Raw genomic sequence first — 250,695 nt, forward strand, 5'->3', positions numbered from 1 at the left:
GGTTTTGGATGACTTGCTCATATTTGTTCTCATTTCTTTGTGGTTGAGAGTGCTGTGCTAGGTCATGATCCAGCATCTGATTGTACTTACCGACTTCCCTGTTTGAATTAGGCTACGTACAACTGTGTATTGGTAACAAGTGATACACTGTGCTGTAAACTGTATATAATCAGGTGACTGGATGCTGTCTGCTGTGAAAAAAATATACTCCTTTGAACTTGGTCATTACTATTTCTAGGTGAACACTGAACTTACAGTATCAGTATGATACTTTGGCTTTTTACTTCTGTACCTAGCAGAAAGACAGGTAGCCAAGCATAAAACATGTAATTTCTGCTGACCAAGATCGGCAGCAGAGTAGAAGGAAAGAGACAATGTCTTCCAAAACAACCCAACAGGAAAGTCAGACATCTCCATCTCTACTAAGGCAAACTGCAGGGGTAAGCTGCATTTCCTCCCTTTTGACGCTACTGCTAGTGAATAGCTGGGATTTTGCATTGGTGGCTCTTATTGAAGAGAGAAACAGGTGTCTGTTAGCTTAAGCATATAAATGAAGAGACGAAAGGGCTATGTGTTATTCTTCCTGATTCACTACACTCAGAGGGCTAGGAGCTTTTGAGTCTTAAGATAGTGGGCTCTGATTTATGCTATGCTAGTTAAACTAGTTATGAACTGGCAGAGCCCTAGTGTCCAGTATAACCTGTCCCCATCAAGTTGTGCATGTGCATGCATATGTATTCAGAGGGGGAGAAGGGACCAGTACTGCACAAGAACCTGCCCTCCAGCTGTACGGAAGATGAGCATTCCCCTCTGCTGGAGAAATCAGCTACCCACGTGGGTTCAAATTTTACCATTTTATGCTATAAACATGTAATTTCCCACAAGGAATTTAAATGTGGTATGATCTTGGTGCTAACCAGCCACTGTCAGAGAGCAGCAAAAGTGGGCTTATCTGCAAGGGAAGGTGACCCAGGAGCCACAAGTGACAGCGAGGTGGGCAGGGGCTGTGACCTCAGGGACAAGGAGCACAGTCCCACAGTATCCCAAAAAGAGGAGCAGAGCAGATGCAGTGATGTTAACTGGGGTCAGCCAGCAGTTGGTCCAGTGATTGCTGGGCAGGTCCATAGCAATAAGGCAAGTCTGTCGGTAAGCCAGGATGTCAAGTTAGCAAGGCAAGGTAGGGATAATCATGGTAAAATGGCAGGTACGGGCATGCCTACAACACAGTTAAGGCGAGGGCCTGAGCTTAAACGCAGCTCCTGAGCCAAGGGGCAGGGGCCCTGGGCAAAGCTTCTTGCAGCTCTTTCTCCCAGTTTTGCTGTTTTCACAGCAGCCTAATTCAGTGTTACTATATTAGAGCTGACTTTGAGCCCAGGCAACTAAACCCCTGGCAGGGTGTGTGTAAGGACAGAAAGGTTGCAAAGCCTGTTGGTGCACTTAGGGCCCTGACACTCATTTCCTTATCTTTCACTCAGCCTGTTTGGATTTTATTGTATTTGCTGTGACCTTGCTGTGAAACCAGTTTGGAGTGGTTCTCTAGGGTCTGGAGTGGAGTCAGTTCTCTACTGTTTACCCAAGCAGCACCACCATTAACTTCAGTGGGAGCAGTGCTTGAAGAAGGGCTCAGATATTAATTAGCTAAAATGTGAAATGTGTGGCTGCAGCCAATAAATGCATTTCATTATTATGGTTACAAAATCATGGATCAGTCGGGCATAAAATGAGGTGGAATCCTGTAACAGACTAATGTGCTCTTTTTCCCAAGGCACTGCTTGTTCTGTGAAGTCTGGTTTTGCTTTCAAGAATAGGTATGTTTGTAGAGGTCGTGGTTTTACAGAAAAATGTTAAAATTTCAACTAATTTTAACTTAATGACAACTCCTCCTTTCCCCCAGCTTTTATTGCTGAGCACATCATATGGTATGGGATATCCCTTGGGTCAGTCGGGGTCAGCTGTCCCAGCTGTGTCCCCTCCCAACTTCTCATGCACCCCCAGCCTGCTCGCTGGCAGGGCAGCCTGAGAAATAGAAAAGGCCTTGGCTCTGTGCAAGCACTGCTCAGCAATAACTGAAACATCCCTGTGTTATCAACACTGGTTTGGTCACAAATCCAAAACGCAGCACCATACCAGCTACTATGAAGAAAATAAACTCTCAGCCAAAACCAGTACACCCATATATTTTAGATGTCAAATAATGATACTACAAGTGCTAACACTGATAACCAAGTCATCTCTTAAAGAAAGAAAAATAATGTACTTACATCCACATGTCAATACCCTGGATAGTAGAATGCAAGAGAGAATACTGTCACTTTTTTCTCACAGTCAAAATGGGAAAAAAAAAGAGCTACCATTAGCCTAAAAGAAGCCTGTCAGCAAGCGAATTATTATGAAGGTGAAGCCACTACGGTTGAGTTCAGCTAATGCCATGAATATATTTAGACTGCTCAGAGAGAAAGTTAGGCTAGTTAGGGGAATCTGACAGAGCTTATGTTGACCCTCTCCTGAATACTTGCAAAATGTACTCTTACTGAACTTAAATTGACTTCTGTATGGGGCAGAACTTCATTTTTAGAAACTACCACTCTGCCTTTATTTCCTGTAATTTCTTTTCCAGAAAGCTGATGTAGCTCATAAGAATGAAATGGCTAACAGAAATAAAACTATATACTTCTGGGGTAAGCAGCAGCTAAGCTATTTACAGACCAACAAGATGAGTGGTTTTAACTTTAAAACCTATATAGTTCCTTCTTTTTCTATATTGGGGTATGAAGTATTTCATCACGCTGCTAACAACCGACCAAGGAGTTTTGCTTGTTTGGTTGGTTTTTGCATTGTATTTTATTTGGTTTTTAAATAATTTGTCTTCTTTAATTGATTTATTTTTTTCTTCCTGTGAGATTAAATTCAATAAGCTAAGCCAGGTTTATCCTTTCAGCCCATGTTCTATTGTCCCATCTCACAAACTCACAATGCTGCAGAAATTACAAGGATCCATGCAGAATGCAAAAAGGAAAGTTTCTGGTACAGAGGTGAGCAATCCAAACTTGTTCTTATCACACTGAGAATGACTTCTTGATGTAGTTATGCAAAATGCCATGCCATTTATTGTAATACATTGGGTTTTGTTGGAATATTATTGTGGGTTAACTCTGTCACCTTAAGTTGAGCAATATGTTATTATAGGGTTAATTGAATTACTTACATAATCATCATAGGTAAAGGTGGTTGAATTAAGGTCTTGTTTAATACGAACTTACTTTAACAATCATAGAGTTGGTTCTATTCTTGAAGTCCGTTATTAAAACAACCTTAGGAATGTTTTACTTTATTACATACTTATTCTTGCCTTTGAATGAAAGGCAGGCACTGCTATGTGTCTTGGGTTTGTGAAACTCTTTAGGTGTTAGGTCATCTAAAATAGTATTTACTCAGTGTTTTAGTGCCTTTTAAGTCCACCATGTCAGTTTTTTATCTATATTATACATTTTTCTGAAAGGAGAAGATTGAAAAGTGTTTCAGCATTTAATTGGAGCTGCTGTCGTTACCAGTGCTGCAGTACTGAGAGGAGATACTCAGATTATGGAAGCTGTTGTTTAATAAATATATATAATTCATTAGCTCCAGATGCTACAGCGTGCTTGATGTCTGGCACTGTGTGAACACATCTTTGCTTTGAGGAGATCGTAATCTGAATGTGTAGGTGATTAAGACAGTATGCAAAGTTGATGGTTAGAAGATGAGTAATGTGTTTAACATTATAAACATATTAAACATTTAACATATAAAACATTTAACATATGAGAGGGTAATGTATTTAACAAATGGGTAACAAATTTTGGCTGATACCAGATATACTCCTCCTTTTTATTTTTACAGTTCTTCCTTTGTCTCTTGGGAGTATGCTTGTCACCCAGGAGCTAGTCTCAAAAGGTAAATATAAAAAATACATGATGGTCATAAGTTATGAAGTTGAGACTCTAGAATTACTACTGAAATGCAAGTTTCCCTAAAGCCTGTTGTTTTTCAAGTTCAATATTCCTCTCACTCATCACCATCATTGTTACAGTGATTTGATCATTATGTATGCTTTGCCACAGTCATTCTTCTGAAAGAACGTGAACTGAAAAGAGAATTTATTAATTCAAAGACTGATGGCTAGATTCCGTCACCATGATCACATGTATTTGAGTCGAGTCTTCACTGGGGCTGCTTGTAGGGCAGAGCATCGTACAACCTGAGCAGGGGCATCAGATTTGCACACTGTAGCTCCAATTGTTGGTTTACTTGAGAAATGCTGGCAATGTTTTTACAGTGACCACATATCAATATGAATACAGCTTTGGTGTAAAGGGGCAAGGAATACTGCCAAAGTGAGGAGACAGAGAGCTTTTTACAGAGATGGCTTGCGATCTGCAGGCTAACACAAAAGAGAATTGTATTCCATTTATGTGGTGGATGAGCCCAGTTCTACACACTGCACCTTAAGTTTCCCTTCTGGGGGTCTTTAATAATAAGGTTGAGGTTAGCATTTTGGGTAAAGAGTGAAGGGGCTTCCACCCTGAAGACTGCTAAGATAGGTGTGTCCCACAGGAGCAAATAAGACAGTCCTTCAGCCTGCAGCAGCAGCCATTTACAGCAAGGGCAAGTGGGAGAAGAGACAAAACACAGGCCCTCAAGCAAGAAGAAGAAAAGAATCCAGTGGCTATAAGGGATGGGTGGTGGGCAACAGCAAATGGAAGAGGTGGAAGTGGCTCAGCCTTTCCTCACTGTGTGTGGTTGCAAGCCCCTTGTTTTGTTCCAGCCACTATTACCATGTTTCCTCCTGATCGCATTCTTTTTTTTTACTAAAATGATCAGGAGGACTAGAGCAGAAAACCTAAAAGCTGTGCTTTATATACCACAAGAGGCTGACATGGGTTCCCTGTTGCATCCTTGACCTAGGAGCTTGTAGGCAGATGGGAAGGGAAGGAGCAAGGGAGAGCGTGTGAGGGAAGGCAAAGGTTTACACCTTTGAAAAGAAAGGTTTACACATTTGAAAAGGGGTGAGCAGTGATAGGAAGGGCACTGGGGTTGTCTCAGTAGCTAACATGCCACCCTCTGGCACCGGGTACTCTTCTCAGTTTCTCTCCATTGTACTTCGACATTTCTTATCAGCTGTGAAATAACAAATGCCCACATGAAATAATTATTACTGTGTGTCCGTAGTTGGAAGGTGGGGCGGGGGCTCTTTAGAAACAAACAACAATTTTGTTCCTCCCTCCCCTGAAAGACCCAATTTAAAATTGCGTAGATGCCAGTGGGCGAAGGCCCTTGCACTCAGCATAGACTGAATGCTCCTCTGTCTAAACACTCCTCCCTGATGACTGCATGCAGTACGCTGGCTCTAGAAGAAGCTGGAGCTTCTGAGCCTCATTAATACTGACTGAATGCATGTAACAGTGCAAGCAGTGTTTGCTTCCCTTCCCTTTGCCATGGCAGTGTTGCTGTATGGAGCCCTCCTCCACAGCATGGCACTCCTCTGCCAGACACACACGCTTGGAGAGGCATCGTGGTTCTAGCTCCTGGTGTTAACTGCGGGGAGGTGGCTTTTGGTAGGAAAAGCTAATCTTTAGTTTTTCATGTTCAGCACACTGTATTTTCCTCGTAAAGGCCAAAATGCATGATCTCTTCTCTCTTCTCTCCCCCTATTTAATCAATAGCCATAGAAAACTACTGAAGAACAGTTTGAGCCTCCTTCTCACAACACAAGGAGCTGGACCCCGAGTAAGAGATTTATTGTATTTGCGAAGTTGGTTTGTGCTGAAACATAAGCCTCCATCTCCTCCTCCTGCAGTGCTGCAAGTGTCACCAGTAGCAGCCATGCTGCTTTCATGTTGATTTACACTCCGAACCCCTGCCTGAAGCGAATCCTGCGAACTCCAGATTATTTTCCTCCTGTGAGTCTAGGACTGCACCAAGACAGATGCACTGAGAACTAGTGGAGTGGAAAGTGCCCTGATGTTCCTAAATATGAGTTACTGGACTTACAAGATTTTTGTACAGTCTTCACCTTCAGAAATGCAAAAGCTTGTAAGAAAAATACTGTCTTTGGTTTTGAGTGCTGGTGAGTTGCTCAAATTAGTAAGTTTTCTGAATATTTCCTTTTATTGTAGGCATTTTCTCAGCACGCCCAAAATTTGGTGCATTACCTAAGATGGCAAATAAGTTGTACCCAATTCTAAAAGGAAAAAGGTTATTTACAGGCAATCTGCAGACCTTGGATGCATCTCTCTGAATCTCTTTTCAAACTCTTCCTTCCTTGGAGTTTATGAGATGTTACCGCAGCACTTTAGGAAATCAGAATTCTGCTGTGTTTAAAAATAAATGTTTGAAATAAGGATCTTTTAATGTAAACATTTTCAGTAGTAGCTTATATTCACTTAATATATCCTCTCAAACTAGTAAAAACTCCAATCTCACCTTTGTTTTATAAATAATGTCAGCCTCATTGATCAGCGATGCTTGGCAGATCACACATCTTACGGTATCAAGGGGCCATCATAGTATATGTAAAATAGTATGTTCCTTTTTGTATGTTCATCTGATTTATCTTAACATTGGTAAAGAAAACAAATAAAAGCACAGAAACTGTACAGTAAGGTGGCTCTTAAATAGCAAGAAATTAAGTTGATTCCCTCTTCAGCAGAAGTTCAACAGAAAATTGAGGATGTTGAAGTAATATTTTTATTCTGACTGTCTAATGAGTGAAAGCCCCAGTGCAATAGTGTGGCAGGCTGATGTTCTAGCTTCTTAGAAGCCCTGAGAAAGTGTGTGTTAAAATTGTGATCATCAGAAATAGTATAGTGTGCATACAAGGGCAAGAGGAATTAGTGCTGACATTGTGATTTAATTTTCTTGTGGGCTTTCTCTATAATCTGTTCCTCTGAATCTGAAGTCTTGTAATTCCAGGTGAATATGATATCCTTTTCCTGTCTGCATTGTTTTGGACCAGTTGCTATGTCTCACGATAGGTAGCTGGTTTTCAATAGCTATTGAAATCATCCCTGTAATCCCTGTATAACTTCACAGACATTTGCAACATGTTTTGAGAAGACACGCTACATACAATTCATCATATAATTAAAATGGAGCCAATAGGAGACTCTCGATTTAAGCTCTTGTATTAATGATGTTTTGTTACCTCTCTTCATAGTTGCCGGTGTCTTAAGTTTTGCCATTGGAAAGATGTCATACATAGGAGAATGCCAAAAAAAGTTCCAGAAAATTGGTATTGTACCATTTGGTCCACAACAAAAAAGGTTTGTGCTTATTTAAATCATTAATCCTAGATCAAAATAGCTTTACAATAGTAAAAATATTATGCAGCAAAAATATGAATTTAAATTTTGTGATCAGGTCATGAGGTACTACTCTTATATTCTTAGGCTATATATGTCAGTATTAGAAACTACTAAATATTCTTCAGAAAATGCAAATTATACTCAGTGTAATGCCTGTTATTAGGAAAACCATTATTTAAATGCAATTATCATACTTCTAACTGTGATGGAACAAGAGTTACTCGTCTTTTCATCTAGTATTGTGCTTCTAAGTGTCTCACAATCTTCTATGATATCACTTGGCCCTTTGAGTCCTCCTTTGTACCATACATCTGGCCAAATACACTGCAGTTCTTTTTTACAGTATCCTCATATTTTAACAACAGTTTCAATCTCGACCCACATTCCAGCCTCCTCCTCTGTGGTGCTGCCCAGCCTCATACTGTCATGCCAACCCATGAAGAGCACAAACTGCAAGGCTATTTTTTCCACCTTGCAACTCTAACCATATGATAGATCTCAATGGTTGCATCCTGTCACCTCCATGTTTTAGTCATTGTTTTCTAAACTTCATATAAAGTACTCTTTCCCATCAAATCACACTCTTGACTTCCTTCCAGGCTCCTCCTTCAGCTGCCAGTACTACTTTTCTTTCCCAGTACGGCTTATCATTATGCACCTTTCACACACAAAACACATTTGCGAAAATCCTTCCCACAAAACCATTCTCTCTTTCCACACCTTTCCCCGAGACCAATGTGAGCTTTTATGCCTATGAAAATGCCTGACTGATAATGGCAAGCTTCTTCATTGTTCGTATGTCTCTCCACTTCCATTCTTCCCCCACATAACAGAGCTATTACTTTTCCTCACATGCTGTTACACAAAGTGGCTATTTGTCACTTTTGTATTATACGCTTTGCTCCTAACTCTGTTTGCTCATTATTGATAGGTACAATGGCAAGGACTGTCTTTTCCTGCTTAGAAAATCCTATTATATTTTGGTGATTGCTGGAAATGGTAGTTAATAATTAATGGGGTTTTATTGGTTGAGACATTTAGGTGTCATCTGTTGCAGTTTATGTCCTATAAAGCAATTACAACAATTGAAGAACGTAGGCAAGAGATTACTTCTTCAAGAACATTTGCCAGCATGCTATATGGTTGTGTTAGAAGTAATCCAGCAAAATTCTTGAATACTTTATCTGCTCTCAATATTGTAGGCATTGTCATCATACTTGAAAAGAATGTGAAGCAAAATTAGAATCGAATGAGAAAGAAGGTTCAATTCCTTCAGCATCTTAGTCCCAGGTAGGCAACCTTGAAATCTAAAATAAATTCTCATTTTATTATCCATGTTGAGTGGAATTCTTCTTTGAAACCTTTGAATATAGTGAAAATCATGGATTTTGATCATGGATTAAAATCTGAGCATTATTCAAGGAAGTATTCTCTATCTATGGTTTGTAATTAAATTTGTTTCTTCATTTGTACCTTACATACCTTTTATGCTAATTTTAAATTCCCCATTTCTGAGGAATTTCTGCTTTAGCTTTAGCAGAGTATTGTTTATTCACTTAATTGGAATTAATTTGGATTGACTACTTGTATGAAAACAAATATAACTCCTTTCAATTTACAACTTTTTTACTTAAGAATCAAGTAATTATGGATAATACTGATATTTAAGAATACATTGAAATATTGAGAATCTAAAAGCAGGCACAGTTGTGGTGGGTTTGTTTGTTGGTTTGGTGTGGGTTTTTTTTTTTTAATCCAGTACTGTGGTTTGGCCAGAGCCTTAGTGAGGGTAGTACAAGAGTGGTGCTAGAGCAACCACACGCTGGGGCAGAGGAGATGGCCCATGTGATGTTTTCACCCTGGAAAGGGGAAAGTTCCCTTTGTGAAAAAGAGTTTACAGGGTGGAAGACAGCGGGGTATTTAAAAGGACTTTCACTCTTTGTCTGTGAAAAACAGGCCAGCAGCTGGGCTTTTTAAAAGCATTTTCACACATTCTGCTTGTGGTAAGCTGTGGCCTACATTTCTCACAGGCAGGAGAATGTGTGAAAATGCTTGCAAAGAGCTTGGCTGCCTGCAAAGAGAGGAGAGCAGAGGGCCTGTTTGAAATGCTGCCATGTGCGTTTGTTATGGCTCTAACTGTAGCTTGGAACAAAAGCCTGATGCAGAAATTGTTGGCCTGAGTCTCTTTGGCATGTATTACGTAGGAATTTAGACAAGGGTATTGATAATGGTCCCTTTCTTCCTCTGAAGTGCATGGCTGCAGACAATCTGTAAGGAGGAGTATCCTAGCAGAACCTGTTTACTTACCCAGAAGAGGGATTTTGATGGCTTTTTACTATGCAACAATACATTATGGCAGTAAGGATTATCTTGAAAGAAGCCATTAGAATAAATTCCTGGTTTTAATCAACTTTGCCACTGCCTGAGCATTTCATATCAAGAGCTGCAAGTGCTCAGCCGCTAGCAGAAAATGCACTTTGGCTTAGGCTTACCAAATAGGGTTGCTGCCAAAATGGGCAGTGCTTCTCTTGTGCCAGCTGTAGAGATCATGAAGCACTGCGGCCCTCCAGATCAGCTTACTGCTCTAGCTGGGTATCAGACCCATAAGGAAAGGGGAAAAAAAAATCAAACCGTTCTGATGGGTAACTTGCTAATGCTAGCACGAAGGAGGGAGCAAGCCAGGCTCAGATAACTGTGTATCAGTAACACCCAAAATCCATCAGCAGTTGTGAGCTTAATTAAGCTCTTGTATTACTGTGCTGATTTAAATGCTTTTGAAGATTTTCTCTTAAATAAATGTTTGCTTATGTAGGCCACTATCCTCACCTATTTCATATGAGCACCCCAAAGCATATTTAATTGAGGACAGTCACTTACTAGCAATTACTTGTGTCCTGGAATCAAATGTTGATGGTGGGATATACCTCCACACTTTGTCTGAGCTGGAGCTTGCTGAACCTGAAATCCAAACACATTTTCTTTTTCAGCTTTTTCCCTTTTTCAGCCTTCCTCTGTGAGCTGACAGTGTTTTTTCTGGTGTATAAGTACCAATGAGGTTTTAAATAAATTCCAAATTGTCTCAAATACAAAGGAGTCTTGCAGTTGTATGAAGGGAAGAAAGCAGGATGCCACAGGCCCCTCTGTTTGTTTTCCTCCTGCAAGGGGTCCTGGAATTTCTGCTGTGGAACCTATTTCCTGTTCCAGCTCACATGTTCATCAAAGACCTTACTTGCTGCACTTTTTACCAGCCACTTAGGTCTTGTTTGTTTTTAAAAGGGCTCGAAAGCTTAGTCAGAAACATAGTCTGAAAACAAATGTAAGACAAGTGTATTTCTTTCAAATTTTAATTGCTGGAAGAAAAAAGCCATTATATTTGGGCCAGTGTGATCTTTTGAATTTGCCAGAAATCAGTTTTGATGGACAGGTTTTAGAAACTTAGGAAAATAAATACGGTAAGCATTATGTTGTTTTCTGTATTGTTGAACAGTGAAAACAATAAACTCATAACCTCATTTTTTGTTTTAATAAAAATTCTTAATTTAGCATGCTATGCTCTAAAAATGTATAGAGACCCTACTGAGTGCGTCTCACCGCTATTCACGCTAAGCATACATCGCAAGGTCTGGCATTGCCTAGGAGGACCACCCAGATAAAATTATACTCATGTGGATGAGTCCAAAGGTAATGTCTTTTATCCTCAGGGACTTTGCAGAGTTCTCCGAGAAATCACGAAGAAGCTGCACATTTCACATCGAAAACAAGGTGCCACTCAGCTAATTAACGGGTCCTTTCATTCCATTTACAGATGTGGTGAAGGTGATAAAAATCTTATGGATCAGCTTTTTATTTCAAGGCTTTATTCTGCAGAGAAGAAATAATATCTTTGGTTTGGTGTAAATCGACTTATTTGAAGTAGTTGCTTAATGTATAGTTCTGTTCATAGTAAATACCAGTTTCTTGTAATGCACTTCTTGGTTTTTCCTCTTCTCAGCATGTTTTGGTTTACTTTTCTCCCTTCAGTGCAATTTAGCTCTTAGTGCTGAAAAATTAAATTTGTCTATTGTACTTAGATGCTGGCAATACTTCGTGCAGCAAGCAAAATGCATACGCCTGGATGTTTGTCTTCTATGTCAAAAAGAAAGAGTGCAAGGATGTTTAAATGATTTTATACAGTTAAGCAGCTATTCCATCTCTGAGCTGACTCCTTGTTTATGGACTGTTTTAAGAGTACTAAGCTAGAAGTTTGTTAGAGTATCGTCACACAGAAGATACAATATTTTGGAACAGTTTATGGTCTGCACGCAATCCAAGGCTAGTAGATATTGAGAAAAAACTAGATGGCACATGCTCTCTACAAACAGCATGACACACAAACTTCCATGACACATCTCAGAAAATCAAAAGCAGACACTTCCCCTAAACAGTGATGGTGTTCACATGGACATCAAACGTACAGCTGCTGACAAGTTTGGGCTTCACTGTCAATTGATGAAGCCTGTCTTCTGTGGGGGTTTTTTTTGTTTGCTTTTATACTATGCCTATTGTGAGTACCCCTCTTTTGAACCAGCTTCTTTGGGCATCTTTACCTGGGCACAAAGAGATTCTGCAAGCAGGATATATAGAATGTAAAAGTATAAAGTAACTATTAATTGGTTACTACACACAAAAGACATTCTAGATTTAACAAGCTATTAGGCTAAATACTCACCACCCTGATAAGGCACTTGGAGAGCCTTTCCTAGCCAGGCAGCCACCAGGCAGGAGGAGAAGGGCTAGACTCACTAGCTTCCCTGGTTTTTTGTCCATTAAGATTTTATACCTTTCCAAACTAGTGTTTGCCCTCTTGAACTACTAAGAACCCCTGTCTCAACAGGGGCTTTAATTTTACACTTTTTACCTTTCTACAGTCTTTTGCCGCAGCTCTTTCTCAGCAGTCTGAGTCTGGGGTACACAGCTGTGGTGTATCAGAGCCGATGGTTGGTGTACGGGCAGGTAAGCCTTGGGGAGCCTTCGGCGGGGGCTGCAGGGAGAGAGGGTTACACAACCACAGAGAAGTCAACCTCCTTTGTGAAAATAATGTCGTCATCACAGTACACCTGTGATAGCCAGCAAAACTTGCGTGGTGACGTGTCTCAGCTACTTTCCCTTCATCTGACATCTGCTGTCAAGGTAACAGCAACAAACTGCACCAAGGTTAGTGGCGCCCGGGTTGTCTGACGCAAGCCATTACATCCATGTGATGCCAAGGAGATTGATGCATGCGACCGAGGACCTTCCATGTCAGACTTAGAGGTTGTTCTTGTGGTCAGTGTCATCTCCTGGAGTTACAACTTAGCTACTTCACTTTGCTTTAAATGTAGTTTTGTTCAGGCTTCCTATTACTCTGCCGTAATAAATGTACTGTTACATAAAAATTGTCTCCTTTTTTTTCTAAATTTATTTCTATACTTTGAAAGAGGCAATACTCCGATTAGCTAATTGTGTGGATCTAAGTTCCTGAGTTACCATGATACTGATATGAAAAAAAAGGCTGTTTGAGAATCTAAGCTGTATTAGCACTGAATTTGTGCATACTAAAGGAAAAATGAGCACAGCTTATGGGCAAACTGTGCTTTAGAAGGTCTTTAAAAGCTTTTTTCTGTACTTCAGAGGACTTATGGCCAAATAATTATTTAAGCTTGTCAGGTATCAGGCTCCACATAATACTCCTTGATTTGAGAAATAATGGGGGGTATGTTTTGGCAAGGTTGTTATTTAATTTTGTTAAAATACAATTACTCCCGCTTTGCTTGACCAACAATCTAGTCAAGTGTGCAGCTGGGCTACCTTTATAATGAGGTAGCAATGATGTTGCAATATTTCTTAAATGTAACTTAAAAATTTTAAAATAATGTAAACTTTAAGTTAACTGACTCTCCCAAAGGCACAAGCTACAAAAGGATAGGGAAGACTCACAACACATTCTGTACCATGTTACTTGATTTGGTAAAATTGCAGCCAACTGGCTTTCATTGTGCTGTGACTTACAGGTGTGCTGGAATTTTCCTGGTGGCTGGATATGTTCTAGGGATAGATGCTGGATTTTTTAGCATTGGATAGTTTACAGGACCTAGTTAAGCTTGCAAGCTTCTTAGGATTTGACAAAGAAATATGAAAAAGCGCCTTGTAGTTCACAGGAGAAGTTCTGTAAGAAAGCAGGTGTTGGGGAGTTAAGTAGTTGTGCTGCGTGATGCAGAAAGGAACATTTAAATGCATACTGATTATTTTACATTATTACTTTATGCAAAAGGAAGGCAGGAAGAGCTGGACAAAACCTCGTGTGCTCTCAAGGCCAGACCCTCATGATTTTTCTGCTTGGGAAGATAAGCTCCTGAAGATTATCAAGGAGTGCACTAAGAACTGTAAGTTAGTACAGCCGTTTTGTAGTCATTATGCACAATTTAATGAGCTAACCTATGTTGACCGTTACTATCATGTATTCCATACAAGTCAGTTAAAGAATTTGGTTTTAATGGAAGCAGAAGTTGAATACATTGAATTTAGGGGTGACTTGTTAAAAAAATAGGGAACGATCTGAGGTAATCAGTTGCTTCTGTAATCTTTATTTCAGTCTGGAACACGCAGGGAGGAGATCTCCAGGAGAAAAAATAGTTGACCTTACAAAGGATCAGGCATTGTTTATATAGTGCTAAAACTTTTTTTAGTATTTTCTTGTACTAATAATAGGATATGCATTCCCTTTTGGCAGGAAGATGTTACAAAAACGCTAAAAAAAATCCAGTGAACATACATAGCTCCCCATTAATCATTTGTATCTGGAAAGTACAGCTTGCTTTCTTCACCCAGAGATGAGGGATTTTAACTGTGTGCTTAGGCATATCACAGCTTAGTTGAAGTCCACGTACTTGCTAAAATCAAGAAACAAAATACATCCTTTAGCTGTAATGTGTGCAAAGTGAGTAGCTTTATGTAAGCCTCAATCCACTTTATGAAATTACAAATAGAAAAAGGGTCAGAGTAGAAGAGGAAAGCTGTAATGATGTTCACCTCAAACCACTGCAGTAGATTGCTTCTCTTTGGGGACTTTCCTATTAGCTATTTGAAATCATTTCACAAATACTGCATTCAAACCAAATTTAAAAAAAAAAAACTTGTGTTTTAGAAGAGAGGTTGAAAACAAAGCACATTGCTGTTTAAATCCTGACTTAGTAGTTAGACTTTAGGCAAGCCAGCTGGTCTGTAATTCTCTTCTAAAACTGGGAATGAAGGGGGAGATAAAAGCTCGCTATCCAAGTTTTTATAAATCCCTATAAAAAATAAGATTTGGGGCTTATTTTATTACATTTTGAGAGGAGACTGAGAGAATAGGGCATGCTCTGCAACCACAGTTAATGGTGGGGAGGGCTCTGGCTGGGAAGGAGAGCAAGCTCTGGGGCAGGAGCTCCAACAGGAGCATGCTGGACCAGGCCAAGTGGGAAGCATGGAGGGGCAGCGAGCTCGGGCTCCGCTCTGGTGCCTCAGGCAGCAACACATATTTGGGAGCAGCAGCTTCTTCCTCATGACTGTTTCTACCAATGAAAGAGCTGCTGGTAATTTGTCCCACCCACCCAACTCATTTTTGGCATCACACACAGGAGCTCCATTTGAGAGAGCAAAAAAAAGGGATCCAAAAAAAGGGATCCAGCTTCTGACATCAGCATTGCAGTAGTTCCATGTCTTGGAAATACCAAGCCACTTTTACTTACACACTTAGCTTTTATAAAGTGTACTGTTTTCCCAAGTGTGTGCTTCATTTGAGGAATCACCTCTAAAATAGGTGGATTTGTAAAGTCCTGAAGTGCCGTAAGTATACCTATGACATATTATGAAGAATCATTACAGCTCTCACAGCAGGATGTTGTGCCTTACAAATATATTAATGTTTTTTTGAAAGACTGGGCATGGGAACAAAGGGAGCTACTCCATGCTGTGCACATGCTTTGGTATGCAATTTTTTTTCCCTTTTTTTTAAGTCTCTCAAGAAAATGAGGTTTTCAAGAAATAAATGAGACAGTTCTCAAGGCCAGTTTAAAACCTAGAAGGCTTGACAGGGCTTCTGGGGACATGCCAGGGGCATCCAGTCAACATTTTAGCAGATACTACGATAAAGGAAAATATGACTAAGTTTCTTGATGATGAAATGATAGAAGCGCTAGGGAAAAATCTCAATACTGAGAGGCTGAGTAATAAGCTTCATTGTCATGGGGAAAAATACTAGCTGCATCACACAGTTGGTTTTAAATTACTCTGACATTCTCAGTACAGAGATCCGCGAGTCTTTTGCGTAGTTTTGCATAGTTGCAAGACATAAGATCAGTGGTCTATGACAGCCAAAAGGCAAATAGAACATTAACAATTCCTAGGAAAAAATTGGGGAAAAAATAGATTATGCTACAGAGCAATTCTATGGCATGTCCTCATCTTGAATATTGCAGTGCCTCCAATCCATCTCAAAAAGCATACAACAGAGCCAAGAGACAGAAAAGGGGCTGGGGGAAGATCGGAGGTACAAAATGGTTTCTTCACAAGAGATTAAGTAACCCACTTTCCAGGTTGAAAACAACTCCAGATGAAGGATATGGTATCTGTAACAGTGTGAAAGATGAATAGGGAGTGAGTAATGGCTGTTTTTTGTAAAATGACCACCAGTCGGCACTCGGTGAAACCAGATTTAAAACAAACAGACAAGAAGCACTTCTTTATACAGCATGATTCCATCATGGATCTTCTTGCCCCAGGGTAGGCTGGAAACAAATAAAATGACTCCAAAAGGCACCATCCACACAGAGTCTCGGTGGCTGTGAAACATCTGGATTTGTATGATCCAAATGCAACCTTTGTCTCAGGAAGCTCCCCAACTCTGATCAGCGAAGGACAGGAGGGCATACCAGTGAAGGATCTCTTTCTAGAAGGATCATTAGCCAACATGGGAGCCAGGGTGACCATTCTAATATTCTTACAGCTGTTGAAGAACCATGTTAAGAGCCTTGCCACATGAAATAAAATCCAGGTAGCTAATACCTAGGAGTGGAGACTGAAACATCTTCTTGCGCAGAGAGCACAAGATTTAAGATTCTCGAGAAAACAGGCCTTTAGGTAATTTTAATTACAATATAGTGTTTTTCTCTGTGGATGAAGGGTAAAAAAAATACTAGGGTGGGAATGGAGGTTTTTCCCATTGTCTTTGACATACAGATTGTTCGAGAGCAATGGCACTTCCAAAGCAGATGCTAGAACCTTGCGTTAAAAAACCCACTTACCTGAACTTTTGTTACTTCTCACATACGCATGTTCTGAGCATTCATCAGCAATGCTGTGTTGGTTAGGCACATTGGCAAGCTCAGGTATTTCAGAGCAAGAAACAGCTTTAAAGCTTCCTCCCAGAGGCGTATTTTAAACCTATTCTTCACTCCAGCTGTAGGCTGAGGCCTGCGACGACTGAACCGGCCATGCCCAAGGTTACTTCCTGCTATATCATTGCACGTATAATACTCCAAAATACAAATCTGAAACCTTACCCAGCAGCAAATGCTTGCCATTTAATCACTCCCATTCTTATGATTAGTTCCATGGATCCAGTAGATCGCCATCATCTTGGGAGCTGCCTCTGCGCAGCCTGCCTTTGTCTAGGCAGGGGTTTCACACCGCGCTGCCGAGCAGCTGGCAGCTCTGACGCTCTCCTCTGCTTCCCCCTGCGCAGCGAGAACCTGCGCGGGCTGAAGGGGCTCCTTCTTGTTCACTCGTTGCTCCCGCAGCATGGTGCACGACTGGTGCCTACAAAGCAGCCTTCAAAGTCAGTTGCCTGCTGCACGTTATCTAGCACGTACAGGCTAAGAGAGGAAAAATGAATGCAGTCCTCCGTAAAATCTAAGGGGACCCTAAAAAACATGCTTAGCTCTTCAATGCAAGCACACAGCCATATACACCGACTGCACGAATCTGTACTGGCAGAAACATTGTCTACTTAGCATGGCTTATTTAGAAGATGATTTAGACACTGTTATTAATCCATCATTGATGTATAGGCATCAGCTACTGCAACCAAATTCACCCTTTCCTGTATCAGCTACACTTTTTAAAATGCTACTTATCCTAAGATAGTTAAAATTAACAATTATATTTAAACTACAGAATTTAGCCAAACAAAATTATTTATTTTGGCATTAAATTTATATAGAACCTAATTTTAGCTTAATTTGAAAAAAAAAATGCACTAGAAATGTGCTTCTACTGTGGATTAGAGAGAGTAGAAAAGAATGTGTAGCATTCCATGTAAGGAATGAACTGAAAATTTTTGGGTTTAGAAGCCGTTCATGCCAAGATTGCATATCCTGAAAATAGAGTCCTACATCATCTCTGCACAACTGGAAAAACACCACCACAAAGGTTATATGCTACGGATTTTTAATCCTGAATAATTTGAGTTTTAGCAAAAGAAATCTATCAAACTCTTCATTTCTCTTTCATCCTAAGATTTTTTCTCATTTCAAGGATAAGTGAAAGTTGTATTTGATTGAATATCCTTTGTATCAGATGCCTGTGCAGTGTCTTTATCATACATTCTTTTTTGTTTACTGCAGTATCCTGTTATCAGAGTAGCTTGTAGAAGATTCTTGCTTTTTAGTTTTGCAAAGCTATGCTTCTGCTAAACAGAAGACATTATGTCTGTATGTTGAAACTATGTACTACTGTGTATTGTCATGTTATCTTAAAATCTCAGGAAATTTTGAATTGCTCAATCAAAAAAACAAAAAAACCCAGTAAACAACTGGTAAGTATCAAACCAGCAATATTTAAGTAGCATAGTGACTGGTATTCATTAGCGTTAAAGAGAACAAATGCATGCTTTAAATGATGGCTGTTAATGCTTTGATTTTTTAAGAATTATAATGTTTTCATTTATCTGAAGTAAATACACACAAATTATGTCCCCAAGGGATTGTCACCTACTCTGCAGCAGCTCTCTCGGTAATTGTTAGATCCAAGAATCTGCTTACTTTTTGTCACATCTTATGACTTGAACAGTTGTGTATTTCTGGTTCTGCTATATTGCTTTACTTCAGTTAAATAAAAATGCTAGTTGTTTTATCTTCCTCATTATTTGGAAAGAATAATTCACTTGATGGTCTTAGGAACTGGAAATCTGTGCCTTGGCCATGGCTGTTCATGTGCAAGACTCCCTGGTATTATTCCTTGGTTTGGGGTTCTAATGCAGCTATTCAAAGATGCCTCAAAACATTTGTCTGGTGCTGGTGGTTTCTGTCCAGTTCTTCCATTAGCAAAGAAAATACTTAAAGTATAAACTCACGGCATGTCCGTGTCCAAACCTGCACTGGCTTAGCTGAACTAGTGCAAACCCATATCCACAGACCCAAGGCAAGAGCCTGAAATAGTAACAAGATGCAAACTGTCCCATTTGTTGCCTTGAGATTAAAATCCAAACACGATTTGTTGATTTCTACAACCAACCTAATAGGTGACCAAACTGCAAAAAGTACAGGGATATTTATAGTGCTGTTGTCTCACTTAAGAGATTACAGAGATAACTTAACTCTGCTTGCAAGTCAGAAAGATTGGATTGCATGCAAAGCCTTACTATGAAAGGTGTGACATACGTATGACAGCCGAGGAACCAAGCTGGACGTGTGTCCTGCAGCGTGCACAGGTTGAACGAGTTCCTCACTGAGGGTTACCAAATGAAAAGTCCAGCACAGGGAAAACAGACAAGTCTTTTAGCTTCCAACAAATGGAGGACAAGTCAGGATTTCTTCTTGAGTTGCAAGGAGGCAAGAAATTTGTGGGTTCAGTTTGGAATAGTACATATGATTTCCCCAGGCTTCCGCAGATTGGCTTAACTTTCATTAAGCTAATCAAATTACTTTTCATTTACACTTTTCTCTTTAATGTAGATGCGTTCCAAACAACTTCAGTAGGAACAAACCCCTGGGAAGGTCAGATTGTGTACTTACTTGGGACTTTAAACACACCTGCTAATTTGGGGAAAGACAAAAATATTCAGGACGAGGATTTTTGGTAGAGCTTTTTACCAGCTGTTGAAGAGCGGAGGCACATTTGCACAACCCTCTCTCTGTGTTCATGCATGTTAGTAACAACTGACTTGAGGAAAATGCTACTCACTCCTTTCAATTGGCCACGCAACTCCTTATTTTTAAAGAGTTTCAATAAATTGTAAAAGCAGTTACTTTAAAGCTTTTTTAGAAAGGTTCATAGTGAAGCATTCGGACTCATTTCCTGGTGTTTGATTTAAGGTGTAAGTTAATTTTTTTACATAGTTGAAATTTATTTTGAGGAATAAAAGAAAATTTACTTAGCTTTACAATGAATATTGAGTTAATTTACATTTATTAACGACCATATAGGTGTGATGGCCCATAGGACAACTTCAATTCTTTTTTAATGCCACTGTCTTTGTGGTTAGATCAGATTGTAAAGATATCCAACTGGAAATACAGATGGTAATGCAAAGTGAAATTCTTACTGTGGTTTTTGAAGAGTAGTGAGGGACCTATACTCCAGGAAAACAGTTGGCCTCGTTAATGAATTAAGAAAAATATGGTATGTATTAGCTGGAAATCATGTAAACATAAAACAAGAGGGTCTGTCACGCATTTCTTTCTTCACACATTCACCATTTTTACTAGTTCTTTTTATCTAGACACGTTGTTTTCAGCAACAATAACCCTGCTGCCAGCTCTTAGACACTCAGATGTAGTTAATCCCCCAAAGTCATGGAAATGCAGTATGAGCAAGCTGCTCACAGGTAACTGTGTAGCTGCCACGAGATCACAAGACTGGGAAAAAACCCCTCGGAAAGAAGGTGGTACTCATGTGGAGGAAAAGGGAAGGATGAAGACTGAATTCCCATGGCTATTTAGTGAATTGGGTCAACACAGGCATTGCTACAGCAAAATGAATGTGACCCAACTTAGACGTAATACCAGTTTTCAATACCCTGTCAAATTAACAGCTATGATTGTGAACGCTACTGTATTTAAATCCTACTAAGGATGTCACGGAAAGCCAAAGAATTTTAAATTGTTTGATGGTAAACCCAACTTGTTCCCTAGTACAAACAAATGTATGGCCTCTGAAAGGTATTAACGAGATGCAACAGAAGGAAAACATTATATTCAATTTCAAAATCTTATGTATACACAATGTTACCTTAAGCAGAGACAGTCAACCTTTAAAACATTAATTATGTATGATATATGCCTTTTATTTGCTTCTCTAAGAAAGGAAAAAAAAATCTAATACAGTTTATATAAAACGCTGTGTTTGCCTACCTAAAATATCAATTTGAGGCAAGACACTTTGAACGAAGGCTCATTTTCAGATCACGGGCTTCTGATAATCATATGAACTGCGATAATCGTATCAACTGCTAATTATCAGTTACCAACATACAAAACGAGCATTCTCCAAACATTATAGTTTGCGAGAGCTAGGTCTGAAATAGGCATTACCTTTTTTCAGCACTTAAATGGCATGGGATTAAATACTCTGCCCTCTGTGCCTGTTCTGTACTAGCTGGTTCCCAGTCAGTGTTCTGTCAGGAAGACAAACACACAAATAACTAGAAGTACACGATAAGGCCAAATACGTACAGCAGCACGTACACAACAATCAGTACTGACAGCACTGAGTCAAGCGTGCAGCGCGGTAAACGCCCAGAGATTGAGAAGCGGAGAACGGCCCGAAACAGGAGTGTAAGGCCTTCCACCGGCCCCAGGATTCCTGCGTGTTATTAAATACTTGATTACACATAGGCAAGTTTACTGGCATAACAGTAACTTTTGCAGTGAATGTCAAGAAATAGAGGGAGTCTCACTTTTCAGTGGAGTGTCCGCACTGCAGAGGTATTTACATTAACTCATATAGTCAGCTCCTCAGATGATATTCCCTTACACAAAAAAACTTGCAGTATAAGCATGCATTAAGATTCCTGAGGGAAAAAAAAAAGTTACGATATCCTTACATTCTTTTACTTGAGAAAATCCAGTATTATCCCAAATCCCCCAAAACTTTAAAAATAGTATTTTTATTGGCAAGCTTATTGTTCAACAGTTTGTGTCTTCTAGGTGTTACTATTTCCTCAATGCTGTAAGCCTGCTCCTGCGTTTTCTCACTTGGGGTCTTCTCATTCATCCACAATTTTCATTCATTCAAAAGAAAAAGCATTTCTTCTTTTTACAGATGGAAAACAACCACCACAGGAATCTGCTCCAGTTTTGTCATCTAAATCTTCTGCCTCCTGTTACCTGCATGACTCACAACTAAGAAACTTAGTGAATATTTTCATGATAAATCTAATCAGCTTTGGAATAGTGCACTAAAAAACACAGCAACTTAACTCTGGCAGTGTATTTTCAGAGTTCTCTCATCATGGCCAGGAGAAGCATTCTCTGTAAGTTAAATTTTGATACAACTTCAAGATTATCTGATTAGCACATTCCTTTTTTTAGAAGATTAGCTTTTCTGAAAGGAATCTTCCCATTTTGATTATTGTAAGTAGTATTTGGCTCTTTAAGCATTCTCATCTTCTCCCCCTTTTATCCTCCTCATTTCAGCTGATTGCTCTGTACCCCCCCCAAATTATCTTCTAATTCATGCTGCTCTGCTGCTAGTCCACTAAATCAGTAAGAGCAGGCGATGCAAACATTAGGAAATACCCTTCAGTAGTTTTGCCAATGTAGCTCTTTTCTTACAGATCATAATAATGCAATATTCCACTGATGCAGACCTTTTCTCCAGTCAAGATACCATTCAAACTTTCACCAAAGTTTGTTGGGTTTAACCTTCTGCACTTAAATATAGCTATTTTAAATATCTGCAGTTTCATTCAATCATTTTCTTCCGAAATGACTGTCTTAAGAGACCTAGTGTGGGCAAGAATACCAGTCTAAAGATATAGCTGGCACTATGAAAACAGTTTTGAAAAATGGTTTTCATATGTTTACATATGTGTGTGGCTAGGTTCCTCAGCCCTTTTTCCTTGAATAGTTCACAGTATTATTCCAAACATTACTAACCAAGCATGACAACCATTTTAGGTTTTCCAGCATATCCTTTTCAGACAAAACAAAGTGAGAGGTTAGTTCTACAGGTAACTTTTAATGCAAGTCTTGAAAATTTGAGAAGATTCTGATATTCTTCCCTTCCCAATACATGTGATTGCATTTATTTACATATATTTTTACCTTTTGCTATACTTTTGCCAGTTACCCTTTTCATTCTTAAACAATAGCACAAATGCTTTATAGTCATGACACCTCACGAATACCCTCAGTTCGCCATTTATGCAAAATTAAAAAAAATTAAGCCTAAATAATTTTTTTTTTTAAAATCTTCTGGCAAGTCAGGATTTTCTCCTCATTTATTAATAGCTGTGCCTGGCAGAACACACCAAAGGTGCCGATACTCGTGACTAATCTAGGTGAAGTTCAAGTTAGCTGACAGGAGGTAATTTTCTTCAGTTCTTCATTCAGCTCTTACTCATCCCAGGTATCTCCATATTTATTTACTTTAACTAAAGAAAAGAAGAAAAAAGTAGTCACATATGACTTAATTTAACTGCAAAAGTTTATCTTAGTGCCAAAAAGTATGATGAAATGCATTATCATTTAAAGTGTGGAGTGGGGAGAGCATCAGTCATGGCCCAACAGTCATCTAATTAAAACTACTTTTGAATAAATGGGGAGAAGAGTTGTTAATCACTATTCTTTGATGAATTAATATCCAGTCAAGAGGCCTACTGTGCTAATTCCTGCTCTACAGAATTTGTAATTACTTTGAAACAAAATGTAACATGTGGATGAGACAAAGACAATTGGAGGAAACAGGCAAGGAATGTTATAATAAATAATGTGGCTACATAATCTAGTTACGTGCACAACTGGATGGATTCAGGACAGTTAAAAACTCGTTCAAAGACAAACAAAAAAAAAAATCAGTAATCCCTACTAGGAAACTACTCAGCCATTATTATTTGGCAGCTTCCTTTAGTATAGGAGTGAGTCAGAGAGTAAAAAAACCAGGGTACTGGTCTTAACGGATTTATTCCGAAGTCTGTCGTGCGTAACTGAACAACGACCAGAAAGGGAAAAGATGCTCTCTTGGAAGTGAGCTGCAAAGCAGCCTGTAACCGACTGCCATCACTGACAGGGTAAAGGATGGACCTACACGATCCAGTAGGAATGCTGACAACAGTCAGGCATCCCTTTAGTAATTAACCTGCAAGTAGATTTATAAGCCCACTATTTATTAATGCCAATCTGCAGTAGAACCAGTGGAATACAGCAGAATGTATGGTCCTTGTTTCAGCGAGATGCCAGCAAACTTCACAAAATGCACTGACAAATCTCTTTTAAGCCGACTGATACTGCAGTGAGGCACAACGAGAAGCTCTCTCAAAGTACAATTTGATTTCCATTTCTATTAGCCATGGCAGCTGAGCAGGCTGCGCTCCTTCCCTGGAAAATGGTCCAGTCCAGATCACTATGCAGGTGCACGTATTTGTACAGCTACAACAAACAGAGAAGGCACCAGCAGATCGAAGTTAGGGACTGCTTAAAACTGGTTTAAACACGGTTTGTTTTCCCTTATGTCCTTGCAACAGAGGGCAGGAACCACTGTCTCCTATTTGCTAGTCTGGTTCCTACGGCACAGAGATAAGAGGATGAACCAAGGGGTAATGACTCAGGATGTAGGAATAGGCATGCAAGAAGTAACATGTCCAGTGGGACAAAAGCAGCTAACATCAGTAGACCACAACATCAGTAGAATCTCTGAACTGTAGATTTAAATGTCCTTCCGCTTGTAAAACATTTCTGAACTTTTGTATTCCCTCCTTACTCTTTTTCCCTAAAAATACAGAGAGATACTCTTAAAAGTTTATTTATGAATCGCATGTGCTGCTCAGTGTATTTCTATTCTCAAAGCCTCAGTATAACCATCAAACGGGACACAGAAACATAACAGACAGAATGCAATATTTGATCAACATTTTATAGAGGTCTTTTACAGACCTCAAATAACTAAAAATAAAATGAGGAAGCATATTCTCATTTCACAGCCACAAGATTTGCCATGGAATATGGCAAAGTGTGCAGAATGCCGCTTAAGGTTTCTGTGTACAGTTTTCAAGTGACATGTCTAGGCTTTCTCTTTGTGGAAAAGTATCTTGAAAAAGAAACGTGTAAATCAATGAAGTGTCAGCTGATGGAATTTAGAAGCAATCTGAAACTGCAGCTTCAATGGTTTTTTAATGTCTCATCTGGCATAGTCACATGATAAGAAAAAAATACTTTTATCTTTGAAATAACAGATTTAATCATTACCCAATAATTGTTTATAATTTTTATTATTTCAAGACCATGTAGATCTGTCCAAAGACAGATGATCTGGGGAAAGTAATTCACAAGCATGAAACAGACTGACACTCTTAGGCAACACTGTTCCAAAGCTTACTATTACTGCTTCAGAACTTTTTGCATTAATATACTTTTCTATACTTACTACCACCTGTTATGCCTGATAGGAGATGTTAGCTATTCCTACAAATCTTGTTGCAATGTGATTGACAAGACTGGACACTGCATACAAACCCAAACGATTCAAGCTGACTAGTCCAGCAGTGCGGTAAATGATAAAACACTCCTCTTGCTGACACCGTTTTCACAGATGTCACACTAAATAAAAAAGCTCTGGAGCAAGCAATTATTAATTGCTTCTGTGCCTCCTTTTCAAAAAATCGACTGAGTCAAAAAGTTGACTGAATGGCATCTTATTGTCAGGACATCACATTCTTATTTTGCTGTGTGAAGTTTTGTTTTTCACTGTGAAAACAAATCTCGATATTGCTGCCAAATAACTGTTTCCTTCCTTTGAGTTTTAATGTAGAAAATTAACCTCTACAAACAATGCCTCTATAGAAATCCTCTAATACCACATGAAACAATTCATAAAAATAAATACCCCCCCTTTAAAAGCATCAACCATTTGCTCTATTTTGAGAGAACAATGGTATCTGAAACATACACCCCCTTCCATGGCTAAAACTCTTCAGTATAGCTCTGAGCTTAGAGAATTCTTTGTTGAAAGAGGTTGCTCAATATATTTAATAAACCGAAAGTTAGGAGATTTTCAGTCTGGCACCAAGCAATATGGCCGGAGTGGATGAATTATAATTTGCTACTGGAAGGTCAGTATTTTTGAAAAGAGAATTAATTTGAAATATGAAACTACAGACCACATCACACATGAGATACCTGCAGATACTGTAAAAATAAATTGCTTAAAGGGTAAGCAGAATTAAGTCATTTTTAACATTATTGCCAATATCTGAATTTTCTACATATTTCTGTAAATCAGTATATTACCTTCCTTAACTGGTTTTTCCTGTGAAAACTTGCTTGGAGTTTCTGCCTTTGGTGGCGCCATTACCTCATATGTCTCCCTGTGTTTATTCCTTAATTCCTCATATGTGATGCCTTTTTTTTTACGACTTTCTTCTGGAATTGGAGCAGGATCTGAAAACAAAACAAACACCAAAATACAAGAAATGGCACCACACACTAAAACGTGTCTACAACCTGTTCTAGAATGCCAGTTAATTACAGCTCAATCCCAAATGAAAAGGAGCATGACAGCTGCAATTCTAAATGCAACTGAGAATGTATGTGGTCTTTAATTAATCCATTCCTTTTATCCTTTTCATTTTGTCAGACTGCTTTGGAAGACTGGCACTTAACTCCTTTTCTTCATTTTACCCAATGGAAATCCTAACAACCATGTGTTGTTGATGGATAAAATAGTTCTGGTCACTTTATGTAAAATTTATGATAATAATACATCTCATATGATTTCACTTAGAGAAATCTAAGTGAAGCTCAAGGGTTTGCATTCAGGCTTCAAATTCTGCTTTCAAAGAATTAGGACTACATCCATCATATGTCATCTAATAAACGTTTTATCCTTTTATATACATTTATAATGCAAAATCTTCGTTCTATAATTAACGTTCTACCAACTATTGATATTTGCGATGAAGTGTAATTACAATTTCCTTGACACATTTACGTCTGATACTTTTACATAACTAAAACAGAGTTGCATGAAGGCGCTTTTTTGTGAAATAAAACCTTTTCCATAAAGGAGTTAAAAAATCCAAACTAATTCAAAGTACGAAACTTTGCATTTGACAATAACTTCCTCCTCTGTGTACCAGAGAGACCCAAATTCAGCATCGTGTGTTTCCCCTGCAATAGCTGAGGACAGAGTTCATACTGGAAGGAGGGGAACAGCTGCACAGAACAGTACTTGAAAACCATTTTAGTTCTCTGTGAGAAAATCAGCTGTTGCTGGACAGAACACAATACGCATTCAGTTCCCAGAAGATTTAAATGTTTGTCACATTATAAAAAACAGTTTAATGTCACTGAATTATAGTAGTATACAGTTACAGCACCACTGCTGGTGAAAACGAAATAGCCTCAGAAAGATTAGCAGACAAATGATAGAGACTATGGTTTATTTAGTGCAGTGAAAGGATGGCATATTCACCTCAAAAAAAAAAAAAAAAAAGAAAAAAAGAACTTCAAGTCAGGCTGAGTTTTCTGCAGGTTTAGTTTCACAACAGATTAAACATTTTAAGTTAATTTACAATCTTTATTTGCAATTAGAGCTACAAAACACAAAAAAAACCCTGAATTTAGTTTACAGTTAGAATACAAAATAACACATATATTTACCTTCTGTGTAAAAACAATTCTGGGCACTTCAAGCTGTTTCGTTCAAAACCACTATACTGTACCATGTATGTTTGCATGGGATGAAAACAAATACTTCTCTTGCTAAACTATGCAAGAGAAAGGCAAGAGTCTTTGTACTACAAACTGCTAAATATTACGACAAAACACACCTTGAACAGTGTAATCAGTAATTCCTGTAGGTGAAGATTCATTCAGGGAAGCACTGAATGGAACGGGTTCATAACTTGAGAGGGCTCTATCTGTTGAACTATAATCATCTGAATAGCTAGAAGAAAGTGGGAATTCAGGTCTTGGAGAAGAGGATTCAGTAAATGACTGAGAAGACATGTCTGAAAACTCAGATTTCCGACTGGAACGGCTGAAAAATAATACAATTAAATATTAAATACAGAAATACTGAAGTTAAAAATGGAACTATAAGAACACTGTGCAGTTCAAGAAAATATTCTTTTATTTTAAATGGTTTAGTTTCCCTCATGAATTATCGTCTTAAAAAAAAGTTTGGGGTGTTTTTTTTTTCTTTTATAAAAACTCTTCCCTTCCTCCCAGAAACTTAACTCATACCTGAAAATCTCCAGAACATAAGACAAAAGAGACAAAGTATTTTGCACTTTACAAGACAAAAACTGACAATCCCTTCCCCTAGGGAGTCTTCAGACAGAAAAAACACATCAGACACAAATAGTACAGGGTGTGCCTATGTAACTAGCGGTAGCATGAACTATAGTTATTTTTAAAGGTCTTTTAGGAAGAATTTGCAATTTAAAACCCTTCGTCATTAGAAGCTGCTGTAATTGATCAGTACGGACCAGCAGAAGGAGAATGAAGAGCTATCTTGGGGAAATCAAATTAGAAAGTTTTATTGAGTTGCTGAATTCAGCAGAAACATTAATGAATTTTCTCTCTTCAGAGAGAGAGGAAGGTAAGATCATATGAAGAATATTCTGGAAACTGATGCCTGATATTCTAAAGCATTCATTACATACTCAGAATGACCCTGCAAACGACTACACAATATGTCTAAGAATGCCACCACTTGGTGCCACTAGAATGTGTCTAGCGTGTTTATTAATTTTTTACTTTAAATTTCTGATTAGATGTACTTTTAGTTTCATATGAAAAACATTTGCAATTAGTCTTTGTTTCATTCTCACAATAAATGTACAGAGCTAAGCCATTTTATTGCCTCAATTATATTTTTAAAGTATATGCAAACACAGCTTTAAAGAACTCTCTCATCTTTTAGCTCCCTACCTATTTTTAACTGCAAATCAGTATTACCAAAGTACATTAATTAGTAGAGGTATAATGACCACGAAAATGTAATGATTTCTGTTGCTGGCTTAAAAGAGTAGCATGTATGGACAATAATGCAATTTGAATGAATTTAAATTAATCAAATTCAACCAAGGGAAGAAAAAAAAAAGGAATTTATCACTTAGGAAATAAAATTTTACAGATACAGAAGAAAGGGCCATTAAAGGTTGAAGGTGCAGATGATGGCATTTAAACAGGTCCTCACCTAGAGTAAACACAGTTAATGATCATGACAATTTCTTAGTAGAAACTGGAGGGGGGGTGAAGGGACAAGTCCAGCTCCAGTTCAGCTGAGTTTATACAGTAAATGTATAAAGTGGTAATTCCTAAAATTATGTTTGATGCCATAAAAACGTAAACATTTCAGAATAAAGGTAAATCTTGCAGACAAAACTCTCATAAATCTGAATTTATAAAGTAATTAAGAATTTAATCAAGTCCTTTATAAACATTTAACAAATCTTAGCACATATGTAGCAGGACTACTACTCACTATCCAAACACTATTCTCCCAGTTTTGAATCAAGGGTTCAAGTGAGATATTCCGAAAGTAGTTTGCAATTAAAAACCACTTGAGGTAGAAAACATTTTGGAACAAAACAGGAAATAGTTTTAAGAACCTGATGAGTTTCTCACATGTACAGCATAATGCTGTTACAGATGTAAAGGACTTAAACAAACAGCACTAAGTTTGACCACCATGCTTCTTCCTGCACTGATATTGTTTACCAAGCTCTTTCCTTTGATAAATACTTAAATCATTTCCACCCTCTTCCTAATTCAATCAAACTAAACTATGGGAAAAAATTCCAGAACGTAACACGATTTTATTTCGGTTAACTTAGTTTACTTCTAAACTAAGGAGGCAACTTCTGCTGTCACACTAGTGTAAATAAATTCCACGGGAAAACACCACCTTAATTTACAAGGAATACATTTTGCTAAGTAAAACATTTCATTTTTTTTTTTACTCCGCAAAGCGATCAGTTGTACATAAAGACCTCAAAATGTTTTTTTTGTATGTTTTATAGCTGGCCAACTGATACGGATACAGCTTCCTGAAAGTGGTAGATCTGGGGTAATAGAGGAAAGAGGGAAGGTGCAGCTCTGAAGGTCTTTGAAAGTTGCAGATGTAGCCTTGTTCTGTTAGTGCTTAAAATGTCCTATTCAAGGATAAATTTTACATTTAAAAGATAATTAAATTCTTACTTATGTGAACTATGCCTCTGAGCTTGTCGTAGAACATCTCCTATTGGGGAATCCTTCAGTTTCTTAAATTTCTCGCTACAAATTGGCAAGTAGGATATCTTTCCAGCCAGGTATCCACACATTCCAGCAACTTTTTTAAAAGAAAAAAAGATAGTTTTATATGCTGCATCATAACATTCAACACAGTTTTAAAATAATCATTTCAAATAAATTACACAGTATCTTGAATAAAAGAAAAAACCCGGTTTAGATCAAAACCAAAAACATGCAGTAATCATCTCTCTGCTTCTTTTGCAGACAAAGGGTACTAAAAACAAATGCAACAGCTGAACAGACATAGAGCAATGATTTAGACATGGCATGAGGATCAGACGATTTCAGCTAGTCCTTGATGAATGAAAAGTGACAAAAAAAAGAAAATAATTGCAATCAGTTTTTCCCCAAGATACAGAAATAACAATTAACTATCAAAGATGATACAAGTCAGGAATAAACAAAGGTAGTAAATTCTGCTAATTTAATCCATCAGAACAGTCTGATCTTGAAAAGGCTTTCACTAGTATGAAGGGAAGTCTAAATAAACTTAGGATGAGGCTCAGTATCTTCTGAAGAGGATTCTATGATATGGTTGCCAGAGGGCAAACAACTGAATTAGCTGAACCCTCGTAATCTCTAGGCAAATGCTTCCAATTTAGTGCATGAGGTATTTTCATCTGCTAGACAGGACATAAGAATAAAAGATCACAACAGTTCTTTCTGGGCTTAAAACTGATTATTTCCATCAACTGACTCCTTCAAGTTTTATGAGTGGGTCAGAGTATGAAGGAGCATGAAGGATTCAATGGCAATTAACAGAAGTTTTGTTGTTGACTTTGTAGGAGAAAAGGACTAGATCCTTCTTTCATATGCAACAAGTATTTTCTAAGTACAAAGACTAAAGACTCTCAATCACCTTTCAGTCAGGAAAAAGTTAATTACCAATGACATTACTCCTCTGAGGTCCTCACACTGTAGATTACATTGCCTGGGAATCAATATAACAGGGGATTTTATCCTACCCTGCCGGCTCTGGTACTGAAATCGTGCTTCCTGTTCTAATGTCTGTATTTTCAAAAGGAGGTTAAAAATCCTTTTCCAAGGGAAAAAGAGAAGAACAGCCACAACTATGAGTGAAGTTTACAAATGAGAAATGTAAGGGTTTAGCTGTTTAGCAGGTCAAAAAAATCGGAAGACACCTCAAACGCTATGAATATGCACAGAGGGGAAAATTACAAGCCCCTATAAGGAAACATGGCCCAACAAGAATTCAAACTAAATATTTAGCAAAATAAAGCTAAGCAGCAAAGGTGATTAACCTTTGGCATAAATTACATAGAGAAAAGTCTCCTTTTCTGGAGGCGTTCCAGCCAAGAAGAGTGGAAGGATCTCTCTGGAAGATGTTTCACCCAAAGTAATTATTGACTAAAATATTTGGTTTCTCTTATTAGAGAACTAACAGCCAGATGATCCACAATTTCAAAGTTAGCACAGTAAATTAGATATTGTTGCTCTCTGCTTCTTCTGTATTCACTGTGACAAGACCTTAGAGAAGCTGAGAGAGATAAAAGAGGCCAGGTCGCACTGCAGGCTAACATGAAGTAGGGCATATGGACCTTACCCTTCTTTGCCAGAGAGGGATAGAGGACCAATAGCTCTGTGCTATGTTGAAGGGGATGCTGTCAATGGAGCGTATCAGGCACGACTAACTATAAGTTCCATTACATTGTCAGAGTGCCTAGAAGACTACTGAGAAAAGTTACAAGTCATTCCTATAGGCAGAAGAACATTCTGGAATCTGAAAATTCCTATCTAGAAAATGAAACACCTCTCAACTTCCAGATAAAGCCAAGATGGGCAAAGCAGGGAAAGATGCAAGACGGAGACTAAAAAAACCGTGACTCGACTATGTTAGTTAGGTATAAAAGACCAATTACTGTAATCAAGCATAGATACTCTTCAGAAAAAGAATCTAACAACCACAAGTGACACACACCATTATCAAAGACACACTATTGTAGTCAATAGATGCAGAAGCAGTATGCCTTGATCAGTGACACCAGAAAAACAAGAACTGTCTTGACCTGTCTTACTGTTGTTCAACATCAGCTAGCTATGAGCTAGCAGCGGTGCCTGGAATTGCATATGCTCTTCTTTCAGAACTCAAGGAGGGGAAAAAAAACCCAAACCAAAACACAACTGTACTGCTTCCTTTAATCAGATTTCACTGCAGGAGGAATGTGCAGTTAAATTATGAGACATAATTTGGACCTGTAAACTATGTCCCTGGCAATAGCTTTCAGGAAGATCCTGTAGACAGTAGGGGCATCTGACCTAAACAATATGAGGATGAAACAAAAACTGCTTAACTCAGGCCTACACTCCAACTATGTCCCAGAAAAATCCCCGTATTTAAAATGCACATAAATCACGTGAAGTTACCTACTGAAAAACAACCAAAACACACGCTTTATGGAAAATTCTTTTAGTATAAAATGAAAGTCCGTATGCCTGCCAGTGTACATCAAAAAGAAGCAGCCAGAAGTCCTTTGGCTTATATCCTTAACATCAAAATAGTTTGTCCGGTCCAGCTGCTCTTTATTTTTTCCCTTGATTTCAAAACTTAGTTCTATTAAATAGGAGGAATGTAGCCCTTAACTAGAAATGTGTAGGAGGTGTCACGGAAATAGTAATTCTATTACTTATTAGAAACGTTTGTGTTATAACATTGTTTGGCATTCAAAGAAAGCAAGTAGAGTTTAGCATAAACAAATGGCAGCCCTAGTCTCTCACATTCATTTATCTGTTTAAACAACACTTCCTTCGCCACAAATCATGAGGTTTACCCTCTTTCCACTGAAGTAAACTGTAAGAGTAACTGGCTGTATCTGGGCAGATTGGCAAGATGGCAACTTCCTGTTTTACTGTCATGTATTACATTGAAAAGGTTAATTTATTAATTTATTTTTGATTATACTTAATCCAAAATCATTCACATGAAATTGCTGTTTTCCTACAATTGTACATACATAATGTCCAGGAAAAAAAGGCACTAAAATAGCCTGAATGGGACAAGTGATATGCATGAATAAAGACCTTCAAATTAGGAAGGGAGGGGTGGGTGTACTCTGGCAAGAGTAATTTGAAGTAAGCTTGTACAGCATCTATTTACAACATTTGTTTTTCTCTTAAACTCTTACATTACACTTGTCAAGCACATTTCAAATCTTACAGTTTTATGGAAAGCCTATAGACAGAACTTGTCCACAACACGCTGCACAAATTCAAAGATGGTGAATAAATGAAATGCTCTACCTCTTGACATTCAATAGGTTCTTGCGGTATGAGATGTTGCAGTTAAGAAACATAGCTAAAAAGCTGCTGACTGATAGAATTAACTGCAGCAAGGTGAAACTTACTCATCGGATATGTCAGATCATTTACTCCTATCTTCAGGCACAGCTGTACCGATGTAAGCATCTATTCTATGATTCTGAAGTGCCAGATTCTCCACTTGGGTAATCCTGGTTATACATACAAACTGGGGTACGAAAGGCTGGAGAGCAGCCCCACGGAAAGAGATCTGGGGGTTTGGGTTGATGGCAACTTGAATGTGAGTCAACAGTGTGCCCTGGCAGCCAAGACAGTCAACCGTGTCCTGGAGTGCACCAAGCACAGCATAACTAGCTGGTCAAGGGAGGTGACTGTCCCACTCTACACTGCACTCGTGCAGCCCCGCCTTGAGTAGTGTGTGCAGGTTTGGGTGCCTCAATATAAGGACATCAAGCTATTAGTGTCCAGAGGAGGGCAACCAAGACAGCTTGGAGAAGAGAAAGCTGAGGGGTGACCTCACTGAGGTCTACAACTTCCTCAAGGGGGGCAGTGGAGGGGGAGGTGCTGATCTCCTCTCTCTGGTGGCCAGCGATAGGACACAAGGAAATGGAATGAAGCTGCGTCAGGGGAAGTTCAGGCTGGACATTAGGAAGAGGTTGTTCACTGAGAGTGTGGTCGCTCAATGGAACAGGCTCTGCAGGGAAGTGGTCATGGCACCAAGCCTGTCAGAGTTCAAGGAGCATCTGGATGACGCTTTTAGTCATATGGTTCAGTTTTAGGTAGTCCTGCGAGGAGCAGGGAGTTGGACTTGACGATCCTTATGGGTCCCTTCCAACTTGAGATATTCTATGGTTTTATAATTCTATATAGTGGACTCACAGTGAATCAGCCAGCTAGTCTCATGGCAATTACATCTGCGTAACAGACTCCAGAACCTAAGGCACAAATACAAGCTAAATTGATATGTAGCTTTTACTTACATGCAACTTTCGTAAAAGAGCCAAATCTTGAGCTATCTCTTAGAACACCTGAAAATGAGGATCAAAGTAATTACTAATAAGTTATTAAGAATTAAGCTGAAAAACATCAACTGTAGTTATGTTTGTAGGTAGCACGTTACTCTTTTACACTTAACGTTGAAGAAAATTCAGCAAAACCTAACATCTGAATTCCCCATAAAATTATAAAGATCTAAGAACTACCTCTTTAATCATATCACACACAGTATTACTATACAACTATAGAATATACTGTTCCGTAATCACTGAGATATTGTATTTGTTGAACAACAGAAAATTAATATGAATTTGATTTTAATTTAAAGTTTTGTTCCTTCTTTAGTTTTAGGAACTGCAAGTCATGTAGCTGACAAATCTGAACTTCTTTTCATTACAAGCAGATTAGACATTATATTATTACAGTAAGATTATTAACAGCAGAAATATATTTCATCTGAGCAAATCCAAATTAACCCGAAGTATGTTTACACTTTACCTTTCCTAATTAGGAAACTAGTAGCAAGCATGCTCACTGCAGCCAAAGGAAAAGCTGTGAAGAAGAAGAAAAGTTGCTTAAAATATTATTTTCAGTATTTTCAATCACATTTAACAAAATATGCAATAAAATAACAGTTGCTAGGCCTTACCAAGCTCATTTGTATAAGAATATATCTATAATTAACAAACTGTATACAAGTTATGAAACTTCTCAATTCCAGTTTTGAAGACCTACTACAAATTATGCAGTACTGGTTAATGAGTCATCCTGTCTTTGTCAGACTTCATGCTTCCTACAATACAAAAGCCAATGCCAGATAGGATAAAGCTCTAAGGACAAGATTCCAGGTCTAGCTACAACTGCTACAGCATCCAGATGCAGAACTTTAAACCAGAGAAGCATACACACTTCTTCAGGATGGAAGGCAAGTTACACAGAGGCCAGTGCCTCTAAAAATTTTTGATAATCGAAGTCTTGATTTTGTTTTAACATAAGAACTTCAGAAAAAGTCTAACTCTTATGGAGATGTAGACTACATTGATTAAAATTAGGTAACCTGTTTTATTCACCAGCAAATTAAAGAACAGGGCAGCTTTTTCTGTAGCTTACGAATCAAACTATACAACTCAGGGGTCGGGTGAGGAATGCAGAGAAGATGACAAACATGGAATAGCATTACTGCCTATTGCAATCAGCTTAATAGTTCCTGTCAATGTTTATCACACTGAAAGAGTTCAGGTGGCAGGAAGCATTTGAAGATGGCAAGAAACCAAAGGGATGCTTATTTCAAGCAATGATAATTACGATATTGGGAAGATTAACTTTGAAACTGTTCGTAGACCACTTTCTTGTCATAGACAAGACCACCATGCCAACACAAGATACAATGACGGTGAAATAACGAACGTGACAGAAGACTAAAGTTAATTACATTTAAGATTTAGATGTGTCATAATGAAATTACATTTTAAGCAAGCCTGAAAACGTAGAGGTTACAAAAAGGCTCAATTACTTTAACTTTACCTAGGGGAGAAATTTTTGCAACAGCACTAGATGTTTATAACTGTTTTGATGCACACAGTCTGCCAATTAAGTCCATATTTGAAGATAAATGGTATTTTCTACCATTTGGACAGCACAGTATTAAAACATACCTTGCAAACTAAGAGTTTATTCCTTCACAAATTCTGAGGGGTCTAAACTAGGTTAGGAGACCAACCAGCATTTTAGGGTAAATATGACTGGATGTCACTTTTAAGAAAAAGTATTGGCTCCTTGCTTCTCAAGAAAGATTACAGTAATACTTCAAAATAGAGAATAAAATCTTCCAATCTATTAAACATGAAAACCCTGATGCTTTTAGAGATTCCAGACCTAGATTTTCCAAATTTAGAGTTCTAGATTTCCTGAGATATAGAATGGCAGTGCAGATTTGAAGCTATATTGTAAAAGAAAACAAAACAAGTGTGTGTGTGTAAAAGAAAAAAAAAAATCCAAAAGAACTTATTACAGCGGACTTTAGTCTAACCCTTAGAGGTTTGAAATGATTTATAGGCCCAACACAAACATTCCAGACATCAAAGACAGGTTACGCACTTTAGTGGAAACAGCTGCTAGTATGTGAGCATAAAAATGACCTAAAATGCTAACTAGAAATTAAAAGCAATATGTAAATGAAAATTCGGTTCATAAATAAGTAGTAATATGAATAATTATTCAAGTGTAGAAAAAACCAAAAGCAGCTTAATAAATCAGAAAATATCAATGGTTTTCACTGCTATGGGCAAAAAGTACTTTTTCTGCTTCAGGAACAGAATAAATCCTAGGAAAAATAATGGAAGGCTGATATATCAACAGCACGTAATTAAGGATGGGAATGTAATGTACCCTAGTCAAAATGGGTTTATGGGAAAAAGTCATATCAGTCTGGTTTGATTTTGTTAGCGAGATTAAAAGTGCAAAGGATAAAACTGCAGATTGTAATGTGAATTTTTACAGTATTAGAATTTATATTATATGATGATGTGATTAAAAATTAGTAATACCAGTAAAGCATCTATTAAACTGAATTAGGAAATGACTAGCAACCGTTTCTGAAACAGAAGCTGTCAATAGAAACTACTGCAAAACAGAGAGGGTTTGTAAGAACTGGTAAAAATTGGCTACAGCTTGAAATTTGAATAAAGAAACTGAAAAGAATATCTGTGAATAACAAGAAGTTATACTGTAAAAAGTGAGGATGTCAGGGCAGTCATACAGGCTGCGCCACAGGCAGCGCGTACCTCTTGCAAACGCGTGTTCAAATAATATGTATTTAATACAGCGAATACAACAACCTAGGTACAGGTAACACAGAACAATGAAACAAAGACAGGACACCTAGGAAACAGTGATGGACCCTAGGCTCTCCCAGTGATTAAACAGCACAGTACACAACTCCTGAAAAAAATCTCTCAGTTACTGTTGTAGCTCCCTGAAGTGAAATTACTGAAGAAACCAATCTGGGGCTTCTCAACAATACCTTCATGTTGTTTCTTCAGTCTCTGTATAAAGATGAACAGGGCACCAAGTTACACTGCCAATCAAGAACTCACAGCAGAACACCTCAAGAAGAACAAACAACTCCCCCCCCATCTTGTCTTCCAGGAGAGAGATTATCCGTAAGCCATAACCAATAGTCATCTTACTACTAATGAACCTGACTCTTTTGACTTATAAAAATGTAAGGAAAATAGCTAGATTTTAGCAAACAAGCTGAAGGTTTCCAAGTATTTGAGTAAAAGTGGGAGAATGCCAAAGCAACGGAGAAAGATAAAGCGGAACTTTGTATTGTTAATTCAAAATCATAACGCCTTAGAAGTTGCCCCTGAAAGTACTGGCTGCCAGGAGAAATCAGAGCCCCAGTGTGCTAAATTTAGCAAATCAGCTGCTAAATTCTTCATCCGTCCTGGTTTCTGCTAAGCCACCTAACAGCAGCAGGAGTAATCTACCAGTGTGTGATAAAACAGTGGGTAACAATCACATCAGAAGGCTTGGTCAAACCTCTTGACCAGGTGTACAAAAAAAATGGTATGTCTCGAACCTTTGGGCTACAGAAACAATGTTAAGAAGTAATGTCATCAATTCTCAATGTTTTGTGAAAAAAAACCCAACATAACCTTGATATTGCAAATAAATTAAGATGAGACACAAAGTATTCTGTGAAAACAATGGAAGTTTATTATTCCTGTATACAAGCTGTAGTACAGAAATTGTTACTGACTGCAGAATTTTAGCTTTCATTTACAGGGAAAAAAGCCCAAACATCTGGCCATGCACAGACACTGAAATTTTCTCCAAAAATCGAGCTGAGCGAATACTTATGTTGTTCTCTTCACAAGTCTCCAGAAAGATGGAAAGCAATGGTTCTAAGCTAAACTATTTTATTCTTGCATTCTAAAGATAACAACAAAAATTGAAACAAGAAATGTAGAAATAACAAAAGAATATTCAGATACATAAATAAACCAGATATTCCATTAATTGTATCTATTTTCAGACTTTTAATGAATATATTTGTTTAAAATATGAAGGGATCTTGTTATAAAGCATAAACCGTACAAAATATGTTGTACCTTTTACAAAATTCCTGTCCTGCAAATTCTTAGTAAATGTAAATCCTACATGGATCAACATTTACTGGGATGGAATTTTAGCTTGTTAATGAACTGTTGTGATACACTGACCCGGGCCTGCCTTCCTTAACGCCTCAGACAACAACAAAAACTAAGGGAGGAAGAAAAGCAAACCAAGTTTACCAGCAAACTGAACTTACCTCTATACCGGGCACTCTCTTCAGCACATTCCTTGAGGAGTCGTCTTTCCTCCTCTGTCGGCACATAAGGCTTAGGTACTTCCCTCTTTCATTAGGGAAACAAATTAGAAAAGAATGAGCATAAGAAAGGTTTGGGGGGATCTTTCAATTAAAAACATTGTCTAACTCTCACACCTTTCAGTGCCTGTACTTTCACAAAGCTATACGTAAGGAAACGGCGCCTTTTGTCTATAAATGTCACATGAACTATACCATGAAAAAAATCCAATGCTTCTACAAAACACATGAGAGAGCAGAAAGTATTTTGTGCACACTCGAATCCCCACTCAGTCCACTCCTTTTTCTTCAGAAAAGCCTGCTTTGGTCCTTGCAACCAACCTTCCAAACGGATGAATTCTGACAATTCATTAAATCCCTTTTTAAAATATTTGTCAGGGGTTTAATCACACGATGCGTGCTGTCCGTTTACATGCGTATACCGAGTGAAACCCGGCCAGCTGTTTTGCCAGCAGGTGGGAAGCTTCTCCCAGGGGAGCGTGACCCTCTCCTGCCGCAAAAGGCGTGCGACCAGGCACCCTGCCAGACCGCCGACCGGGAGAAGGGCGGGTGGGAGAAGGCCGCCGGGGCTGGGGAGAGCACCCCCTGCCGGGACCGCCCTCCCCCGCCACGAAAGGCCGCTGGAGAGGCCTCAAGGGCACCGTCCCCGCGGCTCCGCAGGCCGCCGGGGAGCTCACGGCAGGGGCGGGCGAAAGGCTGACAGGAAGCCCCGCTCCCCGGCCGCGGAGGGCGTGCGCAGGCCCCGGGCCTGCCCGCCTCCCCCTCAGCAAAAACAACCCCAAGCCCCACCGGGCTCCCGCACAAGCGGTTTCCCCACAGGCAACGCCGCCGTAGCGAACGACAGTACCTCGGCCGCTTCGCCGACCTCCCCGCCGCCGGGACCCTGCCCGGCCTCCATGGCGGGGCGGGGAGGGCAGTGCGAACGATGGCTGACCCGGAAGTGGACGCGGCGTTGTTCGCCGCCCTGGCTCCGTGCGCATGCGTGGAGGCGGCGGAGGGGCAGGTCCGGGGGGGGGGCGCCCGGCCCCGTTAGGTGTCGTTAGGCCCCGGGGCTCCCGCTCACGGCCCCTCCTTAGGCCCGCTCTCCGCGGCCTCCCCCTGTGCGGAAACCCGGCGGGGAGGCCCTGCGGGCGGGCCTCGGGGTGGGCCGTGAGGGCCGCGGTGCTGCCGTAAACGCTGGCGAATTCGGGGCCGTGGCCGAGGGCCCTGTGTTTATTGGGGTTCAGCAGCGGCGTGTCCTCGCTGGGAAAGTCGAGCGAGGGCGGTGGAAGGAGCTCGAGTTAACAGCTGGGGCTCAGAGCATTCATTTCGAGAATGTTTCCTTCCTGTGCTTTATCTTGTTTCCTGCCTGCTTAAAGAATGCCACCCTCTCATACGTTTGAGAGCAGGCATTGCTTCAGAAGTGGTGAATCCCTTTAAAGGTAATCCTTACACGCTTGGTTTTGTTTTGCACGGTGTTAATGCGTGCGTTGGTACTTCTCGGCTTTGTAACCGACTCGCTGGTTTTGATAAATGGTAAAAAAAAGCTTTTACCTGCCCACGCCTAGCTTGAACGTTAGGTATGTTGCCAGTAGGTACGTTAACTGGTCGCTAAAGATACGTGGCCAGAATTGACTAAAAAGAAAGGATGCCTGTTACCCAAAAAAAAAAGTTTATTTGAATTAGGACCAAGCAAGGACCTGGTGGGCAACTGTCTGAACTTGAAAGTGGTAGAGGTTTGGTGGTTAGGATTGTACTGAAGTGGGAGATTAGAAGGAGTCGGTCTGCTTGCCTCTAGCTAATGCTGTTGAAGTGGCAGCACTAGTGGATGCTTGCAGTTTATCAGAAATCGGGAAGAGCTGAGGAAAAAATAAAAATATATTTTTAATAGTGCAATGTATGCTGTGGCGTTTTCTTGTAAACATTCAGTATGGTGGCTTGAATGCACCACATCCTGATCTGCCTCTACTTGCCTGGAATGCACCACTCCCTTTCAGCCTTTCCTGGAGCAAGCCATTGTCTCTTTACCCTGGAATTCAAGCAAAGAGGCTTAAATTGCTGCTGTCTGATGGCTGTACAAAAAAAGACCATGCCTGAAGATAGGAGAGGGAAGGTTTTAAGATATTGAACGTGTCTGAAATCAGTAGGGAATGTGGATGCAAAATGTCTGAAATTAGCAGAGAATGCAACTATAAAAGGAACACTGGTGAGCATGCGAAGGACCTAAGACAAATCGACTAAGGAGTGTGTGTAAAGTAACAGGTTTGGCTGTCTGGAGTGGCCAGCTGCACCAAGAAAGCTGTAGAGGAGGGTGGTTTCTGAGTATTGGATTCTTGAAAAAAGCTGGAAGGATAGAACCAGAAACTCTGTATTGTGGGATGTTAATTCATAGCTTTCATCATGCAATAAGAAGTTCCTGATTTCCATGAGATGGCTCTGCCTGATAATGTGGATTACTTCCAGTTTTCATCTCTGCCAATCACCTGGGCCCTCCCTAATGAAGCACTCTCCAATACATGGACATCAATTATGCACATTACTAATCGGAAAGCAAAAGATTTTGGTCTCATCGGCTCACAAGAGTTTTATTTATGGGACTATAGCACACTTACCTAGGCAATTTATTTCATGCTCCTTCCCACTTGTCTTTCAGCATATTCTAGGCAAAGAGTACAATGGTTTGTGAAAGTGTGCGTTTTTGTAGGGTAGGACATGTTTATGGGCTGCACCTTCTCTAAACATGGAGCTTCAGTGGGAAGGAAATGGGTATCGGTCTCCTTCACTGAAGAAAATGATGACTCTGAGCTGTTGTTTTGCCCCTCCATTGTAAAATTAATAGTTATCTATTCAGTTTCCTCACTTCACTGTCCCCAAGTCCCTTAGACTTCCAACGTGGAAAAAAAGAATTAAAATCATACAGCGAACCAGTGAGCTTACCATCCTTTCAAAAATCTTACCTAATACAGTCTACTTATGAGATACTCAAAGGTACTTAAAAGTTTCACCTGGCCACATAGATCCATTTTTTGGCTTAGAACTGCAGTTGTATGGCCATATTCAGCAGGGATGGTAGAGCATATCCAGATCCTTGGCACTTTGTTGTCAAGCCTTTTTTTCTGAAGTTCACCCATAGAAAGAAATCTTAACAAGGACACTCTTGTTGACATCTGGTCTACTTCTACCACTTCCTTTATACTCGTGCCATCTTTCCTGCAATTATTGAGAACTTCAGTTTAAAATCGGTGATGGTATGGTCAAGTCCTTCTGATGCATTACATAAAATCTTGTCCTTGGGCAAGGCTTAAGGCTAGCCTTTTAACCCCTTTCTATAAATCTAATCTCTTGAATACCGTTTTCCCTACCTTCTCATTTGACAAGGTACCATTATTCAGTATGGTATTTTTGTTTAAAATTCTCTGCACTAGAGTAGTCCTTTAGAGATGACGAGGTAACATTATTTCTCGGGGAGTTTTGAGCTGTCTGTTTTAATGACACACACAATGACAGTCTGATGTTTCAGCAGCTGTTTTCTAATTGCTAGTTTGTGTGTGTTTTTAAACATGTAAAATCTACAAAACTGATAGATAATTTGTAAAGAGGAATAGCATAAACATGTATTTTTGCACTGCTTCAGGAGCCAAAAAGTTCTTTTTAGATGTATTACAATTAATTTATCTATGATGCTAACCTCTTTATCTTTTATGACTTAGTATCATCCAAGAGTGAGGAATATATTTGAGATTCAAATACTGTAATACTGAAACTTGATATTTAACCTTCAGAAATTTGAAATGATTTCTTTTGAAGGAGTTGCCTCAAAGAAAGAAAAAAGAAAACTTTAGAAAAATAAGATTCCCTTAAAATGAACTGATTACTTATGTAAGAAGTTGGTAGGTGTGAAAATCGGATGGTTTCTAATTGCAAAACAAAAGTCACCGGTGAATATTCAGAACTCTTGAAGCTGGAGCTCAAGAATTAATTGGGTGAGTTGTGTGTAGGCTGTCAAGTGGTTTAAAAGCTTATCTTTTGGATAAATTCTTCTTCATCCCCTTGTTCAACAGTTAGTGACAGGCTTTATACAGATCCACTGCAAAACAAAGAGTTGGCTTAACATGTAAGTTTAGTTTTACAATATTGCGTAAGACATAACTGAAACAAGTAGATGTGTGAAAGAGTTGGAGTATATGCTGATCTGGTAAGGAAAGTCTCCAAAATAAGTACTGGAAGTTTATGTGCTTGAGTACATAGCTGGAATGGTGATTATTTTGTTGTTGTTGTTGCTTTTTGCTTGGCATTCTGGACAATAGAGTAAAACACAACAGCTGAGAGCCGCTGATTCTTCAGTGGCTGCCAAGAGTTAACGGGACTGTATTTGGAAAAACCACTCTCTCCCTAATGAAGAAATAACAGAGCTTCATACCAAAAAAGAGCATTGTTGTAACTACTACAACTGGTGGCAAACAAAGAATCAGTTATTTGCCTGAAGCATTGTGGCACATCAGCAAGAACCAAGAGTGGGTGTCTTTGTGGAGCCCATACTCAAAGCCTCAATTAGTAAGGACTTCACCCACATTGATAGTAATTACTACTAATAATAACTGGTACTGTAATGTACTTTGAAAAGTACTTTACATGTTAACTAATTCTTAGGGCTGTTTTGTAAAGCAGGCAGATAACAGTCAGGAGAATCTGGGTTCTGAAAGTGGTATGTTTGTGCATCCTGTAAAGTTCAGGGTTAAATACCAGTGGTCTGATTTTCATTGGCAGTGAGGTTCAGCTGCTCTTGTTTCAATTAATCATGGATGTATATGCATTTATTGGGAAGATTGGGCTGAGCTCCTAACTTGGGATAACTTCAAAATCAGAAGCAACTTGTGACATACTTTGCTTCAACCAATTGTCTGAAATTATGCACAGCACCAGTAGCAATGAGTCCTGTTCTTCTTGTTAGGTGTTACCACCCAGCATTTAGACTGTGGTACAATTGTTAGAATAAAAAATATTTCATTCACAAAATTCTTAAATCTACAGGAACGAGTTAACCTGAAATATTCTTCTCAGCTACCAGTATAGCATTCTTTTTTTGTCTCCTGCTTTCTTGTTCCTTCTGCAAGTTGATGTACATCATCTGTCTCAGGGGTGCACAGCACATGGACATGAGTAGTTGGACACAAAGGGACCTTTTACTCCAAATAAACCAGAATTGTACAAAGTGTGTAATAGAACTTGAAGCTTCTCTTAACAGAGATTGGCAACTGTTGTGCTGGCGCATTTGTTGTTTGTAAAAAGCATACTTTTTACTCAGTTCTGTTTTTGTTGGACACGCTTATTATAGTACAGTACTTGCAAGACAGGCTTATTTTTGACAGTGGAAAAATGGTGACTTCAGGATTCTTTCTAATACTGTTTCACAGATCTGGTGTTGGTTTATCATGCTTGACAGGTTTTTTTCTTGTTATTTTTCTTTTTTTTCTTGTTATTTTTCTTTTTTTTCTTGTTATTTTTCTTTTTTTTTCTTGTTATTTTTCTTTTTTTTCTTGTTATTTTTCTTTTTTTTCTTGTTATTTTTCTTTTTTTTCTTTCTCTTTTCAAGCCTGGTAGTTTTGAGACACTTTAACAGAAAATATAGTTACTTTCTAGCGCCTTAAAATGTTAATGTTGGTACTGCTTCTGTTTTTATTACCATCGGCTCCCAAATGTTTGCATTGTTTAGAAATACAGAGTTACATTCAGCCGCCAGACCTCCTGTACTGGTGAAATGCTGGCCAGTCCCAGTAACGGGTGAAGTTTCTGAGGATGTTGGTGTGAATCACCTCATTACCTCGCCTCTCCGTCCGTGTCGCTTGCATTACCGTGGACCTTCCAGAGCGATGCCCAGGGAAGTACCTGAAACCCAAGTCCAGCGCGGCTGGCGAAAGCAGCCGCGATGTTTTATCGGCTGTGCGGGGGGGGCGGAAGCTTCCCCGCGGCCTCCAGCCCTGCCCTGCCCCGCAGCCTTCGTGGGAGCCCGGCTGCTTCTGCGGGGGAAGCCCCGCGGTTCGCCTTGGGAGAACAACGCCAATAATTTCTGGCAAAAAGGCGGCATCTGCGCGTTTGTGCAGCTGGCCGAGACACAAGTATTTGCCCTTATTCACTTGGGGGAAGGGCGGCATTCTCCGGCCGCTTCCCCCGGGCGAAAGGGGGGCTGAGGAGCGGGCACGGCGCGGGACCCCCGCGGGACCCCATCTCATCGGGGCGAGGGGGCTTCCTCGGCGTTCCCCAGCCGCGCCGCTGCCTGCCCGCAACCCATTTTATTCCCGGCTACCTTGGCGATACCGGCCGCGTTCATTGTTTTTGACGGCAGCGATCGGTGCCGCTCTCGGCGGCGGCGCGGAGGCTCCCTCGGGCCGCAGGCGGCTGTAGCTGCCCCGCCGGCGGCTGAGCCCGCCCTCCCGCCAGGCGAGCGCGGGGCCCGGGGCGCTCCCCGCCACGGACCGGCTGCCCGGGCGGGAGTCACCCCGCCGCGGGGGGCCGGTGCCTCAGAGCCCTCCCACGGGCGCGCTGGCCGGGACGCGGAACTGGCTGCCGCCTCAGCCTATCGCAGCCGCAGGAAGCTGGCGGGCGCAGCCAATCGGAGGCTCGGCTCGCCCCTCGCGGCTCTGTGATTGGCCGAGGCGCCAGGCGAGGGCGGGGCCGGGAGGGCGGGCTGGACGCTCGGGAGCCAACGGGGAGGGGGCGGGGGGGCGGTGCCGCTTGAGTGCTGCGCGCCTGCCCCAGTGAGCGTCGGTTCCTGGTGGAGCGGCGCGTGCCAATGGGGAGGCGGGGGGGGCGGGAGGGACGAGCCGGACCGTCGAGTTACCGGAGGGGAGAGGCGGCGTCGGGATAAAGCCGGCGGGGGATGCTGGCGGCGCGAGTCGCTCACCGGCTCCCACCAGAGTCGCTCTGAAGGTGGACGGCAGCCGGGCTGAGGCGGCGGCGCCCGGGGCCGCGGCGAGAGGCAGCGCTCCCACCGGCGGGGTAGGTGAGGCGGCGGAGCGGGGACCCGCTCGCGGCTGGGGGGGGCGGGGGGGTCGCCTGCTCCAACGGGAACCGAGGGCGCGGGGGGCGTTGCGCCGCGGGCGGCCCCCGCCGCTGGCCCGGCCCCGGCCCGCGCCGCTTTGTTTACGGCGGGGAGGGAGCGCAGCGTGCCGCCGGGCGGCCCTGCCCGCCGCCGGGAAGGGTCGGCGGCGCTGGCGTGCGCTTGGCGCCTCCCGGCCGCCTCCCCACCGGGCCGGGGCTCCGGCCATCCTGCTCTGGGGAGAGGGAGCCTCCCGCGGCCCGCGCCCTGCCTCCTCCCGCCCTCCCTCTTCCGTCCCTTCCTCCCCGGCCCCGCCCGTGGAGCGCGGCCGGCGGCGGGGTGCGTGCCCGGCCTTCCCCTCCCGGCGCGGGCGGCGGCCCCCCGAAGCCCCCCGGGCTGGGCGCGGCGCTCGCACGGCCCCCGCGGGCCGAGCGGAAAGCAGCGGCCGCCGCCGCCGGGCTCGTCCCGCCCCACGCCCGCACTCGTCCGACTGGCTCCGGCTCGTCCCCCGCGGCAGCGGGGCCGGGCAGCCGCCGGCCTCTGGTGCTCGGCGGCCGCCGAGGCAGCCACCCCCGCGGGGGATGGCGGGGCCGGGCGTACGCCAGGCCGCCCGGGAATGGCGGGACGGAGCGGGGAGGGCGGCACGGAGCCGGGCTTTGTTCCCGGCCCCGCCCCGCCGCCGCCGCCGGGGGGTGGCCGGGGGCTGCGCGGGCGCGGCGGAGCTCCGGCGGGGAAACGCGCGTCGCGGCTGGGGGGGGGAAGGGGCCGCGCTCCCCTCCGCCCTCCGCGCAGCTGGCCGTGCTCGCTCGCCCCGAAGTGAAACTTAGTTTAAAACCCCGAGCGTCAAAGACAGACACGTGTGTGCGCGCCCTTCGCTTAGCGTGAGCGCTTCGCTAAAGGAGTCACACGCAAAGGTTCGTTTTTACAGTCTGACGTAGACGTTACCAGTGTGGCTATAAGTATCGTAGCTGCTTAATGAATCCCGTCTCCCCCCCCCCCCCCCCCCCCTTTCATAGATATACTTCCAGTATTTTGGCTATGGGGTAGTGCTTGTTGACTGTAACGATGCTCAGCTGCTCAGTGAACAATTCAATTTGTCTCTTATCCGGAAATCACTGGTCCGGCAATCACAATAGCTCCAGGTAAAACGTCCTAAGGAATCGGGGGGAAAACATTAAAACAACAACAACAAAAAAAAAAACCCACACCAAACCCAAAATATTTTGTTGGCCACTCATACCAAATGAGTTGCAAAAGCAGTTTGCTAATACAGTTTTAAGGAACAGTAAGACAGTCTGGAGACGAGGTAGCAAGAGTGTAACCTGGACTTCCTTGAGAATTACAAATCTGAAATGTGCCTTAGGAAAGAGATACACTAAAGCAGAAAGCAAGTCTTTCTTCGCTGTTATGTGCACTGCACATCTCCCAAGCTCAGACTTCGTGTAGTGAGAAAGACTTAGATGGCAAGCCACCTTCATGTAAATGCAGACCAGAAACAGAAAGGTGTTTATAAGTTATTGAGGTAGTAGGTTGTCGTGGTTTAACCCCAGTTGGCAACTAAGCACCACACAGCTGCTCACTCACCCTCCCCCACCCTGGTGGGATGGGGGGGGGGGGAATTGGGAGGGGAAAAAAAAAAAAGTAAAACCCATGGGTTGAGGTAAAGGCAGTTTAATAGAACAGCAGAGGAAGAGAAAGAAATAATAATGATAAAATAATATACAAAGCAAGTGATGCACAGTGCAATTGCTCACCACCCGCCGACCGATACCCAGACAGTTCCCGAGCAGCGATTGCTGCTCCCCGGCCAACCCCCCCCCAGTTTATATACTGAGCATGACGTCATATGGTATGGAATAGCCCTTTGGGCAGTTTGGATCAACTATTCTGGCTGTGCCCCCTCCCAGTTTCTTGTGCACCTGGCAGAGCATGGGAAGCTGCGAAGTCCTTGACTGGCATAAGCAGTACTTAGCAACAACTGAAACATCAGTGTGTTATCAGCATTCTTCTCCTACTAAATCCAAAACACAGCACTATGCCTGCTACTAGGAAGAAAATGAACTCTATCCCAGCCGAAACCAGGACATAGGTGAAGAGATGCTCGCATGGGCAGGAACAAGCAACATGGAGCATATAAAGTACAGTGATAAAGAAGGTGATTTGCTGATTGTGGTTTGAGCAATTAACTGTAGTTAGTTAAGAGGTATTTCCTCGATGTGTTGTTTCCTCCATAGGTTGTTTCAGTTGCTTTGCTTCTGTGTTGTTACTGTCATGCTAAGGATATGCCCTGAATACTTCAGAATCTCTGTGGAAGACTGTTGAGCAAGTGCTGGGAAACCACACACCGACTTTTATCTTGTGACATTATCACAGGAAGGAAACAGACCCTTCGGTAAAAATTGTGTTGCAGGTTTAGTAAGTCAAGTATTTAAAGATGAGCACGACATTCGCTCTGTCAAAAGCTTCCTTTATCTGTGGTTTGTAGAGGCTCTTAGTTAGTGGTACTTGATGGTGGTTGTCAGTAGACAACTGATGTCCCTGGGCGAATTGCTGCTGTGAATGGCTCCTTATTTATATTCAAAAAAGGATTTGGTTAAAGCCTGTGCTGACTACTACTCTCTGGAAGTGGTTTCCTTGGAGCAGAGCGGTGGTATGTTGCTTTGGGATGTTGTAGAAAATTGTTGCTGAACTTCATTGCAAAAGAAAAGTTGTTTAATTCTTCTGTGGGGTTAGTTAAGGTACAGTTGAAATATTCAACTAATTCTGTTTCTGTTTGGCTGGCCTAGGTGAACCGAAGCACGGTGATATCTGGTTCTCATGTAATAGCGTAGTGCCTTTGAGGAGGAAGGTTGGAGGGTTATAAGGCTGTAAGGCAAAAAGTAGAACTGTTCCATTTTTCATCTTACAGTATTAAGACTTTCCAGTGTTATCCTGCCTAGGCCTCAACAGCTCAAGAGTGGTCCTCACATGTTCTTTTTTCACTGTGAGTGTTTGTCTTTTTAATGTTGGGGGGTAAAATTAATTGGTATGCTGAAAGTTCTGGCTAATACAATTGAGAACACACTGTCTGTATTTACTTTTTCTAAGAACTTAAGAAGATTATAATTACCCCCACCCCCCCCCCCAGTGGCTATGCATGAAGGAAAACAACTTGGGAAAACGATGTGTTCTGCACCAGGAGTTGCCTATTTTATCTCTAGTTTTACCTTGGTCATCTTGTCTAGTGATGGCTACTTCATTATTGCACAAAGGACTAAATGACAGTTTCTTTTTTGGTCTGAGTTCCTTAAGGGGCATGTAGGCAAACTTTACACCTGAGTGGACTTGCACAATACAGAACATGGGTATATAATATGCTCCCTCTGGCTTAGAGAGCTGTGAGCTTTTAGCAGTTTTTATCTATGCTTAAGCCATAGCTTAACAGAAACCACAGGTGTCATGCAAATAACAATGTGAGAGGAAGGTGCTATACGCATGCATGAGTTATGCGATTTACTGTGAGAAGAGTGAGGATGATAGTTCAGGGTTTGTGACCCTGTAACTGTAGTTACTGGCCTGCATTGCCTTACCGGTAGGAAATGCAATGTAGCTTATCCATCAGCGGGAGGGCAGCTGGCCTAGTGCACAGCCTAGCTGCGGTTTACCACATTGTACTGCTTCTGCACGCTCGCACCCAAACAACTTTAAACCTTTATGACTCTTCTGTCTGTAATAATCCTGCCAGGAATGACTATGGGCTGGAGAAGAAGTGTTGCAAAGTTAGAAGGCTTTAGGATTCAGCGTTATTCTTGTCCGGTCTCACTCCAAATCCCAGTGAACTCCAACAATAGACGTTAGCCAGACTGACTCAGCTAGGGTTGCTTCTGCCTTTTTTCTATTGATTAAAATAGGAGTTCTTTCTAGTATTTAGCTCCCTTATCCTCAGTGTTTGACAGTTAATTCTCCAAGTAGCTGTGTACTGCCATATAGCTCTGTCTCTTCTAAGACTTGAGTTGTCCTTCCTTCCGCCCCTTCCCCCCCCAGTCTATTATAATCCCTCTGACATGAACACTTCCCAGGAAGAATGACAGAATACAGTCTCGGATAGCAAGTGTCCAGTACCATCACAGGAAGATATCAGAAAGGAATAAATCCCCTTAAGCCAGTTGAACAACAGTGTCTGCTCTTGACGTGGCTTCAGTTTTGAGGGATTTTTGGTGTTTATCCCTAGTTTTTCCTAGTGATTTATGTTTGCATGCAAAAATGGAAGAGGAACAAATTTTTTTTTTTAAAAATGAACTTCTAAAGTTGAGTTTGAGGTTCTCCAAAATGTCTAAATATTTGGTCTGATACAATGGCCTAGTGCCCAGAAGCCATTACTGTAAGCTTTGGGGCTTTAACAGTTTGTTCTTTACATGGGTATTCTTGCCCTTGTCAACGTGAGCAACGCAAATTGTTTTTTGCAGTTAGTGACGACAGAGAAAGCTGATCTGCGTGGAGTTTGCACAGATCTCCACACAGGAGTAACTTCCTTCTGCCATTCCAGCTGCTGCTGTGGCAGGTGGTCTGTACAAGTGTAAGTGAACTGTACTCTTTCAAAGAGCTGGGGCTGGGTTAGTCTAAAATAGCTGGCTTTTCAGCAAAGCCTGTAGCAGAAGACTTGGGACTATTGACATGCACACTTTAGTGGTGCTGCTGGTCACTTTGGAGTTAGTGTGGTGACCTATTTTGTTCTTTCTCCCTGTTTTTCCAGAAAATGGGAGGAGACTCCTAGCTTGGAACTTTTTCTCTCCCTTTTCTTCTTTGATTTTTAACTAGGTTACACGAGATGATGATAATAAAAACAAAGAAAGCTTTGTGTGTTTTGTCATCTAACTGTTGGAAGACTGCTTCAAAATTAAATAACTGCTACTTGGGAGTATTTGTAATTTTCAGGTTTTATGTTAATAGCTGTTCATGTCAGTGGCAGTTGCCAACATTATTTTTCAGCTTAAATAGCAATTCTTCCTTTGTAATGTTTATTTTGCTTATGTTCAGTGTATTTCCAAAGAGTAATAGTATAATTTTGCTAAACCAGATAAACCAGACTCTCTGTTGTTTGGGTGGGATGTTTCCTGTTCACCTGGTCATCCTAAAATCCTATTGTTGCTTTCTTTCATACACGAATTAGTCTTTTTAGCATGCATTGACCAGACTTGTATGAAGTATTCCAGAGAAGGTTCCAGTGGGACTTAATAGAGGTCTTCTAACGCTATGGTGGAAATATCTTGCTGGTAGACCTTAGGATCCTGTTTTCTTCCCTCAGTCCTCTCAAGGTTTCTCTGCTTTGTCTTCATAAGCTGCAACTTATAGCAAAAAATATTACTACTGAAGTATGTTATGTTAAATCGGAGGAGAAGCTATAGGCTAAATACAGTACTGATAAGTATCACTCTTGCCACCAGTCCTTGGGCCTACCATAGTTAAGGTCATGGTGGGAGTGATGTTAGTCATACTTGTGCAGGAAGTATTTAAGGAGCTCAAAGATACCCCAGCAATGTGCGAATAAGCAAGGGAGAAGAGTGGAAAGTAAAACTGGGTACCATTTTTAGAGGCAAGAATGTGCTGAAAAGATCCTTGTGAGAATATGGGTAAGACCTGCTCTGCAATATTCAACCCTGCTTGTTTCAGCCTTTCACAGACTTAGTGCTGTTGATCTTTCACTACTTGTTTTTTGTAGTAGTCTCAAATACAACAATTGTATGGGTTTTGCCAGCCCTATGCAGTTAAGTTTATTTGTTTGGATTAACTGAATGTAATACTGGATGTGTTTATAAGATAAGAGCTGGGAAGAGTGGTGAAAACTTCAAACACAGATAGTTTGTTGTTCTTCATCCAAAAGGTAAGGCTGTAGTAATTCAATGTGGGAGACTGTTAAAAGAGAATAAAAGAAGCAAAATTAATTTAAAAAAAAAAAAAAAAAGTGAGGGAATATCTATACCATAAGGCTTGAGAATGTTATGATAAAACCAGGTCTTGGGAATTCACATTTGAACTTGATATTGCAAAGATTGACTTTATTTCTCCAGTGATGTTGCCCAGTTTTGCAAAACGAAGAAGCATATTCTTTTGTAAACGCCACGCCCTAATGGGGACTTGGACTTGACAGCAGAGCTGGACAAAGACTGGTTCCCTCTGTAGAGAAGCTAACGTGAAAGATAGATTGAGGTGTTCATAGGCATGTTTATCTGTCTTGCATGAGAATAGTCCTTGTCAGCATCACTTCTGTTCTTGTGCTAAATCAGAAAGAGCTGTTAGGGTTGTCTGTGGTAGCTGAGCATTTTGACATTGACAGAGTCTTCAGGATCTTAAACTGAACTAATCTAATCTGCCAGTAATGCTGATTATGTTAAAAAAAAAAAAAAAAAGATCGCTGTAAGCAAAAATGGTAAGATTTCTACCTCTGTAGACACCATCCAAAAAAGATGTCCAAAAAGCTGAAGAATTAGTCTTGTGCACTGTAACTACTGACTGGCCTGTTTATTCCCTGGGGTAGGGTGATGAGTAGCAGTGGGTCCCATGATGGCTGGTGCTGTTGCAGTGACTCAAGGAGCTCTTGGATACCCCACCTCAGCTCGTAAAGAGAAAGGAGTTGGGAATGAGCGCTCTTGCTCTTGGGAGGAGTAGCAGTGAGGGTATGTCTCCTTGACACCTTCACTCAGATACAGCAAACCCATTTGTTTCCCTGTTTCCTATAGACAGATCATGGAGATCCTGCCCCATTCCCTCTGTTCCTTCAGTTTAGACCTCACCTCTGCCTCCCCATTTAAACCTACTTGGTGGTAGATGTTGCATATAAAACTGGGGGTCAGAGATGTTTCTTCAGATGAAGTTGATACATATGTGTGTGTATATGTATTTACATGTACCTACCTGCAGAATCAGTAGGTGAATAACTAGAATAGCTGGTCCAGGTGAGAAGTGGTGGATAGCAAGTGTGGGAACAGAAAGCTACGTAGATACAAGCAAGAAATTAATAGAACAAGCTTTTGGGGGAGGAATCGGAGAATCTTCACCTACCGTTATATGCATTTCTTTAACTAACACTTCTGTATACTTTCGGACCTTTGCTCTACCGGGGAAAAAATGAACCTGATTTAAAAACACTTAAGAATGCTCCTCTTACTGTACATCATGATCAACCTTTGGTATTATAGTCTGTTATTCAAAAAACATAAACAAGCCACCCCGTAGGCACAGATTATACTTGTACTTTTGCGGTGGTGGGGGTAAATTCTGTGCAGCTGATTCGATCCAATTTGAAGCCCAACCTTGTATCTCCTGGGAGGATACGTAAAGAAGGTACTGCACAGTGCATTCCATGTCATGGTGTAGTGCAAGTTGTTGTTCTCTTGACTCGCATTTTTAAATTAAGAATAAATAATTCTGTTTTCAAGTATTTCCTAGCCCCTATAATTTTGTAGTAGCTTTTATTGCATGCTCCCTTAAAACCATACTTACTGTATAAAACTCTTGCATATACCTATATAGTTGAAAGGCATAAAGTCTTTGTATGACTCCAGTTAGAGTGATGCAGGTGTTCTAAGTTTAAGAATTGGCATATGTTAATGACACAAGTCCTCAAAAGATATTTTGAATTTAGCAGGTGGCTATTTGCAAACTAGCAGGCATTTTTTACGAGAAGAGTGGGATGCACAGGAGAGAGGATATCAGTAGGGCTTTTGTAATGTTGTGTGCCTAGAAACAAGAAAAATATTTCAACTACTTTTCTGTTTATCTTATTGTTATGCTGGAGAATGCAGACTGGCCTCATTTGGGCTTCTGTTAAAGTGAAACAGCAAGTTCACGTCTCAGCCCGTGTGAATACAGACTCTGTGAACTCTTCAGGTTGAATGCTGTTTAAGAAAAAAAAATGGGTAGAGATGGTCTGCAAATACAACGAAGTCCTCATTCTGATCACTGTATTTCAAAAGCAGTTTGCGCTACTGCCTTTTATGTAGTATTTGTACCAGATTTCCAGAGGCTAGAGAGTATTGTACTAGATTGGGATATATCGACTTAAGCGTGTTTTTCTGCAACTGCTTGAGCAGATAAGAAATTTGCTAACCGTTATACTTCAACATTATCTGGTCAGCAGATTTGAAGAACTACTAGCATTTTATATATGGGACCTGAGTTTAACCTCTATTGAAATTACTTTGTGGGGAGGGAGCAGGGAAAGTGGCTTCCTGCTTTGTTCAAGGGAGTAAAGTGTTTTTTGGGGGTGGTGTGGTGTGTTTAGGATTGGTTTGGGGGGGGGGGGGGGGCTGTTGTGGGTTTGGTTGGTTTTTTTTTTTTATTTAAATCCATATAGACTTTGGTACTGAATGTGCGTAAAGTTCATGTTGGTTCCTCCTAATGGTATGCAATAGCTAAAGAAAAAATTTATTGTAATAGCTAAAGAAAAATTACATTATTGTATTTTTCTTTCTCTTTGTACAGGCACAGTAATAACACTGGTCAGTGATAGTTTTTGGCACTTTTTAAGAAAGTGAATGTATTTTTTTAGCTTTAACAGTCTCTTAAGGGAGGAAAAGTAGTATATAAGCTGTTGATTTTTTTTCATTCAGTAGTTCCAAGTGCTTGAACCCTGCTAGATGTTGATCTCCAAAAGCTTATTGAATCAAAAAGAATTCTTGGTTTTGGTTTGAGAAACTTTCAAGCAGGAAATTGCCAAAACCAGTTTGAAGGTGTGATATAAGCTCCTGTTTTTTGGATTTAATTATTTAGTTTAAAGCTTATAGGCTGATTTTTAGTTTAGTCTGTGCTTGCAATTTATTTTGTAAAAAGGAAAAAAAAAAAAGGAGTTTAGTTTCTACCACCATTTGGCATTTTTTGCATTTTCCCTGTTGTTGCTATAGTGGTGGTGGTGCAGAGGTCAGAATTTGAGGCTTCTTGCCTACACTGCACTCATGGAAGTTCTTGCTTTTCCTGCTGCTGAAACTTTGTTGATGTAGATATGGTGAATGATGGTGTTCAGATCAATGGCTATGAGAGCTTTAGTAGGAGCCACTGCAAATACTCTAGATGCACTGTTTTGTTTTATTGTTGCAGACAGCAGTGCATCTGAAGAAGGTGGTTGTTGCTGTTGGTTATGTTCTGCTATTTCCCCTCCCCAGTGCATATGAAATAAGAAGGAACAAGTGATGATAAATGTCTAGGTGACATAAGAATAAGCAAGCTGGAGTCTTATTCATTACTTCCCTTTGAAATACTTGTGTGTAGTATTTAAAAATTTGTGCTGGCACAGACTTGGTTTTAGCTGTTTTCCTTGTGGAAGCAACATTCATCTGAGGTAGTCGTAATATATGGATTGCTTACAACCTCTGATGCTAACAGAAGAGAGCTGTAAGTTCTTGGTCCTCTGCAGATCACTTGCAGGTTGGACACTCTTATTTTACAGTTTCTTGAAAAGCAGCACAGAAATACTTTCTACCAGATAGCTAGTCCCAACTTAGAGTTTGTATAATAGAAAAATAACAAAGGTCACTTTTTGGGGTCCAAAACAAAATCATTGGTTCTGTACTACAGTTGAGGAAACACTCCTCTAAATCAACAATCAGAAGATAGCAAGGGTAAAGGTGCGAGACAGAGGGCATTAGCACCAAGGGAACGTGTAACTGGGCAAGTCTTGCATCACTCTGGTTTCTGAAGACAGTGGGTTCCTTGGGCTGTGGCACTAGTAAAAGCAATTTTTATTGAGAGGCTAATCTGAGAGACTTGAAAGGTGTAGATGGAAATATCCACTGTGCTCTGGTAAAACCACGGTTTGAGTTTTGGCATATTTCTAATACTCTGAAATGAGATTCCAAAAGATAAAATGTTATAATCCAAATTTAAAGAACAGGCAGCTTTTGTGTCCCTGGCCCAATGGACATGATTTGTGGTTCACATACTTTTCCTAGTCCCTTTTCCTGCTAACTAAGGAAAGGAGAATGCAAATGCAGGTTTTTAAATTTGAATTATCATTGTCAAGTCATTACACATTTGACATCAAGCCCTCCTCTGAAGTTTATCTTGCAAATCCTACTCAACTACAAATGGGGATTGTATGGGAGTCTTTTCAGTTGAAGTTTGTTGGTTTGTAAATGGGGAGCTGTTTATAATTCTTATGAAGAGAAAGTGTTGAACCAGTATAACAAATGTAGTTCTCGGGTGCAGATGTTTGGCTATATTCCAAAGTTTTGGCATGACTGAGATACGAATCCTTTTCTTCTTTTCCCATGATTCCCCTCAGGTGATCTTGGATCTGCCCCATGAGCGTTATCTCATTTCCGTATCAGTTATGTAGAAGCTGAACCTCCCTCAGTTTCTTGCCTGTGATCTATGCGTCTTCCAGCTGCAATATCTGTGTTTAATGAAGTTCTCTCCCTCACCCCCAAGCCCCCAAAAGTCTTGCTTTTTGCACTGGGGACCCCTGCTTCTCTCCTGTTTATGAGTTTTGTGCTTCCCCATAGTTATCTGATCAGCAGCCACCCAGCCTCACTGGTTCTGTGAGTTTTGGAGTAGAAAAAAGGCTGCATTTCAGTAAGGAGATGGTTGCTGATATTGGGAAAGTACTTCATGACCACCATGTTCTTGACAGCATTTAATAACGCTCAATTCGTCCTGTAACCATTTTTAGTTTGTGGTGTTGAATATCATTGTTATATGTTTCTTAAATTATTAATATACCTAAAACTTTTACAAGGAGCAAAAGAACCAAATTGTTACTAAAAATCTTCTGTTAAGACAAAATGTGCCAAGCTTCAGTAAAGAAGGGGGGCAGATTTGGATATTGGCAACCTGGAAAGCTTCACTCCCCCTTTTTCTTCTTATAAAATCCAGTCTCATGGGTTAATTAGCTTGGAAATGGCTTCCGTAGTATTCAGGTGCTCTCAACTTTTTTGTCATTTCTGGTACAGCCACTGATATCGCTTATTTGGGAGGAAGGCAAGCAGTACTCTAGGTACAATCTGGCTGGGCAGACTATAGCTGAAGATAAGGTTGGGAGAACGGAGGAACTGGGCAGCCTCTGAAAATCTCTCAGCCTGCTGGTAGCATCTCCCAGTGCTGTAGTGGAAAAATTGCTTAATTGGCCTGTAACAGGGAAGTCGTATATATGGTCAATATGTTGTATAATAAATCTGAGTTACAGTTATGGTGTGGGTTTTTTTGGTGGTTTTTTGTTTTGTTTTGTTTTGGTTTTTTGTCCTTCCACCCCTTGCATGAGGGGTGGTGTAAGTCCTGAGCCTTGGGCTGAAGCCTGGCTTTACCTTACCCTGTGGCCTGTACATTTCTCCACTGTATGGGCTCTTACTGCATCTGCCATCCCTTTGGGGAGGGGACGAGGGGGACAGTGACAGAGGTCCAGAGCTCACAAGGGAGAGTGTGTTAGTTAGGAGTGCTTGTGACAGCAAGTTACTTAGCCAAGCTCTGTGAAATGCTGGAGGTACAGGTCAGCCACGTTTGAGTGACCACGGTGCCGTTCTGTAAATGTTTGCCCCTAAACTCGTTTATTAGCAACTTTCTGTTGTGATTTTTAAAATGTCTTAAAAACTAATATAATTAATCTTTGCCTTTATTCTGCCGTTGTAAAAGCAAACACATAGTGTATTGAAGCCTGCATAGGGTTTATAGCATGGAAAACACTACATCTGTCAGTTGATGAAAACTGTCAGTATGTATTTCTTTCTTTCTTCTGAAGTATCATCCCATTAAGTCTTTTGGGCCAGTAATTATAAAAAAAGCCCTAATTTAGTGTGTTGTACATACCTTCTTAAATGCAGGTGCTGACACTTTGATTTCCTGCAATATTAGTTTTAATCCCCTTCCCTGAAGTTTTGGTCTTCAGTACTACCTCTCCTACACTTAGCAATGGCAAAAAGTGTGCTGTATTGGAGCATTTTTTTGGAGCAATTGCTGCTCAAAAGGTAAAGTTGAGTTCAGTCTTGCATAGTAGCCAACATTATGGCAGCTATTCTGTAAATACAATACACCAACTTGAAAATAATTGAGATAAAAATTCTCTTTTAAACACACCCCTCCCTCAAAAAAAAAAATTCACATAATAGAAGTTATATATGCTGTTACTTGGAAAGGTTTGAGGTTGGCTGGATTTTTAGCTGTGTTTTCCAATTCAGGATGTTAGAGGAGTTCTGATTATTTTTTTTTGGGGGGGGGGGGGGGGTATGAAAACTTAGGGGCAGCAGCAGTGTCCTTTGAATTATTGTTTTAAACCTTATGATAGCTAAACCTCCTGTACTTCGAACTTTATTATGTAGTTTTGTCATGTTCTGCTTCTTAGCTTTTCATAAATCTGTTATAGGGCTGAACCCCAAACACTGAACCTCCTCCTGTGTGATACCTTTGACTTTGAATCTGATAAAGTATAGTTACATTTTAACTTCAAGCTGTAAGCTGGAGTTAGGAAATGAAGCCCAATGGACTTCCCTCCAGCAGTATGCTGTAGTTACTGTAAGTGTCGTTCACATCTGTTGGAGACTTTTGACCTTACTGCTGCCTTTACTGATACCTTTTTCCCCTGTAGTCAGACTTAATCTGATCAGATTGATTCTGTCCGATACCTTAGGTTGTATTCAAATACAACTCTAGTTGTACTTGAAGTTCTGGGCAGCAGCTGCAATTTTAAGTTGATTAGTGGTATTATTTTGGAGTAATATGGCATGGCTTTGATTTCCTTAAAGTGCTGTTCACAGTGGGTGTAATTGGAGAGGAGTTAAAAGGACAGCTGACCCACTCGCTTCCAAACTGGAATGGATGTAAGGTTTTGCATGACTTGATTTAAACTGCTTCTCTTTTTTTAAAAAAGGGGAAAAAAGTGAACAGTGCAGTTTATTCATGTAGGCAGGATGAAAGGCCATACATTCCTGCTGTGTAGAAAACAGCATTTGCTTGCCCTAATTGTCTAAGGAAAAAGCAATGCTGATTTGATGCACTGTACTGTCAAATGCACAAACTATAGAAAGCAGTTGATGTTTTTATCAAAGAGTTGCAATTTAGCAGGTAAAATTCAGAGTTAGAATTTTATCTGTCTTTAAATGCTTCCCTTTAGTCAAGTCTTTAAAAAAACTTGACTTGCTTTTTCAAGGAATTAGGTAGTATGTTCCCAATTTATATATAAACATCAGCTTGCTTCCTATTTCCCAAAGCTTATCTAATTTTCCTGATTGTCTCTGAGTCCCGCTTTTAAACTTTCTTTTACATCTTAAAATCTTAAAGATGTGGCTTTTTACCTTTAGATTGCACTTATTATGTGTGCATCTCTTGTATTTTTGGAAACACTAATTAAGTAGAACAAATGATGCATAAAAGAATTTATGATGATGGAATGGGTCATACATCCCTAAAGGAAACCAGTACATTTGTGTTGCATCAGAGCACTGGTAAAGTCATGTTGGGTGTACAGGTCTTTTTACGTACCTACAAGTTTCCAGACTATGACCTTTTTTTTTTTTTAAAAAAAGGGTTGTGTGTTGGGTGGGTTTTTTCCGTACAAACTAGAAGATCAGGAGTGGTGGATTGCCACTGCAGGTTGAGACTTGAGTTGTTAAAGGCAGTTAAAAGTGCTTGATCTGCCTCCAGGGTAAAATTAAAAAATACTGAAGTGCTTTTGCTGTAGTTTGGCGGTATAGAAGAACAAAAGCAAACTCTGCTGCTTAGGCAAGTTGTGACAAGTATGCAAGTTGCATACAAACTTCTGTTGTGAAGGAATCTTCAGAAGTTCTCAAGGCTTTGTTGGGGAGACACAGCTGTAGGATTGTTTGTTTCTGTTTCTGACCACATCCTAGTGCTAACCAAGTGGGGAAGGGGCGGGGGGAGGATCAACAAAACCCAGAAAAGAAATAAAAGGACTAATATGAAAAATTTGATTCAGAATGACTTGCATTTGAGAGCAATTGTGTATATGATTAATAAAGTACGTTTAATTAAAGTACAACTAAAACTCTACATAAAGAATGGATGTACATCAAATATGCTGAGTGTGGGAAGCTAGATTTTATTTTGGTGTCAATTTTAATTTTTCTCTTTTTCATGGGGGAAAAATAATTAAGAATCATTAGCTTCTGAGCAGAACAGCAATTCTGAATACGCACGTAACAGATTTTTAATGTTTATAACTTTTCAATGAAAAAAAATCAGAATTCTAAGGCTTTTGGAAAATGTTGACACATCCATTGACTAAGTGTCTAAGGTTTGACTATGGTTTTTTCTCATTTTCTTTTCAGCATTCTATACTTCATTTGTTTGTACTGGGTTTGGAGACCTTTCTCCAATATTTGGCTACATACCAGCCAACTTGTAGCTGTTTACATCTTTGTCTGCTCTCACATCTCTAAGCACACGTTGGACTTGGAGGAAAATGTCTTGATGGATCCATCCTAAGTGTGATATGCTAATGGCTCTCGTCAATGGTTAACAATGGCTTCTAAGTGGTAAGACCTTTTTCACAAATCTGTCATAAGTAAATGTTCATGCATGTAATTTTTTTTTCCTTTTTGGTTAGGTCTTTGTTATCTATATTGCACCGTTAACACACTTTTGAGCTATTATTTCAGGTATCAGTTATCTGAATAGAAGGGTGTCTGTACCGTGTCAAATCAAGTGTTTTTATTTGAGTTAACACAGTATAGTAACCGATTGTGGCCAAAAGTGAATGTCCAAGGAAAGGGTTAAGAACAGGGCAAGCAGCCTCCCATCTTCCTATCATCTGCAACTCGGGGACTTCCTAAGCCAGATGTGGTTCCTGTACATTTAGTAATCCTCAAATTGTACATTTAGTAATTCTCTTGTATAATTTCTGTATGATCAATAATTCTCTCAAGTTTTCTTTCACAAACTTCTGTGCTCAATGCAAATCAGACTTCTTGGTGCTACTAGAGTCCTCCTTTACAATGTGCAGGCAGGTGTCTGAGCTCTGTCCTCTTGTGGATAAAGCCAGGTAATGCAGCTAATTAGTAAAGGCTGTCACAATTCCTTATATAGCTGCTCTTTTCTTTACTGCTCTTCATGTAGGATTTTATCACTAGTGAATAGATCCATATTGCTGTCAAGCACAGGGCAATTATTGTGGATAAAGCACTTCTGAGCTGAAATGGATATGGGTAGATCTAACTAACCCAACATCTAATCTGTCCTTCCAAAATAATGCAGTGTACTGCTTCCCTATAGTCAAATAGTAAAACTGATAGACTGTACTTCCTTTTGGCCTTTGAGAACAGAGAGTCTATTGGCATGACAGGAGGTAAATACTGAAGTGCAGTTGTTTTACGGTATTAGCTCTGTGGACTTCTGTATTCAAGATGTTCTATATTAATTATGTATTATCTAATATTACTTTATAGAATGTAATAGAATATGATATGTTCTATTGTTAACTAATTATCATTATTAATTAGCATACTATATATTGTATAATATTTTTAGCGTAGCTCTCGCTTTCCTTTGTTGTATTGTCCTATCCATTCTTTACAGGAGAAGTATACAATAAAATAGAATTTGAATGTATCATAAGTTCTGCCATTGGATCATATCCAGTGTATCATATCCCTGGTGTTTGCCTCTGTCACTGGCTTTCATTTCTAATTATAGAACATGCTGACTTGCTTCACTGTCTTTGTTAGAATTTTATATCATAATTAGTTTTGTTCTGATATATGTATTCTTTCTCTCAAAAGATAATAAATTTGTTGCTGCAGAAGTTTACATTGAACATCCATATCTTTCTGTTGCTCAAGGAAGGCAAATGCACATTTTAGCATTAGAGTAAGAACTCCAGATCAGTCTTTTAAATGAAGCAGAAAAATGGAGGCAGAGGGTTTGAGGACATTAGTTTGATGGTGTTTTGTTTTTTTTTTTTTTTTTCCCCTGTAAGTTGTTTTCTTGCGGGTGCGTATCATGCTTGGATCAGTGCTGATGTAGTTTTTGGAATACTTCTCAGTAATTGCCATACTTTCTATACTTACTGCTAGATGTTTAAACAGCAATCAGGTAGTAGATTTAAAAAAATACCCGTAAGATTGGACCCCTAGCTTTTGTGTCTTTGTCTGTCTTCAATATTAAAAACCTACTGTGTTGTGTGTAGGCAATAAACATGTTTTTTTTCCACTTCAGCGAAAGGTAAAGAAAAGTCATCTGTCAGGGTGTATTTTCCTGTCAGAGAATGCAGTGTGTCTTATCTCAAGTGCTTTCCTTTAAAAATACTTGCAAGAAGGAAAAAATAATACATAGCTGGAAAAATGTGCCAGCTGCCATTCTTCTTCTGTGTTACTAATTTGCTCCCTGGAATCAGTTCGCTTAGCAGCAGACCTGGTTGCTCAGGGCTTTATCCAGTCAGGTCCTGAAAAGCTCTTGTGGTGAAGGCTACATGACCTCTGTGAAAAATTGTCTGGAGCATCAGTTATGCCAAAAAGCCTATTTCTGTCTGTAAATGCAATTGCTAAGCAATATTCAGAACAATTAATGTACCTGTTCATACATTACAAGTGTTTTTGCAGGTGTAGCACTTAAGTTTGGTTAAGGTTTTTTCCCCAGCATAATTAAGAAAATAAAGGACCATCAAGAGGAGAAAAGTGTGGGGTTTTTTTCCCCCCTTTTTTCCTCTCCTTAAATAATCATTTGGGATTAAAGCAGTACTTGGTACTCACTACCCTGCTGAGTGGTTTCATTAGCTGTGTCTATATAAATTATAAGATGGATATTGGGGAAATAAATAGAAACATTTAAGTTCTTTTTTATTACAAAGTTTCTACTAAGATGTGTTTTGTATTTTATGTAGCTCCATGGGCTTCACCAACTTTTAATAGGGTTTTTTGTGGGATCCCCCCCCCATTTCATTTGAACATTAGTTCTCACTCTGCTGCCTGACTAGAGGTATGTTTCTGCTGAAGAGCTTTGTAGACCATGCTTACTTGCAGTGAGAAATGACTTGCAGAATGCCTCACACTTGATGCCTCATGTTGCTCAAATAGTGTGGAACATCTGAGACACATCTGCAAGAAAACTTAAGATGAAAATGCTAATACGGACACAGAAGAGCTGCTTTATCTGTGGGGTAGGAAAGCTGTGTGTGTCAGACTAGGGGAAAAAAAAAAACCAACCCAAAACCGTTGAACTTGTCTTGTAGGGTTTCCTTTCCCCAGGATTCTGGGGATTTTTTGTGCTGCTTGCATCTAGAAGGTCAGGGTTGGTTTTTTTGTTTGTGTGTTTCTTTTTTTGTTGTGTGTTTTGGTTGGGGGGGGGTGGGTGTTGTTGTTTTGTGGTTTTTTTTTTTTTTTAGCAACTGTTTCCAACATTAATAAAATTCCTGTTTTCAACCTTTTGTAAAGCTTTTTCTTTTTGAACTTATTTTCTGTCATGGAGAACCCCTGTATGTTTTTACTATGAATGATCATTTTTAGTTTGGTTAAGATTTCTTTATGACCATATATTTGTTTTAATGTAATCTACTTGTATATTGAACATCATATACAAGGCACTATCAGTGGTGTTCTTTAACACCTAAAATGAAATAGATTTGGCCTTCAAACGGGCTTGAACTGTTGTGGATTTCTTTTAGAAGTCTGCTTATGCATCAGCAAGAAGATGGTGGAGAAAGAAACTCTTGTCTGCTAACTAACTTTGATCTTGGTTAACTTTGCACTATTACAGCTCTGAAATTTATTTATATACAGATATCTGTATGCATATGTATCTTAAAAATCTTATGTTTAACAGTCTTATTGGTCAGACAATTATTTTACTATTGGTTGTGGAGATGCTGCTGTTTTCCATGTGCAGCCAGCAACTGTTTACTTGAAAAGAATTCACTTGGAGAGGTGCTTAATTTAAAAGAAACAGCAACTTCTTTATCCAGGTATAGAGTAACTGCACAAGTTACATTAAAGACTCTGTATTACAGTTTAAGTTATGAAATATAATGGAATGGAAACCAGAAGTCTTCAGGGAACTGGAAAACGCCTATCCCTTGGCTAGTAGCTAATGAAAACACTGTATGTCTTTATACAAAACAAGTACTTCAAAGACGGGGAGACAATGATAGGCGGTTTTTCAGAGGTTTGCGTAAAGCACAAATGATGCAGCTACTTCTGCCACCTCCTGCATAGCTGCAGAGCTTTCCTGTGGAAACTCTCTGTGAGTTCCCCTCCCTTGTGCTTCTGCCCAGCATGGCTTAACGCATCCTGCCTTGCTTGGCCCAGGGCACTTTGCACCTACAGCACCACTGATCATGAAGTTCTCACCTCTGCTATCCTCCTTAGCTCCTTCTCAGTAAGTATCCTTGGCTCAGAAATGGTTTATGAAATGCAGCAAGGCTCACTTCTGGTGCCGACAATACAATAACAAGAACAAGAAGTCCCTCATCCTTTGGTTTGAGGCATACCTTAAAGGATGTAAGGATTCAGGCTAAAATGTACAGCAGGGTCAAGGAAAGAATAACAGTGTTGCGTGAGGAAAGAGGCCCTCTCTCTTTGTGGTCTACTTAGCTAATACTCTTAATTTTAACCATATTTCAGTGGCTCTTTGGTGTGAATGACGAAAGATAGTTCTATCGTGGACAAAATGAGAGTCTTAACACCTCTGTGTATTTCCATTTGTAGATGGCTTGAAACAATCGTACTATAAGCTGACCTGCGTGTGTTAAAAATGCATATGTTACATTCTCTTTAGAGAATTTTTTCTTCCTGTTTAACGCATATTAACTTGAAAAGAATGGATGGTTTTTGAAAATTAGTTATTAAGAAATGCAAAGCAGTAAAATCTGTTTTGTGGTATCTTCCTTATGGAGGAAGTAATTCGAGCCTCTGACACTTTTTTGAAAAAGAATCCTCCTGTCTTTCACTGTGACAATTAGAAGTCTTTTATTACCAGTCTATTTAAAAGGACACAGGTCTTCTTTAGTCTTTCTATTCTAATCAGATGACTAGACCATCAATTTTTCTTTAATTAAAGGAATCCTTCACCTTCCTGAGTGATCCATGTTCAGCTGTGTCCTTAAATTTCAATGGTTGCCTCTTTCTGTTCGTCAAAGGCAAGGTTTTTTTCTTGTCATTTCTGATAGGAACAGGCTTAACCTCTCCTTCAGATAGGTGTAATAACAGCGAGTCTCTTCCAAAAAAGGAATTTTTTTCTTAAATCCTTTCACAATACATGCTAATCTCACATATGCTTCTTCTGGTGTTAGAAATTACAATAATCCTTTTTAATCTGATGATACATTATTTAATGTACACTGTCACTATTTTGTCTTAATCTGTATTTTTCAAGTTATCATTCATCATATCATTCATCATCATATCATTCACGATGTGTCTGTCTGTTCTATAGATCCATCTTAATTTGTGGTACTTGGGAAGAACTAACACGTCAAGGTGCTCTGAGCCTTTTCTGTTGCCCCCGGTCACTGTCAGAATGCCTGAGCGGTGGAGCCTGTGTGAAGGAGCAGTGCCTTTGCCTTCATTGCTGTCTTTTAAGGCAGGTCTGTTCATCCAGCTTCTGAAGCCGCACAGTTAGTGTGCCATGTATTGTTTCTGGGTTTGGGGTTTTTTTTATTATTATTTATGGTACTCTTGTTTACCTCTCTGCAGTTTCATAAGCTTTACTGTGATAATATGGCTGATTTTAACGACCAGACCTGTATGGGTGTGCATAAGTATGTAAACGTTCCATACAGGATAAAAATGGAAGCTTTCTCTTGGGTGGCTCAACAATTTGTTGGTTTAGGTTCCTTCATCTTCCCACGTATTTGTTCACTTAGTGACTTTGATGTACTGAGATTTATTCTAGCAGTGCATTTAGCAACTGTGTTTTCTTTTTTTCTATTAATCAAAAATTGCTGGGTTTTAAAATAATTTTCTTTTTTTTCTCCCTTGTTTACTAAAACACTTTTGGACCTTAATTTAGTACCTTAGTCGGACCCCTGTTTTATCTCAAGTATATTGTAGCATTTCAAATAAGAGTAAATGAGATTTCATCCAATATGTTACACTTGAAAGTTAGTACTTCCTCTCCTGTGCTCAAAGCCCTCAACCCAAAACCTTGCCAAACAAACCTAAATTACATCTATTCTCTTTCCTTTCTAGAAACTAAAAAAGTGCAAATTCCCTGCCTTTTTTCTTCTTTTCCTTTAGAAATTAATATAATCACTTGAAATACTTTTGTTCTGCTATATGTGAACATCTATAATATTGAAAGGATAGCTGTTTTCTCCTAGACATGAATGACATTTTACAAATGTTTATGTGATAAAGCAACAATACTGAGATTCCCATAGGCCCATATGGAGGTCCACTGGGAGCATCCTCTGCTGCACCTGATGGTCTGGTTCTTATTACTGATTTTCTTTTTTCTTTTTTTTTTTTTTCTTTTCCTCCTTAAGACAGATGACAATTGAATGTTAATGAAAAAAAACTTGTTCAATAGAAAGAATATCCATAAACATTCTATGATTGTGTACAGAAAAACCTTTACTCTCTTTCAGGGTTACAAAATTTACATAGCAGATTTGCTCTAAATTAATAGCTGGTATTCATCTGATGTATTACTATGGTAAATCGTACTCAGAACATGTATTATCTGATAAGTAAGTTCCTTAAGTATGTTTTCCACTGCCTTGACTTTAATACAATCATTACATGTCCCTAATAGGTAAGGAAGGCATCTTGATCTGGGCAGGAGTGAATTCGTTTTCCTTTAATACAGGTGCTAATCTTTCTGTAAGCCATAAAATGTTGAAGACTTCAGCCCAGAGTACCTAGTACAACTACATTTATCATAAGAACTGATGGATTGGGCTGTTTTCTATTTAAACCAAACTACATAGTTCTGGCAGCAGCGTTTATTCTTTCTGGTTATGTTCCCATTATCAAGTGGAAATGCAGTCAAGTTACTAAGTAAACAGAAGGGGCAAAGACATCTTTATTTTGCAAAAGAATTGGAGTGCTGTTGCTTTACGCTGAACGAAGTTTTTCATTTAGGATTTAAAGAGGAAAACTACTACTAATTTAAAATCTAAGCTTATATATTTCCACTAGAAAATTCTTGTAATGCTTTAGACATTATTATTTCTGTCTTTGAGGTAGAAGAGATGAGAAGGGAGAAGTTTTGAAGTTATTGTCCCAAAATATCTGTGCGCAAACATACATGATATCTAAATTTTTCTGATAATATTATGTTAAGAAAATGGGTACGTTAGTTTTAACTGCCTATATCCTCTAGCTAAGAGTAACCTTCTGAAGTCCCACAGATAGCATCTCTGTGTGAGAAATAATTTATGTTCAGCAATTTGATTTTGCTACCCTTGTTGCTGAATGAAGATGTAACTTAAGAAAATGAAGCTCTTATTTCTTCGGTGACTAATGTCAATATTGACCTCTGAATCTTAATCTCTGGTTTTATACCCTTCTTTGGCACTGTGGTTTTGTTACAGAAAGAGATCACACTAAGAAATTTTATATAGGAGCACTATATATTATATGGGATTTAAAAATACATTGCTCCTCAGCTAACATAAGTCTTGTGATACAAATATATTTCACTATAACACTATATTATATATAGTGTTTCAGAGTTTTAGTAGTATGGTCTGTATAACAGAGCACAGAGGATGTATGCCTAAACTAGTAGAGACTCGAGCATGTCAGTCCATGCGAATGGACTTGTGAATTGAATGGACTTGTGAATTTACCCACTCAGGGTTTTTTTTACTACGTTGAGTATTAATTTCTACTTTGTTTTGCAGTATAGATAAACTTTCTGCGTCCATGTTTCAAAAAAACTGTCCATTTTGTAAGGGAAGAACTAAAGTAGATTAGAGTGGATGAATGCTGTATAAACCAAGACAGACCCTATATTTAATCTAGATGTCTGGAGAATTTTCATTGGTACTGGAAAATGAGCTTGTCCAGTGTACTGTGAACTGAGTAAGCCTGCTGATTTTTGAATAATAGAAGCTATGGAGAAGAGTCACAGTGAAAAAAGGATAGTTTCCACAGTTCAGTAACATTTTAAACATACCTTCCTTATATAAAATTTTAAGCAGTAAACTAAGATTAGATCAGGCTTGGTAAGGGAAGCAGGATAAACTGGTGCTGTGTGCACTTTTGGGATTGGAATGAAGGTTATTTTGAACAATGAACTGGTAGATTCTTTCCCTGGCCACTTGACTATTATGCTTTGGGCGTGATTTTAGAAGTTGGCCATTCAAACATGAGGCAATTCTACAGCTGTGTGCTTTCATAGAATCATAGAATGCTTTGGGTTGGAAGGGACCTTTAGAGGTCATCTAGCCCAATCCCCTGCAGTGAGCAGGGACAGCTTTAACCAGATCAGTTTGCTCAGAGCCCCGTCCAACCTGACCTTGAATGTTGCCAGGGATGGGGTCTCCGCTACCTCTCTGGGCAACCTGTTCCAGTGCTTCACCACCCTCATTGTAAAAAATTTCTTCTTTATATCCAGTCTAAATCTATTCTTCTTTAGTTTAAATCCGTTTTTGCTTGTCCTGTCACAACAGGCCTTGCTAAAAAGATTGCCCCCATCCTTCCTACAGGCCCCCTTTAAGTACTGAAAGGCCGCAATAAGGTCTCCCCGCAGCCTTCTCTTCTCCAGGCTGAACAACCCCAACTCTCTCAGCCTGTCCCTGTAGGAGAGGTGTTCCAGCCCTTGGATCATTTTTGTGGCCCTCCTCTGGACCCACTCCATCAGGTCCATGTCCTTCTTGTGCTGAGGGCCCCAGAGCTGGATGCAGTACTCCAGATGAGGTCTCACCAGAGCAGAGTAGAGAGGAGGAATCGCCTCCCTCGACCTGCTGGCCATGCTTCTTTTGATGCAGCCCAGGATTTGGTGGGCTTTCTGGGCTGCAAGTGCACATTGTTGGCTCATGTCCAGCTTTTCATCCACCAGTACCCCCAAGTCCTTCTCCACAGGACTGCTCTCAATCCCTTCATCCCCCAGCCTGTATTGATACTGGGGGTTGCCCCGTCCCAGGTGCAGGACCTTGCACTTGGCCTTGTTGAACCTCATGAGGTTCACACAGGCCCACCTTTCCAGCTTGTCCAGGTCCCTCTGGATGACATCTCGTCCTTCTGGCGTGTTAACTGCACCACTCAGCTTGGTGTCATCTGCAAACTTGCTGAGGGTGCACTCAACCCCACTGTCTATGTAATTGATGAAGACGTTAAACAGCACTGGTCCCAGTATGGACCCCTGCTGGACACTGCTTGTCACCAGTCTCCATGTGGACATAGAGCTGTTGACCACTACCCTCTGGATGCAACCATCCAGCCACTTCCTTATCCACCAAACAGTCCACCCATCAAACCCATACCTCCCCAATTTAGAGAGAAGCATGTTGTGGGGGACTGTGTCAAAGGCTTTACAGAAGTCCAAATAGATGACATCCATTGCTTTTCCCGTGTCCACTGATGCAGTCACTCCTTCATAGAAAGCCATGAGGTTGGTCAGGCAGGACTTGCCCTTGGTGAATCTGTGCTGGCTGCCTCAAATCACCTCCCTGTCTTCCATGTGCTTGAGTATATCTTCTAGGAGGATCTGCTCCATGAGCTTCCCAGGCACAGAGGTGAGGCTGACAGGTCCGTAGTTCCCAGGGCCCTCCTTTCTTCCCTTTGTAAAAATGGGCACAATGTTTCCGTTCTTCCAGTCCCCAGGGACCTCACCTGACTGCCATGACTTTTCAAATATCATGGAGAGTGGCTTGGCAACTACCTCAGCCAACTCCCTTAGGACTCTGGGATGCATCTCATCAGGTCCCACAGACTTGTGTACATTCGGGTTCCTGAGGTGGTCTCGAACCTGATCTTCCCTTACAGTGGGAGGGGTTTTACCCCCCTGGTCCCCATCGTGTGGTCCCTTGACTTGGGAGGGGTGAGGAGAGAGGTTGCTGGTGAAGACTCAGGCAAGGAATTTGAGTACCTCAGCCTTCTCCTCATCTGTTGATCCTAGGTCACCATTCTTGTTCATCAGGGGAAACAGTGGCAATGGTTATGAAAACAGCCGTCAACCAAATAGCCAGAATAGTTGTTTGAGATGTATGTTGAACCACTTTTGTTCTTAAGTAGTTCTGGAGATGTATGTGTGTGCTTGGTCTCAGGCTATCACTTATTGTCTATGTTGTGGCTTTTCTATAGGCAAACCTTCATTAACAGTTGGCAACTCTGTTCCTTGTATTTCTGTTAAGCACTTAAAAAGCTTTCGGTAAAGGTTTTGAGCTTTCAATTCCTTTGAGATCCAAATTCATAGCAGCGTTGCCATTGTTGGTCTGACTTACTGGTAGCTGTTCCACAGAACCTTTGTCTTTTAAATGTTGGGGGTTTTTTAATGTCTTTTGCATAGAAATAGCAATACCATGCTTGTCAACATTCACTTCAATCCTTTTTAGAAGGGAAAAGATCTGGCTGCTTCTGTTGTTACAGGATTGTGTAATGACGTCTTCTCTCGGTGTTCCTAGTTGCATGGGAATGAGTATGAATCAGAGTACATACTACTCTGGGATTTGCTTTGAAATGCAAGTTCTTATTTGAAGAAAATCTACTGGTGGAAGAAACCCATAGGTTTGGAAGACCTTGTGTGATACGTCAGTACTTGGAACAAGCAAGAGGTTAGTGACAGGAAGCCCAGATCTTTATCCTGACTAAGGATTGTAGAAGCTGTGGGATAAGACAATATCTTGATCTTCTCAGGAACTCCTAATGATTTCAGGAAAGCATTGTATTCTTGCATGCAACTTCAAGATAAGAACAGTTATTACCTAATATATAAAAGGTAAAAATTTTGGGGCTTTTTTGTTAAACAGGATAATATTGCATTCAGTCAGTGAGCCTAACAGTTGTGTTTTATGTTCAGCTTCTGATTTGATATATTTTGACAGTGTTTTATTTCTACTTGTATTTCACTTCTAATAGTAATTAAAGCCATGCTGTTAAAAAAAACAACAACAAAAAAACCCAAATCCAAACACTCCAGAAATCCCCAAGCTTCCAAAGAAAAAGCCCCACAACTTGCTCAAAAAACCCAACCCTCCTATACAGAGCAAATACAGCTTAAGTGACTTGAAAGGAAATTGAAACTTTACCAAAAGCTGACAGTTGTTTGTTACTTTCCTTTCATTTTTCAGGAAACAGAAAGCTAGACAGAAAAGAATGGGAACAACTGAAACTATTTGCATGTTTACATTAAAAAACAACAACAAAGCCAAACTATAGAAATATTAAATGGCTTAGGTTTAAAGTATTTTTTATGCAAAATAGTAGCTACAACAAGTTTACACTGATACAGAGATAGTTTATTGCAAAATTGTACATTGCTTTGTCCCTGCTTATACTGGTCCTTAGGTTTTTTTGCTGTGAAATTGCATTAATTGAACTGGACCAAGGAAACCATTAATTTGAAGTAGCTTGGGAATTAACTGGTAAAGTATAATTTTAAATTATATGAAGGATAGCCTCTTACGTAAATATCTTTTAACATTTTGAAACTCTCTGACATGCAAAGTTAACTCCTTTAAATATGTCGCATTCTTACAAGTGGTTAGTCCAAACTGCCAAAAGGTGACATGACTCCACAATATGACAAATAAACTGTTTTCTCCCTATGCATACATTTTTTGAGGTTATGTTGTCTGTTCAGTTTCTGTATTTAAAGAAAAAAAAAAAGATACATATGTGATTATGTTAAGTTATAGTTCTAAAGCAAAAAGGCTCGAAGTCACTTAAAGTGCAGCGTATACAGAGAAAGAAATGGGGTTTGTCTTCCCTACGCCTGCAGTCTTCTGTATGAAATTATGACAGTGTCCTGCTAATTGGCTAACAAGTGTAACATAGCTGTCCAGTGCCCGGTACCTTTCATGAGTTTAGTACAGGCCTTAATTTATACTTACAGACTAGACTGCCTGCAGGTTCCATTTCTAACTCTAGTGTTTTGTTCTGCTTTCAGTTATGTATCTCTGATCTTCATTTTTTTGGGGGAAGAGCAGATTGCCTTCATTGGGATAAGACAAATTTTTACAAATTAGGCTTCTATTCTCAGATTCAAGAAAGAAAAACTATTTGTACTTGTGGGTTGGTTTGTTTTGTTGTTGTTTTTTTTTTTTTCCCTAAATATTTGGGTGCTATTGTAGCTCTGTTTCTGTAGTAAATTCACTCCCACTTGAAACAGTGATTTCAGGTTTAAATTAGCAAGTTGGAGAAAATAGTAATGATGCTTATTTGGTGCACACTGTTATGTCCAATGTGGGCTCAAGGATGCACAGTTAAAACCTGAGCTCAAGGAATATTAACATTTCTTGAAGAGCTGCAAACTGAGGTAGAGGCCACTTTACGTTACCTGGACCACTCACTTTTGAAAAAGGCAGAACTTGCACCCTTTCTATACTACTGGGTCTTTGCTGTTGAAACTGGTTTGGTAGAACCTCCAGTACCAGTGTACCAGCAGGAAGGAAAGTTTTGCTTTTGGGTTTTTTTGTGTTGTTTTGTCCTACCAACGTGGTCATGTTGCTGAGAAGCTGTGAGAAAGCAAGGGTCCTGTGTGCCAACAGGAGATGTACCACACCATAGCAGTGCCACCAAAGGGAAGATGGTATTTCAATGCCAGAAGGTTTGCAGTGCACGCTTCCACCTTGCTGGCACAGGAACGCCTCCAGCTGCCTTCTCTGCCAGTGTGGTTGTACCGCTCGGCTCTTTCACCAGCATACTTGTGGCTAAGAGTTTTGGAAAACATGTTACCACCATGCCAACAGAGCTGCCCTGAACTGTTGTCTTCTGCCAGTGTTGGAGGAGCCTGTGAAGCCATGCACAGTTCCCCTCCTCTGTGTGGCCGGGCAGTCTGTGTGGCACTGACGAATGAATCCAGGTTAAAACCAGTCCGCTTTTGAGGTCAGCTTTACCACCTTACCTGGGCTGGCCTGGCTTGGCGTGGCTGATGGTGCAGCAGCAGGGAAGTCTGTGGTGGAGAGGAGGAGGACTGCGGCGGGTGGCACAGCACCAAGCATGATGGGTGCAGCCACCTCGCAGCCCGGGTGCGAGAAACCCAGGGCAGGAGGCGTGGGGTCCCCTTTCAGAACCTTTTTATTCCCTTATTGGCACAGTAATCCCATTAAGGCCAAAGGACACTACGCTTTCCCGTGGACTCCAAAAACCCCAGGACCTGTCTTGCCAGCTTACGTGTTAGATATAAAGGAAGTCTTGTGTCCTCTCTGTGGCAGCAGGTAGGACTGGGGTGGGTTCACCCTAGCAGGGTGGGATAGTTTTAAAAACCTTCTTTGTTACAAAGCTGAAGGTTTGTAATGCATGCTTGTTTGTGGAGAGACCCACCAAATAATACATGTTTATGGTAGCCTGTAGGGGCATCTAGGCTCTCTTCTAAAATTATACTTCCCAGTATGTTGTCTGTTTCATAGTTGTCTTTTACTGTTGTTATTGCTAATTCTAAAAATTCTCTGGACATGTGAACTCAAGGGACTTGCAAGTAGTTTTCTCTGACATGGATCTTTCTTTCATTGATTGTATTCTGTTTTTTCAGCATTTCTCATTGTTAGGATGTTCCTGCATCAGCAGGTTCACCTGCTTTAACAGAATTCCCACGTAGCTACTCCCGTGCACCCCCGTCAAACAGCTTTGCTGTTCGTGTCCTGAAAGGTCTCATCCAGATGGACAGTTCTGAGAAGTGCTGTTACCCTCTGATCACTCACTGGGTCTCTGTGTGGTAGTTCTGCATGTTTCATGATCTGTTCGTGCTCCCTTCTGATGCAAAGGCCTGCTGATGTGGATTCCTGTTAGTGAGGGATGTGGAGCTTGGACGTTCTCTTCTTGCTGTTCATATCACTAGAATTGCGACAGGGGAAGCCTGAATGACCTCAGCAAGCACTTCAGTGCAAAACCCTGGAGGCGTCCTTTGAGTGTAACAGAAGTGCAATGCACACGGAAAGACATCCAAGGACTTACTGTAATACAAACAATAATTCTGTATAAGCTCGAGTCTCCCATTCTTTTTTTTTATTTAGAAGTTTCAGAATAAGAAAGTGTTAGAATTTATCAAATAAGGCTCTTCGTAGCCTGGTTTGGTTTCTTTTGTTTAAAGATGAATTTGATTATAACAATTGTAAGACTTCTCATATGTTTTCCCCTGACAGATTATCTGTAAAGCTTGCTCGGACTGTATAAAAAAACACAGTTATACATTGTACTGTTTAAGATGTAAGTGTGAGGGAGGAGTGTATGTGAAATGACAAAGGCAGAAATGTAAGCTTTCTATCTTAGCTTCTTTATCTGTAAAGTGTGCCTTTCATAGAATGTCCTGGAGTTAACCACCATCCATCCATTTATATATCTATAAATACAAACATATGTAAATATACGTAAACATATAGGTATATCCCCAGCTGTCTTCTGTAGAAAACTCCGTGATATCCTTTTCTTAAGAACCAAACAAAAGCCATCCTGAAGAAAAAATCAGTTAAAAGCTTTTGGATATATCTGTGTCATATAAGCTTTATTAGTTTATGAAGTTTAATCTTGAAATATGATCATGCGTATGGTGGGTGGTTTTGATTCCTTGTTTGTGGTGTTTGTAAATCCTATTGCTTGAAAGGCTGTTTTCTCATCAAAAAAGTATAGTTTCAGCCCTAATTTTTTTTTATTCATGGCCAATTCACATATGCTGCATGTTGTGTAGAAAGTCACACCTTATGGATTTAACTGAGGGCACTACGTACTTGCACTTCACCTCTTGTCTCCACCCTGTGTCCACGCACGTAATAAAATGTCCATAGCATGGTTAAGAGCACTCTGGTATCTAGTTTGAATCTTTCAGAGGGCGTTTAAGTTAGATATAACTCGAAATACCTGATTACCCCCTTCTTTGCAAACTGCAGTTTGGCAGGTGGATGACTGGAAGCGTTCTCAGTCTTACGGAAGTGTCTGAATTTCTCTTTTGTTCCCAAATGCTAGAAACTGCAAATTAGGCTTGTGGCAAGATTTCAAGGGCAAAAAAAGAAATGCTATAAAAAATAATGTTGTTATGAATAAATGATTGCTTGAGTTTATAATGACCCGTGATCTCTTATAATCACAAATTATGTTTGTGGTATCTTATTATTTGTTCTGAAAACACATAAAATGCTTTTCTGAAAATATATTCTGTAAAACTTTTTTGTATCAGTGGAAAAAATACTGTGCATGAAATCATTATAGGGACAATTTTTTGCTTGATCTCCCAAATCTTTCACTGCAGGAAATAATATTCTAACAGTGTGCCTTTTCTGATAAGATCAGAATTTTGTATTAATTTACAGGGAAAAATTGGTGTAGAATGTTGTGTTCATTTGCAAGGGAAATACAGACTAACTTGAATATTTGGGGACTTTAATGCAGATTTGAATACAAAAGATATCACGTTTTCAGTCTATATAGAACTTAAAATGTCTTAGGTGGCAACTTTTAATGAACTCGTACCAAATTTTTCAAGTTGTGGCATTCTTAACTAGATTCAATACTTAGTGTGACAGTAGAGTTGGTCAGTAAAGAACTGACAGCTTAATCTGGGTGAGTAGCCCCTTGTGAGCACTGAACTACTGGAACTGAGATGCCTAAAACAGGTTACTCTACCTTTCATAGATTTTTTTTTTTTTCTTTTTTAAAAGAGTTAGTCACAGTAGTGAATTTCAGATTAAGTACCTTCTTTTAAGGAATGTATAGTAGTGTGGTATACTTCACACCTAGGCTGGATAACTGTTATCCAAATGTCTTGGATGCTGAGCTGCTTTCATAAAAATAGCAGAAGCATGCATGCTGCCGCTCAGACCTTCAGAGTGAGTATAGTGGATTTTGAGTGGTGTGTACAATTTTTGGTGGCAAATGAGGTGGGAATGTTAACTAGTAGTGTGTCTGTGGATCTCCACTCCAAGTCTGGTAAATAAAGTAATACTTTCAATCATGCATATTCCCAAATGCAGAAAGCATTAAGGAACACTCTTCTGTGCTAATGTCTCTTTTTTCCCATGAGCTTTCTGCTCCAAGTGCAAGGCATCTTTCATAATGACTTCTTTAAGCTAAATATAGAACAACATTTAAACCTCCTCCAAATAAAAACAAAAAACTCAGCTAAACCAGGCACATATGGAGAAGTAGCCCTAGGGATAAAGTGGACGTTGGACAAAATGAGACAGGTTATTTCTGTACTTGGTGTTTTTTGGAAGGTGGTTGGAGTATTTTAAGTGGTAAATATAGCATCAGAGTCTCTGCAAAACAGAACTTAATATTTAATTAATGTTAGTATCTGTGTAGCTAGTAGTTAAAACCATGTGAGAATGCAAATGGTTTAAATTAAATGTTAGACACTTTGTTTGTAAAGCTGGTGCATAGACTTTCTGAATGATAAGTGTTATCTTTCAAATGCAGATGAAGACTCTCTGTGCACTTCATGAAAATTAAGAGCTATTGAACTCTGTCAGATAGAAAATTTGAAGATACACCGTGCATTTATTAGTGCTTAAATTTGTTGCAGTGCTAAATACGGCGTCTTCTAGAAGCACAGAGTTTAGCGTGTGTTTGTTAATATATAGGTTCGTCGTTGTTTGGTTTTCTTATCAGTCCGTACAGTTAGACGTCTTTAAAATCTGCCTTGGAGCAGCTGGCAGCTGACGTGCTGGTGTTGGCACCACCCAGGTTCAACGTGACATCACTAGAAGTCTACCTCGGTGCTCAAGGAAGTTGATGTGGGAGCCACACTCCGTAACGCATAGCTAAACTGCTGAATTTAGTAAATGCTGAGAACGCAGAGGGCATGTAAAAATGGAATTCCTGAAAAAAATTGTTCCCACTGCTGTTTCTGGAGATGTGGTTCTGGATGTTGGGACTACAGCCCGTGAAAGCTCCCCAAGGCTACTGAAGATGAGACGTGTCAGGCTGTTTTCATTAGGACAGACAATAGATGAAGACAAGGAGACACATGTTCTACATCCTGATTACAGTATGTATCTGTGTCATCAACCTGGTAAAAAACATTTACTAAGCTTTTTCTTCAGATCATGATTATTTTGCGAAATTGATGAATTTGATTGTAAAAGGCCTTTTTATCAGAGTTGCTATGATAATAGTGTCTTTAGTCTTAGAACTATTTTATCATTGACACACTATCACAGGTTAGTGACCTATTTGAAAGCAATTTTACAGGATTTCTAATGTGCTCCTTGTCTTTGCATGCCTGTGTGACTTTTTTCCCTTTTTGGGGTAAGTATCCCTATTTAGGTTTTTAAATTGTAATGTAGCTATGATTAGGCAGTAAGAGTTGTCTAGACAGATGTGTGCTGCACAGAGCTCTGACTCCAGTGCAGGGTTCAAGTTTTGTCATCTTTTCTCTCCCTGTTTTTCAAATCCCCTAAGTTTTCAAAGGCTTTCCTGTTATGAGTTTTCTCATTTAAAAAATGTTTATGCTTTCCATATTTAGTGTTTTGAATATTGCAGATTTTTTTTAATAAGCATAATATGTAAATTAAACTAGTCAAGTAAAAATACGGACATTGTATAGAGAATTTTTAACTTAAGAACATGGGTAAGCTTGCTTGTATGAAGATTTTTTTTAGGGGTTTTTTTTTTCCTACCTGTTAGTGTCTAAATATTACAGTGTATTATGCTAATAAAAAGAAGCAGAATGAGTTAATGTTCCTTTTTCAGACAGTTCAGCTGGGTGGCAATGGAAAATCCAATTTTACTACTCTTTTTTTTTTTTTTTTTTTTTTTTTTTTTCCCTTCAGCTAGAATAGGAATGTCTTGAGCCTTTATGGTCTTGGATCCTGATGGCTATCAGATGCACGGTTTTTACTCTTTGCTATGTGGTTGCTATGTTCAAGAATTAGCATGGCCTTGACATTTTTTCCCTTATGTGTCTAACTGCAAAGACAGGAGATGGTGACATCCATCTTATTGGGTGGTGAACTTATGGCGTTAACTATGGAATTAAGTTTGTGGTGGTGGTTGGAGAAAGGGGTTTCCTTGGAAAGACTTTTCTTGGCCTTTCTGATTGTAATATAAGCCACATTTTTTAATGTGTCAGGCTGAGTAACGTTGACAGCTGGGGAAAGCAGGGACAGTTCTGTTCTGTTAAACAATTGTTCCTGTGTATAACAAATTAGAACAAGTTAATGTTGTAACGGTATGGCCTGTTGAAGGCTTCTTACAGAATAAGGTCTGTTAAGACTGTTATTGCCTATATGCTTGAAAACTCTGATCAGAAGCTCGTGGTGTCTGAAAGGGTGACACTCTTTTGGCCAGGTTTGTGTCCTCATTTAACTTTGAATGCTGTAGAGCCCTGAGGTTTATAGTTGGATCTCTCCGTGATGTGCGCAGCTTAAGTATCTCTATAGGCATATTTCATCAATTCTGCTTTTATCCTGTATTATGGTTTCTTCATAGCTCTCACTTTTAAATGATATTTTATTTCAAATGTTATAATTTCAGAACAAATAGAATTGTTTCTGTGCCAAGTTAAAAGAAAATGCTGTAGGCTGAAGTTTGTAGTCAAAACAGATGCCTTCATCTAACCTTGTTCAGCATTTTGTCACTAGTTCAAGCAAATGAGGATAATAAACATAGAATACACCAGTCATGCTGTTGAAGATGAATTCTTCTGTCTTGCTCATTAAATATTTGCCAAATGGTGATTATTAGGAGTGATTTTGTAGAAATCAGTACTGTCTGACTAATATCACTTAATCGTGTGATGTCATCATTTGCGAAATGCAGACTTATAGTCTGTTCTGGGATCATGCTTTTACAATAGCAGATAGTAGCTGAATCCTCTTTAAATTATCTGCTTATTTCTATTTTTGTATCTTGGTAATGGAATGAACTGCTCTGCTGGAATAGAGCAAAAGAACTACTGTGTTTTACCAGTTGGGTATGCTGCGGAAGGCAGGTGTCGACAAAAGAGGTAATAAAACAATAGAATGATATGAAAAAAATTCTAAACATTTACTTGCTTAATGTCAGCAGATGTGGTGTTAATGCACCACCAAACTTAATATAATGAAGCTCTTCAGGAACTTGATAGGTTTTTAAAGCTAAGGTGGTTTCTTCTGTAGATATGTTTGAATTTGAAGGTGGGTGGTGGTTTTTTTTAAATTTTTCCTTTCTGTTCCTTATTGCTGCTGTTCAGGCAACATTTTTGTATTAATGAGAATTTAGGTGAAATACAGAGTCAGAACTATTTTAAAGTATTAACTTTTTTAGAAGGTCTTAAACCAACCAACCAACCAAAAAACCTATTCCTCACATCCAAAGCATAAAAGTATTATTTTGATAATACCACTTAGTTGGGTTTGCATATATCTGACCTAAATATTTTGTGTGGAAGTCAAGTGATGAGATTCCTTGGTTTTGGTTGGTTTTTTTTTTTTTTTTTTCCTTTAGGATTAAAACATTTATCAGTATTGCCTTTCAAAATGTTAACTCAATTAGTATATACTTTGTTTTATAGCCAAAAACAAGACCTTAGAAATATATGCTCTGTGACACATCTTTTAAAATGTCGCTTTTGTCAGAATGGTTTCAAGTGTGTGTTAGAAATCTTTTGTAACAGTCTCTTTAGATTTCTAAGATTATTAGAACTCCAGGGGAAAAAAAAATCTGACTCACTGAAGTATTTGCATATGATTGTATTCAGCACAACACTTAATAGATGTTAGTAAGTAGTTCTTTTAAATTTGCTGTAGCATTTAAGAGTTGACTTGTTCTCAGTTTTAAGAATTTCTGTCTCAAAAAAGCTACAATCCAAATCCAACATAGGAAGATGAGCTTGGAAGATCCAGGGAAAGTATTTTCATGTAGCAAAAACCACATACAAATGGGTGCGCATACAGACACATCTCTAAACTGTTTCATATTCTCCCTTTTGCCGCTTGTAGCATTAAAGAAGGGGAATGCCATGACTGCTCTGTGCAAACTGGCAAATGCAGCTGTACCTGTGGTCTGTGACATGTGCCCTTCTGTTGCGGGTCTGTGCTTTGGTTGTGTTGTAAGGCAGGGTAGCTAATACTGTGGAACAGTCTTAATGGCCAACCGTGTAAGTCAAATCTGCAATAACTGCACAAGAGAGGTTAAAATTATCAGTGATGTGAGTATTCTTATTGCTCACAGTGTCCATGTTAGTTCTGTGCATAGAAAATGCCTGCTTTTGCAAACATTAAACATGCTTCCCTTCAAGCACCTCTGCTAGGGGAGCAGAAGCAAGCCAACAGAAGCGTGTTCTTTGATGGTAAAGAAATGAGTAATAGAGTTGTAATTGCCTCAGGGGGCTAACAGCAGGGGCTGGCCAGACATGAACTGCCCGGGAGCACTGCATCCCTGTGATACCAGCAACTCTGCAGGGCATATTCAGCTCCGTGTTGCATCTCTGATCAGCCTTGTAGAGCAGAGGATGACCAGGAGACCTGACATCTAACTGGAATAAAAGTCATTTTCTGTACCCGAGTTCTGAGTTTCAGTCAGAGAAGACTGGAGGGGTTAGTGGGGCAGCTAAGGACCGTGGCTTCCCTCCCACCCCCAATCTCTGCTCCTCGCTTGCATTCAGAGACTGCTCTGTAATACTGTTTGGGATCCAGAATGCTACTTACATAAAAATCTCTAACCCTCTCTCCAGTTTTCTTATCACAGCAGATAGCATTGTTTTGATTGACTAATGCCCCAGGAAATTGTTCTATGTATATTTTCCATAAGAAGTAATAAGGAACCTTTCCCAAGGGCCTCTGAAACCTGCTCTTGAAGCTATTTGCAACAGAAGGTAGGGGAAGGGGATTTTGTTTAGATTTTTAAGGGTGGTTTTACAAGCGGATCAGCCTGATCTAACAGTTTGCTGCCAGTGAAAAGGGCAAGCTCGCTCCCAGCTGTGCAGCCCTTCCCTATCTCCTGTTGGGCGCTGGTGTGGCCTTTCCCTGAGCTGATTCACTTCACAAAGCCAGCAGAAAATGTTCTAATATTTTTGGGGCAGTATTTTCGAGATGAAATGGCAAGGGGTATCAACTCACTGAGAGGGCCTTTTTGGTCAGTAGTGGGGGCAGTATCATCAAAAGCAGCACTCGCTTTCTGGCTACCCTGTTTTAAATATATTGATTTGTGGAAAATGAACTCTTTAATATTTTAGATAAATGGAAACACAAGCATCTCTCCAGAGTTGAGAGTGCAGTGATGATACATTTTATTATTACTGCTTAAAAGCAGATACAATGACCATTGGGTAAATGTATTTTAAGTAAGGCATTTGCTTAAGATGGAGTCAATAATGAACTGAAATAATGTCCAGCAAGTCTTTTTAAAAGTAAGCCCGAGTGCAAAGGGAGCATGCCTCTGACTTGTTCATTTTACCATTAATATGGAAAATCAACTATATTTATATTTAATTGTTAAAAAAAAAAAAGATGGTATGACTTAGTTCTAGGAGAGATCTCAGAATTATCTTTGGCCCTATTTTTCTGAGGTTGGATTTTTTTAATTGTGTTGTGCACTTGGCTATATGCCTAATATGCTTTTACTGTAGTTGTCTCAGGGTTTCATCTGAAGAATAAGCATGCAGGAATTGACAATGAATATACTTTTTTCCTACAGTGTTTGTGGGTTTTTCCCTTTTTTTTTTTTTCTTCCCCCCCTCCTTGCCAGACCTTTACCTCATCCCAAAGAGTGACAAGGTACTTGTAACTTAGTGCTTCTTTCAAGGTGGGTGTCAGTACAACTCAAAGGTAGATCTAGAAGGGCCTTTTCTTCATACTTAACAGCTACTCATGGATTTCATGAGGAGGTAGTTTATTTATTTTCCTTTGAGAGATGGTGAACAGAGCTTACAAATTTTTTTTAATGCTGCTGTTCACTTAATAGATTACCTCTGCTGCATCACATTTGCAGGGGTTTTTTATGCAGCTTCTGGACCTGAAGCACTTAAAAGGTTTTCTGAGGCTTAAGTATGTTAGTATAAGGTTTTATATGACAGCTGAACCAATGTAGTGGCTCAGTGCTGTGAAAAGGAGTTTGTATCCTTCCACATGTATAGTTGTATTTGTGGTGGTCCCGGTACATGTCTGTCTTTGAGACTGTTTAATTTGCTAAACCAAGAGGAAACCCCCTTTCCCTTCCAATACCAATGGATAGGCAGCAAACTGGAACACTGTAAGAAAGAATCATCAGCAAATTTAGGAGGTGAATGTCAGTAATCCTGGTGTTTGAGCTTTTTTCGGTTATTTTTGTCTTTCCTGCAGATCATAAGCTGAAAAGTCGAAAGTAATGAGAACTCCAGTTTATTAAGAAAAAAAAAAATAGAGGTGAAATTGGACAATATTTAGCTGCAAATATTCTTTAAAATATTATCTTTAGGCTAATTCTTTGAGATAATGTGGTTAAAACCTAGGGGGGTGTTGTAACTAAAGCAAATATCTCTTTACCTTTCTGATCCACAATTACTTTACACTAAGATAGTTGGGAGAGGGACAAAATAAAGTTTTTTGACTTGAAGGAGATGGGGAGAGAGGTGATAGTATGGGGAGAATGAGAGATAATTTAACATAGCCAGAAAAACAAGCAAGTCTTCGGAAGATTCTGCAATAGCTGATTAAGGGGAGCTGTGAAGTGCTGAAGTCAACGAGTTGTGGAGAAACTCACTGCAAAAATAATTATATAAGCTACTGTAAATACATTCTCTCTATGGTATGCTGGTAATACAAGGACATAGAAGTATTCTTCTTTGTGTCTAAATTGTCTACAGGTCTTGAAAGCAAAGTGATCACTTGGTGTTATCCAAAATAACACCCCCCTAATGCTCAAGAAAGTATTTCTAAGGTCAATATAGTATTTACCAGTAGGGTTAAATCAGCAGTTGCATATGAAGATGCCATGCTAGTGACATCAGCAACTCAGATTTAAGTTACAGAAAGATGATCAATTGAATGTTTTGTTTAAACAGTTCTTCACTTTTCAGTTGAAAAGGAAAAGAGTCCACATTTCAAATGCAAAAGTTTTAATTTATAGGAGATCTGACAAGTCTTACTCTCCTCTTAGGGGTGTTTTTTCCGCTTCTAATGAAAATGTGAGTTGTAAATGGAAGAGGCAGATACTACATGACTCTCTTCTTGAGTAATTCATGATACTTTTGATGGCTGTTGGCAGTTTCTGTTGGCTGCACTTGTTAGGTGTTTTATGTCTTAATTTGTAGACTTCTGTGTTTCTAGTTTCTTTTGTTTTAAACTCTTCAGTAACAGAATGATTCTTGCCCTGTGAGTGCTAACTTTATATGTGCTTCTTCTAAAAAGTATTACATGGATCCAGACTGAGGGAAAATAATTTCAACTGTCTCATCTTAATCAAGGGCTACTTTGGAAAGCCTTTCAATTTTAAGTAAATGTCATTCTTTGTGTCTCTAACTTAGCACTAAATAGCCTTTAGTTGCCCTGCAAGTAAGGAAATGTCATGAATGTCTTCTTCAATGGGGAATATGTTTTTTCAATTAGTAAGCACTGTTGAAGAATACCTGTGATTTGGGAAGTACTGTTCGTGGCCGTGGCTCTTTGACTCAACATGCATCTTCTTGCTCTCCAGCCAAGTTTTAAAAGGTCCCTGCAAGCAGACCCCCTGCCAGACAGAGGTTTCTCAGCTCGTGCTTGAAGGTTTTTGGTGTTCGTATTTATTTATAAAGGAAATATTTTGTTGTGAGAAATCCAAATGCACTACTGATTTGAATACATAGGTGAAACTTTCAGAAAGCCTCATCACTTTAGCAATGGTACCTTTTAAAGGGATTAAGTTCCTGTCTGGAGCAGTTTTTCATGAGATGCTCTGGATGTTCAGGACTTGGCATACCCTCACTTTATAAGCTGTGCGATACCCCTTACAGAGAGATACTACCTAAATAATAATAGTTCTTTAGCTCATTCATACGAGTGAGGTCTGTAGTGACAAGCATCTGTGTTGGACCCTGATTGCTTGGGAGCCTTTTGTCACTCATTGATAAGACCGTTATGGCAATAGGAGCTTTAGATACTTGAGCATCAGGACGCTGTTGCACAGTTGTGTTAGACACTGACCCAAAAATGTCTGGTGTCTCTTGGTATCTTTTAAGATGCACTGGGGTGAGCTTTGTCTCAGTTACCTCTTTGAGAAGATGACAGGATGACTGGCTGAAGGAAGACTGGTTTTAATTTCAGAATATTTTCTAACTTGCAAGCAGGAAAAACAGGAAGTAAAACACATAAAAGCAGCTCATGACTTGTATGAAAATACTGTATTTCTCCAGTATGTTGTTTTCTGTTAGAATTAGTTTTGAAGTATTTTTTCTTTATGGAAACCCCAACCAAAGAATAAACTCTTATTTCATGGATGGAGCAGTGTAGAACTGCGTAGTTTAATTTGCCCAGAAGTTGATGAAATTATACTATATATATATTTGTAAGTAGATTGTATGTTTGGAAAGTTAACATGTTTGTGCTAATTACTGAAAGAAATCAACAGTGTGCTAGTGAAATAACATGATTGACAAACAGAGAGCAGCCAGTTCCATGGATAGAAAAAGTCTAAGCATATTCTCCATTTACCTGCATGTGTTTCTACCTCCTGATTTCAGTTCTGCATTTTTCTTTAACTAGTAGGGATTGCAGTGGAGTGATACCGTCCGTTTCCATCGGATATGCTCTGCCAAGATGCAGGTGTGTGGATGGAGAGCTGCCTGCGGCTTCGCACGCGAAGTGCTGGGCTTCGTAGCTGCTGGGTGGTCTCTCCCAGGGCTGGCACAGCTGCATCTGCTGGCCCAGGCTATTTTGTAGTTCACCAGCTGAGGCACTTTAGGGAACTTTGTGCTGTGGTGTATTTCCAGAACTTCCAGGCAAATGTGGCCTTGTTGTAAAGCTTTAGTGTGTGTTAGGTATCTAACCGTTGCATTTAGCTGCCTTTGGGTTTGTTACTGCTTCTTGTCTTCTTCTCCTGTCCTGATTTTTGTATTCTCTTCTTCAATGTATCAGCATGCTTGCTGAGTATAAAGGTTTAGAAATGACACTCATGAATTCTGTTAATTCTGGCTTGCAAATCAATGTATATGTATTAATTACCTTTTTTTAATCTTAAAGCATTTCTATTTTGTACTCCTGCTTCAGGTTCCTATGAGAGTATCTGTTGTTTCACAGAGATGGGAAAGCTGTGAAATTCAGCATTGAAAGTAGTTTAAATCCTGGTAACTAAGGCATTAAAAAATGCACTGTAATTAACATTTGCTGGCTTTGGAGTGACAAAATATGCCAATTTACTTCAACTATGAAGAATGTTATGTTAATGTAATTGTTTGATTTATTGATTTATGATATTGGGTGACGGAGCTCCTTATGCTCCTGCTCTGTGTAACTGAAACATTGAGAATGGCCAATTCAGGAGTTGAAAGCTCAAGAGAAAATTGCCTGTGCATGCCTTGCCCCTGCTTGCTTTCCTTCTCCTGTCCGTAACTACAGCTTTCAAAGTCCTTATACTGTGTGTACAGAGCTTGTAAAACTGCTCTGCCAGCTACATACCTACAGAGGGATTTAAGCTATGGTGGAGTAAGTTGGTAGGCCTGTGCTTGTGAGGAGGTTTAGCAGAGACACCTGAAGTAGTTGCCACGTGTAACTGCGGAGTTCCCCATCCCCTGCCTACCATTAGCACTCTGTGGCAGAGGTGGCTGAACCACAGATGTACATCTGTATTATGCGGGGCTGTAAAGTGCTTTAACGTATAAACAGAAATGGGCTGCAGGCTGCCAACAGCAGTGGCTCAGGAGCAAATGTTCAACTTTGCTTATGGTGGAGGGAGGAAGGCAGAAATTTATCTCCTGGCACAGGGCAAGGCAAATAGGTGAGTACCTTCAGCTGCTGTGCAAGTCTAGAGGGAGTCTGCAGATGAGAACTTTTTCTACCCAAGTACTATCGCACTCATGAGGCTTAACAGACTTGGGACTTCTGTGCTGAGTTTATGCCTATAGCTAATTCACTTTAATTTTCTTCCCTTTTTTTTTAAGGTTTTCCTGGATGAGTCCTAAACTCTTAGTGGTCTTTTTTTCCCCATGCTTTCTATAGGGATAGAGTAGCTGATCCTCGCATAATGCAAATATGATGTTTCCCATAAAAGTGGCACAGACATCCAGCAGCTTGGGAGGAGCAACAAAAATAGAAACATAACTGATTCGTAGCAGTTGTCTTAAGGCCTTGTAGGGTAACAGAGTTAAGCCTTTCCCTACTCTATCCATTTAAACGCCCAGCAACTAAGCTGGGATTTTCCGCATAGCTCCGTAACCATTTCCAGGTTCCATTTAAAAGGTTGGTGAAAACTGGAGTGCTGGTTCCCCAAAACAGTATGTTGGTACATTAATGCTGAAGCACAGTAAGGAGGCTGATATGGTACAGAATTGGGCAGATTGGATCTTAAGGCAGTTATTTCAAGTTGTCCAACACAGATAGAACCGTACTAATCGGGCTTTATACCTTAAAGGTTTATTTGCAGTCGTGGAAGGTCAAAATTGAGCATCTGAGAGGGAATAAATCACTGAGTTCTCTAGAGTTTTAACTAGAGGGATGCCTCTGAAAATTGAGAAACTGGGATTTGTCAGGCTCATGAGATACAGTTGCAGCTATAGGTTCGTGTATTGCTTTACCTGTCTCATTTCCTCATGGAGAGAGGTTGGTTAAATATCATCCCAGAACTGCCTGCTGGGTTGTTTGAAAAGGTTCACCTTTTTATTACTGATTCATTTCCTTGTAATCTTGTAATGTTTGCTGATCTGGAAAGCTAGATTTTCAGGAAGGGCCAGATTAAAATCTGTTTAGTCTAAATCCCTTACAAAGTTGGTAAGGTCTTTGTTAAACTACCTTGAAAGCTGTGATTTTTCAGGATTTAATTATTTGTTCTTTAAAGTTGGGGGGGAGAGGGTTGGCTGGTGTGGTTTTGGTGTTTTGTTGTGTTTTGTTTTTTTAAAGTAGGATTACTGTTCAATCAAGATAATGTTAACTTACTGAAAAGTTAATAATTAACAGTGTCCTCTTTGATATTTCTCAAAGACTGTGTTCTGCAAGAAAGCTGTGCATCTTCAGCGTCCTTCCAGAACAAGCTGAAAAACTCATAATTTACTTTAAATGGGAAATATTATTTGTAGTTCTTTGCCTGAATGCATTTGCTGTCAGTCAGTATCATCCTGAAGATGAATGTAGTAGGACTAAAAACCTCAAAGAAACTGTTGGAAGCAACAGTTACTGCATGTTTTTTCATAACTTAAAAGAATGCCTTTAGCTGTGTTTTTTACATGGAATATTTATGCTGGAATGATTAACACAAACTATTTTGTAGAGGGATAGGTAGACAAATTATATTCTGTTATCTCAGCCATCCCAGTAGAAAGGAGCAAGAACCACATTGCGGGGGTTAGGGGAGGGAGGGAGTAGGACATGAATATACTACTAGAGAAATAAAACTATTGTAGAACCGGGGAATAACACTTCACATGGGGGGGGAGTGGCGGGGGGTAGAGGAAATGAGGCTAAAAATCTGTAATGTTCCCTGTGAAACATAAATGAATGACATACAAAGTGTTATTTCTTTGTCATTTGAAAGCAAACTTAAAAAGTTAAATATTGCTCTTCTAATAAACTTACCCAGCAATATCATCAGTCACGAAAATCCCCCCTACCTTTTCAGCCTGTAGAGATGAAGCTGAAACAACATTGTGTGAACCATATTCAATTTTTTTATCTCGCATCTTGGTCTTTGCCACAGACCAGAGCTCTGGCAGTTACAGAAACAGCAGTTGTTACGCACTGCACTTATTTTATGTACGTTGTTCAAAATAGTTGCTAGTGATGTTTCTGGGCAGCTCCAAGAAAATGGCATGATGCTACTTTAATTAAGGGAAAGCTGTACAAACAACCTTTGCATACACATTTGTAGTAAATGTATTTATCCTAGTAGGTATAGCGATCCCTTTAGAGATGTTTTTCTTAAATTCCAAATTCTACAAATAAAGAAAAGGAAACTTCTGTTAGCCGTATGGCAACATGATAGTGTCTGACCTCTTACATTGCTTGGGCCCTATAGCTACTTAGAACACCCAGGGCAGCTCTTCCCTGCTATGTGACTGGGCTTACTGTACATGTACTGAATATTACATCTACAAGGTATGCGTTCTTGAAGTGCTGAATTGACTTTGCTCGTATAGGTCAAGTGTGCAATGAATGAACAGTACCACGAATGGATGGTCTAATACTTCCCAGAGCAGCTGGGCTTACTGCTCATGAATCTTGTAATGTATAGGGCTATTTGCAGCCTGAAGTCTGCAGACTTACGTCACCGAAGCGGCTCAAGCAATTTGCTTCTAGCCATCCTCTTTACTAAAAGGTTTTCATATGCGAGCAAAAAGCATGCTGCGGACTGGACACTTTCATTAATCATTTTAGTAGAGTGTAAGCAGCTTGGGTTTGCAGATTGAGCACTTCTGCTTTACTACACCTACAGTCCTATTCTTGTCTTGTTCTTTTAAGGGCTTACTGATACCAGCGTGCTCATTCACACATATCACACCTTGACTCTTGAGAAAGTATCAAAAACGTAGACTGCATAGTAGTCTGCTCCCTTTAATAGTGAAACTTATAACTGGTCCAGAATCAAAAGATATGCAAATATTGGGATCAGTGTATAAACTACATGTTTATTGGAATTCTCTAATGCCTAGCCTACTAATATAAGTATGCACAAATCCTCAGTTTGAGAGTTTCTTTTTGGATTGTTTCGCTTACATAAACCAGCTCCAGATCAAAGGTACTGGCTTATAGTTAAATGCAAGTGCTTTCTTTTCCATCGTGTCTCTGGGTAGTAAAATAATAATCTTATGAAAGACATCCCTTATAAATACTCCAAAGTGATAGGTATTTTTAGACTCTTTCACAGTGGATTTACTTGCTCTCAATTTTAAATACAGTGTACTTTCCAGAAGCCTGTTTCATTTTCCTCTCTGCAAATGAGGAACTTAAAAGGGATCCATCCTGTAAATGACTTTTTTTACACAGTTTTAGAAATACATGATGATGATATCTTGTAACTCTACACAATGAGTTTTATTGGGCTCTTCTCAGTGAATTAGCCTTGTCTGTGCTTGGCAAGGTTTGGAAGCTTGTAATCCATGGGTTTTCTTTCCTGCTTCTACTATTCTTTTTTGAATAAAAATGAAACAAAAAGTTACATTTTTAAACTTTGTGGTTTGTCCTGAAATCTTCTGTTTATTCTAGTATCTGGTAGGTTATTTCATTAACTCAATTCAAAGGCAAAACAAAACCCCAAAGAGTTCAAAATTGCAGTAGTTGTCATCTATACATCTTTGATTATAAAAGCATGTAAATTGGGTTGTGAGGAAGAAATGTTAGAAGGCTTGTGCACAGTTGTATAATAAGATAATGCTTATGACACTGATGCTGATATGATAATGCTAAGATACTGACAGGTCCATTACTCCTCTTGTTAAATGGACTTATACTGGTATTTATTTTCTGTTTTTTGGGGAGCAGGGGGAGTAAAAGTATTTGGTGTATGCCATTCTTAAATCTTGTAAATTAATGATGTCCATTGAATCCAACTTCTTATGCATATATGTATGAAAACATATACATATTGCATATATTTGTGGTATTAAAAGAGGATTTTTCTTTTAAAAATATTTTTTCCTAATATTAAATATTCCTAGTCTTCAATAGTTCTCCTGAAATCTTCGGAAGGAAAAGCTTATACTCTTGATATATGCAGTTCTCAAAATATTCTTAACATCCTAGAAGTTCTTAATGGGCTAATATTTTCTGTTGAGCTAACTGCATTTGAAATTGATTGCTAGTATCCTTGAGGAAGGCCTATCGACAGTGATCAATAGTTGAAATTATGAATAAATAATAGCACAACAAAATCTCAGATGCCAGGAGGGAAAGCGGTGTAACTTGCTTGGACAAACACATCAATATCATGAATAAATGCAAATTTTTAAAAAGACTTCCTAACATTCATTAACTCCTGAAACACCACTGTACAGAAATACTGGCAGCTCTTCTGTTTGTTGAAACTCTTCTTAACCGGACTTCAGGAGGTGGAACATCCAGATTAGTATTTCTGTGGGGTGTTTAGTGTATCTCCTGGGGTTTCTGGGATGATTGGTTTTTAATAAGTTTCTGGCACTAATAACTTAAAGAATAAAAGCTGAGGCGGGGGAGGAAGGGCAACTACAAAGAACCCAGAGTGTATTTTAAAAAGTCATTATTTTTGAGGTGCTGGGAGAGTTGGCTCATGATTTTGGAATGCACGCTGTTAACAAGGATTCCTTTGAAGAACTCTCTGTAGCCCAGTGTTAAAGGCAGTCAGGGACCAACTTAATACAGTCTTTCAAATTAGTGGTGAAATTCATCAGCCAGTTCCAAAATCTGACCTTTGTATCCTACTCATAACAAGATACAACCTCTGTTAGATCGTATTTAGGAAGAGGGAAAAGGAATGCTTGAAGTATAACTTTGAATGTATTCATAAAAGAAGTGATGAAAAAGGAGTATGAGGTAATTGGAGGTACTACATAGGCAGTACTACCTGAAACAGGCTTATGAAAGAAGGTTTGCTGCAATGTCCCAAAGAGTTCCTCAGTGTGGCTGCATGTCCTGTACTCCATCGGGGAGGAAAAATAAAGGACTCTCCAGATATATGTGGCAATTTAGTATCGTACGGTAGAAAAATATTGTTGCGTGGGGAAATTTTGAGTACCTTTAGTCTATGAAAACTGAGTGATCACGCCAGTCTCTCTTTTAATATAACTATTAATCTCCTGAGTGGATGTCGGACAGCAGCTGTCTTGATGGTTGAACGGGCTAGCGCAGCGACACGTTCTTTTTCCAGTGTCCTTCCTGTCCAGCTTAGCTGGACATCTACTGGCCTATCTTACCTCCCTGGTATTGATAATTATTTTGTCTTTTGGGGAGGGTGTGTGTAGATTTACAAACAAACAAAAAACCCCAAAACCACAAAAACCAAACTTTAAATGTATTTGATACACACCATTCTTAAATCTTTTGAACTAGAACTGTCTGAAGTTGTTTATCTGAGGGCACAGGTATGATTTGTTCCCCATGGTTCGTTTATTTCTAGTACAGGATGAGAGCCAGTTCTGAAACTATGTAGGTTTTTTTTTTTTAAATTGTCCTAAAGTAGATTTAGTTGATCAGCATACCTTGGACCCATATGGCTAATTTTTTAGTTCATCTGCATGGTGTGGGTCAAGTTATATTTTAAATAGACCTAATTAAACTACTGTTAGCAGCTGGTGTCACAGGAATCTCGGTATCCAGTTCTCTCAATTTTGTTTTTGACCCAAGGGTGAGGTTGTGTGTATAGTTTGGTGCTAGTTACAGCAACAAGCGTTATTTTCTCCCTATTATTTCTTTGTGTCAGTATGCAAAAATCTTTCTGAAATTTTCGGCTACTTTTAGATTTGTCCATTAAGACCTTGAGACACTTTCAGCTGTGTTTTTGACCTGTGTAAAGATAACACCTTGAGCTGACAGAGGGTCTCTACCTTTTGATTGTACCTGATAACGTGGGTGAAGTGAAGGAGGCTTCTTTTAAACTGCTTTGCCCTGTGCTGAAACAGGCAAAGGCTATTGATGGCGTATCTTGCTTTCTCCCAAAAGAATGGTGGGAAATCCTGAGCCCTAGCTACAGGCAGCGTTGGATTGCATCCCTGGGAGGCCGGAGACTTCATACCGATGATACCTTCCCTCATGGCCTTTGAGCTGATATCGAACGAAGTAAACAGTCAGCAATGTCAAAATTGCACTGTTAGGTCCCGTAAAAGATAGTCAGAAAAAAAACCCCAAAGTGCTAATACCTGTAGGTGTCAAAGCTAAATCCCCCGTAGTTCTCGTACAGGCATCCACGCTGGGAATACTGCTCACGACCTTCCTGCCCTCCGCTGTGCACGTGTTCTGCGCGCTTGGGATTTTTTTTTTTTTTTTTAAATTCTTCTTTTTATTTTGCTGATCTCTTAGCGCAGAAAGCTGCTTGTGCTTTTGGCGCCGTGCAAAGTAATGCCGGGCCGCTTCCTGCATTCATGACGATGTCAACAGACGGGGTGGAAGTTTGTTTAAAACTCGGTAAAGTGCCGAGAGCCTTCTGCAGCCCGTTTTGGTTTGAACTGTAAGCGGTTGCGCCGTCTGGCCGCCGAGGGGTCGGTCTGTCTGGCCGCCTCGCCCGGCAGCATCCCCGGGAGGAGTTCGGGGCCGGCGGGGGTGGACCCGGGGCGCTGGTGGGCGGGGCCTGGGGCTGGTGGGCGGGGCCTGGGGCTGGTGGGCGGGGCCTGGGGCTGGTGGGCGGGGCGGGGTCCCGCCGGGAGCCGCCGCCCCCCGGGCCCTGCGTCAGCGGGAGGCCGCGCGGCAGCGGCACGCCCCGCCCCGCCCCTCCCCTCCCGCTGCCGGTGGCGCCGCCGCCGCCTCCCCGCTCCCGCCCGGCCCCGGCACCATGCTCAGCCTGCAGGACTCCCTCTTCTTCGAAATTAGCATAAAGTCTCTGCTGAAGTCCTGGAGCGGCAGCAGCAGCAGTAAGTATGACGCTGGCACCGAGAGCCACGGCGTCATCGCCGATTTTTTTATTGGGTTTGCATGCTGCTCTGTGAAATTACGCTTTCAAAACCTGGTTTTTAGCGGTCCTGTGTGCTGGTGCCGCTTGGCGTAGCCGGTGTGAGAGGTGAGCCAAGTGCGCTATCTGCTTCCTAGCTGTCATGTATGACAACATGTATATATGCATTTTAATTTTCTTAGGCTGCAGTTGTTTCAGTCCAGTAAAGTTCTTTGCACCCTTTGCTGTCCGAGAGAGGTGACAAGTCAGTGCTCATCTCTGCAGAGTTGTCAGATACTGACGCTGTGGCTTAGTTTTGCCAAGCTCCGAATGCTCCCTTGAAGCAAAAGCAATCGTCCTCAGACTGAGTGTTTTACAGGGGGCATTATTTTTGTGCCTCAGACCCGTTAGGACACCTGCAAAAAGTGCCCACCTTGATCTTCTAAAAAGCCCGCATCTGGAGTTTCTATGAGGATTTCTTGTCGTAGTTGAACCGGTGAAGGCAAGGATGCTGCTCTTGATAAAGACAGCTAGCCTGTCCTCAGATCACCCCTTCACACACGCTCCAATGCAGGGGCTCGGGCTCGGGCTCGGGAGCTGCCTTGCACTGTGTAGCAGGCTCTGCTACCAGCAGCATGGCAGCTTAATGACACTACGCCAGGAGGTGATAAAGATGATGTAATTGTACGTCAGCTAAGGATTTTGTATGTCTTTAGTTTCTTGCATTTGTAAAAATGAAAAAAGTCAAAAGCAGGAGGTATCTGGTGTTTGAGCTTTACGTCATGTCTTACTAATTGCTGCTTGAGGCGTACTGGGATGCAGTTTCCACTCACCAAACACTCCATCAGAATACTTCTACTGGGATTTTTACCCTAATACAGCATTGTTTGCTTCACCTCTCTGTCTTGTTTGAAGAAATTAGTAGTGAGTTATTTATTGTACAGTGTATTAATCAGTGCTAGGAGAGTATGCAGGTATTTAGTCTGTCCTAATAGCTTGTTCAGATGTGAGATTTGCTTTTTGCGCTAACTGCTGTAATTCATGTTTTGGACTAGTAACTTCTAGACTTACGACTTCTAAGTTAAAGCAATGAATATTTCAAAACAGGCATCCTTACAGGTTTTGCTTTTCACTTGGTTTTGTGTCTTGCAGATTAACTGTATCTGTTCCAAATTATACCCTGTAATAGTACTTGGTAGTTATTAATGTTCTTGTTGAAATAAAGATAAGCAGAAGGTGTTTTCTAATATTTTATAGTAGTACTTGAATGGGTCTCATGAAAATTATTAAAAAGCGTGAAAGTTGATTTTGTTAATGTATATTGTTTCCAAACTAAACCAAACCACAGGATACATTGTTATAATAAATTCAGTCTACAACTAGATAAATAATTGCTATATAGATAAGGAGATGAATTGCAGAATCTAGACTAGACAATTGTCAGCTGTAATAAGGTAGTGATGATAATAAAAAAGAGTACCTGAGAAGGGGTTATATACGATGCTATGTTTTCTCCTTTATGTCCTCTGTTATGTAAGCACAACGGAGGAAGATCTTCCTGACTCTTTCGTCAGGAAGTGGTACTTGGATCATCTACCAACAAACTAATTTTCTATGCTTGCTGATTAGATAGCTGGGGTTTATTTCACTTTTTTCCACAATTGTCGCTCCATTTGTGAAAAGGGCCATGCTTACGGCACAGCTGCATGTCTGCTCTGTAAGTGTGCGAGAGTCTCATTCTGCTGGCTTTCCGCTCTGCAGACCGGCCAGGAGCCGACCGTGCAGCCTGCGGTGCCTGCGTTGAAGTATTGTGATTCACCTGGGTAGCTTAGTGAATTGAGCTGAGCAGGCGAGACAGTTGCTTTTTTCCTAAAACGTTTTCCAATCGAGTGATGCAGTACGCGCAGGACAAAGAATTACGCAACATTTATGTTCAGTTTGTGTTTGGAAATTCAATGGATGTGCATGTGCTGAGAAATTACTTGAGAAAGCTTTTTCCTGTGTTTTTGTAAGATTTTTATATGCAAATGGTACTTTTTACGGTTTATATGATAACTTCAGAATTTTGTATATTAAAGAACGTCAGAAGAGGAGTGGGTATGCTTGCATGCATTTCCATATACATAAAAATAAGTATCTGTAGAGAGCGTGTAAGTACGTAACAGAAAGGCAGCAAAGCTCCATGGGTTTGGTGAAGGGCTTGCTTAGCTGGCATAATGTCGTCGCAGTGCTGGCTAAGGTTTTACTGTAGTTGATCTTTTTTCTTTCAGTAACAACAATGAAGTGACGTTCATACGGCCTCGTTTCAGAATGCTGTCCCTGTGCCAACAATTTTAGGCATTACTTCTTTTTAAATGGAGTCAGGAACGTTCTTTTAATCCAGCAGTGAAGTGAGGATGTTCCCACTTAAGTATTCTTTGCTTACTGAAGTTGTGGATGTAATGGAGGCTTTATACTGGCTTGTCCCCAGGTTGCTTGGATCCATAGTATTTAAGGAGTCTTAGCTGTGATAATGTAACTTACTGTTCTTAAAGTTATGGATTCTGTTGTTTAGTCCATTGCAGTTTGAGTATGTGGTCTGTTTAACCATTCTTCTGAGGTTTCTGATTTTGTAGCAAAAATACTCGCTTTGATTGTTATTTATGTGGATTGGTGTCAGCTCTCATATTTTGTCCACAAAAACCTTTATTTACGGTTAAGGAGCTCTGGGTGCCATGAGAATTACTTTTTGTAATGCAGGGTATGCGTTCAAAACCCAAATGTGGCGCTGCTTACAATGAAAAGCATTATGTAATGACTACCTTTCTGAAAGATATGACATACGTTTTAACGAAAACTGTGCGTGTATTTCTGGGGCATACAGTCTAGACAGGAACAACTGCTTTCCAGTAAACATGAGTATGTCCCATTACTGCTTTCTTAAAAGCTCTTCTGTGTTTCTGATATTTACTGTATTAGTAACCTTGTCCGGTTCAGAAATAAATAATTATGTCTGGATAATAAAAAAGGAACAAAAAGTATATCTGTTGTCTTTCTAATAACGAATACACAGCTTTCTGTTGCTGTGCTGCAGTTGTGGTGTGTCTGCCTGGTCCTGTGGGTGCTTCTCTGTCCTTGAACTTGTCCCTACCTTCTTCTAGTAACAGCGTTGGAGGTGGTTCATGAGATTTTCATATCGGCTTGCTCAGCTTTATTCAGAAGTCATGCATATCTTTCAAGAACGCATACCAGTTAAGAGAAATGGACCGCTCTTAACCTCACGCCTGCCAAAGCTACATCGAGGTCGTTGCCCTTGGCCTCTTTTTGTGACAGTGATTTTCAAAGTTACTTAGACTTGTGAGCCTGGGAACAAAGTCATGGCAGGAAAGCGAGCTGTATCTGCCTGTACAGCAGTCGTTTTTGAAAATCTGTTTTAAAATCAGAAAGAAATGGAACAACTTTTAAAAGGAAGTGAATTACCAGAGCTATGGCTGCCAGGTGCTGACAAGCATGTGAAAACTGGGGAGCTGCCTGGCAGATACTTCTGAATCATTCCTTCTGTGAATGAAAAAAGCACTTGAAGAATTGCTTACCTTCCCATAGGATTAGCTTGACTGAAGACTGTTTCCTCCTTTACCATCCAAAAATGAACTCTTGGCTCTCAAGAGAGGTTCTGCTCTGATAATACAGTATTTAACAAAGTAGATGTAATGGATTAATTTTTATCCTGTAGCTTTTCATTTCATAACAGCAATGAAACTGTAATTTAAATAAGAAAGGTGAGATAGCCTTACAATGCTGTGATAGGAACGTATATGAAAAAGGACCATACGAAGAATTGCGGAACAAATGCTTTCTTGCCTGTCTTGTTCTTTGCGAAGAGATGGGGTGAGGTGGAGTGTATGCAGAGGTGTGCATGGCTTTAGCAAAAGGACAGATTTGCTCCTTTAGTTGCAGTTTGCTAGTGGATTATACCTTTTAAAGGCAATAAAAGCACATTTTGTTAATATTTTAGGAATCATTATTGTATGATAAATTTCAACTTGTTTTCCCAGCAAGTGTTAAACTGCAAAGAAAAATAAAACCTGGGGAAAAAATTGGTCTGAGATGTTACACGATAGCTCCTCCAAACTGTCCTTTGGGGTAGCAGTTATCAGTGGCAGTACGGTGCTCTAGAGAACTTTCAGACATCTTTTGATGGCAATTTTGTATTCCAGTGGCAAAACCAGTGTTACTTCACAATCAAGAGAAATCTTATTTTCATGAGATACTGGTTTTGGTGTCGTCTTAAACAATAATAGTAACTAAATAAGTACAGTATTAAGTAGGATGTTAACTTCATTTCTCTAACATTAAACATCCCAAATAATAATAATGTGTTTAGTCTTTTTGTAGGAAACTTTTTGTTAATTGTAACCTTGACTTCAAAAAATCATGACACTTAGTAGTCATCTTGTATATTGAAACTCCATAGACTGTCTCCAGAGAAGGTACCAATTTTTCCTTTTGATTATGTCTTCCACAATTGTTTTGACATGCTGAAAAGTGAATTTTTTAAGTGCAAGATGAATGCAAATTTATGTTAAGTTTTGAAAAAGCTACTAAATCCCACTTTTGTTTTTTTTAAATGTATTTAAGCATACTTTGTGATAGTAAATGGACTTACAGATCCCTGTACTGCTGGAGCAGCAAGTTTGTTTGCTGTGGAAGGGATGTAGTGTTTATGATGGCTTCTCCACAGCCTGTCAGTTGTCACGGGAAAAGCAAGTTTTTGTCAGCAGTTAATCACCCAATGAAATGTGACTGCATCAATTTTTTTTTTTAAGGGATTATGGAGTGTAACCTTCATATTTGGCCCTATTTATGAACTTAGGTGGTCTTTAATGATGGCCACTGGTGCCATCTTGGGGCATAAGATCATGAGTCATCGCATTTCCTGATATATGGAGTGTTGGCATACATTCAATTAAATGAAATGCCAGTAACATTCTGTGTAGTGAAATCTGCTATATAAAGAGAAGATAGCTTTTTTAATTTTTCTCTTCTTCCAGGGTAGGGTTGAAATAGCAAGGTCTATAAATGGATGTAGGCTGGAAGGAGACAACTAGGCTATAAGTAGATCATCTAAACCAGTCAAACCAGTGTACCACCCTGAAGCTGAAGAATACCTGGTATACATAAGTGAAAGTTCTGAAGTTGTCAAACTTTTTCAGTCCCGCTCCATTAGATGTGCATCAAGTGAGCAGGATGAAGATGGGGTTTCAGAAGATGGCTGAGCTCGTCACTTTTGCCAAAAGTGGTGGCTTTGCCCCCAGCAGTGCAGCCGTGTCACCTTTTCACCTGCCAACTGCGGTACATGTGTGATCCTTTTAGTGAGCTGTTTTGGGTCATTACGTCAGCAGAAATTTTCTTGGGAAGGTGGAGGTTTTTTTTTTTTTTTAATTATCCAACTGAATCATCTCAATGCAAGGAGGGTGGACGTGAGGGATGGTGTAAAAGAAGGGCCAGGTCCACCGGCCCAGCAGTGAGAGGCTGACTGCCTCTTTTGGTGGGCATGTGTGGGTGTCTCAGCTCAGCTGGATCATTGAGCCTCATTAGGGCAGTGTATGTAACCAGATTTTTACCAATCATAAGTAGATATTTTGCTATTTTGGGCCTTACTTTGGACTTCTCTGCACATCAACATGGAAAACCTTGAACTGTGATTTTTTTTTTTTAAGTTTGTTATGTGTGAGGTTCTTCATATTAATTTTTAAATAAGATGCCTGTGTTGTATTAAGTACATTTTGTGTTGGGATATACATTATTTATCTTCATCAGGCATAGATATGCTAGAATGAGCTTTCCTTTGGGGTGTTCTTTCTATTAAAGCAATACACCTTTTGCTAAACCCCTAACTAGTTTCTGTAATGATTCAAATTGCAGAAGAGAATGCTACTGAAAGGAGAAAGTGCCCCAAATGCAAACCACTCTGTCAGCTACTGTTGCTAGAATAAACTGCACGCTCTGCATGGACTTCAGGAAAGTTCCAGATAAACTGATAACAACCCATATCAAATACCCCATTTCTGCTGACTTTTTTTTTTTTTTTAAACTCTAGCTCTGGTGCTTTTGTATTTGAAGGGGAAAGGTTCAGACACTAGAGATTTAATAACATTTAAGAGATCACTGACAAAATAGTATTTATTTATTTAGGAAGGTGACTGCCAACTTTAGAATACTCTGTGGAACAAAACTGTTGTTTGCTATGTTATATCCTGTTTGCACGTAGTTACAGGTTTTCCCCTGTACAGAAAGAAATACCCTTCCTCATTCCTCTACAAAGAGTAATGATGCTAGTCAAAGGCAGCTTTTAAATTCTGTTGGGTACAGTGCAAAATAAAGGGTGAATTCAAACTTAAAGAGAAAAAAGCCATTCTAAATCAAAGGGGGCTCTTGGAACCTAAAAGACACTGGGCCGTGCTACTGTAAATAGGAATTAAGTGTTTGAACTCTTGACATTCCCCGTTGCCTGTCTGAATGTCACAAGCAAAGGTAACATTAGTAGGTCTGGTAGAAACTACTTTCTGGGAGAAATTTCAGGGAAGTTTACTGAAATATGATTTGTATAACAGGCTGCCAAGCTGCAATAACAGAGAAAAATAAAATGTATAGGCATAGAATTGCTTTGTTTTAATTAAGTTTAATATTAGAAAATTATTGAAAAATTAAGGTATAGAAAGAAAGAATAAAACTTTTTATCATTGACTTTGCATTGATAACTCTCATAAGACAAATCCAGGAGTCTTTACAGACCGATCAAGAAGTATTTAGAATATGGTGATGGTCAAAAAACTAGAGGTGGAAAATGTTTCAATACAGTTAGAATTACATGTTTTATGACTCTCTAATTATTTTCATCAGATTTTATACTTGATGCCCTAATTAGGTATAGTTAGAACACACAAGAAAAGCAATGTGTGTAGGACGGATTTTACTCAGTTCAGAATCAGTACTACTAATGAATACATAATGCTTTGAGGTAGTAGTAGAAAACAACAGGCATATCAAAATTTTTGCTCACTCTTTACATTTTCTCCTTCTTCTCTTAGGAATCAAGAATTTGAAAATCCAAAAGGGAGAAAGAGTACTTTTCTTCAGACTTACATAGCCTCAGAAATAGACTGCTAAGAGTTTAAAAAACCAACCATTTCAAGCTTCTAAAAAAACTTTTCATTTAAAACATTAATATTTATAGGTTTCTTGCTCAAGAATTAGTTTAAGTTGTAGAAGTAATTAATTTCTCGAAGAGATCTTAGAAAGCACAGCATGGAAAGTATAAATGAGTCCTCTGGTTCTGCCCGTCAGGCACAGCTGGCACGTGATTTGGGGATATTTTCAACTTTATTTTTTGAAGTTTCCTTTGTAGGCAATTGCTACAGACCAGAATGCTGGTCTAGAAAGATGTATGAATGCCTTAAACCCTTGCAAATCAATGCTAACTAATTAATGGCTGTTGGAGAGAATGGTTATATTCACAGTGCTGTCAAAGCAGCATAAGTAGCCTTAGGGTTTGTTGATTTTCTTCCTTTTGCTTCTTTTATTCATCATCCCTGTTTGCTTCCTTTGTTCATGCTGCTGAACTAGGACTTAAGTTCTTCAGGTTAGCAACTGTGATGTTTGCGAGGGTGCCGGTGCACCAGGGTCACTGGTCAGTAACAGCTCAGCTGCTCTTAATGCAGCCAATGTTAGGCTTAAAAAATTGTGTGTCTGACATCTCGGTGGAAACCTGCCTCCTTTTTCTCCCTGACATCTTGTTTGTGCCGGCTGTCAGCAGGATGCAGCAGTTGGGCCAAGTATCACCAGATTTTTACTGTTCTTTCAGCTACAAATGAGGTCTTGTCCTGGAAAAAAGAGAGGCTGGCAACTGGCACTTCATTTTTATGACAGCAAAGCAAAGAAAGAAGGAAGCTAACCCAGATGTACTGAGGTTTGACCGAGAAGTTCAGAGCTTTTTTGATAGCTGTTCGAGATGCTGTGGCTAGAAACCCGTGACAGACTGATGGGGGATATTAAGGTGGAGTCGTGCATTGTTCTGCTTGTAGGGGTATTCCTACCTTTGAACCTCTCTCTCTTCAGAAATTAATAGGATAGGAAAAGAGGAAGGAGGAATCCAAAACCTAGCAGAAGTGCATGGATGAGAAAAGATTTTGGAGTCGTCTTCTCTTACTTTTTTTCTTCTTAAATAGTAATTTAAAAAACCCTGAAAGGGTACTTCAAGCTATAATCGTTCCTCCACAGGAAGGAAGGTAAAAGTGTATCACTAATTCTGAGAGAATGACGTTAAGCAAAACAGTATGAGCAAAACCATGTTTCAAAAATGTGGTGAAAGGTGACCAACAGGAAAGTGATTCAACTGGTAAAAGTTTTCCTAGCATCCATCACTGTAGTACTGTTCAAAGGATTGTTTGAATAATTTGTACTTACTTATTTTTAATTTATACTTTGTGCGTATCTTTTATGACCGCATTATGCCTGAAGGAGATACTGGAAAACTAGAGTGCTCATCTTGGAGAGGATAAGGGAAACAAGAGCATAACTTGTTTAATCAAAAAGGGGAGAGGATGGCAGGACAGGACCTGGGAGGGCCCTAGAGAGGGCGCAGACATTGGTTCTGTATTTTTGGAAGCAAGCCTGTAGGATTTCACGATCTAAAATGTGGTGAAGGATGTGAATTATGCCGCCACTGAGCATGAAAACTTTTTGAAGCATATTGAGCTGAAGTTCAGCCTCACTAAAATGGAATCTCGCTGTGCCAAACTGGCGTCTTCCTGGAGATGCAAGTTTTCAGAATAAAAAAAATAGTACGCACTGCTCATTCTGAAGACCTGAAGTGAGGAAGTACTGATTCCTCAGTTAATTTTAGTTTAGATACTGGTTTATTAGATATATTCTTGCACTTTTTTAGTTCTTTCTTGAGCTTTCCTATCTCTTACGTACTTCCTTACTTCTGCTAAGACCATTTACATAAATGGTGCTGAGAAAAATGGTGTCGAGTCCTTGTGAATTATTTGGTTTTGGTTTATATTTGCAGTTTTAAGACTAAGGTTACGAAGATGGACTGCAAAAAGTGATCGTGAATATTGGATAGCTTTAGCTATTTGGGGCCTGGGCGAGGTGACAAGAGACCCGTGAAGGTGCGGAAGAGCAGCTGTGCAGTCTTGAGAGGATTTTCTCTGCAGGGTTATAACTCTCAGGAGCCTCAGTCCCTGATTCCTGCTGACAGGGAGAACTGCCCAGAAGCTGTAGGCTAGACCTGAGTTAACCTTCCAAGTTAATGGCACTGTAACATGTGTGTGCTTTGCGTGTGTCTTACCTAAAAAAGTCTCCTGAGAGAGGGACAGGGTATTTCTAACCTTTAATGTGTTGGGCTGTCTTGTTAACTTGAAGATGTTTGCTTGTGTGCGGTCTGCATTGTGACTCCATTGAGGTGGCAGAGCCTTGTGAACGGTCGCAAGTTCTCATCAGCATCTACAATTAGGAAAAAACCTGATAGATTTCTCTTGAGTTTCCTGTTTTCCTGGCCTGTGCTTCTTGCCAAATTTAGGAGGGTATTGGTAACATATTTCTGGAGATTAACCACTGCTCCTCCCCTTGAGTCGTGTCTGTGGCTGTGGAGTAGCAGTGCACCGCTGGTCAGACTGCCTCCTGTTCTCCACCTGCGGAGGAGGAAAACCATACGTAATCTTGTTCTGTGGGTCTAGCAAACTTAGAGTTAGCTCAGACAGGAAGTGGACTTTTGTAGTGTGATTAAAACAGCTTGATGTTTTACGGTGTTGTCAATACGTGACCATACAAACTTAAGTGTCACATCATCAGGGAAAAAGACAAGTGATGAGCTCTGGATGTGAAACTCAAATTTCTAGGTCACTGGCTGAGAGTGTAACTCAGCAGAGGCCAGAGCTCGTTATCGTTTTGTGGTTTGCATTTGGTCTCCTTCCAGGTGTCGGGACCTGAGCGCTCCCTGCTTTGAGGCCCTAACCCCGCCTGGGCTCTGTGGTCACTGCACAGTCCCACAGTGGCCAGGCTGCTTCTCTGCTTCTCTGCCCCCCAAAAGTTCTTCAGCTGTTAATCTAATCTGTGTTTTATTACTGTAGAATGATTAATGAGGTAATGTTTTTTCTTAGGATACATCCAGATTTTGCTTGTGTAGCTTTGACATACCGAGGAAACTTGAGATTCAAAACCTTGACCGGAGAAGCTCAGATTTCCAGGGTTGAGTGGGAGTAGTTGGGCAATGCATAAAAACAATTTCGGTAGTAGTATACCTGAGCAAGAATGAAGCAAATATTGTTCCATTTTCAAAATAATGCTACCTGTGTATTTATATATTGCAACTTGGGAGATGGTGGCACTGGCTAGCTATCTGTGCTAATTCTGGTCGGTAACCTAAGTGACCTTATTTTTTTTCTTTATGTAGCAGCAGTAAGGAGTGTTATGGATTATACAACCCTTTTTTTGTGATATCCTCTACTTGGAAATTTTACCGTCTGTTCCTGAAGAGGGCTGGATGTTGGGGAATTTTTAAAGCAGAATTTTAATAGTTTCATAGCTTTCTTCCAGTATATTTTTACCATTCTTCATTTTGTAGGTAAGCATCTCTGTTGCTTTGCTGATAGACTGTGGATATTTTCTGTGTCTTCCTACAAAAATATGAACCCTACTATTGAATTTTTATCAGAAAACAGTGTGGGAAGTACTGCTGCAACATTGTATAAACGATGTAGCAGATGTAAACGGGAGACCTTGTAAGAGGGAAAGGAGATGTTATTTAAAATAAGAACTGAGGGGAAGAAAGAGTTTGCACTTGCTCTCACAGTTTCTCAAGCCCCAGCGTGTGTGTCCGAGAGGTTCGTCCAGCAGCCAGGCAGCAGGACAGAGGTGTTCAAGGTGTCCGTCCAGCAAAAAGGCACCATGATGCTTGTGTCCAGCTGTTAGGTCTGGAATCCATGGCCATGGTATGGGAGGTAAGGATGCCAGATGCCACATTCTCCTCGTGTCCTGGGTTCCTCTTCGGTTGCCAACAGATTTTGGCTGTGTGTTTTTGGAGCAGACAGTGATCAGTGTCTCCATCCTGTCCCACCTCCGTGAGTTGTTCCGAGTTGCCATGGTTCTTTGGCTCCAGGTCTGGGTGTGTTGTGCAACTGCAGGTGGGTGTGCGGGGGTCTCCATGACCTGCCCACGCGGGTGCCGTTCGCTAGGGCCGCGCTGAGAGCCCCGCTTCCCCTGGTGCCTCTACAGCCAGGCCTTCCTGTTCATACCACTCTGAGCTGCTCATTTACAGTTCTCTGCAATGCTTTTTAGAGCTTATAAGAATGTATTGAAACCAGATAAAGGTTCTTATTGTGGAGAAAGCAAACTGCTTTTTGAAGTAAATTAGAATCAGATAAAAAGTTAAAATGAAAGTTGAGGAAGGTAGGAGAGAAAAGCTTTTTCTTTTTCCTTTGAATTCCAATGCATACAGCTGAAATCTTTTAAATGACCAATTTAGCCATGTATTTTGGAGTTCTGTGGACAAGCATATGATAACCTATTTTTATTTCAGATGTGACTAGTCTCCTCCCCTGGAGCTGACAAAGAAGCTGTTAACTCTGAAAGCTCGGTGTGTTTATGGTGGCTAAGAATAGCGCTGCATGGCACTTGGTATTGCCTTCTTACAGAGGTCCAGTTCGAGCGCTAGCTATGTCTGCATGTTACGTGAGATTTTTTCACAAGGTTTGTGCTGTGCCCTTGCACTTTCTCTGAAGATTTAAAGCTCTGAAGGCTGTCCTCTGTTTTTCTAAGGAGTTGCACAACTTAAGGTTCTTGCTGGTTTAGTTTACTTTTATTTGCAGTTAGCATAGATAAATTTCTTCAGAAAGCCTGGTTAGAAATACAAGTGTCTCATGCTTGCTTTTAAAAAACATATTGTTATCTAGGGCTTCATGTGAACTCAGTGCTACCTCATGCTGTTAAAGACTTTAAAAGTGCTGAGAGGCCTCAAAATACAGTTCCCACACTAACCCACAGAAGCAAAACAAATTTGGATAAGTGACCTAGTGAACAATCCTGGATCTTCTAGATATTTGCTGATTTTCATATTCATCAAACTTCTTTCCCCCAAGATAAAATGAAAATAAACATCCCAGACCATCACCAGCTCAGCAGTTGATGTTGCTGTTTTTCTGTAGAGTTTGGTAAATGAAAGGACTTGGCTCAGAAGAGTACATTGGGTAAATGGAAAACCACAGACAACTATAGCTAATTTAAAAACAGAATTTACAACAATGCTGGAAGATATGTATGCGCCGTCACAAGGAAATTTGTGCTCTAGTTGAAAAAGAATCAACTTCTCCTATGTGCTAACTCTGTGGTTAGTTGTACTGGGAACTGAAACCCATCCGAGTTGGATTTTCAGAAGAGCTGATCCCTGCAGTGCAGGGCAGAAAACTTCAGGGAATATGTTCAGATATGATTTTTTTTTTTTTTTGACAATTAAATTTAGGTAGTTACCTGGATGTGCAAAAAATTGTTTTTTGCTGTTTTGTTTTGACTCCTCAGCAAGCTTACTGTAAGAATACACTTTTGAAAATGTTGATTTTCTTTTTTTTTCCTCCTTGGCATGTTTGTGTTAAACATGGCAGACTGAGTTAGTCTTCAGAGGTTTATTTTGGTTTTCAGCTCCTATGTTCATATGGAGGATTACTAGGCAAAACTGACAGAATTGGAGCGTGGAACAGTTGTTCTTTCCTGAAATTGATAGTTAATGCGTGAGACTTATTCTAACCCTGATTTGTGTATGTTTGAGCACATTCCAATGCTCAAATGTATTTGTTTATTCTCTTTTTTTAATCCTTCTATGTATATCTAACACTTCAATTTTCAAACCACACCTAAGTATCAGAAATACTATTTTAATATTTCTGAGTACTTCACTAGGCAGTTACTGAAAATGCTCTTTAAATGGACCCAGTCTGGGTTAATGTAATGTTTTTGAGCTTTAACTTGTAGAAATATTTTTCATCTGAAATATTAATATGCTTATATGAAGCATATTAAAAGAAAGTAACTGGGTTTCTTTACAGATTTTTAAAAATAGGGTTTGGGGTTTTTTAATGATACATGATCTGAAGTTATTGGTTACTTTATAACTGATGCTCCAGAGTCTTTTTCAAAAATAGCTTTTTACAGCAAAGCTGCCAGTATTCATTACTTGTTGCATTTACTCAGGAAAGGTACCAGTTTGACATTAATGAGGATAATTGAGGATAATGAGCATAATGAGGATAATGAGGAAAAGTCTTTTCCTCTTTCTACTGGGAGCTGGAATTGCCCCCTTCTCACAAGGAAAGAATAAGCAGGCAGTGGGAGGGGGGGTTTAGACAAACTACCTTGGGTTGTGCTCAGCAAGAGAACTCTTTGCAAAAGCTGCTGGCTTCTGTCTTTTTGGAAATAATACCAAGCGTAAATTCGTTGAGCATTTTGTCATTGTTTTTTCTTTCAGTACAGTGCATCAATAGGGTTTTTTTATATCCTTAATTCTTCAAATTGAGGATGTGGAGTTTTGTTTTTCCAGAGAAATGTGGATTAGGAAAGATGAGAGAAGGTATTTAAGTTTCTTTTTGTGTTTGCTGGTTAACAAAGGCATGCCTGTGATCACTTTGACCTTGGTACTTGATGCATTTTTTGTGTGTGGTGTATATGGATGTGTTAATATATTAAAAGGAAACAAAACCTCATCATAGATGATGCGTTTGCAGTGACAAGGGTTGAATTAAGTTGTCTGTGCAGCCCATATATCAGTGTGTTTGTATTCCTTTGATGCTATATCCTTGCCTTAGTTTTAGTTTTTTAGGTACTACTTTGTAAAGCTTTAGATTTAGGGTTTAGTTTGTGCTTTTCTTTCTCTTCACATAATTAGCATACCATAAAAATGAAGTTTTTATTCAGAGTAAGTTCACTCTCATCATCGCTGTGGAAATGTGTGCTTCCTTAAGTTGTGGAACAGTGTATATGGAAATCTGGACCAGCAAATATAATTCTCTTTCCTTCTCTTTCTACTCTCCTAGTCCCCAGGCCTGACTGGTGTATCTTCCCACTGCTGCCTTTGCTTCCCTTTTGCTTTTTAATGTAACATCACTTAGCCAAGCATTGATATAATTTTATTGCCTTTGTTAGCTCAAGCTTAACACAGGATTCAGAGCATCAATGCATTTCGAGCCTGGTGCAGCCTTCAATTTGATAGCCCAGAAAGGAAAAAATGGATTTCTCTGTTAGCAATAAACGTTCTGTTCTCTGCCTTGCTTCCCCCACCCTCATGGGCTGAGCAGGGCACGCCTGCCGTACTAAGCAGAAAGGGCATGGGGGAGAAAGCGTGCGTGCAAGTTTACCCGCACACTTACCTGTCACTTCAGAAGTTAACCATCATTCTGGGGCTCTCAAACTGCAGTCGGTTGGCTGGGAGAGGGAATGGAGAAAAACCAAACCGCCCCAGCAAGCTTAAATTTTCTGAATAGGAATCTGTATCCACCTCGGAGACTTCCTCTTAAAAATAAAAAGGGGCGGGGAAGTCTACTAATGGCAAAATACTGAAAAATGTTGATACAGGTGATAGGATTATACATACCTGCTAAGCTCAGATGGGTAGCTTATTTCTGGATCCTTATTGGTGCAGTTTGGGTAAACGATTGCAGCCAGGCTGGGAATCTAGCAGCGAGCCATGGGATAGGATGGTGTCAACATTTTCAGCTTTTACAACGTCAGAGAAAGTTGTAACTGCTTGTGTTTGTAGAGAAGTTGATGACACGAAGCATTGGAATTGGTGCCAGATAGCTAGACATGTGAGAGTTCCTTCCAGTTGTCCTCTGACTCCTGGAGTTAGAACGGAGGGAGTAAGGAAAGATGTATGGTGCTTTCACGGGTGATGGCCTCTTGGCTATGATGTGAATGCACAGTACTATCTAAAAGCATGATAACCATGACTGGTATGGTGATGAGCCTGAATTTATAGGTCCCCTTGAAAGCCAGGGAATACTACTAGCTCAGACTTAATAGTGGCTTGGTTTACATTTTCCTAAAGGCAGGTGAATCAGAAGAACTGACAGAACAAGCCAAAGTTATGCTATTTTTTCCTTGCTGTCCATATTCAAAAGGAAGTTGTCATCTTTACTCCTGTTGCAGTAATAATTTTAAATAAAAAATAAGCATCGGCTATTGCTCTTTAAAATTAGTGGTGTAAGCTTTTTTTTGCAATTTAATCATGCTGGAATAGAATTGCTTCTGTGTTTTCATCGTTTCTGAAGGTATGACTTAAAATGCTGTAGAAGCCTAACATTAAGTTATAGGAAGTAAAGAAACAAGTTTAGGGGTTTTTTATGCTTATGTGGTTGCTCTTTTGAGGGAACACAAAATTTGTAAATGAGTGAAACTTGGCAGTTATATGTGCTCAGTTATTATAGTTCAGTGTTTTGAAGGAAACTGAGATATCGGGATATGTACCTCTCTTACTTGACAACACAGCACTAGTACTTTGCTGGTGCTGTGCCAAGTATTTTGGCAGTAGGGTCATATTAAGTCTTCACAGTAAGTCTAGTGGGAAAGAAGACAGTAGGTAACAGACGTGCCTGGAGTGGTATCTTTTCTCTAAGTTTGCAACTTGATTACAGAACTGTTTTCCAGCAGAAATTCATATATTAAGTCTAACTTGCTTTATTATATATGCAGCTTTAAATTGAATTGAAAATTATGATTGGGAATTGAACTTATAGCCCTGAACCTTTGCATTCCTGCCAGTATCCTACTTCTGTATGTGATGGATTGTGTTCTAGATTATGGACAGATGAGAGAGACTTATCCTTTATATTCTTTTAAGCTGATCTTGCACGAGAGAGCCTTTCTGACAGTGGAGTAAAGCATGCTAAATATATTAGCAGTTTGGAAGTATGGTATGAAATAAATTTGATGTCTTTCTAAGTGAAGGTTTCTGTGAAATTCAAAATATGATTTTTAATTAAAATCATCTATCTGAAGAGGTTTTCTATTCTGGCAGTTGTTCTAGAAAAGGAATTACATAAACTACTTTTTTAATGGTCTGATGCTTTAATGGTCAGGATTTCCTGATGGAATGCCATAACCAAGAATGACTGGGCAGGACTTGAGACAATTGAGTTCAAACTGATTTCCTCTTCCCGCTCCAATTTTTGTGCTTTATCACATTGTTTTCCAACGTGTATGGTTTGGTCTTCTGGCATCTTGCGCTATCAAAATTATTTTTTAATGTCTTCTTTTTTTCCTGTCTGATAATAATCTACATGCCTGGTCTACCATAGAAGGCTCTGTAAAGTAATTCAGATAATGAGTTGTACTACTTCTTGCATATGCTCTTAGCAATCTCGGACAGCATTTCCTATCTATGTCCTAGCTGTTATGTTGTTAAGGATTTTTTAAAATACAAGTTTTTTTTAAAAAAAAAAACCTTAAAATATATTTAAAAATTTAAAATATAAAATTGGCCTTGCATACATCTTAGTGATTTTTTTAAAATGTCTTGTCTGCAAAGGTAGTTGCTTGCATTGTAGATGGGACATTCTGCTCTGCCATCCCATGCTAAGTTAGAATTACATAGCATGAGAGAGAGGGAGACCGACATTCTCAGTGGATGGAGTGAGCCCAGCAACGACTAATAGTTTGTTACTGATTGGGTGTCCTGACACTGTCCTGAATGCCAGATCTGACCTCTTCTTCAACCATTACATTTCTTAATAAAAGTATCTTGTGTTTTCTACCCCCCATCTGATTTTGGTGAAGCACGTGGCTGTTTTTTGTCCTGTTCAGTCACAATTCTATAGAGAAGCAGGTTCTCTATAGACAGTATGAGGATAATGTGTTACTGTGCTAATAATTTTTAAGGATTGCTGTGGGGTTTTTTTCTGACCTGAAAAAAAACTTTGCTCAGGGGTAAACACTTAAACTGGTATTTTGCAATTCATTAGCGGTGCTGCTTTCCACAGGTGTGAGAGGTTTAGAAAGGTGGTTTTGCTGGGTTGCTACTTCTCACCTATGTATAAAGAAAGATAAGAGGAATGACTAGCATAGTCCTCATTTAAGAAGTGGCAAAGCCAGTAGGATTTACTTGGGGAAATTTGTAGCCCCATTTCTCTCTTCTCAAGTATATGAGTTTAGGCAAAAAAATTTTTTTCAAAAAAATTCCTGATTTTATCTCTGTTACCTATTTTATCTTTCTGTCTCTTCTAGATTTCCAGGGAAGAAATAATTTACTTATTTTATTTTGAGACTTCTCAAAATAAAGTAGGGAAGAGACTGCAAGATATGAAGTTCCATACAGGGACTGGAATATTTGCTGGTTGGAATTTGCTCAGCCATAAAGCAGCTAGGCAAGAACAATTTCATGTTCTCTTCACAGTTCTTCCTCAGATTGTATCTGAATGTTAGTACAAAAAAGGGAGAAAGGTGCCATGTGCCTGAGAATATAGCAAAAAGTCTCCAGAAGATTTTGGTGATGGGGACTTCAGAAGGGGGAGAGAGACCCTTCAAGGACTTGTCTGTGTTTGACATGTAGGGACTGACTTCGTACATCTCAGACCATGTTCATAGGTGTGGAAAAGATGGAGGAGAAATTTTCTTCTAAACTTAAATCAATTTTTTTTTTTAAACTAACAAAAAACATCACTTTTAAGTTTGAAGCAGTGTTACCAAAACATATTTCTCTTTTGCTTTCTCCCTTGCAGGAGACTGTTTGGTTAGATTTCTAGAAAGCATTATGCCAGATGAAAATCCAAAAATTACAGTTTATGAATGAAATTGTCAGAGATATTAACAGCAGTGGGGATGAAGACTACTGAATCTTTGGAAGGACCAGACTACCTAGTTAGAAGGCAGAACTTCAAATTTGAGGATGATCAGTAGCAGCAAGACTGTATCCGCTAAGGGATTTTAATTTGGCCCAGATACCTAGAAAACTAGATATTGACAGATTAAGATTTGATGCTTCAGAATTTCTGCTGTGTCTCTGTGTTGGCCTGAAGTAATGTTTCTACCACTGTTTACTGGCAGAGGAGTCTGCATTTTGGGGAGAGCTAAGATTAAATTTCTTGCCTGTGTTTTCAGTGGCTTTGAAAGCAGCAAGCAGTCTTCATGTGAGTACCTCTAACTAGACAAATTGGCAGCTGCTCTCCTACTTGAGTCAACTCTCCATAAAGAAAAGATGTTCATATTTGTTGGGGATAGAAAAATTATTTTTATGATAAAGCTTCAGAAGATTTCTGTGAGGTTTTTGTTCTGTGTTTTTTTTTAGTCCAAATGAAAGCTGTCATAGTACCAGTTCCCACAATACACTCAAATACTTCCCTTTCCTTTCTGTATTCCCTCCTAGGGCATCCTTCACGTTTTAGCCATATGCTTAATTAGCTACTTGTTGAAATAAACTTATCTTCTGTTTGTTGATGCAGCATTCATTTATCTTTCTTTGTTCCAGAACTTGGCTAAAATGTAATATAAACATATCTGAAGCTCCTTAGATAAATTGTCAATAGGGAAGTGTTTCTACTGCAGAAGTAAAATGTAAGTTCCTATTTAGACACGGAGGGGAAGTTATCAATACACGTATAACTTCCTCTCACTGAGAGGTTTGACTTGGCTTTACAAACATTACACTGTACCATACCACTGAACTAAGCCAGTTCTAAGGCTGTTTCTACTTCACAGGTGGGTATTCCATTCACCTTATTAACATGTGACGTTTCATAAATGCATGACAGAAGTACCAGCTACTACTGCTGGTTATTTAATTCTTTTCATTTAATTCACATAAAATCAGTGAAAGAGAGGGAGGTGAGTAAGAATTTGCAATCTGGGCTCTTAGTCCATGTGGCTTGTTAATGAGATAATGGTTCTTCTTTGCCTGTTCATGTAGTGTAATTGGACATGTGGAGCCATGATCTTTGTTAAACATTTTCCAAAGATAATTCACTGTGTACTGCCAACACAGAGAAAGAAGAGAGAACGCCGTACCTCATGTCACTGGATGAATTAGTTGTGTAGTCTGTATTGAAACTAAGAGGATGTTTGTTCATCAGTAACCATGTATCCAGACTGAGATATGAGAAATACGGGAGAAAGAGCAGATTGCTTTTCTTGGTCATGTATATTCTAATGTATTTGGACTGATTTCAGTCTCAATCACTGTGTTTATATTTGTGGTGTTACTGATCAGTCGGTGTATATAAGGTTATTTAAAATACAAAAAGTAATTCTAGATATATTTTTCAAGTATCTTGAAAGAGGGGAGATATCTGATGGAAGTTTTGCTTCAGTCTGACCATTCCAACTTCCTGAGAAACAGCAGTAACTGAAAGCAAATTTCGGTTAAAGACATGAAAAAACGTAGAAAGTACTATTTAAAGCACATATGAAGTGTCTACACTTGGCTAAGTGTAAAGTAGTACCAAAAAAAGTGTACAGCAGCTAAAAAGCATTGTTTCATATTAGCCATGAAGTAAAATGCGCTCATACACTGTCACAGGCTGGGGTGCATTTGTTACCTTTTGGTACCTGCTTTGTGTATTTGAATCCTGGATAATCTCGTTGGTAAATAGGACGCTACTTACATCCTCAAATACTCGATGCGTTTGGGGCTATACAGAGAGAAACAGGATGATAAAAATAGCATTCTTTAATATCAACTTGGGTATTAAGTAACCTTTTCTAGTTCTTGGACACTTGTGTTTAACATGAAACAACTTTGTTTCTAATTTAGCATACATCAGGGTGTGTTGCCTTTTGACCCAGGAGTATGCTGTCTGTCTAATTATCCTTTGTATTGTTTTACTGTTCCTTGAAACTATCCAAACAATTTGGTGTGGCCCTAGCAACCAAACAATACTGTTTAACAGATTTCCTACAGCACTTGCTCCCAGATCACATAGCGCTAGCTCACATCAGAGCAAACAAACAGGATATTGTTTCAAGTGAATAACATTCAGTGTTTTCAAGCAATTTATGAAAGTAGTTTTTTTGGGTTTGAACTGTTGCGAGTGGTATGATTTTTTTTTTTTGTTCTAAATTTCATCTGACGTTCTGTAGAATGGTCCATGTTTTGAAGGTTCAAAAAAAAGAAACTTAAATTTTCGCTGGCAGCTAAGAGCAGTTAATGGCTTCTGCTTTGATGGCAAAGAATACCAGAAAGAAATTATTTAATCTTGCCCTGTAGTGAGATTTTTTTTTTCCATTAAACATGCTGTTTACAATCCACATAGACCCTTCTTACAGTGTTATCGATTGCAAGTTCATGAGTAAATGAATCCCACTGAACATAATTATACCAGATAATAATGTTGTTTGACCTAGTTAAGAAATCTGGTAATAGATTTTGACTTTTCTTTGAGGAACAACTATGTATCTTCTTAGTAAACACAGTCAAACTCCCTCCCCTTTTTCTGTACTGTGTGGGTTTTTTTCTGTGTGTGTTTTAACTAACTTACTCATTTTACATAGCAGATAAAATCACGAACATTGTCATATACAAGGCAAGAGTTGTTAATGTGAACCATTAATGCTGTCATGAATTGGAGTCCTCAGCAAGTTTAGAGATGAAAGTAAATCCTAGTCATCTATTCTGCCTTTTGAATACGCTGGCATTTCAGCAAAACTAAGGTATTTGTAATCCTCTCATGGCAGCGTTTATAACTGTTTCAGTCTGACATTTTTGCCATCGTTTTTTGGGGAGGTTTGTTACCAGCTGAAGAGTTTGCGCACGTGAACACAGAGATGAGTAACCTGTATGACTGTAGGATAGCCGTAACTCTGTTCTGCTGCTGAAAGAGTAAAAAGGCAAGTGCTGTCCCTTCACTGACTCTCCGCTTTGTGCTGGCTCAAGCATATGCGCGGTCATGCGGTGAGCAAATTGGACAACTGATTGTGTCAAAATTAACCTGGGGAAGAAAATGAATACGTACGCTGCTTTTCCAGTTCAGTTCACGCAGCTGCACACTTGCGTTTGCTTGCACGGGGGGAGGATGGCACGGAGAAGGAGATAGCGGGCTGGGGGGGGTTGCATCCTTGGACAGTACTGCAGCTTATGCCATCTGCAGGGGGCTGTGTGAAACCATAGCCAAGGAGTGGGGTCCGTGGCCTCGCAGGCTGATGCAAGGCTGTCCCGGTACCACCTTCCCTGGGCTTCATGGTCGTGCCCTCTGCCTTGCACTGAAATTTGTGCAACGCTTCTGGGAGCTGGTCTGGTTGTAGTTCAGCTGGTTCTTTTTTTCTTGCCAGGGTTAGGTTTTTGTCCAGTTTACCCATTTTGATTTCCTGTGTCATCGCGTGAGCCTGGCGGGAGGATTTGCCTGCAGTATGCCTGGGTTTAGATCAGCCTAAACAGCCTTGGGGTTTCATCCTTAGCGAGAGAAGCTGTTTTGTAGCTTTGAAAGTTAACATACCAAGATGGTCTCTTACTGAGGATTAGCTTACTAATGCAAAGACAGTACTTCGAAGATGATGAGCTCTCAATGTTTTCCCGATCCTTAAATGACAGAGGCTTTTTAAGGCAATCTTTTGAAAACTGGAGACAAAAATGTATTGTGTAAACACATTATTAAGACTTGTCTACTTAAAGCAAATCTAGATGTACTTCTGGGTTAAGGAGCACATCAGTCCTCAGTTTCCCAACAGAGAGACAAGAGCTGGTTGAGTACCAGGTTCTCATTGTCCAGGAGCGTGGACCGGACTGGAGCTGTAGCATGTTCCCTTCAGTCCTCAGTCCTGGTAATGGGGGGATTGTGGCACACTCCAGTAGGAAAGTCTGGAAGGAGCCAAAGCAGCTGCTTTGCTAAATTTCTTCTGACCAGACACAGGTAATGATGTTCAAAAGGAGATTTAAACTTGTAATTTCTTTCCAGCCTGTTAGCTTCAATATGTGATTTAAAATAGTAGAGTCCAAGTTGTCTGTTGAGTAGAAAAAAGCTTTAGCTTTCTTAGAAACTCACATATTTAGGATAGAAGCAACTGTTTACTTAGAAATGTGTGGTATCTGTTAGGAGTCCTTGGGTACTTGATTTTTTTATTTTGTTCATCTGCAGATGGATATGAAAGGAGAGTTGTTCAAAATCTGTGTGTTGCAGCATTTTTCTGTTCTGTCAATCTCATACTTGGTGTCTGTTTGTTACCTACCATGGCTAGGAAGGATATATTCCTTCTTTTCACCTCTTCTCTCCTCAAACCTCTGTGCTCTTGTTCTTGACACATAATACATCTCTCTTTCATTTCCTGGGCTGCCTTTGGAAGCATCGGGGCTTAAGAGTGACAAGAGCACGGATGCTGGAGAGTGTAGACATTGTAAAGAAACAAAATATTTCTTTTAAAGCACCTGACACATAAAGCTTCTGTACTGAGAGACAAGCCAATCATCAGATATGAGATAAGAAAGAATTTTTCTTTCACGTCAGGTATTTTGGGTTATCGCCTTTCTCTGCAGTGTGCACTTTGGTCTGTTTCCTAACACCTTTGTGTACTTTCATCTAGCGAACTTCCACCATAGGGATCTAGAACATGGCAGTGGTTTTGATCTCCCATTGCCTGTGCTGTGTGGCACACACTCTTCTGTGTCTTTTAGGACCTCTGTTACCGAGATCAAAGTGCTAGATCAAAGTGTTAGAGGATGTTCAGAAATGCTTTATGGCATGTGGTGTGCATGCATGTCGTTCTGGTGTTGCACCCGGTTGCTGGGAACTCAGCTCTGTGACCTTGGCAAGTCCTTCCAGCCTTGAAGACGGCATACTGCAATTTATGTACAGGAAAAAATAAGTATTACTCCAATTAAACAGCAAGTTTGTACAAAAAATATTTAGGGGAAAAAACACAGCTCATATGCAGTACTCCCAACCTTATGCAAGGTAACCTTCCTTTTTGATTAGAGGCTAAGGTAGTTGTGACTGTCCTGTTTTCGCTCACACTGAATTTTTGCTCACTTCAGTAACGCGTTTGATAAATGAATACTTTCTATGGAAGTTGAGGAAGTCTGAGTTATGTAAAATGTAACTTTCTGAAGTGATAGAAGAAATTATGAATGGCTGCTACTCGAACTTGGGAAGATGAGAAGTACCGAAGGTTTGGTCTCCATGGCAACCAGTATTTTCATGAATGAGTTGAACACTGAAAAAATGTTTGAGTAAAAATTGTGGATAATATTTAGTTAATAGGAATTGCACATGTGCAAGTTGAAAACACACAAAAATTTTGGAAGTTCATCATAATTGGCCAAGTGCATCTCCTCACACTTGAACTGCAAAAAGCCTTAAAGAAGCTTACCTGAACAAATTGTGACATGTAATACAATAAGGCAGACTGAGACTAAGCTCCTTATACAACTATCTTAGGAAAACAAAACCTTAATGTCAATAAGTAAGAATTCTTAATATCAATTCCTAATATCAATAAAAAATAATGTCTGCAATCATGGAATATGCTAGAGAAATATCAGACCTTTCTGGGTAGATCTGTGGCATCATTAGAGATGTCAATAGTTATTTTGATTTATAGTGTGCAAGACAGGAATTGTAATTATTTACTTTAATTGTTTTGTGTGTGTTAAACTCGTGTATGAGTGAGTTCTGATCCCTGATTTTCAGTACTGTAATTCACGTTGGGTGGCAGCTGTGATAATAAAGAAATGTTTTTGAGTGCTTAGGGAGGAAAATAAAATTAAAGGTGGAAAAATATATGTAAACTTAGTATTTGACAATCTTGGTATGAGAGTGAAAGTGCTAATTCTTGGAGAGGGACACTAATATATCCAGTGTTATTTATATTGATCAACTAATTAATATTTCTGATAAGGAACAAGTCTTTCAGATTTGTGACTAGAGAGTGGAATAAAATAGCATGACATGTCTAGAAAAGGTTTGCATTCTTGTTAGGAAAATCAGCTTACTGATGAAAAGTGCCAAGAGGGGCTGGGGAAATATTGCTCTTGAAGATATTTGGACACCAAGTAGAAACTTGAACCTCATGGACTATTTATAAAAATTGGATCAAGCAGATGCCTCTCACAATATAGGGAGATAACCCTTTAAATTGAACATTTTGATTTTTAGTCATACTTGTAATGAAGATACCAGATATTAAAAGCTCTAAACTTTATCATCATCATCATAAAGCTGTGTTCAGAATGGGGCTGTTCACACAGCATAAGACAGTTTTGTGTTTTATCAATAACAAAAATGAGTTACATTATAAACCCTTATGGAACTTATCTTTAGAGTAGAATTTCCCACCTAATCAAAAAAAACCAGTAATTCTTGTTGGATGTTATAGCTAGTTATTTCCTTCTTCTGGTTTACAGAATTTCCTGTGTAAATACATCCGTGTGGTGGATGGGAAAGTAAAGAATTGGCAGGCACTGTGTTTAGAAGCTCTGCTTTATTGCTCTTTATTTTTCTTCTTTTCTATAGCCTCCACGCCACCCAGCAGAGTAAATAGACGCAGAGTTTCTCCAAGTGTTGTTTCCACCTGGGAAAAGAGAGGCATCATCATGTCTAACATTACTATTGATCCAGATGTCAAACCTGGCGAGTATGTCATCAAAAGCCTCTTTGCTGAATTTGCTGTTCAAGCTGAAAAGAAAATTGAAGTTGTAATGGCTGAACCTTTGGTGAGTCCTTTTTTTTTCATAGTATCCCTTGAAATGGTCCTGCTTTTTTTCTGAAATAGTCTGATTTATCATATGTATCGTTACTGAAAAAAACCATCTGCAGATACTGTTGACTTTTCAAAGGGATTACTTCAAGAATAAATAGGCTTCTGCAAACAGGTTTGCAACCTAGATTACGTTTTATTGACTTCCGTTAAAACTTATGTAGTGGTTATAGGAAACAAGACCTCTTAGTATTCATAAGTTCTGTGAAGTTACAAAAGGAAATGGCAACAAGAAAAAAAAATGCTCCTTCATTAACACTGCAAGGTGTTTTCTGTTGTTGTTTCTTTGAAATAATACTTTGACAATATACTTTTAAGAAAAGATGCATTTGGTTTTTTTCCCCAAGTAATGACACTAACACCTGGAAGAACATAGTAGCCAGTACATATTGCAGATTAGGCAAAATGCAAAATTTTGTTGGTGATCCAGACCGCATGATCTTGAAATAAATGGATTCTTTTTAACTTGGAAATTTCACGCAGTTGTGATTTTTTCTTTTTTTCTTAGTTTGTTTGAGCTATGAGTTAGTATTAGTATCCCTTTAAGGTGTGGGGTTTGGGGTTTTTTACACAATTGATTTACCATCCTGATGGTAAATTTCAATGGGAAATGCAAAGGCACCCTCCAGTCTCAACATATGACCTGTAAAGGTCATATGCAGTGCATTGCAACAGTGATCAGATCAGAACTTTCTCTAAAATAGTATTATTTTTACAGGTATAACGTAATACAGAAGTAATGCCTTCTATGTGGTAATGTAGCTTCTGACGTTCTTGACTTTGCTCAGTTCCTCAATGTTCTTGTCCTTGTGCTTTTCTTCCTCCTTTAAATCTCACAGTAAATCTGTTTTGAATATATTTTGTAGTGCAATTTTTTCAGTCTCTTTTATTCAAGGATGCATATAGCCTTTTGGGGGAAGAAAACCCTCACGGCCACCTAGTATTTAACTTAATTTTAGTGGTGAAGATTCATGAAGCGCTGTCTGTATAGCGCGCCCCCCCCCCCCCCCCCCCCCCCCAAGTAATCATTTTACAAAATCAGAAGTTTACTGGATATAATAGCAATTTTAAACTTTTAAAGATTATTTTATTTTATATATTTTTTAATTTTTATTTTAATTTTAAAATACTAATAGCCCCATAACTTTGTGTAGTGGCAGGTAGTTATGATTCTGCTACGCCCAAGGCATGATGTCAAGATTATGCTATATCGTGGGCATGCTATCAAGTAAACTGTTGTTCTAGGTATCCCATTTCATCCAAATAGCTTTAAATAGCTATAAAAATAAGTTTATCCATCCCATACTGCCCTGCCTTGTTTCCTACATACCTCTCAAATTTTGTAAGAAACGGGACAGATGCACACCTTCATTACAATTTGCTGCTGTCACATAGTCCTCTGTCGTGGTTTAACCCCAGCCAGAAGCTAAGCACCACCCAGCCGCTCGCTCACTCCCCACCAGTGGGATGGGGGAGAGAATTGGAAGAGTAAAAGTGAGAAAACTCCTGGGTTGAGATGAAGACAGTTTCGTTGGTAAAGCAAAAGCCGCACACGCAAGCAAAGCAAAACAAGCAGTTAGTTCACTGCTTCCCATGGGCAGGCAGGTGTTCAGCCACCTCCAGGAAATCGGGGCTCCTTCACACGTAACGGTTACTTGGGAAGACAAATGCCATCACTCCGAATGTCCCCCGCTTCCTTCTTCTTCTCCCCCAGCTTTATATGCTGAGCATGATGTCATATGGTATGGAATATCCCTTTGGTCAGTTGGGGTCAGCTGTCCCAGCTGTGTCCCCTCCCAGCTTCTTGTGCACCCCCAGCCTACTCGCTGGTGGGGTGGGGTGAGAAGCAGAAAAGGCCTTGACTCTTTGCAAGCACTGCTCAGCAGTAACAAAAGCATCTCTGTATTATCAACACTGTTTTCAGCACAAATCCAAAACATAGCCCCATATTGGCTACTATGAAGAAAATTAACTCTACCCCAGCCAAAACCAGCACATCATCCTGTGCATGCAGGATGTGACACAGATGCTTGCGTAAGAGCATCTTATTTTCCAATAGTATGGAAAGAGTATGACTATGACACATCAAAGAGTATGACTATGTAGAATGAGCTTTACAGTAAGCTGTGTTTGACCTGTTGAATTGAGCATATGTTGGCAGTCTTAATTCAGATGTTTTTCTTCCTTGTAACCATCATACTTCAGTAGTTCCTAAAAGAATTTGTTTGTTGGTCACCCCCCTGAGAAAGGAGGCCTGATTCTGGGGTTGGAAGGGCACGTGCTCGAATGCTTGTGTCTCCATTTCTCCTTCTTGTGTCAACGCCCACTGCCACCCGACGCGTGCCAGGTCCTTTCACTATCTCTTCCTCTCCCTAATTTTTACCTTCTTGCTTTTGCATAGGGGCGCTTCTTTCTTCTCATTTCTTCTAGTCATCTGAAGGTAGAGTATAATGTATGGGACAGGCTTACTGATTTCAGAATTGGCAGAAATCCTTGTATTATAGCTGCAGCACTATAGGATGTTTTGCACCTTGTTCAGCCAGGAATACTTCCTGCAACATACAAAAATTTTTGTTTCTAAATACATGCAACTATTTTGTTTGAATGCAATTTAAAGTTTTATTAGTTCCTTACATATATGCAGGGGGCTGTAATCTCTGTATCTTTTGGGACAAAATCCCATCTCTTGGGACAAAATAGGTCAAGGACATAAAATAGATTTGGCATACAATGAATTTGAGTGTTGAAATCTTCAAGTTAAGTTCTTTTAGTTACAGGCAAAAGATAGAAGAATTTGAAATGCTAACTAGAAAGTCAACTAAATTGAAAGGCCTCTGTTTGCAGCTGCTGCTTGCAGAAGTGTCCTTTATTGCTGTGAATGACTGTATTACAGAAAAAGGCACAGGTGAGCACTTGGACCCCAGTTCTGAAACTCTGGGAAAAATGTTATAAGCAGCAGTCCAGAACAGCACAAAATGGGGACTAAACATGTTCTGTGGTGTAACTGATTGGATCATCTTCAACTAAAACAAGTAGATCAAAGGCTGAGGAAAAGGAAACATTTCTTTATATGCACCTACTTAGTTATACATTGTGTATGTGTATATATATGTGTGTGTGTTTGTGTACTAGGCAAGCCTACAACTTAAACATGACTTGTCTGTTTGCTTATAGACATCCAAGAGAGTTAGGTATTCAGGAGAGTTTGATAAGGAAGCACAGAAATATTTGTAGGAAAAGGGGCATGCAAATGGTGAAGGGTACGTGGTTAAGAAGGGAGAGGAGAGCTGTGGGGGTGGTGATGCTGTGGGTGGAAAAGCAGGTAGCTCCACTCGGGGTGGTCTGCGTGCCTACTGCTGGGAATGCCGCTCCCTCTGCCTCTCCCTCAGCCCCTTTTCCATTCATCTGCTAAATGCATGGGGAGGGTAGCGCTTGCCCAGAGTGGCATAGACTGCCTGTGATTCAGATATGCTGAAGAGGGCTTTTCCTGTAGACACAGCTAGTTTGGAGTTAAATCTCCTAACCAAAATACTGGCAGCAAGGTAAATGTAATAGCCCTGCAGGTCACTTGTGCTGCAAAACTTGCCCCTAGACCAGATTAATACTCCAACAACAGTCCCAGGCTGCTACGCTCTTTACTGTTAAACAAATGTTTTAAAATCTGTTAACCGTACAAAATCAAAACATCTTACCAGATTAAAAATTAGAAAACCCATTAAACTAGTGAAATAATGCACGTTTCAAAGAAGAGTGATTCCCAGCTCTTTTGTCTTCTGAGGTTCTATGGTGATTGCATGAAGCCTATGTTAGTTAGGATATTTTACTAGTAAGATTCTGAAATTGCTATTTTGTGTGTGTACAGTATGCTTTGGGATAAAATAAGAAACAATAAATATTAGTGGAGTAATCATTTGTAAACGTCTTTTTAACAGTTCTGTCTGGGTTCGTTTGCTAAGTTGAATTCCTTTAAACAAAATATTTCAATGCAGTCATTTGTAAATTTGCACGTATAGCCGACATTCCTTATTTTATACTGATGGGAGGGAAGGACTGTATCAAAACCCGGCAATTTAAAAGAGGTGCTAGAAGCTGTGGAGAAGTGCAACAACCTGAGCCTGTGTAATAGAAAGAGGTGGAAGGGAGTCCTGAGGTGTCTGAATGAAAGGAAGTACTAAAGTACTAAAGGGGTTTTATTTTTGTACATAGTATTTGATATAAATACTGACTATTCAGTTCTAGTGTATGACATTTAAAAAGAAAGATAAAAGGCCGAAGGGGCACAGGAATGGTACTGAGATTGGAGAAAAGGCTTTAAAGGAAGAGAGGAAAGCCCTTTTTCATTTTAGCGTGGTTCGATTTTGTGGGATGACTTGGCTACAAATAATAAAGTTTATGTCGAGAATATATATAGTGTTACATAAATCTTTAATGTGTTAGATGAAGCTAGGCTGTTGGATGAAGCTGTTGGAGAGAATTTGGAGCCAGACCAATTAAAGTTAGGAGCTAGAGACTTTTTAAAACTGGAAGATGAACATGTCAGCAGGGGAGCAAAAACGAATTTAAAAAAATAAAATAAACACATTTTTAAAAACAGTAATTTCAGATCAAGACAGCAGCTGCGGGGTGAGGGGTTGGTATGGTTTTGGCCAAAAGTATGAGTTTCTAGAGTAACTGACTTGCGATTTTAAAAAGTAACTAAGTGGTTTCTCTGGCTGTGAATTTACTTAGGATACTCAGTGAGTAACAAAGTAGTTTCTTTACACTGATTTAATTAAGAGTTCTCTGCCTGCAAAATTGTTAATACTGCAGAGTTTCCAAAGTTACGAAAAGAGCTTGCCTGCAAATGCTTAAAATAAATGTTTCAAGTAGAGAGCAACCACAGGAAGGAAGATCATCCTTTTAGTGAGTAAATGAAATTAAAACACCTTTGTTTCATTTTGTTTTTAAATCAATTCTTCTAAGTCTTTTGTAGAGAAACATCATGGAGAAACTAGGCATTGCTCAGACTAGCACTGCACACTTTTGCAAGTGTGGCCAAGGTGCTTTCAAAAGCTTGTCTGATATCTATAAAATTTAGCACAGCGCATTCCTTCAGTGCAGCGTTCCTCGTCTGCTACTCGGACGCTGGGGCAAGGACGCAGCGCTTGGGCCAAGGGAGGCAAGACAGCATCGCTTGTCTGGTTCCTTATTTGCAGCTTGGAGGGCAGAAACAAGTGTGCTACTATTGCTGCGGTCACCTGAGGTGCCCTGCTGAGGTGCGCTAGCCACCAAGGACGGTGCCGGTGAACGCTGGAGAGGGGCCAACGGGTGGTACCTTTTTCCAGCGGTGCCCTTGTTTGCCCAGCACACACACTGCCTACACCCTGATCTCTGCTGCCTGCCATATGTTGACATTTCTGCTTTACACAATGGATGCAAACTGCTCTTTGGTTAATTCAATAGTGGGTTGTTTTTTTTTTTTTTTTTTTTCATTTCACTTGTAAAAGATAAATGTAGACCTATTATTTCCATCTCTCTCTGAACTTCAGGAAGCCAGGAAAATAAATCTTAAATTATTAATTCAGTGAAAGCTTCCAGACCTTTACTTTATGCTGTTGGATAGGTTTTTGTAAGTCATGTGAGATGACTGGGGCCATGACAAAGCAGAGTTAGAAAAAGACATTGAAAGAAAATACATACAAATGATTCAAAGGCCTTGATAAACCTGTGACTGGGTTAAAGAGTATTATTTGGTCATGTCACGTTTGTGTGGTTGGTGTTACATTAACTATGGGGATATTTACCTTTCTTTAATCCTGAGGAAAAATAATAGAGAGGATTATGAACTTGTAAGGGCTTCATTCTTTCTGATACTGAAAATCTTAAAAGTTGTATCAACATTTGATATACAGAAGTGTCTCAATTAGTATAGAATGTGGGGGGAAGCTAAACTTTCAGAACTATCTGAAAAATAGTTTGCTACTATCTTAAAAATAGTTTGCTATCTATTGACATGGGTTTCAACTTCTTCATCTACAGACTTAATTATCTGAGTTCTCTTTGATTTGTTATCGTTCTTTAGCTGCTTCTGGGTTTAGACACATGCAATGGGTATGATAAACCCAGTATTTGTTCACCTTTATAATAGTTCTGTAGTACCATGGTGGAAATGTGGCATGTTGGGGCATTGTGTGATAGGTGATACCCTGACTTTTTACCATCTTCTTACAGGAAAGTCACTTCTCCATCTTCTCAGGAAATATTTTTCTAGTTATTTTCCTTCAGCTTATTCAGCAATATACGATGTTTATATAGGGTGGAACATTTCTCACGTTGCTGCTTTATAGATAAGATTACAATTATTTGTGCAGTTTATCTAAAGGCATAGTACAGATAACATGAATTCACCTACAATGGGTGTTTCCTTATAAAAAAGGGGGAGGGAGGAATTCTAGTTAAAAGGGAATTCTGATTTGCAAGTGCTCTCTGGAGCTTTTAGTATCTGCTGCAAAATGTCAGTTCTCATAACAGTATTTTGAACAGACAACACGTAAAATTATATGAATTTGTAAGATTCAAAAAAGTATCAGTATTTCAGTATCTGAAACCTTTTCCCCCTTGCTTTGAATACACAGTGAAAGGCTTATACATCAGTTGATGAACAAATAGAACTATTTCAGAATATTAAATGCGCATTTTCCTGAAAGCACCTTCTTTTTTAAAATCTTTTTTTTTTATTTAGGGACACTGGAATTGTACATAAATGATAGTGTTTTCTTAGGCAATTAAGTGGGTTTCTTTGGAAAGTGAAAATGGTCTGACTTGTGAATTGGTACCTGTATTATTTCAAGTTACACTTTCAGAGTAGGCAAATGCTTTTTGCCTGGGCAATGTTGAATTCAAGTTTTCAGAGGCTGTAATGGTTGCCAGAGATTGTGTCCTTTTGAACACCAAATACAGCTGCACTCATAGCTGAAAATGCCAGAAATTGTCTCGTGTTTTCAAGATTATGATTAGGCCAAGAGAAATAAGCTGCCAGTTTGAATCTTGGACTTGGTACCTGCAATCCCAGTTTGTATCTGTTTAACACGTAGCCTGTCTGTTGCAGCCTTGCGAGTGTTAAATGCCAGGCAATATTGACTTTTTAATTTTTTGTCAACAGCCTGACAGCATGGGTGTTGTCTCTTACCAAACTACTGAGCAGTTATTTTCTGTTAAGTGAGGCACAACCTGTTGAGAGCAGTACTGGCTATGAGTACCGCTGACACCTCCTTTTACATCCCACACCAGACAAATTAACAGCTCTTCTAGCTTACTACTTGACTTAATTTGCTCCATAAAAGCTCTTTGTTTGCTTACTGCAATCTAATATGAGCTGTTAACTCCTTACCTTGAGTGCTTTTTCTGCTTTCCTCATCAAAATGAAGTGAAAAGTAGTTTAAAATTTCTTTAAGTAGCTTATCACGCATTTATATATCTTACCGCTTTGTAGTATGCCCTTAAAGCTGTTACTGTGGCACTTAGCTTACCGGGAATCATTGACCTTCAGAGCCAGTACATGAGACTTAGTCTTTTTGGTTTTTTCTTTTTTTTTTTCCTTCTTTTTTTTCCCCCTCCTTCCCCTTTTCATTTTTTTACTTTCCAAGATACCCTAGCAAGAGACTATAAAAGTTTTATTTCTTGTAACTGTATAATTTGGTACTCTCAACAGTGACTAGTAAGAATTACTGTTACGTTACTATTACAGTTCATAGAATCATAGAACCATTTAGGTTGGAAAAGACCTTTAAGATCATCGAGTCCAATCATAAACCTAACACTGCCAAGTCCAACACTAAACCATGTCCCTAAGTGCCATGAGTGTTTTGTTTTCGTAATGCTTTAATTCTGACTAAATTACTTTGTCAGGAATATAACCTAATTTTGCTTTTAACAGAGCAGTATGTCTTATGGTACTGGTAGCAATGAAACATTGTGATACTTAAATTCTAGTAATATTGTATCTTTTCTGTTCCTTACAAAGTTATTCCAAATGTAAAGCAAGTTATTATTGACATTGTCCTTTTCCTTGACTAGGTTTTCCAGCTATTTTTCATTGCAATTCAGGGAAAGTGCAGATCGGAAATGCATTGAACAATTGTCTCTGCCTTTGTGAGGCATTTTAAAATTAATCCTTGTAGCCTACAATAACTGCCTTATATGAACATGAATGTGCTTCTTAATTCAGATGGGAATGGTTTTCCTTCTAAGTTACGCTTGGCACCCACCACCAGCTATATCTGTTGAGCACACTGCTGTAGGCCCTGCTGTTAGGGAGAGGTGTCTGACGTTTTCTGTCAGTCTTCAATGTTACTACTATTAAACTACCAAATTAATTTTAGATCTGTATTCTTCACGTCTTCAGAAAGGGTTCTAGCTGAAAAATAATGCAGATACTGACATTAAAAGTTCTTTGTTTGTTCTGTAATACAACTGAGGAAGAAGGACTCTGATAACAGTTGCATTATGAATTCATGTTTCTTTTTATTCTTTTTTTTTACAGGAAAAGCTCTTGTCCAGATCTCTTCAAAGAGGTGAAGATCTTCAGTTTGATCAGGTAGGAGACACGTAATTGAAGGCAGTTTTTATTGGATTAAGGTGGCCTCTGGTTTTGCAGAATACTGGTTCCACTGTTGTAATGACTTGGAATATCCATGTCTGAATCAGCATCAGAAGATTTAGACCTTGAATGTTAGTTAGACTTTATTTTCCATCATAGATTGTGATAGTAAGAAACTACTAGAATAGATGAATTATTTGAAGGTGGCAATGAAAGCTGCTGTAGGAAAGATGCTGAAATATGGTAGGAGACAAAAAGACTTAATTTATTTCTATTCCTTTTAACAGGCTTTGTGTAACCTCAGCCTATATCACTTATTGTTTCAGTGTTTGGGGTTCTGCTTTTATAAGCAAATAGTGTTAATTTCAGTAACATGGCTTTTGCTGAGGGCTTTTTGATTCTATGGCAGAAGGCATAAGGTAGATTCAAAATGATACTTTGTCCTTTGCTGAGTCTATAGTTGCACTGTGAGGCTGTTTCACTTACTATAAGTGAACCGTACCTGGAATAAGTGTCTGCTCTATTTATTCATGTTTATCGTCTGTATCTCTAATTGTTTCATAGTATAGGCATGTTTTTGTCCTGTAACTACTTCCTTGCAATGGAGAGGCAGCATTCAGGTGAAGCCCCATTAATTGCCTGTTCCTGTTCTTAACTGTTACTGAATAGTATCTTACTGTATGAAGTTTAGTGTTCATATCTTCTGTAACTGGAGTTTTGTTTCATGCTTTCCATTACTCCTTGGATATAGGCATTAGACATTGCAGTGAAATCTGTGGACCTGCTCCTACTTGTCGATTAATAGCCATCCATGCACCTCTTCCCTCCTCCCAAAAGAGAAACAAATAATAGCTTGTAATATTTGATGTATAGTTTTCTTTTCAAAGAAAAACAAAACCACAACCAAAACCCTCCCATAGCCTTTTAATGTTTTCTAATCTAACCTTCTATAAGGCCATTATCTCCTAAATGAAAGTTTACTCGTAAGCAAGGAAAATGGGTGAGGTGGGATAGGGCATAAATTCTTTGGTAGCTACAGTATTTTGTTTTAAAGCTGACCAAACGCTAAATAATATGCACGGTAGGGATGATCTAAGGAAATCAGTAAATCAGTAATATTACTAATTTTTCTACTAACTTTGTTCCCCCCCCCCCCCCCCCCCCCGCCCTCACATTTTTCCTCAGTTAAGGATGTTTTTTAGAAATTGTTAGTAGTCATGTATTGAACTACATATAGATTCTAAAAATAAGCTGAGTGAAGAAAAGTAAAAATTAAAGCATAGAACATTTGAAATCTTGTAATATAGAAATAAACTCATTTTCCTGAAAATGTAGTACTTTAAGAATAATTCGGTTTGATTGTGTGTGTGTATGTGTGTGAGTTCTTATGTTGTTCTTTTATTATTTGTAAACTACTTTGGGTTCATCGAGATCTGAATTTTAATGGTACTGAAAAACTACTTTAGAAAGTCAGAGCAGAATGGCTCCCTTGTGGTGACGGGAACTGTGAATTTTGATAGGGAATTTTGAACATTGTTTGGCAAAAGGGATTAAGATTGATTTTCTCTTCATTGCTGGGTGTAGGAAACATATATTAAGATTAATTCTCCAGGAGTGCAGAAGACTGCAGAGTAAAAAGAGACTGGCAAAGTATGGGAGAGAGGGGGATCCAGAGTGCACGGCCACAGCATCCAGTGACACAGCAGAGAAGCTAAAGCTGTCGCTGGGCCAACCTGGCTCGCCCAGAGATGTTTACAGAGTTAGGAATTTGGGTCTAAAAAGTGGCTTTAGCTGTACTGATGTTGTGTCTGAGCTAGTAAGTGTTGTACTTTGTGAATAAAAGGAGTATGGCTGAAACACAAGAGAGACTCTGGGAGTAGGAAGGTATCTAGTTAACACTCAACCTCTCAGCTCAGTAAGTGATGAGAAGAGGGATGGAGGAGGAAGGTGTGTAGTGTTGTCCGTCCCTATCATGAAAAAGTAAAATGGCTGTTTAGTGGGATTATAAGTTGTTTCTATTGGAAGCAAAACCAGACTAAGAGGGCTGCTAGTAGATACGAGTGTGCAAAATCGATAGTTTTCAATTTTCAAATACTACAATTCTTTTATTTGTCATTGAGGTTTTAATTGGAACAAAAATGTAAATTGAGCCAGAAGAGATGAAACTTTGGAAAATGAGAAGGAAGTTTTTATGTTGATACACTTCTAAACTGTTAAATATTTTAGTGTTTTAGTACCAGTGCTTTCCTTTTATGATTCCCAGCACATCAAGAAGCTACCGGAGAGGAATTTTTTTATAGAGCATATATTGCATTTCTTAAAATACTTTTGCTTGTACAGCTTGAAACTGAAATAGCTTGTATTTTTCTTCTTTTGTTTGTGGTAGGAATCAAGCTTGGCAATTTCCTACTCTTGTCCTAAGACACCAAAACTTTATGATCACACAGAAGCATATCTTGGCCCTCTCGGTGACTTTGCTGAAAGCAGATGTGTCCCTGAGGTTCAGGCTTATTCATGATTCAGCACAACTCGAGCAATGTTTTCAGGATCAGAATTTTGGCCATAGCCGGAATCTGGGCTCTGGCATCTTACTATAATTTTCCATCTCTTTCTCCTTACCTCTCAATGTGCTGTGGGTATGTTAAGTGCAGCAATTAGCAATGTGTTACGGCCTTTAAGACTGGAGCACGCTTTGCTGTTTCATTCCGAGGAATATAAGTAGACGTCATGATGACTAGTCCAGCTCTGTGCTCTTGGGCGTTACAGGATCTCTCTTTGTCTGGATTGCTGCTTTCAACCTAGGCATACTTTAATGCTACAATAAAAGGGTTTTCTTATAACTTTCATATAAGATGATCTTGAATTTATATCCAAGCAGTATGATATTCTTTTAAATAAAAAGAATAAGCATATAGCTCATGGCCTGCTTAGCAGCTCTGTAATGTGAGCAAAGGTTTCATCTTCCTGATAATTCCAATGCCTTTTCATTAAAGTGTTAAGGATGCGAAACTTGGCAGGAAATAAGTAAGTATAATGTAAAACAGATTTTTCATTTCAAGAGGAAAATGCTTTGTAACGCCAGTAGTTTCTAGGTTTAGCACTTTACCAATGACAATTTTTTTAATGTGTGATACAGCTCCTTTTTGTGGAAGATGATGTAAATTGCCCAACTGCTGGAACGTTTATGAGTGCTGGTAATATTAATATACTGTGTAAACTGGCAGGAAAACATAAGGAAAATGTTTAGTAAAGCTTAAAATGCAGCTTCCTTCTTTTTCTTCTACTAATAAACCCATCAGTTTGGAAGGTGGGCAGAGGAGTAGAAGTGCTTTGTGGGGGCATTTTACATTGACAGCACAGAGTAACTTAAGTGTTGGCTTAATCTGTTCTGGTCCTGTTGTGTGTGTAGTTGCTGTATGAACGTAGCTCTGTGCAACGTATTGGATATGTCATTATTTTTAGAGAAAGAGAACTTGTTATTTTTAGGAAAAGAGAAACTAATGTATTTCCCCAGGGTTTAGGTTATTTGGGGTGTGGAAATTGACAGTAAATTCTGAAGGCAAAACACATTTTGGATTCCTGTGGTTGGTGATAGATCCCTTCTTCAGCAAGTTTAGCTTTAGCTTTCATTCTAAGGATTACCAGTTACACTGATGATTTTGTGCTGATTCTCATATAAATACTCATGATTTATGCTGAGTCTTCAGTTTAGTAATGCATGAGGACGGTTCATTCTTTATGTTTGCTGAATCTTTTTTTTTCCAAAATATTGGAAAAATTTTCACTTATGATTTGTGCTCATGGCTGGAGAATGCTAGTGAGGTCAACAGATGTTTGAGTACCCCAGGCTGATGCAAGCAGCAGGTATTTCTTGCTAGTGAAATCTCAGTGAAGATTTTTCAAAGCTTTATCAATACAAATTAGTCTTTTGAGTTCTTTTTTTTTTTCCTGATGCTTCCTCTTACTGAAGGGTGATAGTTTTAGTATTAGCCCAGAAGTGTCTCCAATTTCCGCATAATTTTTCTTTCCTTTTCTCCTTCTCATCTTCACAAGTTTTTGCTATTTTTTTTTTTCCCAAGGAAGTTTGTCAGACCTCTGCCACATCAGAAATTCTCTTGAGCAACATCTTAATTTGTACGTGTTCCATTTCATCATGCACTGCTTCATTTCAGATCACAGTATAACTTGACAGTGGTAAAATTGAGCTGTTTTTATTGTCTGCTTCTAGAAATCTGATGTATGCTGGTTGGTTGACTGGGTATTTATTTTGTATGGATATCAGAGCACAAGGAACAAGCTTACAACATGCTTGGTTTCCAAAGCAAGTTAGAAAGATTTCAACGTATATTAATATAAGAATGAAGCTATTCTCAAAATTTAGCGTTTGTTCCAAGATGCAAGGCATTATAGCAAGCCTACACAGTATTTCTAGCTTCTGTTTCTTTTCTGTGTTTAAAATACTTTGTATGTTTTTGTGTTGCCTGCAATAACTGCCTTCATCTTTTTTTGCAGTTAGCTCAACGTCGGTGCCTCTCCTGCGGCACACATGCCTAGTTTTTCCACTGAATCCATTGTTAGTGAGTGTGCTATGGACAGACATAATAAGTGTCCTGTTGACAGACATAACAAGAAAAACATAATCTCATTATTCTAATTAAAATTTCTTAGTGAAACCTAGTTTCTCTTCAGGTTTGGAATATATGCAGTTTGTATTGCATATTGGGATGTAATGTTTTATGAACTCACAGAATAAGAATATGATTTTAATTATTTTCAGGAAGTTTCTCCACTTGTTTCTATAATTCAGGGATTTTTCAGAGTGCCAAGAATACTGCTTATTTCTTGTGACTTGAATAGCTGACCAGTGAACAAGCTGAGTCAGATGGTTGAAAGAGATCCTTCTGATGTTTCCTTATGGTTAACCTGCCCCCATCCCTTCTCCAAACCTGAAAAAACAAGATGCTTCAAATGAGGACAAAGAAACAATGGCATTGATGTGATCTTGGTTTTCCGGAATAGTGAATAATAGATAAGTTATCGCATGAGGGTAGCTTCTATTGAAACTTTCTGAAAGATGGAAGAGGTAATGAGTATGTGGCATCAGTGAGCAATATGGTAACTCTCCTTTTCCAGACAGCGTTTTGGGGATGTGCTTGCTCCCTGCTGCCTTCCAGCAGGGAGTTTATAGCTACTTTCTGCTGTCTTTCTCCAGTCATTCTTCTCTCCCAGCCTGGGCACTGATGAGCTCTGTTTAAGTTAAAGGAAGCCTCAGGAGTTTAAGTTTCATACCATGTTAAGGTTTTCATTCTATAATGGTTCCTATTGCCACCTTTTCACAGATAAGTTTACAACTCATATGGGTTTTCTGAAAGAGGGCAGTAGACAGGGGAGTTATGTTTAAAATAAATACAGCTTGAGATCTAGACAGTCAAATGTATTAAGAGTAGAGTAGAATATCTAAAAAGCTCTTATTTTTGTTTGTATAATAACCAAAGACGCATGTTTTGGAAGGTTTAGGAGGATTATCTCTTATCTGTCATTTGTAATGTAAAGGTACATATATTTCAGAGATACATACGGCAACGTTCAGGGACATCCTAAAATCCCTGCTGTTTCTCAATGGTTTTTATACAGGTTATCTGTATAAATTTAGGATTCTCTGATCCCTGTGAGCTTTGGAACACTTTGATTAAATTTGTCATAATAATTGACTTAGAGTAGTCATATTTACAGTAATTGTCCTAGATGAAAATGATACATAAAGTTGCCATTGTGTAAAATTACACGTTACACAGTTTTTAATGTTAAATACGAATCTGAAAGAATGGTTATAATTCTAGGATTTTTAGATTGCTTTATCATGCTAAACTATTTTTCTTGATTTTTTTCAGTTGATAAGCTCTATGAGCTCAGTAGCAGAGCACTGTCTCCCCTCCTTATTACGCACCTTGTTTGACTGGTACAGGCGTCAAAATGGAGCAGAAGATGAATCTTATGAATATAGACCTCGATCTAGCACAAAATCAAAGGGGTAAGAGTTTTCCTTGGAAAGGTCTGATTGACTTTTGTGTGCTTTCTTGTAAGAAGATGTGTGCTTTGTACTTCTTTGACAAGTATTTTGTATTTGGATCTGTCATTACCTAAATCTGTGTAGAGAGAGCATGGGCTTCCTTGAGTTAGTATATGTAACTTGCGTAGACGATATGCATGAAGCGACTTTGGGGTGATTTCGAAGCAATTTTGGGGTCAATATACAGAAGGAAGTTGAGCGCTGATAATTCCAAGCTAGTTTGTCCTCTTTTTGAATTGTTTTGGTTGTTGGCAGGTCCTTTTAGTAGGGGGCAAGATGTCAGTGCTGCACCAAACCCCGAAGTGCTTCTAACCATCCATTTTATATACGTGTGCAACAATGATTGCATGAAAGACATGTGTAGCCCTTCTCTGCGATATTTGTGTTCAGTCTTGTTTATGATATGTGTGTTCTTGATTTCTTATTTTAGGGATGACCAACAACGTGAAAGAGATTATCTACTTGAAAGGAGGGACTTAGCTGTAGATTTCATTTTTTGTTTAGTTTTAATAGAGGTTCTAAAACAGGTAAGCTCTTTTGCTTTGGCAAACTTTTAATCTTTGGCTTTTAATGTCAGTTTTGATCATCGCCTTTAAATTTTTATATTAACTGGAGCATATATATGATGAGCATATGCAAGGTTGTAATTATGCTCTCAGTTGCATAAAGCCCTTGGCCTCTCCTGTCTTTTCTTTGCATGCCTGTGTTATCTCAGTTCACGTTTTGGATCCTCTGAGTCAAAGCTGCTGATGTACTGCAAAAAGCAAAACTCTAAAAAGTAACATTTTATTTATGTTAAGTGCCTTTTGTCTGCTTAAACATTTTTGAAATGCAATGTGAAATCATTGAATGACAAGATTAAAATGTAACTTTTAAAAGAAATTAGAAAGGGTATGTAATCTTGGTTTGCCTTATAATGTAGTGCTAGATGATGTTACATGCACAATTTCTATTAATATAAAATTTGCCTTGGTATATGGTGTTGTGGTTTAACCTGAGCCAGCAACTAAGCACCATGCAGCCACTCACTCAGACACACACACACTCAGACACACACACACACACACACGAGAACCAGAAGGGTAAAAGCAAGAAAACTCATGGGTTGAGATAAGAACAGTTTAATAATTGAAATAAAATATAGTAGTAGTAATAATAATAATATAAAAAATGCAAAAATGGTGAAAAGGAAAACAACAAAAAGAGGAACAAAACCCAGGAAAAGCAAATGATGCAACCACTCACCACCCACCAAATGATACCCAGCCAATTCCTGAGCACTGATCGCTGCCCCCCGACCAACCCCCCCCCCCCCCCCCCAGTTTCTATACTGAGCATGACATCACATGGTATGGAACAGCCTTTTGGCCAGTTTGGGTCAGCTGTCCCAGCTGTGCCCCCTCCCAGTTTCTCATGCACCTGGCAGAGCATGGGAAGCTGCAAAGTCCTTGACTAGCATAAGCAGTACTTAGCAACAACTAAAACATCAGCGTGTTATCAGCATTCTTCTCATACTAAATCCAGAACACAGCACTAGACCAGCACAGCTACTAGGAAGAAAATTAAGTCTATCCCAGCCAAAACCAGGACATATGGACAAGAGGATAGCGTTTGGTGTCGAGTAGCAGCATTTTTTTCTTGGATTTTCGAGAGGAGAAAAAGATTACTGTAAGAAAGGGTTTGAACAATGAATGAGACCTGAGCAATTTTCATTTTTTTCAAATACTTCAGTAGTTTATGTCTTTTATGTATAGATAGATGAAAATTAAATGGCTTTCTGTACTAAGTAAAGCAAGGACTATGGTTTAGTTTGCAAATAATGTGTAAGAGATTTATGTTTATGTGGTTGTGTATGGCATGGTTGTGATATAGGGGAAAAATGAAAACAGTAAAACCAAAGAGCTGCCTATCCTTTTCTGAGACTCTGACCAGTCATCCAAAGTGATATTTCTATACTGCATGCACAGAGGTGCAGAGAACAGTATTAAAACCATCAAACTCTTATGTGTGTTTTACAGAAAATCTTTAGTTCATGCTCTCTCCCTGTCTAAATTTACTGTCAGTGCTAAAGAAGAAGAGAAATGAATTGGTTGGTTAGGATTGCAGGTCTGTGTGGGTATTTTGAACTGGTACTGGTTTTTCTGTTGAGTAGAGTACATGTGGCCAGTGATTCAGATGACAGTTTTGGTTTTGAAGAGAGTCTGTGGTGACTCCTGTAATGCTTGGTGAGCCTCTCATGCTTGTCCTCCAGCCAAAATACGTATTTTCCTGATAAGGATATTTTCTTCTGCTAAAGACGTGCAATGGGCAACCAAACATGGATATACCACTTAAGAGAATCCTTCAGCCAGTTTAGTATTAAAAATTATCTAAAGGAGGGTTTGTATGTTCTGCCTGTAATGTGAATCTGCAATTAGTCAGTCAGAGCACAGAAAGGATGGCTTTTCATCAATAAACGTATTTACATTCACATTACATCCATCTTCCTGGGAGCCCTAGCATTGCTTCATTCTTAGAAACTGGTTTTAGAGGGTGCAAATTATCCAACCCTTTCTGTAATATGCAACCAGAGAGAGGGTGACAGACATGACCTATGTAGGAACAAAAATATTTTGCTTAATAATCTTTTCTTCTAATGTATTTTAGTGAAAATCTTAATCACTCTTAAGCAGTAATGTTTAGCAGGGTTATTGTAGTCCCTACCTAAATTGCTTTGAAATTTTAAAGATATTATGACTTCATAATTATATATAGTGCTTTTTTTAAACAATATATTTGATTTTTAAGCAAGTGTTTTCTTTTAAACCTGAGAAAAGTGGTGATGTCAAAGAGAACCTCAGTAAAAAAAGTCCTAATGAATGCTGGTTTTGATTTCTCACCAAACTGTTACTTACTGCTAGGAATACTTTTATATATTTTGGCTGCTTTCACCTGCAGAAAGTCTAAAATGGAGACTGTCATCTTTTCTGCATTAATTTTTTCATTTTTCTTCCTTTATATTGAGATTAATTGCATTTTGAGGTTAAATCTGTGATAGTAACACCACACAAGGTAGAAAGTGTGAAAAGATGCATAATTAACGCAGTCTGATAAATTCTGATGACAAATTCATAGTGTTTACATTTATGTTGTTATTAATTTAATCCCTAAAATCCAGTATGCCAAATAATTTAAAAGAATGTCAATACAGGTTGTGTAAATGTTCATGTATTGCAGAATTAAGTTGATATAGTATGCCAACGAAGGATGTGTCCTTTGACAGTAATGGGAGAGCTTTCTACAGGGCACCTCACAGTACTGTTTAGTTACTTCATACATACATATTTGTATATATACATGCATAGTTACATACATATAAATGATATCTGCATTTCAGATCCCTGTTCATCCAGTGCCAGATCCTTTAGTACATGAAGTTCTAAACTTGGCTTTTAAGCACTTTAAACATAAGGAAGGGTAAGTTTCACTTGTGTACTTCAAAATACTTTGTGTGTATTACCAGCCTGTGCTTGATTGTTGCGATTGAGCTCCTTTGCCTCACGTGTAACATGTTGGTGATAACATTGTAAATGAATACTGATTGCTATCTTTAAACCGAAAATATATCTTGAAAGAACACAGCTGTGTTCAATATAATGCTGAGTTTATTTTGCTTAGAATACACAGAATGATTTGCATAGCCAGCCAGAGTAAGAAAAGTCTGAGTTTGGATAACTACAGTAAACTTCCTATGCAGAATATGTCTCTTATGTTCACTCAATTAAACTACATTGCTTTAGAAGTCACCCGTGCATTTTATGCTTGACTTTCATTGGTTTTATGGTAATAATCCGCCTTGCTATGGAGCAAACTTTTTGTTTGTAATTGAGAACATGCTTGGGGTTTAAAAGAACAGAGTTGTATCTAACACCTGTTTTGATGGGTTTTTTCCTTTTTTTTTTTTTTTTTTTTTCCTTTTCTTTTCTCTTTAGGTATTCAGGAACCAACACTGGGAATGTGCATATTATTGCAGACTTATATGCAGAAGTGACAGGGGTTCTCGCTCAATCAAAGTAAGTTCAGTCTCTGACTCTTCTTGCATTTGGGGAGAAATGACTCTAGACTTAAAGACGATTTAATCTAGCAGCGTTTATTAATGACTCCAGTAACTAATCCCTTAAGTGTCAAGTGTAGTCAGGCGTAGTCTGGCATGTCCATCTCATGTTCCAGCACAATAAATTTGAACAAATCAAGAAATAATCTTTAGTACCATACTGAATTGCTTTGCTGTCAACTTGTAGGTGCAGGGAAAGGAGGCCTGGTATCAGTCAATAGTTGTTGTTCAGTTAATGAGTATATTCTAATGTGCTGAATCATAGGCACTCTTAAGTGCCTAGATTTTAAGTGTCAGGGTTCATCTTGCTTGTGTTTCTTTTACTGTAGGTGCTGTTATCATTAATGGACTAAAGAAATTGGTTCAAAATTATAGACATGATATACAAGTAACTAAGAATGTAAATAATTGTCCTCTGTATCCCTTATTCAGGTTTCAAGCTGTTAGGAAGAAGTTTGTCACTGAATTAAAGGAACTGCGGCAAAAAGAACAGAGTCCTCATATAGTACAAAGTATCATCAGTTTGATTATGGGAATGAAGTTTTTTCGAGTAAAGATGTATCCCGTGGAGGATTTTGAAGCATCATTTCAGTTCATGCAGGTAAATGAATATTAAAGAAAACTGAAATGAGCATAATTTTGATTGTTTAAGTCATGAAGCTACAACGATGCGTGCTGCGATCAGTCGCTCACTCTACTTGTGTCGTCCTTCATCCTTTTCTGTTTAGTTCATAAGTTCTCAGAGGCATGAATCATTTGTTTCTCTGCGGTTCATGAGTACCTGGCATAATGAGAACCCGCTCTCAATTGTCTCTGTAATGTGGCAAACCTTTAATATATTAATTTATTCAAGACGAAATGAAAATGGGTAACAATCAAATAATTTTCTTTCTTTATGAAAGCAGTGGGTTAAAGAAAAAAAGTTACTTTTTTTAACAGCTGAGATGCCAAGAAACACTTTTGTTTAAACATTTCAGTTAATTTTCAGAGACTGAAAATCTCTTTTCTTTGCTTCTCTTGATTGTGGATTAAAAATTGCCTTAATGAATAACTCGCCCATTCCACAGTAACTGAAGTTATTGTAACTGGGTCATAAGTTTTATTAGAGCTATTTAACAGCTGTTGACATTGATCTCAATCCTGAAAAAACTAACATACACATAGGTGCTTTAGATTGTGTCCAGAGTGGTCAGTTTGGTATAGTGGAGTAAGCATACATGTGTATGGATTATTTATTTCTCTGTAAAATTTTCTTTCCATCAAAATCATCTTGAAAATGAAAATGAGTATATAAAAAATAAAATATTATTTTCTAATCATTTCAATAGAGATAAGACGGGTTTTTTTTAAACTTTAGAATAATCTGAGGAAAACTGTGCGTATTTATATTCTTATATATTCTGAGTACTCTTTATATTCTGAGTAGAAAGTAAATAGCTATCTGGTATTACAAATGTCCTTTCAATTTCTTTTTAATTGCTGGGGAAACAGGTTTTAAAGTTTCTAATGTTTTGTAAAGTTGATATTGTCAAGGAATATAAGACTAACTTAAACACATTTCGTGTTTTAAATTCAAACTGGCAATTAATGTGATACTGCCGGTGGTTTTTATGGCATAGTGACATCTGTCTTCTTTTTTCTAAATGTTTTTCTAATGCTTCCTTACTAAGGAATGTGCTCAATACTTCCTGGAAGTAAAAGATAAAGATATAAAACATGCACTTGCTGGTTTGTTTGTGGAAATTCTCATCCCTGTGGCTGCTGTAAGTATCTGTCCCACCCCCCGCACCATTCCCCTCACTTTCAATTAGCCTCTCATTGTTAAAATTGCTTCCATTAATCCTCACAATATTACATTTTTACAGATTCAAAAAGATTATTAAGTAAATTACAAGCACCTACATAACATTTTAAAGGGAAATGTGTCAGTGTGATTTGTATATTAGCTAGTTTCTAATCTTTTTTCAGAACTTCTTAAAATTGTCTGTTTTCTAGACCCTTTTATCACCAGAGCAATGTGTAATCTTATGCCTGCTCTAAAAATTTGAAACTTCCTTGGTTTAATAATTTGTTCAATCAAGGGTCCCACTGACTTTATTAGTCAAAACCTGTTCTTTCTACAGTAAACTGAGATATGTAACATTTTTATAGTCCGATAGAGTGTGAACTCCTATGCAAGAAGGAAGAATGTAGGTTTTGGCTAACTAAATAAAAATTGTTTGTAGAGGTGAGTATCCACTAGATGTAATCCTTCAAGAGGAAGAGCAGTCAATCATCTCCTGTATATGTGTTAAATCTAAAGCCAGAAATTGTACTCAGCAGCCATGAACAAGAAAAAACCCTCGCTATCATCACAGTGTTGGATGTACAGTGCCTGTAACGCTGCTTGTAAGAATGCTTTCAGTCAGGACAGGTTCTCCCCCTTCCTCCCAGGCCCCACTCAGTTGTGTAAAGCTTGGTCAGCAGGTCAACCAGAAGTTAGGGCAGCTCAGTGTACCTCAAGTTGACCGTTTACCACAAGCTCAGAAAGTTTCATTATAGTAAGATGGATACTTGCTGTGATTGTTGTCTAAAATGGTAGTTGTGTTAGCAAATGCTAGGCCACAGTGCGTTTGGCACACTGTCCTGAAAAATGGCAGGTCATGGCTCCATGTTACGACCGATTATAGGGGCATATCTTGCTCTATATGGAGAACTGGGACATGTGGACCCTGTGTTGTAGAATGGGATCTACAAAGACTAGCACGTGAGGTGGGGATTCCATCTAAGCAAGCTTGTAGGAAAAGAAAGATAAATCTCTCTGAACTCTGCATCCTTTTTCAAATGGTCTGCCTTGCCCTGAGCCATGGGGAAACGGTTCTCTCCCTTCACTCGTCTCAACCTTGTTTTTTTTAAAAAAAATTACGAAGGTGACAATCTTTCTCCTTCAAGCATGAGCACAAAGAGGTGGTGTTAGCAGTAGCTGTTTATTGACTGAAGTCTGGATCTTACCTGGGCATACCACTCTCCTAGAGAAGAGTTTCTTGTCCTGTTCAAGAGTGAATGCATTTGTTGTTTTGAACTCCATGGTTGCTCGGCAGTTGGGGTGGGGTGCGTAGTGAAAGTACTTAGCATTTAGGTAAACACAAGTATTAGTTTGCAAAATCATAATTTAAATATAGTGAAAACTGCACGTACGGTAATGAGGCAGAAGCAGCATTTGGGAATTGGGACTATCTGGTGGTAACCGCGGAGGCACGCACACTGGCTGTGCAGAGCACGTGTGTTGTTTTGTGGATTGCTTCCTACAAGCATAGCCTGAGTCAGCGCTTTAAATGGTTGGTGGGGGAGGCTTGATCTTTCCTTCTGACTCATTGAGTCTCTAATCATTTCATGCAAATGGAGCCTCTTAAATAGAAGTGGAGAGCCCCATCCCAGACTGAGATGCAGTTCAGAGAGTTAGTCATTCTCTTGGAAGATGTGAGATGCAAGTTTGAATCTTTTTTGAAGCAGATGAAGGAACTGAATCTAGATTTTTCTGTATCTTGGGTACAGAAAATTGCTTAAGTGAGGAAGCTATTGCGTTTCAGCATTGTGACTTCTTTGCTGTCATTCTCTTGCTTAGTCATTCAGGCATTTTTAAAACTATGACCTGATTTGGACCCTGCAGGTATGACAGGTGACAGCATATTTTACAGTAGGCAAGTTAAGCCCAAGGTTATATCCCAAAGCAACAGTGTGGTGCTGGCAACAGCTGACTAATTTTTCATGTGGAGCTAGCGGGGTACTGATCAATTTATAGCTTAAGAATAAGAAAAGATAAATAATTTGGGGGTATGTAGGAAATTATTTAAAACATAAGTACTTTCTCAGTTCTTTCTTTTTGGATTTGTACACATTACAGAGATACTATACACTATTTTTTATGCTTCCGCCATCATGAGTGTTTTCAGAGTGTTCTTAGCAAGGTGGATGTGACATATCTTTTAATAACTTTGAATAATAAAAACTAACAAAAAATTACCTTATATTGTAGGGAAATTATGAGTATAGAGGATATCTTCCAGAAAAGCCAACCCCCTCTCCAACACCCCACCCCCCAATTTGATAAATAAAGCAGAAACACAGTATAAAACAGTAGGTTGAGAATAATGTTTAAATGGATTGTCATGGGGATCCAGAGAGAAGCCTAAGAGTCTTGCAGGGGTTTTGACGAAGAAGGTGGCTGCCTGCTTTGTGGAAGGAAGGCTATTCTGTATGCAAGGACAGAGTGGGTAAAAAAGATGTAGGGCTCCATGTATCTGTTTCATTAATTCTGAAAGCTGAACAAAGACTACTCACATGGTTGGTTGGCTGGTAATCCTGTGTATCATTTCCTAAGTTTCCAGTTTTCAGAACTGGAAGACATAAAAGAAAAGGGGAGCATTGAAGAGGGGAACAGTGAAAAAGTTGTGGATGTTATTTTTTTAAATACATGAAGTTATGCTTTTAAAGAGTTTCAGTGTAGTTCTTATTTGTTAGTTGGTGGCAAATACTTTTTCTTCTTTAAGTATGGAATACAGGCCACATTCTTAAAATAGCGTTTTTTAATGGGTTTTGGGGTTGTTTTGGTTTTTTAACTGTATGGTTGTAGTGTATGCCATGATTTCTTATGCTTCATTTTGTATTTTGGATAAATACACTCAAATACTTAATGCGAGATTTGACTTTTGAATCTTCTTGAATTCATGAACATCTTAATGTATACTTAAATTGCCTTCTGTATAAACTTTTAAACCCATTTATGTGTGTATTTTTTTTTAATAGGCTGTTAAAAATGAAGTGAATGTGCCATGTTTGAAAAATTTTGTGGAGATGCTTTATCAGACTACCTTTGAATTGAGTTCAAGAAAGAAGCATTCGCTGGTATTTTAAAGAAATATTTCAACTCTATTTTGCTCATCTTAGACTTTTAAGCTAGTACATTATGTGAGGAAAAGCTAACAGCTGTATTAATTTAAATCTTAACTCCTCAGCTGAAGTATAATTAAATTCACACTATGTATGTGCATTTGCTCTAATTTTGATTTGTTTCTCTGTGAAAGGTATGTGCTCTGTTATCTCTCTTGTGAGACTGTCTGGAAATCAATGCTTGGTTTTGATTATTTTAGTGGGTTTTAGCACAGAGTTATTTAACCTAATGTTTCTTCTAAAAAGAACTTGCATTCAGGGAGTCTGTGTATTTAAATTATGTTTAATTAAAAGATAGAAGAAGATGGAAGTGTCAGACAAGACTTTTACAGCAAAATAGCAGCTTAATGGCCCTGGCTCTGCCTGTTTTCTCCTCTCCTCATACACTTTTTCTTTTTCCAATATTTGTTATTATCTCTTTTAGATATTTATATCTGTGGGGTTTTTTTCCCTAAGACTGAATCTTAGCTTTTCCGCTAAAACGGCATCTTAGCAAGGATTTAAATGTCTTATTAATGCACTTTGCTGGAAATGTAGACCTAAATTTTGCATTACAATTGGCATATTCTAAATGCAAGTGAATTTAAAATGATGTATCCTCACTTTCACGTTAGGGACGAGCTTTACATTCTGGTATTCTGAGCATGTAAAGCATATGTCATTGTATATGGTTAAAATCCTTGTGTAAGAATAATATAAAGTAGTTCATGTTAGTATTCACAATGTCATTTTGTTTATGAAGTCAGAAACATTGCTACATCAAGATTACAATTTACCTATTCATCCTCATTCTTTAATTTTGCTCCATAACAAGATAATCTGCAGTCAGATTCGGTATTAATCACCATTATGTATTCTGTTAAAGTATGTGGTGTTTAAACAAATCTTATGTAACTAAAGCAAAGCAAAGCAAAGTCATGCTAGTCTGCATATTCACAGACTTTATTAGCTTGTGCTTCATTCCTTACTAAAGTAGACCTTGAGGAGAAGTAACATTTCTGACAACCTAAAGTCTGCCTCAGTTTTTACTGAGTTGATGATGTTTTTCCTGAATATTCTTCTTAGAGGCAGTTCCCTCTCCCGGGATGTAGGACCCCATGAATTGAATCACGTGGCTGCAAGGAAAGAGCAAAGGGGGAGATCTGCTTGCAGTCTTTGTTTTGGGATCAGGCCTTGCTCTAGGGGAAGAGTTTACCATGGTCCCACTGCCCTGGTCTTACACCATGAGCTCTTACAGCACGTAGGTTGTACCCAGGGCACCATGCCTGGCACGCGTGTGCTAGTGCAGGGGAAGGGCCGCCGTGCAATGCTAAAACTGTGGGAGTGAGAGACAAGAACCGACTGTGTGTCTCATTCTCGATGTACAAGACTTGGGAGGTCTGCAAAGAGCAATTTGATCAATTCTTTTTCCCCCCTACTCAGGCTTTGTATCCATTGATCACCTGCCTGTTGTGTGTCAGTCAGAAACAGTTTTTTTTAAATAACTGGCACGTTTTCCTGCAGAACTGTTTGTCACATCTAAAGGTAAGAATCCCTTTCAATTCAGGAATTGTTGCAAATCAATAGCATTTATTCCGATAAGTTCTCAGCATTCTCATGCCAAATAAACAATGAATACTTGGCTGTTTAAAAGGACACTGTGATTTTCTTTTTTTTTTTAAATTAAAATGTCTTAAATTTCCATTAGTATTAAAATTAGTAGTAAGTTTTTGTGATGCTATGTAATGCTGGAAATAGATGTGGCCCCCTTGGGGACCATCACTTTTATTGAGTAAAATCTGCAGGAGTAGTATCTGCTAATAAATGCTATTTATGCCAGAGAAAGTACAAACTGTAATTCTTCATGTGCAAATTATATGTGAGAAAATAAGTGGCTTGTCTACTCCTCCAGGTAGAATGTATAGTAAGTGCAAAATTTCTCTCCTTGTTTGCTTATTTAAGGAATAGAAAATGAATTGGGAGTCCAGAAAAGAGATTATATCTGCAGCCTGTGATATATATTTTCCAAATAAAAATTACAGTGTCCCTTTAACTCGTGGCTTCAGTTGATAGCATTGTAAACATGAGTTGATTGATAAAGAGATCAAGATACTTAGAAATCAGGGATTTGTTTTAGTGACTTTCTTGTAGCGTTAATTGTTGTACATGTTCTTTCTTTAATTTTGATTAACATAATTCATGATTTTGCCTAATGTATTGATTGTGATAATTTTAATAAATTCTTTGATCCACCTTCACAATATTCATTCTGGTTAGGTATGAGTGACAGTTCCAAAGCTTATTAGTAAAATATGTAAACCAGCATGAAGTCAAAAGGAAACACGTTTAGTTGCTTGGATTGTTTTTTAAGGATCATTTTGTTTTCATGACATAGACTCTTTCACACTTTTCTGTTGCTTCCTGGGTTTTTGTATATTTTTCATCTAACATTGCAGTTCTTTTGCAATATTTACCTTGATTTTTGTTCTGTTGTTTACTTTGCTTATGGAGGCTGCTTTTGCTTTTGTTTTTAAAGCTTTAAAAAAATTCTTACAATCTAGGAGTTGCGTTTTTCTGGCATAATGTCCATTGCTGATAATGGATGTATTAAAACTATAAATGCCAGTGAGTTTGGTAGTTGCTGAGCATGCATTTTATATTTTACTTAGTTTTGTTAACCACTAACAGCTTAACACATTTACTGTAAGGCTCTATTCAGTAAAAATTCTACATATGAATTTCTGCAATTCAGAATTTGCAGTGTTCTGATGCAGTGGCATCAATGAGTTATTTAGGATTTTCATGGCTTGATTTAATTTGGCCCACCAAATACTATTGGTTTTTTTGGTGCCTACCTTTTTCAGAAACTTTGTTGAGTTTAATCTTGAAAAATACACCCCCACTGTCCTCATGTGTCTTATGAATTAATGTGTTCCTTTGTTTCTGAAGCCAATTAAATGCATGCACTCTGTAATAAGTAATCTCATTAATTTATAAATCTGAATTTCACAGCAGTTTAGTCTTTTAGATTTCCCCTTCCCCATTTTACTTCCTAATCTCCTAATGACTGAAGTTATTTCATTTGCAGTTACCTAAATACATAAAATGCAATAAGGATTCCAAATCCATTGTCTCTAATGTCTTTGTTATTTAATAAGGTAATTCTGAGAGTTACTGGGAGATACTTTAGAGTACTGAAAAGGTTCATCCACCCGTACCATATTAGTTAAAAGTAACACATTAACGACTGAAACAATGACAACACGTAGACTCTGTCGCAGGGATATTCTATGAAGAGTAGAGGCCTGTTAGCAAGTTGCCAAGAGGTAACATCGGTCATGGATTCATGGTGCTCACTTTATTCCCTGGCGACTGCCCAGTGCAAACTGTTACCTAGCAGTGAACACCATGCGGTCACACTTTGGTGACACAAGTAAGCAATTTGCCATGGTGCGAAAGCGCCCGTCTTTGCAGTTGCCCCACGGTACCTGATGCATAGTATCTTCATACCCTGCCTTACCCTGTAGTGTTTCAGTGCTACGTTATACTTGATAATACTCCTGAGAGTGCTCTGAATCCTAATCCAGTACTAGCAATATTTATTGCCCTTGTAAACAATTCGTACCGGGTTTCAGTGCACGCTACCTTTAGTTATCCTCAAAGCAGGCTTATTGTGTAGGGAAAACATCCTAGCCTTGCTGAAAGGAGGAAGCCTAGGAGTCTGGACCGATGCAAATAGCAGATGAGTGAGTTGTAAGAGTCAGTTTAGACTGGGAGTGTACCAAAGGGTGTTCCTTGGTATACGTATAGCTGGCCTTGTCCCGTAAAGCGGTTGGGTTGCTCTTTCAGCATTGAGCCCAGCAGGGCATTTCTTTACACACTGTAGTGTAGGCAAAATTCTGAATTTGTTCAGCAGACAGTAACACTGGGTCAGTATTGTAAAATGTTTTGCTTTTTTTGACTAGTATTTAGATAGACTAATTCTAGCTGGTTTGTCAGAAAGCGGATAGATTCTTGGATGAAGCTGTGTTGTCGTGGTATCTTTACCACCTCTTCCGGGTAGAGGAAGGAACATTTAAGAAAGCTGCTGAAATGGGAGAAAGAAGTGATGCAGAGTGATAGACACTGTCAGGCGGAAAAGAATAATTTTTTTTCACAGTTTAACCTTAGTGTCTGTTACCACAAAACCTTGAAAGCTGGAGGAACGTTTTCTGCCACTATAGCAAAACCTGTATTTCTACTGAATAGAGTTCTTACTAGACAGCTATCTGTTGTTTTTGTGCTTTTTTTTCATCTAACATGCATGTGCCTTCCATTCTCATGTTTGTTATGTTTTGCTGTCTCACGTTGCTTTATTTAGATGCCATCTAACAACAGTATCAGAAAACAAATAGAAACATTGCAGGTGAGTTAATACGTTGTTATAACTCAGTGAAAAGTTGCTTTGTCTCATGTAAATACTTCGTTTTGGTTTTTATGTTAATTGTATTTTGTGCCTTCCTTTCTTTGTAAGATTGCTGTTAGTACTGTTAAGAAGCAACAGGACTAAGAATAGCTAATGTTTCAAAGATCGATCTTTCTTGCCAGGGAGTAAAGGAGAAAGATCAGAAAATTATCTAATATCAGTTTTTCCTTGGGGGTGAAAATGTGACTTTGTAAGATTGAGTATCAATATCACAGGTGGTTTCCCTGAACAGCAGTGCATGTTTCCACAGGAAGTAAACTACCTATTCAGATGTATGTTTTTTTCTGTTAATTCATTTCAAAAAGTGTCTTGCATGCGAGCAAACTTGAGAACATTTTCACAATAAAAAAATGTGAAACTGATTTACTGTAACAACTTGCAGTGCACTAACTTGAAAGACTTTTACACTGTTGGTTTTGCAGGTTTTAAAAAGTAGGAATTGTTTTAGTTCAGAACAGAAGAAAAGTTTAACATCAGTATTAAAAAGTACTTTCTTCAGTAAGTGACTACATTTGACTAACATGGAAAAAATGCTATTTTGTTTCTTGCCTTCATTGACATATGTTTCATTGACTCGTCTTAATGTGTCATGTAAGACCACTATAGATTTGCTCTTAGGTCTTTGGGTTTATAACAGAGATATAGTTCTTAACAGCCTATTCCACAGTCTGCTGATACAATTTATGTTAAAAGTTTTAGGATGTTAAACAAAACTATGTTGGGGGGGTGGGGGGGGAAACATAGAGTGCTTTAAAATCTGACAGGCATCAGCTAAAAAGACTGAAATTCAGCCAGGTTGATGAATTACATACTGTGTTCTAGTTGCAGTAATCTCAAAGAGAAAAGGAAATACTGGCATATTGACACCAAGTATACACGAAGTGTGCCATAAATTAGACCCAAAAAGCCATTTTCTTCTAGCATATTTGTTTAGTTCCTAGTTATAGGAAGAGATAATGAAAATTTTCAATGCTTAAGAAATTGTAAGTACTGCTGTAGTTTCTAACCCTTTTTAAAAGGTGAATGCCTCCTTATACCTTTTTTTTTTTTTTTTTAAACAAAGAAGCAAACTTTGTCATAACTAATCAGGAGTAGCTATTGTTGGATGATAAACCTCCTAACAGATGGAATGTTGTTAACACATCGTAAAATATCTGCTACCTATACCATTTTTTTGATTAGATGATTGAAAGCCAATAGTAATTTTTTGTTTTTCTTCTGGGCCTGTAAATGCCTGTATCCCCTTTGGAATATCAGAAATAAGAAAAGCAAAGCATTACTCAGTTCTAGACACCACGTTTCAGATAGACTTGGATAATGCACGTACCAGTGAATTCACCAGCCTACTTTGAACATCAAGAACTGTTGACCTGTAGATTAAATATGATGAGTAATAATATAATGGTTTTTTGCTGTTTAAGCTGATTAAAATCAAAGCTATCACAGTCTCACCCTCTTGTACAATTATGCATGATTGCTTCTTCCTCACAGTAGCACTGCTGGCAAATTAACTGGACAGTGGGACAGTGATCTGTCTGAATACTAACCAGGGACAGGTATAACTGTTTACTAGTTAGATTTTGTCCAGATCACCTTCCTAAATTTACCCACTGCCTAGTTGCAGGTGTGCTAATTCAGAGGCGATGGCAGGAACACATTGATGAGTGTGAAGGGAGGGTAGAACAGGATTATCACTGACGTAGACTGGGTTAAGTCATTCCCTCTAATACTCTGATAAAGAGTCATGTATGTTATTTGTCTGTGAAGTACCACTTTTGCTTCTGTGATTTTGATAGGCTTTTAGCCTCTCTTAAAGTAAGCTGCAGTCAGAACCAATAGTCCCAACCAACCCGTGTTAAAGCCATCCAAATCACTCTCCTTTGTATAAGTCTATTGCACGGACATGGCCGTGCAATTATTTGGATCAACTTACTGGTGTGAGCTGGACGTTGTTACTGCTAGAGTCAATGCAAAGGGTGGGACTGTGGAGGAGGGAACCAAGGATGAGACCATCTCCTTTTGAACAGTATGGTCTTAGATGCACTTACACCCTTTGTGAAATGGCACTCCGCTTGTCCTGGTGGGATAAAGTAGTCTGCTATTCTGACTCACTGGCTTGTGGCAGAGACCACAAAATGTGAAATTAGTTAGGTTCAAGCTATCATATAGATATGTCTTGAAACAGAGAGACTTCACTGGAGGTGGGGAAGGTGTGTTTTTTGGGGTTCTGGTGTTGGGTTTTTGTTGGGTTTGTTTGCGGGGGTTTTTTTTTTTGGTGGTGTGAGTTTTTTTCTTTTGGTTTGGGTTTGTTTTATTTTTCTTAAACTGAGAGAATGCCTAAAAAGACAACTGGGAATCATTTGTTCTGTTCATAAGCTCGCGCTTAATGGCCAGTTCCAAGTAGCTCGCTGGACACTTCAAGATTATAAATACACCAAGAATCCCTAGTTGGAAAAGGGATTGCTGGAATTGGTACGAAGAATGTTAGTTACTTACTGTTTTACACAGTTTAAGAGCTAGAAGAAGCAAAACTAAACTCCTAGTAGCAGCTTTAAGACAAAAAATAATTGGTTGTCATACAGTGCATAATTAAACTGAATTATGCCACAAGATTTTATATTAATTCAAGAAAAAGCTAGCTTAATTGTTACAATAAAAATTCATTGGAAGTGAGTAAAGGCTAAGGCAGCCCACAGGAAATGGCTAAGTTGGGTGCCTGGAGTGCACACCCAGAGAAGCATCCTTGTGTGCCTGCCCTGTTTTGCATTCTCTTCTTCTGCACCTGCTTACCGTCTGCTGTTATAAACTGGATGATGGACTTAGACTTTGTACCTGATCCAAAGCAGCTACTCCGATGCTTTAGGCAAACTATAAGTTATTTTACTATAAAGTAGGTATTCATTAGCAATGGCTTTTTGAGAAAACTTCTTGGAAGCAATGCGCTCTTGGTGTTCATTTCAAGAGGAATATGTGCTTTTTAGTTACTCCTCTGCTCTCAGAGATGTGTAAAATAATTTGGAATTACTAGTTAAATATTCAGGTAGTTTTGGAAATATGCAATACAGGGTTGTTTTTATGAAAACACATTACAACTTGTAGTCAGTATTAAACATATCAGTTTTCATTATTAAAAAAGTTTGAAAATAGTCTCAGAAGTCAAAAGAGTAATAATAGAATTTTCTGAGTGTCTTACAGGCACCAGTAACTGTATTTTTCACTTATTTTACAGAATAAAGATCCCAAAATGTCCCGAGTTGCACTGGAATCTTTGTATAGGTTATTGTGGGTTTATGTTATTAGAATAAAATGTGAAAGCAACACTGTAACTCAAAGGTAAGTTCATTATGCCAAGGATTTTAAACTATTGGTTGGTGGGATTTTTTTCCCCTAGTGATATCAGAAGAGATCTTGAAGCCAGCTCAGGGATGGTCTAGTGAGGTAAACAGGGGAAAAAAGACTTCATCTTAATAGAGAAAACCAGAAGAACTTGATTACTTTGATGAGGAGAAAGAATAGACTCTACGATTGTTTCTGCAGTCATATGCATGGATGGGAGAGCAGAGAGATAAGAAGCAGGAAATTTGTTAAAGTTAAAAGGCAGTAATAGTACCAGAACAAATAGGGTATGAAGTGGCCATCACTAAGTATGGGCTGGAAATGAAAATATTTTCTTTATAAATTAGCACCATGAGAATTTGGAATAGTCATTCAGATTTTGCCCCTCCTCCTGACTATTACTAACTAGTTTAAAACAGGATAACAGGGTCTTGGTTGCTTTATAAATGAACCCATGGTACTGTTGCCTGTGATGGTACAGGGCTGTACTTTCTGTAGGTCGTCCTACCTGTCATAGGCTTTTGTATTGTTTAGTAGTAACCCCCCCCCACTCTGCCAGATTTGAACTGCAACGTCTATGCTATTATAAAAAGTTATTTAATTTTTTTTTTAAATTTCTTTTTGTTTCTAAATTCTTGTAGCCGTCTCATGAGCATTGTATCAGCACTTTTTCCAAAAGGATCACGTAGTGTGGTCCCACGAGACACACCTCTGAATATATTTGTGAAGATTATTCAGTTCATTGCTCAGGTAAGAATACGTCTAGGTAGAACTATAAGAATAGGATGAACATTATTTGGAAGAAATGTAAATTTAAGGTTAGTTTTTGAAATATTTGCACTGAATTAATGGTCTCATATCTCTAATAGAATTTCCCCAAATATGTATACAAATGAAATTACTCATTCTGTTTCTACTAGTGGCAAAATTATTTTACTAAAACTTCAATAACTGTTGGGTATGAACATTAGGATGATTAATATTTACATTTGTATTGCACTGTTGTGGGGGAGTGTGTGTATATATATAAAAATACACTAATATAATTATTATATTCCATTATAGTATTTTTATAAGGGACAAAGCATTTGAACAGTAATATCCATTTATATTTAGCCTGGAGACAAGCTTCTGTAGACAGAAAAAATATGCAATGCATGCAGTAGTGTATAGCTAGTATTGTATTATGATTTATATTATTTTAGGTGCTTCTGCTGTCCTAATATCAAAATGCAGGATATGATCTCACAAGATAAACTCTCATTCATCTATAACCTTATAGATTAGAGATATGTTTTCCTGTTTTACAGATAGCTTGTCTGTGCTTCAGCTTCCAAAATGATTTGCTTTTGGTCATAGAGGGATGAGGCAGGACACACAACACTTCACTGTTTATATTTGTTTCCTAGGGCTCCTCTTTTTATCACTAATTTTTAGTTATCGAAAACAGTTCAGCTCATTTGTAGACATGTGTTTGACCTGAGCAGAATTGTCTGGGAATTTTTTCAGGAGAAATGGTTCAACCATATCAGGGGATGAGCTGTGTTAAATTATATTATATTTAAAAAAGAACATTAAGTCATAGGAATAAATAGGAAAAAAGAAATATTTTTTAAACTTTTTTATTTTTTTAAACTTTTAAGACATGATACCCAGCTCCTGTGCAAAGCCAAGAAATTAAACTATGCATATTAACAAAAAAGAGATGATCATATCAGTCTGTTTTCCTTTATAGGAACGTTTGGATTTTGCAATGAAAGAAATAATATTTGATCTTCTTAGTGTTGGAAAATCACCTAAAACCTTCACTATTAATCCAGAGGTAAAAAAAGCTCATTACTTGCATGCTGTGAGAACAGGGTATTGGAGGATTTTTTGGGGTAAAGTGGTTAACTATTTTTGAACCAGGATGAAGGCAGATTAATGAATATCTGAAGGGGTGTTCTGCTAAAACTAAAGAAGTAATTGTAGTCATGCACAATTGCTTGTTCATTTCCAGTGAGTAAGCTAGCAGCAATACTACAGTTCAGACTCGTTTCAACAATAATTTCAGTAAGTGTGTGTGAATTTTTGTTCAAGTGTAACTGTAAAGCCTTTTCTCAGGGAAGTCATACCTAGCTCTTACGGTTCAAGACCCAATCTAACAGATAAGACATTTAAGCAATGTCTGTCTTCAGTATGTCATTCTTGGGATTCATATTAAAACCTTTAGCACTCTGTATTATAAAATATTCTGTATATTAGCCCATGCCAAGTCAGTTAACTGGCATCAGAACTGTGGGGAGGCACTGAAGGCTTAAACTTTATTCTTGTTACTTTCATTATCCTAATATGTAATATTTAAATAATGCCTGGCCTACTGGAACCGTACTGCTGCCTGTTTAAAAAAGAGGAGAAACGCAACGCATGTTTTGCTTCATCTGTGTTACTTTAATGTTATCATTTCCTCTGTTTTCTCTTTCCTTTTTCTTCCCTTTTTTGCTATTGAAGAGGATGAATATCGGCCTTAGAGTCTTCCTTGTCATAGCAGATAGCTTGCAGCAGAAAGATGGTGAACCACCAATGCCAACAACAGGAGTTGTTCTTCCCTCAGGAAATACTCTGCGTGTGAAGAAAATTTTTCTTAATAAAACGCTGACAGATGAGGAAGCAAAAGTTATAGGTATGTTGTATTCTTTTCGAAGTTGGCATTCCAATATGCACATGTTCTCAGTTACTCTCAAGCAGTACAGTTGTGTAACTTTATTTCTGTATTTATTTTAATTGTTAGTGAGAATCTAATAATAGTCTATTTTAACAGAATTTGATTCTTTAGAGAGGACTGCTAGACAATATTGACTTTCTGGTGTCCGAGACCAAATCCGTGGCTTTTTTTGAAGTGTTTTGCACTGCCGAATTGGCACAAAGAAGCCTGAGTGCAATTAGTGTGTTGAATAGCATGGCAATTTTTGTTCCCTTGCTCAGAATTGAGAAAACAGAAAAGCAACTAACGGTTGCTTCCATGTTTATGTTTTTTCTGAAAGAAACTTCTACTTTCATATAGTACCTCCTACTACTCATTTAACATGCATTTCTTTTGACACTTAGTGTGTTTCATGTCGTGTTTTGTACAAAAGAAATTTGTCCTAAGCTGAATAAGTGGCAAATATTTTAATAAAAATGTGAAAATTAAATGAGAACAAATGAAAGAGGTGATCGGAATTCTTTGGCTTTTCAGGAATGTCCATATACTACCCTCAAGTCAGAAAAGCGCTAGATAGCATTCTTAGGCATTTGGACAAAGAAGTTGGAAGGCCCATGTGCATGACTAGCGTGCAGATGTCCAATAAAGAACCTGAAGATATGATTACGTATGTATTGAATTACAGTATTTTCACTGTCACAGTTACATCATGTTATTTTTATGCTGTAATGTTGCAGATACCATCATTAATGCATTACAATTGTTGGCTTTTTACTTGACTATTAAATGAATGCTAATTTCATTAATTAATGATAAAAATTTTTGTTAGGTCCTTAGTTTTGACATGAAATTGAAAATATTTGTGGTGTACTGAAGTAGATTTTCCGGTTGTTTTGTTGGTTATAAACTGTTTTTGTAGGGGTGAGAGAAAACCTAAGATAGATTTGTTCAGAACTTGTATTGCTGCTATCCCAAGACTGATTCCAGATGGCATGAGCAGGACTGACCTCATTGAATTGCTTGCAAGGTAAGGGAAATGAAATTCTGCTCTTAGTGGATGTTCTTTTTTAAATGCTGTGTGTGTAAGAGTTTGTCAGTGCACTATGTAGTGTGAGTCCACTGCATACAGAATCCATTCTTCCTATTCCTGCCTACCTTCTGTAGTTGGTCAAGTGTTACTGGCCAGAGTAGCAGGAGGTAAAAATTTATCCTGAAGATCTTGCACTTATTTTTAGAGAGAATTTTTTGAAAAGCAGGAATTTATTTCTGTTGCTTTGTTTTTTGAACTTGGCTTATCTTTTTGTTACTATCATTTTTTCCCCTTTTTTCTTTTTTTTTTTTTTTTTTCCCCTCTCCTCCTTCCTATTGCTAATATTGTAAATTATCATAAAGGCATTCTTGTTTGACATTACCAAAATGTGAGACAGGCACTTACAGGAAACTTTTTTTCTTGTTCTCTACTAATCCTGCTTCCTTTTTCCATTTTTGTGATCCAACACTACCCATATTCTTCCAACTTTTATCTCAATTTGAATTGAATGTGCCTTATCAGTACTGATAAGTAGTTGAGACAACTGGACAGCCAGGTGTTTGCAGGTGGGTAAACTGAGCATTCAGTGAGAATACGTAGTTGTGGTACATGGAGACAGTCTTTATGTGTTACTAGAGTGATAAACCTTCCTCTTTTTAATTTTTTCATTTTTAATACAGGAATGGTCTTGGTGCAGAAATACAGGATAACTTTTAGCTTTGAAACTATCGATTCATTTGCATATAATGTGTTGAGTTACGTATATTAAAAAGTTAGTAATAACGTGAGAGATTTTTCTAACACTTTTTCTTCAGTGTCAAAAACCACATAAAAGACATGAAATATTAAGTAATAATACAGTACTGGGTAAGTTTCTTCTACCATAGTGGGCTGAGACATATTTTTAAGTATATATGCGAAGGGGGTTTTTGTGAGTTTTTTTTCTCATATCCAAAGTAAAGCTGGTTTATCTGCAAAAATAATCTGTTCTTTTCAATTTTCATTTGAAGAAAACAACCTGTACATCACAGGGTGGCTGCCTACTGAGCTCTAAGGTGGTTGCTCAGATGCATGCGAAGATGCGCTTATATGAAACACTTGACTCTTGAAAATTATTTGTTTATACTAAGTTTTGTGAAGTCTTGCATTATTTTGCCATGGTAATAGCGCCTTCTGTTTAGTAGCCAGTTTCAGATGTATTCAGTGCAGAAAATGCATCTATGTGGAAGCATCCTACATTGTACAGTAAAAAAGGAAGAGTTAATGCCAAGCTTTAATTTATAGAGGCTGGTTAAGAGTATGCCAATCTAGGGTGATGATACCGGTATTTTTTCTAAACAGGCTGACAATTCATATGGATGAAGAGCTTCGTGCCTTGGCTTTCAATACTCTCCAAGCATTAATGCTTGATTTTCCAGATTGGCGGGAAGATGTTCTTTCAGGATTTGTATATTTTATTGTGCGTGAAGTGACTGATGTCCACCCAACACTTCTTGACAATGCAGTAAAAATGTTAGTGCAGCTCATAAATCAGTGGAAACAAGCAGCCCAAATGCACAATAAAAACCAAGATTCTCAGGTATTTCTAAATAAGGTCCTTTGATGTTAAAACGTGGTTTGAATCTACATACAGTTTTATTGGTAGGCTTTGTTGATTTTGTTAAGTAAAAATTCAGCTTACTTTCTTACAGTGCTTGAAGATTTTTACACCTATTATTTTAAATCAGTATTTTTGTCAAAAAAATACTTTAATATTACTAAGTATTCCCTAAACACTCATTCACGGCCACATTTTTTGCTTACATCAAAAGTCATCATGTGTAAATGCAAATATATTAAGTAGGAGTGGTTAAAGAGTAGAAGTAGAAAAAAAAGCACCATTTTTTTACAAGCAAACAGAAAGGGTTCAAATAATTTAGCTTTATACAGTCCTATGCATTAAGAGTATTACTTATTTATTTTTAATTTTGCCATCACTGCATCATTCTTGTGAGAAAGTGAAATAAGAAAGACTTTCTTGTGATATTTGTTTGGACTGAATTCAGAGAGATACTAAAAAAACAAAGTAGCTGATGTTATGCCATTCTCATAATGCAAAATTTGACTAGTAGCCAAACAAGGTCTAAATACCTTATGATTAATTCTGCCGTCACCCATAATGGAACTATGGCTTGGTTGTGTTTACTTTTTTCTTAATTTGCTTAACTTCTGCGATCTTTTTCTTAGCGTGGTGTACCCAATGGGGCTGCCCATACCCTTCCTCTGGAGAGGACCCTTTATTCCAGTGTGTTTCATGTGGTGGAAGGCTTTGCTTTGGTCATCCTTTGCAGCACAAGGCCTGCCACCAGGAGATTAGCTGTCAGCGTTCTCAGAGAAATAAGGGCCTTGTTCACACTTTTAGAAATTTCTAAGGTAAGAGTCGATGACCCATTCTTGTGACTACCTCATGAAACTGCTTTTCTATTGACTTTCTTTGGGCTTTTTATGTCTTGTGTTTTGTCTTTCGTAGGGTGAGGATGAGTTGGCTATAGATGTAATGGACAGAGTAAGTGCTACTATCCTGGAGAGTTTCATACATCTTACTGGGGCTGACCAGGTAGGAGAGTTATTATGTTAACTTGGATGTAAGGTGAGGTAATTCTGCAAAACTGTCCCAAATAAATTGTATGTATTTTAAACTGATAGTGTCACTATGTTCACGCTGACTTTATCAAAAATTTATCACCTTAAAAAACCCAACCAAACAAACAAAAAAAACCCAACTCAAAAAACTAGAGGGATGTTGTAAGGCTAGCACCACCATTGTACGCTTTCTGGTCAATAGTGTGTCCCTGTAACCACCGTATACATGCAGACAGCTATATCTATATCTGTTTTTTCTCATCTTGATAGATTAGAAGTTCTTTGAAGCAAAGACCACTGCCTTTTTCTGCAGCAATACAGTGTCTCATAGTCAATGTGAAAGCTATAATAACTTATCATCCTTTATCCACGATGAAAGCTCTAATAACTGTTAGTAAATAACAACTGAATTCCATATAGTATCAAGGAGAAGCTCTTCTGATTTTAGGTTTAGGAAACAAGTTGGAATTCAGTAGTAAGGCTTTTGGAGTCCAGAATCTTTTGGAAGAATTAAGTCATCATGAGCAAAAGGGCCTTTTTCTAGAATTTACTATTTCCTAATATCCAGTTCCTTCCCAAACAGCATGTTTATATAACTGTCTACATTAAGAACCTCTGTAAAAAAAACCTGTAAATTAAGTAATGTGTTCTGTCTATTCCGAATGTGGTTTTGACACTAATACCTTATTAGATATTTAACAATGAAGAATTTGTTATTTAATATACATGGATATTAAATATTACCTTGTTCTCTTTTTTTATGCACACAGACTACTTTACTGTACTGTCCCAGTTCAATAGATTTACAAACTCTGGCTGACTGGAATTCCTCCCCAATCAGCCACCAGTTTGATGTGGTCAGTCCATCACATATATGGATATTTGCACATGTGACTCAAGGCCAAGATCCATGGATTATAAGCCTATCAAGTTTTATGAAACAGGAAAATCTTCCAAAACACTGCCCAACAGCTGTAAGCTATGCTTGGACGTTTGCTTATACCAGACTCCAACTGCTGTCTCCACAAGTGGATATAAAGTAAGTTTATTTCTAAAGTAACTACAATATAATATATTGAGTATTCTTTCAAGATTTATCATCATTGTAATGTCATTATGTTTCAGTGAGGTGACATATGCACTGTTAGTATTTTCTGAGGGTTTAATTCAGCTTTCTATGACAAAAAATTAAAGCAGTTCTATCCGGAAAAAAGTTATCTGCTGTAAAGATGAATTAATTCATGGTTTTGGCCATGTTGTAGTTTAACAGATTTGACTGTAAAAACATACATTATTGATGTACAGGTCTATTCTGAAATATTTATTCAGAGGTTAGTGTGTTAACAATTTTGCAAGCAATGGCATATACATAATTGAAAAATAAATTCAGTAGAAAAACAGGGAAATGTGGTAAGCTTTATTCACTATACTGAGCTTTTTTTTTTTTTTTTTTTTTTTTTTTTTTAAAATAGCAGCCCTATCAATGCAAAGAAAGTGAATACTACCACAAGCAGTGACTCCTATATTGGGCTCTGGAGAAACTATCTGATTCTTTGCTGCAGTGCAGCATCTTCTTCAAACTCCTCCACCTCCACAGGCTCTGTGAGATGTTCCCCTCCTGAGACGCTGGCGTCTACTCCTGACAGTGGTTATAGCATTGATTCAAGAGTAGGTTCTTCTAATACTTACTGTAAATAAGGCAACATGTTATTGGAAGTAGAAACACCTGAGGTTTATAATGGCTATCATGATTCTTAGAAACTTGTGTAGTTTGTCTGAAAACAGGTTTTAGTATACGTTTGTGTTTCATTTGTTTAGGATAGTGTTTTTGTTCGCTTCTCCCAATCTGTGCTGTAGAGGCTTTTCTGCTTATATTTTTTAACGCACAATCTAATCATGTCATGAAAACCTTAACCCAATCTCAAAGTCTTATCTAGTGGTAATGAGGAAATGTTCTGTTTGTCGTTAAGGGAGTTTTTTGCTTTCAGTAGACTTCTGCAATTCTGAGCAAATAGCCCCTCACTTCAGTGACTGAAGCAGTGACCTATTCAGGCACGATGTATCTTGTTGTGTATTTCCCAACCACAGACAGTTTTCTGTCTGCCTTGCTTCATGTCACCTGCAGATGTTTTTTTCCTTCTTCTTTGCTTCTTTTTGCTCTTTTCTTTTTCGGCTTCCTGTAGAAGGGACAGTAGAGGTGAAGATAACTCATGGACTGTGCAGCAGATTTTTGGCAGAATCAGCCTATTCCACTTGTTTGTTACCAAGAGAGCTGCAGTGGAGTCTCAGGAGTTGGACACCAAAAGTCTGCTTCCTCTCCCTAAGGAGGGCAGATACAATAAACATGCAAAGTGTCTGTTTATCGTGTTGAGCCATTCATTGTCACCTGCCAATGCAAATTCAATTATACAAGGAATGGAGAAGTAGTTAATACTACTTTCCTATTTCAGAAAATCTTTTTCCATGTCAAAGATCAAAAATACCATTTTTATCATTTTAAGTCGCTAATCAGTGTGAGAAGACTGTAAAATTACAGCAGATGTTTTAATGTCACACAACCTGATTGTTTGTAACTACTTCATTCTATTTTATTCTGGTTGTCTTCTTAGATCATTGGCATTCCATCCCCTTCCTCCCTGTTTAAGCACATAGTTCCAATGATGCGCTCTGAGAGCATGGAAATTACAGAATCCCTTGTGCTGGGACTTGGCAGGACCAACCCAGGAGCTTTTAGGTAACTGTTGTGTTTCATTTGTTTTTATGCTAATTGATTATAAAGCTGGTGAATCAGAGATCAGAAAAAGAAGGTTTGCTTTTTTTTCTGTTACGAATTTTTAAAAAGCTGTGAAAACTGATTACCATTGTCTTTCATAGCATTTAGTGGTGTGATACAGATTATTAGAGATTGAAATAATTTTATGTAGAGGTCATGTCTGCATAAAGAAAAAGAAGTTAGTTGAAACAATGAACAGCTGCCTTTTATTGATATTAAAGGCTGCTCTTACATGAAAGAACAGACTGTGTGGACTGTTAACATTTGAAATGTTAATTATCATCATGTTTGTAAGAGTTACTAAACTATTCTTATTGGTATTGCCAACAAACACATTTCTGAGCTCTTTTTGTGTAGGAGATTAATAACAACTGTGTTCTAAAAAGAGATTTTTGGATCAAGCTGAAAAAAATACCAGTTACAACTGTTTTCTGACTAGTGCTGAAGCTTCTGAAATTCGTGGCGCATCCCTCTTCCCCCCTTTCTTTTTTCTCTGAGCGAACTTCCATAGCTTCATAACTAATACACCTTTCTCATATGTTGTGCCAATGACAAGTCTATGTGGATTAGTTTGGGTGCTGATAACTGTGATCTACTGTAGCAGAATTAAATCTGTGCCAAGTCCCTTGCTCTGTCAATTTAATTTCATACATGTTCAACATATTTGGATTCAGCTCATAATCCAAAACTTTTGGTTGCCCTGCTATGACAAGTCTTTATATAACTGTCAAATTCAGAATGGTCTATCTAGCCATCATGGCATTCCTACCTCAACTGAAATTTACTTTTCTTCAGATCCTAATGTACTGTACGGTCAATGTGTAGCACAGATCCACTGAGGTGAAAAGGCATCTCTGTGCCAGGAAGCCATGAGTTTGAAAATGCATCTCTGTGCCACTGTCCTCAACTGACAGCTCTCTCTTTATGGAGGATGGATGAAGAGGGAGAACAGCTGAGGGAAAGGAAACTTCCTGGGAAGGCCAGTGCTCAGCATCAGATGTTCTCTGACAGCAGCCAGCCTCTTCTAATGGAGAGTTATGAAGTTGTACCATGCTCTAGCAACCAACTCTGCTTCTGCAGAAGAAACCAGGGATTGCTAACACTCTTCATTTTGAATGAGATGCTGCCTCTCTCTAATCACTTGGGTCCCGTATTATGGCAGATGAGGAGCCAAAGACGTATTTGAAACCATAATGCCAAGTCCTCAGTTATAGTATTCTGCTTTACTCCTTTGATAATGTTCAATGATAGTTGTTTATCATTATCTGACTTTCCTACCAGGAGTAAAGTAAGTCTTTGTCCCATGGCCCTGAAGATCTACTGAACAGTTTAAATCATAACTGTGCTCTACCAGTCTAGAAAACACTTTCAAGAAGGATTTCATCAGAAAACCTTGTTTTCTAAATTAGAAACAATTAATTCAGCAAACATTAAAAAAAAAAAAATCTGATTCTCATCACTCTTCCAATTTCTTTGTTCTGAATTATACATTTTGTTTCTGATAACAAGCTTTTTCCTCTGTCCAATGTGTGTACTCGCACCGGATGCTAGCTGTAGCCCATCCTTCACCATTGCAGCTCGCCACTGATTTGTTGTTTCGGTTTTGTTTTTTTTTAAACGCTGTTGCTCTGCACTTGGTATGTTTTACTTGGGGGCTTTTTTCGTTATAGATTTTATGTATATGCAGTCCACTTAAACTTGCTAGAATATTCTTTTTCTCTTTTGTTTTCTGTTACTGATTTCATGACCTTGTCTAGGTGTCTCTTGCTGTCCATTGGAAGCTGACCCTTTACTATGTTTTAGCACAAAAAAAGCTTCTTCCAAATCCCTTTCTGTGTTTTCTACGTTTGAAAGAAAGTATAAAACAATCCCTAACCATGCTTAAGTCTCTTGTAATTGAGTGCACCACAAAAGTTTGTGCAGCTTTCTGATCAGCTGGACCCATTCTCTGAAGGAGGACCTTTGAATGATGTAGCAGAGGAGTCAGTCATTTACCATGAAAACTTGAAGTGGTTTACACTTTTTATATGTCTGAATTACAATACCACAGGAAGTAGAAAAATGTGTCACACTCCAACAAATCTAAAGTGGAGGCAGTAGTTACTATGTTAACAAATATTAAAGTAAAACCAATATGTTTTTACAAAATAGATCCATACTACTCATCTCCTTCCCCTTTCCCTGCCCTCTTTTTGGGGTGGTAAGAGAGTCTCAGTTTGGCAGAAGGAACTGAGTAGTAATAAAGACGATGGAGCTTCAGAACAAATAGGAAACGTCACTACAGCATCAAAGCATGTTGCTTTTCATTTTTCATAGAGACTAGTCTGACTTCTGTCAGCATAGTGCTATTGGCCTTAAAGAAACAATCTTTATTAACAACTAAATGCATCATGACAACTGAACGAACATTGTATGATAAGGTGCCAATGTCTTTTTTTTTTTTCCTAATAGCATCTATTTGCACCGTAAGGCTTTGTTAAACCCCGAATATGAAAATAAATGAAAATAATCTGTGACAGAAATACGCCATAATACTTGGTGAATGCAAATTTAGTGGTAATTATCAAGACATACATTTGGTAGTCTGTCTTTAAATTAGGAAAATACCTTTCTAGGAAACATCTCTCTTAAATGGTGATTTATTTCAGAAAGCTACAGGTAAAAAAGGAAAACCTGAGGGTGTTTTAAGTTGTATTGTTACACTAGTTGCTGTGAAACATCTTTCAGTTGAGATTTCAATTTAATGGTTGTTTTTATCCTTTTAATTCTTTTATTTTAATTCAGGGAACTAATAGAAGAATTACATCCTATAATTAAGGAAGCACTTGAAAGAAGGCCAGAGGTAATTAGATATTTTCCACTATAATCAGTACACAGTTTTAACTATCTTCTCACAAATGGTAGTAAAGAAATGTTAGTTATGTTCTTTAATTTCTGCACCTAAAAACTGTCAGTATACCAGATAAAAATGTGAGATGTTACTTTTTTAAACAATTGTGAGGTGTTTACATTAGAAGATCTTTGTGTTCATTTTTGAGCTCTGTATTATTCCTGTATTGAAGAGGGTTTGTTTCAAATGATGAAAAAATTACTGTAACCTTTTCCATGTTCTTTTAATTCCTTTTACCTAAGCAGTTTTACACAGTTGTTACTTTGTTGTATCATCAGTAACACGCCCACAATTAATAGTACCTAAGACATAGACTTGAGTTCTACTGTCTACCAACTTTGTTTATTTTTTTGAAATGAAAAAGACTATAAGTTCACCTGATTGACTGCTATGAGTAAAATTGTCTGATGCAGGGCATGTTTTACAGCAGGGTTTAGAAGCCCCAGTAGGTATTCATAGAAATAATAATCTCTGGAGACACAAACTCAGAGGTGATTACTCAGTATTTTTTGTGGTAACTGTTATATTTTTATTAGTAACAAATTTGTAATTAAGTACAGATGATGGAAAGGAACATCACTTCTGTTTCAAAATGTTACTGGGCCATAGTGTGTTTTGTCAGTCTTGCATGAAAATACGTAGAAAGATTGGCATTTGTACTTCAGTTCATTGTTTTCTATGTTGCACTTTGCAACAGGAGATTGATAAAAAACATATTATTTTGATAATACATGTAATAACAAACCTAGTACATCTTGGAGTTGCAACAGGGAGAATTTTGTTCATTGTCTGGTCTATTAAAATTGCTAGCAATTTTGGGAACTCATCTTAAGAGGTTGGCACCTGATAATTGATGCCAGTTGTAGTACATATATAATAATGCTTTTATATACCACACTGGTTTTATACTTAGTTTTCCTTGGCTTCATTTAATTTTGTGTTTCCTCTGTTGAATAGAACATGAAACGGCGCAGGCGTCGAGATATTTTACGAGTACAACTAGTACGAATATTTGAACTGTTGGCAGATGCTGGTGTCATTAGTCACAGGTAGGGGCAGCACTGATGAGAAAATGTTGTTTGTGCTTCTGAATTAAGTCACTAGTATTCTTATGACCCAGTATAACAAGCATGCAAATTCTTCTAATGAGTTTTAGTATACCACTAAATAAATAGACATGGTTTTATAAAACTTGGAATTTTGCTGTCTTTCTAATACCTCCCTCCCCCGTGCTTTTTGTCACAGTGGTCTGTGTTTTATTTAAAATGCTACTATTCCCCAGGACATTGCTTTGAACAGGCAGTGTGTCATGTTCCTTTTTGTTTGTGTGTGTTCAAACATCACACCAGTTACGTGAATCAGAAAACACAAGGTACAACTATTCTGTAATCAGTCTGGAATTCTTCCTCACCTGGAGTCCTGATGCTAGTCAGCATGTCCTATGCGGAGAAGGCTACTGCTCATTAATAGTGGACCTTTCTTTCTGAAGGGGGCGGAATGTTAACTGGGTTGGGTTTTTTTCTCAGTTTACCCTACTTGTGTAGGGACACTTTGAAAAAAGACTTAAAATTCTGGCGTATGCCATTTTTTTTTCTATACAGGCGGAACTGTATAAGAGCAAGCAGGCTAGGAGATGGTTGGGCTAGCTCCTCCCATTCTGTTAGGCAATGATACTTAAATGTTTATTTGGCAACCTTAGCCATTGCTAATCAGTGTGAAATTCTCAATCTTTAAGCAAGCTACTACAGTAATATTTCAGAATGTTGCCTCAGAAGCATTGCTAAAATGCCTTTCTTCCTTTTGGCATGCTGATTTTTCAGAGCGCAGCCGTTAAAATTGTATTCTCCCTTCTTATCTTTTAAGGTACTCACTGTGTTTAAATTATTAACATTATATACATAATATATTTTATTATACATTTAAATATGTTTAATTAGCATATGTGAAACATCTCCTAACCACAGTTTGTACCTTGGAACTTTGTCGGCTTTCCTCTCTCAGGCCACTCTGACTCTATGGTGGTAGCTAGCAAGCAATTAAGGGCTACCATAAAACTCCTTATCTTGCCTTTGGTGTGCAAGGCATGCTTTTGAGTTGTCTTCAGTACAAATGTGGAAAGATGGTGGAGGGAGCTGAGAGGAAAGGAATCACCCTTCTAACAGTTGTTTTTCAAAGGAGGGCAGGTTTGAATCACAGGCAGTCTTTAATCTCCTTATTTAGTTTACTAGTGACATCTAGTCAGATGCTATAGCAATGAAGATGGGAAATGAATACATAAAATGAATAAATTGCTTTCATCTACTAATAGTCAATAGTATGTCATGAAGTACTGAACATCTTGACTGACTCCCACAAATTAGTATGTAATATAGATGTCTATAGTCAAGCAGTAGTAATTTTTTTTTCTGGTTTATAAATTGTGTGGGTTTGAGGGAGGGGGTTGGTTGGGGTTTTTAATTATTATGTTTAACACTTGTCCCCAGTGTAAGAACTAATGCCGTGGAAGGGTGAGTGAGTTCTGATAGTGAGGCTTGATTATTAGTTTGCTTCCACTGGAGCTTTTTATTTAACACCGAAATAGAAGCTGGGTGAAGAAATTACTTTAAATGAAATATTTGCAGTGATGAGGTTGTAGGTTTTTTCAAAGAGAAAAAAATCAGAATTGTTTTCAAAAATTGTTGTATGTACTTATCATACTATTTGATTTTTTTTTAAATTATTTTTAAGTGCAAGTGGTGGCCTTGATAATGAAACACATTCCCTCAACAACACTTTACTTGAGTATGTTGATCTAACAAGACAACTCCTAGAAGCAGAAAATGAAAAGGATTCTGATACATTGAAAGATATCCGATGCCATTTTAGTGCCTTAGTGGCAAATATCATTCAAAATGTTCCAGGTATGTAAAAAAGCTTTAATAACTTTTGATGACTGTCTTTAATGGGCAGCACATTTAAAAAAACCCAACAAAACCAAACAAAAACTAAACAAAAAAACCCCACTTTTTCTCTGAAGTTTCAGAATACTTTCATAAAAATAATTTATGCCATCAGTTTTGTGTGTAACTTTAGCAGCATGAGTTTTTAAGAGGGATTTTTGGTACTGTTTGGAAGCCTACAAGTAATTTTCTTATTTAACAAAAGTCTTGTTGATTGGCAATGCATTTAAATTTTCTAGACTAATAAAGAGGTTATTCTTGCACACTAATGGCATTAAACAGGACAATAGTAAAACTACATCCAGCTATTATGATGTTGAAATAATGTGTCTTTACATTGTTTTTTCCTTTCATATTCTTTGTTTGGGTCTGTTTTACATACTTCATTTTAAAGAATGACAAGAGGAGTATGTCTAACTGTGCTTTTCTTACAGTACACCAGAGAAGAAGTGTCTTTCCACAGCAGAGTCTACGCCACAGTCTATTTATGTTGTTCAGTCATTGGGCAGGTCCTTTTAGTATCATGTTTACTCCCCTGGACAGATACAGTGATAGGAACATGCGAATAAACAGACACCAATACTGTGCATTAAAGGTACTTTAGCACTTTTTGAATTTTGGAAATAGATCGTTATGTTGACTTTTCTAATGCAAATTTAACATTTGAGCTTTTTGGATGCGGTTTCCGCATCCTTGTTGCCATTCATGACTTAGTTCTTTTTCTCTTCTGCTGACATGTAAATTTATGACAGTTTGGCTTTTTCCGTACTGTAAACTGTCACACTTGCTATAGGAATTTCTTAAAATTACTACTAAATGTTCACTTCCTGTGACTTTAGTCCTCGGTTGCCTAAGGAGAAAGGCTTTCATGTAAAAGTACACTAACAATCAAGCTGACATATTAACTCTTACATATGTCAGCATTTCCATACTGACAGTTCCTTGTATTTGGGAGTTGAGGAAAAATATGATTTGATAATTTCTTGAATAAGATGTTAAATAGTTTTTTATTAGCCTTGGTCTTCCTCCCTTGACTGAATATGAGTTAGTTTTCTGATATTTTAATGGACTTGGTAAAAGCACTTCCTGTGTCTGCATTATTAAAATGTAGTGTTTTTCAATTACTTTCTAAAGGCTATGTCTGCTGTACTGTGTTGTGGCCCTGTTGCAGATAACGTTGGGCTCTCATCTGATGGCTATTTATACAAATGGCTGGATAATATTTTGGATTCACAAGACAAAAAGGTAATACAGACAAGGTCAACATTGGTTTGCAGTTATCGGTGCCTTCAGCACATGCTTTAATGAGTTTTGTGGTGAGATTGGCCTAAATGCTTTAGAGTGGCTTAAGCTCAAAGCTGTTTTAGTAGTGCATATTTTTGCACTGTCCTTAATATGTGTATTCACCCTGCTGAGGAAGGCAGTCCCTAATCACATTCTAAGAACAGACAAAATAGAACGGAAGAGGAAAGGCCTAGGAGTCAAACTTTGTGTATCGTTCATAAACTAATCAGCTAAGTTAAGGTGTAGTAATAAGCAGATCTTTTAGAAATTTAAAGGAGATGAGATTTTGAACGTGAATTTTGGAGTGTAGAGTCCACTGGGGGTCCTCCAGAGTTACAAAGACTAAGCTTTACATCTAAACAGTAAGGCAAGCTTTAGATTTAAAAGATAGGGCCTCCATTGCACTAATACTATGACTACATAAAAATACAGCTCCAGTGCGCTACTTTGATTCAAGAGAACGTGCAAGTCTCTGTGTAGATCTATCCCTTGTATCCCATTGGAATTCCTGCATATGTTTAAGTGCTTTTCTGTACCTAATGCTTTCAGGTCATTGTTCAGCTTGTAGTAAGAGAATACAGTAAATAGCTCAAGGTCACCTTAGAACCCAGGGAAGAAAAAAGTCAGTAGAGCTATCTAGTTATTTGCTTCAATAATTTATGACTGTGTGTGCAAGTTGAACATTAAACAGTTTGACAGAATTACCTGTTGTTATTTCAAGCTGTTGTCTCATTATTTTTACATGGAACAAATTTTGTGTATTGCAGTTACGTTGTTTTGGGTTTTTTTAAATTAAATATCTGTTTCCCTATTTTATGCCATTTTTGTAAGTTGGTCTTTTTTCTATATTTATAAATAGATATTGGTTCTTTTCTGGAATACAGGTTCATCAGCTGGGCTGTGAGGCAGTCATGTTGCTCTTAGAACTCAATCCTGACCAGAGTAACCTCATGTACTGGGCCGTAGACCGGTGTTACACAGGTTCCAAGCGGGTAGCAGCTGGCTGTTTTAAAGCCATAGCCAGCGTGTTCCAAAACAGGTACTACAGCATTTTTCAAAACTTTAAACTTTCATTTTCAAAGCATGCTTTCGTGTAGAACTGGGTATTTTCCTCCCCCAAAGAGAAAGGATCACCCCTGTTTTGTGCGTATGTGTTATTAGAGAAACTTTGCAAAATTTTTATATTATGCCATACCATATACCCAGTAAATTAATCTTTAATAAATTAAAATTTTAAAAAGCCAAATGTAATTTTACTTAGTTCGCATTTGCAATTTTTTCCTAGGGATTACCAGTGTGATACAGTGACCCTCCTGAATCTGATACTATTTAAAGCAGCTGATTCTACTAGGGCTATCTATGAAGTTGCTATGCAACTATTACAGGTTTGTAAGCTAATTTTTTTTTTTCCTTTTAAAATAAGAATTGTCCCTGTGCATTTAAAAAAAAAAAAAACAACCTGTTGTTATTTGGTTGTCCCTTCAGTAATGAAATACAAATTTTCTTCTCTATTTTAGTGCATAGTTAGGCCAAATCTTTACTTGGCACAAACAGACTTCAGTGGAAGTGTGTCTGTTTTCATGAACTAAGCACTTAAGACTTGTATTTTCATAATATCTGCTTTTTCAAGAGACAAAACCTAAATGAAGATTCTTTTGGTTTGGCCCTGAAACAGAGTGGTATATAGCTCCATTTGTCCAAAAGCACCTCAGAGAGAAGTATATTGCTTCCTGTCCCATTACTGTGTCTGCTGGGATAGCAGTCAGTTTTCTGATTTTTGCATTAATACCAAACCTTTTTTCATCCATCTGTGTAGAGAGATGATAGTGAAAATCTTGTTAGCCATTTAATTTACTTTTGTATATTCCTTTCCGAGGTCATTTAGGGGTAAGCTTAATCTTACAGGCAGCATTAGTGTTTAAAAATAAATAAATAAATAAATCCGTGCTGCTTGTGGCTCAGACCACAAGCCTTTGAGGTTTTTTCAAAGGTTTTTGTTGTCAGGTAAATGCAACAGTAAAGCCCTCGCTGAAGTCACACCCCTATTGATATGTCAGCACTCGCACCATCCTCCCTTTCAGCCCCATCTTTCTCCTCAAGTGAACACCACTGCTTAGGATCAGCCAAAACTGACTTTTAAAGTATCAAACTGCTTTAGCCTCCTGCTGCATCTCTGCCACATCAAAGATTACATTGCTCCTATCCATGTCTCATAGATGAGCAGAAATTGGTATTGTTTGGGAATACAAGTGTTCAATAGTATTTCATATTTTGTTATAGAGGAATTTATATTTAATGAGGTATTTTGTGATGGCAGATTTCTGAAATTTATTGCTGGAAACTCATCAAGTGGAGTGAGTCTTAGCTAGTCTTCTATGAAATTACCACAGTGCAGATGTATGGATATCTGCATAGATAGGAAACATTAAATGAGAGTAGATACAGAAACTTAAAAGGTGATTTTATATAAAGATTTCCATTGTAGCTCTGTACTTGGCTTCAAATTCTGAACATTACTGTTGTAGATCTTGGAACCAAAGATGTTCCGTTATGCTCACAAACTGGAAGTTCAGCGGACGGATGGGGTTTTGGGTCAGCCTTCTCCATTACCACATCTGTATTCTGTGTCCTATTATCAACTGTCAGAAGAATTAGCAAGGACTTATCCTGAACTAACACTTGCTATCTTCTCAGGTACGGTTTTAAAACAAAACAAAAAACTTCATCGGTTCAAAAGCATTGTACAAAGCGTGTAATTCTTATTTTTCAGTAATTAATCTATATGTAATTCACTAAAATCAGGACAACAAGATAACATCATCATAATGAATGGAGAAAATGTAATTTACTGAGTGACAATTTTTGTTTACTTGTATTTGAAATGTATTCAAGAATCATGAATCAAAGATACTTATACTGACTTTCTAGTAGCCATGAAGTCACATTAGAGAAATAATTTACAACTGGATTTAAAAATTATTCTTCTATTGTTCTTTCTAGTGTTTTCTTATTTACTGTAGATTCCTTAAAAATATTATTCCATAGCATTTTTAAAAAATTGCAGAATAATAACATCTCACATCAGTTAAAAAAATCTCCTAGGACTAATATGAGGAAGATAAAATTTTAAGTGCTTTTTTGCCAAAGTTGGTACATTTTTACATGCTCTAGGTTTTCATTTACCTCCTCCAATTAGAGTAATATATATATACACATTTGCTAATATGGTTTCTTCAACTTACTGCTTGTCAGCAGTGTCTTCAATTAGCTCTACTGAAGACTGCGGACTTTATCATTATGAAATAGCACTAGCCAGCTAGACAAAAAAATTATGTTTGTATCAGCATTACTTTATATCAGTATGGTCTACTGGGCTCATGGTGGTTGTTGTTATTACCAAAATAGTTCTCATTATTGATTTGCAATTCATGTATGTACCTAATTTTTAAATAACAGAAGTAAGTCAGAGAATCCAAACGGCTCACCCAGCTGGGAGACAGGTGATGCTGCATTATCTGCTGCCATGGATGAACAATATTGAGTTGGTAGACTTGAAACCTTTGCCAACTATTCGTCGGCAAGATGAAGATGAGGAAGATTCTTTGAAAGACAGAGAAATAATGGTGAACAGTAGACGATGGCTACGAGGAGAAGGCTGGGGATCACCACAGGCTACAGCCATGGTTCTGAACAATCTGATGTATATGACTGCAAAGGTAAAAGTAATTGCTTAAGTGTTCCATCTTGTTCCAGTGGACTGTTGTGTTTAGAGTGCAAGAAAATACTGTTCAGAGATACTGTGTTACCAAACTTTCAAGAGCAGTTGTTCATACTTGTTGAGTTGCTTATGTACACCCAAACAATACCATATAGTTTTGAGGTATTACAAGAAACACATAATATGTAATATAGATGTTACGGTACTTGTTATATATAGTAACAGTATATAACTGTTGTTTTGCAATATGGATGTCTAGCTGGATAGATAATACCAAGTTGCCTGTATACCTATGAGCTCAAAGTGGAGTTTTGGAACTGATCTTGTTGCCAGAGGCTGATAGACCCTCCTCCTTCCTGTGATAGCTATTGCCAACAGAGAAAAAGTATTGGTCACGCGAAGTGCTCCTGCCAATTCTTGATATCTTTGAATCCTGCTGATGAGAGAACATGTTTTAAGCTACAAATTAAAAACTCTTGACAGCCTGTGGTCCATGTTAATTTTATTCAGGATTGTCAGCAACTGGGAGACTGGGTATCTGCTAAATTTAGATAGATTTTTTTGTATTTATGTATAAATGAATATATAAAAAGAGAAATAAATTCACATATAAATAAATATTTGTATACTTACGTATAAAAGCATATATCATATATAAATAGAATATATAATATGTACAAATATGTTTAGGTATATCTTTAAATATGTATTTATAGCTATAAAAGAAAATAGATATTTCCAGAATTTGTCTATAAAAATGAATATATGTGAAAGCTTCATTCTAGAATGTTAAAAAGGTAACAGCTTCTTACAGGATTCATGTCTCCTTTTTCTAGAGCCAGTCCTCCTTGGTCAATATAGATCACTTTCAAATAAAATGTTTTCTACTGGAGTTTTCAGGAGACATATTTATTTTGTTTTCTAGTATGGTGATGAAGTGGCTTGGTCAGAGATAGAAAATGTCTGGACTACTTTGGCAGATAGCTGGCCAAAGAATCTGAAAATAATTTTGCACTTCTTGATCAGTATCTGTGGAGTGAACAGTGAACCCAGCCTTTTGCCTTATGTGAGTATGTAATATGTCTCTCCTTAGCGCTATTGATATTTTAAAAATCAGTTGTGTGTCTAGCAGCAAAGGTGATCAAAGAAAAAATGTGAGGTAGGATTTCTAGTATCAAAATCTCCGACCACATAACAGTGCCACCCCATATTTTCTGACCACTACATACTACGAACAAACCAAATTCAGTTCTTTTGTTTGAGTTACTTTGGACATCTGTGTCAAAATTTCAGGATCAGTTTCACTTAAACCCAGCATTCATGGAATGGGCTTGAAAAAGTAAATAAACCAGAAAGAACATTGCGCCTTACAGATAGCTGAGGCTTCCTTAAGAAAACTTACTGACTATTGCAATTTACTCAGGGTGGTAAGTCTGAAACAGTCCACTAGCCATCTTATCAGTTATGAGCTGTCAAAATTCAGGGTATACTAGATGGACCATAGATCTTATTTAGTGATTAAATCATAAAAAAGTTTTATTCAAATGACGACATCTGTCTTGGCATTTTTTTGGTTCTTTTGTCATAAAAATGAAACTTAAGTGTTTGATTGCTAAATTAATTTTATTAGGAGTATACACTGAACAACTTTCCATCGTAAAACACAAATCTACTGCAGCAGTTCGTCTCTGTTCTGTAGGAAGAATTAAGATAGTTTCATAAGTAGTATTTTCATTAGAAAATTATTCTAGGTTTTGCTAATAGTCAAAAAAACTAGATATGAAGTAAACAATCATAAGTCAGTAATATTATTGAGTTCTCACTAAGGACAGCTTAAGTTCTTCATTGATTGGTAATTGTTTTTGTTGGCAAATCAAGAAATCTAGCTTAATGTTGCAGCCCAAAATCTTTGCGTGTACGATTTGAACAAGGTGACAAAGTAATTCCATGAGTCGAACACCCTGGATCACTTGCTTACTGTTCATCTTTGAGTTCTCTCAAAAGGATGGAAATAAATCGTTGAGCAGCAATGACTCAAGAAAATGTCAGGAGAAAAAATAGGAACTTAGTGATGTCTAGAGTAATCACTGACTAGCAGCCATCTGCTGCTGCTTAGTAGTGACCAGGATTATTTTGCTGTAGTAAGATGTAGTGGAGAATCCTGAATTGCTATATGCTTAATAAAATACTGCTATAATTAGGTGTTTATTCTAATCAGAGTATATAAAAGCCTCGAGCATTTTGGGAATTAAATGGTTTTTCCCATGCTGTACTTTAGGATAGTCCTAAAAAGCAGACAGATAGTATAGTAAAATAAAGCACCTGTCACACCATGTAGGGACAGTGTGATTATTCTCACATGACCAAGTATTTAAACAAAAAAAAGCCTACCCCAAGCCCCCTCAAAACCAATTTTATTTTTTGTCAAAGTATATGTGAGAGCACTGCAGAATAGCATGAGGAAAAATATGATACCTCCTGGAAAAGAATTAATGTAGAACACAACTGTGGAGTATCAAAAAGAAATTATATCAGAATATGTTCGCTCCAGTGTTGGTCCCAGGTGTTGCTAAAACCTTTGTAAGAAAATCTTTGCTTCTTAAATAACTGTCATTGAACTCAGAAGGCTTACTTTCTTACTGCTGTGATACGTTTCTGGTGCTTGCTGCTATTGACAGCTGTGAAAGCAATTTTGTTTGCTTTTAGAACTAGAGTAAGTTTCAGGTATCCTCACCTGCAGTGCAGGTAGATACTGATTCTAACAAGTTGCAGTATTCATATCTCTTACTTTCCTTTCTTTTTTAAATCAAGTCACTGCAATAAGAATTTTATTTATGTACATACTATTTTATATACATATACTTGTTTTTGATGGCAGGTAAAGAAAGTCATTGTTTATTTGGGTAGAGATAAAACAATGCAACTACTAGAAGAGCTGGTGAGTGAACTTCAGCTTACAGATCCTGTCAGTTCAGGAGTCACCCATATGGATAATCCACCATATTACCGCATTACTTCCAGTTACAAAATCCCCTCTGTCACTTCAGGTGAGAATTCATTTACTTAAACTTTTATTGTTTTCAATGATAAACGTGCTATTATCAATCAGTTATAATATTGGAGTTCACCTGTAAATATTCAATAGGATTACAATGTTCTTTTTCTAAAAATAAATTAAGGTACAAAGTTTGTTTTACAAGATTTGCAGTTTTTGGTGTACCCAGAGTTCTTATTAAAGAACATCTGATAGGTTCAAAAGGAACAGGTTTGTATTAATATATGTGTTAGACTTTGTTTATGTTCAGATCTTGCACTGTTTACCCTCACTATATCACTTTTATGTCAATTCAGTCAAACAACTGGGAAAATTTATATAATTTTAAATCCATGTAAGTTGTTACATTTTAAGTTCTGTTATAGACACAAGCTGCATCCGTAGGAATTTATTCAAGAGGATTTAAGTGAACTTACTTAGGAGAATTTATTTAGAAATAGTTAAAAATTAACAATAGATCGATCATCAAAAAAAACCCCACTGAAAATACAGAAAGTGTCTACCCCATGCTTCAGTCAAAGAACATGCTGAGAAATGTGGGGAAAAGCTGTCTGGGTTTGGTGAAGCATCTTTCAAAGTAAGCCACAAAAGACATGGATGGGAGGGTATCTAAGCAAGGACTTGGCTTTTGTGCTGCAAAGCTGTCAATGTTACGAAGCAGCCTGGACCTATCACGTAGGGATTATCTGGATCACAAGGTGGATGCATTGGCACTTGTTCATGAAAGTGTTTAAAAAGTATGAAAAAAAATTATGGGGCTTTTGCACTTAAGTGTAATTGAGAGCAGCAAAATCTGTGGGGAGGGTGCAAAATTATTTCCGATTGTGGTTGTCTACTCAGTGTGATGCTTGCAAGTTTCTCTTAGAAGTAAATTGATACAAGGTTCACTGCAGGCTTAGTTAGGTCTTAATCCCTAATCTGTTTGTGGTTTGAATTAGCTGCATACCGAAGTCCAGCTACATTTTACAGATTACTATGAGGTATAGCATACAGGAGAGACAGAAATAGTTCTCTAGGTCCTGCTTCAAAAACAAGCCTTTCTACTTAACTTACATTGAAGACTCGGAGATTCCTGGAATGGATTCTTTTGGGTTTTTTTCCAGTTAGTGAAATTATGGTAGCAGCTCAGAATCTTTTAGTCTAAACAACAATTTTTTTCTTGCATGTGAAAGTAATTTCTATGGCTCAGTTTGTATTTGTGCCAGTTGCTGTAGTGTAAACCTGGTTAGAGCTCTTGGCATGGACAAGTAAATAAGGGTTGTCGTGTAGTGCTTAAGACTGCTTTTCTTTTTTTTTTTTTTTTTTTTTTTTGGTCCATAATTCACAGGTACCACTTCTAGTAGCAATACAATGGTAGCTCCCACAGATGGCAACCCTGACAGTAAACATATAAAGGATAATATTGAAGAGAAGTAAGTATCTCCTCAAAGAGCAGTTATTAATTGAATTACAGGAATGCCTGGTAGGTACTATAAATACTTGCATCTCAATGGCTCCAGGTATGTCTACATTGCAGGAAATATATAAATGTAAGTTTTATAAGATTTAAGCAACAAACCAGCAATACTATTTGGGATTAACAGTAGCAGCGTCAATTGTAATTTGAACTCAAAAAGCTGTAGAGGAAACTGAATAAATTAAGGGACCGATCCAGGTCAGGCTTTGTATTGCTATGGCGATATTGTTATTGATGCCTAAATTAGCTACTGTTACACTGGACTGTATATGCCTGCCTAAGAGACATTATACTGCAGATGGATATGGACACATCAAGGGTAAATGTTATTAGTTCAGTAATGCAGCCAATTCGCAAATTGGTTTCCTAGCTCACTAGAGAACAACAGTGCCCATGTGTTGAAAGCTAGTTTATTCTCCCAGTTAGGGTATTTGGATGCCGGTATCTGAGGCAAGATTCCTTCCAGCTGGCTTAAAACAGATGCCTGCCTCCCTATTTTTTGAGCTTCTTGAGAACAATCATTTGGAGAAATTTGCCAGACAGCGGTACTGGTGCGAGGGTGGTGGAAAGCAAACAGCTGACGTGGACTTAGTTGGGGTGTAGGCTCAGAGCTCAGCCGTAACTGACTGTGAGCATGCTCTCATTTTGTGTTAAATATGAGATAGCTAACCTTAAAGTGAAAAGGGAGTAGGGATTCCATAATTAGCATGAGAAAAAGTGTGCACAGAAAAAAGTGCACACATGCCGTTACTGTAGAGTAGCTACGGTGTGGTAAATTCACAAACCAGTTTATTTTGTGACAACTTGTCTGAAAGCCTTAGTAATTATGTTTCTAATATAATTTCCCAGTTGGACACTTTTTTCCTTCCCTAGGATAATTATGTCAATGTAGTTAGATTAGTAAATATATTGATAGAGACAACCCCAATACTTCAATTAAATGGGGGGGTGGCTTTGTGAAAATAAATCACAGAAGACTGTGGAATCTGAGGTGTCATTCAGAATTCAGCCTAGCAAGGCACAGACAAGTATTTGGCTGCTAGGGGGGCTGGAGCTGAAGAAACTGGTAAAGTAATGTTTTGAAAGTCTCTGCAAGTTTTGGCATATGCTGTAGGGTTGTCTCACACCTCTCCAGGGTGTATGCTCTTTGGTAAGATAGACCATGTACGTCTTGGACTTCGCAGGAGGAGCGAATTTTAGAAACTTATGTAAAAACAGCTTGGAAATTGAGCTTTTAGCACTCTCATTTCTCTGATTTCTTTATAGTTTATCAGATTAGCAAGTTAGGCTCTTGGTCTCTGTGTATATGTATATGTCTGTGCCAGATCAAATAGGGATTTCATTATTTTGCTCAAGAGTGAGAAGAACTTACTTATGTATAATGATGACAAATATTTTAATGTAATTAAAAGTTAATGAAAATGATCTAACAGAAATATAATTTATAGTGGGTTATCTCCTTGAATCCCCTTATCTAGCATTGCTACAGGGCGTGAGTCTTAGGCAGCTGAGATACTTTGGCATCATATTGATTGTCCTTGTAAGATGAAATATTTTTGCGTAATACCTTTGCTGAAATACAGTTTTACTGAGAGACCCTGATTACTTTTTGTCACAGAATGACAGTTACTAATGCTGTTTTATTTGTTCCTACAGTTACGTACATCTAGACATCTACAGCGGGTTGAACAGTAACTTAAACCGCCAGCACCACAGACTAGAATCTCGCTACAGCAGCAGCTCTGGAGGATCATATGAAGAGGAAAAAAGTAATATTTTTATTTAAAAATATTTCTATGGATAGAAAACAGATTTTTCACAAGTTAATACTTTTGCTGAAGGTTGTGGAACATGAGGAAATAGGCATTATCAGTGGTTTTTGCACGAACCTGTTAAAATTTTTTTTTTAACATTCCTCAGTACTGCTGTTGAAGTCTAGCATAGGTTTGATTGCAATAGAATGTGCAAGGAAGATAATACCCTTTCTTTCTTTCCCTTGTCCTCTGGAATGAGTTGTGAACATCTTCACAAATTAAGCAATTCTACTCTATTTTATTTGCCAGTACCAACACCAAAGACAGATAGATGGTTAGGCAGAAGAAACAGGAGAGAGATTAGCAGGAGGAAGATGAAATGAATGAGGAAAAAGATGATGGAAAAGAAGTTAAAAAAAATAGAAAATTAGAAGTAATTGCGCTTTTAAGTGATAGCAGTCCTTGGCCTGTTTAAAAAAAAAAAAAGGGTACAAAACTTTCTGAGAAGCCATACCAAAGGAAAATATAGCAGGGAAAAAGGATCTTGTTGTCTACCTCTGATTTTCAAGCTTGCTTTGAAATTGTGTTTTGGGTTATTTTTTGTGATCTGTGGTCTGGTTTTTCTGAAGTGCAGAAGTAAGGAAAGATGTAGAAATCTCTCCTGAAACTCCATATGCTTTTGGAGACTTTTCTTTAATGGAGGCTTATTAGCTGTGGCTACTTTTGTACCGGTCCCTAAGATATAAAATCATTGTAACAATGCTGGGAAACCTAAACAGGTCTTGTAATCAGGCATTACATAAAATGAGGACAGTGGTCAGACAGTAAATAATGCGTTACATTAGTGGGTTCTGTATGCTTTGTCAGAGTACTCATAGAATCATAGAATCGTTTAGGTTGGAAAAGACCTTTAAGATCATCCAGTCCAACCATTAACCTAATATTACCAAGTCCACTACTAAATCAATTAAGGGTCAAGTGATAATTAATTTCATATTCCTGGCTTGGTGGCTGGATTATTTTTTAATGAAGTAAAACTAGGAATCATTAAGGTTGGAAAGGACCTGTAAGATCATCAGTCCAACCATCAACCCAACACCACCATGCCCACTAAACCATGTCCCCAAGTGCCACGTCTACCCGTTTTTTGAATAACTCCAGGTATGATGACTCCACCTCTCTGGGCAGCCTGTTCCAATGCTTGACCACTCTTTCTGTGAAGAAATTTTTCCTAATATCCAACCTAAACCTTCCCTGATGCAGCTTGAGGCCATTTCCTCTTGTCCTATCGCTTGTTACTTGGGAGAAGAGACCGGCCACCACCTCGCTAGAAGCTCCTTTCAGGCAGTTGTAGAGAGCGATAAGGTCTCCCCTCAGCCTCCTCTTCTCCAGCCTAATCGCCCCAGTTCCCTCAGCCGCTCCTCATAGGAACCTGTGCTCCAGACCCTTCACCAGCTTTGTTGCCCTTCTCTGGACACACTCCAGCACCTCAATGTCTTTCTTGTATTGAGGGGCCCAAAACTGGACACAGTATTCCAGGTGCGGCCTCACCAGTGCCAAGTACAGGGGGACTTGTTTGACCGAAACTCTTGTTTCAGCTAACAAGCTGTTAGTAATTAAAATTACTTTGTACTTTAACCCTGCATGGGATTATCAGATAGATTTTAGTGTGCTCCAGATCATTATAGTGCTCCCACAAACGATCTTCTTAGGTTTTTCTCAATTTTTTTATTGACAGTTGATTTTGCTACCAGTTAAGTTGTTTGGGTATGGTACAGAACATGATGCAGTACTGCCTTTTCCTTACCTTTCTTGTGCTGCTGAACAACAGGATGTAAATTTCTGCGTTTGAGCATTGCATGTCAGTATGGAACCTAGTGTGTCCCATGACGTATTGGAGCAACAGAGTCCATTAGGATGTCCTTATGCACTCCTTAATAAAAGACCATAAAAGTTAGAGTGAATTTGTGGTTCATATTGCCTCTTTGAAGAAAGTGGAACATGATGTCCTTCACAGAGATTGTTGTAAAGGCTGGACATGTTGATGCAGATCAGCTAAACTTTGGGTCAGTAACAGGTTGGTGGACCTTAGTGTGTTTATTACTGCTTAGATGGGTGATACCCAGTTTCATAGTTGTGGTCATTTTCATCTTTCTTTGCTATTTGTGATAGCAACGCTGACTCTCCTGAAGCAGGTCATAATTCAGATGTTCCTTCAGTAAGAAGTTTGTCACTTCTAGTCAAGAGGGTGATAACGAGCTGATACATGTGTGAACTTCTGAAACTTCTGCAGCTATACTTCCAAAAGGACAACTGGTAGAATCACTGAAACACTGAACTGTTGAGGCAGTCTCCTTATTTGTTTCTAGCCTTAACTGATCATTCTGAAGTCCAAGACATCTCATTTAAAAACAGAAAAATATTCCGGATGTGTAACACAGTATACTCTCATACCAAATAGCTGATGTGTTTCTTCCACTTTTGAAGCTTGTGTAATCAAAACCTAAATGCCTTTCTGTGTTTCCTGACAAATTTACTGATTTTTCTGAGCAGTGATTTTTGTCAAGCAGTGGGATTGGGCTATGCTACTGTACAAGTGGCAAGTTCTGAGTTACCCCATATATCAGGCTGGCATTATCTGACATGTAGAAGTGGTGGATTTTTGCTAGCAAGACATATAAGGAGGTGCTCTTGAGAAATACTTCCTTAGCCTATAATGACATACAGCTCTTCAAAATGAGTTCAGTAAGACCTTGGGACCCAACCTTAACTCCCTATCTGACATGAGGTTTGAAATTCAAGGAAATTATATAGATCACTTTGCCTTTTGTTCTTTATGTGCATTCATGTTCCCCATGTGCATCCATCGCTTTTATGAACCTGTTCAACAAAATCTTACTGTTATGTGCTTGTCTTCTGTAGAATCATCCTTATGCTAAAAGAAATAACCACTTTTTTTTAAACTGTGTCCAACTAGTACTGTTTATGGCTGGTTCCCCCTCCCCTTCTCCCAGATCTCAGCTTTTCAAGAATTTATAAATATTTCTTTAGAAAACTATGTAATACAGAAATGTATTATATTTTTTTTTTCTGGTTTAATTATCTGTTGTGTTAGGTGATTCTATGCCTCTGTATTCAAACTGGCGGTTGAAGGTGATGGAGCACAATCAAGGAGAGCCTCTACCTTTTCCACCTACTGGAGGCTGCTGGTCACCTTTGGTGGATTACTTGCCTGAAACTTCTCCTCCGGGCATGTCTCTTCACAGGTAACTGTTGTAACAATGCTGATGGCAATTCCTTACGTTTTAATTTGTGTTGCACAAATATAGTAATTTAAAGACAGTAGATTTAAAGATAGTAGATTTATTTTCTGTGGTTTTGCTCACAGCTCTAGCAGTTTAAGTTTTCTAAGCTTTTAATTTGGAGGACTAAAGATTTCTATCTTCATTGTGAGCATTCATCTTTTCCCTTAATACAACTTTGTGGATGTGTATAGACTTAAAGAGTACTGGTTAGTAGCATATTAAGCTATTTGCAGCTCTTCATAAAGTTCATACATTATGTTCTTCTAACAAATTATTTTTTTGTTTTTAGATGCAACATAGCAGTGATCCTTTTAACTGACTTGATAGTTGACCACAGTGTAAAGGTGGAATGGGGAGGATACTTGCATCTTTTGCTTCATGCAATTTTTATAGGTAACTATCTTAAAGAAATATTTCTAACTTAGGAACTGTTAACTATTTATGTAACTGCTCTTTTCCACATTTAAATTAATGCTTGCCATTGTGTTGAAATCTCATTAATTTGTTAATATTTACAATATTTTTCAAAAATCAACTAATTATCTTTCAGCTTGATTAATATGAATATAATTGAGAGGTTTTTGGAGTCATTTGAAGGCACTTTCTGTTGGAGCCACTTTTACCTCTTTCTCCTTGTAGAAGGCACAGTAAAATTCAAATTTTTGCTTTCTGTTTCTCTGTGTAGTAATTGTCATACAGAGCACATCTTCAGTTCTTACTGTTCTGTGAGAAACGAATATATTAATATTTGTTAAACTGTATGCTTTTGGTTTTATATTGAAACACTGAAAAACCATCGCTTATTTAGTGAACTATGTATCTTTTGTTTGGTAAAATATAACAGACCAGTTTGAATACTGCTATTTTTCTATTAATTGAATTGTGTGCCCTTTGAATTTAATAAAGCTTTTCAATTTTCCTGTTATGTTAGGTTTTGACCACTGTCACCCTGAGGTCTATGAGCATTGTAAACGACTGCTTTTGCATCTACTGATAGTGATGGGATCTGGCAGTAATGTCCAGTCTGTTGCTTCTGTCCTACTCAGAAACAGAGAGTTCAATGAGTCCAGGGTGCTTACTGTCAAACAAACTACCCATTTAGATTATACTTTCACAGGTATGCTTTAGATTTATTAAATGTTGCTTGTTAAAATGACATGGAAAGTTATCTCTTCTTCCAGGCTTTATTAAAATTTCTGTTATTTGTAATATTTTCCTGTGCCCTTGGCATTAAAATGTATTTTGTTTCAGTTCTGTCTAGCTGGTTAAAATGTACCATAATTAAGCCAAATGAAGATGGTTCCTGTTACCAGTCATCAGAGTTGGGGGCACAGTTGACTGATTAAATAATACTGGAAAGGACAGAGGGAGCTCTACGTTTTGGATCTATAATACAGCAGTTTTTATGATGCACTTGGAAATAAAAACCAAGAAGATAGATATATCTCACTTGTTTATAGTGCGTTTAAATATCTGACTTTTGTCAGTTGTAATTGCATTGTCAATAAGCTCAATTCAGTTCAATACTCTCTTGCGATACTACCTTTTAACGTTCACCTTAACATTACAATATTGTAGTTATACAGGAATTACATGTTTTGCATGTATATCTTTATGAAGGTAGTATTTTGATGGTGTGAGCCTATTGTAGCTTTTAAAGAAATGTGAAATAGTTCATTTTGTTGAAACCTAGTATTTCGTATTATTTCAGTAGGTGGCAGCATATTGCTGTACAATCTGTTCATTCCATTTTGTTCACATCAGAAGTGGTTTTGTCACTAACTGAAAATATTAATCTGTTTCCTGAATTTGATATTCATGGCAATGAGGAAATAAAAAGTGGGCGTAGTGGAGGAATTCTTTTATGTAAACCTATTCTCAGAACTTTACCAGTGCACCTATATGGTGACCTATACAAAGCATTCCATTCCTAATCTTTGCAGTTTTGAGTAAAACTGTCTAAATGTGACACAGTATTTTGCTATTATTGAAACAAAAATGTCTGATAGAAACTAGAATGAGATCGGCATCAAACATTTCCAGCTGGGGATTAAGATAAAGTGATTACAGGTATGCATGCCTAGCACAAGGTCAGACTAGCTGATGCTAAATTTTGTTTGAACCAGCTAATAATCCAGCTTTTTAGAGTGAAAATTTGTGGCAGATGTCAGTGAGTCTCAAACTTATGTACAGTTGTTACAGTAAAAGATTCATGACTCTCTTTTCCTTCCCAGTTTACTTTCTCCTAGGATCTCATAGGCATAATGTGAGGAGTTACCACAGTTGTATTTTATTGCCACATAATTCTTTACATGGAGAGAAAATCTTACAGAAGCAAGATTAAATTAACTTCAGAGAAACTTTGTGCAGCCAGATAGGCTCTGCTTAGAATTGATTCACTAGTTAATACTTAGTGTTCACTGATGTACAGTGCTGTCAGTTATGCTGGGACTGAGGTTTTTTTTTTTTAAAAAAAAAAACTTCTGCTTATTATTAGGAAGTAGTTCGTATCATTTGTCTCAACTTATTAAGATGAGGTGCCTCAGAGACTGATGATGTTATTTCACCATATTACCAATACAAAATCAAACATAAGTGGTTTTAAAGAGGGATCTAGCAGTTCGTTATTGAGGGTCCAGTCATGCAAAGACTTTGCAGATGTCAGACTTGTTGATTTCATTGAAATTATTGCATCCATGAAATTATTCTCATTACATTTGCCGAATTATTGATTTTTAGAGGGCCTTTTTTGTATATATTTAATATTAACAGTCAACAGCTCATAATAATCTTGTTTTTATTTCAGCAGGTGTTCATGATTTTATACCTGATTACCAGCCCTCCCCAATGACAGACTCAGGGCTTAGTTCAAGTTCTACCTCTTCTAGCATCAGTTTAGGAAATACAAGTGCTGCCATTTCTCATCTGCACACCACAATCCTCAATGAGGTTGACATTTCAGTAGAGCAGGATGAAAAAGTGAAAACTCTCATAGAATTTATTACCTCAAGGTAAGATTTAAATTTGCATTTCTGTCAAGACATGTATTTTGTGGAAATATGGCAAAACCCTGACTATTTAGCATCATGTTGTCTAATTTTGTCTCTGTTTTTTCACCAGTAAGAGATAGTGTAACCCTGAAGTGTTTTTATGTGATACAGGCTATGAACAACTCTAACTTTGCAACAATTTCAGAGAATTTTGGCCCCCCTTTCGTGTCCTGAGTGTTTAAAAGTCTTTTGCCATATTCTGCACACGCGTCTCATCTTTGCTTGCCACACAGTTTATAGAGTTCCCTTTTCCATCTAAAGGGTTCCCATACTAAAGGATTAGGGCTAGAATACATAAAGATGATTAGGGAGCTGCAGGATTTGTGTGGAGTTTATGGATTGCCTAATAGTAGAGAGCTGGCTATTCAGAAAATACGAATTGGTGGCAAAGAACATCTGTAAAGCAAGCAACACTTGTGCAGTTGGTATGATAGTTTGTATAAAGCTTTCAAGATTGGGTAAATCTGAAATCCCACTTGTCTCTCAAAGCTTTTGATTAATTATGCCAACAAAAAAAACCCCTTTACATCAGCCTAAATTTAGAATAGTGGGGTGTTATTCATGTGAAGAAAATGGGAAGAAAGTAAGTTGTTTTAAGAAGTGTATAATGGTGTTAGTTGTACTGGTTCTTTGTTAGATAACTAAATATTATCTAATAGAGAACATCTCTTCCTAAATTTATGCTATTTCAGTTGGGTTTAATATATTGCTTCTCACCTTGTCTTAACTTCTTGTATATTTTTGTACAATATTGGACAGTTCTCAAACTTCTTTCAATTTGTGTCTGCTGTTCTAAATGATTTCTTTTATGCCATAGGTAGTAGATTCTTTTGCAATTAACCTTAAGTTTAAAATAACATTTAAAAAATATTAATGACAAAGGCTATGTTTTATATTCTGTTTACTCTATTTTTATATTTTTAGGAAAAGAGGGCCACTTTGGAATCATGAAGATGTTTCGGCCAAGAACCCTAATATAAAGAGTGCTGAACAGTTAACTGTGTTTTTAAAGCATGTGGTATCTATATTTAAACAGTCTAGCTCAGGTATGTTAGAAAACAGTCAATATCATAGAATGCTCAAGTCTGCAAACTAAATGCATTTTTTTCAATGCCTGTAAGTTTACAGATGATCTGTAAAATCACTCTAGATGATCATTCACTGCTTCTAAATAGTAGATTTTTCTTGTGTGTTGCACACTTCAGTTCATGTTTCTGTTAGGACAGATTGAAATATAATCTTTCAGGAATGAGATAAAGTATCTTATTAATTTATTGTGGACACTTACTATTCAAACCATAAATGTTTTATTCTCTACAAGTCTCTCCAGTGTTAAGTATTATGGAATACAAGTTCATATGCCTGGAATGATTTTTGAGAGCAATACTGCTTGAGAAAAATGTAGAAGATGATAGTATTTTAAAGTTAAGAATTACTTTGGTAACTTACTCCTTAGTAAATTCAAGTGGGTTTGGTTTTTATAAAGCATTGCATTGCTTGAGTATTTATTTGCATTTGTAGGAGGATTTCAATTGGAACACCGTCTCAGTGAAGTTGCTTTGCAAACTGCGCTTTCGTGCTCCTCTCGACATTATGCTGGGAGGTCCTTTCAGATTTTCAGGGCTCTGAAGCAGCCTCTTACTGCATCTACGCTTTCTGATGTTCTCTCCAGACTAGTAGAAACTGTTGGAGATGCAGGAGAAGAAGCTCAGGTATTGAAATTTTCCCCCCACTTTATTAGAAAGCTAAGTTTGCCTACATGATGTACCTACATTTTTATTTTAATGACAGTAAAATTTCAAAGCATTTTTTATTCAGTTCCTTTTTATTTTTAAATAAAGATATTTCAGATATCAAAACAGTTTTAATCGTGACACTTCCTGAATTTTCACCTAATGAAATGATGAAAAGATGAGCTGTGCATATCCTCTCCTATAGCAATAGGAACTTTCAGAGAGTTTGATACACCTGTTTCCTGAAAACACCTTCTCTTTCACAGTTGGAGAATCCTGAGATCAGCCATATAAAAAATAAAAGAAAACCTAAATTATTAAGAACTTAATCTGATAAAGTGTTAACAACCACCCAACTTAGTGTCATTGTATGTGTAAAGAAGCGGATGTAATCCTTTAATATTGCAAAATGAGAGTCTAAATGACTCCATCCTTAATTCCATCCTTAAAAACAATGCAAACCAGAATGAATTTTGTGAATATTTAGAAATAAATTTAAGTTTTTTCCTGTCTTCAATCTATACTGCTAATTTGAGCTGTCTCATCAGGGTTGTGTTCTAATTGAAGCATGAAATAATAATTCAGTTACTGATACTGATTTTATATTTTTATATCACTGCTCAGTAGATTTTCTGTGATCTTCCTTGTGCATATTGCATAATTTATAATGACCTCTGGCTTTCCCCAGGGTTTTGTCATAGAACTTCTTCTGACCTTAGAGTCTGCTATTGATACATTGGCTGAAACCATGAAGCATTATGACCTGCTTTCTGCCCTTTCTCAGTAAGTTCTCTTATTAGTCAAGCTACCTTAACACATTTTTACACATTTGAATTATTAAAGATCTGTATTATAAATGTAATTAAATAATTTCTTGTTGTCTTTGCAGAATAGTTGTAGCCTAATAAGAAAATTGCTTGCTCTTTTATGTTTTGCCTCAAGCAAAACTCCTTAGAGTCTAGACTTTCTGAAAAGAAATCTCTGCTACCTTTCCAACTTACCCTCTTGGGTCCAATTTAAAAAAAAAAAAAGTGTTCAAGGTGTTCCTTATGGCTCAGTTCTGAAATGTTGTCAGTTCTTCTGAAACTTCTCAAAAATAAAGGCACTGAGTGCATTTAGAACTTTTTTTTTAATGAGGCCCTACTGACCTTGATTAATAGTGTAATTAGTGGGGGTCTTATTTTTTTCCCCATACGTGTAATGTAGGTAATGGCACTGATCTTTAAAAGGTAATTTAAGATAATTTAAGATAATTTAAGGCTCACAGATGAAAACTTCTGTACTGCAATAAATACTTTTATTCCAGTGTTAATACAGAAGAAATTTCTTCAGTTACAGCAAATGCTAGTCTGTCTTATGCCTCAAATTTGTTGTCCATATATGAGAACAGTGTAATTGAACAGTCTGAGTCATTTGTGTGTCTCATTACAGTCTGAGTGGTTAACTCAATGACTTTTTATCAAACTGAAAAAAATCCCTAAAAGTACAGATGTCTTTATTTGTTTGACTTCATGGCAAAGTTTTTGAAAATGTTGAGATTTCTAGGAATATCTTCAATTTCTCAGCATCAGAACTAGAAGGTGTTAGGTTTTCTAGGTCAGATACTTTAGGCAAATATAAGGTAATAAGTAAATAATTTCATTTATTAATTCATTCATTTCTCTACCTTTATCACATCTGTAAGTTGGAATGCTAGATCTTCGTTTACAGATAATAGTTTACATGCTATAGGCTAATTTTCCTGATCTTACTGAATTGTTATGCAATTATTTTGCTATTTTGGGATTGTAGCAAGTAGATTTCGTAGCAGAGATAATGGGATGCTACAGTCTTGTCCTTATGCTGCATGGATATTTTAGTAATATATATAGAAATTCTGTATTTTTGTATATTATAATACTCTTCTGATAATGAAGCAGAGTATTTACTGTGTATGTATATATGTGATTATTGTCAAATCTTTTTTTCTTTCTTCCCTTTTTCTAAACTATATGTTATTGAAGCATTTTGCATGGAATAATATGTAATACTGATTTCTATTTTAGAACCTCATACCATGATTCTGTAATGGGAAACAAGTATGCAGCTAATAGGAAAAGCACTGGACAGATAAATCTAAGCACAAGTCCCATTAATAGTGGCAGTTGTTTGGGATACTACAGCAATGCAAGAAGTAATTCTTTGAGACTGAATTTAATCAGTGAGCGGAGAGGTGACCGTCGACGGAGCAACACACTGGATATAATGGATGGAAGGATAAATCATGGTGGCAGTTTGGCAAGGACTAGAAGCCTTTCCTCCCTGAGAGAGGGAGGGATGTATGATGTGCAGCCCACTACTGACCCTGTCAACTTGATGGCCACCATATTTTGGATTGCAGCTTCATTGCTAGAGTCAGATTATGAGTATGAGTACCTTTTGGCTCTCAAGCTACTCAACAAGCTTCTTATTCACTTGCCTCTGGATAAATCAGAGAGTCGGGAAAAGATAGAAAAGGTGCAGAATAAACTGAAATGGAATAACTTTCCAGGCCTTCAGCAGCTTTTCCTAAAAGGCTTTACTTCAGCAGCTACACAAGAAATGACAGTTCATCTCCTCAGTAAACTCATCACAATCTCCAGGCATGCTTTGGTGGATCCTTCTCAGTTAGCAGGTATCTTTAGTAACTGTATATGTAATGAAAATGTATTTTTTCATCAAATTAAGTGCAATCAAAATCAGTAGTGATTATGCATTTGCCTTTAAAAAACACCCGTCAGTTAAATGCTTTTTGCAGTTGTCGATATTACAGTGCCAGACAGTGGGAATACATTACACACTATGGTTATCTGCCAAGAAATACTGCACAAAAACTTTATGTATTGACTATTAACTTACTTTAAACTTGCTTGCAAGTTTTAAGAGCACATGTATTATTTTTCATGATCTTGTGCTAAATAGCTCAATTAGTGTTATTTCAAACATCTGCACATTTTTGAAACACTGTGACTGTGCTGTCTAAAGCTATCGAGTTTCATGGTAGTTTTGCTTAATTCGTTCTGTGATGATTTTATTTTCATCTTAAACATATTTATACCTATACACAGACACATTTATATACCTTCTGCATACTTACACACTTAGGTACGTGTGTGTATATATAATTTGTATATCTGTATGAATGTATGTGTATCGTGCTCTAAGGGTTATTAAATACCATAAAGCTGTTAACATGCTTACGTAACTCCACATTCAATTAAGTCATATTAAAATCATTAGGGCGCATATAACTGTGTTTATGTATGTGTTTAGGATTTCCCCTAAACATCTTGTGCCTACTTCCTCATCTGATCCAACATTTTGATAACCCAACTCAGTTCTGTAAAGAAACAGCTGACAGGATAGCAAAGGTATGTAAAATGGTGCTTGGGGAGTATCCAGGAGTTTACCACCTGCATTGCTGTATTTTTCTGCTCTCTTATGCAGTACTTTCATGTGATTCTAATAGTCTTATAAAAATAACTATAACAAGTTGTATTTTAAAGATGTGATCCAGTCCTGATTTATATAGTTGGTCCTCATATCAACCCCTGAGTTTCCCTTTGTCAATGAAAAAAACACATTTTGCTTATTCTATAAACTTTAGATGTAAAGAACACATTTGCTTATGAATGGTATCCTTTACTTGTTCTTACTTGTCTGATTTTGCAGCTTGTAATTTTAAGTATAAACTTAATAAATTTTTAAGCACACTTCCTAATTTACTTGTGATAAGGAAGTGATCCTTACCTTTCAGACTGGTAGATAGAGAAGAAAAGGTACTATGTTCTTTCTGTTACTTGTACACAGTGATTAACTTTGGAATATTTCTGAACTGTAGTGTCTGTTAAAGCAGTACGTGGTACACACCAACAATCTCCAGCCAGGCTGGTGGTACGCTGCGCTGACAGCCTGCATTTTAAGGGAGAATGTGGAAAGGGGAATACGAAAGTGCTGGCTGTCACAGGAGATGCAGCCAACAGCCCCCTGGCTTCCCAAACTGTGATATGTAAATCACTTAACTGTGTGCAGGCCACCTGAAAGGACTACATGCCTGGTGCAGATCCAGAAATCACTGTTGTCCCGTTAATACACGCACTACTAGCTAGGGGTGCTAGTTAAGGTAAGTTTGGTATGAGTAGTAGATGAACTTGGGGCATGGATGCCACAGTACTACTACTGCAGATGCTACTGCCTTCCCAAATGCAAGCCCTCGTAGCTCTGACAAATGCAAGGCTCGTAGGCAAGGACTGGTCTAGGCTTGAAAGAGAGACAGGTCAAGGCTTATGAATGCCTACTGAGTGCAGCTGCCTATTCAGCAACATGGAGCTAAATTCTTGTTATTTACACCTGATGCATTAATTTATTTATTTGAAAAAGCAGTTTAAGTCTCCTAGCTAGTTCTCTCTACTAGTTTTTTAGTGAATTGTCGGGTTCCAAAATTCAACAGAAACTGTAGATGTTGCTTGTATGATTAGTTTGATTTCAGTTACTGGAAAATAGTGTGAAATCTGGGAAAAGTGCATAATGACTTGTGAATGCTTAGGTCAAAAATTTGTCATTTCTAACATAATTAAATAAGCTTTTTGCTTTTCAGGTTTGTGCAGAGGAGAAATCACTAACTCTTGCCAATCTGGCTCATATGATGAGTTTATACAGTACACACAGTTATTCCAGAGACTGTTCGAACTGGATTAATGTAGTGTGTAGATACTTGCACGACTCTTTCTCAGATGCCACATTTAACCTCGTAACTTATCTTGCAGAGGTAAATTTTTAATAAAAGTGTATCTCATGTTGACAATCTGTGATCAACGTTACATTTACTCATTGCCAATTTTTCATGATGCTGAATACCGGGGGGGAAAGGCACGTCTTCCATAATGGGAGAATAATAATAAAATGTTCTAGGGTATAGAAAAGGGATGACTACTGCCATTTTGGAATACAACAATTTAAATGTGCCTTGAAATAATAATCCCTCTAATAAAATATCCCTTTTTTTTATAGTAGTGTTTTGTAATAAATATTTATATTCCATTCTACATGAATAAAATGCACACACTCTCTTGACTTTAGCAAGGTATACTTAGTGCAAATTTTGAGACCTTTTTTAGCCAAATACACATTTAAAGATGTCCTTATCACAACCTAAAAACTAATTTCAAAGTTCAGTTTGTAAGTATTGCACAGTATATAATCAAAGATCATTTAGATTATAGAATTCAGTATGTGATTCTGCCAGCCATTCATAGAGGAAAACTATTACCTTTGAAGAAATACCTTGTGTGAAAAGCTTGTAGAGCTTGTCCTTGAAGTATGTCACTTCAAATTGATGAAGATTTTTTTTAAAATATTATTACAATTTCATGGATTCAGTTATATGTACTTACTTTGTTTTGTAAGCTTGTGTATACTAGCCTTCTCTAAGGCATAGACATAATTGTTTTTCATGCAGCTTTGAGATTTTCAATTTGTATGAACACTTTTATTTAGTGAGAAGTATTTCGTTATTAGGTGCTTTAGATCTGTGCTAACATGTCAAAATTCAGGGAAAAAAATGAATTAGGACAGAGAACCTTCTTCTATTGCATTACAATTTTTTTAATGCTAAAATAAAATTTTGAAAATCATGAAGTGGTGCACTTAAGTTTCTTGAAGGAAAAAATAAGTCTGTATGGAAGTTAACTATATTTTAATGTTTGTTTTTACTTTTTGCTACCATTAAAGGCCTTATTTAAATTATGTATTTTTTAAAACTTTTTTTTTAGCTGTTAGAGAAAGGTTTATCCAGTATGCAACAGTCCTTACTGCAGATCATTTACAGTCTTCTGAGTCATATTGACCTATCCACAGCGCCAGTGAAGCAGTTTAATTTGGAAATCATAAAAGTTATTGGTAAATATGTTCAGGTAGGTACTCTGCGAAACCATTAAAGCCTTTCTACTTATTATCAAAGTGGTAGTGAAATTACACTTGAATTTTTTTTGAGAATTAATTTATTTCAGATATAAAAGGAGTTGTTCAAAGTCAGATTCCATAGTATTTTATTTTTTCTCCTACGTACTTAATTCATTATATGCTTATGTCTTTGTCCATTTTGGTTTTTACATCTTGTAGGACAAGTTACCTGGATGAATATGTGTCTATTTACAGATGTGCGCAACTCTGCCTATGTAGTTATAGCAGATGATCCTTGAACTAATAAAATATAAGGAAATGTCTACTGCTAAATACTGTGCAAATGTTTTATTTAAGTGCACATGTTTTCAAAAGGAAGTTTTACAGTCAAATGCATGTTTAAATCACTTTCACTAATATATCTGTGAGGAACATTAAGGTACACCTTAATGAATTTGAGTGCATTTTTTAGTAAAGTAAGTCCTGGAAAGATGAACAATGGTGTTTTGCCCCAGGTAATTTGATCCTTTGTACTTCGAACACAATTTACTGAAAATCCATTTTGCAAAAGAAGGTCTAGCATCTTGCTGAAAGATTTTATGAAAATGCCTGGAGCATAAAACCATTTCAGTACACAACATTCTCTTCTTCCCCCCCCGCCCCACCCCCCAGCTTTTCTTTTTTCCTGAATTCTATTATTGCCAAATGTATTTCAGTCAAATGGTTTAATCATAATTAACCAGGAAGTGTAGTGTTCCTGGACATTTTGTTATTGATGGATATGTACTTTAGATATTGTGCTCCTGTCAGAGTGCATTAGGCAAAATGGAATGATTAGCATAACTATAGTTTTCATGGCCTGACGGCTGCTTGCTTCCACTCTAACCTTTATCTGAGCTTTCTATGCAAGCCCACACTACCATGGAGTGTAATCTTAATTAGAAGATGTTAGCTATCAAAATAATGGTACTAGCAAAAAAAAAATTCCAGAGTAGCCTGTGTATTTTTGATACGATAAAACATGTTACTATAGATGACAAAAGAAGAGATCATAAATGAACGTCTTCCTTAAATGTGGTGCTACTAAGCTGATTTTTTTTTTTGAGTCCTCTGCAATCACAATGCATCTTAATACATTTAAGTTGCTACAGAATGGTTCAAGTTTGAGACTACTTTTTTATGTTTATGATGCACAGAAATTCAGGAGATTGTTGAAGACTGTAATTACCTACGAAGAAGTATATATTACTTAGAGCCTTGAAAGTGGTGGGCTTTTTTTAATGTAATAAATTTTTTTTTTTTTTAACAAACATGGCATCCTAATTAAACAAAGAAACAAACAAAAAAACCCCCAAACCCCAGCCATCCTGCTAATTTCAAAACCTGCAAGATTTAAGTTTCAGGTAGAATCCTAACATTTTCAGGAGTGTAAATCTTAACTCTCGCAAGGTGCTGCTTTTGGTGTCTCTTCTGTGATCCACTCCATAATCTCTGTAGTTGAAACTGCTGAATTATTTACATTACCTTAATCATCTTTTTAAGGAGAGTGCACTTAACTCAGGTTCTGCCACATATTACATTTTCATACTTTTGCCCTGGCTTTTTTAAGCATTCCATCGGTTTGATACTATATCTAAAAACCTTGTAAATGTTTTTGCCTTTTTTTTTTATTTTTAAGATCTTTGAAATGCGTGAGGAAATATAAAGCACAAAATATTTTTGTGTGTTTCAAATTCAGTTTACTCTGCCCGTAAGTGTAAAATAATTAAAGATACCAGGAGGTGAAAGTTATTTTGCTTTTAAGTCCTATCAGTTTTTATCTTCTGGGGCATGAAGGGCAGATACTTCAGACAGTGGTAAAAAAACATAGCGTAAATACAGGGAGCGAGGGATATGGTATAGGATCTGGTGTGGCTGGCTCTGTGACCTGGAGCTAGTGAGCCTGCCTGGCTGGACCTGACCACCCACCGTGGGATGACCTGGTGCCTTGCTGCTGCCCTCCTGGCGCATCAAGGTCCAAAGCCGCCCACTTGTGCTAGCACCTTGCAGCGGTGTGTAGAAGGTTAGAGCTTTTGGGTTGGGGAATCTTGCAATGAATCAGTGCAAAATCCTTCTGTACATTAGAAATGGCTGTCTTGTTTGAAGTGATTGTTTTGAAATTTGTGTACGTTCTCTTTAGAGTCCATACTGGAAGGAAGCCCTTAATATTTTGAAACTGGTGGTGTCTCGATCAGCAAGCCTTGTTGTACCTAATGATATTCCAAAGTCTTACGGAGGTGACGTAGGTTCTCCTGAAATCTCATTCACAAAAATTTTTAATAACGTCTCCAAGGAGCTACCTGGGAAGACCTTAGATTTTCATTTTGATATATCAGAGGTAATTATTATATTTAAATTACAATGCAATAATTGACTTCCTGTTGCAAACTCACATTTGTTTTCTGTTAGCCTTCTGCACTTCTATGTTTTAAAAAAAGTATTTTTAAGAATGGCAGATGTTGAAGTTTTACATACGTGTAATTAGAGTCATACTGAAAGATAAACTTTGAATTCTTTTATGTTGTTTTTGCCTTTTTCCCCCTTTGAATGTCTGGAGGGTTTTAATTACTAAAAGTCAATAGGATTATTCTCAAGGATATTTCAGCCGTGTCAGAGAGCAGGCTAATGCAGCTGGCTGCTGCTTGCAGCTGAACATTCCAGGCTTTCATCAAATGAAGGGTTGTGCATTCAAGGGCTGGGAGGATTAAAACCCTGTACTGCAGTTTTGGCATGACTTTGGAAGGGTGAGAAAATTTAGAGGAGGGAGTAGGAATATAGGAACCTCAGTGTGAGGTGGACACAACTGGACAAAAACCTCCTGTAGTTAAACACAACACCCCTACCCCCCAATTAGCATTCATTAGAACTGAAAAAAATATATTAATACAGCTGATAATGAGCATTCTGTGTCTGAAAAGGGGAGCATAGCCAAATGGCTGCAATGTAATATAGGGATGTGAAAACTGTAGAAACTTTAGTAGTCAAAAATAAGGGCTCCTGGTTGAAGCTGACCCTAAATAATGATTGGAGATACAGATGTCTTAGAAGCATTACTTAAATTGGTAAGTGAATTCCTTACTGGAAATTTCAGTGCATGCAGATAACAGGCAAGACGAATTCCCACAGAGTTCACTGGAGTAGCGTTTGCTGTCAAAAGAGCTGAATTTGATCTTCGGTTTTCAGAAGTGTGCATGTGTTAGTGCAGTTGCTGGTCTGTGAAAACAATTTGTTCATGTCTGTGAATGATCTATAGAAAAGCTTTGCGTCTTTCAAACTTAGACCACAGTTGTTTTTAAAGTGTGTTTAAAAATATGCAAGTTTTATACTGACAATCCAGTTGTTATTCAAAAAAACGCAAGTCAGCAGAATGGCAACCTGCTGCATAGAGTAGAAGTATTCAGCTTCGTATTTGCCAGTGTACCAGTGCTCAGTGGATTAGGCATGGGCTTCGTAGAATGCTTAAAAACAAACGGACAAACCCTCCTACATTTTATATAATACTGAATTCTGAAATCAAATGTGTAGACTTTACTAGTATGGATTTGAATTTTAATAAAGGATTTGTTGGTTTTGATAGACACCAATTATTGGGAATAAATATGGTGATCAACACAGCGCAGCTGGTAGAAATGGGAAGCCAAAAGTCATTGCTGTCACCCGCAGCACTTCTTCAACTTCATCAGGCTCCAATTCAAATGCATTAGTTCCTGTCAGCTGGAAGAGACCACAACTATCTCAGGTACATTGTATCTCAAGCACATTATACATATATTATAGACAGTGTTTATGAACATATTAAAAACATGTGTTGAAATGTAATTTGAAGTCTATATGGTGTCTTAGCAAAACAATAAATGAATATAGCATAAACTAAAAGCTAATACCAGTGAAAAGAAAAAATGGTAAGATTCTTTTTAGAGGATGTCAGCATGCGAGATGACTAGTTAAAAATGCAGACATTTTACATTTCTACCTGGACCTCCAGCAGATGCCTTGCTATGTGATTTTCTTTGATATGTTTTTCAGAGAAGAACTAGGGAGAAGCTAATGAACGTGCTTTCTCTATGTGGTCCAGAATCTGGTCTTCCCAAGAATCCTTCAGTAAGTGGTGCTGGTGGTTTGTTTTGGTTTTTAAATCCCAGTAGTGAGAATGCTATTGCGTTTTCAGGTTTGGTGAAGTTACGAAGAGCGGTTTTTGACAAACTGGTTTTGGATCAATAATTCACAAATCCAGTTGAAGAGGTAAAAAAAGATGGAATCATATGTAATAAATTACTATTATTCCTCAAGAAGTCCAGTGGGCACTGTTCTTTACTAGACAGGTTTCAAAACAGTGATTAAATTCAGCCAAAACTAATGTTGCCATTTCAGTGCATTTAGGTCAGTCTTATGGGGGAGGACTATATGTTTTAAAGCAAAGATAAATTACTAGGATTAAGTCTTAATTTTTTGCTTACGTAGTTATCAAAACAAGATTTTTTTTTTAAGTCTTTGGATTGGAACTCAAATCTTTCCTCTCCAAATCAAATTAGTTGACTACTAAGGAGCTCCAATGATCAGACTAATCCTTAATACTTTTTCTCAACATTTTACATTCTTTACAGAAGAACAGGGCTACACTGTTGCTCCAGAATAGTGTGTTGTATGTTTGAGGCTGCCCATACGAATTTTAATTGTCTTGCCTAGAATAGGGGCTGCAACTAGATCTCCCCTGTTAGGAGTAAATCTCTGTCTAGTCCCTTGTAAATAAGGTACGCTTTAGAGAGAAGGGGCGGCAATGGCTGAGGACTGGAAGGATGTTGATGCCGTATTGAAAATACCATAGAATCCACTGGAGATGACCAGTGGATCACATGCCTTCAAACTAACATGGACATCAGTAGGAGCAATAGTATTAACTATTGAGTAAAAATAGGCCAATGGTGTTACTTCTGTGTACAGCACAGAAAAGACCCCCGCTGGCATACTAAGCTTAATGGTAGTGATGACATTAAGAGCTTTTAAAATAAAGTGAGTAGCCTACCATGGTTATCATCTAGAATATTGTTTTTTGTTGTGACATAGAAGTTCTTAACTGGGGAAAAATATTGATGGGAGGTGGATCTTTAATCTAGTGGAGGAGGTTAAAATACATAAAATTAGATGCCTGAAAGCTGAAACTGAAGAGACTTTTAAAAATTCAAATGGAAATAAACAGCAAATTGTTATTTGTTAAGATTATTGTTTCTGGAAGCCAGCATTAGATGCCTTTTAAAAGGTATACGGTCCTTCCACAGAAGTTGGTAGGCAAAAATGATATGGCCCCAAGCTGCGTCAGGGGAGGTTTAGATTGGATATTAGGAAAAATTTCTTCACGGAAAGAGTAGTCAAGCATTGGAACAGGCTGCCCAGAGAGGTGGTGGAGTCACCATCCCTGGAAGCGTTCAAAAAACGTGTAGATGTGGCACTTTGGGACATGGTTTAGTGGGCATGGTGGTGTTGGGTTGATAGTTGGACTGATGATCTTACAGGTCCTTTCTAACGTTAATGATTCCTCATTTTACTTTCATTAAAAAATAATCCAGCCTCCAAGCCAGGAAACATGAAATTATTACTCTACCCTTAATTGGTTTAGTGGTGGACTTGGTAAAGTTAGGTTAATGGTTGGACTGGATGATCTTAAAGGTCTTTTCCAACCTAAACGATTCTATGATTCTGATTCTATGTGGATGATTATTATGATGGATTTTTTGTTCTTAAGTTTGACTAATATTGTGGTTATATAAATGAAGGTTCAGGGGTATATTTTTCTCTTTATTGTACCTTTACAGCTCTCAGTTACATTAAGGAGCAAATGATATCACTAGTTTAAAGATGTAGTTTAAAATCCAACTAGTCTTGAAACAAATTGCAGTCTGCACTTGCCCCAGTATTATCATTATAGTGGTAAGCTAACTGCCACTAATGCCATTAAATTACAGGAAGCAGGATAGCTGACTTCTGGAGTTATAGAAGTTGGAAGTTTTTATTTCTATTTTTACCCATATCTGCAGGTTGTGTTTTCTTCTAATGAAGACTTGGAAGTTGGAGATCAACAAACTAGTCTTATTTCAACAACTGAAGAGGTGATTCAAGAGGAGGAAGTGGCTGTAGAAGACAATACCAGTGAACAACAATTTGGAGTTTTTAAAGACTTTGACTTTTTAGATGTTGAATTGGAAGATGCAGAGGTGAGACCTTGGGATTTCTTCTGTGTATTTCCATTTGAGAACGTTTTAAAAATTAGGTTATGTTGGTGCAATTCTAAGGAATTGGCAGCTCTTCTAACTAATCCAGTTGGGAAGAATTTATAACATGATTGAACTTGACTTACACGATAGAGAAACCTGTGTCACAAACTTTGCAGTGTTAAGTTGTTGCAAATTGTTGTGTGTTTTTTGTGGGAAGGTTCGGATTTTTGGGGGGAGGTTAAGTGTCTTAATCTGAAAGTGAAGTGATATGACAGTATAAGCCAATGACAGGATGAACACCTGGGTATGATGCAGTAGAAAACTTAATTGTGGAACAATATGTTAAGAAAATGGCATAATCTTTGTTCCTGATATGTTTCTGCATTTTGAAAACATGAAGAAGAGCTTTCAAAGTTACAAACTGTATGATATACTATCTTATTATATACGATTGACCTGGTCACCATAATTGCTTGCATTGACTTTTGCATTATATCTGGTTTGTTGCAGTTCTTACGTTTCCTCCACTTCTCCTCATGTCAAAAAAGATGGAGGGGAGGTAAAACAAAATTAAATACTGAGAAATAGTAAAGATTCTGTTAACAATTGTTATTTTTTGGGGATAAATAAAATGCTTCAGAATTTGCTAAAGCTTAAAAGTAGGATGGTAAAAGGACTGGGGAGAAGAAATCAAATGCTTTATAGTTTCTTTCAGTGGTTTTTTTACAGTCTACACAAAATACTGAATTAGTAATGGAGACCCTTGCAGGTCATGAGTCAACAAGCTACTAAGAAGAATACCTGCTTATATAAACTCTAAGATTATTCTTCTCCTGATCAATCTAGCCCTTTTTACAAAATCTTGCTCTTTTTCCCCCTAATACTTTAGTTTTATCTCACTTTCTTCATGCTTCCTGTGTATCGCTTCGCTTCAGCCAATATTTGCATTTTCTAGGAAAAGTACAGGCTCATTATGGTCTATTGCATATATGTGACCACACACTATACAGATACAATTTCCTATATTGAATGCAAGTAGTCAAACAGTTCAGAATCATCAAGGCTCAGTAGTAGAAAAAAACTATTTTAACACTAGATGGGGCTTTGCAGGTAGGATGCCAAAAGTTGAAAAGTTTGCCAAACCAAGTTAACTTCATGTTCTGTATTATTTTAATAGCAGATCATAATGAAGAAAAGATAGTTTCTTTCTCATTACTTGCCTGTATGCAACATGTAGTGCTATACTTGGAAAACAAAAAGAAAAAGAAAAGAAAAAGTACAGCTTGTACAAATTTAGGGCATTACATATAAATTGTGTACTTTATATAAGAGCTGCCTAGTTCTGTACCAAAATATAGAATGTTCTTTGCTGCTAATAATTAAATGTCAACAGTATGAACTGGGGCTTTTACATTAAAATCTGAGTAATACTTAGATTAAATTTAAGTGCTTCAGCCCACAGAAGTAGTACTTTGTTGTTGTTGGGATTCTTTTGCTTTGCCATAACTTTTCACCTTTTTTTGAGCAAAGCAAATCATTAAGAGAGAAACAAACTACAAAATGTTTAGTTTGCTTTGCCTATTTAATGTGTTGTGATGATCTCTTAAGTCACCACAAGAGACACTCACTCTGTTAGAGCAGTTTTGGAACCCATACTTGCACAACTGGGGCTAGATGTGGGATTTTCGGAACTGTCTGTAGACTGGCGAATTGAACTGATCAGGTTTTCCATCTTTCTTAGATGAATTGTTGAAGGTTGACAAAGTGCTTGAGAAAAGCAGAGATCATTATTGTATTTGTGAATTAAAACACTAGTGTTTTTAAGATACAGATTTCACTTAGTATGTTGGATGTTTGAAACCCCAAGTGTCCCAGCTTTAAAATGTGCAAACAGAAGGGATCCAGCTACTGGTGTTTAGGGTGCATTTCATAAAACTGACACAAAGTAGCTGGTAAAACAGTTAATGCAGTCATTGTTTTTTCTACAACCTGTATATAATTAATGTTGATGGTGCTTTGTCAGTTGGATGTGGTCAGTTTAGATTCATGTATGTTAGTTAAAGAACTTCATCCGATGTTTGTTGAAACAGTTGCTTTACATGTTATGCTAGAGAAAATGTATCATAAGCATGCTGGTGTTAGTGTTTTGTCATCAGTTTGTTTATTTTTTTTAATCAATCTCCCATTAGAAAGAGAAATTATTTTAAATACTAGCTTTTTGACTAAAGCTTTTTTTCAGAGCTTGAATCAGTCTTTTACTGTTGGCAAATCTTATGTAATAAAACATTTTTCCCTGGTTCTAGAGTATCTTTAAGTGTTTGTCCTCGTTCTTTCTAATTATATGTGTTTTCCTTTTTGCTAACCAGGAGCTGCAGGTAAGTTGCAGCCTGGTGCCCTGGCTTGTTCATCTGTTGTTGTCTGTGGTGTGTTTGTACTTTCTAGTCAGATATATAAAATTGATACTGACATAGTTCTAGATTATATATTGAGTTACTTTCCAAGAAGATATTCAAAAGATTTCTACTTCATTTGCCATATATTTTATCTACAAACATCATTTAACAAGGTATTTAAAATTTTGATAAAATTAAAGGGCTGATTGAAACTCTGTTCATAATGCATTCAGTACTTGTGTTTTCTGTGTTGCATTTGTGTATTAATCTTATTAGGTTGAAATTCGTACATACATGTCTGTGCAAACTTTTTTTGTTACAGGGTGAAAGCATGGACAACTTCAACTGGGGCGTTCGCAGGCGCTCTCTTGACAGTATTGACAAAGGAGACACACCGTCTCTTCAAGAATGTCAGTACTCTGGTAGCACACCCAGCTTGAACTTGACCAACCAGGAAGATACTGATGAGTCTTCAGAAGAAGAAGCAGCCCTGACTGCAAGTCAGATACTGTCTCGTTCACAGATGGTAAGTTATTTTTCTGTGAAAGCAATCTGAGAACTTAAGCTTTCACTTGTACTTTTAGTGGGTAAGCATGGCTCACGCTTTCAGCTTAAGTGAACTAAAGAGGAACTAAATTAATGTGGCTAAGCTTCTTTTTCATAACAACATAAATGAAGGGAAAGAGTTACTTTACCTACTGGTGGTACATAACAGGTTTATAATGCTAGTACAACATTCTTTTTTTCTTGTGTCTTTATACTTACTATATTTGTTTAAATAGAAGTGCAAAATTGCATTGGATTTGTGGATTCCTAGCTTAAAAAAAACCCCAAAGTACTAAGCAAGAGCAAGAGCAGTAAGTGATCCCATGGGAGCCTCAGTTGTGTTTAACCACTGAAATTGCTTATTTAATTATGAATTTTGAAGCATGCGTACATATAACTGAGAAGAATCAAAAATGCTGGCCACTCAGAAGTCTCTCTGCATTACATAAATTAAATTAGGAAAAAATTGACTGGATGGGGAGCAGCAGGGATAGTATGCTGCTTTCCAGACTTTAGGCAAAGTTTGTATTAATGTTGCCCATAACAAAGAGCTCTGCTCTTCAGTGGTTTTGATCTAGTATTTCACCAGTGCCAAAGACCTTTAAGAACAAGAAAGGAAATAATTTTCTGGATCCCAAGGATAACTTCAAACTTCTCTTCAAAGCTAAATGTTACAGAAATGCATGTGATGCTTGTAATGGTTTTAGTGTAAGGCTGTTAAACTCGTAATATGTAAATAAATTCAAATAGCTAACCATACTGAAACAGCCTATTTAAAAACTAATGTGTTTTTCCCCTGTAATTTATCTGTTCATTAAACTATGAAGAATTTCATGTTTCTTTCTTTTCTTAGTTAAACAGTGATTCTGCCATAGACGAAACAATATCAGATCATGCTGGTTTATCACTTCAGTCTCAAGATTCCACTAGCAGTGTGGGAACAGAAGAGGTGCTTCAAATCAGAACAGAGACCCCAAGTTTGGAGGCTTCGCCTCTAGATAACTCTAGCAACCAGCTGCCTGAGGTGGGGAGAAATGTGGGCTGGTGCATGGCTGATTTGGGCTCCTTCTAGTGTTTAGTAGCAACTTCGGCTTTCTTTTCAACTGAATTTTCGTCTGTTACACTGATTATTTGATTTGCTTTTAATATTTCTAACCTGTTGGAATGTTCTTATAAAATGTTCCCTCAGTATGAAAACTACTTGGGATGGACGGAGGGAACTTACCACAGGTTAAAAATATTCCTGAAGGGCTGATAATGATCATTTTGTGGTGCAGAATGAAAATAGGCTAATATTCAAGATGCTTTCACTTGATATGGTTGAAATCCTTCTTGAGCAACATCATTTTCTTTCAAATACTTTTTTTTTTTTTTTTTTTTTGCTTTCTTTGGGTTAATGTGGTTGGTGCTATGTGGGAATAAAACCTCAGGCCAGCTGTGTTAGCAGTTGGTTCCATTAAATAATCCTTTAAAAAGGACCACAGATGCTAGTGGTATACTTTTTTGGAAAGGCCTGTATGGACTGAGACAGATTTCAAGCTAATGGCCGCCTGCAAATCTGTGAGTACTTCAGTTTCTTGGTTTTTAAAATCTTTCGAATAATTTAAGATTAAAATAACTCATTTAAAGTAAAACTCTCATCTGCTACAATTCCTACAATATTTAGTAATTGTAGCTAAAACTTCATATGTTGGTTTTTTCCTTGAATTTGAAGTGGCTTGGTTTGGGTGGACTTTTTATCTCTTCAGTTAAAATTATTGATGCTACTGGCAATCTTATTTTTATTTGGACAAGCATTGCTAATCCCATCTTTAACAGAATGTGCAGTTTTATTGAGTTTTCCAGAAAATTAAGCTATTCCTATGTGTATTTGAATAACCAGTGCATGGTTTACACTTAAGAATGAGTCTTCAACCAACTTGGTTTAAACAGTTGACTGACTGGTTCAAGCGACGGGGGTTTTTGAATAAAGGCTTCAGTCTACCTGTTTGCTATGTAGAAAATCACTCTTATTAACAGGCAAACCACCCACCTAGCTAACACTGAAGATAACTGTAAGAACAAAAGACATACTTAAGAGTACATTTCTAAAAGTGTAATATTATGACTTCTATAAAGCAGCTTTTTCCAACATTTTTCATATTTTTCCATTAGGACTATCTATATGCTTGGTTTTTAAAGTGTTTGGTTACATTGCAGCTGATAAATTGTCTCAACTTTTGTAGAGCATCCATGCTTAGATTGTCAAACAAATTGTTCTGTTAATGCTTCATCTGCTTGTCTACAACATGCATTTTTGTTCCAGTAGAATTTTGGGTGGGGAAGAACACTTAGTCTGGATGATTTTTTTCCACATAGGATAGATGTTTTATGTTAAGATTTCAAAAGGGAGAAGTGATATGTAAGCTGGGATTTTATAGAATGAAATTCACCATGACAGAACTTTTGTCTTCTCTGTTGTTTGCTTGTGGTACGTTCCCAGCTCTAACTCATTTTTACGTTTTCGTAGTTCTTTCTGAGACAGCCTTTATACTTGCCTATATACTATATATAAATATACATTATATTGTTCTTCTGCAGCTCCCTTTATAAAATCACTACACTTCTGATAATCCAGGTGAAAACATTCACACAAAAAAGCACTCATGTCATTAAAAATATTGAAAACATTTAAACTGGGCTGTAAAATAATTTCATGTCTAAGCAGCATCCAGAAAAAATTGAGATATATATATATATATATATATATATATAAATAAAAAAAAGACTACAAATGCATGTAAATGCAATCACTAAATGTGATATGTTCCAGGTTTATTTTGTGCTTGTTAGAATATGGGATTCTGTCAAATACATATGTTTTCTTCAAGCATAGTTCAAATACTCAAAGTTACCTCTGTAAGAGTTAGCTATCTAGTTGGATTTTGTTGCTGAAAGGGAGACCTGGCTTTATGCCTCTTAACAGAATAAGCCTGAAAACATGCACACTATCAACTCACTTTGAAAAATCTGTGAAGCCACTAAAACTAATTTTGTTCTGAATTCTTACACTGCACAACTCCCAGCATAGTGTCGTTGTTTTTTCCTATGCTCATGTACTTTATATATAACTCTTTCAACACGGGCATTTTATTGCATGCCAAGTGTCAGTTATCAAAATGTTTTAAATATAAATATGTATCAAAATTATTTAAAAACATATGTGTGCCGATTAGATGCAGTTGAGTTTCTTGTTTTTCTTGTAGGGATGCTGAAGAGTTAAGTAAATAGTTTACTTAAATGTATTTGGCTGATTCCCAGTAATAGCATGTATCTTTGCAAAAAGGATGTTTCACATTACAGTTGGGGATTTACAATCTAGCTTACAGGAGTATTTTCAATTTTGTACAATAAGTTTTACAAGCTTAAGTATATGAAAGTTTCTGACTAAAATGATTCTCTATTTTACTCGCACTGTGGATTTATGAGGGAAGTAATTTTCCTTAGGTTCTGTGGAGTTGTCAACTATATAAATCACATTTTTAAGATACTTAAAGAACATTCATGTTGGTAGTAAAGACATGTCCAATGTTACACAGAAAACTCAGAAATCAGGAGTCACGGCACTGTGAAGACTAACTTAGCTGTAAATTTATTAACTAGTAATTAGCACTTTTAGAAAATATTTAACTAGTAATTAGCACTTAAGTGCTATATTTTCTAAAAGTGTATCCTTCGTATGTGCATCTGCCAGACATGATCAGTGCAGCTCTGTATCATATGTTAACATCTATAATAGAAATGGACCACAGCTTCAATCCAAATTATTTTGCTGTGATATTGTAAAAGTGTCTTGCGTTCCCATGTGCCTTAGCTGCTCAGTGTGACAAAATGGCTGTTCTGTGCAGTAAAATTCCAGGTTTTACTTTTACAAAAGAGGCATTAGAAGTGTGGTCACTAGCTGTGTTGAATGACAGGAGAGTCACATTGAGGAGTACCATAGTCAAAGTAAGATAAGCTTAGGATCACTGTGAAAGAAAATGATAAGTTCTGTTTAAAGCCGACTTGTCTTTTCTAATATGTGTACAGTTATTTATCCATCAGAGTATCTGTTTAGACTGATGAAAGCCATGAGGTGATGTGTATGCTTAGAGGTTGTCCCAAAGGTTTTTGACCAGTCTTGGATATGCCAGTAGAGGAAGACCAGCACACTAAGAATGAAAACATCTGATAATTTGTGCCTTTAGGAAATAGCAAGTACAAGAAAGCATGATTTCTGTTCCACAGAACAATCCAGTAAAAGGTTTCAAATGGTTTCATTGTAAATTAACTAAATCTGAATTCCTCTGTTCAATATAGCGATGTTAATGAGTATAACAATGCTAATAGAGGAAGAGGGAAGGGAGAAAGGGTCATTCTAATATTACCTACCTGAGTTTAATCATCGTCTCTTTATAATGGCTAGTGATTGAAAGCCTACATTTAGAGATTCAGGGTTAAACCTTAAAGCTCCCTATATTAACAGCAATGGCAAAATAATAAAAATAGTGCAGTATGCTTTCACCATTGTTCATCTGTTACACTGTTGCTCAGTTGTGCTTTAGAAACTTGTTAAAATGGAGAGTGGAAAGGAGAAGAAATGTTCTGTACTGGTTCTAGACCCCAAAGGCAAGCATGAGGCAGTCATTTTGGTCCTTACCTAGAAAAGTAAAATATGAAAGTCTTGATTGTGTTTGTTGTGATCTAAATATGTTGGAGGCTATTTGCAGATATTTTTCTGGGAGTGTTCTCTTAGCAGATTTAATTGAGTGTTTGAGAAATTGTATTTGCTATAAATAATAAGTCATATTCTAGGATATTAATGTTAACCAGAAGTTACAAACATTACAAATAGACTGCCTGTCTTTGCTCAAGTAAAACTGTGTGAACAATCCAAAGAGCTGAATGATTAAAGTATAAATAGATATTTGTAAACAATTTTTTATAACTCTGTTGCTTTACCATAATAGAAACTGATAAGAATACATAAGCCCTGACAGTAAAAGCAATAAAAGTATCTTTGATTCACAGGAAGGCAGTTCAGCAGTAAGGGATGAACAGGTTAGCACTGCTAGTGAAGACACTGGGTCATACCTACTACAAGAACAACAAGACTGTCTGGTCTGTCATGAATCTCTTGAGTTGGAAGAGACCCCAGAACTGGCAGAGGCAGCAGCTCCTGAGAGCTATTCTGAATCTATCTGTGAAGAGGATGTCACTCTCGCTTTGAAAGAGCTAGATGAGAGATGTGAAGAAGAAGAAGCTGACTTCTCTGGTTTGTCTAGGTAAGATGAATATTGGTTCTAAGTAACAGAAATTACATCTTACCAGTGCATGAATCAAAGAAAGTAGGCTTTCTTATGGTGTGGGGTTTTCCCTGAATCCCATAATACAAGTATCTAAAATGATGTTTTGTATATCTGAAATAATGGTTGATTGGTTTTGCCTCTTCTAGCAAATAAAGTCAGTACTTTGTTCAGCAGCTGTTTCTGATACAGGGAAAACAGCCGGGCAGGAAAAGATGAGAATTCTTGAATAAAAGATGCCTAGCACATTTCATCACCATCAATAGGATAGAAATGTGAAAAGAGGTCAGAGGGCATTTTGGAGTGTTTTCTTGGCAGCCACCAGCTGCAAGCGGTATAACACAGAAAAGCCCTTGAACTGCTCTAAATTATAGCACAACCTATTTTGGCACCTGAAGACAGGAAAAGACAGGGGAAAAAAGCAGCTTTTTTTTTTTTTCTTTTTTGGTTAGTCAAAGCTCCTGTAGGAGTCAGACCAGTTTGTCTTTGAATTTGCCCAATGTTTATTTTCAGTGTTAAGATTAATCAATCTCTTGTATATTTCTAAGATATTTTAAAGTAAAATAATGTTTTTCCATTTTTTAATAACTACTGAGGGGAAAAGTTATAGTTAGTCCTAGCTGTTTGAGTCATATTTATCCTAGCTGTTTGAGTCATATTTAAAGTGAAACCCTAAGTACCTTGAAGGTAACAGTCTAAGAAGGAGGGAAAACAAACAAAAAACCCCAAACCAACAAACAAACAAACAAAAAAAAACCCAAACAAAAAAATTCCAAATTGTTCATAGGCTTGTTCATACTTAAAATCTGTTCAGAGTTTAGACTGAATAATACATAGACTTAGTGTATATAGGAACATAGTGTGTATTCTGTCAGAGAGATCATGTAAGGAGCCTTTTACAGAAAAAGACACCACAGGAGCTGTAAAAGACCAAATCATTTGAGAAAGTTCTGCTGGGACAGAGAGAAATTCAATCTTGTAATCCCATACACAACCTACTGCACTATGCCTTGCAAGAATTAAAGGTTGGTACCAGTTAATAGCAGTTTATTTCCTGATGTGCAACTGAAAAATCTCTTGGTTTAGATTATTTACATTAAGCAAACAAACAAAAAACCCCATAGCTCTAGTTTGAAGAGCAACAGACGTGGTTATTTATAGGCTTGACACTAGTTAGAAAGTATCTGAAAATCTTTTTGAAGCTTTGCTTACAGATATTATTCAAAAGGATTGCATCTTAGCTTTTGAGCTTTGTGGTACTAAAATGAATGTACCTAAAACCAGCACCCACACTTCTTGTTTAAGACATGTTTAAGTCTTGTTTAAGATGTACTTGGTGCTGCTGTGAGTGAGGTGGTGGTTATAGAGAAAAGCAGTCTGTGTTTAAAAAATTATTTTAATAAACTATCTGTACATGGAATCCTCCCACACGTATTTTTGCTGTGTAAGTACAATTATACAAGAAGAACTGTCAAAATGTATCATTCTGTGTAGTACGGAAAATTTTAACAATTAATTTAATGATTGTAAGTAGTAGCACTGATTAATTTATAGTTTGATATTTTTATTGGATGTTTGGTGCCTAATGGAAAGTATGACTGCAGAATGCTCTTTGAACAAAGGCCCATTAAATTGATTGCCCATAAAAATGAAAGTGTTCCAATCTGTCTCCATTCACTTATGATGTTAGATGGTTATAAAATAGTATTACACTGCTAAATGAGCTCTTGTGTTTCTCTTAAGGAAAGCTAAAATTTGTTATAGATATTGGTGGACCACGTGTTTAGATGAATAAAAATTTGAAGAATTGAATGTTAATTCAGTTATTGGGGGCAAGAAAAAAAGCTCAGTTTCTGAGTGATATATATATAGTGCTGTATATAGCTATATATAACCTACAGATAGCCCTTTGTCTGTAGAAATGCATAGAAATAACATGTTTTAATAAACTTCAGAGGTATTTGAGAGTATAAGCAATTTTTTATATTGCAGTAGCAAAAGTTTTTTACTTTTTTACTCTTCCTCGTTCATAGTTACCTTAGTTGATTGATTATTTATTGTACAAAACACTATTCTGAATTCCAAATTCTTATTTTTTTCTTCTTACCAAAATCAAAGGGTTTTCTCCTAAAAAATGTACTGAGGAGTTAATTTCTGTTGTTTTTTATTCATAGCCAAGATGAAGAAGAACAGGATGGTTTCCCAGAAGTACAAACTTCCCCACCTCCTTCACCATTTCTATCTGCCATATTGGCAGCTTTCCAACCAGTGGCATATGATGATGAAGAGCAAGCCTGGCGCTGCCACGTCAATCAAATGCTGTCAGATACAGATGGATCTTGTGCTGTCTATACATTTCACGTCTTTTCAAGATTGTTTCAGGTCAGTGAATTGCCAGTACGTGGTTGTTTGTCTGAAATCCTTTCCTCCTGCTTTCAAAACTCTTCTCTGCCTCCATAACTGCAAAAGCCTCAAGATTGCAGTAGCAGGAAGCTTTAGAAATCAAATCAAAAGCAGACAAAAAAAATCCATGTTGCTGAAAGAATGTTATATGGTCATACACTATTTTTCCATGGGATATCTGCTGTATTCATTGACTAGGAATGATTCTACTCGGGAAAAAAAAAAAAAAAAAAAAGCTCAAAAAAACCAGTTCAGTGTTTCTTATAAGCTCTTAGTTCAGGTTGTGTTCCTTCTTCTATTTTCTGAACGCCACCCAGGTTCTGTGCTGATTACAGAGTTAATGTCTTCCTCCTGGGTTTTCGGTGGTATTCATTATAATGCGATCGCAGCATGACAAACATTGATGAATTTATCTTGCATCTGTCCTGCAAGAAAACGTTTTTTTTTCTGCAGAGAAGTAATTGAAACACCAGGAGATCCACTAAAGCTGGAAGTTTCAAAATGCCTCTCTTTAACCATATTTAACCTCATGGATCTGGTATCCAACACAAAATGCCTATGGCTTAATTTTTCTGGCTCCCTCTGCCCCGTATGTAGGGGATGGATTCTTTACATTTTCAAAGTGGTACCACTTGGACATACGTTATTCTTTGCAACTTCTTATGGGATAGGAGAAGCACAATTAATCCATTTTATTTACAGGCAACATGCCAGGTGAGCTAAGAGCAGATTCAGTACTACAAGCCAAGGCCTTATGCCTTCAGCCCTTTCTTAGATCTCCAGTATTAATTTTGCCTGTTGTTTGGTATATCATAATAAATTTCTCATTGAAAGCCTCACTTTGTTTTACCATGCTAGCACACATTTTATCCCATATGTATGGGCAGGTTTAGGGTTAGTACCATGAAGTAACTTACATGTGAAGAATTCATACTCTACCTTATCCATGGAATAACTTGTTTGTGCATCTATACCCATTTTCCATTTTTAGTTGAACTAAGTATTTTGCCACAGTACTGTGAAATTCCTGTTACTTGTTTTAGATTTTTGTCTTTTTGCTTCATCTAGACAACAGGGGTTTAGTTTCTCTGTCTTATACCAAAGCTTAGCTGCAGTTGCTTTTCACAGATTCATTCATTTCCTGAAAGTGGTAATACAGGAGTTCATGTTCTCTTGTGTTCATTAAAGAGGGAGCTAGAAAGGTGAAACTTCCTGTGGCTTGACAGAATAACCCTCAGTCAGCTGGAAAGGTGGGTACACTGGGAAAAGGGGCAGTAGTGATCCAGGGCTCGAGCTTGGGCAAAGAAGCTTTCCTGAGGAGTTGTTACTGGTACAGAGGAGGGTTAAAACTATTAAATGAGACCCTGGAGTCCTTGGTTGACTGGACCTTTCCATTTTTGCCTTCTGGCTCCTACACTGTGTTTAACTTCGCAGCTGTGTAAACATCATCTTTGTATGGTTTTATTCTACGTGTAACTTTCTAGGATTTATGAAATAATATATAGCAAAGCACAGTGCTTTGTCTGAAATCAGACTTGTCTGATTTCCTCCTGCTTTCAAAACTCTTCTTTGCCTCCGTAACTGCAAAAGCCTTAAGACCGCAGTAGCAAGAAGCTTTAGAAAGCAAATCGGAAGCAGACAAAAAAAGCCGACAGTCTACATCATCGAACATGATATACATAAGACTGATTTTTGAAGGAGGTAGAAACCTTGCAAGGTGGCAAGTTTTGGACACAGATTGTGCTACATAGGTCGTATTCTGACTTGTAAAACTGTTTATAATTTTCTGCAACACCAACACTTGAAAATGAACTACTGTTTATACTGGATAAAGACAAATAGTCATCAAGCTATAGTGATGCTAAAGGCCTAGATGTGAAAGGAGTCATTGTCTTTATAGATGCAGGCTGGTTTTATTTGTTGATTGATTGATTGCGTTTTCTGGAGCTAGTTTTACATAAATATTCAGAGCAAATTATGTATTAGTTTGTAATTTAATGACAAAAATATATACTGTCGTGATGGAAATTTGCCCTGAAATTCTCAATCTAAAAAGCCAGAAGAGCGGTAGTAAAATACAATGTAAAATAAATGTTTTTCTGATTTGATTTCTAGACCATTCAAAGAAAGTTTGTATCTATAACAAATGATTCAGTCAGCTTTCTTGGCGACAGTCTACAGCGCATTGGAACAAAATTTAAAAGTTCTCTGGAAGTGATGATGTTATGTTCAGAATGTCCAACAGTCTTTGTGGATGCGGAAACGGTAAAAATCTCATAAACTTACACGTTGAAATATCTGTCTGCTTAAACATTTTTATCTAACATACAAAATGATGTTTTAACATTTGGAAAATAGCAATGGTCAGGAAGATTTTCGAAGGTTTGAATAAAATGTGTTAATTATATTTTTGCCTTTTAAAAGATTGCTCTCTAACATCACTAATTGAAACATCTGGATAATTTGGGGATATGTAAAAAAAAGATGCTTTTTATAATTGAAATCAGAAAGAAATTAAAATGTTAGGTGGCCACTATGTATTATAAACATTTGAAAACACAAGGGAGAAGTGCATTTTCTCCAAAAAATAATCTCCAGCTGTAGCAATGAACAATGAGGGAACTTGCTCATACTAGTTATCACTCAGACTCCCTTGCTCTTCTTTACCTTCCCTGCTTGTTCATATTTATTCTATATTCTTTGCACAGAGAAGGAAAAGAAAGACTACTTATCTAGCAGCAACTTTGCCTTTTTAAATTGTATTTAATTGAAAAACTTTCTAGCTGCAAATATACAATGAAGGCTTTGAATTGTCTGTTGTTAATGCAAGTTGAAATCTTGGGTTATAATAAATATTAATGTGAGAAGTCAGCTCAATGTTCAGCAGCAGTCAGAAAAAGCTATGCTAGAATAATTAAGGAAAGAGACAGCAAAACATAAAATGTCATTGAGCTAATGTACATATCCCCGATGTACCTACATCCTGAATTTTGGGGTCAGTTCTGGTCCCCTGCTCTCGAGAAAATACAGTGGAACTGGAAAAGGTTCCAAGAAAGATCACAAGGATTATGAAATACGTGGAATGGCTTCCATACAAGATACGAGTACGCAGGCTAGGATTTTTCAGCCCTTTAGGAAAGAAATCTGTCCATAGATGTTTTGATTATCATGTAAAAGTGATAAAAACTATTGTATCATTATCTTACTTGATGTTAAGGGTGATCAAATTAAGCTAGCAGTGACTTACAAAACATACAGAACCAAGGATAGGTGATCCTTCATGTGATACATAATCAACCTGTAAAACCCTGTCCTTTCTTAGAGTGTCTGTTCACGTTTTCAAAAAGCAACTAAAGAGATTCAGGAATAGCCCTGCATAGATTTTTGAATATGTAGAACACCACACTGATGGAGAAAGCATTCTGGAGCAAGTGGGTCACCACATGCTTGCCCCATTTTGTCCTTCCTTAAGCACCTGCTGTTAGACATTGTCAGATGGGGGACTGAGGTAGATGGATCTTTGGCCTTGACCCAGTGTGAGACTCTTTTTCCTGACGCGTTTTTTGACTTGGGTGCTGCGGGGCAACTCTGCGCTTAAGCTCTCACTTTAGAATATGGGGTCTAAAAAAGCATGATATGGACAGTACATTTCAAAGGAAACCATGTGTAATGTTTTTTGTTTAACTTATGCCACTTTAAAAGTAGTAGAAATTAACCAAAAAGAGAATTTTGTTGGGGATAAGAAGCCACAAGCAGAATTACACTAGTGTCTAGCTAGCACAGCATGTGTGTGTTAAAAAATAAGTAAGTAAATATATGTATAAAAAAACCCCAAATATAAAAAAGGAATAATAAATATATATGCACATAAGTATACAGACTCACGTGTATGTGTACATGCATATGTGTGCACATACGTTGTTGTTGTTACATTGGCAAATACCGTGCAGATAAATCTTTCCTCTCTAAGTAATTTAATTGAAGTGAACCTACTTGTTTATCACTTCTCACTGAGAAAGAATGGCTAATTCAAAATAACGCTCATGCACAAATCTTTGGTTTCGTGATCTCCACTCATGCATACAAGATGGGCATTTGATTCAAATTTGGTCTTTGATTCATTCAGAAAGTAGTTTTCAGCAGAAAGGTGCCTCCTTACCTCAAAGCAGGGGTTCACAAGCAATTTGGGAGTGGATCCTGGCGTACTGCTGATACAAAATGACTTCTTTGCACTTCGGTGTTATTGCACACATTGAGCGCAAAGTGGCATCATGCCACAGAGCCGTAACTTGCTTCTTAGTTGATGCGGACATAGAGGTGGGGAGTAGCAGTGTCTTAATATAGTGGTAGAATAATAATCTTGATGCACTTGGAAAAACATGTAAGTATCATTCCCACCCATGCCTGAGTAATGTGGGGTACTGTGACTCTCCGTACCACAGTTTTGCAATCACAGTCTTGCGCTTGCACTTTCAAGCTGACCAAGAGGAACCAGGTAACGGGGATCGGAGAACAGTACAGAGCTCTTAATATGTGCAAGGCATGACCAGTGCGAGGGAGAAAACATCCTGTTACAGGCATGAATATTACAGCAAGTGACAGGAGAAGGATTAATAAGAAAAACCCAAGTGGAAATAAAACTGCAGGGAGAAATGGTGTGGAGCAAAGCTGAGGTAGCAGCCCCTGAGGGAAGAAGAGGTTTTGAAACTACTGAAAAAGGCAAAATCATTAATGGTAGAAAATTCTTCAAATATCTCACAGTTCCTGGTTCCTACATACAGACTGAAGCCTTTGCTGGTGGTATAGTTTGTATATTGAGAAGGGCAAGTAACCCTCACTGGACACTCCATAGGTTGCTGGTCTATTTACACTAGCTATGTGTTTATCAAATATTCTTCTTTTTGAAAGATATAAAAATCCCTTTGAAATCGCTCTTTCAGATGTTAACTACGTACTGCCCTTCTTACTTTGGAATCAAAACTGTTGTTCACTGATTTAACTGATACAGCTACATGCATTAGTTTACTAACTCAAAGGTGTCACAAATGATCTGTACCCAACTAATTCTAATTTAATTGTTTTTCCAAATGTGGGCTTGGAATTTCATATTACATATTTTAGATATTAGACTATATGGATTATAGTCAGATGTTACATGACTACAGAGGTGATTGCTTTTATCTTCCAGCTAATGTCTTGTGGCCTGCTAGAAACGTTGAAGTTCAGTGTTCTAGAGCTCCAAGAACACTTGGATACCTATAATGCCAAAAGAGAGGCAGCAGAACAGGTGAGTCTCTTATATTTCAAAACAAAAAATACTAGAACCTTCTCATCAAGAAAATGTTGCAGGTGTTTATCTCTCAACATGGCTATCTAAAAGCAAACTGTGGGGAAAAAATTCTGAAATAAAATCCTGTTTCCTTTTCTTACTACTATTCTATGTGTATAATCTGAACCTGAGGTTTTTCTTATGTGTAATTCATTTTTGTTGCACATATATCTGAAATTGACTTTGAATGTATAACGTTGCACAAATGCACTAGCACTGGGAAAAGCGCATTCCTAATTTAAAAATCCTCTTTTAAAAATATTCAAATATTTTTAACATGAATATCAATAAATCATGGTAATTTTTTTTCTTTATGAACATTCTGGCTTATTGTATTAGACTAGAAGGGTGGGATTCACCTCTAGATGAAGACATTTACGGATAACTGTATATGAATTAAGTGCCTTAGCACCCATGGTATTCAAGGATCAAGTCAATACAATAAAAGAAATGAAGCAAGCAATGTATTTTATCCTAATATAGATACTGACCTGATGCTCAGCTGAATAGGTCTCTGGACTTCTTTTTGTAGACTGGATCTCCACTGACTCTAATGGGGGTTTAAACAGCTGTGTTGCCATACATAGACACATAAATTTAGGTGTCGCATCCTGCAACTGGATCCCACTGAGGCTGACATTTATGTCAGTTATTTAGATTCATACAGTTTAGTTTTCAAGGTACATGTTAGGGGTTATATCCACAAAATTTAAAAGTTGAAAATTTCTGTAGCAAGGGTCTGTATATTTGTTTTTGTGAACCTTTGTGTGAAGTTCAGGAAGGAAGATACTAGCTTCAGAAAAGTGAAACAGGTAAGATTTCTATTTCAATAGCCAAAAGAAAACATGGATCTACAATCAGTTTTGCAGCTACAGGGAGAGAGGAAATATATGGGGCTTTTGTTGTAGAGAAAGTGATTCATAGGAGAATTAAACATGCATTTGAAGGAACTTTTTACTGATCTCAGCAGCCTGTGAGGCCATGACAATGGCCATATAGGCAAGTCTGAGTCATGAGAAACAGAAAAGAATTCAAGCCATGACATCTTGGCAGAGCTGTATTTTGCAGCACAAGTGACTCCATGTTTCTTGATCGTGCTGAGTTTATTAGGAAACGATGGCCTCTGCCTTACAAAGAGTGATGACAGCTCATCTGTTAAGTAGAATAGACATGCACTTTTTTGTGGAAAGGATCTCAAAAGAAATGCAGTTTCCTCAAAACCAATGCTAAAGTATGCCGCACAGCACTGTTAATTTAGATAAACTGTTTCTAGGATCCAAGCCTCTTAGCCATTTCTGCTGAAGAGTTGCTGCATTTTTCGCCCTGCTCTGTGGTAATAGCAATTTATTTGTAAACTAACTCATTAGGTGTAATATAATGAGCTCCATTTTGCCATTTAGGCTTAATCAGAAACAAAGTGCTCACCTAAAGACTAACATTACCTTACTTGACGTAATATTTAACGTCTGACAATTTCCAATGCGTAACGTTGTCATCACTCCTATGGGAAAATAACATTTTATTCCTCATTTTGGAGAGCAGCACTGAGGCCCAGAGAGGCTAACTGATTGGCCCCAGGGTCAGCCAGGAAGATTTGAAGCAGGGCAGAGAGGAACTCGTGTGGGTGTGAACTTAGAATGGTGACTATCCAAACATGGAGGAATTCTCCTTATATAAACTCCTCATTTAGCCTACAGTTTATCATAGCAATAACAAATGGTATTGTTCGATTGATTTGTCAAAAGTATGATGACTTAGAATTGTGTCTTTTTCAGATGGCCATAAATTCTCTTCATGTATTTTTAGCTAATTTTGCACTGCCACGTATCATATATCGACATAAATCCATGCCAGATATTAAGAGTTTGTTTGTATTTTATTTACTTGATAAAGGACTATGGATATCAGTTTGATGGCCTCTGTCATTATATCATAGTGAGTGTTGTTTTTCTGTAGTGCAGCTGTCAAAAGGGTGTCCAGTAACTTGTTTCTGTGGTCAGCCTGTCTTCTGCCACAGGATTTGTGAGTGACTGGAGCACGAGAAAGGTTCACAGGATGAAAGGAGTTGTTCTGAAATAACTGAGAGCTTTTTGCCAGGGTTTTATTTTTATTTAATCATTTATAAATAGAAAGAAGCAGTACTGAGGAGGAAGAAATGTATAGCTTTGACCAATCGTTTCTAACACTTGATAGTATGTCATTTAGCTAATTTAGTGCATTATTTAAGTATTTATTTAGCATGTTAATTTAGCAGTAGTGACTAATTATCTCAGATAATTTAGTTTTCTAAAACTTTTCTTAAAAGCATTTCTTCAGCTGTTGGTCCTTAATTTTTTTTTGGTGTGTATTATATAGTACATGTAGACTAAGAATCTTCCAAAGCTACTTCTTGGAATGTTTTACTGGTTTTCTTACTTTGTCCTATTAAACAGAGTACAGGGAATGACTGAAAGAGACTTCCTCAAGTCAAATGTGAATTGCTGTTATTGCAGGCAATTGTGCTATGTATCCTATTCAGTCTGAAACTATTAAGGCAAAACACATAATGAGCTTATTGCAGATCCTTGCTTTTTTCATAGAAACAAGCAGAAAAATGATCAAACTAAGCTGGTTGCACTATTGCATAATAAAGTAAATATAAATTAATAGATATTTAAATAAATATAATTTGCATGTTAATCTGGTATCCTCTAGAATGAACCACTGGAAAATTCTGTACATTAACTTCTTTAATGAAAAATTGTTGTTTAAAGTTTACCCTGATAGATGATGTTTGTTACTGTCAGTGCTGTGTGTTGTACTGGCATTCACATGAATCAAATTTTAGAAGTAGGAAGCTTGGGCTGCAGTTACTTGAAACTCTTACCTGTGCACCGAGATAAGAGAGAGAAAGGTACCTGTAGTATAGGGGGTGGTTTGGGATGCCTGTTTTGGGGTTAATCTGGCAAACCAACCTGTGCTATGACCAAGACCAACCACAGACTTCCCTGTATTGCGCTTTCAGTAATGCTCTTCACCCTGTATCTGTGTAGGAGATAGATGCGGAAAACATAAATCGATGTAAAGCAAAGATATAAAGAAAATTATTTTGTCACGCAATCTACTGCTGTTCCCAAAGAGAAGATTTAGGTCCTTCTACCATGCTGAACATACGTCCTGTAAAAATTTTTAGCAAAATAATTTTGTCACCTTTTTGGAGCTACCGTTCAACTTCCCTTGCAAGGTGTCATGGTTTAGCCCCAGCCAGCAACTAAGCACCACGCAACCACTCGCTCACTCCCCCTACCTGGATGGGATGGGGGAGAGAATCGGAGGAGTAAGAGTGAGAAACACTCCTGGGTTGAGATAAGAACAGTTTAAGAATTGAAATAAAGTAAAACAGTAATGATAATAATAACAATATAATAATAATAGTAATAATAATATACAAAGCAAGTGATGCACAATGCAATTGCTCACCACCCACCGACCGATACCCAGACAGTTCCCGAGCAGCAATCGCTGCTCCCCGGCCAACCCCCCCCAGTTTATATACTGAGCATGACGTCATATGGTATGGAATAGCCCTTTGGTCAGTTTGGATCAACTCTTCTGGCTGTGCCGCCTCCCAGTTTCTTGTGCACCTGGCAGAGCATGGGAAGCTGCAAAGTCCTTGACTAGCATAAGCAGTACTTAGCAACAACTAAAACATCAGTGTGTTATCAGCATTCTTCTCCTACTAAATCCAAAACACAGCACTATGCCTGCTACTAGGAAGAAAATTAACTCTATCCCAGCTGAAACCAGGACACAAGGAAACTGCTTCATGTGTGTAGTAAAGACAAAGATACTGAATCAGATAAATGTAATAGAAAATATCAGGTTATATGTATATCATAACATTCTAGGCACACCCTTTATTCAGACTGGTTTTAATATTTAAAAAAGATCTTAAAAGGGCAGAATATGAAAATAAATACTAGCTTCCCAGTTGCTGATGCTGTTTGTTCCAGTGCAAACCTATTGCACTGTTACCAATGGATGCTGTCAGATACAAAGAAAAATGAGATTTGCTGTGCACGTTGGTATCCATGTCACTAATTGAAACTGACACCGCGGTGTTTAGAGAATTCCATTTCTCCTCCTGATAAGCACACAGGCCTAGTTAATTCACTAAGTAACCTTTATTAAATTGAGCAGATGGGAAATCACATTTTTCTTTTTCTTGCATCAGACAAAGGTTAGAAAAAGGTCACTAAGATTTCCTGTGAGACTCAAGCACACAGTATGCTAAATTATTCTTCCTTGGATGTATAGAGCCTGTTCTTCATTTCAGAAGATAATCTGCACTTTATCTCAACATGACGCATTCCCATTTCAGTAATACCCGAATTACCTCATGCTTGCAGTTGTTTGCACTGTACAGAAGAATATGCTGGGCATCGTGTCGATGAGATGATCAGATCGTATTGTCCAATAAGAGCATATTTGATTCTGCAAATGCTTTATATTAACACTTTTAAATTTGCATGGTTGGTTAAAGCTAGAAGAGATTACCCACTGGAATTAATAAACTTCTTGTCTGCTATAGGAACTGGGGTTAAATACAGCCCTGTATTCATGCAATAGAGTGGGATCTGCATGTTTGCGTTGCGTAATGTGAGAATATTTCATCTCCCTGGCTTGTATGAACTGGAGGTGATGTGAAACTCCCGTTGAAGAATTTATTTTTTTGCTTTCCATCCAGTAAACCTGCACTTGCAGGGGACCTCCAGTTCTTTCTATTTTAAAGTAGTCCCAAGAAATATAACAGGCTTACTCTTACTGTCTAATTTGAATTAGTGCTGTATTTTAAATGCTGAGAAATCATGTTGGTGTAAACTTTGTGCAGCAAGTAAAGAGAAAATATGATCTCATTGAATGAAAGGGGTTTTTCTGCCTCCGCTCTCCCACACGTCTCACTATAACAATACCCAAATTTGGTCACAGATTAGTATTTATGCTAAAGTGTATTATCCCCATCTGGAGTAATGAAGGTTACAGGAAATTTTACAATGGAAGGGACACAATAAAAACTACGAAGTGATATATCAGAGTGGAACTCATTAGTGTAAACAACATTGGTAACCAATTGATTTCGTATCACAATTTCTTACGTAATCTGAGAATGTGCAAGCCTTGATGAAGCGTCTTACCCAGGTTTAGCAGAGTCTTCAGTTTGCTTTGTTTCAGAAGATGTTTAATCTTGTTTGTATTTATTTTGCAGTGGCTAGAAGACTGCAAAAGAACATTTGGTACTGATGACGGGATTCATGGCACTAACACAGATGCCCAGGTAGGTGTATGTCATTTGTGAGTCTCTGGATATGAGATTAAAAAACATCTTTACATCTATTGCACAAAAATTGCAATATTTGCAGAGAGATTAAAAATGTATGAAAAGCTTTTCGTTTCAGTTATCATACTATCTTTTGGAAACTCGGATTCTTACGAAGTAGTGGTCTAATAAAAAGGGCTCTTTTTAATAAAAGTTGGCAACCTGTCTTGGGTGCTAGACTTAATAACACTGCGTAGATAAGCAGACTAGATACCATCTGTGTACCAGCAAGTCTGCTTTTCTGCAGCTGTTTCTAGAAGAAAAATGATTGGCATTCTGCTTATATGCTCAGATAAACTGTCTAGCCAAAAACCTCTACTGAATGTAATATAATTAGTACTATATAAATACAACCTTTCTGGAGCCATTATTTGGGTGGGAAGGAACAGGGAGTAAAGTAGCAGTATGGCAAAAATCTCATGAAACACTTCTGTCAAAATATCATCTAACAACAATAGGTGAAGTAACCTATTAATATTAGTTCACTATTTTGTATGTATTTGCATGGCAGTCATCCATGTTTAACATTACTGATTGCTATAGTAAGTGATAACTTTTCCCCAAGTATACTAGGACTTTTTTTTTTAAAAAAGCTGCATAACATTGACACTGTAGATAAAAAGAACAAATCCAAAAACTATCATTAGTAGGTACAAGCAATCTGCCATCTAGAGTCCTGTAATAAGAACAGTGAAAGACGTAAGAAAGTAGAATTGCAGGTAGCAGGTGAACTTACCTTTTCACAATGACATTTTGACAAAAATCCCAAATCCAAGCTGAGAAAGGAGGAATTTGAATCCTTTTATTCAATCAAACTCTATTCATTGATGCACAGTGTACATCAAAATGTAGTGTTCAGCAACAGAATCTCTGTTGTGTGCAGGGACTATTTCCTCTTTTATACAGTTTTCATTTGCTCTCATATATAATATAAATGTATATATTTTTTAATTTAATCACAAAATGCACCCACATTTTTAGAGTAGTGAAATGTGTGATAATATACTGTTGATTTTTATGTTGCATTGAAGTTGCACATTTTAAAAAAATGTTTCGTGTGGATAAGCATAGGAAATACAGCAAAATAATTTGCTACCATTTGCAAGGATTTTTGCCTATGAACACAACGTTTAGTGTATTTTACACTTGGTTTACATCTTTGTATGCTGACTGGTACATGTTTAGAAATATGTAACAACATTTACTATTACAATACGGTAAACTTTCTATATATTAACAATATGGACTGGAATACATAAATGCCACTTTTTTTAGAATGTTGTTTATATACACCAAGAAACTGCTCTAACATTTACCTGTTAGAACATAACTGTTCTTACCATGAAGGTAAATGTTACTGTTCCCACTGTATACCTAAGGAAACTAAGAAATGGAGGGAAAGCCACATGCAGGCTTTCATTTAGCTTGTACAGAGAGAATGCAGGATTCTGAGTGAGGCAGTTTTGTCTGCTCTTCCCCGTTTCTGCAGGCTTTGAAGATACCCTTTGAAAAGGAGTTATGTGACCATTCACATCAGTTATTCGTGGGGACCTGTTTTGATTCTGGTTTTCAATCCTAGCCTGCAAGGCATGCTGGCGATTTTTTCTTTACGTGCTCCTTACATTTGCAGGTTCAGTTAAAATCATTTTAATATATAGTATCCATTGAGAAAGCAGAGTCCTGTTATCCTGCTTCGTAAATAGGCACAATTTACAGAAGTTCTAAATTCATTCACAGAAGCTTATAGTGACTTAAAGGAGATTGAGAAGTTACCAAGTGTAAAATCATTGTTTCAAAAGTCCTTGTAAATGGAGTGTGGGGCTGCTAAGTCTATCCAGTCAACCAGTTAATGCTAAAAATATGTAAGTGTTGTCTTGCTCAGGAAAACAGAGCTGCTTCATTCAACAGGTATTTTTCATTCACTAACACAAATAAGATTTTCTTACTAATTTTTAGCACTGTGGTCAATACAGATAAGGAATAGTGAGATTAATTGTGTTCTGGCTCATGCATTGCCAGCAGACTTGCAAGTAAATCTAATTATTGGACTTTTGCTATTAGTACTTACATGCAAGCCTGAAAGAATGTATCTGGACTCTGGCTAGACTGTTTATACAGGACTAGCAGGTAGAAAAATCAGATTATTTCTCAAGTGAGCAAGTATGTGAAAGACACTGAAGCAGTACAAAGCCATTTTTAAAGGAAAACCTCTCTTGAATTTTTAGAATAGCTATCAAGGTATGATTTTGGGGAGAGAGATTATTTATGGCTTACAGTAATAATGAGACTTGGCTTAAAGAACACTGGAACTTAATGACTAAAAATATTAAATACTCGACCCTACCATTCCTCAAAGTCTGATTCTCTGTCCTTCATTAGTGAGTCATAGAATTCTTGTCGACTTTTGCAGTTCAAGATCTTCTCTCTCTGCAGCATTCTGTGCATCAGCAGGTTTTGCTTATAATTGTGCTATGTATATGATAGCACAGAGTACAGAACAAAAGCATGCAATGTTTATAGTTTGTTAAGCACATAGTGTATAACTTATACACATCAGGCATAACTATGTGCTTAGTAAAGCTCAACTGCTTCTGCCTGTTGGAATCGGACATCGGTTGCATCTTCGTGTTTACTATGACCATTGTACTTGCTTAAATGCCACCAATATGCTCAGTGCTGTACAAAGCACAGAAGTGAAGTTCCTTTCCCTAGTCTGACAAATATATTTTCTGACAATTTCTCTCCCTGTCCCTCTTTCCCAAATGTTTTTCTGAAATAGCTGGTAAAAAACAAGTGCAATTAAATTACAGAAATCTCACAGTGAGGTTGTTGAGAATTCAGTTCAGCAAAACCAAGAATTTTCTAAACTGATTCAGAATCCAAATTAACATTACATCTCAAATTTTAAAAGGCATTATTTTTGCTTAAACTGTAGTGGGTACAGAATAAGTAAGAAGCATTGTACAGATGTTCAGACCTAAGTGTCCTTGGTTTTCATTTCCTTAAATTTGCATACCTTTAAGACTACACAATGTATAAAGACCGAGACAGGGTTGTAAGTGAAGTATGTTACTCATGTTGTGGGACAGTAAAGCCAATGCTATCTATCGTTAGTTATAGCAGCAAGTAACTTCACTTCAAATTCAGTCTGTTATTTTTTTTCCATTCAGGGTATATTTGGAGCATGTTACTTGCATTTCTTCCTCCATTTTACCTGGGACATCTTTTACCCTAATCAAAATTATTTCCTACACTAATTCTTGATCTTTTTTTCTTTCTTTGTATTTTTGTGACCTGCTCATCTTCTTGCTTAGCAAATGGAAATTCTAGCAGTAAGTGATGGTTCTTGATTGATCAAATACTTAACCATGCCAATCTCCAAACTGGTCTCCATCTGTCTCGTCCATTTGTGACATAGTGATGTCTTGTCATAGGCTATTACAAAAATGCTGTGTGCTTCAATTTTGCATCATCTAACTCATTGAACTGTTGGTCCTTTGTAGATAATAGGATCCTGTAGTTAGCAGAACGCTATAGAAGATTATTCCATTAGCATTAGCTTTTATGTCTGTATGTAAAGTAGTATTAACACTGTCTGCATTTTGACTAGTGTTTTAGACACACAAAAATGGAAGCAAGACCATGCATAAGTTAATGCTCCTGTTTCATTTCCTTAAGAATATATCGTGGTATTTTCTAAAATAGAATCAGAGCTACCTTTTATAAAGGAAATACTATTCTTGCCTCCAAGAATGGCATTATTCTCCTCTTATTCCATCAGGCAGTTGTAAGCTAAGGGCCAGGTTATATACTGTGCTTACATATTTATATTAATGGTTATGAAAGATTCCATACTTACAGACCATAACTGCTTCTTTTGGATATCAGATCTTGAATTTAACACAGTAAAATATCAACAATAAAAGTAACTGATCTATGAAACTCTGTCTTGGAACATGACATTTCAAAATGCCTTTGGAATCACTTTACATCCCACCCTACCCCCCTTCTTGGCAATGTAACTTCTTATTAAAAAGTAAACCTTAAACATATGTGAGAGAGGCTACCTGTAAATCTAGAACTGAACGAAGCTTTCATCTGCTTTTCATTAGCTTCCTGCTATGTTAGCTTCTAAATCTTTTGGGCATTTTCTTTAGTAACCAAATAACTACTTTTAATTTTGCACATTCTGTACTGAAGAAGTTGTCATTTATTGTCTGTTGTATTGGATAGTAAGTAGATGTTTTGCACTTCCTGAATATAATAATGTTGTTTACATTTGTAGGAGCTGGAGTTGTGTCGGAGGCTATACAAGTTGCATTTCCAGTTGCTGCTTCTGTTCCAAGCCTATTGCAAACTTATCAGCCAAGTAAAAACAATCAAAAAAGAAGCAGAGGTAATGAAACCCATGACATTTAGCTACTAGTTGTTGACATTTTAAAGCCAAACCATTTAAAAAATACATTTTGATAACATTTTCATCAGTGGGACGTCTTTCTAGAAACTGAAGGAGGGTCCCAGCTGTTTTATACCAACTAATAAACAATTTAAGTGGAGCTCACAAAAATTTTCTGAGATGTTCAATTATCTGTGTTGATTTTTGTACAGCTTGAAAGCTCTTAAATAGACAGGAACGCAGGGAGTCCAGTGATGAGGATTTAAAATATTTCAGTAGCGCTTCTGGTGTATTCTAATCAAGCTACAATCAAGGCATATCAACTCCAATCAACAGAGTTCCGTGATGAAGCCCCTTTCCGTCACCCCAGTGTTTCCTATTGCAAACACCATCACTTGCTACCAGCTGATTTATATAACTGTTTCGCTTCAGCCACTGTGCAATTACTCCACAACCTTAGTCCCCATCCTACGTGCAGTTAGTAATGCGTTCTAGGTATCTTATGCCTGATTTTTAGTTGTACTAACTTTAGAAGTAAAATGTGCCCTCCAGCTGTGCACATGTGGTACATATGTGATGTTAATTGAGTTAATCTGAATGCACTATGCTATTAATAATGTCTTCTGAAAGTTCTCCCCTGAGTCTGTAATGCAGTAAGTAGAGGTAGCAGGAAAAAAAATAGGCCTGGTCTTGCTTGATATAGTAGGGAGGAAAATGAAAAAGCGGGGTGAAAGCCTTTGGGTTTTGAGTAGCTTAGGAAAAAATGATGCATGTTCCTCACTTAGATTTCCAGCTTTTTGTAGAGTCTGCAAGTGAGTGAGTTCATTTGCGTCTGGAGAATATTGTGGAAGGTCGGCATCACACCAGTCCCACTTCTTGTCTAAGTTAGTCAGATGTAGAATCATACTCTTGAGTGATGGCCTTGTCTTTCACTCATACATTGGAGCTAAAGCCAAAGGTAGTATTATAGACACTGGCTGCACTACAGTTACTCTGCTGTGGGTTACCAGTCTCCCAGATGTTTTCTTCGTATTTAAGTTGTCCTTGTAATAACACAATTGCTGCTGTACTTTTCCAACATGTTTAATTCTCTTGTCAGTTTGTTATTAAGTGATGTGGGGAGAAAAGAAATGTATCTTTTGAAACAAATTTTAAAAGAATAAGTCGGATGGAAACTTCATCAGGGGAAAAGCCAAATACCTGACATGCACACTCAGGCCATTAAATTAACTGTATACTTAAGCAACGGCAGAAAATATTTGAATGTACTTTTTCTGCCTCTCATTTATGATTGCAAAGAGGAGGAAAAATGTTAAGTCTGATCTGCTGAAAGTTAATATGCTGAAAGTACACTTAAACTAGAAAAGGCAACTCTTGTATTTGTTTTAGGTCATAAACATGTCTGAAGAACTTGCTCTTTTGGAGAGCTGTCTGAAAGAGGCTGAGGCTGCATCCGACAGTGGTATCGAAGAAATTGAAATTGCAGAGGCTTCCCAAGCTAGCACAGAAACGGCTATTCACTCTCTCATTGAAACCCTGAGAAACAGGGAGTTTGTGTCAGCTGTAGCACAGGTCAAAGCTTTCAGGTAAGTGCTTAAGGATTGCTTTCAGACCTGAGTTTGCTAAGGGCCTTTTTAATTTAAAGATAGGGACGCGCACTATTCCAGGTTGGTTTTTTCAGCTCTTGCTAGATGTCCTTATTGAAAAGGAGAAGCACCGTGGCTTCATTACAGCTTGTTCATACGCATTTTGCAATTAAAAAAAAGCAGTTCCAGTAGTATTCATTCTTTAGAATTTATCTCTGAGAAAATGATACTGTTAACTATCAGGACTCTATGGAAGAAACATTTATCTTGTGTTTTCCTATGTCTTCTGTTCAAATGTCTGTTTAAAGAACCAGAATATTTAAACTTTTTTTTTTTAATGTTTAAATCCAAATTGTGTGTTTACAGATCTATTTGGCCCCACGACATCTTTGGCAGTTCTGAAGATGACCCAGTTCAAACATTGCTGCACATATATTTCCGTCATCAGACACTTGGTCAAACTGGTAGCTTTGCAGTAGTAGGCTCCAACCAAGATATGTCTGAGGCCAGCTCAAAGCTGATGGAACTTAATCTAGAAATTCGAGAGTCTCTACGCATGGTGCAATCCTATCAGCTTCTAGGGAAAATCAAACCAGGAATAAATCTTGTGAGCACTGGATTCTGAACAGCTGTCATTTCGAAAAGAACTGATGATGAAGACGCTTTAGACTATTACTGAGCACCTTTCATAAAAAAAGAAAACCTCTGGCAATCCTGACAACCAACACAGTTTCATCACAGCAAGAAATTGTTTCATCAAAAGTAAAAATCTGAAAATTGAAGTGAACATCTTTCTTGACTGCTCTTTCTACATAGTAGCTGTGTGGCAGTAGTATTTTTTTATTAAATATATGTATAAAACTACACGAAAGGAAAAGGGCTTAAATGTAATGCATACATATGCATTATTTTCTGTAGTAACAGAACTATAATTGGTGTTTGCAGTAACAGCCTCTAAAGGTTGAATCAATATCGCAGGTGGGATGAGGCTAAAATCAAGGCTGGTTTATTTTGGCTGAAGACCTGCAAGGCTTCCTGGCTTTCCAGCAGTAGAAGATATAATCATCAACTAATACCTAATGACACTTTGCAATGTCATGAAGAATGTGCGGTCAAACATGAGTAGAATGACTGACGACTGCAAAAACCATTGACTTCTCAATGTTTTATTTGCTTTTGTTGTCTGTAACAGGAAATTATGTGTGTGAGTTAGAATGTATGGCTATGTGACAGTTGTTTTTTGAAGGTATGGATGATTGTTAAATAAGGTCTCAGAGCATGCTTAAAAGAGCTGCAAGATTATTTTTGAAGAAATTTTATTTTATTAGATCTAATCCTCATAGTGTGTAAATGTTAGGACATTTAATAATATTTTAAACTGGGATTTCCCAGTGTTTCTAAAAGAAATAATATATGTTAACTTTATTGGAATGCTGCTCAGTTCTCTGATCAGTGCTTATGTTACAAATATTGATAACAACTAACCAAAAAGTAGCTGCCTGCAGAGACTTTAAAATGTATATTAAAGATATATGCTGCCCATCAGCAATTCTCATTAGAAGTTAACTTATTCTGTATATATTCTAGAAACTGTATAGCGCAAAACCAGTATTTTTCTTGTAAATTTGTGCAATGCACTGTTAAAACAGTAGGTGTATAAAGTTATGAGGGGAAGGGGGGGGTTCTCCCTATCGGTAGTCACATACATTACTTGCAGTCTGAGTAGTCTGCAGGATTGAAAGAGTTTGAATGCATCTTCATGACTCAAGCCTAAGGAATTGGGACTATATAGAGAAAAAAAAAAAAGACTGACTACCAAAACATGCAAACAGGCAATATATTCATAGTTCAGTGTTGAAGTCTGTAGCATAAAACAAACTGGATTCTGTTGAAACCAATAGCATTTTGTAAATAAAAAAGAAGAAAAAAGAAAAAAAAAGAAGAAAAAAACCAGAAAAAAGAATGTAGTCCCACGATTCCTGTGATTTGAAAGGAACACCCAGTATTTTTATATACATCTCTTACCCACTGTGATTTTTTTAATGGGCTCTAACTCCAGAGTTTAGAATGTAGAATTGAAATTCTTAGCTCTGCCTTTTTGGGGGAATTGGACCCCACTAGAAATGTAATTATGCTGAAATGCATTAATTGAAGGCACTGTACACGCTGTTGGACTGCTGACAGTAGCTATGTTATCCTAACAAGTTCTGTAACTAGTCAAGGCACATCCATAATCACTGTATTTTTTTCCCCCCTGTCCCTGATAAAATTGAATTATTTTGATGGTTTTGTGGTACTGTAGATGGTGTTCTTAATTATTTAATAAGTATTTGCTGGGGATAAGTAGTTTTACTTAGGGGTGCATTACACTTTTATTTACATCATCTTTTACCAGCTTTTTTTGTAAAAATAAAAGACATTGTATCTGTCATTTTGTGTATTTTTACAAGCTAAAGTTTAAATACTTTAGCTAAACAGACTAAACACTGACAACAGAGGCCTGGGTGCCCTGAGATCATGTTTTTTTCCTTTTATGTCCTGTCAATGCAACAGCATTTTCCTAGGCATCTTCTGAACCTGTTAAAGGATTTGTCATGCAGCTCAAACCTGAACTTAGGTAATTCCTTATGTTATACATCTTCCTCTGTTTACAATGACTAGTGGAAATAGGGACCTGCCCTATGGAGCTCAATCATGGTCCATAGACAGTCTTGGTATTTCTTTAGCTTCGTGAAAGAACTATTTCCAAATTTCCACCATGCAGCTTGTTCTGGTTTTGGAGAGTCTTTCCCTTTGCCACTAGCAAGTCTCTTCACCAAGAAAGTACTACATCAATTTGAGTGTGGTTCTTTTTTGCTGGTTGCTCCTATACCCACTTCTCCAAAATTACTTGCCCTCAACTACTGCATATGTCACCCTGTGTTACCTGGGGCTAAGTCTGTGCCAAATTGATGGTAAAGCTGTCTAAAAACAAGCAAAACATCAGACATCTGCTGTAAGATGCAACGAATATACCATTGAGCTAATACATGGAAAAGAATCTCTTCATGAAAAAGCTGTACAGGGCAAGTTCAAGATATCTTTGAAGAATTGGCAGTGTGAAGACTTTTCCTTTCTGCTTCGCATAATCACATAGGTCATGAGTAGCTTTCCTCCTTTCTGCTGAGTCTAGGAACCAGCGTCCATGATGCACAGTGTATGCTGTCAAGGACATGACAGGGCAGTAACGTGGAAAAGGATAGGGAACTGTACTTTGGCATTGAGCAGTAAAAGCATTGAATGTATTTACGTAAGAAGAACGACATGCAGCACTGACGAATGTTACAGGATGAAGGAAAGCTTGTTTAATATCGCTGCACACAGCACTCCCATTCCTCCAAGCCTCAAAACCTTGCAGTAGCTGATGAAAGCAGGGCCAGCTCTTTGCTGCTACCTGCCACTTGGAGCCTTCATCAACTGCTTGTTTGGCCCGGTTGCTGCTGAAGCACTCCATACAGTTCAGATCAGCCAGACCTGTTGACATCTTATCAAACAGAAGCAACTGCTGCTTTGACTGTAGCTGGCAGGGATGTCAACTCTAAGATGTACTCAATTTCACTTTAGGCTATTACGGACAATAATTGCGTAAGAGTCACCATATTCACAGCAAGTATTCCTCAAAGCAATGCTTGTGAGGACATCTGTATAAATAGGAAGCACTCGACTGCCCACATTGCTGTGAATTGCCATATGACTTCATATTGACATGGCACAGAGCTTCAGTTGTCAAACTCATTACCAAGGTGCACAGACTCATCACAGTCATCTCCCACACTGCCATCCATCAGAACAGACTACAGCTGTTAGAATGGGGGAGGCAAACGGGAAAATGTATTGAAGAACATCCTTAGATGGAAATATGCTCGGAAATAAAGACAGCCCAGATCACAGCTGCAAGCTGAGGCAGACTATGGGTAGATGGTGGCAGAGGGGACCTCAGCTGCATTCCTCCTCCAGCTGGAGACTTGCCACTGCTCATGACTAACTACAGGTGAGTGCAAGGCACAGGCATCTACAACAGAAGGCTGCCCAGCTGCAGTTGTGCTTTTCAAGCTGAACAGGGCAAGGATGGAACTGACTGTGAAAGTCTGAGTGCACTGGCAAAGCAAGGGATATTTCCTTTACTGTGATACAGGGGAAAATGCTTCAGGTAGAAGCGTAAAATAAAACTGTACTCCATCCTGGGGGTGGTAGGTCTACTTGTTCCCAGAATGCTTCATGCTGCTATAATAATGAATGGAGCAAGAATAAATAAAATTACTTGTCAATAAACTGGTGCCAAGGCATTAAGCCTTAGCTACTGCAGCTAAGGGGCATGTTAAAATTAAGTAGGAATCTACAGCAAAATCAGTTAAGCCTACAGAATTAACACTCGCTGCCCCTCTAAATGGACATTTGTTGGTACAAAGGACAGTGTTTGCCTACCCTGCCATATGCTAGCTTCCATTTAGAGATGCAAGACCACCTGGCACTGAAGCTGTTATACAGCAAGGGCTCAGACTGGCTCCCCCTCTAGTCTTTAACAGAATGGTCTCAAGTAAGCCAGGTACAGGTGGAGATATGTTTGTAATAGCCAAGATAAATCAGTCTTTCCAAATAGAAGCTACCTCAAGAGTTCTGCAAAAGGCTTTGTGCATTATTGCGCTCAATTTCAAAATTAACAGCTTTATTAGCATTCTCAGAAAAGTATGTTTTCCTCCAAGTTTACCCAGCTCCTTAGCTACAGAGTAGACTTAGTGGGGTGTAGGTTTTACTAGCTTGTGAACCAGCTCAGATGGTGATGCTGCAGTCCCAGAGTCAGCTTGTAACGCTTTGCTGAAGCATGGTGTCCCTACAGAGACCATTACCACTGACAGCACCAACAGCCCCTGGAGACCATCATCTGGTAGTTACCAGAATGCTGGTTGTGCCATTACTACGAAGCACTAGAAGTGCAATTCCTACTCGCAAACCCAATCCCAGAAGGGTGTGGGAGTTTGGTCCTTCCCCAATAGCAGACAGCTAAACCATAACTAGATGAAACCCCGTCAAGCATAAGCCGCTAAGTGCACAGCTCTTTGTGCATCGCCTGCAGGTCCAAGAGGAAGCCAGGCAGATGCAGTATCATACTTTCAGCCTTTGAAGTATCACTTCTCTTGATAACCTTGTGGAAGTAAAGATGGGCAACTCCTTTACCAAGGGATCATAACACCAGTGACTCCCTTCCCCAGCAGTTTGCAAGAGCTGTCCCTGAAGACACATTAACCACAAGCTTTCTTTGGCTTTAGTCTACAAGACAAGAATACCAGCTTAGCTAAATGCAGACCAGCTGTACCAGTAGAAGTGACCTAGTTTTTACATAGCACTTCTCAATCATTTTTTAGTGATGAAAAACAGGTGCAGGAGACTGTCTACATGGACTATTAGTGTGCATAGTAAGTGAATATGCTTTGCTCATGAATGATGCCCTACTACCTACTGTAGACATCAATGTGATGTTAACTTCAAGTGCTTGATTGGTTCGAGGGTAGGAGCAGTAACATCCTTTCCCACCTGAGATTCTACAAGGTCCTGAGTCAGTTGCTGCCAAGACCATCACCAATTTACAAAACATTATTTGTAGGCTCTTCGCCTGTGCAAGTTACAGAAGTTGCAACATGCACCCTCTGAGCTGTGCACAAACCCACCTGATCATTTCGGCGTGCTTTGCAATACTTTTATTTGCATGCTTTCCTAGCTACACCTAAGTACCTTCGAACAACAACAACAAAAAATCCGCTCTACTTGCGGCTTTCTAGAAGAGCCCTAAACAAAACCAAAACCAAAAAAACCAAACCCCTATCCCTCTCAGATGATGTATTTGAAACTGAATGTGCTATCGCAGGAGAGGCGTTTCCCTTTGCATCTCCCACAGAGGTCCTGGCGATGGGGCCTCTTGGGGTCCACGTGGCGCATCTTCACGGGGCAGGTGCACCGCGTCTGCTTGCAGCTCTGGGGGAGAAGGCGGCGGTCGGCGGGCGCGGGCCGGGGGCCCCTTACCTGGCAGGTGATGTCCTCCACGCCGTACGGGTTGTAGGGGGTCCCTTACCTGGCAGGTGATGTCCTCCACGCGGTACGGGTTGTAGGACTTCTGGCAGGTCCGGCAGAACTGCCGAAAATAGACCTGGCGGGGAGGGGCGGGGGGAGGCCGGGGTCAGCGGCGCCGGGCCGGGGCGAGCCGCGCCGGGCCGGGGCGAGCCGGGCCTACCTTGTTGGTGCCCTGGACGCACCAGACGTAGGCGCTCTCCCAGCGGATGTTGCAGTCCTTGCAGTGGTAGTAGCCGTACTTCTGCTCCAGGAACTGCCGGGGACAAGCGTTACTCGGCGGGGCAGGCGCCCCCCGGGCCCCGCTCCGCTCCCCCGCGGCAGCCCCTCACCTGGAAGCGCAGGCGGGTCTTGCCCGCCGCCGGCTCCCGCTTCTCGGGGGCGGCCGGCGGCTCTGCCCGCGCCGCCGCCGCCGCCTCCTCCTCCTCCCGGCTCTCCTGCGGCCCCGCCGCCGGCGGCTCCGGGGTGGCGGCCGGACGCGGCCCCAGCGGCTCGGCCGGGCGCGGCCCCAGCGGCTCGGCGCTGCCCTCGGGGGGCTTCTCCCAGCTCGCCCGCACGGCCGCCGCCTCCGCCTCCCGCTGCTCCCGCAGCGCGGCCGGCTCCTCCTCGACGGCCGCCGCCGCCGCCTCCTCCTGCTGCGACCCCGGCTCCGGCTCCTCCAGGAAGGCGGTGAGTCTGCGGGACGCCATGGGCGAGTAGACGGCGATGGTGCGGGGGAAGCGCACGGCGCGGGTGCTGGTGGTGGCGGGGCTGCCCTGCTCCTGCTCCTGCTCCCGCTCCGCCTCCCGGGGCCGCGGCCCGGCGGCGGGGCCGGGGCGGCGGCGCAGCAGCGTGCGGGGCCCCAGGGAGCACTGCACCGAGGCGTCCTGCCGCGGGTTGACCTGGACGCCCACCTCCTTGGTGTTGGCCTTGCGGAGCCGCGGCGTCAGGTTGGGGTTGACCTGGGAGAGGATGGCCTTCAGCTGCGCCCGCTGGTAGTTGTCGAAGTACTCGGCGGCCGCCGCCGCCTCCCCGTAGCCCGAGAAGTAGCCGCTGCCCCGCGGCCGCCAGCCGCCCGCCGCCCCCCCCTTGCCCTTGGGCGGCGGGTAGCGGTAGGAGTAGGGGTGGTAGGCGGCGTACAGGTAGCTCTCCATCGCCTCTTCCGCCATGGCGCCGGGGCAGCCCCCGCCCGGCGGCCTTAAATCCCCCCCCGGGGCGGGGCCGGGCTTCCCCCCGCCCGCGACGGGCGCCGGCCTCAGCGGCCCCTTCCCATCCCCACCGGGCCCCGGGCAGGGCACCCCCGCCCCCCCCCAGCACACCTCCGCGGGTCAGCCAGCCCGCGCGGCCCTTAATTGCCCCCGCGGGATTGATTAATCAGCAGGGAGCACGGGTTCGGTTCAGCTTGGCCATGTATTTGTGGTGAGAACAACGAGCACGATGCTTTTACAGCGGGGGGGGGGGGAGGCACGGAGACAATACACGCGCGCAGGGTGGTTTGCCCCTTCGTCCGCCCTGGCGCAGCGCCGCGTTGGCTTCGCCTCCGCGGAACGCTGGTCTCCTTCCTTGGAGCCATTCCTGCGGCACTCAGGTGGGCAGGAGCCTCCTTGCCCGAAGACGTACGGTTATTTGCGTCGCAGTGATACTTTTTCCTTTGTTTTTACATTTCGTAAGTATTTTTGAGGAAATACACCTGTCACGGTAATAAACACACATCACCTTGTACAATGGGAGCGGCTGGAGAAATGACGGGGGCCGGGCAGCTCCGCTTGCGCGGCGGCAAGCGCGGCCCCAGCCCGGTTGCAAGCACGACACGCATCGCACGGCCCCGGGTGTTGCCTCCTTAGCTCGCCTAAAGCGCCGTCTGCGTCGGCTCCATCTGAACGGCGTTGTGCTCCTCTGTGGTCACTGTGCCGTATGAAGTGTCGGGCACCTCCTCTTCCTTCAGTTTCTTGTAGGAAATATCTGTGTCTTCCTCTTCACCGAGCGGGTCTTGTTTGTAGCTGTCTCTCCCGTACATCTTGTATACTAGCACAAAGAGTCCCGCTTCTGCCGACTGAAAAAGCGCGTAAAGCAAGGGAAACATGTACATGCTCCCTATGAGCTCCGGGGGGAAGGTGAGTTTTAGGATGGCGGTGCAGAGCTGGACGTTTTGGCACCCTGTTTCCAAAGACACCGTTCTCCTGCAGTGTGGGGGCATTTTAAAGACTGTGGCTAAGCCGTAGCCCACGGCATACCCCGCCAGAGGCATCAGCACCGCAATGGCGTAGACGGACGCAGGAATATGTGCCATCAGATCTGGGCCCAGCATGGTCCCAGTCAGGATGAACAGGATCACCAGAGTCACCAAGAGGGACCACAGGGAGATCTGGCAACAGATACAGACATTGATAAACGACACGGGGGCTATTAGTTTAAAAGGATAATCACAGCGGGTAGAGGCTTAGCAGAGTCTAAATTGCTAACTGTGGTTGTGCTGCCCTTCCCGGGTTTGCTCCTGGCTCAGGACTTTGGTGGTGTTTGATCATATCCCGGGAAAGGAAGGGGCTAAGATCACCCTCCATCCTTTTGCTTTGGGGTGACTTGCTGGGAAACGAGCGAGCCAGGGCTTGTGCCTCACTCTTCCTTTTGTAATTAAGCTAATTTGTTTGCATGTTTTAAGGAAGCGTCGCAGTGCCTGCGGGTCAGTTTTGCTAGCCCTGGGTGTAGCGGGAGCAGGGAGAGAGCTGGATGCCGGGGAATCCCTCTTGCTCCGGGGCCCGGGCTGCCTCCGGGACGCAGTGCCACGCCGCCCTGTCCCGTGCGCTGGGGGTAACCTGCCCTTTCCCTCCCTTTCCATCTCTGTCCCACCGCTTTATTTCAAGCCTGTAAGTCCTTATATTCCACCTAAGTAGTGCAATATGCCTGTGCAGAGGAGGCACCAGAAAGGTTACTGCCGGCGGACCACCCCCCGGCCCCCGGCCATCCCCGGGCATCCCCCGCAGCGCGGCCGCCCCCCGCCCCGTCCCCGGGGCCGTGCCCACCTTAACCAGGAGGTCGGCGGCGCGGGGGTGCCGGTACCGGATGAGCACCCCCAGGCCGATGGGCAGCAGGGTGCTGCCCAGCGTCAGGCTCACGGCCCCCAGGGGCAGCAGCTGCACCAGCGCCGTGTTGATCCAGGGGCGGCTGTACACCCAGAGGCACAGGGGCATCAGGAAGAGGGCCAGCAGCGTGGAGGAGGCCGTCATGATAATGCTGCGCCGGGGGAACCGAAGAGACACGGCATCACCGCCCGCCCGGCCGGGGGGCAGCCCCGGGAAGCCGCGGTGTCCCGTCCGTGTCCCCCCCCCCCCACCGCGGGAAGGGGGCTCTGCAGCCCCCCGGGGAGGTTTCTCACTGCAAGAGCCCCCCCTTCCCTGCCTGCGGGCAGGCAGGCTTTTTAGGGAAGGCGGCAGGAGCCGTGTGTCGGGTCCGTGTGAGACCCGCCCGCCCCGGGAGAGGCAGGAGAGCAGCGCCGGGGGTGTCCGGCCGCGCCGTGCCCGTCCGTCCGTCCCGGCCCCACCGCCGCAGGTGCCCAGCAAAGCCGCCCCGCGTCCCGGGGAGCCCCCCCCCCCCCCCCCCCCCCCCCGGCCGGCTGGGGGCGAGGGGGAGCGGGTCGCTTACCTGAGGTTCATGTCCCCGTCGACCAGCACCGACATGAGGTTGGAGAGGTTGCCCCCGGGGCAGCAGCCGCACAGCAGCACAGCCACGGCGGCCACCTCGTCCAGGGCGAAGATGAGGGCGAGGAGGAAGGCCAGCAGCGGCATGGCCACGAACTGCCCCAGCAGCGCCAGCAGCAGCCCCACGGGCCGCCGCAGCTGCTGGCCCAGCTGCCCCAGCTCCACGGCGCAGCCCAGCCCCAGCATGGTCACGCAGAGCGCCAGCCCCACCAGCACGCTCAAGCCCTGGCTGAGGGAGCGGTCCCCGAAAGCCTCGCCGCCCCCCGCCAGCGACCCGCCGTCGGGGCCGCCGTCCCCCGCCGCCGCCGGGGGCTGCGCGGAGCCGGCCATGGGCTGCGCGGCCCCCGGGAGCCGCCGGCTCCCCGCCGAGCCCCGGAGCAGCGAGCGGGCTGCGGGGGGGTGTGGGGGGCCCTCAGCGCGGGGCGCGGCGGCGGCGCGGAGCCCGCACCCCGGCGCGCCTCAGCCCGGCGGGCCGCCGCCCCCGCACCGCCCCCGCACCGCCCCGGGGCTGCCCGCCGGCCCTGCGCCGCCCCCCCCGGCCCCGCGCCGCCCCCCGCCCCCCCCCCCCCGGTGTCTCGGTGCCGCCTCGACGGTGCGCAGCGTCCGGCAGCCAGCGCCGCCCGGCCCCGGGGCAGGGAAGCGCAGGCGGCGGCGGGGGGGGTATGCCCGCCCCCCGCCCCGGGGCCACCCCCGGCAGCCTCCCCAAAAGCTCTCCCGCCGCCTCCCGAGCGCCGGGGCAGCGCCCGGCTTTTCCAGCGGGGGAGCTGCGGGAGCGGGGGATTTACGTCGGCATCAGCGTCGACAAGGCGGTCATCGTCGGCGTCGCAATGTCGCCCGGTGTGGGTGGGCAGCGTCAGCCCCCCCTCTGCTGAGGGACAGCCAAGCCCGCTCTCCCTCCAGGCAAATTGCCGGCTGCTCTGAAGGCTGGAGGAATGGCTGAGGAAGGATGAAAAGCTCTTTTAGGAGTTCGGGGAGGCACCGCTTTCTGCTGGTGGGCTCCCAGCGGCCCGTGAGGAGGGGCAGTGCCCTTACAGGGTGCTCGGTGCAGGTGGAGGAAGCAGACAAGCTCGCAGGCACACGAGTATTTCAAACCAGGGTGAGAAATGTCCATCACCCGAAAATCCCATCCGCGAGCGATTATCATATCAATCATAAAACTGTGCTTAAAAGATTTACGTTTCCCTTATTTCATACGTTTCATTTAATACTTGTGTGTCGCCCCATTCCTTCAAAAGCAAAATGCTGTGCGGGATGCCAGGCTGGGCTTACAGGAGCTCTCAAGAGAGGAGGGCAGCCTCCGAGAGCAGGGTGGACGTCCGTGGCTCTTACTCTGTGTGCCGGGCACCGCTACTGGCCTCGTCTCGGGAGCGTAACCATCTTTTCGTCTTTAACCCAGAGGATTTAGAGGGTTCGCAGCCACTGCTTCACATCACCGCTCCTGGGTGGGAGTGGCTGGCTCAGCACGTAGCATCCCCAAGGGCTGCCCCTTGGCTTCCACCCCAGCCTGCTGCTCTGTTCCGTGTGGAACATCTCGGGTCGCAGCTCAAGGAGGGTGCACCGAATTTAAGGGGAGCGCTTACGGGAGCTGCCCTGACCAGCTGCTTGCCTTAAGCTCCATCAGACAGCAAGTTTCTCAAAAACTTATTTGTGTAAAATTTTAGGCTGTCCCAGGATTCGAGTAGAAATTATTGGTGACTCAAGAGAAAACCGTTGGGGTTTTTTTAATATCTGCTTATTAAACCTTTAATTCTTATTTGGGGCACAGGTGACACGAGAAGTGCAAGTAGTGACCTAGTGACAAAATCCCGGGTACAGCAGCTTTGCCAAAATGATGCCAAGTTCAATATTGTTCTGCCTGTGTTTGTTTCCTTGTCATTAGCTTGAGGAGAGCGCAGGGAAAATGAGTCATCAGAGCTGAACAACCAAATAGGATCCAGATTGCTTTAGTTCATTCATATTTTCGGGCTCTGTGTGCTGTTAGGCGAAGGGAGCGTGGAGTCTGGTTGGCTTTCTGAGCCAGCAGCATCCTCTGGACTTAATTTTCAGGTCTGCGTACGCAGAATAGTGCTCGCAGTGTATTTACTCTGCTTCTTAAAGTCTTACCACTGCTGTATCGTATCCCATCCTCCATGTAGCAAATTTTTGGCTTCTCAACATGCAGGTCATTTGCTTATCATACCTCCCTGGTTTCTAAGTAATGCCCATGCGGTTTCCCTGCGGCAGGACCGAGAAGGGATCCCCATGGGCCAGCCCAGGCTGGGTCAGTCGGGCAGAGCACAAGGCAGCTGCTTATCGAGCAGGTGTGAGGGCGCAGGCCAGGCCTCCTGCTTTATATCCCAGTGTCACTCCCCAAACTCCCTGCTGGAACAGGGCTGGTCATGGGAAGATATTGTAGTGTCATAAGGTATAACATTTATAGGCAGTTACAGGAGGAGTTCAGTAAACCTAGATAGAGTGACGCAGACGCATCCTGTTTCAGAGCCCACCCAGTCATCATAAACTTCAGTTTCAAGGGACACCGAACTACAGTGTTTCTAACGGGAAGATGTTGTGAATGCATCATAACAAATCAAGACCGCTTGAGATTTTGCTTAAAATTTATCAGCTGAAATTCAAACTTAACTCTTGGTTTACACAAGAGCAGTACCGCTGACTTGAGGGAAAGCCAAGTCTGAACCCAGCCGATGCGCTTCGCTCATTGTCCATCCAGCAGGTACTGCCACGGAAGGCAGCACCCAGCATATTTTCACATCCAGCGTGTAGAGTGAAAAAATGTTGTATCTGCCGCTGAGCATGGTTCTTGTCTCTTTAACATGCTGCGGGCTTTCCCAATATGTCATCATTAAAGTACAGTCTGGAGTCTGGAGTGATGCTAAGTAGTTTTGCAGCATCTGGCTGTGAGGCAGCTGGCTCACAGGTAGTGCACACCACAATGTATCTAAATCAATGGCTAATTCCTTCTCTATTTTCTTTTGTGGAGGGCGGGAAAACGCATACCGCCTGCCCTGCTATTAGTGAGAGCAACAGATTACTATTCGAGTATAAAAAGACTCAGCAAATAAAACTGATCATGTATATCATTCTCAAATTATTCCTCGTTAGTCCTTCTGCTGAACAATGGGTGAGAGGATAAGGGACAGTGAGAGCAAGAAGAGAAAAGGAAAGGAATCCTTGAAATATGACCTTGTTGTATTTTGTAACTTATAAATAATATTGCCTTACATTATTCTTAGGAGGGATTTGATTTCCATAGGAGAGCACCTGTGCTATAAACCGGTCTGGAGTAGCCGGAGTCCTTCAAACGCTAGGAATTTTTTTTGCTCTTTTATAAGAGGAATTTTTGTGCCTTCCCTTTATTTAACTGGAAACAAAGGTGAAAAATAGAGGATAGGCTTGTAAGGAATTTTAACAGTGCTGCAAGAAATGAGCAAAGCGACCTTGCTGTTCGTGCAGCTAGAGACTGCTCCAGCACCTTGTGTGGAGATGTTGTTTGAATCACTTGCTCCTCCTGCCAGAAACTAAAAGCATCTGGCATTGCCCAGCATTATTACAAAATTGCAATCATTGCATGTATGCAATGAGGTTCCCTCAGCGTCTCCCAAGGGAAGTCACTGTGGGTGTCCTGCACTGGGCTGAATTTGGGGTGGCAAGAGGAGGTTCGGTGTGCGCAGCTGTTACGTCTGTCGCTCTGTGGGCTTAGGAGCCTCAGGCAGGAAGGAGTGGTTTGCAAATCCCGAGCAGGTTATGAATGAGGCAGGCACAGGTAGATCACAGTCTTGGACTTTGAAGCCTGAATCCTGACCACGCTGGCCATGCATGCATGCTGTATTTATGAGCGCTACATAAAAGCAGGGTGATGGGGTGGGGTGAGAAAGCAAAGGGTGGGCACCCCCTCTTCTCCTGCTCTTCCCCTTTCAGCTCGGTCTCCATTTCATCTCCCCGCTCCTCCCGCCCTGCCTCAATACGTGCTGTGCCCGGGTCTGTGGGAAGCGGCGGAGCTCAGCTGCTGCGGGATGGCGTCATCCGCCCATAAGTCATGCTTCGCCTCTCTGCATGTCCGTGCCGGCTGATTTGTGGAGCTGTGCCGGGCGTTTGCCAAGGAAGAGAGGCCTCTGGAGGATAGTCCTGGAGGATGGAAAGCTTTTGGTCAGCACCTTTAAGTGGTGGTGCTACTAAAGAGGCTGGGATGAAATACTGCTGTGAAAGTGTTGTTCAGGTGAGACCTAGCAGGAGTAGTTTCTAATTTTCATGGGAAATATAATCCTTTTGTTTCTACTTTACTTGCAATGCACCTAGGTTATGGATAGAAATAAAAATTAAATTTAAGACTTAATAGGACAGTAATAATTTTCCATGGGGAAAAAAAAATCTTTTCTGTTGTTGTCTTGGATTAACATAATCCTTAAGGTGTATCGCTTAAGGTGATCCCCTACACGCAGTTTAGGGTAAAGTTGTGGTAAAATCCATGAAATGTATATGCCCGTTCTTAATTATAACTTAGATCCAGAGCAGTTATTTCTGTGGCTTGGGAGGGTTAGGAATTGGAGCATAATTGTGCAGAGATACTGGTGATTTTGCTTTTTCTTCCATGGTTGTCTTTGTGCTAGGAAGGACGCATCAGCAGGTCCTTTGTTGAACTGGGTCCTTCTCTGATACCTGGCTCCCGCTCCCTCTCTCAAGAGCAGCAGCGTAGAGGGGACTTTGTATCTTTTGCCACCCCTGGCCCGTAGCCCACCTTCACTGAGCCAGTGACCAGCAACTGTAAGATCTTAGCAGTCATGGCTTGCTATTTTTTTTTTTTTTTTTTAAATTTTACATTGTTTGGGAGCTGGTTCACTAAACAGGCAAGAAAACACGTTTTTTAAATAAGATGAAGCCTTGAGATCTGAGCCATTAAATTGTTCCTAAGAAACCTTCCCAGCCAGACACAACAGCCAGAAACTGCCTTGGTGAGGATGTGCTGCTCAGTCGGCGTTGCTCCTGCCCTAAACCGCTCGTGTTTCACACAGGGTGCAGTTGGACCACGTAGGTGGAGAACACGCAAGAGCTGTGGGTTTCCCGTTAGTTCATCGCTCCCGCAGCTGTCTGTAGTGCAGAAGGGCTGGGACAGACCTGCCTTCCCTGCCTCCCAGGCTTCTCTTCAACATATGACACCTGGCCCCGTCGCAGCCTTGTCACGCCTCAGCCCAAGCTTGCTTTTCTTAAACTCCCCTCTGTCCTGTCCTTAGCATGGCACCGCGGCTTAATCCTGCTCAGTAAATCTCCACAATAAACAGCATCTTTTATCCCACAGCCACCATCCTCGACCAGAGCCAGGGTTTTAATTTCAGGGTGAGGAAAATTAGATACGTATCCCTTCCTCCCCTCCTCTGCAGGAGTCATCGCTGCATCCCTTTTGTCTCCTCTACAGGCGGGGTCCCACCAAATCCTCCTTCCCTTCCCCTTGGCCCACGTGGCAAAGGCATCCAGGCACCCTCCTCCTCCTCCCTCCTCTGCTGTGCTGCATCTGCCTCTCCTCTTCCCTGCTGCCTTTGTGGTTTCCCCATTCATGGGAGTCCTGTCCCCGTCTCCCTCCAATTCCTCTTCCAAATGATGCCTGTTTCAGTCCAGCTCTACTCCGTATTTACGCCTCCCTTGGGAGCGGTGCTCTGAAACTCATAGCCTCCGAGATTTTATTAAATTGAAGTGGTGTGGAAGGGAAACAGCACAAGCCTCATTAGTCGGCTGCGCTGACTCCTTTGTGTCCCCGCTATCTGTTCAGTCTCTCTGAGCGGCTGGGGATGGATCCTTTCACTGAAGCTCTGGGCTGGCAGTCAAGGGCAGAAATTACGATAATAAACCCCTCCTGTTGTACTTGGTGTTCCCCCGTGTTTATTTTTAAGATGTCTGAAGACCATTAATCAACAAATAAGTGCGTGATGACTCGGGTCGCAATGTTCCAATAATTCGTCATTAGAACTAAGTGTTTTAAGGCTGCGTGATCTGCCTTTTAAAAATGAGATGAAAAGATCTTTTGCCAACCATCCCATTAGAAAAAGGCTTTTGGTCCACGAAAGGAGATGAAATCAGGGGATCACTGAAGAATGATTTTGTAAATTGATTGCTGACAGTCATTTGTTGAGGCAGTTGTACCCCTACAACTGTAAAAACAATTACTAGCAGCAGTTTTTTCTTTCAGCAATTAAATGCCTTTATGTGAGATACCTTTACCCAAATTCAAATAAGAAATAATGCTGCCTCAGACACTGTTCCTTTTTGTTGCCATTTGATCTTTTTCTGGAGTTGAAGTATTATCAGGATTAAGATGAAAAGTCCTAATAAAATAAATGACCTGATGACTAATGCTTTTGTCCAGAAGAGCCAAAATCAGCGTTCTCTTCTGCCAGGAAGGGACAGGAGGTGAGATGAGGTTCCCTCTGAAGGCACTGGATTCAGTTTTAAAAGTCAGTGCTAGTCTGCACCGCAGGCACAGGTCTCGCTTTGCACCGGCTCCTGCAGGCAGACGGTCTTAGTCGTACTTTAGAGACAGGCACATCTTGGATGTTGCAGCCCCAATTTACCTCCTTGCGAGTGCCGCAAACAGCCCGTTCAGGATCTGCAGGAGCAGGGGGACGGTGCGGGGGGACCCTGATGGCTGTGAGGGGACAGCGGTGTCATCGAGGCCAGAGGGCACACAAGAAATGGGATGTGCGCAACCTGGTAAGTGGTGGGGCTTTAGGATGCGTGTGCAGTTGCAGGCTCAGATCCAGCTGGGTTTTTTGGCTTCCATTGCCCATTGAGGCTCCCAGCCCCCTCTTAATTTCCTACGCAGGAACCTGGTCAGGGTTAGGGACATAAATCAAGGGAAGTAATATGGAGGTAGATCACACAAATGTGGTTGTGTGCCTATAAAATCTTGATTTGGGGTTTTGCAAAATGCCAGACCAGAGTAAATGACACCAAGACTGTATTGTTCCACAGAACAGCTTAGATGTCACAAAATGCAGAAGTAAATTTAATAATACCTACAGCGGCATTTACTTTATAGAGTATTCATTTAATTGGAACAAAGAGACCCCAAAGACAAATCCCTCTCCCACCAAAGCTTTCTTCATATTAAAAAGGATGTTAATGGTGAGCCCCATGGGAAAGATAAGAGTTAATAGCATCAATATTCTATCTCAGGTTACGCAAAAAAAATATTTGCGCTCAGTTGTCATTTGTATCGCTGCATCGAAGGTGCCTAGATGTGGACTAAGACTGTTTTGTGTTAGAAACTGTACAGACATAGGATAAAAATGTTTCTTCTCCTGCTGCCAAATTTTTGCAGAATAATAAAAATTAATATCGGTAATGCTGATCAATAAGCAAACCCTCCAAACTAGGTGCCCTATTACCTACATTAAATCTCAAGCTGTCTACAAAGAAATCTCAGACAAATGGGAAGAAATAAATCTCAAACATAATAGGAATGTCTTAATACTTGTCTTAGATAATATTGTATATTAATCCCATGAAAATAGCCTTGACATATTGTGTTATGTGCACTTTTAAAATGGCGATAAACTGGGATGTTTTTTAATAACCTAAAAAATCTTCTGAATTTTGAACCTATGGTATCAGTAGAACTTGCATGTCACTGCAGCTGAGGAAGGCATGCCCTGGTTTTTGTATACCTGTTGATTTGCCAGGAATATGAAAGCGTGAACGTCTTAGTCAACAAGATCTTTTATTTCCTTTTTGGGGTGTATAAGCAGAAACGCTGGGTATGAAGCCAGAAGGATATTTTTTCCCGCCTGAGGTGAAAGTAGCGTCTTTATAATAACCCAACAAGTCCACTGAGATACAATGGGTTTAAGCTGCTGTAAGAGAGATTCAGGTTAGATACTGATGGGGCAAATAAAAATAATGGCGCTGAAGCCTGGATGATAGCCTGGGGAGGTGATCTCCCAGGAAAGGTCAGGCAGACATCTCCGCGGCAGGGTGAGCTGCAGCTGCTGACTTCACTTTGGGGAGGCGCAGCGGGACCGGGTGACCCCGCAAAGCTCCTCCCGGCCTCCGGTTACCCGCTTCTCTGGTACCTTGCGCGAATGCTCTGTGTGCCCCGCTGTGACACCCGGCAGTATTGGTAAAACTTCACGTTCCTCTGTGGAGTAACTGTGCTTGTGGTCGTAGCTGCTGGCAGCACGTCGGGGATCATGGAGATCTGGTCAAGCTGGAAACATCAGGAGGGGTTCCCAGCCCAGAACTGAACCGCTTGCAAATTTTATTAAGCTGGCAGCATCTTGTGTGCTGCCTGCCAGATAACGGGCTTTGGACAGAGCTGTTTAAGATTGGATAGTCGGAGGAAGGTATAAAAAGCCCTCAGCCCTTTATTTCAGGGTGAAAGAATTCAAGAAAAACAAAAAAATTGGAATAAACATGTACAAAATGGCCACCTTAAGAGCTCCTTACCTTTGCTCAGTCCATGATAATATCAGAAAGCAAAATATTAGAAATAGTATTAAATTTAGTTTAATGTATTAAGTATATAACATTTGTTACATACACACTTTTTTACATGTAATTTCTAAATAAAATATTTCAGACATGTACTTTGCCCATATATACATGCATAGTCTAAATGCTGAGTAATTATCAGTAGGACAGTCTTGCTGCTGAAGTCGATTCAAACCAGGACCGTAGGAGTAGCTACCCAAAGTACATAAGGTATCAGTGCTCAGCGTTTCCACCCAGGTGTGAGCGGTACTCTGCAGTAATCCCAAACAAACCCTGCCCAAAACCCTCCAGGCAAGGGAGCCCCGTGCAGGACAGCAGTCAGGGATGGACAGGGAGATAATGGAGTCGCAAATTCCCATGGAAATACGGAAATTCCTTGCAAGGCAAATTGCTTCAAACTGATACCAGGAAGCCAAAACAAAACCAGGCCTCAAATGTTAGGTGCTAGGCAAAACCGGCTAGGGAGGGGTTTCTGTCCTTCCCCACTTCCCAAAGAGTTTATTATCAAGTGCAAAGATACAGGATCATTACATTATAGAATCATAGAATCATTTAGGTTGGAAAAGACATTTAAGATCATCCAGTCCAACCGTTAACCTAGCACTGCCAAGTCCACCACTAAACCATGTCTGTAAGCACCACATCTACATGTCTTTCAAATACCTCCAGGGACAGGGACTCAACCACTGCCCTGGGCAGCCTCTTCCAGTGCTTGACAACCCTTTTGATGAAGAAATTCTTCCTAATATCCAATCTAAACCTCCCCTGGTGCAGCTTGAGGCCATTTCCTCTTGTCCTATCACTTGCTACTTGGGAGAAGAGACCAACACCCACCTCACTACAACCTCCTTTCAGGTAGTTGTAGAGCGCGATAAGGTCTCCCCTCAGCCTTCTCTTCTCCAGGCTAAACAGTCCCAGTTCCCTCAGCCGCTCCTCATAAGACCTGTGCTCCAGACCCTTCACCAGCTTTGTTGCCCTTCTCTGGACATGCTCCAGCTCCTCAATGTCTTTCTTGTAGTGAGGGGCCCAAAACTGGACACAGTATTCCAGGTGCGGTCTCACCAGTGCCAAGTAGAGGGGGACAATCACCTCCCTGCTCCTGCTGGCCACACTATTTCTGGTACAAGCCAGGATGCTGTTGGCCTTCTTGGCCGCCTGGGCACACTGCTGGCTCATGTTCAGCTGGCTGTCAACCAACACCCCCAGGTCCTTTTCGGCCACTCTTCCCCAAGCCTGTAGCGTTGCATGGGGTTGTTGTGACCCACGTGCAGGACCTGGCACTTGGCTTTGTTAAACCTCATACAATTGGCCTCGGCCTATCGGTCCAGCCTGTCCAGATCCCTCTGTAGACCCTTCCTACCCTCCAGCAGATCAACACTCCCACCCAGTCTGGTGTCGTCTGCAGACTTACTGAGGGTGCACTTGATCCCCTCATGCAGATCATTGATACAGATATTAAACAGAACTGGCCCCAATGCTGAGCCCTGGGTAACACCACTTGTGACTGCCTGCTGACTGGATTTTACTCCATTCACCACAACTCTTTGGGCTCGGCCATACAGCCAGTTTTTTACCCAGCAAAGCATACGCTCGTCCAAGCCATGAGCAGCCAGTTTCTCCAGGAGAATGCTGTGGGAGATGGTGTCAAAGGCTTTACTAAAGTTGAGGTAGACAATAATCCACAGCCTTTCCCTCATCCACTGAGTGGGTCACCTTGTCATAGAAGGAGATCAGGTTAGTCAAGCAGGACCTGCCTTTCATAAACCCATGCTGACTGGGCCTGATTGCCTGGTTGTCTTTATGTGCTGCGTGATGGCACTGAAGATGATCTGCTCCCTAACCTTCCCTGGTGCCAAGGTCGGACCAACAGGCCTGTAGTTCCCTGGATCCTCCTTCTGGCCCTTCTTGTAGACAGGCGTCACATTTGCTAGCTTCCAGTCAACTGGGACCTCCCTGGTTAACCTGGACTGCTGATAAAGGATTGAAAGTGGCTTGGTGAGCGCTTCTGCCAGCTCCCTCACTACCCTTGGGTGGATCCCATCCAGCCCCATAGACTTGTGTGTGGCTAAGTGGTGTCAGCACGTTGCTAACCATTTCCCCCTGGCTTATGGGGGCTTCATTCTGCTCCTCGTCTTTCTCTTCCAGCTCAGGGGGCAAAGAAGGCATTAAGTACCTCAGCCTTTTCCTCATCCTTTGTCACTATGTTTTTCCCTGCATCCAGTAAAGGATGGAGATTCTCCTTAGCCCTCCTTTTGTTGCTAATGTATTTATAGAAACATTTTTTTATTGTCTCTTATGACAGTAGCCAGATGAAGTTCTTGTTGGACTTTGGCCCTTCTAATTTTCTCCCTGCATAACTATCATGCTCATGTACAGCCAGAGAAGTAATACATTGAGATTAATTAATTTACTTGAGATCACACTGGAAATAGTGGCAAACCTGCACAATGGAGACAAGTGCACTGAGCTCCAGCAGGTGCCTTACTCCCAAGGAGTAAGCATGTACAGTGTGATCCCTCCATCACAAAAAAACCCCTCTGTGACTCTACAACTGCTAAACATCCACGGAATCAATTTTCACTTGTAGTTTCTTGAAATATTGGAGCGGTATTGCTGAAATGCTTTATAGGATGTGCCATCAGCCATGAGCCATCACCTTCAGTCTCTACAGACACGTATGAATTCTGCTTCCAGAGAGGCTCTGCAGTGAGGACGACTTGCTGCTCTCCTCCAGCAAGCAGCAATAACCAAGCATGGGGATTTCATTGCAAGGACTTCTTTAAACCCTTTGATTCAGCAGCACAGCAAAGACATGGAAGCACTTCTGTCCCTTCAGGTGGAGAGGCTGCCTTGCAGCTCACAGCTGCTCCCTGTCCCCCCAGCTGCTCCCTGTCCCCCCAGCATGCCGGCACTCACCGTTAGCATCCCGGTCCTTTTCAAATTCAAGAGATTTTTGGCAGTGATCTCAACCTTTACTTGATAATGAAAGATATTATCTGAGAACTAAGGGAAAGATTTTAGAAGGACCTTAAGTAACCAAAAATTCAATTTTAAGGGCATAACGTACAGTAAGAGCAGTTGGGCAACCAACGTAGTGAGCACTAATGTACCAAATGCAAATTCCACTGTCGCTTATGTGAAAGCACAGGTCGCAGCTGAGCTCTTTCCAGTGGATTTCTTGGATCAGATGCCCAAATCTGGAAGCCCTGAGAAGCCAGGCTCTACAGAAAAGGAGACTGTCCCATCCTCCCCATTGCAGACTAGTAATGGCATCAGTTTGCAGTCACTGCTGTTGCCCCAGAGCTGAAGCAGTTTCTGTGTGACACAGGCTCCTACCCCTGTAATTCACAGCCATGCCAGTGGTGGTGGGAGTTGGTGGCTCATTGCTACGCTTATGTTGTTCAGAGGAGCTGCTCCGGAGGTAGGCTGTACTCAAGAGCTCTGTTAACTTCAGGTGGACCTGCCATGGAGAGGAGAGAGGGGTGTATTTCTTGGGTAATCCATGCCAGCTGTGAGTAGCTCAATACAAGCCTTTTTACATCCTGCACTCCTGAGATGATGCAATGTGATGCTACGTATTTAGCGGGAAAAACCCAGACCAAGTGGGAAAATATTTCTCAAACATTTCAGGAGGTTTAAATCCACCTGACACTGAGTAAAAAGTCTAACAGGGGTATTTCAGACTCTGTGATATGTATGAAAAATAAAAAGTCCTGAATCATAAAATCTAGACAATGAGATTAAAATATCAAAACTGGCATTGGAGCAGTCATTGGTAAGCTGGGGTGTAGCCTGGCGTCTCTAAGAATGAAAGGTGACGTGCAGGAAAGATAAGCTGCATTTTCTCTTCTCTTTTAGATGAAGTCACATACCTGTATGACAAGTGGGTTTCATGGCCAGCTGTGCACAGCTTGGTCTTCCCTCAGACTGGGGCTTTCCTGACATAAATGCAACTGTTAAATTAATTCAGGACCCTACCAGTTTGTGTAAGTTGAGGACGATATGGTGGAATTGAAGCTGAGTTAGGCCGAGCTTTGGAGTGAGAAGCACGGAGAAAGCAAGACCTCCCTCTAGTGTCTGGAGAGTCCTGGGAAGGAAGAGAAGAGAGCAAAAAAAGAAAACCCAGTGATATTTATGAATAAAAAAAGCACAAAAGACAGATGGTAAAACAGAAGGGCTAAAACCAGAGTGTGTAAATGGGCTATAAATGTCATCTACCTGTTTGTTTGGCTTTTGAAATGAGGTTACTGGTAGATAGATGTCAGTGATTTGCTGTGGTAATTAATGTTATTTAATTATCTTCATAATGAGGAGGATGCAGTGAGCAGGAACATGCTGGTAGAAAGAATCTGCTAATGAAAAAAAACCTTGAGAGACTTTGCGGGTGTTGGGGGTGGGCAGCACAGAAGAATGGCCTGGGCGAGGAGTGAGGGAGATGGGCTGAGCCAAGGCCCTGCAGAGGGTACCTGGTTTGCGCCCCGCAAGGAGAACCACTTATTTTTTGTACTTCAGTTCTACCATTGAGGCACTCAGCCCAGGGCAAGGAGCCCTAAGCTGACATGGCACCTCTGTCAAGGTGGGAAAATAAGGGTTAGAAATCAGTAGAGCCTACTACACAGTAGCAAGCCTTGAGCAATAGGTTGCAAGGTGTTTTTGGAAAAGGAGTTTTCCATTTCTTCTACTGACAGTGGGCCTTTGGGCAGGAAGGCTGGCACTGTTGGCAGGAGGGGTGCAAGTGGCTGCAGTGGGCTGTATTTCACTGTCCTGGGCAAATTTTCATGTGGATATAAATCGTAAAGGTGAGAAGTCCACCAAAGACTGATTAAATCCCTGTGTTCTGCTCAAAAGAAAGTAGCCTGAATTTGCCAGCCCTTAGCAGAGCCTTGTGTTACCAAAAGCTGCTTTACTGCTGAAGGAGGGGGCTGAGCTGGGCTTGGGTTCTTTACCAGACCCATGCCTTTAAGCAAGTCCCTTTTAATGTTCCCACAGTATAGTTGCATACCTGGGCAATAACCACTCACTCTCAATGGAGCTGAGCCTGTGTGAATGGCAGCATAAATACAGTACCTAAATCTGCCTTGATTTTTTTTTTTTTTTTTTTAAAAAGGGAAAAGAAAAATCCCTCGACTCTGACATTTACAATAGACATTATCTGCTCTCTGGCATTTGGGCTCATAAGCCAAGGTTGACCAAATTTCTGTTCTTAACTTATCCCACTGTCACAGACAAGATACGAACTGACTGGCCGACCCTTTCTCTAAATAGCAGCGCACCTGCCCCTCGCTCCCAGCACGCAGGTTATGAAGGCTCGTACTTACTTCGGTGATGCCAAACTGAGCCACAAGAGAATAAATGAGGCACCCTCAAAAGTGTATGGCAGAGCAGGGAACTGACTGAGGGTCTCCTATAGCCCAGTCTTGCACCATAATTAATTGGGTTGGGTTGTTTTGGTTTTTTTTTATTCCACAGGTATTCAGGAGGGCTGGGTGCACTGAATCAACAGCTCTAGCTCTGCACCAGCAACCTGGGAGGAGCGGTGCATCGTGTTAGCAGTGGCTGCTATGGCTATGCGGCTGCACCCTCAGCAAGGAGCTTCAGGGTAGCAGCCGTGACCGTGCTGCCCGCGGCGGCGTGCGTGGCTCGGGAGCTGCCGGCTCCTGCCAGCAAGGCTGGGTATGGACAGAGGGGGCTGCTCCGGGCTGCTTTCCTGAGGCTGAGTGACGGTGGTGATGCCACACTGCTGTCACCGACAGCCAGGCACGGCTTTGAAAGGACAAGAATCAGGACAGGGTTTTTGTAACTCCTTTGCAGACAGATCAGTTGAAGCAGCATTAACAGTGGTTTTATGTGTCTGCATTAGCCCAGTGGGGAATGGATGAACAGAAACAATATGACCTTGCTCTGGGCTCAGTGGTTGGGTGAGTAAATGTAGGGGTAAATGGATGACCGTAGAGCTGAGAAATTCGAGGTTACGACAGGAGCTCAGGCAGAGCATGAAGAGCAGAGGGTTTGCCTGATGCCCACCCCTCCCTTTTCTGTGAGTGGGGACACAAAATGGCAGCATGTGCTTCAAAAAAAATTCCATTTCTAAAGGAGGAGAGTGACGAAGGTGTATTTAAGAGGGCACAAGATACTCCTGTCCTGCTGATCTTCATTAAGACAAACAGCTCTGCTTGAAGAAGAAAGCTTATGTAGTGCTCCTTTCACTCGGCATGTACCAGGTTCAGTCAGCCAGCAGCGCAGCTGGCCTTACGCTCGGCCCCGAACGCCTCGTAATCCAGAGCTTGCTCCAGCACGGCTTTCTCCTGTCAGCATTTTGGCACCCATCTGCAGCACCAAGAGCACCCTGCTGAGCGAAAGGGCGGTGAATAAGGATCAGTCAATAACTAAGCTTTTGTAATGGCACCTACGGATTTGTTTGCTGAGCAGCTGAAGAGGAACAAAGAGACAAATATGGGAGACTGCTAGGAGTGAGTGCAAGTGCAGTGATGCTGGGGTTAGAGCAGGGGGCACCTCGTCCAGCCTGGCAGCTTGTCTGTCCATGGCCAAGGCGGGATCCCTGGGAAGCGCATGAGGCTGGGGAAAGCCCAGCGTGCCCGTCCCCCTGACCACACTCCCACCATCACAATGTCACAACCCAGACATTTCTTGTTCACCTATGTGGCTTTAAGCAGCTAAGGCCATGGAGAGTCCCAGGTGAAGTCATTGCTGACCTATGCCCATATTAAGCAGCGCTTTATTTTTCTTGGGCAGGACAGAGGCAGGGAACACCACAGAACATGAGCGTCCTTATTCATCTTCCTGTTACTATACAGACAGTTTTCATGCAAAGAAAACCCAAACCCTAACATGGACCACTTAAATATTTTTGAAGACATTAGCTGTCATTCTTACAGAAAGAAACTAGTTGAATTGCGCTATGAGTGCTCCTTCCTTGAACACAAAAAAGCAAAGTTATGTAGAAACCAACAGAGAAGTACACTACACAATTAATTTCACCAAATACTTTTAGCAAGAAAACAGAATCATAGAATCCTAGAATGCTTTGGGTTGGAAGGGACCTTTAGAGATCATCTAGCCCAACCCCCCTGCGGTAAGCAGGGACAGCTTTAACCAGATCAGGTTGCTCAGAGCCCCAGCCAACCTGACCTTGAATGTTGCCAGGGATGGGGCCTCCACCACCTCTCTGGGCAACCTGTGCCAGTGCTTCACCACCCTCATTGGAAAAAATTTCTTCCTTATATCCAGTCTAAATCTATTCTTCTTTAGTTTAAATCCATTATTCCTTGTCCTGTCACAACAAGCCTTGCTAAAAAGATTGCCCCCATCTTTCCTATAGGCCCCCTTTAAGTACTGAAAGGCCGCAATAAGGTCTCCTCGCAGCCTTCTCTTCTCCAGGCTGAACAACCCCAACTCTCTCAGCCTGTCCCCGTAGGAGAGGTGCTCCAGCCCTCAGATCATTTCTGTGGCCCTCCTCCGGACCCGCTCCAGCAGTTCTATGTCCTTCTTGTGCTGAGGGCCCCAGAGCTGGACGCAGTACTGCAGGTGAGGTCTCACCAGAGCAGAGTAGAGGGGCAGAATCACCTCCCTCGACCTGCTGGCCACACTGCTTTTGATACAGCCCAGGATTCGGTTGGCTTTCTGGGCTGCAAGCGCACATTGCTGGCTCATGTCCAGCTTTTCATCCACCAGTACCCCCAAGTCCTTCTCCGCAGGGCTGCTCTCAATCTCTTCATCCCCCAGCCTGTATTGATACTGGGGGTTGCCCCGTCCCAGGTGCAGGACCTTGCACTTGGCCTTGTTGAACCTCATGAGGTTCACACAGGCCCACCTCTCCAGCTTGTCCAGGTCCCTTTGGATGACATCTCATCCTTATAGCTATGTCAGACCAAGAAATGCTGGTGTCTTCAGAGATGAGCTGTCGTTCACGACAATTGATTCCATTCATTTCAGTTTTATCAATGGACATAGCTGTAAGAAAGCTTGAAAAACATATTATGCTAAGTATCTCCCAAATTGACTTTAAAGTTGAGCTGGCCAGGGTGGCCGGTGTTCAGCTGGTTCTTCTCACAGCCTTGCTGCTGGAGGAACATGGTGGTAGCTGGTGTCAGGCTTCTTGAGACCATGTGCTGGGTGAGGGGAATAGCTTGTCTGACGCCGGACCAAGTTGTTTGTTTAAAAAAATCAAGGTTTTTAACAGCAGGTTTGTGAAAAGTTGCAATTTTGGCTACAGTCTCAAGATCATGGCAAAGAAAAGAAAAGGAAAAGAACAGAATAGAAGAATTCAGTTTGTAGTCTGCATGTTGTGCAGGGGGACCAAACGTTGAGTAACACTGGGGATAGACCACAGTCACCTTCTCAGTAAGGCATGTACCACTCATCCTTACTATGCTCATTTTTTTAATCTCACTTGCTGTAGCTGACAACAGAAGTAAGCTTTCAGGGATAATTTAAAAGCGGCAAGGAGGCCTGAGCACACTGGGAGAGAAGGCATCACAAGCCATTCTCTTTTAAGCTTTATCTTTGTAAGATATTAAAAGCATTTTCCAAAAGAAAATGGAGTTACATATGATTACCTATGTTTATGCTGATGACAGGAGATCAGCTTATAACAGCAGAAATAGCTTTTGTTTAGTCTCCTGAAAGATACAGTCCAGTTTTGTGAGAGTGCCACACTACATAGAGAATCTCAGTCCTCCCAACCTCCAAAGCTCCCCCCCCCCCATAATTCAGTTTGTAACAGGTACGGATAATGCACCAAGTTGAAAAATCGCTTTGCTTCTAAGGAATCATTTTAGCTACCTGTTCCTTTAAATCCTGCTGAAGATCTGCAAATCAGTTTAATTGCTGCAGTTGTGTTTTGTGTCCTGTAAGCGCTTAATGTAGTTGCAACAGAGTTTATCATTTAGTGTAAAGAGGACACAACTGTATGAGATACCAGGGCTGAAAATACCATTATAAAACAATGCTGGGGGAAGTAAGTCTAATGGAATCTGCTCCTTTCAGCTCTTCAACTCTTCGGAGCAGAGAGCATCTTCGTTACCGTGAAGTCGTGTATAAAACACGGATACTCCAGAGAGCGCCCGAATCCCAGCCTAATCTTCCTGAAACAAGACTACTACAGACAGACTGCCTGTAGGTGCCAGCCTGGTACTACAGAATGGCCAATATGCAAGTCAAGAGCAGGTGGCTTTTTTGTTTTGTTTTTTAAATCAAAGCAACCTCACATCGCACCTGTTTTACTTAAAAAGTAAAAAAAAATCTCAAGTTTACTCCTGTTCTTACAGATCAAGAGAGGGAGAACTAAGCCATATTGCTGTCATATTAAGTTTCCCACATCTGTTTTTCTCAGAAATACTTCTATTAAAAGATGAGATTTAAATGATCAAAACTGCGTGCTCTGCAAGCACCCCAAGACTTCAGCAGCATAAGCAGCTTCACCCTTCTGCCTCCTTACATGTTCATCACTTTTCTTCACCACTGCAATCAGACTCCTAGAGGGTAACACACTATCAAATAAAACATGACCTAGCGCTTCTATACCAAAACCCAGAGGAGCTGTCCTACCTTCGCTCAAACTAAGAGAACCGTAGAAACAGTATTTTTTATCTTGAGCGTTGCAATATGATGATGCTAACTATAAACAATAGTTTAACATAGAAGAGTTTGTTACAGAAACCTACTAAAAGAGAAGCGGGAAAGGCTTTAATTGGCTGTGATTTTGACACTGCCCTATTTTCCCGAAGGGGTGTGGGGCAAATGGCGTGTGACTGCTGATCTAAAAAGCCATGAGGGAAGGGGGAGTGGATCACATTTTAGAAGCAGTAGGGGTGAAGCCACCTCTACATAAGTAGGTCAGCTACCTGGGGGGAAACTTTTTAATCTACTGGCTTAATTACAAGACAGGGGACTACGCTGGGATAAACAATTAATAGCGAGCCTCATGGGTTAAATTTTGTTAAACAGATTTAGTATTAAGTGGCTACCAAATAGAAGTAAACCTAGCTTAATTTTATTAATACCAAGATAAGAAACAGATGGCATTCATGTTACTATTGGATACCTTGCTTTGTAGCAAAATGCAGATTACAGAAAGTTACCAAGTTCAAAACAAACTTCTTGCTTTTATGTGAGCCAAAAGATAGGGGCATTCATACGAGAGCTACATAAAACGTGTACTTCACAATTCAGAGGTGGCTTACTAGGTACACGTTTAACATTGCTCAATTTTCTGCGTAAAATACAGAATTTTCAAAATGAAAAATTTGTTTCATGTGGTGAAGTGAGCACAAATCCTGTAAAAACAGAAAGGCAGCTTGTGCACTTAGAATTGCACAGACAAATCACTCTGGATGAAAATTCAGAATACAGTTTTTCACATAATTCTGAATTATGTATCGTCCTTCC

The 250,695-nt window shown here is 39.3% G+C and overlaps 5 protein-coding genes across 11 annotated transcripts; 2 read left to right on the forward strand and 3 right to left on the reverse strand.

Annotated features, from left to right (window-relative positions):
- Window positions 1-374: 374 nt before the first annotated feature.
- LOC104026612 (OCIA domain-containing protein 2) lies at window positions 375-8,564 on the forward strand. The gene is made up of 6 exons (XM_009483462.2): window positions 375-440; window positions 2,939-3,032; window positions 3,880-3,933; window positions 6,156-6,203; window positions 7,196-7,301; window positions 8,546-8,564. The coding sequence occupies exons 1-6, from the start codon at window positions 375-377 to the stop codon at window positions 8,562-8,564; spliced, it is 387 nt and encodes a 128-aa protein (XP_009481737.2).
- A 13,933-nt stretch (window positions 8,565-22,497) lies between these two features.
- Window positions 22,498-39,363, reverse strand: LOC104025156 (OCIA domain-containing protein 1). Of its 2 annotated transcripts, none has more exons than XM_075708917.1 (8): window positions 39,286-39,363; window positions 38,382-38,466; window positions 34,565-34,618; window positions 34,051-34,098; window positions 29,702-29,831; window positions 27,325-27,533; window positions 25,784-25,933; window positions 22,498-22,932 (listed from the first exon to the last, which is right to left on the reverse strand). In XM_075708917.1, the coding sequence occupies exons 1-8, from the start codon at window positions 39,334-39,336 to the stop codon at window positions 22,895-22,897; spliced, it is 765 nt and encodes a 254-aa protein (XP_075565032.1). In that variant the 5' UTR covers window positions 39,337-39,363; the 3' UTR covers window positions 22,498-22,894. The 2 variants fall into 2 exon arrangements, with proteins under 2 accessions (XP_075565032.1, XP_075565031.1); XM_075708916.1 differs by lacking the exon at window positions 39,286-39,363 and adding an exon at window positions 38,634-38,893.
- Window positions 39,364-76,144: 36,781 nt separating this feature from the next.
- FRYL (FRY like transcription coactivator) lies at window positions 76,145-224,463 on the forward strand. Of its 6 annotated transcripts, none has more exons than XM_075709549.1 (62): window positions 76,145-76,446; window positions 116,549-116,748; window positions 125,314-125,367; window positions 131,262-131,401; window positions 131,871-131,967; window positions 134,817-134,896; window positions 135,412-135,492; window positions 135,966-136,134; window positions 137,204-137,296; window positions 140,319-140,417; window positions 141,885-141,986; window positions 144,802-144,846; window positions 148,136-148,239; window positions 148,884-148,992; window positions 149,978-150,064; window positions 150,733-150,904; window positions 151,460-151,592; window positions 151,845-151,952; window positions 153,297-153,534; window positions 154,182-154,367; window positions 154,465-154,551; window positions 155,348-155,616; window positions 156,050-156,245; window positions 157,187-157,311; window positions 160,135-160,192; window positions 161,198-161,289; window positions 162,968-163,140; window positions 163,614-163,774; window positions 164,314-164,424; window positions 165,348-165,502; window positions 165,749-165,848; window positions 166,989-167,157; window positions 167,920-168,179; window positions 169,107-169,247; window positions 171,060-171,228; window positions 172,564-172,648; window positions 174,349-174,461; window positions 177,562-177,712; window positions 178,041-178,144; window positions 178,683-178,868; window positions 180,558-180,762; window positions 181,726-181,847; window positions 182,323-182,513; window positions 183,223-183,317; window positions 184,580-185,187; window positions 185,826-185,923; window positions 187,150-187,320; window positions 188,324-188,464; window positions 190,633-190,830; window positions 192,070-192,231; window positions 192,519-192,593; window positions 194,525-194,701; window positions 197,417-197,620; window positions 198,494-198,664; window positions 202,690-202,943; window positions 205,139-205,346; window positions 207,483-207,632; window positions 210,556-210,654; window positions 215,942-216,010; window positions 220,338-220,448; window positions 221,838-222,034; window positions 222,401-224,463. In XM_075709549.1, the coding sequence occupies exons 1-62, from the start codon at window positions 76,269-76,271 to the stop codon at window positions 222,657-222,659; spliced, it is 9,345 nt and encodes a 3,114-aa protein (XP_075565664.1). In that variant the 5' UTR covers window positions 76,145-76,268; the 3' UTR covers window positions 222,660-224,463. The 6 variants fall into 6 exon arrangements, with proteins under 6 accessions (XP_075565664.1, XP_075565665.1, XP_075565666.1 ...); XM_075709550.1 differs by having other exon boundaries at window positions 180,561-180,762; XM_075709555.1 differs by lacking the exon at window positions 76,145-76,446 and adding an exon at window positions 78,388-78,405.
- Window positions 224,464-227,899: 3,436 nt separating this feature from the next.
- ZAR1 (zygote arrest 1) lies at window positions 227,900-229,284 on the reverse strand. The gene is made up of 4 exons (XM_075709592.1): window positions 228,469-229,284; window positions 228,300-228,392; window positions 228,141-228,215; window positions 227,900-228,043 (listed from the first exon to the last, which is right to left on the reverse strand). The coding sequence occupies exons 1-4, from the start codon at window positions 229,282-229,284 to the stop codon at window positions 227,900-227,902; spliced, it is 1,128 nt and encodes a 375-aa protein (XP_075565707.1).
- Window positions 229,285-229,964: 680 nt separating this feature from the next.
- On the reverse strand, window positions 229,965-232,155 carry SLC10A4 (solute carrier family 10 member 4). Its single transcript, XM_075709737.1, has 3 exons — window positions 231,755-232,155; window positions 231,136-231,346; window positions 229,965-230,480 (listed from the first exon to the last, which is right to left on the reverse strand). Exons 1-3 carry the CDS (start codon window positions 232,138-232,140, stop codon window positions 229,965-229,967), a joined length of 1,113 nt encoding a protein of 370 aa, XP_075565852.1. The 5' UTR covers window positions 232,141-232,155.
- Between the last annotated feature and the right edge of the window lie 18,540 nt (window positions 232,156-250,695).

Source organism: Pelecanus crispus, chromosome 4 (assembly GCF_030463565.1).
Source record: "Pelecanus crispus isolate bPelCri1 chromosome 4, bPelCri1.pri, whole genome shotgun sequence".
NCBI lineage: Eukaryota > Metazoa > Chordata > Aves > Pelecaniformes > Pelecanidae > Pelecanus > Pelecanus crispus.

Bases quoted from the DNA above. Each gene is read 5' to 3' on its own strand.
- FRYL (XM_075709549.1), top strand. From the start codon at position 76,269: ATGGAATTCCTGAAAAAAATTGTTCCCACTGCTGTTTCTGGAGATGTG. The intron at 163,141-163,613 runs GTATGTAAAAAA...CTTTTCTTACAG, and splicing joins TATCATTCAAAATGTTCCAG to TACACCAGAGAAGAAGTGTC. The intron at 181,848-182,322 runs GTATGTTAGAAA...TTGCATTTGTAG, and splicing joins ATTTAAACAGTCTAGCTCAG to GAGGATTTCAATTGGAACAC.
- ZAR1 (XM_075709592.1), bottom strand. From the start codon at position 229,284: ATGGCGGAAGAGGCGATGGAGAGCTACCTGTACGCCGCCTACCACCCC. The intron at 228,393-228,468 runs GTGAGGGGCTGC...TGTCCCCGGCAG, and splicing joins AGACCCGCCTGCGCTTCCAG to TTCCTGGAGCAGAAGTACGG. The intron at 228,216-228,299 runs GTAGGCCCGGCT...CCTCCCCGCCAG, and splicing joins GCGTCCAGGGCACCAACAAG to GTCTATTTTCGGCAGTTCTG.
- LOC104026612 (XM_009483462.2), top strand. From the start codon at position 375: ATGTCTTCCAAAACAACCCAACAGGAAAGTCAGACATCTCCATCTCTA. The intron at 3,033-3,879 runs GTGAGCAATCCA...TTATTTTTACAG, and splicing joins GGAAAGTTTCTGGTACAGAG to TTCTTCCTTTGTCTCTTGGG. The intron at 3,934-6,155 runs GTAAATATAAAA...CTTTTATTGTAG, and splicing joins CCAGGAGCTAGTCTCAAAAG to GCATTTTCTCAGCACGCCCA.
- LOC104025156 (XM_075708917.1), bottom strand. From the start codon at position 39,336: ATGGAGGCCGGGCAGGGTCCCGGCGGCGGGGAGGTCGGCGAAGCGGCC. The intron at 34,099-34,564 runs GTAAAGTGTAAA...CCTCATTTTCAG, and splicing joins TAGTTTCCTAATTAGGAAAG to GTGTTCTAAGAGATAGCTCA. The intron at 25,934-27,324 runs GTGTGTTTTGTC...TTTTGTTTTCAG, and splicing joins TACTGATTACACTGTTCAAG to ATCCTGCTCCAATTCCAGAA.
- SLC10A4 (XM_075709737.1), bottom strand. From the start codon at position 232,140: ATGGCCGGCTCCGCGCAGCCCCCGGCGGCGGCGGGGGACGGCGGCCCC. The intron at 231,347-231,754 runs GTAAGCGACCCG...CCCCCGGCGCAG, and splicing joins GACGGGGACATGAACCTCAG to CATTATCATGACGGCCTCCT. The intron at 230,481-231,135 runs GTGGGCACGGCC...ATCTGTTGCCAG, and splicing joins CCGCCGACCTCCTGGTTAAG to ATCTCCCTGTGGTCCCTCTT.